This window comes from Narcine bancroftii, chromosome 10 (genome assembly GCF_036971445.1).
Source record: "Narcine bancroftii isolate sNarBan1 chromosome 10, sNarBan1.hap1, whole genome shotgun sequence".
NCBI lineage: Eukaryota > Metazoa > Chordata > Chondrichthyes > Torpediniformes > Narcinidae > Narcine > Narcine bancroftii.
Window position 1 is genome coordinate 10,069,147 of NC_091478.1, and position 278,961 is coordinate 10,348,107.

At 39.3% G+C, this 278,961-nt stretch overlaps 1 protein-coding gene and 4 long non-coding RNA genes across 13 annotated transcripts; 3 read left to right on the top strand and 2 right to left on the bottom strand.

The window, feature by feature from the left end:
* Positions 1–333: 333 nt before the first annotated feature.
* On the top strand, positions 334–121,640 carry LOC138744139 (uncharacterized). 8 transcript variants are annotated; one of them, XM_069899771.1, is made up of 7 exons: positions 334–400; positions 6,253–6,388; positions 8,772–8,872; positions 12,148–12,296; positions 23,338–23,566; positions 24,130–24,350; positions 121,429–121,640. In XM_069899771.1, the coding sequence occupies exons 2-7, from the start codon at positions 6,267–6,269 to the stop codon at positions 121,486–121,488; spliced, it is 882 nt and encodes a 293-aa protein (XP_069755872.1). In that variant the 5' UTR covers positions 334–400; positions 6,253–6,266; the 3' UTR covers positions 121,489–121,640. The 8 variants fall into 8 exon arrangements, with proteins under 8 accessions (XP_069755872.1, XP_069755865.1, XP_069755873.1 ...); XM_069899764.1 differs by lacking the exon at positions 121,429–121,640 and adding an exon at positions 119,235–121,398; XM_069899772.1 differs by lacking the exon at positions 121,429–121,640 and adding an exon at positions 87,882–87,974.
* Positions 121,641–172,811: 51,171 nt separating this feature from the next.
* LOC138744141 (uncharacterized) lies at positions 172,812–182,690 on the bottom strand. The gene is made up of 4 exons (XR_011345316.1): positions 182,559–182,690; positions 180,048–180,139; positions 177,518–177,567; positions 172,812–173,108 (listed from the first exon to the last, which is right to left on the bottom strand). It is a non-coding gene; the product is annotated as an uncharacterized lncRNA (long non-coding RNA).
* A 4,836-nt stretch (positions 182,691–187,526) lies between these two features.
* LOC138743880 (uncharacterized) lies at positions 187,527–192,240 on the top strand. The gene is made up of 4 exons (XR_011345089.1): positions 187,527–187,691; positions 188,001–188,095; positions 188,279–189,137; positions 192,160–192,240. It is a non-coding gene; the product is annotated as an uncharacterized lncRNA (long non-coding RNA).
* A 35,912-nt stretch (positions 192,241–228,152) lies between these two features.
* On the bottom strand, positions 228,153–252,260 carry LOC138744140 (uncharacterized). Of its 2 annotated transcripts, XR_011345315.1 has the most exons (4): positions 251,743–252,260; positions 245,748–245,866; positions 242,716–242,828; positions 228,153–228,253 (listed from the first exon to the last, which is right to left on the bottom strand). It is a non-coding gene; the product is annotated as an uncharacterized lncRNA (long non-coding RNA). The 2 variants fall into 2 exon arrangements; XR_011345314.1 differs by lacking the exon at positions 228,153–228,253 and having other exon boundaries at positions 242,120–242,828.
* An 8,071-nt stretch (positions 252,261–260,331) lies between these two features.
* LOC138743881 (uncharacterized) lies at positions 260,332–263,540 on the top strand. Its single transcript, XR_011345090.1, has 3 exons — positions 260,332–260,594; positions 262,543–262,721; positions 263,425–263,540. It is a non-coding gene; the product is annotated as an uncharacterized lncRNA (long non-coding RNA).
* Positions 263,541–278,961: the final 15,421 nt, after the last annotated feature.

Sequence of the window (278,961 nt, forward strand, 5' to 3'; positions counted from 1 at the left end):
TTACCTGGCTCGCCCCCTCCTGTGACTGTACCTCCACACCATGACCCTTCCCCAGAAAGCCCGAGTCACAACCCAGGATGGGATCCTCGTCCGTTGCGAATAAAAGCCTCGGCCTCTCCAGTGATTTAATAAGAAAGCGTAGCGGCCCCGACACAGGAAAGGGCCGTCGAGCGAGCAAACAGCACGTGGAATAAGAGCCCCGCTCGCAGAGACCGCAGTAATAGCCGTTGAATCAGCCAATCACCGCCAGCGGATTGCAAGGGGGGTCCAATCCGGGCTCCCGGATCCAGGACAGCCAATCGGCAGCCGGCCCCGCCCTGGTGGTGACGCGAGGGCTGCCTATAAAAGGCAGAGCTGCCCCTTGATGAAGTCAGTGCCGGTCACATTCCCTTAGAGTGAGGTTTGTTTCTTTCTTTAACTTTGAGCTAGAACGTAGACCCTGCTACATAAACCTGATTTAATGGCGATTTAATGAAGGGCTACTTCTACTTCTCCAGGCTGGGCATCAAAAAAATAATCAGACCTCCTATTTCGGATCAATAACCGCATGGCACATGCCCTGAAAAAGTGAGATGTAAACAGGATACAGGTGGTGAGGAAGGCGTCTGATAGCAATGTAGAAGGGGTGCGGACACGACAAAAGCCGAGCGAGCACGTGGTGGACGCCCCGCCGTTTGCGCCCCCCACCCCTCGCGGGAGGGCCGCCCGTGGGCTTTGAGGGGCGCGGCCACCGAGGCGGGGCGGGCTGTGAGATTAACCCGGAGAGCGGCAGGGAGATAGTTGCTGCCAGGGCCGTGGCCCCAAAACGTCGGTTTTGGGGTGGTCTGGGCAGGAGCAAGCTGATTAAACGAGCCTGTAGTGTGGGGGTAGGGTTAGGTGTAGGGTGAGGGGAGTGGGTAGGGGATGGGCAGTGGGCTAGGGGTTGTAGGGGGGTAGGGGATGGGCAGTGAGGCTAGGGGTTGTAGGAGGATAGGGGATGGGCAGTGGGGCTAGGGGGGAGTGAAGCTAGGGGTTGTAGGAGGAGTGGGGCTAGGGGTGGGAGGGCTAGGGGTTGTAGGGGGAGTGAGGCTAGGGGTTGTAGGGGGAGTGAGGCTACGGGTTGTAGGGGGAGTGAGGCTAGGGGTTGTAGGGGGAGAGAGGCTAGGGGTTGTAGGGGGAGTGAGGCTAGGGGTTGTAGGGGGAGTGAGGCTAGGGGTTGTAGGGGGAGTGAGGCTAGGGGTTGTAGGGGGAGTGAGGCTAGGGGTTGTAGGGGGAGTGAGGCTAGGGGTTGTAGGGGGAGTGAGGCTAGGGTTGTAGGGGGAGTGAGGCTAGGGGTTGTAGGGGAGTGAGGCTAGGGGTTGTAGGGGAGTGAGGCTAGGGGTTGTAGGGGAGGGAGGCTTAGGGGTTGTAGGGGGAGGGAGGCTAGGGGTTGTAGGGGGAGTGAGGCTAGGGGTTGTAGGGGGAGTGAGGCTAGGGGTTGTAGGGGAGTGAGGCTAGGGTTGTAGGGGAGTGAGGCTAGGGGTTGTAGGGGGAGTGAGGCTAGGGTTGTAGGGGAGTGAGGCAGGGTGTAGGGGAGTGAGCTAGGGGTTGTAGGGGGAGTGAGGCTAGGGGTTGTAGGGGGAGTGAGGCTAGGGGTTGTAGGGGAGTGAGGCTAGGGGTTGTAGGGGTAGGGGGAGTGGGGCTTGGGGTTGTAGGGGGAGTGGGCTTGGGGTTGTAGGGGTAGGGGGAGTGGGGCTTGGGGTTGTAGGGGGAGTGGGGCTTGGGGTTGTGGGGGGAGTGGGGCTTGGGGTTGTGGGGGGAGTGGGGCTTGGGGTTGTGGGGGAGTGGGGCTTGGGGTTGTGGGGGGAGTGGGGCATATTAGGGTTAGGAGGGGGAGTGGGGCACAAGTTCTGAGTGTCGTCTGTTAACTCGGCTTCATCTGATATATTGGGATGGGCATTCACCTGATGCCAAGTTGCTGTCTATTTCCGCCCTATTTACTGGACGAAGCGTGGTCAGGCAGCTGTCATGGTCAAATGTGCGGATGCAATTGCGCAAAGTTATTTTCCACGTGCTTGGTTCTTGTTTTCCTCACGATCTGGCGAGTTGCAATCTCGAAGTCTCGCAGTTACTGTCCTGCGAAACAATATCGTTCTCCGGTGCCTCGTGGGCTTTTAAAGAGTAAAGGGAATTTACGGTGCGTCTTGTTTGCAGATAGGTAAGAACAGTTGGCTTGGCACGGTGATGATTCCGCTTTATTTATGGTGTTGAATGCCCCTTGGGGGGGGGGGGGGTGGTGGGCAGATGGGGTTTAGGTGGAGAGGTGGTCCTTTACCATGATTTTGTTGAATGATGTGTGGTTTGCGTCAATCTCTGTTCAGACTTTGCAATGATTACTAACTAGAAAAATAGACGTGTAACAATACGTTGGACCAGGAGGTTCATGCTTCATTTATTTGAATTTCTCCTCATTGCTGTCAGCAGCATTGGGGGACAAGTCCCAGTGATGTGTTCGACTACTTGCGATTATATACTCATGAAAATCTGTAGGCACTTTGATTAAAGCAAAAAAGCTGGAAAAACTCAGCAGGTCAGACCTTGTCCTTTATGTAGCAAAAGTAAAAATGCATAACCGACGTTTCGGTGCCAGAGCCCTTTGTCAAGGTATGGGAGAATGTCGGCAGGAGTCTGAACAAAAAGATAAGGGTGGCAAAGGCAGGAGAAGGGAGTGAAGGGACACCAGCGATCAGGGGGAGGAGGGATAGCTGGGTGGGTAGAGAGGGAAGGAAAGATTGTAAAGCTGAGCAAGTTTAGCAGAAAGCAGAGAAGTAGATGTTAATCCAGATGGAAAATAAGGTATTGTTCCTCCAATCTGTGGCTGGTCAGGGTGGGATAGTACATAAGGCCAGAGACAGACATGTGAGGGTGGGAGTGTGATTCAGAATTGAAATGGCTGGCTACTGGAAAGTCTCTGTTGTGGTGGACAGAATAGAGAAACTGAGTGATCTCCAATCTACAACTTATCTCTCCGATGTAGAGAAGGCCACAAAAGGAGCACTAGATGCAGTAAATCAGTCCTGTGGATATACGTGAAGTGTTGCTTCACTTGAAAGCCTGTTTGGGGCCTCAGACTGTGATGAAGGAGGAGGTGTGGGTGCAAGCGTTGCACCTCCTGTGACCACAGGGGAAGGTGGGGGAGGGGGTTGATAGGTGGGGAGGGATGAGTGCATGAGGGAATTACAGAGAGAGCAACCGCTACGGAAGGCAGAGAGAGGAGGAGAAGGAAAAATGTGTCTGGTGATGGGATTTTGTAGTAAGTGCTGGACATTATGGAAGATAATGTGTTTGATGCAGAGGCTGGTGTGTGGTGGTAGGTGAGGATGAGGGGATCCTGTGTTTGTTGGAATTGGGGACAGAGGGAGTGAGGGTGGCTGAGTGAGAAATGGAGGAGATGCAGGTGAGGACTGAGTTAATAGTGGTAAAGGGGAAGCCACATTTGTGGAAGAAGGCAGACATTTTGGAAGATCTGGACTGGAAGACCTAATCTTGGAAACGGCTCTGGAAGTTCTCATCTTGGGAACAGATTATTCCATCCCCTTCTCTCAATTTCTCTGTTCTCACATCCTGTCCCCTGCAAGGATTGCATCCCCTCTCAATTTTTCTATTGATCCAACTACAAGCCTACACAGGCAAGATCCCTCAATTCTTCTCTGGTATATCACTGACTACGTCAGGGCTGCCTCATGTACTTACAATGAGCTTGTCAACTTCATCCACTTGGCAGCAAACTTCCACCCTGATCTCAAACTCTCCCCTTTCCGGTCTATATCTCCGGAAATATCTGCCGCCTTCCACAAACGTGGTTTCCCCCTCCACCACCATCAACTCAGCCCTCACCCGCATCTCCTCCATTTCCCGCTCATCTGCCCTGGCCCCCTCTGCGCCCAGACACAACAAACATAGAATCCCCATATCCTACAGGATCCCAACACCAGACACATTGACTTCTCTGTGAGATGCTTTTAACCCTTCTAAATGTAGATCTGCAATTTCTCCCCTATTTGAAGTGAAAAGTTATTGGGAAACAGCTTGACTTTAAACACCTAGAAGCCATGGGTTCATTTGTGGAGTGTTCCTGCAATAATCTTGGCTACTAAGAAGGGCACTACCAAAGCCAGGGAGATTTCAGACATTCTTGTGAGTCTGAGAGCCTCACTTCTGCTTTCCAAGTCAAGAACCTAATAAAATTGTTTACTTTTATAGTTCAAATCCAGATTTGGGCCTAAAAATTTAATCGCGAAACATTTTTCCCAGCATCATGTTACTAAAAATTGATTTTCTCAAAATGAAATGTATTTTCAATGCTGTTTGCTTTGAAATTGATTTGTTTAATAGGTCACTTGCCCTGTAATTGACAACCTCTGTGCTCTGCTGCCCGACATTCTGGGGGCTGGCTGTTCATTCAGAGTCATTTCCAAATAGAGCCACTCTATTTTAAGCAATCTGGTCAGCCCTATTTCCTCATAGTTTCCAACTTCTGTCAAAGAGTTTATTTCATTTTGGGAAGAGATAATATTTATATACATAATCACAGTGATGCCTACCTTCTGCTGCTGAACCAACAGCATGGAGCTTAGGTTATCAAGAGAGGACCTGTCTGTCTTATAGCCTGGGAGTGCTCCCCTCCTCCTGAGAATAATAGGAGGTGGATGTGATTTTAAAAAATCAATTAGTGAGTTCAATTATGAAATGGTTACCTGAGATGTGTGCCATTCTCAAGCTGTTAGTGAACACGTGGAAGAGGAAGATGGTAATGCAGAATTCTCTTTAATACAGGTATTAAAAATCTAAATAGATATAACTGCTGCACTGACTGTGAGGCACTTGTGTTGAATGTTCATGGCAGTACTATTACTTGCAATATTGCTTGGATAACTAGACCTTAGTGTTTTTTTTTCACTCTTAGGCTTTTATCATCTATGAATGTTGTTCGCCTCCCAAGTTGTATTTTGCACAAAATTCAACTTGTACAGAAATCTATTTGTGCATTCTTGTCAACCTGGACTGATGCAAGCTCCTTGGCTACTCCGCACTGAGATGTGAGCTTAGGACTCCCCTTGGCTGGCATAGTGAGAACTGGCGATTGACCAGGTGCTGCAAGTCCCCAGTAAATTAGTGACAGACTGTCTGGATCCTATCTTGTCTCATGACCATCTAATAGTTATGTTTAAGTTTTTCTCTCCCCATTTTTTAATCTGTCTCTGAGATTTAACAATGCATAAAAATCCAGTGGCCTTTGGACTTGCACAACCAAGGTCAGGGAAGGACGGGCAAGAGGTAACAAGAGAGAACCCATGCAAACTATCAACGCATGGTGCAGGTATTGGCAGTTCCCAACAATGCCCTGTAGTTACAGTGCCAGACTGGGTGCAGAGTCACCCACATGTTAGTGCCGAGCAGCTGCACTGCCCATCCTTCATAGGCAACTGTCCAAGACAACTTCTTTATGACTATGTAACACATACTACAACTTCTTGTAGGTCTGTTCTGTCATGAGACAGGATGCATTAAAGGCTGTGAGGAAGCATTGTCTAATTATTCAGTGTCATCTTGTGTCAGGGTGTTAAGTTCTCTGGCTCTTCAACAACATCATCCATTTATCACTTACCAGCTCTTGCCTCCTCTTTGCTATATCCCCTTTACATTTTCAGTCCTGATGCAGGGTCTCGACCAAAATAAAAACAATTTATTTCCATTTATGGAAACTGCCTGACCTGCTGAATTCCTCCAGCAGGTTTTTTTCCCCCAATGTTTGTGAAGAGCACCTGCAACATCAAAGAGGCTGGGAACAAAGACGCTGTTTTATTTGGTACTTACTGAGGTCCATTGTTGGTGGTCTGCCCAATTTTATTCTTTTTCTGTGTGAACATGCAATCACGATGCGGTTAGTCTACTAATCTATTTCGGGAGGCAGTTAGTGATCAATCACGTTGTTGCGGAGCTGAACTTGCAATTAGCCAGATGAGCTAAAAGTCATCATTTTATAAATGGGTGAATAGGATGAAATATTTTTCACAATAATCTGGTAGTTTTTGTGTTCCAGCTTTTCAGCAGAATTATAATTCTACAATTATGATGGGATTTGATCAAGTATCAACCCCAGGCCTCTGGTAACAAACTACAAAGCCAGGACGATATGCATGGTTTTTTTTAATATTAAAGAGTGAAAAGTATAAATACAAGTTTTTGTTCTGTTCTGTTTCAAACAATTTTATATAGATATTCTGTTATTAGGTTCAAGTATAAAGATGATGAAGTTAGAAAATCGCTTGGTCCAGGTTCAACAAGCATGTGGCCCAACAGAATTTCCTGAAAATAAAGAGAAACTTTTTGAAATGCAAGCTTTTCAGAAGTTTCTTTTACAGCTAAGGTAAGTTCACTGTTAGCAATATTTAATAGTTGGTTACAACCTTTACTGATCTGCAGTATTTTTGGTCTGAAATAATGAAGTGTGGTTATTTTGTAAACAAATTTAAAGCCGATGCTTTTCCAGGTTTTAATAATTAAGTTATAGAGGCAAAATCACACTGAAGAGAAGTTGTTTTACACTTTTTATATAAAAAAAGAAATGTAATTATTGGGAAGAATGCAAATGGGGTTTGCTGCCCTTTTTTCCCCCTATTTTCCACTCCAAAGTACTAAAATAATGATAATTTGTTGCAAAGTAACCATGTGTTTAATGAGCTTATTATAATTATAAATGATTATAATTATAAATGATCCTTATTTCTATGGAAAGTGCTGTCCAGAGACATTAAATGCTTAGTCACATATTATTTCAACATCAAATTTAGAAGATTATGGAATGTGAATGAACTAACTGTTCTTTACAGTGTAAGAGTGCTTAAAAGAAAATAAATTAGGAAGAATATTTTGTAAAAGTTCTTGAAATTTTAGGTGATTATGATTCAGTTATTACCCTGAATAATTATTTCCTCATATTCATTTGTGAAGGTAAGAACATATCTTCTTAATCAAGAATTAATAATAAAATAAATGGAAGATCTGATGTGTTCAAAATAAAAGAAATGGCATGATTTCTTCCATTGTACATAGGGAAATATTTTTTTGTTAATTATTGATATCTTTTTTAAGAAAGTTGCAAAGTAATCAATTGATGGGCGAAATAATGTGTCGCTGTACATGAGACCAAAGCAAGTTCCCAAATTAAAATCTTGAGCGCTGGATTTGAGAATTGACAATTATCCACTACGTGCACAATTGCCAAAATGCTGATATATTTTCTCATTGTATATTCCCTCATATTTTCCTATGATAGAGAAGGGAGCAATTTGCCCCATCAAGTCTCTCCTGGCTCCCAGAGCAATCCATCTATTCTACATGCTCATTAACTCCCTCCTGATTTTCCTGCCACCCACATATACCCAAGAGTAATTAACAAAAGGTAATTAACTGCAGCTTTATTTAACAATTTTCATTCTGAAGAGGAGTTTAGATCATTGCTACACTGTAGCAAAACTTTGACAATTCTCTCCCTGCCTTTGACTTTTTGCTGGAGTTGTTTAATTTTCTGGTGCAAGATCTCAGGATTATAACTGTCTGAACTTCATTGCTGAAACAAATTTAAAAATGAAAATATTTGTATTTTACATTTTTTAAACAATATGCTAGTATTTGAAACATGAAATATTCTAAATTTTAGAATCTGTGCTTATTGTAGCATTCAGTAAGAGTATAATTGTTATTTCCACTGTCATTTTACTTGAGCACGAGTCCTGAGCCTTTACCATCCTCTGCCACCACTCTTTCAGCTTCCCTGCCACTCCCTTGCTTTTATGCTTCGTTGTCATTTGACCTGTTGTAGTTTTTACTTTTGTCTCCGAAAAGAATAATTGGTTGCCTTCTTATCAGAATTTATTGTCATGAACAAGTCATGAAATTTTGCTGCAGCGTCATCACAGGATAAACATTCATATTATAAACCATCTTACAACAATCAATAAAAAATAGTGCACAAAAAGTCAAAATAACCCAGTGTCTGTGGTTCATTGATCATTCAGGAATCTGATGGCAGCGGGAGGAAGCTGACCTTGTACTGTTGATATTCACAGATTGGACCTGTACCTGGCAGAGTGAAGAGGGCATAACCTGGGTGGGGGTCCTTGAGGATAGAGACTGCTTTCTTAAGATATCACCCCTTGTAAATGTCCTGGATGGATGGAAGTCTGGTGCCCGTGATGTCACAGGCTGAGTTAACAACCCTCTGGAGATTATTCTTGTCCTGAGCATTGGACCTCCATACCAGATAATGATGCAACCAGCCAGAACACAGGGTATGAAACAATGTAACCAATTGGTTCCATTGTGCCAACACTCAGGACAAGAAAAGAAAACAGCTGTAGAAGTTTGAGAATCTTCAGTGAAGGAATCTGAATAAATGCACAATATCCATTTGGAGTTTCCCATGAGATTAAATATAGAATTGGAAACTTCTTATGTAGGTGTACTCAGAATTTCCCTGAGTCATGCTTCAGGAATATCATTTAGTGTAATTTTATGGTTATTTTTAAAAATCATATTTTAATCTGTTACCTGGCTTCATTTTCATAATGTAACTAATTGTTTCATGCCCTGTGTATTGGCTAAATCAGGAATCGGTCAAAATCTCTTCTGAATACTTCACCTAAGCCAGTATCTACATCAAAAACAATGAAAATACAATTCGATAAGTTAAAATTAAAGAAATGAATATCCATTGTCATTAAACTGACACTTTATATATTTTCTTAAAGACTGCTAGGTGGATTGACAAAAGAAGCAATATTCTGTAATCTGCGAGTCCCAGACCAGCTTCAGAAATCGAAAGAGGAGATCAATGTTGTTGTTCTCACAGGTATATACCTTGAAAAGACAAAACTTTTTCATTATGATTCTAAAGGACTGTGACCGATTTGTGATAAAATTAATCTTTAAAGTTAAAATATATATATTATCTTAGTAAAGATGCAGGGCATATTTTCAGACCCGCAATTACACTCAGAGAGATACCATTTTTGGAAGTCGAAAAATGTGTTAATGCATTGTTCTGCTGAAAGCTTGTTTGCTAAGAGACCGTTTGACTACTGATTCAAAACTATAAAATGTCATGAAAGTCTTATGATTGTTCTCCAATAGTATTTGCTAAGAGAAACACCTGTGCAAACCAAAACTGACTTCTGATGTAATGGGGCAGACATGCCAGAGTCCTTTACTTTAGATTCATACTTTTAAAGTGGATCTAAGGGGTCAGATAATACTTTTAGCAGATGGATATGATGTAGTCCTTGCCTGGGTTTGTGAAATCATCGTGGAAGAAAATAGCCACCTCACTCTTTTTGAAAAGAAGACAGATTCATCGTGTGGAACACAGATTCCAAAACCTCCGTGCAAGAGAGGAATAAATCACTCATTTGAAGAAACATTGTTCTGAAAATTATTCTACAAGAAATTTGTGAGCTTTAAAGAGATCTGATGATTTGATGTTTCAAAATACTTCACAATTGCTTTTGAGCAACAACGCAAAGAAATCTAATGCCACATACTTACTCTGTAATTGCTTTTGAACAGCAGTCAATACTTTGAGTTTCAAAACAAAAGCTTTCTGAGTCTGAACTTTAAAATCATCTCTTCAGAATTATACCTGAACTATAATGGTTTTGTTTTTTCCACAAGCACACGCGCACAGTGGTGCTAAGTTTAGTTAAGTAAGAAGTGTTATGTTATTAATAATAATAAATTATTGTTTTAAAAATACAATTGTCTTTGGTTTGGTACGTAATAACAACTCACTACAAAATTCTGATGCACCTTGTCCTGATGCAGGGTCCAATCTGTGAATGTCAACTATTCTTCTGCCACCACAGATACTGCTTGACCTTCTGAGTTATTTTAGCAACTTTTTTGCTCATTACTATATTGTGTAGTGTGTGTGCATGCAAACAAATAGGAAACAATACAGATGTTAAATTCAATCGATCATCAATATATATTACATTAAATTATTGACAATTGGAATATATATGTGGAAAAATTCTGACCATTTTAATATCAAGAACATTACATTTTGAATTCTTAAGTTCTCTTGAGATGGGTGAAGTTTTAGCAATGCTTTAAGGTGCTGCAAGAATAAATTCAATATTAAGTCAATATAACCTTTAAAATGCTACCAAAGTAATGCAGTATTTAAGCACCTTTATTGTTTATTTTTCTTCTAATACAGTAACACTGCCATTACGTTCAGAGCATGATCTTTAGCCACTGCTTGAATTTAAAAACTAGTTTTGAAATGAAGTTAAATGACTTTCCATGCTTCAAGAAATGGCTGTGTAGGCTCTTCAAGTTATCATCATTAACTTTGGAGAAATGCCACTAAATATATTGGTGAAAGGCGTAAATGCTGTATGGTGGATAATCAGGAGTATTGTCAATCAAATGTTTAATGATTGTCAGTAATAGGAGATAAGTTTTTTTTGCTAATTGGTATAGGCACATTTGAAATGAATCAATGAATGACAGCAAGAAAGATTTCTGAGTGGGGCACTGTTGAAGATATTTCTTTAATTGTGTGAACTATGAATATAGTGCTGACGAACATGAATTAGTCGACTATAATCTAGTCATCAACATAACATCGCAGAACTCCAACGTGTCTAAATTTTAGAAACTAGTCTCCACAGAAAATCTTCAAACAAAAGGACTTTTTCCCTTCTTTTGCCAGTAAAACTCTCCTTCCTGGTATCCTTCTAATTCAGTTACATATTCTGTACCTTTGAGTAGCAACTCCTCCCCTCTTCCCTACCCACCCACCCCCCCACTCCCATCCAGCAGTGTTTGTTCCAGACACTGCCTCCTTGTTCTGCATAGTGTCTGAGAAACTTTGTTTCCAAACATTTCCCCCACCCCCCTCATCCCAATTCCGACTACAATAAGCAGAACATTCGTTGGAGATTTAGCTGGAGCATTGGTTTGTCCGTCATTGGTTTTGCAAGAGTTTGCTCTTGCAGTTCCATCAGTATATTCTACAATTATTTCAAGTACTAATTTATCTACTCCTTCAATACATATAATTTGTTTACCTCATCTAACCCACATACTGTCAGGTTTCTATAGATGGTGAAAAACTTCTCCATGCAAAGTATTTTATTATTCTGCCTTTCCTCCAAATATCCTGTAATGTTTGACTCACTGTTTGCTGGAATCATCTGCAAATATTTCACCTTTTTGAAAAGGAGAAAATTACAAACGCTTGTAGTCAATTCTGGAATCAACTAATCTCATGGGCAATTATGCAGTACTGCAGAGGCCTCTTAACAAATTTGTTGTTTCCCATATTTATACTTTCTTTCTATCTGGAAGTTCATTTTCAAAACCTGGAAGGATTGAAAAGCACCAGTCTTCACTGGGTCTTTCACAATGTCATGCCAATAGAAATCAACCCTTTTATAAATATTAAGCCTACCATCTGTTTTGTTCCTCATTAAAGTAAGGAGCAATTGATCCCATTACCTGTACTCTGTAATCGTGTTTCTTTATTGTCATAAATGGCTAAATCAAGTTGTTTAATTACATCTGTGCTTCTCCAGTGAATGCAGAGCCAAAATATGAAGACCTATCTCCAAATGCTGAGTGATCCACAAGGAAATTTTGTTCAAATCCGTACAAACTGATATTACCTATAGACACAGATCATAAGAAAGAACATTACAATAACAGTGAAATGGAATATTACATTAAGATTTCAGCTTTTTAGTCTTTTATAGTGTCAGCTCCCCCACATCTTACATGGAAGTGATTTCTGTAAATCAAGTATGGCTTGTTTACCACATTTTCTTTCTATTCTTATTTTTATCATGAATAATGTAGGTTGCATGCTGAATACTTTCATGGCTATATTGTTCTTTGTTTATATTTTTGAATTGACTATCAATAGTAAACAATTTTCAGGGTTTTGCTTATCTTTCACAGTTGTGGGGAGAAAAAGTGATGTCAAATAGGCAGCTTGTGTAATAGCTAGCAAAAAACTTTTCTGCACTCAGTGCATATTGTTAGAAAGTATCTCAATTCAGTGAATAATATTGTATTCAGTCTGCTTGTGCCTATATTTATTGACACGGCTGATTTTGTTTTTAGGAAAAGGGGTGTTCTGTATGGATCTGAGGAACTGGGAGGGCAGAGTTTCCTCCCAGGAAAATTACTGGATGCTGAAGGTACCAGAAAATATAGAATTGATGAAAAACACTTCAATCAAACAATTTGCAGATCCAGTCCAAAGAATCAAGGTAGGCTTGATTGATTCCCCATAATTTTTAAAAAATTCGATATCCAAAATGTTCTTTGTGTTTTGCCTTTGAATCAGATAGAGCAAGATTTATTTTTAAAGTCTCCTAGCTGCTGCTTTGTGATATGTACATATCTTTTAGCAAATGTTGTCATTAATGGTAAATGCAGATTTGTGAAGTCCTGGTATAATGATGACCTGGATAATGAAATGGGTAGCCAGAGAGCCTATGTTACCCAGGTTCCTTCCTGCGCTAAAGCCATTGGAAGTGTCAAGTTTATTGTCGTTTGATTGTACAAAGTACAACCCAACAAAACAGGGTTCTCCATTCCTCATTGCAAAACATGCAGATACACAGGCAAACAATAATGCAGAACATGTATTTATCTATACATATAAATAAATATTGTTTCACTAGTCTCAGATGGTTAGTATGAACAGTTCCTTTGGTAATTCAGCATTTTCATTATGTAGTGTGTAGTGGAGCTAGCTGGATAATGAAAGAAAAGGGTGGACATTAGAGATCTTCAAAGAAGAAGATGCACATTAGTGGCCTGAAGTAACTGGAATTGTTGCATGAAGTGGTAGAATTTTAAAAAGGGTAAATAACCAAAATGTTTGATATTATTAAAAGGGAGTGTTCATCAGGAATTAATAGCAAGGAATTTGGGGCACTGACTAACTTGCCAAAAGAAATTTTTAGTGGCAACCAACGTTTTACAGTTTACAAGGGAAAAATGATTGGGTATGTGGTTGGTGGGAGAGGATATCAGAGTTCATGGATTGGGAATGAGGACTGACATTCTGCATCAAGGATTATGGATAGATGGAGAAGCATTGACACTTTTTTTGGATGTTCATGGGGTGATCTGGAGTGAGGAGGGTGGAATTGGGTGGATTGGTGGAACAGTTAGGATAGAGATGAGAATTTTACTTGTACTGCAGGCTTCAGGTTGAGTTGGAGGAGTAAGATTCTGTCAATTAACCATCATCGGACAATGTATATTAAATTCCACTGGGAAAAACCCAGAAAGAGTATTGCATAGGAATTACGTAATTTCTTGTTAGGATCATAAGAAGGTACGGAATGAAAATCACTCAGAAGTGGTTGCTATCAAATTTTGCACTTTAAAAAAATTCTTCTGTGTTTATTCAACACCAATGTACAATTGAAATTCCAGGCAAGAGTTTCAGAAATACAGAGGGGCAATACAGTGAAAGGATTTTACACTGCAAAAAAAGATTTTAAGTTAGTAATTTAAATGATATTGATAGATGTGTGGGACACAAGTAGATTTATTGCAATCAACCACATTAAAAGATGTGGTTGTAAAAGATCACATTAAAATTACAGCATTTGAAATATTTGGGCCCTCATGAAAAGATTAAAAACTGGAATACCAGTTTGCAAGATTCTGTATGTTGCATGTTGTGGTACTTTCTAAATTATTTGAGTTTCTGCACTGCAGTGCATGCTGGCCTCATTGATGGCTTTCTCTTTTCTTTATTCCCCAACTAAAACTACAAAGATAATATTACAGACTATCAGTGGGTTCCTTTTATGCAAGCAGCTGCATATTTGCAATAACAATTCTTTACAAAACAGAAGATGCATTTAAAATGTAATCCTTCAGTGCCCTGGATATGAAAAGGACTATATATTATCAATTTTATTTCACCAACATTAAGTGCAGAAATCCATTGTTAAAATGCACTCCAGCAAGCTAGGATGGTTGGCATAGCAGTTAGTGCAATGCTCTTACAGCACCAGTGATTGGGATAGGGGTTTGAATGCTGTGCTGTCTGAAAGGGCCTGTTACTATGCTGTATGTCTAAATGAATGAATAGCTGCTCTATGATTCTGAATTGATTATCCTACTTTTACTTCATGAGCTCTTGCGATTGATCGATTACTGCCAAAAAAGCCAAAGCACAATGTCAAAGAGCATGATGAAGTCCAACATAAACTTTTCATAAGGCATTCCAGCTCTTTTTCAGCTCTGGATCCAAAGCTAACACAGCATCTGATAGCTGATTTTACTGCTTCCAAGAGAAACCACTCAACATGGGGTGGCACGGTTGGCGTGGCAGTTAGCGGTTCAAATCCCACACTATCTATGGAGTTTCTACGTTCTCCCTGTGTTAGTTTTCTCTAGAGGCTCTGGTTTCCTCCCACCCTTCAAAAATGTACTGGGGTGTAGGTTAAAGGGATGTAAATTGGGCAGCACAGATCTTGGGGCCAAATTGGCCTGTTACAGTGCCGAATGTCTACATTTAAAAAATGTAATATTTGAGCACTGTAGCCAGTTTATTGACTGTTATAGGAGTTCATAATCCTATCTTCTCTGAGATTAAAATATTTTTTTGTCATGCCTCTCAGAAATTGAGTGGTTTGACAAGATCAAGGATCTGCTGCCTATTGGGGCAGCAGTGGCATTCCTGTGTCATATCAATTCTTCAGTGCGTTTGTTGCAATCAGATCTACTCATTCTGAGAGGGTGCAGTTCAAAGGCAAGCAATTGTGGTTGCTTTTCAGTCATTTGCAATCTCCTCCAATCCGAGTTGGCAGCCTTCCACTATCTGTGCTGCAGCCACTGGGGAACACCATGTAAAGATACAAAGCTTGGGGTTCCAGAATGCTAAATAGTTGATTTATCAATTGTCCAAAGTTGTTTGTGTTTTTGGATAGATAAAAGTTTAACAATTTTATTGAAAGTAAGTTGTTCTGAAAGGAAAATAAAATAGAATCCTGTACTGGGTATGTTTATCAATTGGATACTATACTGATGAATTGCATTCGAGGCATCCCATCTCCAACTGTAATGTTGGAAGTACCTCGAGTGGTCTTCCTCCTTGTGACAATTGAACACTTATCTGGAATGCACAACTGTGATCTCAGTGTCGCTTAGAGGTGTACTCCCAGGTGGATGAGCATTAAGAGACTTGTGTTGACTGGCAATCTATTTAGCTCGATCTAAGCAAAGTCAACCGCATGATTCTCACTGCTGTAAAACATGGTTCTGCTGGACACTCTTGCAGTACCCTCCATAAAGTTTGGGACAAAGACACTTAATTCCTTTATTTGTCCCTGTCCCACAGTTTTAAATTTGTAATCAAACAATTCAAATGTAATTAAAGTGCACATTCCACATTTTATTCAAGGATATTTGTGGTCATTTTGGTTTGACCGTGAAGAAATTACAGCACGTTTTATACATAATATATGTTATACATATGGAGGGCTATGGACTGGGTGCAGGTCAGTGGGATGAGGCAAAAAAAGTGGTTCAGCACAGACTAGAAGGGCTGAAAGGTCCTGTTTCTGTGGTGTTATGTTATATAACCTTGTTTCAAGGATACTATAGCAATATGTTAAATTACTCACGATTAGTACTGCATATCCCTTGCATTCAATAACTGCTTGAAGTCTGATTCATAGACATCACCTGGTACTGAGTATCTTCTTTGGTTATGCTCTTCCAGCCCTCTACTCCAGCCAGCTCCTGCTTGTTTTGGCGGCTTGTCCCTTTGTTTTCTCTTTAGCATATGGAAAACATGTTCAATTGGATTTACACCGGATGACTGACTTGGTCTTTCAAGATGTAATGTAGATAAAAGCTCACACTCAACTGGAGGGAGAACTAACGCTTTTATTAGCTTACAACACAGGTAGGGTTCATGAACAGGCTTCAGAGGGGTTTAGGCGGGAACCCAAGGTTATATAAAGGCCCCCAGAGGAGGGGCCGGGTGGTGGGACCAGTACAGAACACCTCTAATGAATCACAGTTAACTACATTCACCCTTTCCTTCAGAATTAAGGGTCTGTGGATGAAGAGAACAAGGATTAATAATCCAGTAATAGAAACAGAAGAGAAATATTTACAATACTATTTACAGTTTCAGGTGGTCCAAGCGTCTGGAGATCCTGGTGGAGCGCCTTAGCATTAGGGGCCATGGGCTCCTTGAGTCTCCTGGTCCACCTGTGATTGAGGTTCTGGCTCGACGATAGAGGGGGTTCACTCTCCTGAGGCCCTGAGCGGGGGTGGGGAGAAAAAGGTTGGTAGCTCATGGGGCATTTGAGGCATTGGATCCCCCTGTTCCGGCAGGTGCCAAGTCCCTGCCAACTGGGTTGGTGTTGAGCAGTTTCACCCTTTCCACCAGGGAGTCAGTCTTACTTCTCACATGCTTCTTGAGAAGGTCCAGACCAGGACTAGTGAGCCAGGCTGGGAGTGTAGTCCCTGATGCCAACCTTCTGACGATTGTGAACACGAGCTCATGAGGAATAGCATCGGTCGCAGTGCAGAGTAGTGACTGAATTGAGTGGAGTGCGATGGGGAGGACATCCTGCCAGCACGGGTCTGGAAGGGCTTTTTGTTTTAGGGCAAGTTTGACAACCTTCCAGATTGTGGTGTTCTCTTTTTCAACGTGCCCCTCACCAGCAGGTACTGATGCAGCTCGTCACTCATGAAGGCTGAGACCTGATCGCTATGAATATAGCCGGGATATCCAAACAGGGTGAAAATAGAATCTCGGGCCTTCATAACGGAGGAGGCAGACATGTCTGGGCACTGGATGGCGAAAGGGAAGCGGGAGTATTCGTCGATGTCTGAGAGAAAGATGTTACCATTCGTGGAGGGGAATGGTCCCTTAAAATCGATGCTGAGCCATTCAAAGGGCCTGGATGATTTAATACGCAGCATTTTCGTGGGGCAAAAAAAGTGCGTCTTGCACTCAGTGCAGACCTGGCATGACCTGGTCATTTCCCAGGCGTTTTCTATTGAGTAGGTCAAATTGCGGGACTTGACAAAATGAGCCATAAGGGTGACCTCTGAATGGCAAAACTCATTGTGTATGGTCTGCAGTTGACAGGTGTGTGCGGAGGCACAGCATCCTCTGGACAAGGCATCTGGAGGTTCATTAAGGGCCCCTGGCCAGTAGGCGGTGTCAAAATTGTAGGTGGAGAGTTCAATCTTCCACCTAACAATTTTGTCATTCTTGATTTTTTTCCCCTCTTGGTGTTGCTGAACATGGATGCGACAGAGTGCTGGTCCATGAGGAGTGTAAATCTTCGACCAGCCAGGTAGCGCCTCCAGTGCTTTATGGCTTCTACAATGGCCTGAGCCTCCTTTTCCACAGACGGTTCTGGAGCTCATGGCCTTGAAGCGTCAGTGAAGAAAAGGGCAACTGGCCTGATTGAGAGTAGTGGCCAGAGCTATGTCCGAAGCGTCACTTTCCACTTGGAAAGGTACATTTTCGCTAACAGTGTGCATGGCGGCTTTCACAATGTAATTTTGGAGGTAATTAAAAGCTGTCTGGGCTTTGGCTGAAAGGGGGAAAGTGGTGGCCTTTAAGAGTGGATGAACCTTGTTGATGTATTGAGGGATCCACTGGGTGTAATATGGGTGCATCCTATCAGGGTCAGGCCAAGGATAGCCAGTCGTGTAGTCCTGAAGACACAATTGCCAGAATTGTAGGGCTCGCCGCGTGGAGAAAGCTCTGGAGATTGGCATCATGGTCTTCCACAGGGTGGCCAAGGATGGTGATGTTGTCGAGGTAGGGGAAGGTCCACCATCCTGTCCATCTGCTGCTGGAAAATACAGCCCATTGATAATACCAAAAGGGACCATCTGGAACTGATAGAGTCAACCGTTAGCCTCAAATTCTGGAGGGGCAGCTGGTGATAGGCATCTATCAGGTTGATGGTCGAATAGACCCAATACTGTGTGATATCGTTCACCATGTCCGAAATGCGAGGGAAGGGGTATGCGTCCAGGAGTGTGTATCTGTTAATTGTTTGTCTATAGTCAATCACTAACCTGGACTTGTTTTTCCCCTTTTACTCCACCACTTGCACTCTCCAAGGGCTGGTGCTGGGTTCAATTATCCCCTCTTCCAGCAGGCGCTGGGTCTCCATCTTTATAAACTCCCTGTCTGCCATGCTGTACCTCCTGCTCTTGGTGGCGATGGGCTTGCAGTCAGCAGACAGGTTTAGGAATGGGGGGTGGGGGGGGAGGGGTCGATGTTCAGCATAGAGAGGCTGCAAGTGGGTTCTGGTTTTGAGGGCCCTCCGTTCCGAACCATTACTGGGGGGAAGGGGACTAGAAAACTCCAAGGTCACGCTTTTAAGGTGACACAGGAAGTCCAGACCCAACAATACTGGAATACACAATTCATCTAAAGTGTACATGCAGAATTTACAAAATTCCTCCCTTTAAAAAATGACAGATGAACTATACAATATTTCTGTACACATGCAGAATGGGACTGGGATGCTAGGAAGATTCGGTAATTAGAGGAGTACATTTTTTAAGTTATTTTTCAACAGTCTTTGAGCGAGGTCCTACCTTCCCGACTCAAGCAGACGCTGCCTCATGTATCTCGAGCGGACCCCTATGACGAGAGTGTCCCAGATATGTTCATCTTCCCGGATGCAGCCCGAAGCGGCCTCATACCTGCACTTCTTATCCAGTGTCCGCAGATCCAGCAGGTAGTTGTCAATCAACACTCTGGGCCGTTGGTGGTGTAGGGTGAGCTGATGCCTCTCTAGGACCTTGTTCGGGGCCTTAATGTACTGGACCTTCAACGCCTCGACGGTGTCCTCGTACATCGGGCAGTCTCAGATGACTGCGTACCCCTTCGTCCCTACCCTTGAGATGAGTGCCGACCTCCGGAGCTTTTTTTGTGTGGAAGCCATCCCTGGTCGCCTTCAGGTAGGCCTGGAAGCAGTCTAGCCAATATGCGAACTCCTGAGACATGTCGGGGGACTGGGGGTCTATTAACAGCTTACTGGGGTTGAGCAACACCTCCATCCTTGTTTGAAGCTAATAAAATTGTAGCGTAGATAAAAACTCACACTCGACTGGAGGGAGAACTAATACTTTTATTAACTTATGACACAGGTAGGGTTCATGAACATGCTTCAGAGGGGTTCAGAGTTTAGGCAGGAAACCAGAGTTATATATGGGCCCCGGGGGGGTGGGGGGGGGGGGCCAGGAGGCGGGCCCAGCTGTCAGAACAGGACACCTCAAGTGAATTTCAGTTCACTACACAAGAATTTTCCAGTTGTTAGCTTTGGGAAAAACTCCTCTGTTGCTTTAGCAGTATGTTTAAGATCATTGTCTTGCTATAGGATGAAGTGCTGTTCAATGATTTTGAAGGCATTTGCTCGAACTTGAGCAGATAATAATACGCCTCAGAATTAATTTTGCTACTGCCATCAGCACTTATATTATCAGTGAAGATGAGTGTACCAGTACCTGTGGCTGCCGTCCATGTCCATGCCCTCCACTACCTTGTTTCACAGATGAGGCGGTATGCTTTGGATCTTCGGCAGTTCCTTTATGCCTCCACACTTTGCCATCAATGATGCAGATTAAACTTGGTCTCATCTGTCCACAAGAGCTTTTTTCCAGAATTCTGTAGACTCTTATAAATACATCTTGACAAACTGTCCTGTTTCGATGGGTAACTTGTGGTTTGCATCTGTATTTCTGTTCATGAAGTCTTCTGCGGACAGTTGTCGTTGATGCATCCACTCTTTTTGTCTTAATGCTGTTTCAAACTGTTGGATTTGGTAACCCTAAGGTCTCTTACTGTTTTATTGTTGTTTTTCAGCCTCATAATGGCTTCTTTGACTTTCATTAGCACATCTTTGGTCCTCGTGTTGAAAAATGGCAACTCAAGACTCCAACAGTAGTCAAAAGCCAAGAAGCAAGCCTAGGTCTCTTATACCTGCATCAATGAAGCAATCAAACATAACTGAGCAATCACAAACTCCTGTGAAAACAAATATCCCAAACATCGTGGTTCTCTGAAATGGGAGAACTATGTATAAAAAGTGCTGTAATTTCTTCATGGTCAAACCAAAATGTATAAAAATACCCTTTCATAAAATCTGGAATGTGCACTTTAATCACATGTGATTGTTTGATTACAAATTTAAAACTGGAGCATATGGGCAAATTTTGTTTTTTAAATCTGTACTGTATTAATAAATATAAACTTCATCTTACTCTGTTCACATTCTGGATGAATTTCTTAAGCCACCAACTTGTTCCTGTTTATACTTTTTTTGAATGGCAAAATTGTGGAGCAGTTTACTTGCAGGTTGTCACTCATCCCTGCCCATTAATTACCCCCTTCCCACTAATTGCCCCTTGGTACCTAACCGTATGACTGCAAGGAATGCTGTACTTGCACCCATGCCTCCTCCCTTGCCATCATTCAGGGCCCCAAACAGTCCTTCCAAGTGAAGCAACAGTTCATTTGTGAATCTGCAAAGGTAATTTCCTGCACCCAGTGTTCCTGTTGTGGCCTTCTCTATATTGGAGGACTGGATGGAGACTGTGACTTTTTTTATGTTGAGCATCTTCACTCTGTCTGCTGCAATAATAAAGACATCTTTGTTGCCATTCATTTTATTCCACACACAATCCTCATCATCATGTCTATTTATGGCCTAATGCCCTGCCAAAGCAAGGCTACAGCAAATTGGAGGCACATTCTCTAATATTCTATCTGGGCACTCTCCAACGAGATGGCATTAACATCAACTTCACCAGTTTGTTAAACCCTATCTTTGTCTCCTTTCTTCCAGCTCCCCATCCCTTCTCCCTTTCCCCCCCCCCCCATTCAGATAGCTACCCCTCCCTGATCAATTCTCAGCTTTTTTCTCTTGTACACTTTCATCCATATCTGCCAATGACCTCTAGCTTGTTTGCATATACTTTCCCCCCGCCCACAACCCTGACACCTTTTTTTTTTTCAGGCACCTGCTTGCTTTTTGCTCATACCTTGATGAAAGGCTCAGGCCTTCAGAGATTGGTTACCCTTTACTTCCTATAGATTCATGTAACGTGCTGAATTTCTACAGCACGACAGTCACAACATCCGTAAACTTTCCTGTTTAACTACAATTTACAATGATAGTCAAGGGTATAAAGCATATTGGATAATTTGGGGTTATTTGATATATCTCTTCCAAGACACCCTTCAGATATGTGATTGCACCACCATGTGCCAACTCTCAACCTTGAGTTTGATTGAAAGAAAACTTCTCAGAAGTTATGCTTTCAATCTTGCTCTTCCTGGGCTGTCTGCACTCAAATAGTTCCAGTATGCCTCCTGTTTATGTCAATCATAAATGGACCCAAGTAAGTTTCCAATTAATACTTGGTTCAATTTTTAGTTTTTACAGTCCAGCTTGGACTCTCTTATCCTTCATATTTTATTCTGTTTGAAGAAAATTAACTGTCAGTCCATTGTGGCATCTGCTAAGTAAAAGGTTATCCCATTTCAATGTCGACCTTACAAAATTATCTTAACTGCAAGAAAAATAATAATCTTTAAATAGTAAAAATAATTTATTTCTCACATTATTTATAATGACCTGTTGATCTGAAATTATCACTGAAAATGCACGAGTAATTCTGTTTACATTTTCTGCTTTACTTTTTTATTCCATTATTTTTTTAGCAATATGGCAGACAGTAACATGTGGCTCTGAAAGTTTTAATTATGGTATACGAATGAAAATAAAACTTTTGATTTCCAGTGTTAATAATTTCACAATGTTGCTGATATAATCTTGATTCCCTTTTCATGCCATCTTTGCTGCAATTCGTGCCTTACAAGAAATGTTTAGATCCTAAAATTAAACTGAAATCCAATCTAGGAAGTCGTAATCAGTACTGTTTATAGCTCTAAAATCCACCTCAAGAAACTTGCCTCCTGAAAAAAAATCTTAGAAATCTTGCTTGTCCAGATGCCTGACTCCATGTGCCAGTCATGTGGTTTAAACTGATCCTTTATCTTGTCATCTGCGAGTTATTTTTGTGATTATGTTTCTTGTTTCCTTTTCAGCCATCCAAACAGTTGAAATCTTTAACCATGATCACTTGTGTTTTTGTCAAATAATAATCATGAAATATGATGATAATTGATCATTATTTTCAATAAATATATTCAGTTATTACAAAAATAATTACTGGTAAGGAGCAAAATAAATATAAACAGGAATAATGCTCAAGTTTCTGAAATAAGTCTTGATGAGCTAACTGTCCCTTTGGGAATATATTTAGTGCCTGTCAGTTGATCTGTGTTTGTTCATCATGAGGTGATACACACAGAATGTTTCCGTATGTGTAATGTGCTGCTACTACATACAAAATGAAGATGTTCATTTGTCTTCACATTTCTCACCAAAAATAGATATCTACATATAAATAATTTTATGCTATTGTTCAAAAAAAAATTTAAAAAGAGTATTTTTAGCTTTCAGCATTCTGTCCCAGATTAGTCTAGATTCATTATTTATTCAGGAGCTGATCCTGTAGACATCATGATTGATATAATTATGACATGTACTTACTGTCCTAATGTCAGACATTTGATATTGCTTTTGAGGCATAATGGAATCTATTCCTAACCTAGACTTCCAAGATCATGTTTTCTTGGCTATATAAAGCACGAAGCCTTGATCCATTTAAGTCGATAGTTTATTTTGTTATCCCCTGATTGATGATCAAAATAAACAATGTTATTGCTAGAACTGAATGCATTCACAATTTTTATTGATTAGTGCAACCATTAAACTGTTATAGATTTCCTAAAATCAAATGAATTTCCATTTGTTATATCTCAAGATTTTTCCTTGATATTTATTTGTGGTGTTATTTTACAGATTTAAATCTGAAACAGCAGCATGACATTCCTTTTGTCGTGTATCCTGTTGTTTCAGATTTAAATCTGTAAAATAACACCAGGGCCTTTGAGTTCGGACCACATGCATTAGAGCTCTCAGCTCACTTACAGGGTTAATATTGCCTATGTTTATATCTTTTGTGCAAAGGTTAGAGCTGGCTTTGTAGACTTGTTTTTGCATTGTGTCTGAGAGCTATTATTCTTAAAATGTAATTTTGTTTTGATGTATAAATGAAATTTACACATTTTGTTTAAAGCTTTTCAGCTATCATTTTGTGCTCCCTTGTGTCCTAAACCTACCTCCCATTAACTCATTTGCCTTCTCTTACAACCTTCCACAGACGAAAACACTAAATTTGTGGAATCACTTGATGAAAAATGGTGTTTGCCTTCGCCAAAGTGCCTTCTTCCCACGAGTAGTCCTTTTGAATCCTGTATGTGAACTGGACCCAGAAGTGCCACAGATAAATGAGGTCATTGCTCCAAGTAGTGTTGAATCCTTCATTTGTTCTTTTAAGGAAGGCTATATGTCACGGATGACCAATACATTTATACCACATTGGTTGTCTGGTGAGTCTTGAAGCAAATAAAAATATGATAGTTTTGCTCTTTATATTAGCTATCTGCAGTTTATAAAGTTCAAGAGAGATTTATGCGGTTAATACTTTATAAAGAATGCAAACTGCTTTTTGTTTCTCGCTAATCAGGATTTCATCCTGTTAATTTTCATCCAGTCTAAAATAGGAATAAATGTCAATCAAATATGATTCAAAATATTTGAAATTTCAATCAGATAGAAAGGTGATTATTCATGCAAATAATAGATATTACCCCAAAAATATTAATTCTCAAAAGAAAAGCAATGTTTAAAATAATTAACAAAATTATGACTTTATCACAGTGTGCCACAATCTGCCTAGAAACACAAATGAACTTTTACTGAAGCAGAATTCTGATAGTTTCTTAAACAGCAAGATTGTACCAAATAATGTTGGAAGACTACTTTATGTTGAGAGAAATATATCAAGGTTTAACATGATCCAGAAAATAGTTCATGGAAATTGATTTTTTTTCTCTAAAAAATGAAATTTCACGTTAATTTATTTTTGCTTCTTTTATCGTTGCATGTTCAGGTCATTTGTCATTCCGTCACATCAATGTTTTAATAAGAGCACTTGGTAAAATTGGCACATGGGACATTTTGGACCTACATGGTGGACAACGTTTGATAGGTGATTATCAAGGATGTATACACATTGCTGTGAATCGAGATGAAACAGATGAACTTGAATTTTCACATCAGAGGAATTTGACTACCGGATATCTATGGGCCCTTGTTGGTTATTCGCCACAGGTAGGCCAATATATTACTTATTTGCTGTATGTTTGACACATTTCTATTCTGAACTTAAACACTGGATAAGATGTACTGTAAAGATGATCATATTGAAACTGATGCCAGTCCTCATGCACTTGGTGGAAAAGAGGGTGTGACAAATATTGACATAGTTTCTATGTGTCCACACTTGATCTCAGAACTTTATTTGAGCATTCTTAATCTTAAATGATATTGCTGCATAGATTTCAAAAAGGTAAAAAACAAATATGAGGAATTATCTGAGACAATGATCAGTTTGAGATAATGATCATTATGACTTAATCTCATTAAGATGTGGAATTCCAATCTTTGTGTGATGGCAAGGCATTACTTAAATTCAATTTAGCAGTAATTTAATAGCATGTAATCACAGTCTTCAGTTGATAGACACAAAAATTGTTTTTTAGGAATAAGAATTTCAGTAAAATAAATATTTTTCAATTCAATTTAACCTGTGAATTAATATCACAATACTTTAGCTTTTGTTAGTCTAGTTGAGAATTGTGTTGCATTTATTTGTGGATTCTCTTTAATTCATTCAGTTACTTCCGTAAGCATCTAACTATTCTTAAGTAACCTGGTAAAAAGTGAAGCTTCGTAGTTGATGCTATAAATCCCTTGTACCACAATATAGAGATTTATGAGCAAATTGCATTGCTTGAAAACTAACATTCCAGTACAGTTATAAATCTCTGTACAACGTAATGACCTATGTTAAACCCAGCTTTTATCAAGAGTGCTCATGATGAAATAAAATAATATCTCATGCAGAATGCATTGTTGTAAGGAGTCAAGTAACAGAATGACTTGTAGTTTCTCAATGCTCCACTGAAGTATGACAATGCAATGTCATTCTGAATTTTAATTCTTTTCTACATGAAAGATATATTGAGATTTCAATGCAGCAAACTGGTTTACAAAATAATCAAGCTTAAAACCACATTAATAGCTCTTTGTTGACTTTTCTTGGTCAAACTCTGGCAATGTTTGAATCATTCCATATGCACAAAAAACAGAATTGTGAGGTTGAAATAATTGTTAATGCTTTTAAAAGAAAATGTATTTAATATAAAATATGGGAATCTCTGCAGTAGTTTCATGCAACAGCTTGACGCTACTATAATATGTGCCTATCATCACATTGGAAAGTTAGTTTCATTTAAAAAAAATGAATATTGAGACATCTCATGTTTTTAACCCTGCATACTGCTGATAAAAAGAGCACTGGGGAGTTATAGGGCCATAAAATAAACCACAGCACATCTGGCCAGTAGAGTCATAGACCCATACAGCATGGAATGGTGTCCTGACTCATTCATGCCAGACAAGTTGACATTTTGGGCTGATCACATTTGGCCCATGCCTTCTGAATTCTTCCTATTTAAATATCAAAATGTCTTTTGAATATCAAAATTATACCTGCTTTCATAGCTTCATCTGTCAACTCATTCCAGATAGGGACCAGAATTAAAATGTTGTCCCTTAGATCTCTTAAATCTCTCCCTTGTCTTAGAACTTTGGCCTCTAATTCTCAAATCATCTATCCTGTGAAGAAATCTGTGAGCATTCACTTTATCCACATCCCTCATAATTTTACATACATCCTTCAGTCTCTTATACTTCAAAGAATAAATATAGCTTATCCCAGCATCACCTTGTAACTCAAGCTTTCGCGTGCCATTAGTAGTGTGGTAAATCTGATGTTAGTTAATTAATTTGATGTTTCCAGTAGTGAAAGATTCAAGAACCAGACAGGAGAGCCTCAGAATAAAAGAATGTCCCTTTAGAACAGAAATGAGGGAAATGTCTTCAGCCAGAGTGGTGAATATGTGTAATTTATTGCCACAATCAGCTGTAGGAGCCATCATTGGAGAGAGAGATAATTTTGAGAAGGAACAGAAGATGGGGATGCATAGAATTGGGAGTGATGCATTAGCAAGGATAGAGAATTGGTTAACCCATAATTGGTTGAATTATTAAATCCCCTTTCCACACATTAGTGGTGTTACTCCAAACCATGGTAATTATCTGATCAATTTTTGTTATGTGATCTCCTTTCTTTCTTCCTTTAGGGGTGGGGAGGGGGTGTAGGGGATTAGTTTAAAAAAAATATCTTGAATGTATTTTGTGCTTTTCTTAAGTTTTATTCATTAATTGTATGTTTAACATATGCATTATGATTTAATAAAGTTTTCCAAAAAAAACCAATGAAAGAGGAGAGTTGAGATTCAGGGATTTTTTTTGATTGGCAATCAGTGGTGAGCAGTGTGAACATGAGACCATCAGAAAATAAGAAATAGGAGCAGCTCATTGAGCATGCTCTGCCATTCAATGTGATCATGGCTAATCTGATGATTGGGTCATTTCCACCTACTTGCCTTTTCCCCATATTCTTAATTCCCTTTATGTAAAAATCTATCCAATCTTAAATATATTTACTGTGGTCACCTTCACTACTTCAATGGGCAGTGAATTCCACAGATTCACCACCCTCTGGGGGAAAAACAGTTCCTTCTCATCTGTCCTAAAGATACAACCCTGAATCTTCAGGCTGTGCATCTTAGTTCCCCTATCATTGGAAACAGCTTTCCTACCTCATCTTATCTATGCCTTTCATAATTTTGTTCCTAAGATCCCCTTTCATTCTAAATTCCAGCAAGTACAGTTCCAGATGACTCATTTTTTCCTCATAGGCCAACCACTTTATCCCTGGAATCAGCCTGGTGAACCTCCTCTGCACTGCTTCCAAAGCCAGTGCATCCTTCCTCAAGTAAAGAGACCAGAACTGCACTCAGTACTACAGATTCTGCCTCAGCAGTACCATGTACAGTTGCACCACTTGCTCAATCCCTCTGTGAATGAAGGCCAACATTCCATTTTTCTTGATCACCTGCAAACCAATCTTTTGTGATTCATGCACAAGTATTCTTAAGTCCTTCTGCATGTCAAAATGGTGCAATCACTTGCCCTTTAAAAAAAAATTCTCATCTTTCATTCTTCCTTCCAAATTGGATAACCTTACACTTGCTAACATTGTATTCCTTTTGCAAGACTCTTGCCCGCTCACTATATCTCTCTGCAGATTCTCCCAACTTGCTTTTGCACTCAATTTAATGTTATCAGCAAACTTAGATACACTACAATCTATCCCTTATATACCCATCCACACACACACACGGCACGGATTGCCAACTAGAAAAACACCCCTCCACCCCAACTCTATTAGCCAGCCAATCCTCTATCCATGCTGATACTTAACCTCCAATTCCATTCATCCTTATCTTCCATACAAGCTTTATCGAAAGCCTTCTGAAAATCCAGTTAAACAATGTCCAACTTCTCCCTCTATCTACTGTGCTCGTTATATCCTCAAAGAACTCCAGTAAAATTGTCAAACAGGACCTGACTTGCTGAATCCATTGTGCATCTGCCTGATGGATCTATTTTGCTTCAGACGCTTTACTATTTCTTCCTTAAAAATAGCTTCAAGCATTTTCCCAATTTCAGATGTTAAAATGACTGGCCTATAGTTCCCTGCCTTTAGACCAAACTATTGTACCCTCCATTTGTATAATAAACTCAATCATACTGTGATCACTCTTTCCAAGAGGATCACTAATTTTACTGTCTCATTGCACAGGGGTCAGTGCTGGGCCTGCAACTGTTCATGATATACACAAACTGTCTGGAAGAGGGGACAGAGTATCCAAGTTTGCTGATGATTCGAAATTGAGTGGAAAAGCAAATTGTGCAGAGGATAGGGAGAGTCTTTAGAGAGATATTAGATCTGTTGAGTGAGTGGCCAAGGATTTGGTAGATGGAGTATAATGTTGGCAATTGTGAGGTTATCTATTTTGAAAGGAAAAATTGAAGATCAGACTATTACTTAAATGGCAGCGCGCTGCCGTGCAGATGAACTTGGGACTCTTTGTTCATGAAGGCAAAAGGCTGGTTTACAGGTGCAGTAGGCCACCGCCAGTGGGCTGATCTCGCCTCCAACCGTGCATCTTGGCGCCTCACAGTTCGGCGGGCAGCAACCTCCTTTGAAGAAGACCGCAGAGCCCGCCTCACCGACAAAAGGCAAAGGAGGAAAAACCCAACCCCAACCCACCAATTTTCCCCTGCAATCGCTGCAACCGTGCCTGCCTGTCCCGCATCGGACTTGTCAGTCACCAACGAGCCTGCAGCAGACGTGGACGTACCCCTCCATAAATCTTCGTCCGCGAAGCCAAGCCAAAGAAAGAAGAAGGCTATCAAGAAGCCAAATAGAATGTTGGCCTTCATTGCTTGAGCAATTGAATTTGGGAGCAGGGAAGTTATGCTGCAACTGTACAAGCTACTGGAGAGGCCACATCTGCAGTTCTGGTCATCTTACTTGAAGAAGGATGTGCTGGTTTTGAAGGCTGTGCAGAGGAGGAGGTTAGCCTTTGAGGGGAAATTAAGTTATCTGTGACTGAACTTGCAGAAATTTCAAAGAATGAGGGGATTTCGTAGAAACATGAAATTATGAAAGGCATAGATGAGATCGATGTCGGTGAGTTGTTTCCATTGGTAGGGGAGTCTAGAACTAGGGGACAGAGCCTCAAGATTCAAGGTAGTAAATTTAGAACAGATGAGGGGGAACTGCTTTCCCCAGAGGGTGGGGATTCTGTGGAATGTGTTGCCCATTGAAGCAGTGGAGGCAACCTCAGTAAATGTATTTAAGACAAGGTTAGATAGATTTTTACATTGTAAAGAAATAAAGGGATATGGAAAAAGATAGGGAGGTGGAGATGAGCTTATCACAGGTCAACCATGATCTAATTGAATGGCAGAGCAGGCTTGATGGATCAATGGCCTATTTCTGGTCCTATTTCTTATGTTCTTGTGTTCTAAAAATGCATCATCCATGATTTGAATGGCGGACCAGTCTCAATGGGCTGAATGATGTAATTCTGCTCCTGCACGATATGGTCATATGGAATCTCTTCTGCAGCCTTTCAAATTTAATGACATCCTTCCTATAGTTGATTAATTAAAACTGGATATATCAGCATCTTGTATAGAGGAATTATGCTGTCTCTACTTTTGTACACAATACTCCTCCCAATGAAAAGAAGCATGCCAAATGCCTTCTTCACCACCTTATCCACCTGTGTGTCCACTTTCAGGGAACTGTGCACTTGTACTCTGAGGTCTTTCTGTTCTACAACTGTCCAGTTCTCTACCATTTACTATGCAAGTCCTTCCCTAGTTTGACTTGCTAAAATGCAACACCTCATGCTTGTTAGAGTTAAATTCTATTTGGCATTCCTTGGCCCACCTTCCCAACCAATCTAAATCTTGTTGTAAATTTAGATATCCTTCCTTGTCCACAATTTTGGTGTCTCTTGCAAATGTTCTAATCATGTTCAATCAGGGCCTGTTGTTGTAGGGGATAGAGGGTAGATGGGGGTCAGCAACTGAGAAATATTTGTGCTCGAACAGTCGGTTGTGAGAAGAGTTAGATTTATCCAGTCGTAGTTGAAGCACAGGATGGTAGAAAGTTCCCTTGGTAGATCATGGAGTAAAATAGTGTTTGTCAGAATTGTTGTTTTTAGTTGGCATGTGACCTAATATTGCCAGTTGGGGAAGTATCAGAGAATCAAGGCCATAGCTTGGAAGAGAATTTGTAGGAAAGAATCAGAATTGTTGGGATTCTTGAAGAAGCCCAGGTATATACCAACTTATGAAAGGGATTTATTCATGTCAGTTAAATGATGTCTTCTGCAAGAGAGTGTCACAAATTTATCCACTGACTGCTGCTTTTGTAGATGTCCTTGAGGATGTAGTTCTACCTGTTTCTAAAAAGGGGTCTTTCCATAAAGCAGAATTTTGGTGCATGCAATCACGTGCTATAAGATTTTAGCAGATTACACTGTCAGACACTCTCTGATTGATCCAGGAATCTAAAGGAGGGCTCCAAGCTCCTTTCTGGTGTGTTTTGTCATTTCTCTAGTTGATGAATACACTTCATCACGTCTTGATTGTGTAGAAATATGACAGGGTGTCATTTCCTAAGGCTGCAGAAATTAACTTTCATCTCCTTGAACCATCTAAGACTTGAAGTCACAGTGGTAAATAGATTGAACTACTTGAAAATTAAGACATCATAGAGGTAGACTAACTTGCATGTTGCATTGGTCATAGCTGAGGGATTGAAATCCTGTATCGTTGGTCTATTTGTGCAACCAAACCTACAAAATCACAAAGAAGTATTATTTACTACTTCTACCATGAGAATTATTGGATTGTTTATGCTTAGATAATATAGACAATAACACTTCCACTCTGCTTTCTCTCTCTTAATTTAGAGATGACAAAATCAGCACATGGCAGTCTGCTCATTTTTTCCTGTGTTGATTCAAATAGATTATAAACTGGACAGCTCCCTTTTGGTGATGTGAACTCTCTCCTATTTTCCTCTTTTTTAATGTTTCAATAATGCCGATGATTGAATGGGGAATTCAAGATTCCTTTATTGTCATGTAATAGAATCAATGCATTGTTACACATAACCTTCTTCCTCACATCTCCCTGTTCTCACAAATCAGTTGACCTTGATTGGAAAACTGAGACAATGCTTAATGAGACTTGTTTACCATGAGAAATAATGCGTACTATATTCCCTTCCAAAGCTCCATAGCTGGATTGATGCATTTTCAAAAAGAAAAAGCACAAATGGTGGAAATCTGATGTATCATGTGTTATTTACAGTATTCGCATTTCTATTAAGCAAGTGGGTGTGATTCTGCACAGTTACACCTTTTTGCTCATTCGTTAATTATATTGTACCAACACAAAACACAGAATAAATAATCCTGTGTATTTCAGTGTGTTCACAAAAAGATGTAAAATCTTTTACTATTTCATAAAATACATCTTTCATTTTTATAATAAATTGAAATAAAATTTGCTTTGTTATTTTTCAGAATTCGTCTTTTTGCTTAAAGCAAAATTCCCAAATTCAAAAATAGAAAATGTTAGGATTTAATTAGCTCCAGGAGTTATTTACTATTGTGTCTGATTTGATTCAATGAATTGTTGCTTTCAAACTAATTTTGTGGCAGTAATTAAAAACCATCAAAACCTAATTGACTTACAAAGGAGATTTGATGTCTCATCGCTCCTGATGCTGAGTTTATAAAACTGGAAAGGTTTTGACTTTGGCCATCACTCCAATGAGAGTCAATTGCAAATTTCTTATTTTGACACTACTTTGGTAACAAGTCACCTTCTGACTTTTGAGAATTTGTTTATTTCCTATGATGTGTGAAACATTTAATTCAAAATGTACTGGGGATATAGGTTAACTGGGTATAAATTGGGCGGCACAGACCCGTGGACCAAAATGGCCTGTTGCCGTACTGTATGTCTAAATTTAAAATTTTTTAAAAGTAACTAAATATAGTACAACAAGATAGTAAAGCAGTAAACTCTTGGTCCATGGTTCAGATTCATTTACAATTGATAGATTAAATATTTTTATCAAACAATTAAACACTTCTATGCTATTTAATCATTCATTTATGTTAATCATAATAAAAATTCTTATGTCAAGTGAGTAAGGTTATATGCCTTTAGGTAATCCATGAAAGAGCAAAACTGCACTGATTGACTCCTAGCCAGATGTGCATTTAATTCTTTAACCATAGGAGAAAAAGAATAAAATTGAATTTGTGTATTTATTTTTCAATGAGTTAAAAATGTTCCAACATTCCTCAGAACTAATTGTTTCATTTGAAATGTAATTACTTTCTTATGCAAACAAAATTAATTTATTTGGGGAATGATCATAAAATGAGATGATGAATGATCAGCTTGTTAATCTGATTTGGTGATGTTGGCTGAGGGAAGAATTTTAGCTACAACAATGGAATAATTTCTTGCTGGAGTTTGAATTATGCACAAGATTTGTAATGTTGACCACAGTGACCAGTTTGTGTTTCAGTTCAACTTATTCAAAAGTAAGGTAATGGAGCATGAACAGATTAAAGAGAAGGAAGTGTTTGCTGTCTGAAAGTGAATAAAGTTGGATAATCCCCCAGAGAATGGCAAGTATTCCCTCGGGCCTTAAGAGAGGCTAGTGCAGAAATTGCAGGGGCCTTGGCAGATGTATTTATAACATCCTTAGCCACAGGAGAGGTGCCTGAGGTAGCTTTTGTTTTTTTAAAAAAGACCCCAAAAATAACCCAGGAAGTTAAAGGCCATTGAATCTTGCATCAGAAATAGGTAAATTATTGGAAGGTGTTCTCAGAGTTTGGATATACAAGTATATGGTTAGTCAGGGACTGATTAGGCATATTGAACATAGCTTTGTGCACAGTAGGTCACATTTAACAAATCTTAAGAGTTTTTCGGAGAGGTTACCAAGAAAGCTGATAAAGGAAAGACTTTGGATATTGTTGAAATGGACTTTAGTAAGGCCTTTGACAAGGTCCCACATGGGTGATTAGTCAGGAAGGTTCAGTCACTATGGTGAGGTAGAAACTGGAATTCGACATTGGCTACATGGGAGAAGCAAGAGTTGTAGTGAATGATACCCTCTCTGACTGGAGGCCTGTGACTACTGGTACTCCTCAAGGATCAGTACTGGGTCCATTGTTATTTTCATCCATGTCACTGATCAAGATGATGGTGTGGTAAGTTGTGGATTGGGATTTTTGTTGGTGACACAAAGATTGGTGGCAAGCGAGGAAAGCTTTCAAAGCTTGGAGAGGGATCTGGACCAGCTGGAAAAATGTGCTGTAAAATGGTAGTTAGAATTTGGTGCAGACAAGTGTGAGGTTTATCACTTTGGAAAGACAAACCAAGGTAGGTCATACAGAATAAGTAGTAGGACATTGAGGAGTGCAGTGGAACAGAGAAATCTGGGAATGCAGATACACAATTCCTTGAAAATGGTGCCACAGGTAGATAGGGTCATAAAGAGAGCATTTGGCACATCGGCTTTCAGAAATCAAAGCATTCAGTCTTCTGGTATTTTACCTATGGCCAAAGATAATGTAAATATCTCGGCAAGGGCCTCTGCACATCATTAGGCCCTGGGGATTTGTCTACTGTAATACACTCCAAGGTTGCCAAAGCCACCTCCCTGGAGTTTTAAATAAAAACATAGTGCTGGGGAAACTCAGCTTTTACTTCCACCAAGGTATCTACAGATTTTAGTTTTATCCTCTGGAGTTCTAATATGGTCAAAGACATGACCACTTGTTTCCTTCAATTTTTTGACTTTCATGATCTCCATAGTAAAGACTGAGAAAGATTAATTCAAAATCTTACCCATATTCTTTATATTCATGGATGAGAATAGCAACTCTATACCTTTTAGATTTATAGACCCATTTTAAAAAAAAAAGTGGTGGTGCTGCGCTGTGCACAGTCCTACTTCTGACAGCTCCTCCAGATTTTATAAATGGCTTGTTAAAGGAGCCAAAAATGTTTTCTTTAAAATTCTCGACTGTGCCCAAGATCAGTAGCAGCCATGAGGGGATGCAGACTCTGGGAAAACAGCGGATTGGCGCACGGCACCAGTGATAGGGAGAATACTCCTTGTTGAGAAGGGAAAGTACAGAGTCGACTCTCAGGACAGTGACCACTGTAATGGATGAGCGAGCAGCTCTGTGCCTGAAGGACACACACAGGCAGTGAGCTGTTGGCATCTTGTGAGTGAACAACCCGCATAGGCTGCGGGTTGCTGGCAACTTGAAGTCAAAGTGCTGGAAGCGCGACAATTTCATGTAATACAGTATTACATTTGTTTTATTACATGACAATAAATAGAATCTGATCTTGTATATGTCTAGGTTTTTTCATAGTTTATATATTAAAACAATCAATTATTAATGTTGATTGTTTGATATCACACAGAATTGTTTCTTCAGAGGAAAATGAAAGGGTTAAATTCTGTGGAATATACCTTTTTCATGTTGGTCCCAAATTGTACAAGTTTGGTGTGAAGGCTGAAGCCTTTACTCCAGTTTCTAGACTTCACTCTCAATGGCAGCCCAAAGGCCATAATCACTAACCTGATCTTGTGTATCAATGGAGGCTGTTTTTCTCATGAGAACAAGGTAATGTCATTTAAACATTTCAAAGATTTGCATGCTAATTTTTTTCAGTTTTAATTCAGATCATTAATCTTTTGTGATATCTTGAAATTTGGGTTTTTTTTTAAAGTTTGTACTAGCATGGTAATTGTATGTTTGGCAGTAAAAGTTACAGATTTAAATTGTTAATAATCTTTACACAATCTTAATTGAAGTTGCTGCTTAACAAAAGCAAATTGTTGCCCATGACTGCGCCAGAACAAAGCTGGTGCTTCCCACGTCACTGAGAACTGGCATTGTTGCAGCAGTAATAAATTACATACAAGTACTGCAGAACAATAACAAAAAACTGCTAGCCATCCATTTAGTACATTTACAAGAAATCAATATCAATACTTAATGCAGCCCTGTTGAAAAATGAGCAAAGACACAGGAAGCATAATAAATGTGAAATGAAGTACCTTACAGTTCTCCACTTTTAAGGAAAAAGCTAGCTGTCTATATTTTCATGTTCCTATATATTTCACAGATGGTAGGCTTTTTAAAAAAAAGTTTTCTGATCGTAAAATTTTTATAGGATGCAGTACATTCATATGGACTATGTTTTTAAAGATTTAAAAAATTAGATTTTTGAAGAAAATGAAATACAAACAATTGCATATATTTTACATCTTGAAATTGACTTACATTCTGCCCTGATTAAGTTTGTGTAAAATGTGTTTGGGAGTTCTGTGGTAACTTTCTGGAACAACAAGGCGTCAGCTGACTCATCAAAACAACAAATAAAAACCTCCCCAAAAAATCATGAATTTTTATACACATCACACACAAACAACACTATTTCTAATTCCTGAATGCCAGTGATGTATGGTTGGTGTGTATCAGCTAATTAGTTAAAAGTTGTCCATTAAGGGATTTTAAAAGGAATGAATAAAGATACAACTTGGATCATCAGAGAAAAGGGAAAAATAGGTATTATGCAGGTGAATAGAAAAAGGAAGGTTAAGGTCAAATGCAGAAGGGAATGTAAAATGATGACAAAGCATGCAAAAGGAATATAGATGTTGAATGAGATCCGAGTATATAAGAAAACAATGGAAGATCTTTGGAGATTTTCTGCTACAGATTGTACCTCTTTAATCCTGCGATGTTGGGACCTGGCCATTGCTGGACCACATAAAATGCTGGAAAACAGAAATTGACCCTGAAGGGAACACTTATTAGCACTAGAACCACCTTCTGTTCCTCTTGGATGACATCCTGAAGGGCTAAAATGCAGCTGAATATAAGAAATTAATAGGACTGTATCACCGAAACATGCGGCTGCAGTGTAAACAGATTATGGCGCATTAGCGCTGCTAACAGCACTCCCCTGGTGGCAGATCCACAAACTAATGGCAGCAGATTCAAAACGTTGCTGGATTAGAGAGGTTTTTAGTGATGGAAAAGATTATAAAATATCTTGCTATCCATGAAGAAAAAAATATTTGAGCTCCCAATATACCAAAACTACTTCAACAAAATTCCTTTGATTAAACAGATGCTAACGTTTGTTTATTTTGCACAGGGCTGGGAGGTAGCTTAAAATAAGGACAAACTACAAACTTCTGTATTTGGTGGATGAGAAAAATGATGTTGGTGCAAGAGTCACCAGGAGTTCATTTTCAATTTAATTCCCCTTGAGTGGCAGATCCTTTGGGAGAGATGCTCAAAGGGATGGTGAGCACACTGAGAAAAGCTTAACATCTATAATGCAAGATTGGAACTGAACTGACAAAACCTGTTTGGAAGAGAAAAATATACACTTGAAATGTACATTGTATTTCCCAGAGGCTCTTCAAAATTAAAATGCAGTGATTGATGTGATATGGGTAAATGCAGCAGATATTTTCTGCTTAGATGCACAAATGGCAATAAGGTGGTGATGATTGAAAGAGTATGTATTGCGTATTGTGGAATATTTGATGTCTACTGAAATCGAGAGAAAAGAGATCTGTATAACATGCCCGCAGTACTTGATTGTTGATTAAGACTCAGTGCTTAAGCCCTGTATTAAAATGTTGGGCCATAATCTTTGCATTGTGGAACCAAATTAATACTTTTGGTGCCTTAAACAAGCTCTAAATATTACATGTCTGTTATTATTTTTAAAGCTATAAGACCCACTAATTTTCATCAGTTTCAAGTCAGGAACATGGTAGACTGTGGGCTAAAGCTGGTCGCAAATTGAGGAGCGGACTTAATTTCTGTAATATCAGGGAGTTTGGAGTGCTGGGGTGCAATTACACTTACCAATGAAAATTTTGCTTTGTGAACGCTTTTTGTGTCTTCTATGGATTTTGGGTTGCTGATCACGAAAATCACCTTAAAATCTTCCTATCACTTACCTATTTTTAGATATAATCTATTTTTGTGATTTCTGTCATTTTAAGTCGACTTCAAGCATTCAAAAACCATGAAGAGCAACATTTCACTGAAAATTCATTTTCTATATTTGTACTTGGACTTCCTTGGTGTTTTTGGAGCAGACAATGATTAACATGGTGAAATGTTACTCTAGGACATTGCAACCATGGGAAAGCGGTATCCGGGCAACTGGAATCCATCAATGCTGGCCGACTACTGTTGGACACTGACGCGAGAGGCATCAGATGCTGAGCACAAATGAAATTCAATGGCAAAACATTTTTAGGTCAGCTAAACTAATGCAGTGTATCAGCATCATTATGCGATTAAGCATGCCAAATTCAATAAAAGTTTCTCTTAACTTCCTACATGATACAGCAAATGTGAAATTATCTTTATGTTCAGCTTGAAGTTATCTATCATAATCCCCAGATTTTTTCAAGAAGAAAACCTTTTGAAAAAAAATTGTTCCGTGTTATTTGTCTTGGTTATACTCAGTAATTTAGAGTCCTTCCAAAGAGTGTTTAAATTCTGAATGTGAGAACTGAACAGAGGGGAGGCATCTAGATCATCTTCCTCGAGGGCAAGGGCAATTTTGTGAGTGTGACCAGAAGTGTTCTAGTTCAGAGTAAACCTACTGGCCCTGTAAACCCCTCAGTCCACGTTGGCTGTAATCTGCAGTATTACTATGAAAACAGGAGGAGCTTTCTCACTTTTTTTCTGTGGGTGGCCTGATGCTCAGAAATTATTCACTTTTTTTATTTTAATGCTACTTTGGGGAAGGAAAATTAAGTGCAGAAGTTTGTCCAACCCTTTGAGGGTCCCCAGTGTCTTGATGTTACCCTCTTATTATTCTAATAAACAGATTCCTGTTTATTTATTGATTCCAAATAGAGCAGTGCAGCACAGGAACAGGCCATTTGGCCCATGACCATGCCGATCTCCGTTCAAATTAAACAAATATTCTGCTGCTTGCACATCATAGATATCCCTCCATCCCCCTCGTGCATCTATCTAGAAGTATATATTTGATGTATATACTTCCATTGCTACACCTGGCAGCCTCTCCAGGCACCCACCACTTTTTTTGTACGCATAAAAATAAATATACTGGTGAATATATTTTCCCTACACATCTTTAAACTTACTCCTGCTCATTTTAGTGCATGATCCTTTTACCTAAGGGCAAAGATTCTGACTTTCCACTCTTTTAGTGTCTCTCATAATTGTATATACTTCGATCAGCTTCCTAGGCACAACCCAAGTTTGTCCAACCTCTCCCATTAACTCAGAACCTCTAAACCAGGCAACATCCTGATAATTTTTTTATGTGCCCCTTCCTTAGCCTCCACATTCTTACTGTAATAGTGCACCCAAAATTGCACCACACAATATTCCAAGTGTGTTCAATATAGCTGCATATGTCCCTTACTTTTGTATCCAGTGCCCTGCCCAATGAGGGCAAGCAAACTGTTTGCTGCCTTTACCACCCTATCTACTTGTGTGGCCACCTTAAATGAGCTGTGGACCTGTAGCCCCAGATTCCTCTAGACATCAATGATTCTAAGAGTTCTGCCATTAACTGCACACACTTACCTTACTTTTGATTAATTGTACATGTTCCCCTTACATTCAATAACCTGTATCTCGCACTACAACGCTCTTTGTCTGACAGTACCTTTTAAAAAAATGGTAAATCTTATTCAGCCAGTTCTTGTAACATAAATTACAATATCCTAAATATTTTCATGCTGCCATGTTTACAATATAGAGTGCATGTGAATTTTTTTGAAGTAAGTTTAAAAATTAAAATCCAATTTTAAATTGGCTTTAGCTAGCCACCAAAGCCACTGAAGAAAACCTTGTATAGATACCAGGTGACTAACAGACTGTGGATTAGGTTTGCATATATGGCCTCTCCACAAGATAAATAGAATGACTGAGTGGTATAATCAACAGCTGATTTTTTTTTCTTGCAGTAACCTAATTATAGATGAGTGGGGTAGAACAGACGTGGAGAGAAGGAGGTGCAGACTATGATTTTTTTAAAATGTTATGTTTTGTTTCAATTTTGTATGTTAAATAAAAAAATAAGGACTTCTCGTGGACAAGAGCAGTGTTCATGCTTTGGTGGTATTGATATAATACTATGAAAATTAGCCATATGGAACACGATGTTAAAGCAGAAAAAATGCACCGGAAGATGAGCATTTAATTCAAAAAGTTCTGCTTTAACATTTTTGTGCAATTACCCTCAAAGTTGATACTCAGGTTGATAGAGTGAAGATGGCATTTGGAATGTTGGCCTTCATAAATCTTGAATTCAAGATTTGGGATGTTATGATGAAATTGTACAAAGCATTGGTGAGGCCAAATTTGGAATACTGTGTGCAGTTTTGGTCACCAAATTATAGGAAGGATATAAACAAAATAGAGAGAGTGCAGAGAAGGTTCACGAGAATGTTGACAGGATGTCAGGGTTTGAGTTCCAGAGAAAGGTTGAGCAGCCTGGGGCTTTTTTCTTTGGAGTGTAGAAGATTGAGGGAGGATTTGATGGAGGTGTTCAAGATTTTAAAAGGAACAGAGAGAGTCAACGTGGATAGGCTTTTTCAATTAAGAGTGGGGGATATTCAAACCAGAGGCCATGGTTTGAGATTGAAGGGGGAAAATTATAAGGGGAACATGAGAGGAAATTTCTTCACGCAAAGGGTGGTTGAAGCAGGGACGTTATTTACATTTAAGGAAAGACTGGATAATTACATGGAAGGGAGAGGATTGGAGGGGTATGGACCAAGTGCTGGTCAGTGGGACTAGGAGGGTGGGGATTTGTTCTGGCATGGACTAGTAGGGCCAAACTGGCCTGTTCTGTGCTGAATATGGTTATAACATTGTTTATATAAGCAAACTGTAACTTCCAATCATTCAATAAATGTGGACACATAATTAGGTTGAAAAGCTTCCCCATTTGTGCTTTGCATTTCTGTTATTAACACTGTGTACCTAATGACTGCAAAAATAGGGAGCTTCTGTGTTCTATTTATCACCAAAACATCACCTTTCTTTGCTCTGCCCAACTTCTATCCTTTAGTATCATTGTTTATTAATCAGGAGACCATGATTTTTTTTTTCCTCAACTTGATTATTCTCAATCCAACAGTATTTTTGCTTCAAGTAGACTTTCCATCTCCATGTCTGTCAACCATCTTGGCTGCTCCATGAGCGGCACCATATCTTGGAGGCAGCCGACCTTTCTGTATTCATATACTTTCAATGGGAATGTTTCTATGGCAACTCTCAAAACATTCAGCTTTGAATTGCAGTGCACACATCAAAAATTCTAACCATGTTTTAGATTTTCTAACTCTCTGTACTTAGAAAGATGTGTTTAATCTAAGTACATTTAAAAAGTATGCTTCTGAAAAGCATTTATTTTATGATCTGCAATCCTATTACGTCCAACGAGAATACAGGTAGATGTGCCATAAATTTGGAGTCTTGATTCTCTGACATCTGCTACCCATGCATGCCCTCAGGATATCTAAGTTTGCTGAGTCTCCCCACTTGCTTACCAAAATTATTTTTAAATTAATTGTTCCATAACTTCAGTTGCCTCTAGATAGAATTTTTGGCATGGTTTTTAAATATTTTCTAGTATGATTTGTTTTTAGGGAAACCATCTTTTTCAGCCGAATGAGGCAAATACTGTTTTTAATAGTGACTGTTTTAATGACTGGGGTACACAATTTGTATGTTTTGTTACAAAGGTATGTGCAGCAAAATTTCTTTACCATAGGGTAAGAAGAAATGGATATTTAAGCAGTAGCACTTGAGGAAAATCATTTAGTGAGTTGTAGGGAAATGGGGTTGACGATAGCTTGACTAGAGGCTGCAATGATGCTTGAATGGCCTTGGGTCCTATGACAATATTATGGTTGTTTACACTGCATTCCTGCTTCAAACGTAACATTCCCAAGCTATAGATGTACCTGCAAATGAGCCTGACGAGTCTTGAATGAGATTTTATATACTTCAGAAGGGGTTACATGGTGCTATTGGTGTTTGATTGATATCACACTTGAAATCTAATAACTATAAAAAGGAAAATATTCAATATTGATATCTAGGGCAATATTAATAAAGCTCTCAGTCTGTTGAATCACATGAGATTTATGTGAATAATTCTACAGATGTATTTAATTTTGTTTCTGATTTGAAATAATTTTTTACTATTTTGCGATTCAGGAAGATGGTATTCTGACACACAGCTATTTGTCCATAAATTGCAGTGTTTCTAATTTTTTTGTAATTTTGCTTCAGTTCTCTTTTCTAAGATCAGTTTGTATTAATTGATAATGTCTTAGAAGGGAAATTAACCAATAAGAACCAATATGGTGTAGTGGTTAAAAAGATGACTGAATGCGATCAATATAAATGGTTTAAAATGGCAATGTTAAGAATATGACTGCACTAGTAAGAAATTTACTTCAAGTCCAGCACACTTTGATGAATAAATTAAAAGTTTTAAAAATTAAATCTGGAATCCAATGTAGAAAATAATTTTATTTCTTTACATTGTTGATGGAATGTTGTCAGCAATGTTGTACACTGGATGTGAAATTAAGTTGAAACTTGTTGGTCTGTTTAGGTAGATGCCAAAAATCCTGTGGAATCATTCAAAAAAAGAATAAGGAGCTTTACTGAACTTTAGTCAATATTTCTTCCTCAACGAAACAGATTAACTAATTATTTCTGAATTTCATCTGACACGGCATAAATTAGCCACTGAGTTCAAATGTGCAACACGGCAATATTTTTAAAATGGCTTGCTGCCTGTGAATAATTTAGGCACATCTTGAAAATATAAAGCTAATACTGTATATCAATACAAGTAATTTTTTTCCTTGAGGATTTTTTCTTCAGTGAATTTCCCCAGTAACTTGCAGTGTGGGAAATCATAAACATATACTCTTAAATTCACTACTTTTTGCGTACTTTGGCCAGATCGATGGAAATCCCCAAATAAACAGACTATTTTTGAAATAGTCAGCAAATTCAGATAGCACCTGTGAAGATAGAGGGGGAAGTGAAGGATGGAAAGAGAGGAAGTGAAAGTTTTAGGTCAATGTTGGATAGGTAAAGAACCAGCAGTTTAGGTCGATGGCCTTTCTTTGCAACTAGAATGGAGACTGAATAACAAGTCATTATAGAGCTGCATTTAATTAGCCTTTATAACCTTCTCAGTGGGCACAACTATAATTTGTATCTTTCAGTCTCTCATGCTCTCCACCTTGTCCTCTACTTACCCCCAACCCATCTTAAAATACTTTTGATTTATAACTTTCCTGAGTTCTGAAGAAAGATCATCAATCTGAAATATCAATGCTCTCCATGTCCACAGATGAGCTCTGAGACTTGCTGATTATTTCCACCTTTTGATGCAGAAGCTCACTAAAAATATGCTTAGTTGTTTAAGTTTAAAATATTGGACATAGATTGTGGAGTATTATACTGGAAGTTAAATATTTCAAAAAGCAATTAGAAGAGTATTTCAGTTAGGTATTCACTTTTGGATAAGAGTTTCCATCATTCGTATGTCACTAAACCATCCATCCCACAATCTATCCTTTCTCTCCAAAGTTCTTGAATTTCTCATTGACGTTCATTTACCTGCATCTGTTTAGTTTGGGTTCTATCCATCCATAAAAATGAATACATTTTAAAGTCACAGATCACATTTTGATATTTATTATAATCATAGCTCATTGTTGGGTCATTGGTATCTCAAATTCATTGAATATCTTTAACATGATGGTCTTGTTTCTTCTGTTGAATATTGTCTGTTCTTTTTGGCATTGTGTTCTAAAGAGTATTACATGACTGATATTGTTTTTTTACACCCATATCTTGATATATGTGATTTTTCCCCCCCCCCATAAAATTTGATTTTCTCAAAGTTCATTAAACTTTTTTTTTTACCCTAGTGAATGTCGAAAGATTGAACAAATTTTTCACAACTTTTTTTCCCCCATTGGGTGTTTAACTGACCATGAGTTGTGTCTCTAAATCATACATTCTCAAGGGGAACCAAAAGGCCCTCCTGGGACAACAGCACATTTAAAAGAGATGGGGCGGGGGGGTGGGGGGAACTGGACTGAAATCCTTAATTAGGAGGATATGGAAACTGAATGGATTTTTTTAAAATCAGAACAGAAAGGACTTTTCTGCGAAACTTTCCTGTGTAGCTGCCAAGCAACGTGAGATTTTTTTTTTAAAGGTTGGAGGCATTTGGAGATGGCTTAGAATGGCCTAGAGAAATGTGGAAAATTAACAATGTCTTCAGAACATTCCTTGCTGTGACAGGATTATGTAACTGACATAGAACCCACTTTGATTATATTTTTAAAACCTTTTTTCAAATTGCGACTATCTCGGCTGCACCATTTCATTGGATGCAAGGAGCGGCAACAAGATAGACAACAGACTCGCCAAGGCAAATAGCGCCTTTGGAAGACTACACAAAAGAGTCTGGAAAAACAACCAACTGAAAAACCTCACAAAGATTAGCATATACAGAGCCGTTGTCATACCCACACTCCTGTTCGGCTCCGAATCATGGGTCCTCTACCGGCATCACCTACGGCTCCTAGAACGCTTCCACCAGCGTTGTCTCCGCTCCATCCTCAACATTCATTGGAGTGACTTCATCTCCAACATCGAAGTACTCGAGATGGCAGAAGCCGACAGCATCAAATCCACGCTGCTGAAGACCCAACTGTGCTGGGTGGGTCACGTCTCCAGAATGGAGGACCATCGCCTTCCCAAGATCGTGTCATATGGCGAGCTCTCCAGTGGCCACCGAGACATAGGTGCACCAAAGAAGAGGTACAAGGACCGCTTAAAGAAATCTCTTGGTGCCTGCCCCATTGACCACCGCCAGTGGGCTGATATCGCCTCCAACCGTGCATCTTGGCGCCTCACAGTTCGGCGGGCAGTAACCTCCTTTGAAGAAGACCGCAGAGCCCACCTCACTGACAAAAGACAAAGGAGGAAAAACCCAACACCCAACCCCAACCCACCAATTTTCCCTTGCAACCACTGCAACCGTGCCTGCCTGTCCCGCATCGGACTTGTCAGTCACTAATGAATCTGCAGCAGACGTGGACATTACCCCTCCATTAATCTTCATCTGCGAAGCCAAGCCAAAGAGAGAAACAATGCTAAATTCAATAAAAATTAATTTACTATTTCTCCAACTTCCTACATGATATAGAAACTCTGAAATTATCTTTGTTCAGTTTCAAGTTGTCTATCATAATCCCCCATTATTTTCAGAAAGTAAACCTTTTGAAAAAAATTGTTCTCCAGTATAATCAGTGTTAGCATTGATACAGAATACTGGTTATTGCTTCTTGGGGCAAGTAACTTGCAATTATGTCCAGTTAATTGCAAACTGCTGCATAAGTTAACTTCAAGCTACTGCATCAACCTTTTTATCCTTTTGTTGATACTATAAATCCCAGCACCTCATCCTTGTCATGAGCTCTGTTATATTGGGCAGGAAATATGAAGTTGGTTTTAGTCGTGCAAATATTGCTATATGGTACATTTTAAAAATAAATAAATTAGTGCAAAAAAAAAAGAGAAAGTGAGATAGTGTCTTTCATTAATTGTCCCCCTTGATGGTTCACAAATCTCTAGTTTTTTTTTCCTGTATTGTGCATTAGCATTTCCATACGAGGCATTGCTGTAACCAAGTCAGAATGCTCTCCAAGCTGCATATATAGAAATTTGCAAGGGTCTTTGGCGGCATAGTAAATCTTTTCAAATTTCTCATGAAGAATAGCTGCTGGCCAGTCTTCTTCCTGGTTACTTTGACATGGAGGTCCCAAGACAGGTCTTCAGAGATGTTGACACCCAGGAACTTGAGTTATTAACCCTTTCCACTGCTTTCCCCCTTGATGAGGACTGGGTCATGTTCTACTGATTTTTACCCTCCTGCAGTCCACAATCATCTTTATGGTTTTGTTAACATTAAGTGCAAGGTGGCAATATTGAGTGCAATGGTAAAGAATAGCAATAACCAAAAAAGCTCGACCATTTAGAACAAACCATTAGGCAGGTGTATATGTCACCCCATTCAAAGGGAAAATTTGATTGGAGTATTGAAAAAGGAGTTGCTTAGCAAATTATTTCAATTTTTAAGTGCTGTTGGTTCATTAATTATAATAATCATTTAAACTACTGACTCATAATTATGAAAAGAGCATTTAAAATTTTAACCAGTGCGGCATTCATGGTCTCAAACTGCTGAATCTTTTATGCACCAAAATAAAATGTTTGTCCTCCCTCAATAGCTCCTACATGAGATATGCTTTGAATTACTCAACAGATACCGGTATTTCACTTTTGTAAGTTGATGCTATTACGTCCTCTTTACTTCAAGTAGTGGCTCATCTCACACAATTCAAATGCATTAGCACCTCAATATTTTTATCCAGCACTAATCTGTTCCTCGTTCCTCTTTCCAGCTCCGTGTATAAATCACACGAGAGTTTGAGCTGAAGCTGCTCTTTTGGTTTTATGTATCAGCACTTTTTGATCTGTAAGAATTTGACCTAGCTACTTTGAATACAATTATTACCCCTGAATGGGAATTAATTTATATGTGCAAGAATCTTCAATTTCAAAGAAGTGGCTTTATAATTTTAGCGGTAAAATTTTCTGTATTTCAAGAAAACATTTGATTCTCTTATCAAATCGTGCACTTCCAGTAGATGGTGCTGTGATCAAGTTTTAAATGTTTCTATCATCTGAACTTCATCTCGATTAAATTCAAGGTATTGAATCAAATTTGGTGGTTGTCCCCGAAGATTAAACCAGTATTATTCAGCAAAACTAAAAAGACAATGTAATTAAATGCTAACGTTTCAAAATCACCAATGCAAGGGAAGGGGAGAGAACTAGGTTAATCTGTCACTCTCACCTTTGACTTGACAAATTTTAGAACCCTCTTTCAAAGAATAAAAAAACTTCACTCAAACTGAGATTTGTCAGTACAAAATAAAATATGGGTGTCAGTGGAGATAAAAAATGCACATGAAGAAATAAATATCACTGTTTAAATAATCAAAATAAAACTTGTGTTTGTAAACATCCCTTGTGTGTTAAACTGAACTCCATGTGAGCGTAGAAGACTTTTATTGGCACCAAAAAAGAAGTTGCTGGAAATCTGAAACAAAAACAGAAAATGCTGAAAGCCATTGGAACCTCAAGCAGCATCTTTGGGCAGAACAATTGTTAATATTTCAGGTGAAGGCTCATTCATCAAAGCTGGAAGAATGAGCAAACATGTTTTATGTTTCAGAAGAGATAAGGGAGTGAAGAGAAAACTTCACTCAAGTTGTTTTAAAAGCTAATACTTGGAGACAAAAAATGAACAAGAACATAGTGAAGCTGAAAGTTCCAATTGCATCTGCAAAGAAGTGTGGCTTGATTGAAAGATGAGGTGCTGTTAGATTACATTGGCTCATGCCGTGAAATACCCAGTCAAATTTCTGGAGTGACATGAAGTGACTGTACTCGCCAAAGTACATTTTTAATCAAGTCCCACTGAAGCAAGCCATTGAGGGCGATCACATTTCTTGGTTCCTTTATAAATATGTTGGGTATTGGAAACAATAGAATTCAAAGGCTTTTGGGGATTTAGTAGCATGTTGAGTGAGTCTAAATGAAGTAGTGAATTTGTGGCTTACTGTTTTTGAGGGAGGAAAGCGCAGTTGTCCAAGGAGAAACTACAATGGTCAGGAGAATCAACAAATTTCCCTGGCAGCTTCCCAGTTCCACACAGGATGTTGTTACTTGATATATGTTTGATGTTGAAGTCATTCAAGCCTGGTCAAATTTCCAGAATGACATGAAATGACCCAGAAATGATTGTCAACACTTCCTGTTCTTTCGAAAATGAATTTTCATTCTTATGGCAGTAAAAATGATCGCATTCTTAGGCCAGTATTAATCTCTGGTACAAAATATTCCTAAAAATTAAATTTAATAAATAGAATGAACCTAGCGACAGGGCTAATAGGTTGAACAATCAAATTACTGCGGTGAATAGACATGCATGCAGTCACTTGGTCCAGAAAGGAAAATCACATCCATTGTACTCAATCACACTTCAGAAGGATGCTCATAATTCTCCCTACATTGCTTTTTTATTCCTTGTCCTTAGGGTCTGAATAAATGAGATTGAAACGAGTATGGAGTTTCATGCTTTTGTCCCAGTGAACGAGATTTGGACTGTCAAACCTGTTTCACTCAAGAGCCATTATTGCATGGAGGAGACATTCTTTCCTTTGGTAGATTTGAACTCGGATTCAAAAGGTGAAAAGACATCTAACACCCACCCCTTGAGATACAATTTTAATTCAAAGGGTATTATGAACTGACTTTAGCTTCTACGTACAGTCTATTCTTTCATAGTAAAGAAATAATTTACAATCTCAGCACTTTGTTACTATTTGTACATTAATATACTTAGCAGATCTTTTTATTAAAAAGAACAACTTTGGAAAGGAACAGCAGTCAGGCATGTTTTAAATAACTCTTTCCTTGCAATGAAAATAATAACTTTCATTTTGCATATCACAGCTCATTGAATTTTAAAACCTATAGATCTATAGGTTGGCAAGTGGTAATGTACAATATGGAGGGTTTTGTATTGGTGCTTCTACAATGGACATCTTATTGACAAAAGTTTGTGTGAATTAATCCCAATTTGATCATTACATCGATAGGAATGGATGAATCAGGATAGCTATTATAAATGTTCAGATGTAGTTAACTGAAATGTGTGTGTAATCTCCATAGCAACAATCTGCATTAATGAAAAACCTTTCTTCTAACAAAGAATGCATTTCAAAAGCATCAGAAAATTATAAGACCTTGTGGCATATTTCCTTTATTTTGTATTCCACCATTAATTTTTGAATAGAATTGCCTGTTATTTTTAATTTAAGAAATTAAATTGACCTGTCTTTAAAAGCTGCCAAATTGTTTTATTACAGAAAAGACTTTCAAAAGTGCTTGCATTAAGGATTGCCTGTAGTAAATTACTGGATAAATGATGATGTTTTTGTATTTGATTTTTAAATAACCTTCTATCAAACGAGAATATTTTAAAAGCTAAATTAAGTTAATTCATTTTTTGATCTAAACATACAATTGCACTACTGTTTCCAAACACTCTTGTTGTTTTCCTCTCCACGCTCATGATTTCAGATCACTGGCATTAATGTAGACGTACTGAATGGTAATTATTCACTCAGTGTTCAGAGCGATTGAGCATTAATTTATGAAGCAAGGCTGTCATTTGCAAGATGCTTATTAACTGGGTGCAGTTAATTGTATAAGAAGATAATTACATGTAAATGTTGGATCTAAAAACAGCAACACAGGCTGCTCCCTGTTTTACAGCCATGCAGTTAGAATTTTTAGTTTGTTTGTGCTAAAGCGAAGCAATTAATTGGTTCAGTGAATTAAATGAAAAATACTGTGTAATTCTTTCCAAGCAATATGGTATCTATTAGAATAACCTCCCAATAAATTGATGTGTGACAGGTGAGGATGCTGTTCAAATAATTTGTTCTAACTGTTGAATGTAATTCGAACATAGAACGTTGTAAATGATATTGTAATTTATATTTATGAATCTCAAGAACAAATCCATGTTCACATTACAAACAGGATCCATTTTCACAGATAAGTTGATTTTTGTCTACAAATTAGAAAATATGCAAAGTCATGTGGTATGGTAATCGTACATCCACAGTATTGTAATGAATGGCATCAAAAACAAAAAACTGGAAAGGAATAGCAATGACTGAAAGTGGAGAGAGAAAGGAAGCGAGTTCTGCAGATTATAGGAATGAATGCTTGTGCGAACATTGGACTTTTGAATATAATAAAATAGCATTATGGGAATTTGGTTGTCGGTTGGGGTGTCATAATTCATTACTTGGGGAGACCATGGATTTAAAAAGCTCGCTGTAACTTTGGATTTGAATCTGTACTAATGCAATGAGGCTTAAAAATACTGAAGGTGCCAATTCTTCCCAGACTTGGTACATCAGAATTAGTGGCAAAGTAAATCCTACTTTAACCATGTATCCCAGTTCAAACTTAAGCATATCATCTGTGCATTGATTGTATCTCAAGGAAATGTCAGTATGACATTTATTATTTTTCTACCAAAGATAGATTTATTCATACAGGTGGCCAATTGGTGAAGTAGATTTTCTTAATACTTGAGAAATTTGTCTCAAAATGGTTCAAAGATAGGATAGCACAATTTTTCTATGTTTTAATCAAGTCAAGTTTATTGTCACCTGATTATATAAGTACAACCGACGAAATAGCGTTCTCCGGTCCTCGGTGCAAAACATGCAGACACACGACCAGATATAACACACATAGAGACAAATAATACTTATTGTTTTGTACATATGAGTGTCTTTGATGGTTAGTTCCTTTGGTCATTCATCATCCTCACTGTCCATGGGAAGAATCTGTTTCCCAGCCTGTGCTCTAATACTCAAGAATCTCTTTCCCGATGGGAGCAGCTGAAAGATGGTGTGCAGGGTGAAGGGTGTTCTCAATGATTTTGCATGCCTCTTCAGACAATAATCCCAGTAGATCATGTCAATGGAGACTCCAGTGATCCTCTCTGCCACTCTTATTATCTTGTGGGTTGACCTCCGATCCATTTCTTTGCAGCAACCGTACAACACTGGCCAGCACATTCTCAATAGAGCTCTATAGAAGGTTGATGATGGTGGCTGGTAGCCTTGCCAGCTTCAGTCTTCTCAGTAAGTGCAGTCTTTCTGGTGCCTTCCTGACAAGTGAGAAAATGTTGTGTGTCCAGGATAGGTCACTAGTTAAGTGAACTCCGAGGAACTTGACATTTTCCATTCTCTACTGAGTTGTTGATTTATGGTGGAGAGTGGTCGTTCCTAGACCTCCTGAAGTCCATGATCATTTCCTTCATCTTGTTCACGTTGAGATTTAGGTTGTTACTCTTGCACTATTTTACGAGATTTTCCACCTCTTCTCTGTCGTATGACTCATCGTTGTTGCTGATGAGGCCAACTACTGTCATCTGCAAACCTGATAACACTGTTGGATCTGGTGATGCAATCATGCGTCAGTAGCATTAACAGCTGTGGGCTGAGCACGCAGCCTGAGGTGGCCAGAGCACACCATGATGGTGCTTGATGTCTGCTAACTGACCCAGACACACTGTAGTCTTTCCATTAGGAAGTCCAGGATCCAGTTGCAGAGAATGGTATTGAGTCCCTTTACTTTAAATCACTTAAAAACTTCAATCACTTTCAAGACTCATTTACCAGTGACAAAAATATATTGTCTCACTATAACTTTGGAATGGGAAAATTTAACAGGTTGCGATGAAAAGGTATTTTGCTTGCCTCATTCATTTGAGGTCAAAGTCATCATTTAAGTTTGCACACTTCATTCAGTGGATATTCCTGTCTGGTTCTTAGGTGAAATTAAACATGGGTTCACTTTTGTTCAGGAGAGCTGAAACTAAATACTGTTTATTCTAAGAAACTGAGTACTGATGAGAAAGGCACCAAGAAAGCTGGAATAATTTATCAATCACCTTTCCTGTAGGTGGCAGCAGAGGGGTTCTACTAGATTATTGCGAGGAGGATGTAGGACAGCAAAGTGTTTTGAATGTGGATGTGCCCTAGCACTAATGAATGTAGTCTCTCAAAAGCTATATACACTACTGCTACTGCAGGAGAATTTTCTCACACCAAAGCTGAAGGAAAGAATAATTTGTTTGTTATCCCTTGCATGAATGATGATATTCCATGATGTTGCATTTATTTGTCTAATGATGAGTATTTAATTATTGCACGGATAATTATTTGGATGAATTGCATTGCTAAATATCAGCAAGCGCATATGTTAGCACGTGCTATTTTCAGGTTTATTCAAATAAATTAAACCTTTCAATAGAATTGCAGATGGAAGATTTAGCAACATTCAGATACATTATTTCATTGCCTCAATGGCCAAATGACCGATGTTCTGATTCTAGTATCATACAGTGCACTCATCAAATATCACTAAAAACTAGGGTCAAGTTTCCAAATGCATGTGCACTCACATGAGTGAATGCCTAGTGCGAAATTACAGACAATGAATTAATGCACCGAGAATAAAAACAAAATCAGTCCTATACCTTATAGCATTTTATTTAAAGGAATGTACCAAGAAAATTAAATAGATAAAAATATAATTTTATCAATTGGTTTGTTGGGACATTGAAGAGATAATACTACAAAAAAAAATCAGGCAAATAATAAGTTAACTCTTTCAAAAATTGTAAATGTGCATAGTAATTCAGGCACTCAACAATTCAGTTTCAACCATAGTATTTTCCATTAGTCTGAGAAAATAAGTTTATTGTCATACATTGTATGTCATACTCTGAAATTTTTACTTGCTGCAGCTCATCTGGTACGTGCAAAGTAAAACTAATTGAATTAAATAAAATAAATATATATGATAGTAAATATTCACAGTAAATGCAGGTGCAAATAGAATTGATTTGCAACAGTGGCAATAGTCCTTTTATGCTGTCAGGATGGACTATGATTAGAGTACCAAGGTGAGGTTCAAGAGATTGATAGCTGTTAGAAAGAAACTGTTCTTGAACTTGGAGGTTCTGGTTTTCAGGCTTCTGTACCATCTGTCTGGAGATAGGAGTGAGCAGGGTGTAAGTTGGTCCTTTATGATATTAATGATATTAAAAATATTTTAAATATTTTAAGCCATACATGTATCAACAAAAAATAGAAATATTCAGTATATAATTTAGAATTTTCAATCTATGGTACATGGGTGACTATAACCCTTCAACCCACCTACCCCTCGCTCCCAAAGAAATTAAAAAAAAAGATAAGAAAGAAAGAATCCCAAAGATAAGTAAAGAAGGAAAATAGAAAAGGCATGGAAAAAAAGATAAGAAAATAGAGAGGAATTGTCAGGGTCTGCCATCTGCTCCAGAGGCCCAAATTTCCATAACTTACCTAGATCTCGGGGGGTGGGGGGGGTGGTGTTGACGCAAGGTTCAAGGGTGAGGAGGGGTATCATTAGAGATTTACACCTACATTCTGTAAACATGGTATATTTTCAAAAATGTGCCATACTTTTTTTCCTAAATTATAGGCATTTCTGCATTCCAATGGGCTATACCAGGTGGGAATCAGATTTCCAGGTAATTGCTATACATTTCCTGACCACTGCCAATGCAATCTTGACAAATTCTGTTTGATATTTGGACAGCTTCATTTTAGGGCTTAGGCCCGGAATATTCCCCAGTAGAAATAGTTCTGGGTTTTGTGGAAATCGCTTTCCAATAATTTGTTCTAAGCAATTTCCTAGATCTACCCAAAAGGGTTTCACATTGGAACATGACCAGGTTGAATGCAAAAAGGTTCTTGTCTCTTTGTCACATCTAAAGCATTGACCTGAAATATTAGAATTTAATTTATGCAATTTTTGCAGCATGAAATACAGCTAGTGCAAGAAATTATATAGCACCAATCTATATCTTACATTTACCTTATTAGTTATTCTGTCTTGACATGTCAAACCAGTTTTTTTCACCAATGTTTATATTCAAGTCTGATTCCCACTTTTGTCTAGATTTATGTACCTCCTATTTGGTGGTTCCCATTTGAAGTAAGATAGCATTGCTGAAGTAAATTTTCCTTGTGTTTCCCTTTTAAATCAGGATTTCCTCTTCATTGCACTTAGATAAAAATCATTGTCGGGTCCAATTTGTCCCTTAAATAACTGAAAATGGCAAAAGATTGAGAATATTATATCTAGCTTTTAATTGTTCAAATGACAAGAGTTTCCCTTGCTCATAACAGTCCTCAATATACCTGATCCCCTGGTGGGATCAGGTATCCAAAATTTTGTTAAATGCATTAATCTATTTCGAGTTGGAGTGTTTTTTTTTTGAGATATCCCTCTGAGTCACAATTTAATTATTTATTTTATTCCAGATATTGACTATATGTTTTGACAGGGGGGCTTCTTTTTTACCTGAAATTAATTTTGAGTCCCATTTGTATATAAGATGTTCTGCAATATTTTTGCCCACATTGTGCAATTCAATTTTCACCTATGAAGACGTCATCTCCCTCAAATAGGGAGGTGACAAATTTCATCTGAGCTGCCCAATAATAATTTTTTAAATTTGGGAGTTGTAAACGTTCCATTTGGTATTTCCAAGTTAATTTCTCCATGGAGACTCTGGCCATCTTACCTTTCCAAAGAAATTTCATAATGTATTTATTTAAATCCTGGAAGAACATCTGAGGTAATGGCATGGGCAGTGTCTGGAAGAGATATTGTACTCGTAGAAACATTCATTTTTACGCAATTAACTCTGCCAATTAATATTATTCACCTATTCAAGTCCTCTTCAACCTTTTTAAGCAAAGGGAGATAGTTTAACATATAAATTCTGTAAATTAGTATCTGTTCTGATCTCTAAATATTTTATCTCATTTTTAGGCCATTTAAATTGAGTATTCCTTTGACAGTGACTATAATCCCCATCTGTAAGTGGCACAGTCTCACTTTTATCCCAATTTATTTTATATCCCAATTTATTTTATATCCTGAAACTTTTCCATAATCTTCCAGCTGTGAATACAGTTTTTGTAATGAAGTTGCCTGTCTGTCAGGTATATTAACACATCATCTGCAAATAAATTAATCTTGTATTCTTCCTGGTTAACCCTGAATCCCTTAATGTCTGGATCTTGCTGGTCCTTTATGATGTTGGCTGCTTTCCTGAGACAGCCCCGCACAAAAATGTCTGCAACGAATAGGAGGCCAGACCCTGTGATGGAGCCTAACTATGTTTGCTACCTTCTGGAGCTTTGTGTGAGCACTTGAATTGCCAAACCAGACTGATGGAACCAGCCAGTATACTTTTCACAGTGCACCTTTTGAAGTTTGATAAAGTATACAACAGCATGCTAAATCTCCTCAAGACACCTTAGAAAGCAGAGGGATTGGTGTGCCTTTCTTCATGGTGGCCTCAATATGCTGACTTCAGAATAGGTCTTAGGAAATATAGACTCATTAGAACTTGAAGGATCTGACTCTCTCCATTTCCTTCCCATGAATGCAGACAGGTACATGGTCCCTTGGCCTCTCCTTCCTAAAATTAACATTAAGCTCCTTGATCTTGGTGACATTGTGTTTAAAAAGATTATATGTTATTGTCTGTTGTGTTTAAAAAAATATCTGTGTGTATTTGCATGTGTGAGTGAACAAAAATTGTGTTTTCATAAGTTTGTGTATATTTTGAAATACAAAGCAGTTAATGGATAGTGAGGTAGAGAGAAATAATTATTCAGAGAAAAATATTCATTAGCTGCCTGACATGCATCAAATTAAAAATACATCAATGGAATTCCTGAACAAGAACCTAAAAGAAAGATTTTCTAGGTGTAATGTTATTAGTGAGACATGAGGTCATGTCCTCTTGTAAATATTTTTACTCCATATGAACCTTAACTTTGTTGAATTCATAAATGCTATGTGTTTATTACTTTATTTTTAAATAATATTCTTGTATTTAAATTGAGGCTTTTTCAGGCGTGATTTTAGGAACTAGTCAGTGAAAGATTAGCTTATCTCCACACATGCTCTGTTATTTGTGTTCAAAGCATGTGTAGAGGTTTTAAATTCCTGGCAGAAATAATTACTTTTTAATTAAAGGACATGAAAATACACATTCATGTGCTAAGTTGTTCCTCATCATTAGGAAGTGATCTTTAATTGTATGAAGGAAAGCTAATAGCATTGTGACATTAAGTGCTGCCATAAATTCATCAGAGCTGCAAGTTTGTAGGAAAACAAGATAGATTATTTTACAAAGAACTCATGTAAAATCTTGAGTGAAATTTTAAGCTGAGGTTAGTTTACATACATTGTATTTTTTTGTTGTAATGCTGGATCTGAACATAAGCATTTGCTAGCTATCTGTGGAGCATTCTGCTGAGTGTTGTTTAAATGCAGAATTCCACAGTTTGTGCATTACTTGTTCAAAGTGAATACATTAAAATATACTTTGGCCTAATAGAATGACCCTGATCAATGATTGTTACTGGAGTAAACTTTGTTTAACTTTGTTTCCTTCAGTCTTGTAAAAAACAAATAACTGAGATGAGGAGCATAAAAATCAGTGTGCCAAAAGAAAAGTGAAATGAGATTTGTTTTGCCCTGATTTGCAGGGTTATTTTTTAATCTATGAAAATTACAATGATGTTAAGCTTTTTTGGATCAGGTTGACATAGAGGACATCTGTTAAATAGCCCTTAATGCAAGTGACGGTGAGGGGAAACATTTCTCTTTCACAGTAGAAAGAAAGCACTGATGGAAAGGATGGAAAAGTTGTATTGCCTGGCTGACGTCCCAAGAGTCTTGGAGATTATGGATAGAACCATATGGCTTGCACATCAGCCCAAATGTATATGTAAACAGGAAGCATCAGTCCATAAATGTGCAGGTGGCCTTGCATCACTGAAATTTGATCCTAAATGTCAATGCCTGTTAACTGGGGAGCACCCATCATGTTTATTATCATGCAGTGCTGTAGATTGGCTGTATTGATGGTATTTTCTGAGAGATGCAGTGCTGTAGATTGGCTATATTGGTAGTATTTTCTGAGATAAGGAACCAGGGATACCACTTAAGACCAAACATAATGACCCCAATTAGCAATCTCACACAGTCTAGTTAAGTAGCCACACATTGAGACTGATGCTGCTACCTAAATTAGTATATGCGCCACTATGATGTTGAGCAACATTTCTCTTTTTTTGGGACATTCAGGCAAATTAATGTGATACAAAATATTGGAAAATCCTTTGTCATAGAGAGAAACCTCACATTAAGAGTATAATGTTAGCTGATCAGTCAGAAAGACAATGCCAGAAAATATTCTTTACATTTTGCTGGTGGTTAAATCAAAAAAATCATGAGTAGGACATCATCTCCCTCCAACTTCCCTGCCTGCATATGACAGTAGGAACATCAGAAATAACATAGTGCATCTGACCACCATTTCACAGCTGGACTCAACACTGAATTCAGGAGAAGCAGAAACCTGCTAAGGTCTGATGGTCAGCTGCACTTCACATCTGGCCCGTTAGCTTTATACTGACTTTGGTTGAAAAAGTAAGTGGCCTTTTTTTAAATATTTATAGTACTTAACAGTTATATGTGCTTTGAAATACATTTGCAGTTTTCAATTCATTTCCATATTTTCAATAATTTAATATTTTATTATCATTTCTAATCACCAGAAAAAAATCAAAGCTGTTAATAGACTTTAATAGAACAGTCAAAAGGCATCATCACCAATTAGCTTTCAGCACAACCATGGCATTTTGTTCTCCAGGAAGATTAGGACTGCGTGGCTGCAGAAATTAAGATGCTGCAGGGAAAGGGGTGAATAACGGTCAGATCAGAGCAAGAATAAACCAGTGTATCATAATCATACTTGTAAACTTCTTAGCTGCCTAGCAACTTTATGTTTGACATTTCTCAGTTAATTCTTTTCTGTCCTAGATATTCTTAAACATTATTTTCCCACTAATCATGAATAATTAGATTTTTAATAAATATTGAAATGTAAAATATCCAAAACACAACAAGCAATAAAGGTAGTTATATTTCAAAGAAAATTTACTATAATACCAAATAAAGTTTGGGTTGTTAATTTTCATCCATTCTTGTGGAAATGTTCCACTTTGAAAATGGTGTTTCAAAATTTGGTTATTTTTGTAAATGACTCCTGAGGAAACGCAATGGCTTTACTTGGAATCCTAAGGCCATTTAATTATGCAGCATGTTGATGGTGTTCGTTTTGTGATTACAAGGCTAAGAGGCTGTAAGCAGCAGCTGCTTTGGGAGTCTTGAATGTACCAAGGTTATTCGATAGCTCCCCAGACTCGCTTTTCATCCCCAGATATAAGATGCATCTTTGATTTGCTCCTTGTAAATAGACAAGGCAAATCTCCAAGGAATTTTGTAGAGATGATCTAAATCATCATACATGGTGACATTCAAAATCTAGTGACCCCTGAGTGTAAAATAGAGCATGAAACTTAGAGCGATATCAAAGCATATATATTGTGAAACATCACCACAATAAAATAGATAAGAGGATCCCACATATATCTTGGAGCATATGTAATCTATATAGAAGAATGAAGAGTAACAGCATAATGATGTGTCTCTAATAAACATTATTAAGAACATTTATAAATATTCAATTTAAAGCATTCAATTTTGTTGTCACCTGATGAAACTATTAAATGAAACACCCAAATGGATGATTCTGAACATTTAAATCTCTTCCTCAGTAAATAACTGTATAGGAAAGAGTTAAATGTACATTTTCTCATTCAAGATACCTCCCTTTAATTGCAGTTGGTGCCTTATTTAAACATATATTTGATTTTGAAAATATTTATTTCCTCTCAGAGTCATTTTCTTTTTGCTAATTTCTCATATTTTAGATGAAATATTCAGCTATCTGGTTAGTTATCCAGTTCTGTGAAAGAAATATTAGTTGTCTCATTGAGTCCAGCCAAACCTAATAAATCAACTCTATACATTTCATTGAATACAATGAAATGAAACATCAAGATTGACTTTGGAAAGGTACCTTTCATACCAGTTCTACTTTCCATTCTTGGATTTCTCAGCTTACTAGGTCAGAAAATAGGATGCTTATGAGATTCTTATGAATATTTCTCTCTTCATCAATCTCTTTTTAACACTAATTACTTGAATGTTAATTAACTTTAATAGAATTCATTCATACCACTTATATTTGTAAGGGAGTTAAGATGTTTTTACTTTATATTCTTAGGATTTGCATTTTGCATTCATTCTCTTGCATTTGCTTCCTATCATTGACCCTTTCTTTTTTTTAATATTTTTTATTTTTCACACTATGAACCATATTGACCAAAATACACATCAACCTTTCCCTCTTGAATATACACAGTGTCATTTTCTCCCCTTTCCCCCCCCTTCCCTCTCTCCTTCCCACCCTCCTCCCCACCCACTCAACGTTCAACCTATATGATACATTAAACCCATTAAACAATGTCATCACACAATGAAAATAAACAAGAAAATTGTGTCATCTACTTTTACACACTGGGTCAGTTCATTCCGTCTTCTTCTCCTTCTGTCATTTTAGGTGGTGGAGGTCCGCGGTAGGACTTCTCTGTTGTGTTCCATGTACGGCTCCCAAATTTGTTCGAATACTGTGATGTTATTTCTTAAATTATATGTTATTTTTTCCAATGGAATACATTTATTCATTTCTATGTACCATTGCTGTATTCTCAGGCTATCTTCTGATTTCCAGGTTGACATAATATATTTTTTTGCTACAGCTAAGGCTATCATAATAAATCTTTTTTGTGCTTCATCCATTGACCCTTTCTTGAATCAATGATAGCACACTTAGTCCATTGAGTCAAAAAGTAATGGATTCAAACTCAGCTTCAGAAACTTGGACATGTGATCGAGTTTGGCATTTCACTTCTTTGAAGTTAGAATAGGTATGAAGGAAGCCTTCGTCATCCTGAACTATTCAAACAGGATTTTGCCATTTTGTATCATTATGGTTGTGTTGCACTGTTAGAGATTATTATTTCAGATAAACGAAGTCCATTTTTGCCCTTCTTAAGTTAATGATGATCCTAATGTGATGAGCAATGACATTTTCTCCAGTTTTCTGGCCAAATTTAACTTTCAATCATCTACAGAAGATTAGCAGAGGGGAAGAAATGCATGAAAACATAGACAAAGGCAACACATGGGAATCACAAAATTTAAGGCACAGAAGAAAGTGATTTTGCTTATTGTCACCGTGCCAAGCAAAATTGGACTTTGGTTTTTATCCCACTTCCCAGATCTTGTCCCTCAATGTCCAGGTTATGATTTTTCAACTCCTCATCCAGGAACATTGAAATATTGATACTTTAATCAGGCCACTCAGAAAAAGTAATTAAAAGTGAAACCCAGCAACACCATCTCCGATGCTATTCTGAAGCAATCACAGTCAGTGAAGTAGTTTAGAAGTATAGTTGAGGTTCTCATACAGCAATTAAAGCACAACTGTCTGTTGGTCTTGAACTCGCAGCCTCCAAACTCAAAGGCAGAGTGCAACCAACAAATACTAAACTAAAACCCAGTGACCTACTTGCACATAAGAACCGTGTTCCAGATAAGATTATTTAATTTTGTTAAATATTCAGAACGAATAGACTTGTATGCTTGATGTTGTTCTGACAGCATGTTTAGAGATTTTTACTCAGTAACTGGATAAAAGGCATTTTTAGTGCAGTCAGTGGGTGCAGTGGCTGCAAGTCTGAAGGCAAAGTTGTGTCATCCTGCTTTAAGAAATTATTATTAGGTTTGCTACTCTTTAAAAGTGTTAAAACACTGCCTGCATATTTCATAGTTGATAGCTGAATGCTAGACAACTAGCCTTGTGTCATTCATACACTGATGTAGAAGTGAGTAGGTGAATGTAAAGGTCTTTTCATGGGCTTCCGTAGAGATGAGGGTTAAATAGTTGTGAGCATTTCGGGGGATTATGGAAATTGTGATGGGAAGGCGAAATTGCATAAGAGGCTTTCTGGGGAGAGAGAGTCATTATGAAGCAGGCCTGATGATGCCACATGATGGTGGGTGGCCCAAAGACCCAACAATTGTTGAAGTTCATAGAAGCTTTGATCCCAACATTGTGAAGTGAGGAGAAAAATAAACACGAAAACCTGTAGACACTGTGGTTGAAGTAACACAATGCTGGTGTAGTACGCCGTTAGCCAGAATCAGACACACACAAGGTAAAGACTGTGCAACAGCTTTAATCCACAAAGACTTCCACAGAGCCTGGCTGGCTGTGGCTGCAGCAATGAGTGAGACCTCGGGAGGGTGGCGCAGGTTTATATCCCGGAGGGTGATTGACACCTGACCGGGTGGGGCTTGATCCATTCAGGCTGACTGATTGACAGCTGGCCAGTGTTGTCCTGTCCCCTTATACTCCTGCAGGTACAGAGGTTTCCCCCTGCAATAGGCCAGTGGTGTACCACCACAGCTGGAGAAACTCAGCCGGTCAAGCAGTGTCCTTTATATACCAAAGGTAAAAATACAGAACCGATGTTTTGGGCTTGTGCCCTTCAACAAGGTGTAGGAAAATGTTGGCATCTGAACAAAAGAGTGGAGGGAGGCGTGATTGCAAGGGCAGGAGGTGATAGGTGGAGAAAAGGTCAGCAGTGATCAAGGGGAGGAGGGGTGGGTAGGTGAATAGAGAGGGTGGGGGAGAGAGATAGAAGGAGGAGAGGAAAGCAGGTTAGCAGAAGCTAGAAAAGTCAATATTAGTGCCATCTGACTGGAGAGTGTCTAGACGGAAAATAAGGTGTTGTTCCTCCAATTTGTTGGTGGAGTTGGTGGGATAGTACATAATACATGGACAGTCATGTGAGTATGAGAGTGTGACACAGAACTGAAATGGTTGGCTACCGGGAGATCTCTGTTATTGGTGCGGAAGGAGCGAAGGTGCTCAGCGAAGCGATCTCCCAGTTTGTGCCCAGTCTCTCCAATGTGGAGAAGGCCACTAAGAGAGCACCTGATGCAGTAAATTAGTCCTGTGGATAGTAAAATGTTGCTTCACTTGAAAGGCCAGAGGGGGCAGCTGGTCAGGGTGAGGTGTCCAGGAGGAGGAAGAAGGCTTAAAGCAAGAGAAGGTGTCTTGAGTGGGAGGTGGAGACAAAGGCAATAGGCCTGGAGACAAAGGCAATGGAAGAAGAGTTCGGCATCAGGGTGTGAATGGAACTCATTAAGGTTTGGGCAAAGATCAGGCTTCTGCTGAGGACCAAGCACTCCAGCTCAGAGAGGGAAGGTCAGAGGGGATAGTAAAGACCAAGCAGAGGTCAGAGTGGGAATCGGTGTTGTGGGGAATTACATAAATATCTCCTGGACTTTCGTGTAAATTAATTTGAATTTTACATTAAATCTATTTTTAATTAATTTTTTAAAAGTATATGGACTGAACTGAAAAATAAAGGCCATATGTAAAATGTGTTGGAGCAGGATTAATTAGGTAGTTCTTTCATAATAAGCCAAATGACCATTATTTTTGTTACATGATTTTGACACTGCTTCTGAGCTTTTACAGTGAATCTCTGAAAATCCAGCAGGCTTAGGACTTCAGTGATGCCTAGGCTTGAATTTTACTGGGCTATCAGATTTTATTCCTCATAATACTCCAATACATTTAATTATTTTCTTTAGGTATTAAACTTTTACAACAAATCCTCCAGTAAACTCAGTTAAGTTTCAAGGCTGCATGGGAACTGGAGTCCCAGTGAGTTTTGGCAGAGCGCAGAGATCAGGATTCCTATGAGCTTAAGGATATAGGAACCAGTGAGTCTTGGGGGACTAGAGCACCAGATGAATCTCAGATGCAAGCAGGAAACCCTGGTGAGTTCTAAATGCACTTGGGAACCAGGGGTTATATGCACCTTCTGCTGCAGGGCCTCAATGAGTTGCAGGAGTCTGCAGGAACATGGGTCCCAGTGATTTTCATGGCAGTGCAGAAAATGGTATCTGGTGATAATGAATTATCCATCTGATTAGTAATTAGCAGATTATCAAACTTTTACTGTTGATAGCAAAAATATATTTTGAAAATTTGATTCCACGCAAGTCCCAACTAGAACGTAATATAACTGAATATCAGTTACTACATTTGCTAATTTCTCCAGGACTTCACTAGGAATTGTACAATTTGACTGCAATGCCGTTCCACTAAAAATAACTGTTGCAGAAGGATTATATAGCTTGAAGGATTATCTGTTTACCAAAACTAAATAACAAATTTCCAATTTGGATATATTCTATAGCAATATAACAGATAAAGTCAACACTCAAATTTATGTTGCCAGTTTATTGGAGCATTCAGGAAAGCCTTAACAAAGTACAATGTAATAAACTTTTAGTTAAATTATTTCCAGTGTAAAAGAAGAATGTCCAAATAGGCAGGAGCCAGGAAATTTGTGGGAAATTCATTTCTCCACTTTTCTACTGGACTATAAATGACAGAGACAAAAATTAAGACCAGGGATTTAAAAACTTCACCAACACAACAAAAGAATTTTATCTGTCATAATATAAATGTTTGACCCAACACAACCAGGAAACATTGAAATAAGTACTTGTGAACGTACAGACTTTAATAATTTAGTAACTTTTATTCTTAGAGTTTCTCCTGCTATGAGCACATACCAGGTATTCTTGAGATTCTTATATTAATGTGACTGTGGATCTACCGGTTATGTGCTGAGCCCTGATGCTATGCACAGGCCATGGTAAAGTTTAAAATTTACCTAACAGTTTTATCTGAAGTTCTTTGCCATAAACACGATTGCTTTATTATTAATTACAACGCCAACAGTAATAACTTGGCAAGAGAGTGAAATTGGCAAAACCTGGATATTTCCAACCATTTCATAGATCTAGTTGTACCATTTACTGATCTGTTCAGAAATGCCGCTGGAGCCCTTAATGGGGTTAATATACTGCATCATTCTGTTAAGACAGCTGTGTGTATTTTTAAATAGAACATGTTATGTGGTCAGATGAATCATGCTTTAATTAGCTTTAATGAATCCAATTGTTTGCAATAATCTCCTTGTCATGGTAGAATATTGTCATATTTGATATATGGACCTCTTCTTAATTTTTAAATGGAACTTTACTGTAGCCAATAATATGGTACAAAAATTAAACCCTTGTTCAATTTCTGTTTGACCTTTTATTTGCCTTTCACTAGGAAAACAAGGACACTGATGAGTCAGTAAAGCCAGCAAGTGCTGTTCTGAGAATCACTAGCTGTTAATGTAGGCAGTGGTGGTAGACAGTCTGCCTCCAGTTTGTAATTTCAAATCAGTGTGGTGGGCTAATGTGCTAGGATAGTCCGCATTGTGGGGACAGCAAGAGAGGTAAGATGACATGTCAGTCTGTGAGCTAACAATTAAATGTGGCACCTCAAGCAGATCAATTTGAGTTGAGGATTTTCATGTATAACATCATAGAGTGGTGCATTCACCACTAAACAAAACTGGTAGTAAATATTGTAGGGGTCTGTCTGCTTTTTCCCCCATTCCTTTTGCCAAGATACTCAGGAGAAATGAAACACAATAATAAAACAGTACTTCAAATATCAACATTACAGACTAATTAGAGTCAGCCTAATGGTTTATAATTGCATATCTGAAATGCACCAGTTCAGCTCCTTCTTGTGTAACTTGACTACATGTCTCTTTGTGGTAATTAATGGAGGATGGAAACTAAAATTATTATAAGCTCTGGTAACTATATTAAAAGGAGGAACCACAAATTATTGCTCTCTTTTTGTTGCAGATAAATTTTATCTTTGATTTTATACCAGATGCTTCACAGATTAAGCTTGCTAATTTTACTTGTAACAATCTTTTTCATATTGCTAAATCAGAGAACCCTGGTTAAAAAATATCAAATGAAAAGAGGGAGGTCCAGGACAACAGTTGCACTAACCAATTTGTCTTTTTAATTCATCTAATTACTAGAGTAAAAGAAAGAGACCATTATAGACTGCATGTAGCTGCTTGTCAACTGATGATGCAGAACCATGCTTTGAGGGTTTTGTTCCACAATTCAGTGCTTTTGTTAAGAGAAAAGGTTAAAGCCATTTTCAACAGCTAGCAAGATGTAATATTTTCAATAATGTGCTCTTGTTTAGTTTATCTTTTCACAAAGAAGATGGCATTAATGGAAAATAGTAGAGCTTTATTAAAGTTGTTACTTGGAAGATGTTTGCTTTAATAACTGGTTTCCAACATTTTTATTATAAAGCCATTAGCTGGCAATGTTTTGTATTTCTGTTAGAAAGCAATTTTGGTTAAGATTTGATATTTTTGGACTTCCAATGTTGATGCTATGCATTTCTAATTTATTTCTAATCTTTAAAGTATAAAGAAAATATGAATAACGTTAGTATAAAAAATATTTATCTTGTAAATCCCAAAGGCACATGTTTTATGTACCCTTGTGTTATGTTACTACTGTACCAATGTTATGAAAGAAATGTGTTATCATCGAACGTAGCCTGTATATTCCAATTGTAATGGCGACTAGATGGCAAAAAAGCATTAATTTAATAATATTATTTTAGACTCGATAATGAATCGGCAATTGATCATATTTGTTGTATGCGATTACATAATTCACAAATAAATTGTCAGGTTTGGGAGCTAACACGTGTACTTGGCTTCTCAGCTGACATGCAACTCTCAGCCCTTGCCTCTGACACATCCCTTCCATGCCACCACACTTTTTCCTCATTATACCATTTTCCATGGTAATACACGGCTTTTGTTCTGCATTCATTACATCTGAATTTTCCATGTTTCATCTCTTCTGCTCCAGTAATGCAGCACTGAAATAACTTTGATAGTGAGGTTTGTGATACCTATCAAAATATGCACCTAGTACTGTACCAAAATTCTTGCTCACTGCAGCTGAACAGATACTTGTGAGGAAAAAAAGACACGATAATGGTGAACTAATTCAATTAAGTTAGAAGAGACAATAAATACATAAGATAGGTAATAACTATTCACAGTCAGACGTTGGGGGAAAAAAAGTGACACATAGTGCAGACAGTCCTTTTATGTCTTTGGAACAGTCTATGATTAGTGTACCTAGAGTCTGATAGGTTTCAGAAAGAAACTCTTCTTCAACCAAGAGGAGCTGGTTTTCAGGCTTCTGCACCTTCTGCCCAATGGTAGCAGTGAGAAGAGGTTGCGGCTGGGTAATGTTAGTCCTTTAAGATGTTGGCTTCCTTCTTGAGTCTGTGCCTCACATAGATGCCTGCAGAGGATGGAGATCAGAGCTTGTTATGAACCTGACAATGTTCGCTTACCACAGCCAGAAAACCAGAATTGTCAGTGAGGCTGCAATACACTCAGTTAGTTGACTTTCCACAGTGCTCCTACAGAAGTTTGATAGAGTATCTGGCAACGTACCAAATCTCCCCAGTGTGCCTCATTACTATTTTCTTGATGTGGTGGCTCCAGGAAATGTCTTCCAGGATCTTTAAGGTTCTGATTCTTTTTGCCTCCTTCCCATCACTGCAGACAGGTGCATGTTCCTTTGGCCTCTCCTTCCTAAAATCAACAAGTTCCTTGACCTTGGTGACATTGAGAGCAAGATTGTTGTTCTAGGACCATCTAACCAGGTTCTTCATATCCATCATGTATTCTGACTGATTTTCCAGTGATTCAGCCAACAGTGGTGTCATCAGCTGAACTTGGCTAAGCATGCAGCCTTGTAGTGCCGCTGTTTACGGTCAGTGAGGAGCAGGTAATGGTGCTGATCTTCACTGATTGGGGTCTGGTGATGTAGAAGTTGAGGATCTAGTTGCAGAGGGCTGTAGGTTCTTTAACTAGGTCATACGTTTTTCTGGTATGGTTGTGCCCATCTGTTGTCATTGTCAGTGATGTACATTTCTCTGTGTTCTAGGTGATCTGGAGCAGAGTGAAATGGTACCTGCCATTGATACGTTGTGATAAGATTCAAACTGGAAAGTACAGGACTGCCGTGCATGTATTGAATTGTGGTACAGATTCAAAGGACTGAGTAGCCTTCTGCAGCTTTATTCTATGATTCTATCACTTTACAAAAAAAATTCTACATGTCGATCAGTGCCAACACGAGGCTGAATGATCAAAGGGAGTGAAAAAGGAGATGAAGAGAGAAAATGAGATTACACAACTCTCTAACATGATGGGGAACACCTCAGACCTATGACATTTAACTAGTAAATGAGTAATATGAGGAAAGCAGAGACTAATTACAAACTAAACTGCAGTGAGCACTGATACAGTATTTCAAGACCAGGAAAACTGCTGCTTCCTTTGTCATAGCAAAGGTAGTAAACTGCTAAATAAGCAAAAGAATTGATAGAGATTTTTTAAAGTAGAAATGTCAGCAGATCCATCTTTAGAAGCCATGGTGGAAATAATCAAGGTACTGACCATGATCTTTCAATCATCTGTAGAACTGAGAATGATGCCAGAGGACTGGACAACTGCAAATGTTTTAAAGTAATTTATCACTTCTCAGCTCCTTTCTTTTCTACCTTTCCACCTGTATCTACCTATTCTTTGGCTTGGCTTCGCGGACGAAGATTTTACGGAGGGGTAAAGTCCATATCAGCTGCAGGCTCGTTGGTGGCTGACAAGTCCGATGTGGGACAGGCAGACACGGTTGCAAGGGAAAATTGGTGGGTTGGGGTTGGGTGTTGGGTTTTTCCTCCTTTGTCTTTTGTCAGTGAGGTGGGCTCTGCGGTCTTCTTCAAAGGAGGTTGCTGCCCGCCGAACTGTGAGGCGCCAAGATGCACAGTTTGAGGCGATACCAGCCCACTGGCGGTGGTCAATGTGGCAGGCATCAAGAGATTTCTTTAGGCAGTCCTTGTACCTCTTCTTTGGTGCACCTCTGTCACGGTGGCCAGTGGAGAGCTCGCCATATAACACGATCTTGGGAAGGCGATGGTCCTCCATTCTGGAGACGTGACCTACCCAGCGCAGTTGGATCTTCAGCAGCAGGGATTCGATGCTGTCGGCCTCTGCCATCTCGAGTAATTCGATGTTGGAGATTAAGTCACTCCAATGAATGTTGAGGATGGAGTGGAGACAATGCTGGTGGAAGCGTTCTAGGAGCCATAGGTGATGCCGGTAGAGGACCCATGATTCGCAGCCGAACAGGAGTGTGGGTATGACAACGGCTCTGTATACGCTTATCTTTGTGAGGTTTTTCAGTTGGTTGTTTTTCCAGACTCTTTTGTGTAGTCTTCCAAAGGCGCTATTTGCCTTGGCGAGTCTGTTGTCTATCTCATTGTCGATCCTTGCATCCGATGAAATGGTGCAGCCGAGATAGGTAAACTGGTTGACCGTTTTGAGTTTTGTGTGCCCAATGGAGATGTGGGGGGGCTGGTAGTCATGGTGGGGAGCTGGCTGATGGAGGACCTCAGTTTTCTTCAGGCTGACTTCCAGGCCAAACATTTTGGCAGTTTCCGCAAAATAGGACGTCAAGCGCTGAAGAGCTGGCTCTGAATGGGCAACTAAAGCGGCATCGTCTACAAAGAGTAATCGATCTATTACCACTTACCTATTAGTATGTGCTCCTCCCCCTTTGCTGTTCTTGCTCCTCTCCTCACCTTTTTATTCAGGTTGTGGTGAGCTGAGGCAGCAGCAAACAAGCACAAAACTCAAAAGACTGTACAACAGGCTTTTTTTAGGTAAAAGTCTGAACACCAGTTCATGCTTCAGTGGCTCCCTGTGTGACTGGCTCAGGAGAGACCGGCTCAGGTCTATATTCTGGTCGGCTGATTGACAGCCGGCCAGGTGGAGTCAGCCCTTAGGTGGTCTTCCTGCAGGTACAGAGATCACCCCCTGCAGTAGGCTGGTGGTCATAACAGCACACAGGTGTCTACCTGTTTTTTCCACATTCCTGGTAAAGGGCTCAGACCCAAAACATTGGTTATCCTTTACTTCCTATGGATGCAATGTGACATGCTGAGTTTTTCCAGCACTTTTGTGTATTGCACTGGACCCCAGCATCGGCAGATTTTCTTGTTTTGCTGGTGTGATGTTTTTGAATTCCTTTGATAAACCTGCCACCTTGTAGGCTTCTCAACAGAGTTGAAGCCTATGAAATAAAAATTGACTTGTGACATGAATCAGATGAGATTGAAGTTGTCGTAATACCCAGGGTAGGCACTGAGACATTTTGGTTTTTTTTACTGATATTTGACTTTGATCTGCATCTACTAGGAACAAATTTCAAAATGTACATATGAGCAAAAATTTAGAAGGGTAGAAAGCAATGTGGAGGATAGAGATGAGCTTCATAGAACATAGATTAGTGGAAATGAGCAGACAAATATCACAGAATTCAAAGCATAAATCTCTTATATTGCACTTTTTGCTGGGAAGATACAAGAACAGACAAATTAATATAAAGGCTGTACCTAAAGAGGGGTACAATTAAAAAAAATGCTGTAATGGTAGTGCGACCCAGGGGAGCGGAGAGAAGCCGCAGCTCTATTCCACAGGGGTCCTACCTCCTGGTGCTAATGTCGACAGTCTGTTAAAGGATCTGACGGTGTGTTTGTTTAAAAATCCTGCAAACTCGACATCTTTGCCCAAGATGGCAGCACCTGTACTGGGCAGCGAACCTTGAGAGGTTGCAGACTCCAGACTCCAGAAGACACCAAAAATGGGAGAACACCACCACCCCCCCGCCTTGAGAAGGAGAAGCATGGGAAATGATCCTATAGGACGTGACCACTGCAGTGGATCAGCAAAGGGCTCAGCAGCTGAAGGACCCACACTGGCTGCAGGTGGTTGGTGACTTGCAGTCAAAGGAAGGACTCTCACAGGCTACAGGTGACTTGCACAGCAATTGAAAGATCCACACAGACTATCTCATGGGAACCAGGTATTGGAATCGGGATCTGTGGGGGTGCTGAGGATAAGAATGGCTCCTGAAGGGTCTCAGATTCTGAAGGATTTTTCATCATTTAGGAGTTCTTGATCTGGAGCTTGGGTTGCCGCTGGTTCGAACTGAAGTTTGTGAAGCTGCGAGAGCGCTGGTGGTGAATTCTCAGACACTCATTGACTCTGAAGGGTCTCTCTTTTGCTTTGCTTTCTTCAATTGTTAACGTTGCCGGGCAGTGCTCAAGGCAACTCTTTGTTTGCCTTAAGGCAGACAAAAGATGAAGTATATCATGTGTATTACATTTTTAATGTATTATTATGTGACAATATAAGTAACCTATGAACCTTTGAAAAACAAAGAGGCCAAAGTGAATACAACCTTGCATGAAGGTGGCTTGACAGGATATGAAATTAATTAACAAATGGGCATGAGATGCTGAGGTATGGAGGTATTGACTAGAAAAACAATGATGAACCTTTACAAAATAACTGTTTTGTCAAAGCTGGACTATTGTGTTTATTTATGGCCATTGTATGCTGAGAAGAATTTGAAAGCTTGGAGAGTATGAAAAAAGGATTTACTCATAGATCCTAGAATGAGAGAATAATGGTCTGGGAAAGGCTGGAGAAGCTGGGATTGTTCTCCTTTGAGGAGTAAGTTTGAGAAGTGTTTTGACAATGGAGGAATGTAGAACCAGGGAGCATACATCCACAATAAGGATTTGCACATTTAACATTTTAAAACTAGGAGTAAGAGAAGGGCTATTTCACCATTCAAATCTGATCAGTCATGTATCAAGATCAATGCTGATCTTCTACCTCAGTGCCATTTTCATGCACTTTCCCCATATTCTTTGATTCCCTGAATATCCAGAAATCTATCCACGCCTGTTCTGGATTAATGTGAAAATTGAGACTCAACAGCACCTGGAGCAAAAAATTCTGAAGTTTCACCACACTCCATATGAAAAAATGTTTCCTTGCCTCAGTCCAAAATAGCCCACCTCGTACTCTGAGACTGTGACCCTTGGTTGTAAACTTCTTAGTTCAATGAAGCATTCTCCCTACATCCAGCCTGTTAAGTTATGGAAAAATTTTCTGAGGTCACCAATCATTCTTCTGAAAGCTAAAGAATAGTGCAGATAATCACCATTTATGAAACATTTTTATTTCAGATTTCCAAGATTCACTGCTCATTTTGTCTTGTCTTCAATTCCAGATATTTGTTTGTGTTCTGAAATTATTCACATCATCCCTTTCATCAGTTGATCTCTCCTACCTTCCACTGTAAAACAAACCTTCCCTTTAGTTTTTCTCACACCACCAGTGACAAATGAACTTTATTTCTCTTTATGATATAAACAGATTTTAAATTGTTTTTGTTACTGAAGGTCTTATTTCATAAAATTTATATCAAGTTCAATCTTGAAATGTATGCATTAGTTTTTTTTGCAAAAGTAAAGCATATTCATTATAGAAATTGATACAAGTTGCGCCTCCTGTTTGCACAATATTTTGAAAAATTTTTTTTCTCTGAAAATATGAAGTGATATTTTCCATACTTGACCTTTGCATAGTATATCAAGTGCATAATATATTGTAGTAGAAAGCTTTTGATTGTTAAATTCAAATGATTCAATGATCAAATGAATGATATTTGTTTTTATTTTGCTTCACTGAAGACGTTCTAAGTGTATTCACTTTAAATGTGGCAGTTAATATATCTAGTCATTAATTTCAAATGAAAAGAATAGATTTCTGTTGAAAATGCTTTCTCATTTTCATCTACAAAGCTGATGCAATTTAATTTAGAACACGTGTACTATTCTTAATTATACCAGCATTTATTAGCTTTGAGGGGGGGGGGGGGTGAATCTACTGATTTGAGGCAAAGGAATAATATTTGCCCTTCATCTTGTCAACCAACTATACACAGTTTTCAAGCTAAAATTTGCCTTATTATGCAAATGTCCATTTCATCCATGTAGAATGAATGAACTTCAGGCTCCATCCAAATAAAAGTGTGCAAGACTGGAACCAACTCCCACCATGCAGATTACATGCAGACATCCAGGCAGGCTGGTCACTGCCTTTCCATGTCTTTACTCATTATGCTCCATTGTGGTCTCCAGGGTTGAAAGTGGTCTTCACATAGTTGGCCAATGAACTGCTCTATGCTCTTGTCTGCATGTGAATAGTTTGTATTTTCATATTCATTATGATGTAGTTGTAAGCTGTTTATCCCTACCGAGCCTGTGCTGATTCACTGAATAATCACATTGCTTCACTAACTTTATTTTGCCTGCAACTTATCTTCCCTACTCATTTTCCTCTCAATGTACTCCCACCCCCTTCCCGGGTTCTACCATTCACCTACATGTTAATGGATATTTATAGTGTCCAATTAACCAATCAACTCGAAAGTTTTTGGGATGTGGGAGCAAACCAGAGCCACTGGGAGAAAGCCACACAGTTTTTGGAAGAACGTGTAACTCCACATAGACAACATTGGAAGTCAGCATTGAACTCAGGAATGTTGACAGCTCTTATGACCTGGGTTCAAATTTTGTCTGTGACTTATTATTCATTTTTTTAATCCTTCATTCTTTATCCTCATAATTTGCTGAATCCAGACTTATTTCTTTTCAGTGCTTCCCAGGTTGCAATATGACTTCCTATGATTCTAGGATTCAGTGCTCACTTGCTCTATGAAAGTTACAGATGTGCTTCAATGAGCACCAATTAGCCGGGTGCCCTGAAATTGCTCAGAACATTCTTCTCCACAGCTAGTGCTTCTAGTGAGAATTAATGGGTAAGAGCAAAGCGCAGATCAGTATGTTCCTGACTCCTCCACCTGGACATTGCAGAAGTATGGGACCACTGGAGGTCAAACATTAGTGTTTCTGATCTCAGTGTCTGCCACTGGCTCAGCTCAGTGCTAAATGGAGTCACTGAACTAGATGAAAAATGTGAGTGAATGTTGTTTAGCTATTGTTTTTATTTTGTATTGATATTTTACTGATTTTTATCTTAGTTCAATGTACCAAAAAGTTAATAGTTGGAATTGAGTAATTGTTTTACATACATCTCGTTCTTTAAAGTCCCTACTTGTCAGCCTTCAACAACACAAGTCATCATGTGGACTTTTGACAGGATTTGCCACCCGAATTCTATAGACCACTCGTATAACGTTCCACTTCGCTATCGCTCAGAAACCATCATCTCATTTGTACCCTCAAGACTGAAAAATTAGTGGATTGAAGGAAGTGAGTGTATGGACACTGAGACAAAAGTGAGATTGAGGATAATGCAACCCACTGCATTTAAATGGTCAGGTTCTTTTTGTATGAGAGAGTTGCCTGAAAGCCATGCATCAGAGACAAACTGGCAACTACATTTTCGTGCCTGAATATAATTTGTAGCCCTATGGTTCTTTGGCATTTTAATGAAAATACATCGATCAATGCACATCTTTATAAGCAATAAACTGAGTTGTATAATGACTGAAATATTATGTACAGTATTTCAGTTATTATTTTCTTTATTTTCGTTGTTTTCTGTTGTTTGTTCAAGTTGTATTTGACCATATTCATTGGATGATCTGAAACGGGCAGAACTGCGGTGGAGCTGGGAGAGCAAACATAAAAATTGCAAAAACAAGTATAACATAAAAAATCTCTCACGCTGCAGTCAGGAGATTGATTCCATTTGCTTGTTAAATGAGAATGAATCATAAAATGTCATCATACAGATTTTGGTATAATAAATGATCCATATCAGTCACTCTTCCAGTTTCAGAGTGGAGCCATTGAAATATCCAGTGGATCAGTTAATTATATTAACCTTTATCATAATGTGGTTGATCTGACAATGTTGTCTATCTAAAATATTGCCATATGACAGATTTATATTTTAACATAAATGTAATTAATGTTTTTAGCAGTAGGTTAATACTTTGATGGAAAATTGGTGCAGCTTGTGGAGAATTCAGAGAATATTACTTAGGTGAGGTTGAATTTTGTTTTATTTTTGTCATTATTGATGAACTAGAGGTTTGTGCTCTAAATGTTGGGAGAATTGGTCATATTAGCTTTATTATTTCAGTTTCTAAAAGCGATTCAGTTTAGCAATGTACCATCAATTTGTTTTGTCCACAGAATATTGTGCACAGCAGATAGAAATGAAAGAAAAATCAATGAGGCTTCATTAGGGCAGCAGGAAGTCAGCACCGGAGGACTTGCTTAATTACAGTTTCAGTAGCATTTGCTTTAATTGGAAAGAATAAAGTGACTGAAGTGGAGTGAATGAAGAAATTAGCATATCCATCACTGTTGCCATTTCCTATCCAGGCTTTAGGCACTGTTTGCACTCAGAAACCAAAATTGAGTTTTGGAGCCTTAAAAAAACTAAAATATCTGAAAAAATTTGCAATAATCAAATTATTGCCACTTTAACACAGATGAAAAAAGATCTGTCATTTTCCAAGGACAGCATTTGATTAATGATGGTATAATGTTACAGAAAAATAATTGAAAGTATACTTTTGGTGTCATGTTATTTGCTACATTATTCCTTTTAGATTATGTTAATTACTGTTTAAACTTTAATTTGTCTTTCTTCTGCATCCATATAAGAAAATATATGATAATATGGAACAGCCATTTGTTATTTATTTTCATGACACCCCTTTCCACACCTGGTCAGGGGTAAATCATTCAGGTGCCTTGTTGTTCGGCATGAGAAATCCTGTCTCTCCATCCGTCACGATCTCTGACCCTCCGAATTGTAGTTGTTGCCTTCCCATTTTCCTTTGGTGAAGGCCCCATATTTGAGCTGAGGCTATAGTCAATGTTAAGTTCATGATTATACAAGGGGAAAGTACTGAAGTGGTTTCCCGTTGCCTTCTTCAGTTGCAATGTCCATACTGGGTGGGTAACCCTGGCCATTAATCAGCAAATTCATCTGCCCAGTATTTTTAGTTTAAAAACCATAAATTCCAATTTGTAGAATCTGCTTGTAAAAACCATCCACCATCTGCAATCCATGGCTTCACAAAACCCTGATTGGGAGGCTAAACAGGTACTCAAAGGCGACCTGTAATCTATCAGATGGAAGGAGTGCCTTACACCTCCTTTTGTTGAGCATTTGCGCAGCACTGACACCATATAGGGCGAATATCTAAAAGAAATGTCTAAAATATTTTCTAATTCTGTTGGTTTTTATATATACACCAACTAAGCAGTACTACTTCGATCTCTCAAAAACAGTGATATGATTGTGCATGTCCTTCATTTAGTTTCACATTGAAGATAGGACCCAAAATTTTTTTCCTCTTCGTTTATCAGCTTCAACAGTACTTGGGTGGAAGGTCATTCAAGATTCTATAGTTTTGCTCCTGGAAGAAACAAATGAACAAAAGGTGGATTGTCCATCATATTGTCTTGCATGGACTATGCACATGCTTCCTTTGGTTTAAAATTTATGTTTACCCATTAGGATCTTCTGCCCACTCTTGCATCTTCTAATCCTTCTCAGATTTTCCTAGATCTCTAATCCCACAATATTATTTTGTTGCTTCCAATGTTCGTTTTTTTAATTTGCTGGAGTTCACAATTTCCAGTACTGCCTTCTTGATTGCATTTTCAATCATTATCATAATGATCTTTCCCAGAAACCATGGTATTTTTTCTTCACTGTAGATTTTCATTTGCAACTCTTCCAAACTGTTACACTTGCCTAATTTTAAGTTAATAATATCAATTCTGTTCTCCATTCAGCTTTCAAAACATTTCCACCATTCTTTTGTTTTAATTCTTGATCACATTGCAGGATGTTTCTTTAGATTATTTGTATTAACCTCGACATAGGATCAAGAGAGTCTATGCTTTCCCAATATTCTCTTTCTGCAGGATCCATACCAGTTCTCCCATGCTCATGCTTCCACCATACCAGTTCTCCCATGCTCATGCTTCCACCATACCAGTTCTCCCATACTCATGCTTCCACCATACCAGTTCTCCCATGCTCATGCTTCCATCATACCAGTTCTCCCATACTCATGCTTCCACCATACCAGTTCTCCCATGCTCATGCTTCCACCATACCAGTTCTCCCATACTCATGCTTCCACCATACCAGTATTCCCATGCTCATGCTTCCACCATACCAGTTCTCCCATGCTCATGCTTCCACCATACCAGTTCTCCCATACTCATGCTTCCACCATACCAGTTCTCCCATGCTCATGCTTCCATCATACCAGTTCTCCCATACTCATGCTTCCACCATACCAGTTCTCCCATGCTCATGCTTCCACCATACCAGTATTCCCATGCTCATGCTTCTACCATACCAGTTCTCCCATGCTCATGCTTCCACTGTACCAGTTCTCCCATGCTCATGCTTCCACTGTACCAGTTCTCCCATGCTCATGCTTCCACTGTACCAGTTCTCCCATGCTCATGCTTCCACTGTACCAGTTCTCCCATGCTCATGCTTCCACCCTACCAGTTCTCCCATACCATAAACTTCAGAATTTAGAGCTTGTGATGCACTTCCAATTACGTTTATGATTTAGAGAGGAAACAAGTTTTTTTAAAATTTGATCTTGCTACCCTTATCCTTGTAGATTTTTATTTCACCAAAATGTAATTAAAGCAAATACATATTAACAAGTGGAAAGGGAATGTCAGTAGTATTTTCTGGTGTCTCCAGCTCTAATAACTGAACAAGAGACTTCTGATGCTGGAACCATGAAACTCCGGAGGAGCTTAGTGAGAAAATGTTGTCTTGATGCTTGGTCTCGATGATGAGATGTGGAATCAGAAGTAGGCCATTCAGCCCTTTGAGTGTGCTCTGCCGTTCCATCAGCGGCTGATCCATTCTCCCACTCCGCCCCACTCCCCTGCCTTCTTCCCATAACCTTTAATCCCAACTATTCAGATACAATCTCTGCTTTGAATACACCCATCTGCCCATTCCAGAGGATCATCACTGTCTGGCTAAAGAAATTCCTCTCCATCTCTCTTTTAAATGAGCACCCTACAATCCTGAGGTTGCGCCTCTTATCCTTCACGCAAAACATCAACTATTCCTTTGCATCCGCAGGTTCTGCCACATTCATTGACTGCCTCCGGCAGTTTTTGGTGCTTCGGACTTGAGTTTGTGAGTTTGGAAGTTGCTGTATCAGCAGAGCCTGTATTATTACTACATTGCATTTGGACATAGTTTACACTGCAACCATACTACACTGGTGATGGAGGGAATGAGTGATTAGGTAATGAATGTGGTGTCAGTCAAAATAACTTCCTGAGTTTTATTGCAGTGGCACACATCATACAAGTGGAGAATACCATTTCTGACTCCAACTGAGTCCGTCAGAGAGCCACACCAACTGTGCTGTGGGGGAAACTGTAGAGAGTGAGAGGAGCAGCTTTGGCAGTGGAGGCTAGTTCCAACAGGGATTTCCTGATGACAGGGAAAGAGGGGACCAGACAAGAGTCAGGACAGTTACGGAGCATAGCAAAATAACTGGAGCATAGCAATTTACCCTTTGTGTTAAAGTTAAATGCTACCATTGTCATTGCTTGGGATAACTGTTGCATGCTGCTTAGCAGCCTGTATTTCAATGTCACCCATACATTACTGCATGCAGGCACGGAATCTTTATTTTTCCTACAAGTTGTAAATGGAATTGAACATGTGTAACCATTAGCAAAATTCTCCACTTCTGGCTTAATAATAGTTGTTGATGATGTAGCTGAAGATGGTTGGTGCCCAATGCTTGGATAAGTGCTTCCTTGTTGTCATAGTCACTCTCCTCTCACCTCTCTTGTTCAGATCCTTGACTCTTGATTGGTCCAAAGCTCTGCTCAATTCTTGAGCACAGATGGCATTGAATGTACTGTTGATGCCACCTTTTGCCATTCTTTTGATGTTTGGCAGTACATTAATTGGGTTGTTGAAACTGTTGAAAGGGTACTATGCCTTTAAGACTGCTTCCTCATTCAGTACAGATTCAAATCATTTTATTTTCTATAGTCTGGAAAGGTTTACCACGTCAATTTGAAAAGCCTCTCAGAATAAAATGATAAATTGTGCTGAGCTGGGTTGCGTGATTATTCAGATTCACAAGATTACACAGAGAATCCAGATGTAATACTGGTTAATTCAAGCATATAGCAAATAAGTGTGGCAAGCGCAGAAAGATTTAGAGAGTATGTGAAGTTATGAGAAGTGTTATATGAAGGTGAATAAGTCACTTGGACTGGACTAACCACACCCTAGAGTTCTGAAGAAGGTATCTGAAGGGATTGCAGACACATTAGTAGAGATTTTTCAGTATTAATTTGTCTGAAATGGTTACAGAGGATTGGAAAATTGCAAAGGTCACTCCACTCTTTGAGAAGGAAGAGAGACAAAATATAGGAAATTATAGGCTGGTTAGCCCAACTTCAGTGATTGGCAAGATTCCAGAGTTCATTAATCCTTTGGACTACAGCTACTTTTAACCTTTCAAAATGTATACTCTGGTCTGGGGTCATGGGTAAACTACAGTACGAACACCAGTTCCAACCAGCTGGTATAAACCAGTCCCGGAAAATGGGGACACAGATTATATGTACTTGTTGTTAGTCCCTGAAAACAGGGACATGGTGTTCAAAGGGTTAAGGATGAATTTTGGAGAACTTAAAACCAGCATGGTTTCCTTCAGGGAAGATCTTGCCTGTCAAATCTGTGGGAGTTCTTTGAGGAAATAATAAGCACGACAGACAAAGAAGAGTTGGTGGATGTTGTTTACTTGAATTTTCAAAAGATTCTTGACAATATTGCCAGTCATGAGGCTGTTGAACAAGGTAGGAGACAATAGTGTTATGGAAAAGGGACTACAATGAATGGAAGATTGGCTTACTGGTAGAAGGAAAGGAGTGACAATAAAGGGGGTCTTTTTTGGCTGGCTGCTGGTGACTAGTGTTCTGCAGGGGTCAGTGTTGGGTTCACTACATTTTATGCTGTATGTAAATGATTTAGATTATAGAATTGATGGCTTTGTGGCCATTTACAGATGATACAAAGATAAGTGGATGGGCGGATAGTGTTGAGGAAGCACAAAGTCTTCAGAGGGACTTTGATAGGTTGTAACCGGAAATTCCACTCCAATTTGAAAAATCTCCTTAAAGACATCCGTCTGATTTTATCTTGGATTCTTTGACGAAAATATTTGCAGTACATAGTGCCAGTCCAGCCTAATGAATATGCTTTATTCTCCACCCAAATCTCATTGCATTCTGTTTAGTGAGGTGTAACTACAAATCTTTCTAAAGCAAAAAAAAACTGCTGAAAGAACTCAAAGGTCAAGCAGCATCTGTAGAGACAAAGGAGGCTTGACCTGAAATATCAACCATCTTGACCTGATGAGTTCTTTCAGCTATTTGTTTTTATTATGCTCCAGACCTCAATATCTACAGTCTTATTTGTCAGCCTTGTGCTCATCTAGTTTTCCACAAGACACACTATCCTTTAAACAAGTCCTACCTTTTAACAGCTCTAAAATTAGTTTTACAATCTACCCACACACCATTGAATCTTGATTAGCATAATTTCATCAAACATCTGTTTTAAAAACTAATTGATTGGAACGTTTGCACAATTCAAACATGCATTGCCCCAAAAAGGTTGTGGTTTAAAAATTGATCCTGAGTTACGTGTGCTAAAGACATGATGCTCTGCCCATTGTCTACAGCTTCAAATCTGAATCTCATTTCCAAAGAGTGCAATAGGGGTATGCGACTGTATTGGTAAATAATATATACTAAATTGCACATAATATTTCTATTCTTTTCATTCCTGTATTGATCAGTTCGACTAGGCAAAGAAAGATAAAAAATCAATTGTCACTTTGCTATTTTGTAAGCATTCTGTTGCATTTGTGAAGCTGGATTTTGCTACTATTCTTCAGAATCAGGATTTGTGTGTTTTTTAAATTAGGGCCAAAGAAGACAAAGTGAGGTAGTGGTTCATTGTCCATTCAGAAATCTGATGGCAGAGGGGAAGAACTGTTTTTATACTATTGGGAGTTCGTGTTCAGTCTCCTCTACCTTATTTCTGATAGAACCAGTGATTAGGGACCGAGAGGAAAGAGGCTGCTTTCTTAAGACACTGCCTCTTGTGGATGTCCTTGATGGAGTGAAGATTGATGACCATGATGGCGCCGCCCAAGTTCACAACTCTCTGTGGTTCTTTTCTGTTCTGTTCATTGGCACCTTCGTACCAAACAGTGATGCAACCAGTCCGAATGCTCTCCACTGTGCACCTATAGAAATTTGTGGTCATACCAAATCTCCTCAAATTCTTCACTAAGTATAGCCACGGGTGAGTCTTCTTCATTATTGCATCGACATGGAGGCCACAGCACAAATCTTCAGAGATATTGACACCCAAGAATTTGAAGTTTTCAACTCTTTCCACTGCTGACCCCCCCCCCCCCCCCGAGAGGACTGGTTCATATTCTCCTGATTTCCCCCTCCTGAATTGCACATTCAGTTCTTTAGTTTTGCTAATGTTGAGTGTAAAGTTGTTATGACATCACTCAATTAGTTATTCTATCTCTCTTCTGTATGTTTCTTCATTACCACCTGTGATTCTGCTGTTAATTGTGTAAATTTGTAGAAGGCATTTGAATTGCACCAAGCCACACAGTCGTGGGAGTGGAGCAATGAGCTAAGCACATATCCTCAAGTGCACCTGTGTTGGGTGAGGAGATGTTGTTTCTGATTCATACTGACTGTGGTCTTTTGATAAGGAAGTCAAGGATCCATTTGAAGAGGTGGGTGCAGAGGCCTAGGCATTGGAGCTTGTTGACCAACATTGAGAGTATGATGGTGTTGAAAGCTGACCCATTTGTTGATGAAGAGTAGTCTAATGTGGTCCTGGTTAAATCAAACTGCAATGGTTGAAATAGATATGGTGCAAATATTATTTACATTATAAATATAATTCATCCTGCTAAAGTATATCATCAGAATGTTTTGATGACTAGGTATTGAGCAGGCATTGAAAAAGATGACAAAAATAGGTCAACATACAGTATATAGATTTTGCATAGTTTCACATGTGAACCAATAAATGAAAGTACATAAATCTGTTGAAAGATACAGTAGCTTCAGGTGTATGTTGAAAGCTACAGAGGCAATGTAAATGCTACTGACAAAGTTGGTTTATATTTAGTACCATTACCATCCGTTGTAGTTATACTAAATTACAGTTAAACCAGTTAGTCAACGCTTTGCTCTGTTGTCTGTGGTTTTGATAATCACTGATAATAACTTCTAGCATCAATAAAGTCCTTAAATCTGATTTTGGGAGTTAATGGAATAAGAGAAGGTTGTCAGTAGATTCCACTGGGATAATGTCATTGGGAATCTTTGTTAGGAATAAATTAAATCGATCATAAATTGTGCTCTCAAGTCAAGGCAAAAAAAAAAACAGCCTCATTTAGAAGAGTTTAATATTTTCAACCTCTTGCAGAAAATGCACTTAAACAGATTAAAATAAAATAGGAAGCATGTCCATGGATACAAATAGTAATTACTGGAGCCCTGGCTATTTCCTGTTCATGTCACGCAGTGACTTCACTCCCACCTGTGATCAAGGTCTGTACACTGTCAAATTGCTCTTTACTGGGGGAATTAAATTGAATATTTTATCAAAAACAGTCAAACGGTATTATTCAGGAACATCTTCCTTCGTAGTTGCCGAGTGGAATAGCATAATGCATGTCATACTACTTACAGTCTTAGAGGCCTATTTAATTGGATGCTGAGCTTCAATGAAGGAATGCTTGCCATCAAAATATCAGTCACCTTCATAATATCGTCTTCATTCCTACCTCAATTAATCTGCTGCTAAAATCATCATCATTCATTGTTTTTAACCATACCATAAAGTTTTCCTGTTGCACTTCAAAAGCAATCAATGATAATGTGATCATCATCTGATCATATAGCTTGCAAAGTTTGAACTTTAGCCCAGGCAGAAGTCGAAGTGTCCAATTTTCTTTTATCAACCCCTTAATTCCATCTCTCAGTCAACATTTTCCAAATTATTCCCCTGAGATGACAGCCTGCCATCAGTTACAAACATTACCTGCAGCTCAAAGTAGCCAATCTAAAATGTATAATTCATTTATTAAATACAGACAGTACAAAGGTAATATTATCCGTGTTTTGAAGCGTTTTATTGATGACATTTCTGAGGAGGAAGTCATAATTCCACCCACACTAATGTAGAATGTTCACTTCCATCATACCTTTCTAACATTTGTACTCCTTTGTTGGCTGAACATTCAAGTTCTCTTTTCAATATTTTTATTGGTTTCATCAAGTAAAATGTTACACAGCTTCATAATAATAAAGTATTAACAAATCATATATAATAATAAAAATGGTGTTGAGACCTATGTGCATTGAGAAGTTTTTAAAAAAAAAAACATGTCTTTTGCATCTTTTCTAAACTCTTTAATATCTTTTCTTGAGTCCTTAATATATCCCATCATGAAGGCAAAATCTTCCGAGGTAGAAACTGCTTCTTTCTTTCTCCCAGTTTTAGCACCACGAAGAGCCATGGTACATAAATGTAAAACAAGTTGGGAAAGAAGAAAGAAACTAAAAGAAAACCCCAAATTTAGGAAAAAGTAGTTTTTTTTTTAAAAAAAGTAAGGCGTGAGAGCCAAAATGGTCCAGAGCAGCCAAAAAAGCATGTCAACCCATGTACCACCAGCAGGGAACCAACCATTCATCAATTGGGTTCAAACTAATTTGTAATTTTCCAGAAGATCTGATAAACTAAACGTCTAGATATTCTGCAGCTAGTCCTCATTGGTAAAACTACAGCAATTACAAAGAATATTTTATTATCTCTCTCAATCCTTGTTATTACTTTAACTCTTACCTTTTGAAAACATTAATGTCAAATAATTGAGAAATTGCATCACAGAGGTGTTGCATTCTTCGCAAACTGCCTTTTGCACTTTTCTACAACACAAGCCTGCTTTTCACATCGAATCTCATGTTGTAAGTGGATCTGCATCAGTGCGGGGTGTTTTCTCTCATCAAGACACTTTACTAGAGATAACAAAGTGACCTATCACCATTATTTGACAGCTGAGGCTAACGTTAGAGTTGGGGTACACATAGCTTCTGTGAATGAAACAGTATTTGGCAATTTTTACTTTTAGTCACTCAGATCTGTGGGGCTAGAAGATTTGGATATGACAGCTGGGAGTGCAGCTCTCCTGTACTCTTCAGTGGGAAGCATTTGCTTTGATATACCAAGCTCGTGGATTTGGAAAGGGTTTAAGAAGTGGCAATACCCCTTTGTTGGCTGAACATTCAAGTTCTCTTTTCAATATTTTTATTGGTTTCATCAAGTAAATTGTTACACAGCTTCATAATAATAAAGTATTAACAAATCATATATAATAATAAAAGGGATTCGAGGACCAGAGTCCACGGGGAAAAAGGTGGTGCAGAAGGAATTCAGTGGGGTAATGGGTTAGTGTAGTGATTTTCTGGAAACAGAAAAGGTTGATGGATTAATTTAAGCAGCCAACCATGGCTACTGTGGCTCCCCACAATTCAGCGTGTAAGAGAAAATGCCTTCCAGATGAAGAGCACGACATGTTTCAGATGTCCTCTGATTTAAATCGGTAGGGAAAAGGAGAGACCCAGTTGTGACTGCCAACCCAATCAATAAGGCTATTGTTTCACAGTAGATCGACTAAAAATAAAAATTGGTTTAAACAATTGTTGTTTCACATTTTACATTTATTTCTTTTACCCACATAAATCCTGTAAGGGACAATCTAATTCCATAATTGAAATTAAAAATGTTTGTCAGAGTGGCAAAAAAGGAGCAATTATGGTTGAGGACCTATTTTTGTGTTCAAACATAGTATGTATGAATACTTGCAATGCATGTCTTTAATGCTAATCTCCCAAGTCCCCTCAGGAAATTAGTGGTGAGCTCCCTTCTTAAACTACTGGAGTCCACTGGTGCAGGTGCTCTTACCAGGAAGAAAGAATTATAAAGATGCAAAATTTTAGAGTGTGAATTTCATACCAAAGTGCTCATTATTGGCAATATTCAAGAGGGCATAAATTGAGGAGTAATGAGCATAGACCGAACTAGACTTAGGAGTGTCTTGGATTTCAAACAACATTTAATTTAAAGAACGTAAATCAACAGAAGCCAGCCCCAATGCATCAGAAAAATTAATTATTGAGTTAACAGGAGCAAACCAAGTCGACAGCGTATTAATGAAAGTATTGGCACAGTGTCTTCATTGTTCATGTCACTAAGTCCAGGACCAGGGAAAACTGTAAAAGATGTTGGTGACACCACATCTAGAGTATTATGCATCGTTTTGGTCACCTAGCTATAAGAAAGGTATTGATTGTTCAGATGGAAAGGGTGTAGAAAAGAGTCACCAGAATGTAGCTGGCACTTGTTCCGTGTACGGTGGAGAGCATTCTGATTGGTTGCCTCACTGTCTGGTATGGAGGTGCCAGTGCACAGGACAAGAAAAGAACTAGAGTTGTGAACTCAGCCAGTGCCATCGTATACATCAGTTTCCACTCCATCGAGGTCATCGATAAAAGGCAGTGGCTTAAGAAAGCAGCTTCTATCCGCGAGGACCTTCACCACCCAGGCCATGCCCTCTTCACACTGCTTCCACAGGATCCCAAGGACATACACTCAGCAGTACAAGATCAGTTTCTTCCCCTCTGCCATCAGAATGGGCAATGAACCACAGACATTATCTTGCGTTCTCTTATTTTTGCATTGATTTTGTTATTTATTTTTTAAACGTGATTTTAGAGCAATATTTGCTGTGTAATATTCCCACAAAGAACAAATTTTGTGACGTGTTTGATTGTGATCGATGAATTATCAGGATAGGTCTACGACTTTTGTTGCTGCAGTACTGGAAGCAAAAGAGGAGACTTTATGTAGGTTTGTAAAATCTTGAGGAGTTTCAACAGTGAGCAATCAAACCTGAAAGTGGATTTCCCTCAATGCTGTAGGCGAGGGAGAGATAAATCATCCAGATTTCCCACTCCTTGTCAATGCACCTGCAGTAGTGTGCATGCATGTGAATATAACTATCCAACGCCTTTGTCTTTGTCCTGATGTGAAGATAACAACTTGGGTTATATTCTAGTAAGTTAAGAGCATCTTTATAATTCTATCTTGACATGAGTTGCTGCCTTGAGGAAAAATGACCAAAGAGTATGATGGGGTTAGAAACAACAAAATGAATCATACTTGAGAGAGCAAAAATATGGAGCATATCACAAACTCTGATATGTGAGAGCTCTGGCCAAGTCATAGTTCTATGAAAATTTCAGAGTTATTCAGTAGTCTCAGTTAATGGATACTAAACTATAATTTTATTTTATAAACTTACAACATTGAAAAAAAGCCCTTCTCGTCTGTGCCAAACTATTGTTCTGCCTAGTTCCCCTGCCCTGCACCCAGTCCATAGTCTTCCATACACCTCCCATCCATGTACCTGTCCAAATTTGTCTTAAATGTTAAAATTGAGCCTGCATTCACCATTTCAACCGGAAGCTCATTCCACAATCCCACCTCTCTGTGTGAAGTTCCCCTTAAACTTTTCCCCTTAACCCACATCCTCTAGTTTGTATCTCACATACCCTCTTTTTAAAAGCCTATCTACATTAACTCTGTCAATACCGTTCATAATTTTAAATACCTCTATTAAATCTCCCGTCATTCTTCGACACTCCAGGGGAAAAAGCCCTAAACTGTTTAACCTTTCCATGTAATGCAGTCCAATATTTGGCAATTTGATTTGTGAGTTGGACAGATTTCAATTAGACTTTTTTCATCTTTTAAACATTTGTATGATCAACTAAAAGAACCTGGAGATCCAGACTGCTTGCAATTAAGCTTTTGAGACATTTTGAAGCAATGGAAACACTTGGCAGTTATGAAGACAGGGAAAGCATCTAAAATAGACATCCTACTTCTTTTTGTTTGGATGTGACTATTATGCAAAATGGAACAAGATTTTTAAAAATGGGTAAATTAATTTTGACCAGATTGCAGAAAAATGTGCTTGCTTTCTCTTCAATCAGTCCATTCCAAAACATAAAGTCAGGCCAGAGCCTGGGATTATCAAGTGCACCAAGTGGTGTTGGGTGGAGCAATCATCAGCTGACACCTGTGGTCACAGGAGCCAGAAAAACTTTGACATTCTGGGCTCAAGGCTATTTATTGTAGTATAGTCTTCACAATGTGGCTTTTGTTAATATAGCAATTATTGGTAATTATAGAACAGGAGTGTGTAATTGAGAGGGGATTTCTACTGAGCCAAAGTTGGACTCTTTTCAAAATGGTAAAGCTACTTTTTTTTTAAAAAGTCATGTGTTTGCACCAGTTTCATGTCATAAATTTGTCAGTTGCTGGCACCTTTGTTACATTGCTACTTCATCGTTGGTGCTGACTGACAACCTGTCGCACCGAAAAACCATTAGGCTGCTCTTGGATGTTATACTGACAGGCCCTTTTGTTGTTGAAGTCTCTTCGTAGGGAGGCAGTCTAGAAAGAAGAAAAGGTTTCCTCTGAGGCTGATCGAATGCCTGTTGTCAAAGCAAATGTAGTGAAGTTTTTGACCCAATTTTAATCAGTATATCTAGAAAATGAAAGGAACTTCCTATTACATTGGCAAGCCTATTATTTTATGGACTGAGGTGTAAGATCGGAATACCGCATTCAGCGACAGTAGGAAATGTGTTTGATATCAGAAGTTACAGCTATTCTATTGAACTCTGAGAGGTTTTTTTCCTTAAATGCTATTTCACTACCACGTGTCAAGTCCATAGAACCATAGACTACAGCGCAGCAATTGGTCTTTTGGCCCATCTCGTCCATGCTGAATTATTATTCCGCCTATCTTCTCATTGAATTGCAGCCAGATCATATCCCTCCATATCTTTCCCATCTATTGTACCAGGCCAAATGTTTCCTAATTGTTGAAATAAGCCCACATTCACCACTTCAGCTGGCAGTTCATTTCTCATCACTGTCTGCATGAAGAGGTTTCCTGTGATGTTCCCTTTAAACATTTCACTTTTCGCCCTTAACCCATGTCCTCCAATTGTTGTCTCATCTAACCTCATTGGAAAAAGCTTGCTTGCATTTACTCCATCTCTGCTCATAATTTTGTATACTTCATTCTTCTACACTCCAGGGAATAAAGTCCTAACCTATTGAGCCCTTCCTTGCAACTCAGCTACTCAAGTCCCAGCAACAACCTTGTAAATCTTTGAATTTTTTCCATCTCCTCGTCTTTGTTATATTTTATACACAGAGGGCCAATCAGTTTACAATGTATCTGTGCTAACTAATTTGTTCATTTTGTTAAAATGATTCTTCCCTTAATAAAGTACAATTTGTATAAAAAATCTTTAACTTAGGTATGACATTGCTCAAATCAGTAATTGTCATTTGTTTCGATTAATAAGATTTCATTTTCTCAAATTGGCCAGAACTTGCTTCAAGTGTCATTATTTGAACATCTTCAGTAATCCGGAAAAAAATAGATTTTACAGGCATCATGAGGAACAGATTCATGAAGGGAATGGCCACCCTTTAAAATCTGCCGCTGTGAATTGATGGTTCTTTAAAAAAAAAACAATGGAATATGCTGATTGTAGTTTTACATAAAGCTTTCCAAGTCAAAATGTATGTGTGAAAAGTTTTTTTTCAATACCTGATCTTCCATCAGGACATGGCTGTTAAATAGTAAGTTGGTACCTAATGTTTCAGGAAGTTGTTTGTGAAGCAGGGGTGCATATTTGGAGTGATGTTTCACCATTTAAAACAAAATACTATTGCCTGTACAAAAACTCAGAAAAGTCCACAGTGCAGAGACTTAGCAACAATGTGTAACACAGAGGTTCTCATCGTTTTTTTTCGCAGATCACCCTAAATATTCTTGATGAAGGCCTCAGGCCTGAAGTGTTGGTTTGGTATCTTTATCTTTGCTATATAAAGTACACTGTATGACCTGCTGAGTTTCTCCAGGGTTGTGTTTTTACCTTAAGTATTCTTTTACTTACCACAGACCACCAATAATAAACCTAGAGACCATCAGTGGGGAGGGGGAGACTGCAAGCTCAAGCCCCATTCCAGACCACTGACAGGGTTATTTTTAGTTTTGCTGGGAAATCTTTAAAAGAATTTTCATTTTTTTCCCCATCAAATTTACAATCTTATTTTACTTACTTATTCTATCAGTAATATTTCTCATTAGCACAGATCATCTATATAACATAGACCATATGTTGAGAACTACTGACATAAAGTATGAGGTGGTTTTTTTTGCATCACTCAAAAATATCAGCCATTCAGCACCAGATTAAGACTCAAATTTGCAATTGTATAATTAGCTCTTTACTAATTACAATTTATTCAGAGTAACAAATTATTGCTTTTCAGAAGGCATTTGGAACATTTTGCATATGTCCTTAAATTTATTTCCAAGAGCACCTTTTAATGCATGTTACCATACTAGAGTTAGCTTTAATGCTTTTATTATTTGTTAATCGATCATTATGTAGCAATGAACATGAAATGTGCAGATTTCCTCAGGATTTATTTAAACACACATTGCATAAATTCCTTCCATTTAAAGCAAACTGATACAGCAAAGTCTTTCAGTGAATTCTTTACAATGTATGATGTCTCAAATCAAAAACAATATTGTTAAATGCAATACAGAAAGTGAAACAGCAATGAAAAACCTCAGTCAGGTGATTAAGAATGCAGGATAGAGTTGACTAAAGAGTGGACATTTTTTGCACTTTTTTAAGAGAAATTTGTACATAAGCATCTTGTTTTTCTATCAAAGCACCTGTTCCCATTTTCTGTTGATTTTTTGCAAATCGTGAAATTGGTCCTGTTGTACTTTACAATAATGGCGATGTCATTTTCCCATCATTCTTCACACACCCGATGACATTTTCACTGTGTTTGGCTACTTTAAGTTAAGTTAACATGTTCTCCATGATAAGATGAGGTATATAATGCATGAAATACATTTTCTTATTATGATTAAAAAATGAAAATTATAAAGATCATCAAAAATAAAAACAAAATATTGTAAAATTGCTAACCAGGTTTGGCTTCATTTATGGAGTGGAGAAGAGTCAAAATTTCAGATTGATAACGTTCATCATCATGTTTAGCTTTTTCTTGGGTGTGTGTAACTCCACTTGGGGTTACACATGAATTTTCATGTCTTCACTATATAATCTTGAATCCAGCAAATCTGGCTGAAGACCTCGCAAGATCAAGCAAGTGGATGAAGAGTCAGACCTAATGATTTTCAGCAAATCTACAAACAGTGATTTCACAAATACTACTCTTGTGTTTGAAATGGGAAGAGTGCTTAATAAAGTCAAAAATAACAAGCATACATTTGTGAAGTATGATTTTATTTAGGTAACCACATTTAACGTTTATTCTCAACCAGTCCAGATCCTCTGAAATGACTGCCTTCTTCCACAAACGTGGCTTTCCCTCCACCACTATTAACTCGGCCCTCACTCACATCTCCACTCATCTGCCCTAGCCACCCCCGCCTCTAGAAACAATAAACAGAATCCCCCTTATCCTCACCTACCACCCCACCAACCTCTGGATCCAACACATTATCTGTTAGAATTTCCGGCACTTACTGTAGGACCCCAACCCCAGACACATTTTTCCTTCTCCCCTCTCAGCCTACCATAGGAACCTCTGAGACTCCCTTGTGCACTCTTCCCTCCCTACCCATTGCCCTCCCCCGGCACCTTCCACTGTGATCATAGGAGGTATAAATCCTGCACTCACAGCTCCTCCCTCACCATGGTCCAAGGTCCAAAACGGACCTTTCAGATGAAGTACCACTGCACTTATACCTCCAAAGAACTCATTTACTGCATCTGGTGCACCCTCTGTGGCCTTCTCTACATCAGGGAGACCAGTCACAGATTAGGAGATCGCTTCGCCCAGCACCTCCTCTCCCTCCGCAACAAAATTGACCTCTCTGTAGCCAACCATTTCAATTCTGAGTCACATTCTCAAGCTTACATGACTGTCCATGGCCTTTCACACTACCTACCCCGACCACCCGCAGATTGGAGGAACCACACCTCATTTTTCATCTGGGCACCCTCCATCCCCAGGGCATGAACATCGAGTTCACTGCATTCCACTAATCAACTTGCCTTTTTCCCCTCTTTCCGCACACCCCCCACCCTTTAACTATTTATTCCCATTCCTACTTCCTTTCTTTCTCCACCTAGCCTAGACTCCTCCCCCCCTCCCCCTTTTGTTCAGACATTTATCATGTTCCCCTACACCTTGATGAAGGGCTCAAGCCTGAAACATTGGTGATGTATCTTCACCTTTGCAACATAAAAGCACTGTTTGACCTGCGCTGAATTTCTCCAGCATTTGTATGTTTTTTCACTTAATCATGGTGTCAACAGAATCCTGTGTTTTACCCCATTCTCAAGCTGGATGTCAGTAATATTGCCTTTATAGCCTTTCGTAGTAGTTTAGGAATACCTTTGTTTCAGCTTTATAAATCCGGTTCTGTATATTCCACTATTTTCCTATCTTTCTTCTCCATTCCTATTATGGGTTTAAACACCACAGATCATTCCTGTTTTTTAGTTACATGGATTAATGTGCACATTTTTTTCTTAGCTCAATGATGCCATCAAAAATGTACGGGTACATAGTCCTCTGATGCAGTGATGAAGAAAATGTTTGGCATTGAGTACAATAGCTGGGCTGTCATGTAACAACTATGCAAAATGTTGGGGAGACCAAACGGAATATAGTGGATAATTCAGGCTCTCCAGCTGAAAAGTGTGCCAAAATGTACTGGGACATGTGGGCTTGAGTTATATGAAGAGGCTGGGACTTTTCTCCCTGGGGTGTAGGAGGCTGAGGAGTAACTTTATAGAGATAAATAAAATCATGAGGGACTTTGTAAGGTAAATAATCAGTCTTTTTTTCCAGGATAGGGAGTCTAAAATTAGAGCACATAGATTTAACGTGGCGGGGAAAGATTTAAAAAGGACCTGAGGGGCATCTTTTTCATCCAGATGATGGTGGGTGTATGGAATGAGCTATGAGAGGAAGTGGCAAAGGCAGGTACAATTGCAGTGTTGAAAAGACAGACAGGTGCATGGATAGGAAAGGTTTAGAGCAGGGGTGTCAAACTCAAATTCACGGAGGGCCAAAATTAAAAACTTGGACTAAGTCGAGGGCCGAACTAAATATTTATTGAAAATTTTCAACAACATCTGCATGTTTTCTCTTCTTTCAACATATGTAATGTTAAACTTTTTCTTATTAAAATAAATGTTAAATAATAGTTTTGGATAAACTCTTTCATTGTCATTGCCATTGGCCCATTTCCTTTAGCGTCTGAAACCGTGCACATGACGAGTCAATGAGGGATGATTAAAGCAGTGGTCTTCAAACTTTTTCTTTCCACCCACAGACCACCTTAAGCAATCCCTTACTAATCACAGCACCAATGGCACAGGGACGCGAGTGGAAAGAAAAAGGTTGAGAACTGTTGTATTGTGGTAACTCCACATCTGATTAGGTTAATTGTTAGGCAAGTGGTCAGAGAAGGACCCCCCCCCACCCCAAGAAAGGCTTAAATCACAGGAACAAAATAAGCTTCCGTCTCACTGCTCCCAATCTTACACACAGTCCTGATGTGGAATGTGGGGTCGCAGCTCCACGTTCACCCGAGTTCAGATGCTGTCTGTGTGGAGTTTGTACGCTCTCCCCTTGTCTTGGACCAACCGGTCGGTCGCCTGACGAAGGCACCCGAACCCCCCGTTGAAACGCCGGCATCCGGGGCGGTGGAGGAATTGGCTGAGAAGAGTGCGTTGCTCCCACCTCCCTCCCATGGTTGGAGAGGGATTAAACTGCGATCTCACGGCGCCGGGCTCGTCTCCAACAAAAGGAGCGGGAGGCAGGGTCCACCGCACACGGAGCGAGGGGGAAGGCATCGCCAACGAGACGTTCGGTCCGGCGTCGCCGCTGAAGCGCAGACCCAGCGAGGATGGTCCCCAACTCCAGCCGCGTCTGTGTGTCCGGGAGCCGGGCGGGCTGAGTGCGGCGCTCCGATTCCCGGGATTCGGGACTCTGAGATCCCTCCACACCTCCGGCGTCTTCATTTTCACCTTCAGTGTGCATGCGCTATACTGGCGCGGCGGCCAGCGGACCAACTCTAATATATATTTAATATGATCTTGCGGGCCAAATATAATTATATTACGGGCCAAATTTGGCCCGCGGGCCAGAGTTTGACATGTGCGGTTTAGAGGAATGTGGGCTGAACACAGACAAACAGGAATAGCTTTGGTAGACAAGCTGGTCGGTATGGACAGTTGGGCCAAGGGCCCTGCTTTCAGACTGTAAAACTGACTTTAATTGTCACTGGACTATAATGAACACTAAATGTTACATCCTATCACAAATTGGCAGATGTAACATAACATAGATACATTTTGTGATAGTTTTGTTGAAATTCTTTTGGGTTGAGAAGGTCATCTGCTCTTCCTTCCTCATTTAAATGCTATATTACTCATTAATTAATTTCCTAACGCAGTTTCCCATACGACTTGTTTTTTCCCCCCCTTTTCCATGGATCATTGATTTTGGGGGAATGTTTTGAACAGGCTTAAACAACATTAAAATCTGTTAATGAAGTTGAAAGAAATAAGAAAACAGTGCTGTCCATATTTTCATCATTGCTCCCTGCTTTTATTTCCTTTAAAAGTCAATACAATTTATAGTAATATTCTTTAGGAAAAGAATAGTCTTTAAAATTAATTTTCAGTAAAAAAACATGGATTTGTTCTGGTGCAAGAGAATTGAGACAATGATGAGCTAGGTGGTAAAGCTGGTGCTGCAGAATGCAGAAAATTAAGTGGCTCTTTGGTCTGTTATATACTATAATTTCCTTTCAAACATAGCAGGTTTTGAAAACTGAAAATAGTGGAAATCTTTATCATAATGTTATGTAGTGTAATGATAATCGTCAAACCATAAATTCTTGACTGTTTTTGCCATGAATGTTGACAAGAAGTCTGCATACAAAGGATCTACATTTCTTTCAGAAATATCCATGGTTTTTCTGGAAAACTGCCATAAAATCAGGACTTTGCAACTAATACAGTTTTTTCAAATGTTCTCTCATTTCTTCTGAAGTGAGAAAAATTTTCTCTTGCTCCATTTATTTAAAAAAAAAAGTCCCAAATGATCATTTGTTCACTTGCAAATAAGACTTTTATTTCCATAGATAATACTCCATGCTGGTAACTAATGTCAGTAATGGAGAATTTCCATGTTTATTCACTTTGATGAATGTTGCACATATTTTTAACTGCAAATATTATTTATTCCCAACAATTTGTATGAAATGATGGTTGTATAAACAGTGGTGAGCTGATAGACGATAGGTAATATGGCTGTGGATGTATTGTTATTTTCACCAATTTCAGTTTAATTGTACATCATCAACTCTGAAAGTTGATGAAAGTATTTTAAATAACCAAAAATACCTGATTTTGCCAAACTCTAATAAAATGGAACTGAACTAAACTTTAAAAATGCATAAATTTAAACACTATGACTAAGTCATCCAGTTCAGCCATGGCACGTGCGCAGAAACTTCCTTTGTGAGTACTATTTCCCATGTGTCACCAAGTACATTTTCCAGAGGATCCATTAGATGCTGAGCAAATCTGCAAATTGATATTTTTTTTGTTGTTTGGGTTTAACTACATCACTGCTGACCGGCAATTCAACTTGAGACATTGCTAATCCATCCAACTACACTGAGGCACAAAAATTGCATGCAACATTAAATGGTTGAAGTTTTATCTTCAATCATGATTGATAAGCATGTAAAATGAATTATTTTATGTTTTTGAAATATGGACAGATTTCTTTTACGTTGAAATTAAAGTATGAAGCACGCAAGGCTCTGTTTTTGAAAGAAAGATTAATCCCACATCTGGAATTTTACTTAATTTCCAAACAATGGCTCAGCTTTATAAATCTGTTTTTAAGACACAAGGAGGTTCATAATGGGCCATTTTTTCCGTTGAGCATGTGCATTTGAGAATCATATTCCTGCAACCAAGAAATGCCAAAGCACCACTTGAATGATAAGACCATAAGACATAAAAGCAGAACTAGGCTATTCAGCCCATCAAGTCTGCACCTCCATTTAATCATGAGCTGATCCATTTTCCCACTCAGTCCCACTGCCTGGCCTTCTACCTATAACCTTTGATGCCCTGGTTAATCAAAAACTTATCAATCTCTGTCTTAAATACACCCAATGACTTGAGGGCCTCCACAGCCACCTGTGGCAACAAATTGCACAGATCCACCACTCTCTGCCTGAGCTTCTCTGTTCTAAGTGGACCCCCTTCAATCCTGAAGTTGTGCCCTCTTGTCCTTGACTCACCCACCATAGCAAACAGCCTTTCTGCATCTATTCTGTCAATGCCTTTCAAGATTTGAAATGTTTCAAAGAGATTTTCCCTCATTCTTCTAAATTGCAATGAGTACAGGCCGTGGGCTGTAAAATGCTCTTCATTCGATAACCCTTTCATTCCCAGAATCATCGTTGTGAACCTCCTCTGAACCCTCTCCAACATCCTTTCTTAAAACTGCTCGCACTGCTCCAAGTGAGCTCCCACCAGTGCATCATAAAACCTCAGCATCACATCCCTGCTTTTATATTCTGTTCCTTTTGAAATGATTGCCAGCATTGCATTTGCCTTCTTCACCACTGACTCAACATGCAAATTTACCTTCAGGCAATCCTGCACAATGACTCACAGGTCCCTTTGCATCTGGGTATTTTTAATTTTCTTCCCATCAAAAAAAAAGTCTGCCCATTTATTTTTCTACTAAAGTGCATGACCACACACTTTCTGACATTGTCTTTCATTTGCTACTTCTCTGCCATCCCCCTAATCTGTCTAAATCCTTCTGCAGCCTCCCTGTTTCGTCAACACTACATGCTCCTCCACTTAACTCTATCATCTGCCAACTTGGCCACAAAACCATTCCATAATCTAAATTATTAATATATAGCATAAAAAGAAGTGGTCCCAACACCAACCCATGTGGAACACCACTAGCAATTGGCAGCCAACCAGTATATGATCCCTGTATTCTGATTCTCTGCTTCCTTACAATCAGCGAATGCTCTACCCATGCTAGTATGTTTCTTGTAATACCATGTGTTTTTATCTTGATAAGTGATGTGCAATATCTTGTTAAAAGCCATGTACACTATATCCACTACATCTCCTTTATCTATCCAAAGAATTCCAAAAAGTTTGTCAAACAGGATTTCCCCTGAGGAAGCCATGCTAACTTTGGCCTATCTTATCACATGGCTCCAAGTACTCCACAACCTCATCCTTCCCAACCACTGACGTCAGGCAAACTAATCATCATTTCTTTTCTGTTACCTCCCTCCCTTTTTGAATAGTGAGGTGACATTTGTGATTTACCAGTCCTCAAGGACTATTCCAGAATCTATTGATTCTTGAAAGATCATTACCAAAGCCTCCACAATCTCTATCTCTACTTCTTTCAGAACCTAAGGGTGCAATCCATCTGATCTAGAAGACATCCACCCTCAAACTATTCAAATTTCTGAGCACCTTCTCCCTTGAAATAGTAACTGCACTTACTTACCTTTCCTGATACCCTTCAACATCTGGCATACTGCTAATATCTTCCATGGTGAAGACTGATGAAAAATGCTCATTTATTTCCTTTGCCATCTCCTTGTCTTCTATTATTATTTCTCCAGCATAATTTTCTAATGGTCCTATATCTGCTCTCCTCTTTTACTCTTTATATACTTGAAGAAGCTTTTGTATCCTCTTTGATAGTATTTCCTAGCCTACTTTGATACTTCATCTTTTCCCTCCCTGTGAATTTTTATTTACCTTCTGCAAGTTTTAAAAAAAATTCCTAGTCCAATATCTTCCCACTACTTGTTTGTTTGTTTCTTTTTTTGCCCTCTTCCTTTTACATTTGCTTTGATTTCCCTTGTCAGCCACGATTGTGACATTTTTCATTTGAATATTTCCTCTTTTTTGTTATGTATTTATTTGGCACTTCCCCATTTCTTGCAGAAACTCCTTCTGTTGCTGCACTGCTCAGGAAAGAAAAGGTGCCCCCTTCCAACCTAAATTGGCTAGTTTCTCTCTCATGCCACTGTAATTCCCTTTACTCCACTGAAATACCGACACATCTGACTTTTAGTTTTTCCTTGTTAAATTTCAAATTGAATTCAATCATATTGTGATCACTTCTCCCTAATGGTTCTTTTACTCTGTAATCACCTCTGGTGCATCCAGGACAGCCGATCCCCAAATGAACTCATCAACAAGCTGTTCTAAAAAGCCATCTTGTAGGCTTTCTACAAATGAGATCCAGTCCCAACCTAGTTTTCTCAATCTACTTACATGTTAAAATCCCCCATGACTACCATAATATTTCCCTTCTGACATGCCTTTTCTATTTGCTGCTGTAGTTTATTGTCCACATTCCGGCTACTGTTTGGAGGTCTATACATAACTGCCAACAGTGTATTTTTGCCCTTGCCATTTCTTAACTCGGCACGCAATGAGTCTATATGTTCTGATCCCATGTCTCCTCTTTCTAATGATTCAATGTTATTGCTTACCACAGAACCACACCACCCACCTCTGCTCACCTACCTATTTTCTCAATGCAGTGGACACCAAAAGTCTAACTTCTGCGGAGCTAGTCATGACAGAAGTGATGCACCTCCACCTGTACCACAATTGTCCATAAGAAATAACTAGTGAGGCAGGAGAGTCCAAGCAGTTAAGAGAGATAGAGAAAAAAATGAAGAGGATTTTTAAGGATTTAGAGAAGACAGCAGATTTTAAAGCAGTGGTTTTCAAACTTTGTTCTTTCCAATCCTATACCATAGGTGTTCTGTGATTAGTAAGGGATTACTTCATGGCATGTGAGTGGAAAGAAAAAGTTTGAAAACTATTGTTTTAATTGTACCTAATTGACTTGTTATGTGTAGGGTTTCATTAACTCCAAAGGAAATGGGTCAATGACAATTTTTCTCAAGCAAAATATTTCAGTAACAATTGGGTCAAGAGCAATGGTTCTCAACCTTTCCTTCTCACTCAAAAACCACCTTAACTAATCCCTTACTAATCACGGGGCACCTATGGGGTATAGGGATTACTTAAGATGGTATGTGCATGGAAAGAAAAAAAATTGAAAAGCACTGCCTTAAGGTAAAGACATGAAAATGAATTTATGGAGAGTAGAACCTAACAGATAATTTCAGGGTTGAGGTGGTAAAGGTATATGTGAGAGTAACAACAAGGGAAAGTCTGAGGAAATACTGGAGCTGAGCTCTGTCACAGAGATAAATATAAGTTGGTTTTGGATTGGATGTGCATTCAGAATCAGAATTTATCGTCATGAATGTGTCATAAAATTACAGGAACAAACATTCATTACAGGTCCAAATATTAAAGCTAGAAATTACATATTAAAAATAAATTAAATAGATAAATGTCAAAAGAAGAGAAAGTGAGGTAGTGTCTGTGGGTCCTTGTCATTTCAGATATCTGATGGCTGAGGGAAGGAGCTGTTTTTGTGCCATTGGGTGTTTGTATTCAGGCTTCTGTACCTTCTTCCCAATGGGAGAAGTGTAAAGAGAACATGCCTTGAGGATAGAGGCTGCTTTCTTAAGACACCTTCGATGGAGTGAAGGCTGATGCCCATGATGGCACTGGCCGAGTTCACAACTCTTTATAGTCTTTTACTGTCCTGTCCATTGGCACCTCCATACCAGACAATGATGTAACCAGTCAGAATGCTCTCCACAAAACACCTGTAGAAATTTTCAAGTTTTTGGTGACATGCCAAAAATCCTCAAAGTCTTCATGAAGTATAGTTCTGCAACTCATGACCAGGAAGAGGTTGGATTTAGTGGTGCAAACTATTTATTTAAAAGGGCTACAGGTGCCAACTTAGATTTCATTCATTTAGATCTCTCAGAAATTAATATAGTAGATTTGAATCAAGTAAGGTGCTTGAGAGGCATTATCATAGAAAAAATAACTCATCATTTTCTTTTTAGCATTTCAAGAAGAATTAAATTCTTTGTTTTGCTATCCAGTCTGGGTTCAAGTACATGAGAAATGAGCATCCCATATTCTTCATTTCAGCTTCAGGGAACAAAATAATTCTAACATGGATGAAATAAGGAAATAATACTGAATGCCCCAAAGGCCTCTTTGTATATGAAAAAAGAACTTTCCATTTTCAGAGAGAAATTCATCATCATCTGCTGAAGTGTTTGCTTAATATTCTTGATGGAATTTTTTTCTTTAATTTCTTTTATGCTTGTTTATGAAACAAGGATCAAGAAAACTGGGCGCATGCACTGCTTTTTAAGCAGGGCACTTGAGAATATATTATTTCCAAAGAGACCGATCAACAAATTAGATCAGATTGTTTCATTGAGAAACTATTATTGTCACTGCTTGACATAAAGCAATGCTATTTAACAGATAGAAAACAGGAGCACAAATAGGCCATATAGCCTTTGAAGCCTATTTTATCATTTGTCAAGATCATAGTTAATCTTGTACATCAATTGCATTTTACTGCACTATCCCCTTGATTCTTTTAATGCACAGAATTTTATTAATCTTTATTTTGAGTGAACTCAATCACTGAGCCTCCAAGCCTTCCAGTGCAGATGATTCCAAAGAACCATCACCCTATCTGTGAAGAAATTCCTCACCTGTCCTAAATAGCTTTCTCTTCTGAGACATACCCCTTTTACACAGGGATCCCATTTAATTGGCATGTGAACGACCCGTATTTAAAGCCAGCTCAGGTCATTCACACTGAGCCAAGAAAAGCCAGGCCAGTGCAACCTTTTACATAGGGATCTGGCACCATTACATTGTCGGTATCCCGGGAAAGCGGGTAAGCCTTTTACACAGGAACCTCTATGAAACGTATTGACTCTGATACTACCTACTTTGGCGGGTAAGTACTGGGATGAAAATGACCCCCCCCCCCCCCCCCACCCAATTCCATGTTAGTTGCGTTCACATAACTGATGTGGATAAAAGGCAATAAATTCCTGTCTTTTAAGCACAGTGTAAAAGGGCCCACAGAGACCTCTGGTTCGACACACCTCATCCAAAGGTAATTTCTTCTCCCAATCTTCTGAACTTGTATTTCTTTTAACAACTTCAACTCCCCTCACTCATGCCCTGTTATCCAGATCACAGAATCACATTTCTAATATTTCTACCTCCTGAATTCCCCCACCACTTACCCAGCCCCTTCTTCCACCTAGGTTTTGATCTCCCAAGTGAAGTCTTCATCTCCAAGCTGGCATTCAGTTGGCTTTTCAACTGCAAACTATTTCTGCCCCACACTTTTCCCCTTGTGTTCTCTTTCACATCACATACTATCATTATGTGGCTATATATCACTCTTCTTGGATTAAAATCCTAAAATTCCACACCTAAGAATATGAGAATTTTGGGAAGGATAATGTAAGTTTAATAGTATGTTTCCTTTCCTGAAGAAGAATGAGAATTTGTAGAAATAAACTTTGTCTTTGTCTTTCGCACACACATTTTCATCTGTTTCTGTTAATTTCTGCTTTACTGCAATAATTTTGGCCATTAATGGTGTTCCAAGATTAAATATGGAGACGAGGAATTTCTTGCTAGAAGTACAGCAGTCATGGCATTTGTAGCTGCTGACAGTTTATTTGTTGCTCTTCTGTCAAGTTTGTGTTAATGGAACAGAATGAGGTAAGGAGAAATTTTTTCATCAGTTAAGTGGCAAACCTTTGGAATTATCGACATCAGTTGCTCAGTCACTAAGTTCACTCCGATCAATAGATTTTTAAGCATTAATGGAAACTTGCAATATTGGAATAGTGCGTACCCATGACTTTGATGTATAGTGGAACAGTCTCAAAGGTCATTTGGCCTACTCCCCTTAGTCAACTCTTCTAGATAGCTGTTCATCTAGCACCCAACCTAACTACAACTCTTGGGGAGGAAGTGACTGAACAAGGATTTTGAATAAATGTGGTTTGTAAAGTGATAACAAAATGGAATGTGATGATGGCCTCAGCTGTTTAAACTGTGGTAATGGACAGCTGGAATGGACTGTTTCTCTGGGAATTTTGCAATATGTTTTTGCATGAGATTATACATCATCTCTGATGATATTAAGATAGAACATAATTTGTTTCAAGCAAGTAATGAATATTAGGCTCAAACACACCCATCACATTTTCATTTAACAAACTTCATAGGCATTCCTGCACTCTCTTTTCAGAAACACATCCAGTTATGTACACCATCATTTTGTTCTATCTTGTAGTATTTACCTTTTTCACTCCTGATATCATTTTTAAAACAATACTGTTTCTTTGTTTGAACCTTACATCACAGTATGCACTTTGCTAAGATCATTTGTCTTTATAACTTTTTTTTTGAATATTTTATTTAAATTTTATATGCCAAACATGGAATCCAGAAAAACAGTCAAAAATTGAATACAGAGTAAAAATAATTATCTTTGATACAGGATGACTATAATCCCCTTCTCCTCCCACCCCGCACCCTCACATGAATAGTGAATATAATAAAATAAAGAAATAGACCTCAAAGAAAGAAATGCAGAAATAAAAAAAAGAGAAAAGAATAGAAAGAGAAATAAACAGGGATTATCGGGAGTTCGTCATCTACCCCACAAATTTCACACTTTCAAAATTTATTTAGATCTGGGGGGGGGGGGTATTAGCATGGGTCTCATGGGTGAGATGGGACGCAGTTAAAGATTTGCACCTGCATTTTGCAAATATGGCTGCCATATATCTTTTTTTTTTCCTGAAATTCCAGTTCCAGAACTTGATAACATTAGAATGTTATGTCAGAATAATTTTGTTCTTTTGTCTCATTTGAACAATGAAGATGATATAAATATTAATAATTATTTTAAACTTAACATCCACACAGCTGATAAAGTTGTTTAATGGAAAAACACAATGATTTGATGTTTTCAATAAACTCAAAAATCAGTCACTGTGTTTGGCTTTTAAGTTTTGTTGAATTCATAACATGCTATGCATTCATATGTATTTATATTTCTTTAACTCCAAATCAAATTTGTTTTAATGAAAATCAATACTGATAGGTCATGAGTTTTTCTCAGTCATAAATCAAAAAGTGTTATACATTTATGTCACCAAAAGTAGAAAATTAGAAAAAATACGTACATATATCAAACATTTTTATATTTTAGTTTGTGGTGACAGACCCCTAAGGCTGGACTGCTTTTTATGAATAAATGTTTACTTTTTTTTGTAGACTTCAAAAGGGAATTAAAAGCCCGTGAAATGTGATTCTTGGGGCTTTTGGAAGAAAAATAATGTTTCTGAGTGTAAAGGAATTTCAAAAGGAGTCAATAAGGACATTTAAGGGGGACTTGTTTTCTTGAGGGAAAATATTATGTCTGGAGGGAAAAGAATATAGAGCAGGGATTGAGACTCACTGGATTTCTACACAACAAATCAACATTGGTTCAATGGACCAAATTCCTCCTTCTGTGATGTAATTATTCTCATCATTATCATGGCTTGGCTTCGCGAATGAAGATTTAGGAAGGGAGCTGTCCACATCTGCTGTAGGCTCGCTGGTGGCTGTGTGGGATAGACGTGCTCGGCTGCGAGGGAAATTCTGTTCTGGGTTTGGTGCAGCTGTGTCATGGTTCTTTCTCCATCTCCTTTTGACCTCAAGGCCATCTCTGCATGTGTTCTCAAAGAAGGAGACAGACTGGTAAATGGTGTGTCACCAGGCCGTGCACTCGGAGGCTAGAGCAGACCACTGGCGATGGTCATTGTGACAGGCACCAATGGATTTCTTCAGAGTCCTTGTACATCTCTTTCGGAGCCCCTCTGTCACAGTGGCCAGTGGAGAGTTCACCATGCAGCACAATCTTGAACAGACAATGATCGTCCATCCTAGAGACGTGCCCTGCCTAGCGTATCTGCGTCTTCAACAGCACGGTCTTGATGCTGATAACCTCTGCCTGTTCGAGAACTTCAATATGGGTGACGAAGTTGCTCCAGTGGATGTTGAAGATTGTGCTAGGGCAACATTAGTGGAAGCACTCAACGAGTTGTACGAGGTGACGGTAGATGACCCACGACACGGAGCAGTACAAGAGGGTGGTCAGTACAACGGCTCTGTGCACACTGATCTTTGTGCCTTTCTTCAGGTGCTTGTTGTTCCAGATTCTCTTGTACAGCCTGACCAATGCACTGTTTGCCTTTGCCAGTCTGCTGTCAACATCTTTATCAATTTTGGCATCTGAAGAGATGGTGCACCCCAAGTAGCTGAACTAGTGGACTGTCTTAAGATCAGTCTGGCCGATGGTAATGTGGGGAGGGTGGTACTCTTCCTGAGATGCGGGCTGATGGGGAAAAAGCTCGGCAGCTTTTGCAAAGCAGGATGTTATACGCTGCAAAGCTGCCTCTGTATGAGCAACAATGGCAGCATTGTCGGCGAAGAGTAACTCTCGAATGTGTGGGACTGCAGTAGCTTCAGGTCGAACAGGTTGCCATCAGTGCGGTATTGGATGAGACACCTAACCCTGATGTAGTGATTCTAACCTTGGTATTACAGATTTTGATCACTTCACTCCTATCCTCAAAAATATAATCCACACAAAATAACAAAAAAATGTCTAGCATACTCTGCCAAATCACACAACCAGTTTGTATCCGTTGATACAGACTGTTATTAATCCACTTTAATAACAGTCTATCTGCTTTATTATTTGCATACTGATGTATCAGCTGCTAGCACGGTTACAAGCCCACAACTTTTATGTGGTCTTGTCTGTTCCAGTAGTGCAAATGCAATCCAGATATCCAAAGTCACCTCGACCCCTAGTTTCAAACCACCAATACAATTAGAATTCTGCCAGCACCTGAGGCCCTTTGGGAGCTCTGGTCGCCATCAGGACCCTCACGATTCCAGTCTCAATCTCCAGCAGCTCACAGGCCGGTGTGTGGCTTTTCGCTTTAGAGCTCCTCGCTGATACATTGCTGTGGTCTTCTCCCCAGATTGGAGAAGCCTTTCCTTTTTGTTCTCCCACTCTGGTGCCCTGCAACTGGTCCACGGCTCTTCCAGATCCTGCAAAACCTGAGGTCTGGGCTGCCAAGCATGGGTGCCACGAACTTGAAAATGAACCTCTTTGAGTCCCTGATGTAAGAAAAAAATGCTGCCAGCCCCATTCTACAGGTGGTTTAAACCCGTATAGGATTGTTGGGAGTTACTGAACGCGTGAACAATGATATCCTGAAATTATTGACACCATTTCTCTGTTATTCGATTGCACTCTAATATGAAGCTCTGTTTTAGGGTAAAAGTTCAAGGTTCTGTTTATTGTCATGTAACAATGCATAAAAATATAACATAGATGATAAACTTCAACTTTTGCCTGCCATTAAGAAAACAAAAAAACCCACGGTGAACATTGCCCGGCACCATTAACAATAGGAGAAAGAACCAAAACAGTGTCTCTTCAGAATCATTAAGTATCTGTGGATTCACCTCCAGCACTCCCACAGCCTCTGCAGCCAAACCAAACACCTATTCAAACCATTGGCAGCCAAAGCTCTAGGTCCAAACCTCAAATCAGGAAGCCTTCAGTGCCAGATGTCCTTTGGGAGCCCTTCTCATCCTCAGCACCCTCTCGAATCTTGGTTCCAATATCTGGTTCCCATCAGCTAGTCTCCTGCAGCCTGTGTTATTCCTTCAACCACAAGTCGCCAACAGCTCACAGTCTGTGTGAGTCCTTCAGTCACTGAGCCCCTCGGTGGACCGCTGCCATGGCCACCTTCCCTCTAGGATCATCTCCCATGCGTCTACTTCTCAATGGGTTGTTTCATCGGCTTTTGGTGGCCTGCACCTATCTGCTGCTCCTCTTGATCTGCAATCCCTCATGGTACACTGCCCAGCACAGGCTCTGCCATTTTGGGCACAGACATCCAGGTTGCAAGATTTTCAAAAAATGAACACCATCGGCTCCTTTCACCAGCCGTTTAAAGCTTGTACAGAGCCATCAGCATCAGGGCCAGGCAGTAGGACCCTGCTGAGCAGCGCTGTAATTCTATTCTCCCAGACCTGCAATAACAGTAGCTCCAGCAGCACCAATATTTGTTTTAAAAATTCAGCCATTTAGAATTCAGATGAGGGCAAATTTCTTTACATGATGGTTTTAAGTTTTGGGAATCCAGAATTTACCTACATTTTTAATCATCTTTGAATACATATGATTGTTTTTGGATGTCAAAAATATTCAAAACAATCATAGTATTTTGCCAGGTTTGAAAATTGGCTAAATTGTTGGCATAACTTAGACATATTAGAACTGGCCAAAGTTGATTGCAGAGGCACACTAGCAGGAAGGACAGCAGAGCAGCTATGGTTGGAGTTTCTGCAAGAAATAAAAAAGGTGTCGGACATTGATATTCCAGAAAAGAAGAAATATTTGTATGGAAAAATGACAAGTGAAGTTGAAGCCTAAGTAAAAGCAAAAGAAAAGTCACACAAGGAAGCAAAAGTTAGTGGGAAAGGTGAGAGCTAGGAACCTTTTAAACACTTAGAGAGTGAAAATAAGATGGTCATTAGGAAGGAAAATATGGGCTTTGAAAGGAAGCTTCCAAATAATATCAGAAAGGAAACTAAAATCTTTTTGAGGTGTCAGTATATTAAGAGTGAAGAAAAGATGAGAGTGGGACTGATAGAAAATGACACTGGAGAAATTGTAATGGGAGACAAGTAGTTAGCAGATAACTGAATGAGTATTTTGCATCAGTCTTCACTATATGTGACTCAAAGCTGTTCAGGAAGAGAGGTGAGTGGAGTCACAATCATCAGAGAGAGGTTGCTTGGGAAGTTTAAAGGTCTATGGGTAGATAAGTCTCTCGGACCACATGGAATGCGCCCTTGGATTCTAAAAGAAGTAAGTAGCTGTAGAAATTGGGGAGACATTAGTAATGATATTCCAAGAATCAAAATATTCTGGCATGATTCCAGATTGGAAAATTACAAAGATCATTCCACTATTTAAAAAGGGAGGGAGGCAGCAAAAAGGAAATTATAGACCTCGTAGCCTAACATCGGTAATAGTCAGGGTGAGGTTATGGAGTACCTGGAGGTGCATGACAAGATAGGCCAAGGTCAATATGGTAAGGATAAGCAGTGGATGTTCTATATTTGGACATTCCAAAGGTCTTTGACAAGGGGGTGTCACACATGAGGCTGCTTAACAAGATGAGAGCTTATGGAATTGCAGGAAAGATGCTGAGTAGAACATTGGCTGATTGGCAGGAAACAGAGTGGGAATAAAGGGTATTCTGGTTGGGTACCGATTATCAGTGGTTTTCCATAGGGGTTGGTGTTGGTGTCACTTCTTTGGATTATGTAAAAAATGGCTTTGTGGTTAAATTTGCAGATGATACAAAGATAGGTGGAGGGGCACGTAGTGATGAGGAAATTAGGGCATATTAATGCAGATGACTGGAATCTTTTCAGGTGACAAAGAATTAATTTTAAGGTTCATCTTCACAAGGAAAGAGAAGTGTCACTATCTCGGATGACCTTTCCTGGACCCAGCACACTAATGGCATCATGAAGAAAGCACATCAGCTCCTCACTCAGGAGTTTTCAGAGATTTGGTATGACATCAGAAACCCTGGAAAATTTCTACAGATGTGTGGTGGAAAATGTGCTGACCAGCTACATCATAGTCTACTATGGGGACACCAATACCCCTGAGCATAAAGCTTTGCAAAAGGACATCACAGGCAAAATCCTCCCTACCATTGAGAACATCTACAGGGAACGCTGCCTTTGGAGATCAGCAGCAATCATCAAGGATCCACACCACCCAGCACACATTCTCACTGCCACCATCAGGAAAGAGATATAGATACCACAAGATTCACACCACCAGATTCATGAACAGCTACTACCCCTCCACCATCAGACTCTTCAACAATAGACTCAATCAGGGACTCGTTTAAGGATTCTTACTTTTACACTTAATTGTCTTTTCTCCTCTCTGTATTATGCAGTCATTTTATTTACATTTCCTTATTTATTTTCATGTGTACAGTTTTTATTTTGCTCTACCAATAAATGGTAATTCTGCCTCACCCGCAGGAGAAAGAATCACAGGTTGTATGTGATATTATTAATGTACTCTTGACAGTAAATCTGAAGTGGAAAGTTAAAGGTGTTCTTAAGTTTGGGAGTTCAGCAACTGAAGGCATATCATTGGTGCAGCTATTAAAATCAAGAGTCTTGAATTAGCAGAATGAAAATGTCTTCGAGTTGTCTCGAAAAAAATAAAATCACCATGAATTTGACTTAGCTGACAAAAGGAGATAGGTTGTAGCTCTTGAAGGTTAATCACTTCAGCTGCATGAGTTTCTCAGAACAATGCCAGTGGTTATCTTGATTGATTTTCTCTCACGATAAGGTCAGAATTGATGTGGCTTGTTGATGGTTGTACCATGTGGTTGATTGTACCATGTTAAATTACATTTACAATTTATCAGATAATGAAGCAGCTTCTAGCTGCTTGTAACAAGATATAGACAATGTTTAAGTAGGGGCTGATAAACGCAAGAGGCATTCACACTTTGGAAGCACAGGCAGCAACTAGCTCTGGCAAAAATCTAACCACCTCCCAGTTATGTTTAATGCCAGGCTGGATGTCTTGCAGCAATTGACTGTCATACTGACTCCTCAGGATTTTCCCTATCCATAAAGTGGAAGTCCATTGTTAAATGAAATGTCTGCTTGGCAGCAACATCCTGAAGCTTGACATTACCTGGGGCAAAGAAATCCCATCAACTTTGGCATAGTCTCACTCTGTGACAAATGCAAAGTGGCTATAGTTTGGATCATCAGCCAAATCAAAAGTAGTAGCTTGCCAAGCTTCTGCACTGCACCTTCCAACTTTGGAATGCCAGGACAAGCCAAGAGCAGTCAGTGTATGGAAATATTACCAATCGTTTACCCTTCCAAACCACATGTTCTCATGAGCAAGAAATACATTTCTGTTATTTAATTTTCATTAAAGATCGTGTTATATGGCGAGCTCTCCACTGGCCACCATGACAGAGGTGCACCAAAGAAAAGGTACAAGGACTGCCTAAAGAAATCTCTTGGTGCCTGCCCCATTGACCCCCGTCAATGGGCTGATAGCGCCTCAAACCGTGCATCTTGGCGCCTCACAGTTCGGCGGGCAGCAACCTCCTTTGAAGAAGACCGCAGAGCCCACCTCACTGACAAAAGGCAAAGGAGGAAAAACCCAACACCCAACCCCAACCCACCAATTTTCCCCTGCAACCGTGTCTGCCTGTCCCGCATCGGACTTGTCAGCCACCAACGAGCCTGCAGCTGACGTGGACATTTACCCCCTCCATAAATCTTTGTCCGCGAAGCCAAGCCAAAGAAAAAAAAGAAAGTTAAAATTACTGGAACTCCACTCGTGCATTGCCTGAATATTTTCTCCATGCGCACTGCAGCAGTACTGCTCACCACACTTATTCCAGGGCGATTAAAGTGAACATATTCCTGGCATTGCATTCTAATATTGAACAGAAAATTGATAATAGAAAATAATTCATGGACTCTTAGGAAAGGCATTTATTGTCCGCAAAGGAACAGTAAGGTATTTAAATTGTTAATTTGCTAAGTTACATTTACTCAGTCATTGTCAGCTACTTAAGAAATGTAAGTAGACTTTGGCTTAAAAGTGCCAAACTTCACAAAGCCTAACTAATCAAGTCCATATTCACCAGTTGAAATTGTGTTCAGAAAACCACATGTATCTCTTCCTTAAAATAATCACTAATGATTAACATGGGGCGGGATGCAGAAAGCTGCCCTGCGCAATTCTTTCCCACCTCTAACGTGTTTATTTGCTCTTTTGATGTTCTCTCTTGAGCAGCATCATTTTTTCCAGACTGAAAGGGGGCCAAATAATGCAGTAGAATTACACCATAGAGCTCAATCTGTAAAAACTATCTATGGAAAATACCAGACAATTTATTGAAGCTAAGATGAAAGCTAAAAAATAAAATACAAAAATTGACCAGCTCTAAACTGAAGAAATAGATGTGTGAAGGGTATTTCAATATGTTGAAATCTGACCATGTAGAAAAAAGTGAGATGCCATTAAATTTCCCTTTGAAATTGATATGATCGCATTGCAAGATAACAGAATCATTTAATGTATTTATTTTTTTGAGAAAAGCATGAAAGAAATGCATATTATTCAGGTAATGGAAAATAGTAGAGATGAAGTTCACTCAAACGATAGATCCAATTTGATAAACCTGCAAGATCTACATGAACATAATTAGCTTTCTATGAGCAACAAGTGAATCGCTTATTCCAAATCAGGAGGGAATGAAGGAGGGCCGTCTTTATTGAATTGCTGCATTTAATTAGGAGCAAAGGGCAAATCAAATTTTAACTATGACCCAAAATGTGCAATCAACTTGTTTATCTCATTAAATTATTGAAAATTATGCAATTAAAGTGTTCTTTGCAACTCCTTTATCTGGAATTTTATTCTCCCATCATTCTGGTACCCTTTGTGTTTCTATTATCTGGTATTAAAAACTCTATTTCCACCGTCCAGTTTACATAAAGTGTTGTATGCTGTTGATTGTCATAAAACCAATAGGCTTCATAAATAGTTATGAAACATTTCAGCATAATGAAATATTGATTTTTCTTGTTCTAAAAATTGAACAAATATATTGTTAACATTTAAAGTAGCCCAGTGGTTTGGTAATGGTACTTGACTCTCAGCCTATCTTATGAAACCCTTTCCAAAATTATCATTAACAATTCTGCCATATGAATGATATGTCCCCAGAAACTATAAAATAGAAGCCTATTTGCTGTACAGTATTTTAAAAATCATTGGGAGACTATTTGTTATTTATATCCCTTGAATTGTTTCCACCCACTCTATCCCTGTCCCATTCTTCCTGATGGCAGTGATTCCCACTGGATTGCATCTATATACCGTGGTGGCCATTGGAGATTATTCTTCATGATTGGTAGATTAAGTGACTACTGAAGAGCCCACTAGCATAAGCCCAAATCTGGCCTCAAAAGTAGCACATATCTGTAGCTCAGGAACAAACTCCAGCTGAAAGTGGTTTATTTAATATAAACCAGTGCATCAGGATCATGCTGGTTTTACTTTTTTTAAATGTTTGGACAAAAAGAACCCACCTATTCAACAAGTTTTAAATTATTATTGTCTTCCATATTCCCGCAGACTCCTGCAAGAAATCAAGTGCACAGTCTGCTCTGAAGTTCCTCGTTCTGTTAGTTTAAAAGTTTTATCTCAACAAGTGCACAAAAGTAGAACAGTAGATCTTGGTCACCATTGTGTTTATTATTCATATCAGAGGAGTGAAACAGGAAAGTCTGCAGACGTTGTGATTGCATGAACTCTGCAGGTCTTGCAGCATCTATAGGATGTTTCGGGCCTGAGCCCTTCAAGATATGAGTGAAAAGCAGGCAAGTGGCTAAATTGAAAGAAAGGGCAGGGGGAGAACCCAGACAAACAGATGAAAGTTGTTTAATGGATATGAATAGGAGGAAAGGAGATAGGAAAGGTGAAAATAGATTAGGGAATGTGGGTTGGGCTCTGTGAATACAGAGCTGGGGGAAAGGAGACTGACAGAAAAGGGGAGAGAGAGAGTCACAACAAGGGAAAAGGAGGCACGGGGTTAGAGGAGTCAATGGAAACCTCAGAAGTCCATGGATATGCCATCCCGCCAGATTACCTGGACTGAACACAAGGTGTTCCTCCAACCTGTGGGCAGCCCCAGTCCAGCAGTGCATGAGACCAAGAATGGACACATTGGCACGGGTATGCAGCAGGGAATTGAAATTGGTGGCCACTGAGAGATCTCTACAGACAGAGCTTAGATGCTAAATGAAGCAATATCCCAGTCTTCATCCAGTCCCTCTGATGCAGATGAGACCACAACAGGAGCACTGCACATAGCACCTGTAACCGCGTTGTATGTCTACATTTTAAAAATCATTACAGCTGATTCAGATATTTCATGGTTGATTGTGGCTAGTGTTTTCATTCTAGTCTTTAATACATTCTTTTCTTTGTTCACGTTCAGAGTATCAGAAATCGTATACTAACTAAAAACAAAATGTGCTTTGCAGAGTTTACTAACATCAGCATGTGTGCTTGCCAACATATGTTGTTCCTCTGTCTCTAGGGAGGTGTTCCTTGTGTAAGTTACATCTACTTTGCAATTAGCATAGACTAAAATTATCAATATTGACCTAGAACTGCAGATGGATTCATACACTGTGTGCAATGCTATATCTGTGAATCCCCAAAAGAAATATGTCACTCACACACCCACTGATGAGTGCATATGTTGCCATATTTACCCCTTTCATGGTAAATTTAGTATAGGATCATTGGTTATTCTGAATAGATTAACGATTACTCTGTTTCTAATTTATGGCCCCCAAAACATTGATCAAAATTAAGATCTTATAAATAGTTAATGTTATGAACTAAAGAAATACACCTCAAAGGCTTTATTTTTGCCTAGCAATAAAAACTTGCACTTTTTTGTGACTTACTTATCTCTATGCTCCTCCACTTCTGTTCATCACTGCTCTACATTGCTCCAACATTGATGGCTGTGCCTTCACCTTTCAAGGCCCTAAGCTCCAGAATTTATTTCCAAAACTTCTAAACGCTACCTCTTTTCTATCATATACCTTAATATTTCCTTCTGCTGCAGCTAAATGTTGTTTCTCCAAGCTGACAAGATCAGCTCATATCCAGGAACTGTTTTCCCAATTCAAACATTGCACCTTTTCAAGTCAAGGCAGACTGAGAAGAATAGAAGAGTCTATGCCCTGTTTTGGAAGACCTGCCTTTGCACTAATTCTTCTGCAAATGTTAAGAGAATTAAAACACCTTTGTGCAATCATCACATGATAAGGAAGATGGAACAACCTGGGGTACGTCTGAGCAACCTCTGGTAGCTTGTTCCATACACCCACCAACCTCTGACTGGAGAAGGTACCCCTCAGGAATCTTTCCCCACTCTCCTCAAAACCATGTCCTCTTGTTTTAGACTCTCCTACCCTGGTAATTTACTTTATCAATACCCCTTCTGATTTTGTAAACCTCTATAAGGTGCCCTATACTCAAGGTAAAAAAGTCACAGCCAAATAATCCTCTCATTATCACCTAAGCTTACCAGTCCTACTAACATTCTCAGGAATCTTTTCCCCACCCTTCCCAACTTAAAGATATCTTTCCTACGGTTGGGTGACAAGAAATGCAATAACGCCAAATGTAATTTCACCAACCTTTTGTAGAGGTTGACATCCTTGCTCCAGTTCTCAATGCCCTCATCAATAAAGACAAGCGAGCCTAATCCCTTCTTCACCACCCTTTCTATTTGTGTAGTTACTTTCATGGAACTATGTACAAAACACAAAAGTCTGCAGACACGATGATTGAAGTAAAAATACAACGCTGGAGAAACTCAGCAGGTCAAATAGTGTCCTTAATGTAGCAAAGATAAAAATACACAACAATGTTTCGGGCTTGAGCCCTTCATCAAGGTATGAACAAAATGTAGGTAGGGGTCTGAACAAATGGCAAGAGGGAGGGGCAAGGAGAGGAGCACAGAAGTTGATTTATGTCACCCACAATACTTTGAGGTGTTACTTCAAAGGGAAAAGCTGAAAATTAAACTACATTACATTTTAATGTTAATTCAAGCCACGTTTTATTCGAGTCGTAGGAAGAAGAAAGATGAGGATCATCTCAAAAGATATTTAAGTCCTTGTGTGTATACTTTAAGCAATGATGGCCAATTAATTGGAGAGATGGTTGTAACCTTAATTAAAACTTGCACATAATAGTCTGTATCTATTTAATCTATTGCACCTGATTATAGCAATACCAATGTTAATGTAATGATTTTGAAATCTCATATTCATAACCTGTCAGACTGAGAGGTCAAGGTGTAACTTTTCACCCTGAATGTCAGGAGTAGTTTTACAGACCCAAAGAAGTATGCTGGGGGCCTGGGATCAGGCCAGTATTGAATAAAAACTGTTTTACTCAACAACAAAATTCAAAACAAAATCACAAAATATGAACTTCAATGCGACAATAACAAACACATGCAAAAGAAATGTTCCACTGATGAAACTATAGCCTTGCTCCTCCACTCCGACATGGAGACAATGCCTCATACGTCAGGCTGCTGACTTCAGCTCAACTTTTAATACGATAATTTCCCCAGAGGTTCAAGGAGAAGCTATCCGACTCCACATCCCTCACTATAACTGGATTCTGGACTTCCTAACGGAAAGCCACAACCTTTTCGGGTTGGCAGCAGAACATCAAGCATTATTACTGGTGCACCTCAGGACTGTAGCACTAACCCCTGATTGCAATGCCAGATCCAGTTCCAACAGAGTTTTAAGTTTGCAGGTGACACAACAGTCGTCGCCTCATCAACAACAACGATGAGTCGTACTACAGAGAAGAGATGCAAGAATAACGACTTGAGTTTCATCGTGGACAAGACGAAGGAGATGACTATGGGCTTCAGGAGGACTGAGGTCGACCTCCCTCAACTATATATTAGTAGTTTGTTAGCAGAGAGGACTAAGTTCCTTAGAGTCCACTTAAGAAGTGATCTATCCTGGCCACAAAACATTTGTCAGGAAGGCAACATTACACTTCCTGAGAAGACTGAGGCGAGCAAGGCTACTGGCCACCATCCAGTCAACTTGCTACAGGAGCTGTATTGGGAGCGTCCTACCTGGCTGTTTCACAATCTGGTACGGTTGCTATAGAGCATCAGATCAGAAGTCAATCCATGGGATTATAAGTGGCAGAAAGGATCATTGGGGTCTGTCTCTCCCGCACCGCCCAATCGATGGGATTTACCAGGATCATCGTCTAAAGATGGCTCGCAAAATCGAGAGGACCTACCCTGTACACAGCATCTTTCAGCTACCCCCATTAGGAAACAGATTCAGGAGGATCAGACCAAGAACCCCAGACTCACTGCAGCTTTTTCCCACAGGCAGTAAGACTGCTAAATGACTGATCAACTGCTCATACAAACCCTCCATGACTCAGCAATTTATTAAACAATGATATTTACTTATTTTAGTATTTGTATGTAAACACCTGTACTGTGAATATGTATCATATGTCTGCATGTGTGTTATATTTGTATGTGTATTTGCAGTGTGTTGCACTGATGACTAGAGAATGGGTTTTGATTATACAATCGGATGATAAATAAACTTGAATTTGTAGGCATTTAATTTAAGTTTTTAGCATCGTGTCTGCCTCAGACATCATGGGTGAAATGGCCTTTTCCTGGGCTGTAGTGTTTATTGCATTAATTTTTTTTTAAAGACGTACAGCTCAGTAACAGGCCTTTTCGGCACATGAGCCCATGCCACCTAACCAATTAACCTACAACCCCTGTACGTGTTTGGAAGTTGGGAGGAATCCAGAGCACCCCATAAAAAAAAACACACAGACGTGGGGAGAACTTACAAACTTGGAACAGACAGTGCTGGATACAAACCCGGTTCGCTGGCACTGGAATAGAGTTGTACTAACTGCTAGACGAACCACGTATGTACCCCACAATTCTATATATGCATGGGAGCTACAGAAAAATGATAGCTTTCCTGTCAGTTGTGCAATTTCATAAAACCTTATAAGTTTTCTTTGGGTACACATTGTTATCATCAACTATTTCACGTTGAAATTACCAGTTGGTAAAAATTGTTTTTCATAGGGTCATTGGAAGATTAGGAATTGCTGGCAGATCATGAACGTGATATTAGAAATTCTTACATTGATTGTATGCCTAATTATGTCATCATAATTTATCAAAGTACTTTTGCTGTATGTTAACTGTTAGATGGGCAGATATTGCAGCCATCCTACACAAGAAATGTCCCACTAATAACATAAAAATGACTCACGTCTAACTTTTCCTTGCTGGCATTTAATTAGGGAGAACTGTTGACTTTGATCTTCTTGCTCTTCTTTGAATTCTAGTTTTGAATTTAATATCCAAAAATATTCAGAATCACACTTTCAACATTGCCATTTTCTCTGGATCTCACTAATGTTAATAGGGTTTATGCTCTCAAATCATGGGAAATGTAAATTTCTACTTAAGTCTTGCCATGCAATTTATGATTTGCAACCTGCTTATGCCTACAAAAGTGGATGGATTTCATTCTTATTGCGATCATTAGCGTACTGTCAGTGTCTATCAGTCTGTAATGCATACGTCGTTGCCTTGATTTGAATGCTCAAAAATCTGCATTCCTAAATCTGATTTACTGCTATTTCAGAGCATATTTTCTATACAAGAAGGTATCATGTACTCAGGCATTATTCTGTTTAAGAATTGTACCCAGGTGTTTAAGCTCTAAGAAGGGGAAACCTATTCTGCTGCATGGGTTTACAAATGTTCACAAGATATAAGGCTATTAAATATATAAGGTAAGGTACTAAAAATCTATGCAAACCAACGAGCTGGGGTGTTTACAGATATTTTCAATCTCCCACTGCTGCAGTCAGAGATTCCCACCTGCTTCAAAAAGGAATCAATCATCCTGGAGTTGAAGAAGAGCAGAGTGAGCTGCCTCAATGATTATTGCCCAGTAGCACTCACATTTACTGTGATGCAATGCTTTAAGAGGTTCGTCATGATCAGAAATAACATGTACCTAAGTAAAGGACTGGGCCCACTGCAATTCACCTACTGTCACAATCGCTCCAAAGCAGACGCAATATCACTGGCTCTCCGCTCCGCTCTAGGTCACCTTGAAACTCATGGCTGCTCTTCATCGACTACAGCTCAACCTTCAACACCATTATTCCCTCAGTGCTGGTCACAAGCTCTAAACCCTGGACCCCTGCACCCCTCACTGCAACTGGATCCTTGACTTTCTCGTCAGAAGACCACAAATTGGAAACAATCTCTCCTTCCTGACGATGAACACAAGTGCACCTCAATGATACGCCCAGTGCTCTACTCACTCTACACCCATGACTGTGTGATGAGGCACAATTCAAATACTGTCGACAGTTTGCTGATGGCACCACAGACATCACCTAGCACTCAACGTTAGCAAAACCAAGAAGATGATTGTGGACTTCAGAAGAAAATCAGGAGAACACAAACCAGCCTCATCGAGGGGTCAGGAGCGGAGACGGTCAAGAACTTCAAATTCCTGGGTGTCAACACTTTAGAGGATCTGTCCTGCAGCCTCCATATTGATGCAAACATGAAGGCTTGCCAGCAGCTATTCTTTATAAAGAGTTTGAGAAGTTCAGTATGTCACTGAAAACTCTCAAAAACTTCTACAGGTGTACTGTGGAGAGCATTCAGACTGCTTGCATCACTGTCTGGTTCTAATGCTAATTAGAGGTGCTAATGCTCAGGACAAGAAAAATCTCTATAGAGAGTTGTTAACGCCCTGCGACATCACGGGCATCAGTCTTCACTACATCAAGGAAATCCATAATTGGAGATGCCTTAAGAAAGCAACTTCTATCCCCAAGGACCCCCACCACCCAGGCCATGCCCTCTTCTCTGCTACCATCGGGAGAAAGGGACAGACGCCTGAAGATGAACACTCAGCAGCACGAGGACAGCTTCTTCCCCTCCGCCATCAGATACTGAATGATCAATGAACCACAGGATTGCCATTAACTTTTTCATTTTCTTATACTATTTTTATTTACTTAGTAAGTACTTTATATTTACAATGTAACACAGCCACATATCAACAAATTTCATGACATGTTCACGGCAATAAAATCTGATTTTCTAAATTTTCTAATATGAAACCTAATGACTAAATTGATATTTTTTCTGCTACATGAAATGATCCCAAACAAGATCAAATTTAATACTATTTGGAAAATTAGCTGGTCAGGGCAATTTGATGTACAGCAAAATTTGGTATCCAGCACCTATCATGATTGGTAGATGCCAGATAAGTGAATTTTCCAGTTGCTTGAGATTGCACGTTGCTTGATTGGCAAACTAGCGATGAGGTGTGCCAATTTTAAGCTTTCCTATTATTTATTTATTTATTCCCCCCCCCCCCCAAATTTTGCCGGTTGCTTGAGTCTGTTGGCTGCTCAAATTCTGGATAACTGGCACTTTACTGCATTTGAATAATCATCATTTCTTACAGCCATGAACAGTTGGAGAAAGTTGAAAAGATTTCCAAAACAGTATACATTTAACATACTGAAAGAGAGATTAGAATTTAAAAAATACTATCCCCCACCACACTCAAATCACCTTTCTCCCTCTTCTTCAGCTATGCTCGAGAAAAACACTTTTATCCTATAACCTTTTAACTTTCAGCAATATGTGTGCGCAAGGTGAAACATGATACTCATAATTTCTGGTTATTTTGCAACACTATTTCTAAGCCCAGATATTCCATATACAATTTCTTCACAGAATTATTAGGGGTAATATAATTCTCATTGCATGCATTCAAGGCATCCATTCATTGCCTATTGGAGCATGCCTCTTATAATTATTAAAAACAAAGTTATTTAATTAAACTGATTTTTGTTCTATTTTTTCACACAAGTAGTGAACTCGAACCATTGCAATGGTTCATTGGCGTAGAAATTAGATGACACTGCATACATTATACTGGTGAACAACATCCACAATTTCAGTAGGTAGTGTACATGAATATTCTGAGCCAGGGGTAGAACATAGAATACTACAGCATAGTACAGGCCCTTTGGCACTCAATGTTATGACGATCCATATATTCCTTAAAAAAAAGTACTAAACCATCCCTATCCCATAACCCTTTATATTTTTTTTCCACCCTAAGAGACTCTTAAATGCCCTTACTGTTTCAGCCTCTACCACCATCCCTGATAAGGCATTTCAGGCACCCACAACTCTGTGTAAAAAAAAAAACTTACCCCTGATGCTCCCCTAAAATTCCCTCCCTTCACTTTGTACACATGTCCTCTGGTGTTTGCTATTCTTGCCCTGGGAAACAGGCACTGGCTGTCCATCCTATCTATTCCTCTCATAATTTTATAGACCTCTATGAAGTCTCCTCATCCTTCAATGCTCCAAAGAGAAAAGTCCCAGCTCTGGTAACCTTGCCTCTTAAAACTTATTTTCCAATCCTGGTAACATCCTGGTAAATCTCCTCTGCACTTTTTCCATAGCTTCCACATTCTTCCTATAATGAGATGACCAGAAATGAACACAATACAAGCGTGGTCTCACCAGAGATTTGTAGAGTTGCAACATGACCTCTCTACTCCTGAACTCAATCCCCCTGTTAATGAAGCCCAACATCCCATAGGCCTCTTTAACTATCTTATCAACCTGTGTGATGACCTTGAGGGATGCATGGATTTGGACCCCAAGGTCCCTCCGTTCATACCTTAAGCTCCATCCACAACTCCTCCAACCTTTGTATTATCTGCAAACTTACTGACCCAATCCTTCTGAAAAAAACACACTAATGCTGGAGAAATTCAGCAGGTCAAACAGGGCCTTTATGTAGCAAAGGTAAAGATACTTCACCCATGTTTCGGGCTTGAGCCCTTTATCAAGGTGTGGGGGAACATGAGAGATGTCCAAACAAAAGGGAAAAAGGGAGGGGGTGTGGTGAGGGTGGGAAATGATAGGTGGAGGGGGGAAGACACCGCGGGGGGGGGGGGGGAGCGGCGAGGAGTCTAGGTTAGGTGGAGAGAGAAAGGAAGAAAGAACTGGAAGAAGAAAGGAGGTGGGGGGGGGGGGGGGGAAGTCAAGCTGATTAATGGAATGCAGTGAACTCAATGTTCATGCCCTGGGTTTGGAGGATGCCCAGATGAAAAATGAGGTGTGGTTCCTCCAATCTGCGGGTGGTCGGGGTAGGTAGTGTGAAAGGCCATGGACAAACATGTGAGCTTGAGAATGTGACTCAGAATTGAAATGGTTAGCTACAGGGAGGTCGCTTTTGTTGCAGATGGAGAGGGGGTGCTGGGCGAAGCGATCTCCTAATCTGTGACTGGTCTCTCCAATGTAGAGAAGGCCACAGAGGGTGCACCAGATGCAGTAAATGAGTTCTTTGGGGATACAGGTGAAGTGTTGCCTTGTGGGGTGATAGGTGAGGACAAGGGGGATTCTGTGTTTATTGTTTCTAGGGGTGGGGGGGGGCTATGGCAGATGAGCAGGGAATGGAGGAGATGCAGGTGAGGGCTGAGTTAATAGCGGTGGAGGGGAAGCCACGTTTGTGGAAGAAGGCAGATATTTCAGAGGTTCTGGACTGGAAGACCTCATCTTGGGAGAAGATGCGGCAGAGACGGAGAAATTGAGAGAAGTGGATGGAGTCCTTGCAGGGGACAGGGTGTCCAGATAATTGTAGGAGTTAGAGGGTTTGTATTAAATGTCAGTGGTGAGTCTGTCTCCTGAGATGGAAACAGTGAGATCCAGAAAAGGCAGAGTGTTATCAGAGATGGACCAGATGAGTTTGAGGTCAGGGTGAAAATTGGCCGTGAAATTGATGAAATTGACGAGCTCATCGTGGGGGCATGAGGCCGCCCTGATGTAGTTGTCGATGTACTGGAGGAAGAGTTGGGTGGTCTTGCCTGTGTAGGCTTGTAGCATGTTTTGCTCCACAAACAGGCAAGCATAGCTGGGACCCTTGTGGGTACCCATGGATGGGGGAGGAATGTTGGAGGGATTGGCAGGGGGAGAAGGGTTGGGGGGGTGGAGGGGGATAGAGAAGAATGTGGGGATAGGATGGGGGAGGGAGAAAGGGGGGTGGAGAGAAGATAGGAGGGGTAGCCCGAGGAAGAGGGGAGAAAGACGATTAGTGGTTGGAGGGTAGGGGGAGAAGGGAGAAGGGGGGTAGTGTGAGGTTGGAGAAGGAGGAGTCATCCAGGTCATTTATAAAAATCACAAAGAGCAGGGGTCCCAAGACAGATCCTTGTGGTACTCCACTAGCCACTGACCTCCAGGCATTACTTTCCTTCCACTACTATTCTCTGCTTTCTACCTGCAAGCCAATTTTTTTATCTACTCAGCCAAAGTTCCATGGATCCAATATCTCATGACTTTCTGAAAATGTGTTTGAAAATTTTATTGGACTTTTTGCATGCACAAGAGACATGCGCATAGAAATTCATTTCTGATTGCCATTGTCAAACAAAATATTGGAGGCAGAAGAGAGCTGTTACTACTGTACAACACATTTAGTGAATTCAACCAGGCACAAATTCCTTGGCATGCTGTAATGCTGTTTAAGTGCCCACTTTATTAACTTGCTTTCTCAGAATGCAGCCATTCTCATAGCAACCATTATCATAAAATATCCAGACTTATAAGCAAGTCTCTTAGAGTTCCTTTCAGGTTTGTGTGCAAGAGAGGCTTATTGCTTTTTCTTCTTTCTAAAGGAACACAAAGTAATCTCCCTATTATGACAGTACAGGAAAAGAAAAGGAAGTTTCCATTTGGAAGCCCTGTGTTTCAATGCATTGTTCTACTCTGCCTGTCTTTCCAGTATATCTTTAAATACTGAGAAGAATATTTATTTCTACAACTCAAAATTATTCCTTACCTAAGTTGTTAAATGGAGAGCATTTTAAAAATTATCTATCTCCACATTGTGTAATTCGTGAAATAGCAAAAAGATGTAATTCTTTTGCCATGTAGTGTGATGTATGACACATCTTTTTCTTTACAAAATGGTTCTGTTTTGTTTCCTAGTGACTCTTTGAACAGTTTTGATAACATTTTGAGCAACCAGTTAACTGTATTATTAATTTTTGACATCATCATACCACAAATAAATGATTAAAATTTATTATAATTGTAGGCCCTAAAAGGAACTCTCAAAGCTACGAGATGAGGTTTTGTTGTAATTTGAATTTTAGTGTTCCATTTACTCTCTCTTTTAATGTTCCTTGTAATGAAGTCATTAGTAAAAAACACATCTGGAAGTTCTTTGGGGAACATTTAATTTTCTGCTAGTTTGTCAATAACATAACTCACGGCACAAAGGACCCAGCTGCCGACAGAGCCATTGTTGTAGAAATGACTATTTATTTCTAGAGCAGCGAAAAATTCATCCCTACAAATATAAAGTTTCTCTGGCAAACTCGGCCTAGGAGCTCTTTGACCCAAGGAAATTGATACTTGCTAAGTTTCACATTGAAAACAAGCATCACTTTCACAGCTTGCCGACCTCTGCTTTGGCCCATTGCCCTTTCAGGTGAAAGGGGAGGCTACAGAAAAGTCTAATGCTGTCCATGGTCAATCCCTAGCTGCCCCCTGCCCCCAAGCTGTTGCCTAAACTATATAACTATGAGTCTTTTGCTCTCTTCTCAAGGTGACTGTCAAGATGTACAAGCGAGGGGGTCACGGCTGGTTATGGAGGGCTGTCTCTAGCACAGTTGTTATTCCATACAACTCCCACGTCGCTTTCAGGGTCTGTGGAGAGGACGCAGATGCCAAGATCCCAGCCAACAACATCGACAGAATCATCCTGAGCATATGAAATTGATTTCACTATTAAATCAGCCATGGCAGCTGTGCCACATTATTACAATAATCTGTGGCCATTTTTCATTGATTAGTTAATTTGTGTTCTTCAATAATCGAAAAGCAAATCTCATTAGCCATAGGTCAGTGGGCATGAAAAAGGGAGAAATTCATTTTGATAGCCTAGTTAGCATTAAGCTGTGTAAGTTAGAGTGTACTGTGTGCACTCCATCTTTAGAGTGTTCAGCCATCGTGATCATTTATAACTAGAGGACAACTTTTCTTTTATGGTATGAGTGAGTTCAAGCAGATCAGATCAGTGTTGATGTGTTCTTGAGTTATAAACAGAATTGCGCACTGTGTATTTAAGTTTTTTTTTAAATTGGTATCAACACAAAAGTTGAAGGCTTTGAAAAACATAATTTCTGTTCTGGATTTTTCTCCCTGCTTTCAATATTAATCTTTGGAAACAGGAAGAATACTGAGAATTATATTTTTAAAGAAATCTAAATGTGTTAATTTTAAAAGAAGGTTGTGGCTTTTTTACTTCATATGTTTACACTCAAATTGTTAATTTTAGGAATTTAAATGAAAGTTAATGTTCATAAATTATTTAAAAAATCTAAAATTTATTTTCTTCGATGTCACTCCATTTCAATGTCCAAATGCAGTGAAAAGGAAAGAGAAGCCCAAAATTTCTAGAGTGTGGCTGAACAAATAGTAATACAGTTAGAGTGAGGTGTTTGTAATGAAAGATAGCCTCAGCCATCCCCATCCCACCATCTCACTTGCCTATTTGCCCAGCCGTGAATTGTCAAGTCTCCCTCACTGCCACAAACAGCAGAGGGATCCACAATCCAGAGGTCACAGAACAACTTTGAGAGTAGGCTGCAAGCAACCAAATGGGAAAGCATGCATTTACATTACTTTTATTGCAACTCCAGGCATTTCCCAAAAAACTCTGCAGCTAATGAAATACTTTGGGATTGTATTTGCTGCTGTCGTGTAAAGAGATGCAGCAAAATAATCAGTCACACAGCACTGTGTGAATGACCAGATAAATATGATCACATTCAACTGTTTATTTCAGAACTATGCTGTAGTAAATGAGTCCCCTCACCCAAGTGAAATGTAGAAACATAATTATAATGTCATTACTCGTCACTCCAAACATTTGAGTTGTTGATTTTTTTAAAATCTTGAATTATGTTTTGTATCTGGCATAAATTGTATCAACATAGCCTGTTTCCACTCCGTAAATGGTTATATGGTTAAATGCATATAAATGGCATAATTCCTGCTGCAATATACCTTTTTATCTTTTTGTATGGAAATTGCATAGCTTTATTCCAAGCAGGTCACTCCTGAACAACCACACCTCAGACATACTCATGAACAATGAATCACCAGCGATCATCACCCATACCATCAATGAACTCATCACTTCAGGATATCACCCCTCCACTGACATCAACCCAGCCCCCTACTGTCCATTTCTACGACCTACCCAAGATTCACAACAAGAACTTCCCTGGTATCTCCATTGTTTCCACCTGCTTTGCCCTACTGATCCTATCTACTCCTACCTCAAAGCTCTTTGGTCTCCCCATGTCCAGTCACTTCCTGACTACATCTGGCCCAGTTCTGCTGCAAGGTCTGGACTGAATGCTCCTCAACTGTTGAGCTCTTCCAGCACCTACACATGAGAATGGAGATGCTGGAATCTGGAGCAAAAATCAATCTGCTGGATTGAGCATCATCAGTGAGAGAAAAATTATGGTTCGTGTTTCAGGACAGAATCCATCATCAAGACTTCATGAAGTTCTTCTGGCAGTTTGTATGATATCCCTGGTGAAGTTCTTAAACTTGGTGGAGATGTCCTTGGGTCACAAATTCACAACTTAATTTCTCACAAAGTGGAAATTATAACATAATCCTGTCCACCCAGAAAGAAAACCAATCAAATTCTGGAAAGAAGATTTTCCTGCATTTGACCATGGGGAACTTTGTGGCTAATACCCTCCTTAACTGCCTCCATCTAGTGGTTGGAGACCCTGTGCTTACACGACCTTCAACAGTCAAGACGTTGCCTGAAGTTCTAACAGAAGAGGCCAGGTATAAGAAGGATGTGACTAACACCAAGAGACTCATCCGACAGATCTTCCACTAGCAAGCACGAGTAAGGTGAGAGAATCTAATCTGCAACACACTGTCACAAGAAGATGAGTTCACCTTAATTCAGGGAACAAGTAAAACATTGAAATATTCGATTAAAATTAAATTAAGTAAACATTAAACATTTCCAGTAAATTTGTTTTTTTGTGAACTGGAAATGTTTAATGTTCAGTTAATTTATCAACCTGGATTACCAAACTCCAACTAGAGCTGCAAGCTCTGCTTGAAAAATGCATTATTTTGCTATAATGTTTGAAGTTTATTCTTTCTGCAGCTACACATGTAAGTAAAACAAACTGACAAACAATAAGTTTAAATGAACACAATGTTCCATGAGAAAAATGATAATGAATATAAACAGATAAATATTCATGTTTGCAGTACTGCAAAAAGAAAGTGCTGTTTCAATAGTGCGGACAGATCACTGGTAATAACTGTTCTTGAACTCAGAGGGCTTGATAGTTTTGATAAGCTGGCAAGTCCTCTGATATGTAGTGCCAGGAACCGAAAGCTATTAACCTTGTCAATTGTCATCCTACCAATGAAGACAGTCGCATTGCCCCTCAGCTTCCTCTTTTTAAAGTCCACAATTAGCTTTTTGTTCTTGCAAATGTTATGCATAAGATGGTTGTTCTGTCACCACACAAGCATATTCTTGGACTCCACCCTATATTCTGGCTAGCTGTGGCCTTGGTTTATTGCTTTGGAGCCAAACTTGATGATGCAATTGTAAGTACAGAGGGAATCGAGTACAGAACCTTGAGGCATTCCTTTGTTGTTGGTCAAGGAGGAGGTGGTGATGTTGCCAATCCACACTGATTGGGGTATTCTGGTAAGGAAGTCGAGGATTCAGACCAAGAGAGAAACAGAATCCCAGAACCCTAAATTTGATCTTCAGTTTTACTGGGATATTAATGTTAAAGTAGCAGTGGTCAATGAACAATAGCCTTAAGTAGGAGTTCTTGAGGTTCAAGTGGTCAACACAGAATGGAGGGTCGGCATGATGGCATCCATTGACCTTTTGTAGCAGAAGTACATCCAGATCCTTCCTGAGGCAGGATACAATTTGCACCATAACCAATGTCTGAAAACCCTACATCACAATTAAGTGAATAGTGCCACCAACCAGTACTCATTGAGGCAGATCAACATGCTCTTGGCACCAGCATGATGGATGTCCCTTGAAGCTGATGGAAATTGCTCAGATGTAGCAGTGAGTGGTTGAAACACAAATTAAATTGCAGAAGGCAGAGGGAAAAGGGGATGCATGGTTAGAACAAAAAGAGAAGAACTGCAGTATGCTTTTGAGAGGTTGAAAGATAACATCGATGGTAGATCCAGCTGAAAATAGGTGGTGATGGTTAATGAATAACAGAATTTGTCTCAGGTAAATGTAAGTAGCAAAAGACAAATAAATTCTGAAGTTACCACAAGAGAGGAACAAGTATACTGGCAATGTGAGAAACAAGCATCAAAAATTGAGGAATTAATGTTTGAGACTAGAAGACTATCATAGCACTATAGAACATTAAAGCACAGAAAATGGCCCTTCAGCCTTCTAGTCTGTGCCAAACTATTTTTATGCCTAATCCCACTGCACTCAAGTCCATAGGCCTCCATACCTCTCCCATCCATGTACCTGTCCAAATTCTTCTTAAATGTTAAAATTGTGCCCACATCACCACATCAGCTGGCAGCTCATTCCACACTCTCCCGACTCTCTGTGTGAATAAATTTCCCCTAATGTTCCCCTTATACTCTTCCTCTTTCAACCTTAACCATGTCCTCTTGTATATATCTCACCTACCTTCAGTGGAAAAAGCCTCCCAATATTCACTCTCATAATTTTAAATATCTCTATCAAACCTCTCATTCTTCTACGCTCCAGGGAATAAAGTTCTAACCTGTTTAACCTTTTCCTGTAACTCAGTTCCTGAAGTCTGGGCAACATCCTAGTAAATCTTCTCTGCACTCTTGCAATCTTATTGATATCTTTCCTGTAATTAGATGGCCAAATAATACTCCAAATTTGGTCTTACCAATGTCTTATACAGGTTTACCATAAAATCCCAACTCCTATACTTAATACTTCAATTTATGAAGGCCAATATACCAAAAACTCTCTTTACAACCCTATCTATATACCAGTGATGCAACTTTCAGGAAATTATGTATTTATATATTTCTCTGTTCCACTGCCTGACCATTTGCCATATATATCCATTTTTGGTTTGTCCTTCCAAAATGCAACACCTAACACTTGTCTGCATTAAATTCCATCTCCCATTTTTCCAGTGGGTCCAGATCCTTCTGCAAGCTTTGAAAGCCTTCCTCACTGTCCACAACACCACTAATCTTTGTGTCATCAGAAAACTTGCTGTTCCAATTTACCACATTATCATCCAGATCAATCATATAGATGACAAATTACAATGGTTCTAGCACTGATCCTTGAGGCACACCACTAGTCACAGCTTCCAGTCTGAGAAGCAATCATCCACCACTACTGTCTGGCATCTCCCATATGAAAAATGTTGAATCCAGTTTACTACCTCACCATGGATACCTAAATTCTTAACACAGTTGGTGTAGCAGTTAGTGTAATGTCTTTACTGCTCTAGCGATCAGGATCGGACCAGGGTTCGAAATCCATGCTGTCTGTAAGGAGTTTGTATGTCCTCCCTGTGTCTGCATGGATTTTCTCCAGAGGCTTCAGTTTCCTCTCACTGTTCAAAGCGTACCAGGGAGTGTAGGTTAATGGGGTGTCAATTTCTGACATAGCCCCTGCAATTTCTACACTAGCCTCCCTCAAAGTCCGAGGGAATATCTTGTCAGGCCCTGGAACTTTTAAGACTGCAACCACCTCCTCTTTAATCTGTTTTGGTTCCATGACCTCACTGCTTGTTTTCCTTACTTTCCTTGATTTTGTGGCAGTTTCCTGAGTAAATATTGATGCAAAAAACCCACTTAAGATCTCTCCATCGCTTTGGCTCCATACATAGTCAAGGGGACCAATTTTGTCCCTTACTATCTTTTTGCTCTTAATATACCTGTAGAACCCCTTATGATTTTCCTTCACAGTGTCTCCCAAAGCAACTTCATGTCCTCTTTTAACCTTCCTGATTTCTTTGTTTTTTCTTGCATTTTTTATCCTCCTCAAGTACCTCATTTGTTCTATGTTGCCTTTACTTGCTATACACCTCTCTTTCTTCTTCTGAACTAAATCCCTTGAAAACCAAGGTTCCCAATGCCTGATAACTTTGCCTTTAATCCTGACAGGAACATACAAAATATGTACTCTCAAAATGTTACCTTTGAAGATCTTCCATTTACCTCACACATCCTTGCCAGAAAACATCTTATCCTAATTCATGCATTCTAGATCCTTCCTCATTTCCTCAAAATTGGCCTTTCTCCAATTTAGAATCTCAACCTGAGAACCAGACCTATCCTTCTCCATAATTAACTTGAAATTAATGGCATAATGAATACTAGACCCAAAATATTTCCCTAAACATACTTCTGTCATCTGTCGTGTCTCATTCCCTATAGAAAGTCCATGATTGCATTCTCTCTAATTAGTACTGCTATATATTGATTTTAAAATTTTCCTGAACATATTTGACAAACTCCAAGCCATCCAGCCTTTTTAAAGTATGGGAAGTGCCAGTCAATATGTGGAAAGTTAAAATCTCCTGCTATTCAATCTTTCCTGCAACTGTCTACTAGCTCTCTATAGATTTGCTCCTGGAATTCTTCCTGACTATTTGGAGTCTATAATACAATCCCATGAGTGTAGTTATCCCTTTCCCGTTTCTCAGCTTCACCCATATATATAGTTTTAAAATTCTAACTTTTCCCTCTGGGTCTTTCCGCTGTTATGAGCTCCCATTTCATTTAGTGTGAGCATCACTTTAAGGGCTAGTACAGACTGCAACCATTCACAGCTTTGAAGATATTGTGTGGCATCAGCTAAAACAGTCTGTACCCAAATTCGCTAATTTGGAGAGGAGAAAGGACATTTGGTGCTTTTTCCAATGACACAGGTGGTGGGAGAGTCCTTTGTGTGGAACACTGAAGGAACAGCACTTTATTGACCAGCGGCCATCTCATTGAACAGAACAAAAATGACTCTGTGTGATAATCGACAATTCGGCTGATTTCAGTGGAATTATTGAACCCCATCTTGACCAAAGGAAATTTCACTAGGATTTGGAAGTTGTGTGTTTCGTTTCCCCGATGCAAGGAAAAGGGGAGTTAGGACAAGCCATATTTCCCTGAAAGAAACTTGATGAAGATTCATGAGTTTTCAGCAATCGGTCTCTCCCCTCTCCTTCCTGATCACTTCTGTGCATCAGTTTAAAATCTGCATTTCGACAATGGATTTCTAAGACTGAACTTTGGAATGACTTTTTTCACACACACACACACACTTGCATATAGTTGGTTTTGATTTGACCAATGTGTTATATTATTAGAAAGAAAAAAAAAGAAGAATAAATATAGTGTTTTAAAAGAAAAACAATAACACCGCCTTGGTGAATTTCCATTGCTGTTGGTCTGCGATGTCACACTGCCCATCATCCAAATGATATCACCTAATGCCCAAAGATTTCTGTCATCCTCCAATTCTAACCTCCCACACAGTCCTGATGGCTGTATTATTGGAGAACATGGCAAACTCCAAGAACCAAAAACATTAAGTCCTGTTGGTCCTACTTCTTATACATGACATCATATTTCCAGAACCTCACATCATTGTCTAATACAGAAGACACAAAATGTTAGAAGTGCAATAAGATTTTGAAGGAAATGTTTATTCTGTGCACTATATGAAGAAAACTCTTTAATTGGATTCTTTAGAGATGCATTTATGACTTTGTTTCATTCTGTGGATGAATATAGGAATCTTCCACTGAAGGAACTATGGAAAAGCTGAAATTGTATTTGCATTACAGAGTGAAAACTTGTACAAGAGGTGTTTTACTATTCAAATCTGAGATTGCTCCAGCTAATGAAGTTCATGATGAATCAAAATTGGTTTAAAAGCCTTTGGTCTTTAAAAAGTGGCTCAATTTGCAGAAAAAGTGGTTAAGGTTTTTTCCGTACTGTAAAAATAAATGTATAAAGTTTGATAAGCTGGCAAATGTGGCATTTACTGTAACCACATCACAGGGTACTAGTTGTGCAATAATGATCAGCAGTCATCAAACTCCTAACATTTTGAATTTGCCCTTCTTTCCAAATTTGACATTAAATATTTAATTCCTGCAGTGTAATATAATAATGATAACCTTTCTGTCTGGAGTATCTTTGCTATAAACTTCTGCATTTAATTTAATCCTTTAGTGCTCATTCTGCACAGATACCATTTATTGCCTCGTTTGTTCATGAGAAACAAAAGTTGGAATTTTTAGGAGCCTGCGCAATTTCACACACATACTGTTGTCAATCACTGGCACGTATTTGATAAAAGGAAGCCAGAAAATAATGGTGAACATAAAAAATATATGATATATTGTTGGGACAACTGTTATCACAAGCTGGATGTACACATATTTTAAATCAAACTACTTGGATGTCACAACTGAATCAATTACAAGTATAAAGTGTTCTACAGCAAGTAAGATCAATGTGAGAGTAACATGCCTCCAGTCAATGACTTTAGTAAAGAAGTCAAGTTGAACCTTATTCATAAAATAAGGTTTTATCTTTTGGAATGCCCTTTGTGATGGGAGTGCTGGGGACAGCTTTAACAGCGCCTCAAGAAAGGGACTGGGTAAGTTCTTCAATAGCACATAACTCTTTATACGGTCCCTCTATGCCCCAAAGTGTGTCCAAGAATGCTGAAAGGCACCAGGGCACCAGGCCCTTCCGGCCCAAAAGTCTGTGCCACCAAACCTCTCAATCAACCTACAATCCCTGTAAGTTTTCAAGGGTGGGAGGAAATCAGAGCACCCAGAAGTAACCATAAAGAGAATGTATAAACTCCTTCAAAACAGTGCTGTATTGGAACCCAGGTCATTAGCGCTCAGAACCTAACTTTGCTTTCCAAGAAAGAACAACAGGAGGAACCTGATGGAGCAAAGAGTCTCCCAAAAATGGCACAGGAAGTGGCATTCAGGCCCATCAGGTCCATGCCAACTCCCAATGGACAATCCCAGTCGTTGCATTCTTTCTCTCATTAATTCCTTGTTTTCCTGAAATTTATTCTCCCCCGCCCCCATGCCCATCATCCACTTTGATTATTTTGGCGTTAACCCACTCTAGGGGAGAATTTAGAGAAATTCATTAACTGAAAGCACAAGAATCACAGAAGATACAAAATCCACACACGATTAAACCTGGGTCCCTGAAGTGTTAAGCAGCATCACTAACTGCTGAACTACTGAATCTTCTGTACGATCCCATGAGGCTAATGTGATATATTTTAAGTTTGGAATTTTGTGATAACCAATTATTAATAACATAGTTTAAAACTACTTGATATTCTTGATAATATATTAGCTATTTTTAATGAATTGTTAATAATTACTTTAATGATATTCTGTTGATAGACTTTTTTGTACCAAGTATCTTGTTAAGACTTATTAGTCTGCATTCCATTAATCTGCTTTTATGAAACTGATCTATGAGACTTTGTTTGAATGTTGGGATGGGGTGGTGATGGGTGAACATTGCATGCAACTAATTAAGGATTGTAAATTTGATGAATCATAAGAATGGCGTCTGAATAAAGAGTAATGTTGTAAGTTGATAATCAAAAGGAAGGTGAAGTCCTTCCAGCTCCAGGGACAGTTCCCTACTAAAAAAAAATCTTTATTTACATAGTATTTCAAGCTTTTAATACTTAAGAGACATTCAAAGTTCAAATTCATTGTCAGACCATGACATCACATACAACCCTGAGATTTTTTTTTTCCCTACGGACCAAGCAGAATTTCTACTTATGGAAATGTTGTGGAGGCACCAATAATAATCAAAACAATTGCAAGCTTGACAATCCAAAAAAAGTCAAAAACTGTGTTCAACTTTGTCAGAGTACCACATGACATCACATAAAATCCTGAGATTCTTTTTTCCTACGAGTCAGGCTGAATTTCTATTTATCAGTAGGGCAAACTGTACCCTAGAAAAAGAAACGTATACAAAAGAAAGAAATTTAAACAAACTGCAGATACAGAAAGAAATATTCAGTAATAAATAATGTGCAAAATAAGAGTCCTTATCTGAGTCTCTGATTTAGTCTGTTGTTTAGGAATCTGATGGTGGAGGGGTACCAACTGTTTCTGAGCCTGGTAGTATGAGTCTCATGGCACCTACACTTCTTTCCCCAATTAAAGCTGAAAATTATAGGAAACCTTTGAAATATTCACATACACCAAGGTTTTCACACAACAAATTATTGTAAACAACCTAACTTTAATATTGTTAAAACCTAATGACATGTGAACACATACCTCCAGCTTCTTCAGCTTACAGAATGTCAAGAATATTTGTTGGTCGGTATTTTTCTCCCTCAGCACATGAAGCAAGAGATCAAAATTAAAGAAGGATGACAGCTCACAAGATCTTTATTCTCTTGGAAAAGGCCATCTTTGATGTACACACATTAAAGAGCATTGAGGAGACAGAGGATGAAGAAGCCACAATTTTGGGGCAAATATCACTCATACCTTGCTTCATTTACAACAGCATTTATATTTTCTGTTCATGCATATCTGCAATTTTAATGGAAAATCAAAACCAGATAAACTAAAATAAAACTAGAAAATGCCAGAAACACTCAGTAGGTTATGGAGCATCTGTGTAAAGAGAAACCAGTTAACAATTCAGATCCAGGGTCTGTGAATTTTTCCTACATTCTTTATTCTATTGCAACTTTTGTGGCTTTGGGTTAATATAACCACAGAAATTCAAAATAAATACAATTAATAATGCAATCCATATTGACAACAGATACAATAACATTTGTATGATTTCATCTGGAAGCAATTTATTTAAATGAGTAGCTTTTGCATTAATTCTCTCAGCATTTGCTTCGTGAACTTACTTTATCAAGTCTTTTAATTTCATGTACCATTATACAAAATGCAATAATACAAATATAATAAAATTATTCAATTTTTTCCTGCCTTAAAGGCACAAAAAGAAGTACCACTTGCAATTGTCCAGCAGCCCCAACAATAAGAGAAAGAGAAGCAGAAAAGAGACATTGTACTGGTCTATGAATTGAAGTTCAATTGTATATCTGTTTGAAATGTTTTACCAACAAAACAGGTTTCAGTTTTATTTAACATTTATATCCACAGATATTATAAAATTAAACAAACCTTAAATTGAGCCCAGCTTTGCTAACCACACCATTAAGATAAGTTGGATTTAATCTAATGCAAACAAATGAAGCCTTGCTTCTATTAGAGCTCCCATTTCATTTAGTGTGACTGTCACTTTAAGGGTTAAATTAGAGGCTGCAACCATTCACAGCTTGTGGTGAGACTGAGTGGCACCATTAAGTAGAGACCTTACCCTAAGTTGATACTGTGGAAGAAGACAAAAGAACAATGGTTGTTTATCCAGGAAAACAGATGGTACATTTACAGAGAATCTTGTGAGTGGGACACTTAAAGAAACAGAGATTTTTCATTAGTGACCACCAGCCAAATGATGAACACAGAGATGGAGTGACTTTGTGTAAAATGGACCATTCTGCTGATTCTACTTGTCAGGGGAATTATTGAACCACTGTGACCATTGTAATGGTAATTTTGATTGACCCATATCTGGGTAAAGGAAAAAGGAGAATTCCTGCTTTGGATTATGATCATTGTGATGGTCATTTCGACTGACCCATGCCTGAGTTTTGGAAGCATCATGGAAGTCACACGTTTTGTTTCCCTTATACAGGAAAAGGGGAGTTGTGACAACTATTCATATGAAAGGCCATTTCTCTGGAAGCAACTCAACAAGGATTCCTAAGTTTTCAGCAGTCCAGACACTCAGTCTCTCTCACCTCCTTCTCTCCAATGTCAGCAAGACAAAGGAACTGACCTTATACTGGACAAAAAGGGGAAGAGCCCACTCCCTGTCCACATCAAAGGCATTAAAGTAAGGACAGTAGACAATTTTAAGTTCTTAGGAGTAAACATTTCCATTAACCTGACCTGGACCAACTACATCGACACAATGATCAAGAAAGCACACCAATGCTTTACTGAGAATGCTTAGCATGTTCCCATGTCCCTTAACAACTACAGATGCACCATTGAAAGCATCCAAGCTGGATGCATAAAAGTGTGGTTGGGGAATTGTGGCAACCAAGATTGAAAACTGCAAAGGGAAGGTGAATGCAGCTCAGAGCATCACACAAACCTCCCTTCCTACCATATTTTACACCTATCCCTACCTAAGAAAGGCAGCTATTCCACACCAAACACACTCACTCCTTCCTCCCACTTTAAGGAGAAAAGTCAAGAGTGAAATCATACTCAACAAAGTCAAAAGCAGTTTCTTCTCTGCAGTTATGAAGCTCCCAACAGTGATATCACGTCGCCCTTGCTATTAATTGATTATTTATCATTTATTAATTGACCTTTTCACTATAATATTATACCCTGTAATTTTACTCTTGCACTTTGTGCAATTATGTGCATATTAAAGTTGACTGGCTAGACAGCGCATCAAAGAATCCTTATCATTGTGTCAGGTATATGACAATAAACTTGAACTTGAAAATGGAAAAATAAACATGATTTAAGTTGGAGAGTAGAGGGAATGTTCAGTTTACATGATACTTATTCCCTTGAAAAGGGCCATCTTTGATATATGCACATCAAAGACCACTGAGGAGATGGGAAAGAGAAGCCACAGGCAACCCCAACTCAGTCCGTGATAGGATCCAAGCCAATAGTTTCAAGATAACAATTACATTTACATTCTTGGAGACACATAAGGCACTGCAGATGATGAAATTTAGAACAACAAACAATCTGCTAGAGGAACTCAGTGGCTCAAGCAGTATCACTGGGAGACAAGGAATACATACAGCAAAGTAACAAGCCATTTTGGGCCATCAGTCCGTACTGCCCAATTTACACCCAATTAGCTTATGCCACCAATACATTTCAAATGGTGGGAGAAAACTGGAGCCCCCGGGGAAAACCCATGCAGACACAGAGAGAACGTATGATCTCCTTATAGTTAGCCCAAGATTCAAACCCTGGTCCCGATCACTGGCACTGTAAAGGTGTTGTGCTAACTGCTATGCCAACTGTGCCACCCCAAGTTTTGGGCTTCATCAAAGTTAGAGGGGAGAAAGTCAGCATAATTTGGAAAGAATAGGAGGGTTTGGAGAGGGTCCAGTAGTTGGGGGATGGAATTGGTGAACCAGGGAAGAGTGAAGGATGATGGACAGAGGCAATTGATTGGCCGATGCCAGACAAAGGGAGCGAGAGGCAGCAGTTCCAGCAGTTAAAGGCAGATGAGAAAGGAAAGAAAGGGACAAATTGAAACTGTAAGGCTGTGGAGAGATTAAAAAGCTGAATACCTGAAATTGTCAAATTTAACATTAAACGCCAAGGCAGCAGTATGCCAAAACAGAAGACAATGAGCTATTCAGTGAACAAGCTAAATTAAAGGCCAAGAATACCAAAGTGGGGTGGAGAATTAAAGAAACTGGCCACAGGATGCACTTGGTTGCTGGGGCAGACTTAACACCTAAATGGAGTGTTTGGTAGGTGAGGGGAAAGGCAAAGGTAAATGGCCAAATGGGTCTCCCATAGTTGTGTGTATGATTAAAAACACAATGCTGGAGGAACAACACCTGATTTTTCGTCTGGGCACTCTCCAGCCAGATGGCATTAAACACCTTTTCCGGTTTTTGCTAACCTGCTCTCCTCTTCCCCCTTCCCTTCCCAGTTCTCCTCTCCCCTTCCCCTTCCTTCACCGAGCCATCCCTCCTCTCCCTGACCACTGCTGTCTCCTCCCTTCACCTATCACCTCCTACCTTTGTGACCTCGCCCCCCTCACTCTTTTGTTTGGATGCCTGCCAATATTTTTCCATACCTTGATGAAGGGCTCAAGCCTGAAACATCAGTTATGAATTTTTACCTGTGTTATCCCTGCTGAGTTTCACCATCATTCTGTTTTTACTTAAACCTATTGTGTCTACAGATTTTTGTGTTTTACTGCCCTGGGTAGGGAAGTTGTTGTTGGAAATGGAAAAGAAAAACCACAGGGAATTAGAAGGGAATTTAGAATATTAAAAATTGGATGCAGAGGGAAAGATGTACCTGATGGTGAAATCCTTTTGAAGGTGGTGGGATAAGGATTTCCTGAATGTGGGTGCTGAGGAGTGGAGTGGTAGAAGCTGAGGGGAGAATGTGGAGAGAATAAAGTCCAGGTCCCTCGGAATTACTTCATGGATAATGACATCACCCTATGTGCACTAACACAAATGGGCCTAAGGAAACTCCACAGATATGTCCGGTCATATTTTCAGAATTAAACAAAACATTCCAAATATGGTCATTATTCTGTTCATGTTGATTAAAAAAATGTTTCTCAATTGTGTGACATTGAAAAAAAAACATTTTGTAATTCAATTTCTCAGGAATATTTATATTGAAAATGTCCATTTTGATATTTAATTTTCTGCTTTATCTGTATGCTCTGTTCTTTACCTAGAGCTCTGCAAAATGTTTTGAAGGATCATTAAAAATTATCTTTTTAACTGTGATAATTAATTGAATGTCAACCGTCAGTATAATAACAAGATTACTACTGGGTGCCCGCGATCTCTGATGCCCATTAGCTTCCAGTCTTTGTCTCTATCTCCAGCCTCAATGCAGACATTTTCAAGCCATAAATGTGGACCAAGGGAAAATCCATAGTGCAGGGGTGGTAAGATCGCAATGGAATCCAGGGAACTTGCTGTTAGTCTATCGCTGGCTGTAAATGCTCAATTTATCACAATAAATTCAAGCTTGCATTTGTTCACACTTGGAGGCTGAGCTCCAAGATATTATTAACTTGCTCACCAAAGCATCTTCAAGGATGGGTCTTGTACGCTTCATCTTCTAACAGCTGGGCCCTGCTGCACCCCACTGCTTTCTGACACTCATGGCAAGACTCCTGAAAATGTGGACCTTTGTTTGGATCTTGGGTGCACCACCTTGGTGGGGCAGACAGGGATAATGAAATTCACTGCCATCTTTAGTGGGGCAGTGCAGCCTTTGGTCAATTGAGGAAAAAGGCAATTGAGAATCAAGACCTTCAACCAAGCAGCAGGGATACAATTCCAATATGCTTTTGAACTATGGGTTCTCTGGAGCAAGCATCTCAAGGTATTCAATCCTAAGATCTGCTAAAGAACTGTCTTTAAAGTTCTCCATTTCCTCCCTTTCATGTGATAAATTGTTTATTAAAGATGAGACCCATTGAAGCATGGCCAAAGAAAACCTTTAACACATTTTCCCCATTGACACAGTACCACTAATGTTTTTTTTCTGATTATATGAAAACAACACACTCCCTTATGATTTCATTCATACAGTCTTATTTTTAAAACATTTTTTGTCCCCTGCTATTTTGGTAAGTGCACTTTACCATCTAATTGAAGGATTGGCTTAAATACTGTTTTTCACATCTTTGTGTTATCGGTGTTCTGTTCTGACTTCTATTTCCTATCAGGAAAAGAGAAAACAATTCAAATATCATGTGCTTGCTTATCTTCATTTTCAGAGTACGACAAACCACCTCCATCTCTCCATTCCCTTTAGAAACTGGGCCTCTATTTGATTCTGAAGCAAAATAAAAATAATTTTCACAGTGACACAAAATAATTATTTAATGATTTCTGTACAGGTTCAATGTTCACAAATCAAATGATCTTTTGTCATGTATCTACCATGCTTTGTCCACAATATAAACCATAATCTTTTGATTGAGTCAGAATAATTGCACAAAATTGATCACTCAGAACATTGTGGAAATATATTGTCCCTTTATGGGTTTCAAAAATGACACATTAATATTGATCAAAGGTGGCTGAAGAATAATTGTTTCAGGGTTTAGATTGTGTTTCCGAATTCTGATTGGCTGAAATCAGTATCAGTCTAGCAGTAACATCCTCGAAGTGAAGCCAATGTTAACAACTACAGTCATTGTGATGGCCATTGTAACCCTGATCACAATGACAGTCTGCTCAAGATATTTATCTAATTTGTATCTTTTATTTTGTATCTCACAATAACTAACTTTCCTTTAAAGAGGAAATCCACAGGCAAGATCTTGTGCTAGGCCTCAAAGGAACTATTGCACTGACCATACACAAGACACAAATCCCTGGAAAGGATCCCCTACCTGCTGCAATATTGAATTGTGTACATGGCCCAAAGTGTGCAGAATAAAGCTGAAATGGTAGGAGACACTCACTGGTCATTGGAAGATCCTACCAGTTTCAGACTGTTTCCTGATAGCCATTTTAGGTCAAAACTCAGGAACATCTCATGACCTATATTGTCAGTGATCTAGCCAAAGAGGCCTTGGAAATGGAAGTCTACATCAATTTTGTGGGTGAGGAATAGGAGTACAACAGTGTCAATCAGGGGCATAGTGAGTCCTCAGAATAAAACTAAATCTTGATGCTTGTCTTTGGCAGGTGGCTCATCACTTCTATTTAAAAGTATCTTGGCATTTATATATTCTGGGTTTTCTAAAAACCACTCACCTGCCAAATTGTTAAAATCAACCCTCTTTAGTGTTAGAATGTCAAACCCCAATCTTTCTTTATGACTGCCTTTCGCTTCTCAATGTTTCCAGTGAGCTAAATTATCCCACCATCTACCCTCAAATCCATTATTAGTAATCTATGACAGTGGCACCTTTGACAATCTATTATGGATTTATATTCATTTGTTTCTAAGGAGCTTATCAGCTTGTCTGAGCATGAGGCTCTAGTCATTAGCCTTTAGCAAATATTCATTTTTAATCTACAGAAGCTTCCTTTATTAATTTTCTGACTGCACTAAAATATTCTTCAAACAGTAAGCTCCTTGTTCCTAAAGTAAAAATGAATTCAGCAGGTAAAAATCTGCTGTTACATGATATATTAAATCATTACACATTTATATTATTTTACATCGATTCCCAATTCAGTTTTAAATTTCTGCGATGCATCTAGCATTTGGCTACAGTTTTCTTTTATACTAAAAAACCCTGATCACAATGACAGTCTGCTCAAGATATTTATCTAATTTGTATCTTTTATTTTGTATATCACAATAACTAGCTTTCCTTTAAAGAGGAAATCCACAGGCAAGATCTTGTGATAGGCCTCCAAGGAACTATTGCACTGACCATACACAACACACAAATCCCTGGAAAGGATCCCCTACCTGCTGCAATATTGAATTGTGTACATGGCCCAAAGTGTGCAGAATAAAGCTGAAATGGTAGGCTTTATGTACACAATAGCCACTTATTCCATTGGAGAGTAATCTGGGTAGATGTAGACCATCATGAGAGGTGGGAATGAAAGGAAGAGAGGCCGAGGTATTGTGAAATACAGGAGAGGTGGCAGTAACAATGGGTCGAGGAAAGGAAATTAGCACCACAAAGGTCAGACCAGGGCTTGGTGGGATAGAGGAGTCACAGTTAATGTAGCCATTAGTATAAAGCTGTTTCAGCGCCAGCAATCATTGTTTGAATCTGGCGCTGTCTGTAAGGAGTTTGTACGCTCCCGATATCTGTCTGGATTTCCTCAAGGTGTTTCAGTTTTCTCCCACCGTTCAAAATCGTACCGCGGTTGTAGATCAATTGGGTGTAATTGGGAGGCAAAGAGTTGTGGGCCAAAAGGGCCTGTAACCGTGTGGTAAAAATCAACTGGGTTATGGAGGAAAGCTTGAAGATATGATCAGGTTGGACCTGAAGGTGGCATGCACTGAGATGGAGGAGTGAGATGAATGTTGAACTTTTTAATCTATGTCCTCTGCAAAACAGCCAATCAGATGTTACTTCACTGATTGTTTCACATTTGTCAGGCAGTTAATAAGTTGATTTATCACCAGCGGGTTTGAAAAGCGTGCAAATGCAGCTGTGCAATGAGGAAACCACAATGCTCAGGCAATTGGTGTTGGCATATTTACATATCTGATTAAAATCTTACCCTCCTTCTTGTCAGTGAAAACAACAAAGCAAATAACCTTTCCAGGACAAGGGACCAACCCAGAGGCTGTCGGGATATAAATTAGCGATGCTGCCTCAGAGCTCAAAGAATGGGATAATAATGTGAAGAAGAGAATCTTAAATTAAGGATATCAATCAAGGCAAAGAATAGTTGGTGCACAAGCTCCATTGATAATTAAAATCTAATTAGATAGTGCAATTTATTTGACTAAAGTTTGTAGACATTAAAAAATCATGTTATACTGACAGCTGCAATGATATAAAGGTTTTTTTCTTAAAAGTGGTTTCAAAACATTTGTAACTTATCTGCCCTGACAGCACTTCATTCTGATATTAGTGATATAATCTTAAAAATATGAAAGTGAGCACCTGTGCACTCGTGCGAATCTGTTATTGATTGTGATGGATGAGACAGTTGTACATATATTTAAAGTAATGAAGGATGTGTATATATACACACACACACACACACACACACACACACACACACACAGATATATAAAAAGACTTTTTGCTGCATTTTTGTACTTTGCCTTATTTCATTCTGATGTTTCTCTTCTGGAGGTACTGTAATGGCTGCTCTCCCACTGATGTGGACACAGGAGAGCAGGGAAAAGAGTCAAACACTGCTCTGCAGGGTCCTACAACCTAATACTGATGGCTCCAGATATGCTTTAAAAGGAGCCGGTGGTGTTTTTTTTAAAAATCCTGCAACCACAAGGTCTGTGCCCAAGATGGTAGCGCCTGTGGTGGGCAGCTTACCACAAGGGGTTGCAGTCTCCAGGTGAGCATTAGACAAGCAAAGGGCGCCATAAACAAGGAGAATACCTCCCCCCCCCCCCATGAGAAATAGGAGATGACCTAATAGGACAGTAACCATGACATCAGACTTGTGGGGCTCAGCGGCTGAAGGATCACCCAGGTTGTGGTAGTTGGTAACGTGTAGCCAAATGACTCACACAGTCTGTGGGCTGCTGGAGAACCAGATATTGGAACCAGGATTCAAGACAGTGCTGAGGTCAAGAAGGGTGCACCGAAGGCTTCCTGATCGAATCCTGATTTGGAGCTCGGGTTCCCGATGGTTTGAACTGGAGTCTATACAGCTGAAGAGGCTGAGGGAGCGCTGGAGGCAAATCCATGGGTACTCAGTGTCTCTGAAGAGACTCACTTTTGCTTCTCTTTATCCTATTGTTAGAGGTGCTGAGCCCCTTACAACAGATAAAAGTTGAAGTATATAATGTATGTTACATTTTTAATATATTATTATGTGACAAATAAAAAGAACCTTGAAAACTTGCTGAATAAGCATGTTGCTTTTGAATATCACTCTCTGACTCTATGTATGTTGAGAAGAAGGGATTTAATAGCGAGGCCATTAATATCTCCCTTGCCTTCCAGGAGCTTTAATATGCCCGCTTACCTTATAACAATTCAGTCTAATTGGACTACTTTGCAAGGAACACATCATGAAATTCTGAGGAAAGGTTTTACTGAAACACTTGTATTTACAAAATCCTTTTTTTTGTTATTTTATGAATGATGCCTGATATTACGGTAATTAAAATAAAAGCTTTAACACAGGAGAAACACAAGTACTGCAGATGCTGGAATCTTGAAGCAAAAGGGGAACTGGAGGTCGGACGGCATCATTGGAGAGAAATAGACAGCCAACGTTTCAAGTCAGGGTCTATTTTCAAGACTGGAAGGGGAAGGGGAGATACCAAGCATAAAAGGGCTTGAGTCGAGGTAAAATGATGTGGCGAGACCAAGAGGGAAGAGACCACACGGAGGGGTAGTTTGAGAGTAAAGTGAGTAGGGGAGCAGATAAAGGACAGATGAAAACAGTGGAATTAGATGGGGGTAAACAGAAATTGGAAAGTTCAATGTTCGTGCAATTGGGCTGCAGGCTATAAGGCAGAGTCCAGCATGTTGTTCTTCAGGTTTGCTTTTGGCAATGAAATGAGGCTGAGGGCAGACAGGCCTCTGTGGGAATGTGGAAAGGAATTAAAATGGCTGACAACCGGGAATTGCAGCCTACACCCACAGAGGGTTGGTGCCCAGTGAAGTTGTTACCCGATCTGGGTTTGGTCTCACTAACATAGAGATCACTGACTACAGTAGGTTAGGCTTGATGGGGTGTGTGTGAAACTGCCTTGCCCAAAAGGTCCACTTATGCCCCTGGGTCCAGGTGAAGGATAAGATGCAGGGGTAAGTGTCGTGCCTACTGTAGCTTCAGCTGGGAGTGCCTCATGGTGTGGAATAGTCATTGGGCAGGAAAGATCCATCCCTGGAAGCATGGAGAGAATAGCCCCTGCAAGAAGCAGAAAGGGTGAGAAGAAGGTATGACTGATAATGGGAGTGTCCAAGAATGGTGTGTCAGAGATGCAGGCTGTTGGGCTGAACCAAGGAAATTTTAAGGTTTTCCATTGATACCATTTTGACTTGTGAACAACCATCCAGAGATGGAGTAGTTTGACTTTAAATCTACCATTCTTTCTGTTTTGTTTTGTGAACCGTGCCAAATTCAGTAACCTGGAGTTCCAATAAATTTCACTCATTTGGAATATTATTCTGTGCTTGATTTGCTCTTCAGTGACAGATTGTTAATGGATTTCCTTTGATTGGACTGGTTATGTAATTTTTAACCAGCAATGCAGTTGCTCCAATGAATCAGCATTTCAAACCTTACCGTGAGAAATGGTGCAACTGTTAATGGCTTCTTTCCTCAGTCAATTACAAATAGTTTTGTATTAAGTACCATGCAGCTGCCATACCCTCTGCAGCTTTTTTTTTTCTATTTGCACAACAGTGACATTTTCACTGAAACCTAAGATGGCCCAGCATATTCCAGATCTGTTGGATGGTGGAACAGTTTCCAAATTGCCCTCTGTCGAGCCAATGACAGTTTCAACACTTCCAATTGCACCAGAAACTTGTGCTGTGCATTGTGGAATGTGCGCAAATGGGCTCTCTCACATGATCTTAGTGTCAATGTAGCACATAGGTGTTATTCTTGATAATGACAGGAAGATTATATCTTGATAATTAGCACCACACAGTTACTCATCCAGAAAATCTGCAATGTAGATCACTACCAAAAAGAACAATCAATGGCAACCTTTATGTCCTGGGATAGTTCAGATGAGAAGCGCAATAAGATTCTCCTCCTAAATTCAGGCTTAATTAGTCTCTGGTATTATTGTTCTTTCCAACAAAGGGCATTGTCATCATCAAGAACTAAGCTTTATTTTATTAGAAGCCTGCTTATAACATACTTGAACCTGAAACATTGTATATTTGTATCGATTTTATTTCCAAACTAGTGAAGATCTGTAATCATAAATCAAATCATGAATGCAAACTCAACTGAACAAAAATAATTAAAACACAAAATAATATTTATCATTCAATAAATTGGGATAGTTAAAGTTCCTTGATAAAATTACTGAGAATAGAACTGGAAGATACTAGATGTTTCTGAGTACATTTAAAGTAACTGATTTGCTTTGCAATACCCAGGGATCACAATTCATTCAGACAGCTTTAAGAGTGTTGTATGAATGATTGAAATGATGGGCCTAGCTCTTATTATATGGGTGGTTGGTTAAAGATACATTCTTAGGTTGCATTACACTATTCATTATCATTATCTATTCAGGCAGAGCGTGGAAAGGTCAAGATTGCAAATAATATACAATAGAGTTATAAATCAGAGAATTAATACATAAAAAGAATTGTCTGCTTTTTAAAAATGATTGAAGAGTTATTTGTCTTTTACCCCTGAAACTTAAATCTTGCTAACATCGTAAAGCATTTGATTCCAGACAACATTGTAAATATTGGGGCCTACAAATTAAATTGCAAAGCTCTATTTATTTCATTGTGGTTGAAAATGTATTTAAAATGGGTGAAACACAATTATAGCTATTTCCAGAAGTTCAATCATGTCACATCCTGCAGTGAGACACATAGGAAAGCACTGCTGGGGAGGTTGGACAACGTGCAGGAAACAATCATGGTTGCATAATCCTGGTCTCATACTTATCCTTTGTGTCCTGAATTCAAACCATATCCTAATCTCCCTCCTGAACACCAACTGAATTATGTTCTGACCCCTTCCCCACAGCCATTCCCCCATCCAGATCCCCTAATTGGAACAGGTCCTGATCTCTCACTTCAACCATCCCCGATCCAGAACCCCTGATTTGGATCAGGTCCCAAATACTCATATGTTACAAGAAACTGAAACAAAGGCCAGGAAGTTTTCCTGACAATGGTGTTCTGATTAGGAGGATTTCATCCAGCAAGGAAGTTTCAGGTTCACAGAATGTTGTAAGCAGTCTTTTTGAGGCACTCATAATCCTGGTGCCAGGACTACCAACTGCAGGAGGGCCAATAATCCTTGATCCAGCCCACATAGCTTCTTGTGTTGCTCCTGTAGCTGAACTTGCTACTGAAGGCCATTCTACAGCACTAACCATGAGGCTCTCTAAGCATCCATCAAACATCAGGCCTCTGGTGGCATATTCTGAGTATGGTCACTGGTGTCAGCGGCATTTGAGGAGAAAACTTACAAGTTTTTCAGCATATGTGGAGAGAATATCAATGTTGTGTTTAGCAAATAATTGAAATCCCATTGAAAATGTGAATGCACCACAAATATGACCAGAAGTCGACAAGCCTGTTGAAAAAAATGTGAGACCTATTACTATTTATCAGTCTGGTCACTCCTCAATAAGAAGTATAACCTTACAGTAAAGATGTTTTATCTTTGATCAGTGTTTAATCTGGTACTGTGTGACAGATGTTTCAATGGCTTGAATGACAAGCAGATATGGTGCAAATTGTTAAGCACATAAAGCCTAACATTTGACCTGGTTTGCAAATGGACTGTGGAATTGAATGGTATTACAGTGCCAGAAACCCGGGTGCAAATCCTGTGCTGTCTGCAAGGAGCTTTACCTTCTTCCTGCATCAGCATGGGTTTCCTCTGGGTGCTCCGGTTTCCTCTCACCCTCCAAAAATTTATGGGGTATTTGGGAGGCATGGGCTTGTGGTCTGGAAGGGCCTGTTACTATGCTGTCTCTCTAAAATTAAATATATATAAGATACACAATCCTTTATCCAGACATCTAAAATTCGGAAAGCTCCAAAAACCGGCATTTTTTTTTCATGGTGCTGGTACAGCGGAGGGAGAGGGAGAGAGAGATAGAGATGGCAGCGCGACTCAGGTGGGCGGGGGGGGGGGGGCAGAGAGACGGCGGTGCGACTCAGGTGGGCGAGGGGGGAGAGAGAGACACCAGCACTACTGGAAGCACTACGGCAGCACAATTCAGAGTGGACTTAAATCTGGGTCAGCTAGCTTTTGTTCTGAAATCCAGAAAAATCCAAAATTTGGAACACACTGTCCCCCAAGGGTTCCGGATAAAGAATTGTGTACCTGTGTGTGTGTGTGTGTGTGTAGATATACACACACACACCCACACATACACACGATTATATTTATATATATATATATATATATAGATATAAAATTTATATATATAAAAAGGATGAAGCAAAATCCTGGTTCCTAAAAAGTGGGTGAGTTATTGCCACAGATACACAGACACCCATTTGCTACAATGTTGTTTTAAAACAGGAAAGGATTAAATATGTCAGAAAAGGGGACATATGGTGACAACTAGTCAGAGTACTGTGAGCAATATGATCCCTTCAGAGAGAGAAAACACATCCAAATTCCGAGAGAGTGAATAACACTGAAGAAAATTCATATGGAGTAGGATTGTATATCATCTACACTGGTATTTCTCACCCTGTGGCCCATGGACCTTTGTTGGTCTGTGGGGTTATTATAAGTGGTCTGCAGCAGATCGGGGAACTCAGCTATTACAAGTTATACTTAATAGCCAAGTCATACTTAAGACAAGGTTATAAGAAGTAAAACACTAAAGTCTGCAGACACCATGATTGAAGCTAAAAACACAATGCTGGAGAAACTCAGCAGGTCAAACAGTGTCCTTTATATAGCAAAGATAAAGATACATAACCGTTGTTTCGGGCTTGAGCCCTTCATTAAGTTACCTATTTGACCTAAGTACCACTGCTTGACCTGCTGAGTTTCTCCAGCATTGTGTTTTTACAGACAAGGTTGTAGATTTGATGACAAAAGTAAAACAAAAATTCTGTACTCATGGAAGTTAATATGCAGATTAGTTCTTCTAGTTCTGCAGAACTCTCAGAAGGAATTGATTCATCATCAGCTTCTCTGACGTTTGTAGCAAAGATTTTGTGTTCTTGTTGCATATTCAGTTAACATAGAAACATAGAAAATAGGTGCAGGAATAGGCCTCCATTCATTTTGATTATGACTGATCATCTACTCAGTACCCAGTACCTGCCTTCTCCCCATACTTCCTGATCCCCTCAGCTTCAAGGGCCAAATCTAAGCAAAAAGCAAAAAGCAAACAAGGGCTATATTACAACAGGTAAGGCTGTTTTCAGAAAGCCTTGGTCTCTTATAGAAAAAATGTATATGTACTATTTTTTTCAATTGTTGGTGTGATCCAAAACATGCCCCAGCCCCCTCCTGAAGCGTGATCTAATGTATCTGGCTGGGGACCTGAACTTGACATCACCTGCATTTACATTTTACAAACATGAAGGTATTAATGACTGACCTTCCACATCCAGACAATATGAATTCAGTTGTGCCAGCACCCTGCTCGTTTGTACCGATGTCTGTGATGCTGTTGTCACGCATGTTGAATCTCAATCCAGTTTGAACGACAACTAGAAAATTATTTGTTGCCTTGCTGGCAAATATTGATGTGGACTTTCTGAAATCAGCATGTTGGCCACCTCCATGTATTGTGGTTTCATTCTGCATTCTTGAGGCAATGCAGACAATTAGAAGTGCCAGAACCTCATCTCCAGTGTGTCTCAATCTTGCACTGTGCTTACGCAGCAGTCCTAAAGAACTAATGGCTGTTTTCTTATTGGGACAATGTGCTATTAATTCAATGTGATTCAAACCATAACTTTGAGCTTTGGAAGGACATGTTTCCCATTCTCATTTTACATAAGTTCCCAATAATTGTATATAAAACCAACAGTTTGGATAAAAGGTGAAAGAAGAAAGTGCAGATGCTGTGATTGTAGTAGATACATAAAAGTGCTGGAGAAACTCAGCAGGTCACACAGCATCCATAAGAAGCAAGGATATATAACCAATGTTCCGAGCCTGAGCCCTTCATCGTGGTATGGATAATGTTGGTTGAGGAAGATTTAGTTTCTGGAATCTTATAATTGTTCAGAACTGCCTGAACTAGCAGATTGGCCTCACCTGAAAATCTCATTCAATGCAACATTCCCACAGAATTTCAGCACACAGATTATGTTCTCAAGCCTTAGAACAGAGCTTGAATCAGGTACTTGGGATGAATCTGCTGCCAAATGGGCTAGGCTGATGGTGTGATGTTTTCAATGGATTGCATCAGTAAGCTTTTACAGTATTGTTAGCAACAGGCAAGAATGCTCAGAAATGTCATCCTTAAAGATCTTTCTTAATACTCTGCATCAATGCTCAATAATCTTAACATCAGCAAAATTATGTCAAGATGAACTATTATTTATACAATTCTTTGGGCTCCCACATTATTGAAGCCACCAGTAGTATTAAAAAAGCCTGATGTAACGGTTATCCTTTGACTTGTATTACACACTGGCTAAATGTTATTCATCCAATTTTGACAAATTTTCAAATTATGGAAACTAAACTTGATACTTGTTGGACTGCTGAACTTATCACAACTAATCTGAGTACGATCATCGGCTAGTTATCAAATCATTATTTTCACGTCTTCCACATTAATGTGGTTTTTCTTTTACAGAAGGCATACTTTATTTGCATTTGAATCAAATTTAAGCTATGGTGTGAGCTCTTCTCAAACAAACAAAAATAACTATCCATATGGTATTCACTAAATATGTGACACTGCACTATTGCACCAGAATGCTGGCTGAATCGTGTTCTTTGCTTCGCCCCATGAATCGACAGAATTTGAATGAATCAGAAGAAGCAAGCTTTTCATTAGATGCTAGTCATTGATTTTGAAATAGTAGATTTCATGGTTCGTAGTCATTAAAAGGCCATTATCATTCGTTGTATTCTTCAAGTACTTGCACTTTATAGATTTTTAGAGTAGGATTCCATTTTTGTACATAGGATATCATGCAAATTACATCATGTTGAGTGCACTTTCACTAATGTATTGTGTAAGGAAATGTGTGCTATTTGTCTGTAACTTTGCAATTATTTTTGTATCACTAGGTAAATTATTAATGAGTACAATTTTTGTTTAACTGTGTCCTTTATTCCTATTCAGTGTGGTTTACTATTAAACCGCAACCATCCTTGGCTCAACTTTTCCTATTGAACATTCCTTATTGAGTTTATACACCAAATAACTTCAGATATTGTCTTCAGATGTTTCAAATGCTATTCATCAAAAAGACTTCTAGATTTTCAGTGATTGATGGCACTTTAAAACAAGACCTGTTTTGTCTTCAGTGAAGAACAACACTATTAATTAGGGAATTAGACTTGTTTGGACGAAATTATATTCTTACGTTAATGGACATGGTCGAGTTGTCTGTTACTGGTGGTCACTTATTCAGATGCTCTGCCTATGTGGAGTTCAGGAACTGAACTTAATTGTGCTGGGTCTCCCCAATATTCCACTAATAATTTTAATGATGATGTGCAGAGGTGGAAGGAAAGTGATTGGTGTCATAAAGTTTTATTTTTAATAAATAATGTTTTGTTTATTAACAACATTTTAATACTTTATATATTTATCTGTATGAAAGACATTCAACAACACATATAAAGCCATGCAGACCAACTGCCAGGTCTGACTCCTATAGGATTGTGAAGTCAGGTTCCCCAGACGTTAGAGGGTTCTCCAGAGGCAGGGCCACAGCTGAGGCCTCACTCTGCCTTCTCACCTTACTGATGGAGTAGCAGGCCCAGGATGTTGAGACCTGTGGATCCACACAAGGTTACCATGAACATGGCCATGATGAAAATGCAGGAGAAATCTTGGCGTGCCATTATTATTTTATTGATCAGGAAAAAAAATGTTAAGCAGTAGTTTGGAAGATTTTTTTTCAAAAACTCCCTTCCTGTTTTTCCAAACAATGATTATAACCATATAACCATTTACGGAGTGGAAACAGGCCATATGATAGATCAATTTTGCTAAGTTTATGATTCAGGTGTAGCACCACTTATAACTTGAGTTTGTAAGTTAGATAGAAACACCAATGTTAAAATTGCAAAATACTGAAAAATAAAACGAATACCCAGTAAGAGCTTTTAATCATTAAATAATACCTGTATATTATCTAGTTGCCTTGTCACACTGCCGTGTGTGAATTTCTACCCAATACTTATCTGTTTAACCAGTGGTACAACATACACATCACTGAACTTATACTGTACACACAGAGCAAGACACAGTTTGATATTTGAGTCCTGTCTTGGGTCTCAATTGGATGTATTACAAAAGGAAGTGTGTATTAGATCTTGAATAATATTTATTTGAAAAATTGGAAACCTGAGCGATATGGGGCATTGATAACTATAATACTCAAAAATATGGCTTGATTGATTAATAAATACTTTCTGAATTCTGAGATTATTTTAAAGCTTTCAAGTCGTTAGCCGATATATGCTAAGCTGTACTTCGATTTTGTATGATTTTTTTGTCAATACTGATCAATTGCAGTTTTTAATCCAACATGGTTCATAGATTTTTTTTGAAGAGGTACAGAATCTTGAAAGTCAGTACAGATTCATTGTAATTTAATTTATCTAAGCGAAATAGAATTATCATTGTGTACTGAAACCAGACAAGAGGCTTCCCTTGTTTGTAATTTCTCCAGTTCCGCTGTTTCAGTTCCAATATCTCCACAGATATGGTCAAAAAATGAGGATGGGCGAGTCAGAGAATGCACAGGAAAGGTAGTAGTTGATTATTACACACAATAGGTGTCAGACAGTTACAGAAAAAAAGGTTTCTGCAAAAGCAGAAAATGTTTTTCTGTTATAAAACCAGAAAATGAATCAACTTCCAATTGTACACTTTCAAGGGAATTAAGGGATACAGTCACAATTCAAATAAGGGTTTTTTTTAAAATCACAGTTCAAAATTGCCCATTAAATTATCTTTTCCATAGCAATGTTGTTTTTTTTTCCTTCTTGGACTATTAGCACGAGGCATCAAATGGTCTCTTGGATGTAAAATGCATCTTAGCTTTTGTAACTGGAAATGCTGCAGTGAATTAATTGCAGGTGTTTTGCATTATCTTTTCTTCATCAATTAATACACAATATGGGCACTTTGACAGACAGAATTGTAGTATTCTTATATTTAGTGCATCGTTAAGCTTTATTATTTATATTGTGCAAAACCAAATGAAAACCAGTGCAGTATATCCTCTGGCAGGATGCAACAACACAAGTATATCATTCGCATTACACAGTATTTCTCCACTTGTTTCCCATTCACTTCTTCCATCTAGATGCACCTACTTTTGATAAGATTCTAACTATCCATTTGTACCATAAATATTCCTTAGAGCCCTTGTTTAATCTTCACAACAGATGTAAATCAGTGGGAAATTAGCCCTTTTTCCACTGGCATCCCAGTTAATTGGCCGTGCAGTGTTCCGGGATAGGAAGCTGTTTGTGCTGTTTCCACTGGGCCACCTTTAACCGGGTCACTGACTGCTTTTTCACTGAACACAACTCATCCCCGGGGATTGGAGAGTCTACCTTCAAATGGAATGGAATGGATGGAAGTTGTCCTTTTTCCACTGGTTTAATCACCACACTGGGATCAGCTGCTGCCAGGAATATGAGAAGGGGTAGAGGCCGTCAATCCCTGGTGTGATATGACGTTGTTTGACGCTGTTAATTCCTGGGTCAAGGTGCCAGTGGAAAAGGGGCTAAAGATGATGCTGGACCACTTATAATAGTTTCTGATATTTGTACATTACATTGTTTTTCCTGAAGACCATGTTTTCACTTGCCATGGAAAAGCTACAGAAAGTAAACATTTAAAACCACATAACGTAAAAACTTGGGTAAGAACAAATAAGATGAACCTAATCAAAGAACAGAAAATGTGATCTGGTACAGAGGAAGTGAACTACAAATTCTTTCTTTTTTCAAGAGGGTAAGATCAGAAGGAAAAAAATAAGAAAATAATTGAAAGCCATTGTCAGAAATATCTAAAAAAAAATTGGTGTTAAATAGTTGCCCAATAAATATCATGAATAAGAGAGAAAGCTACAAATCCACAGTGGGTTTCCTTCTCCTTTAACACTTTAGAAATGTGGAGGAATAAAATGCATTATATATTCCCAGTTTCTTGTGATGTTCAGGTGTTATATTAGCTGTTCCAGGTGGGTCACACCTTAAATCCATATGTTACACACATGGTATTGTACATTTTTAAAAAATATTGTTCCAGATTGTCTGATCCCAGGCTTTGATCTTCCTTTTAGATGATGGGTATTTCTTCCCCACACCTGCACAGTCAATGACAATGGCACAAATGGAAAATAAAAGTGCCTTCAGTGTGCTACCGTGGCCATAAAGGGCTAACAATAGAGCACTTGGCAGCTAATTCAATGATCCACAACCATGAAGTATCACAGCAATGCACTCAAATGCAAGTATCAAATGTAAGCTCAGTGTTAATGCTCCAGAGTTGCATAATCTATATAATTTGCTTAAATATACAATGTTAAGTGAAAATGCAAAATCATAGATTTATATCCAGTAAAATGTAAAAGACTGCTGCTGTGTTTTCTGAAGACAGACTTATTTCGGAGTGGAGTTTACAACAAGCCAGGTTCATTTGTACCAATATTACTTACTTCATAATCATGCATCAATTTCGTTTTGGTAACAATCATAGGAAAAGTTTTGTGTGCTGATTTGTAGAAATTTAATCTGCACAAAATAATGTATAGCATTGAGTCCCTCGTGTTGGATGCGGCCTCAGCAAGAGGCAATGATAGTAGCTTGTTCCTCCTGTGGGCCAAGATGATCCAAAATGTTACACACACTTTGTTGATGTGGAACAATGAAACACCACAAGGAGATGAAGGCAAAATGTGTGGATGTCAGACAAGTTACTCACATGCTTGTAGATTATTGTGGGGGCAGTGGTTGAAGAGATGATTCCAAGAGAAACAGATAAACCAAGGATGGTAGTAGACTGAATTGACTTGCATACGAGGGAACAAATATTCTGTACTCAGGCATCAAAACTGCGCGTCCATGATACTATTCAATAATTATAAATTAAAACCAATACCTAATGTATACATAGAAAGTAAATAAGTTTACAAATAATGTTCATTTGAAAATTGTTGGCATAATCATATTCAGTAATAAAACTCACTGCTTTTTAAAGCATCCTCAAAGTATTTCAAAATCTAGTTTACAGCTATAGAAACAAAGAATTAACATGTTCATGTCCAACCACTCAGCAAAGTGCTACGTGGCCAGACTTTGCCCCAGAGGCCATCAAACTGACCTCTGACCCCATGAGTGTATCTTTCACCTTCTGGCCATCCACAGCAACATCAGAAGGACTAGCACTGATGCTGTGGACATCGTAGGATACAAAGATATGTAAAAAGAAAGAAAACGAAAAAGTTACAGGGATAAAGCCTGGTCTCGACAATGTCTATATCCTGTTCTCCTTGCTGACTGACTGGCTCAGGGACATTCCCGAAGCAAGGGGTGCCGAATAGACTACATTGCAGGGTAGAAGTCAAGGTGGGTTTGGTTACAAAGGCTGATGAATCCTATTAGAGTTAGCTGACCCTCCAGGTCCTGAGTGCATAGGATTATATTTAAAATTTCTTTTTTGTCTAGTCCCAAAAAATTCAGGTGCAAAGTCCTGACTTGGGCTGCCAGATGCCTTTTACTTTTTTTGACAAGGAGGAGGGGGGGGGGGTCTTTTAACAGGAATCAGAGCCCTAATTTGTACATCTGATGTCTGTTGTAGTTGCCCATCCAGGATGACTTGATAAAAGAGCACTGGTGTTCATGAGCACCTATCCGGAAGAAAACTGCTATCCCACCTGATTGGGGTGTATTTAACAGCTGGAACATGGCACTATGTGCACCTAATTTATCCAGCATGTAGAAGTTTAGATAAGGTGGGTTATTGGACTATTGTACTATGAGGTCAAATGATCAGGAAGTACTTGCATTGTTTGTCCTCATTAGTTATATTTTGTAACCAAAATGGTTAGAAGGGTTATGATAAAGAGCAGTTGAGGCTCTTCTCTTTTCTAAATGCTGTGACTTGTACCTGAATTATATCGAATTTATAATTAGGATAAACTAAGTATTGTGGTAGATATACTGCCTGCTTTATTACATGGGGAGCACACAATGTTTTGGGTCAGTGGTGACGTACAAGAGGTATAGTTTCACCTTTCTTTACCCCAAATAAAATTCTGGAGTGAGATTATGGACTCACATGACCATGTTGGTTCCCAACAGCCTGAGCATGTTCCCATTTCTAAGTAACTGTGATAAACATCCCTGCTCAGTGGTGTTTTAGAATGAACATATTTTGGAACGACCTGGAGAGTTTTGTCCTTTACAGTTGTAGATTTTCAGAAACTATCCAAAAATATCTAGTCCTTCATGTTTTTTAAAATGCATTTATTTTAATATTCTTGGTCAATTTGAATTTAATTTAAAGAAACTTTCACGGTCTACCAGGTCCCATTTGAGATGACTTGTGCACTAATTCAAAAGAAAATTTGCATTTAAGCATAATTTATATTATTCCATAAATTAAAATAATAGTTAATGAATATCTGAAAGAAAAAAAATTGCAATTATTGTGCATTGTAAAATGTAGGCAAACTCAAATACAAATTAACATTCACTTTTCTTAAAAAAGGCTTAAGCTAAACATTTCAAAATCTACTTTATAGTTACACAATAGAAAGGAAGAGTTAAGATGTTCAAGACCAATCACTCAGCAAAGTGGTAACTTGGCCAGACCTTGCCCCAGAGGCCATCAACCCTGACCTCTGACCCTTTGAGTTTGTCTTCCACCTTCTGCCTCTCTGCTGCAATGTTACAAGGACTGGAATCACTCTGTAAGGACCTAGTACTTGAACTGCCCCACCTAATGACCGAGGGCACCACTGTCCTTCTGGCCAAAGCCAGCCCTGTGCCATATGTGAGGCACAGTCTGAATGTGCAGCAGGCCAGCAACCTGCTTAGGCCACTGGCAAAACCAGTTGAATTGCTTGATAATGGAAAACAACATGAAGCATCCTTAAGATTTCAAATAAAGTTTTAAAGTGCCAAGATTGTGAATGCATTAATCAAAAGAACATTGTATACACTTTACTAAATTTTAAAAGAAATGATAAATAAAAAGTAACTGTAAATTCAAGTTGCAGGCTTAAAAGTGTGCGGGATAATACTAACAACTATTTCAGTCCTGTGCTCTGTCCTGACTTTAATTGGGTCAAAGAAGTAGGTGAGAAGGGAGGGCAAAGGCTTTGAGGAACAGTGCCGGTGGTTAGGGTAAGTGGTTAAGAGTTAAGCAAGAAGGATCGAGATTGAAAAAGGGCTCTTGAGAGGGGTCTTACATGATGAACAGTAGCTGAAAGAGGAGTCTTTCTGATGACAACATGGAAAAGTCATGATGAAAACTGAAAATGCTGAGAGCAGGTTAAGCAGCATCTGCAGAGAGAGAAGCAGTTAATAGCCCCTTTCACAGTGCCAACCCGCTAAATAGGTGTGTGAACGACCCGTGTTGAAATACCGGATAGGCCGATCACACTGGACCATGAAATCCTGGGTCTGTGTGCCCTTTAAATACCCAGTATCATGGAGCTTAGGGTGGGGTGGGGGGGTGAAGGAAGGGGAGGGGCCAACCTCCAGTGGATGACTTATTATGTGCAGGCAGGGCAGTGAAATCATAGCAGGAATAAAGCACACACACACACGTACAATTTATAAAAGAGTGTGGTAAAATCTACTGAAAAGGGGTTCATATTGTTCAAACTGAGAACAAACTCACAGACCAGCTTCCTCACAATTTGGCAGACCTAGTGTCAAATCAATGCCCCTGAGTCCATCTCATATAACAGGCCGTCCTTTACGGTGCTCGTTATATGTTTGGAGATCTCCTCAGCCCTTGTCGAGAGCAGCTCCCAGTCCCCCCAGATGGCCATCATTATTACAACACTAATACTAAAACTGCACTAATTCTACACACTAATAATAATACCTACACTAAAAACCTTCAAAATATAACTACACTAACACGAAAGCTACACTACATGTGGCATACCATGTCATGTGTCATGTCAAATACAACACTAACACCTATAGCAAAATCCTTCGAACCCCAGAGCACTAGCTTTAACTACACTGAAACACTGACCTTCCCTCCAAACAAACAGGCAAAGATGTCACTAATGCTCCCTGGCATATTGGGTGGCCCATTCACATTGAAGCCGAGTCAAAACGGCTCAGCTCTGATGCAACCTCCTAGGTTGTATCAGTCCTGGGTTGATTTGTACCCCCCACCTCCGCCCTTACTGGATTCAGAATGCTCACACTGGCAGGTGAACGCTAATATCCCAGTAAATTCCTAGGTTAAACCCACATTCAACTGGCACTGCTAAAGTTTCAGGTCTGAGAAACAGAAACAATGCAAGTTCGATTTACAGAATAAAATATGGATCAACTCACTCGAATTAAAGATGTTGCATTGAGAAAAATAACATTATACAATCAATTTTAATAAAAAACAGTGAAATTAAAGTACAAATTCTCATCAGAATGGTATGCTTGTGTTTACATAAAAGTTTGCTTATTGTGTTAAGGAACATCTTGACTGTGTTTACTTTGAATTTTGGCATTACCCCAAAATCCGAAATGATCCAAAATCTGAAACTTTTTTTGCCCATGGTCCCATAAGGTAATATGTAATATGAAATAGAGTTCAGAAATCCCAATCAGAGAACGGGACATAACAGGCGTGCAAAAGGCATTATTGAGTGTAGATCTTTCAATATATGTCTGCTTCAGTAACCTTTTTAAAACCTCATCCTTGTTCACTGGTATGAGTGAGCTCACCTGTGCCCTTTTATTATTTGTTGAGACTCCAGTTGATCTTGCCCTCTCTGGGACTTGGGTGGGTAGGAAAGTTCTGAAGGAGGGTATTGAAAAACAGGGAGAGTTTGAAAGGTGAAATGCATATTGGCTTGGAATACATTGCTGCGTTCTGTGAGGATAAGACTGTGCTTGTTAAGAGGGCGCAATGCAAACCTCAATATTCATCATGTATTATTTAAGTATATCCTTCCGTCAAGGTGACTGACATGGAAACCCATGCTGGCCATTCTCCACTGTGTCCCCTTATGGGGTGGCAGTGATTATGAGGGCACTGCCCACCTCAAAGGGAGGACATTACCAAAAATACATCAACAAGAGATTCCCTGTCAATCAGGGAGAAGCAGGAATTGCATCTCAGCAGGCATGCACAGAGGCTGCCCACATTCGCCAGGCATGATAAGAATCCGCACTCGTGGCATGGAGCTTGCCAGAGGCCCATCTCCTGAATTCACTCCGGTGTTCCCCAGGCCCATCATTGAACAGCAACCAGCACTTTTGCCCGTCTAATGTGACTGAATTCTTTGAGATGTATTAAAATAAAGTAAATGCCAGCAGGCTTTTCCTACTGAGAAAAGAAGAACACTACAAGAACTAGAACTGACCAATATGGGTTAAGGGTGAAAAGTGAGATGTTTAAGGGGGGGGGGGGGTCATTAGGGGCAGCTTCACGCAGTGACTGGTAAGAGTGGGCCCAATTTTGACATTTAAGATTTGGATGGGACAGGTATGGAAGGCTATGGTCTGGGTGCAAGTCAATGGGACTAGGCAAATAATAGTTCAGCACTGACTATATGGGCCAAAGGACCTGTTTCTGTGCTTTAGTATTCAATAATTCTAATGTATCCCATGAGGAGTAGGTGAGAGTGAATGGATCTTTGAAAGGCGAATGTGAGATCGCGTGGAACTGGTTGTGTGCTTTGGGAGTTGGTTAATCGAGAGAAAACAGAAAACGGCAAATAGGTCCTTCTCAGGTGAGCAAGCTCTGACCGGTGGGATACCACAGCGATGATTGGGCTCCAGACATTCACAACCTTTTTCAATGATGAGGCTGAGGGTACTGAAGGAATATTTCTGAATCGACGAAATAACAAAAACAAATTGTGAGGTGAGGCCGGATGAGCTTGCAAGGAGTACTCAAAGGGATGTGGGAAAGATAATTGAGTAGCCAACCACATGGCAGATGGAGTACAATGTGGAATGAGGTTAATCCATGTCTGTTACATAAACAGAGCTGTTGAGTATTTTTGAAATTTGTTTAAGTTCATCTTTAAACAGATCTCATTAATCAGGCTACCACGAAGATGCCACCAATAATAAGGAAGGTATTTTGGCCTTTATTTCAAGAAGATTTAAGTCCAAGAACAAAGATGTCTTTATGGGGTTAGAACTGGCCTTGGTGAGATCAGAATGGGAGGATTCTGTACAGTTTTGGTCTCATTGTCTTAAAAAAGAGAATAAAATTTCAAAAGAGGGAGTGCAGCGAAGATCTGCCAGACCAGTTCCTGGAATATAATGAGCCTGTCAGATATGACTGAATTGGCCAGACCCCTATGTTCTGGAGCAGAGAAGAATGAGAGATGATTTGATTGAAACATACAAATTTTTGCAAGGGCTAGACATCGTAGATGAAGGAGGATGTTCTCCTCAGTAACTAAAAACTACAAGCGCAGAATAAGGTGCAGATCATATAGGACTGAAACAAAGAGAACGTTTTTTTTCCTTCAAGGATGAACCTTTGGAATTCTCTGCTCTGTAGAACTACACAGGCTCGGATATAGATTGTGTTTATAAGAGATAGCAGTAGATTTCTTGAGGAATCATAAGAGACTGGCAGGAAAATAACATACGGGATAGAAGATCAGCCATAAAATAGCTCAAGGGATTGAATGGTGTACTCCTGCTCCTGTTCCTTATGTTCTTATATATTACATGTTCATACAATTAGAGTTCAACGTTAACCCTTTGTGGACTACAGGCATTTTTAAACTTTTATAATATATACTTCAGACTGGGTCTATGGATAAACTGGAGTTAGTTGATCTGTTCAGTCACTGACACCACATTATATCTGGGCTGTCACTCTCTTGTTCATGCCCAATATAGTCCTAGATCAGTGGTTCTCAACCTTTTTCTTTCCACTCACATCCCACTTTAAGTATTCCTTATGCCATAGGTGCTCTGTGATTAGTAAGGGATTGTTTAAGGTGGGATGTGGGTGGAAAGAAAAAGTTTGAAAACCACTGTTTTAATCAAACATAATTGACTTGTTACGTGCACGGTTTCATAACTCCAAAGGAAATGGGCCACTGTCAATTTTCCACAAGCAAAATATTTCAGAAACAATTGGGTTTAGAGCAGTGGTTCTCAACCTTCCCTTCCCAGTCACCTACCACCTTAAATAATCCATTACCAATCACAAAGGCACAGGGATTACTTAAAGTGGTATGTGAGTGGAAAGAGAAAGGTTGAGAACCACTGTCCTAGATACTCAAACAACAATTTTGAATGTTCTTACCTTTATTTCCAGTACTTTTTCATGTTGTGGAATTTGATGAGACAGCTGTATTTACCCCAACCTTTGCAAAGATACATTTTACAGTTTGAACACCAGTACGAACCAGCTGGTGGTTAGGTATAAAATCAGTACCGGGAAATGGGGACACAGAGTGTATGCGCTTGTTGGTAGTCCCATAAAACCAGGACACAGAGTATATTGAAGTATATGCGCTTGGTGGTAATCCAGGAAAACCGGGACAGGAAGTCCAAAGGGTTAATGCTAACTAGCAATGTAAGCAGTAACATTTTTCTGCTAGTGTAAAGAATGAATAAATAACATCAAATATTTTTTTAAATTTTGCAGTCAAAAAGAAACTCATTAAATATTTCTGACTACGTTACTCCTCAGCAATAAAGTCATGATTATAAATGTTGGCCATCATATGTCAATTTATCTGCAAAATTCCTCTCAAAGCATTAGATACTTATGTTGACAAGCTGCGACAACATCTGAATTATTTGATGTACAATGGCTCTGCAGTGAGTAATTGAAACACCGAACTAAAGCCTGATCTGGGAAAGATTAAAGGTGGAATTCTGTCGACATTAGTGGCACAGAGAGAATATGGTTAGTGCTGGTTTAAAGGGAAAACTCAATAATGCTGGTACTCAAACTGCTATTAAAAGCATCAAGCTTGTTAAAAGCTCTAAAAAGGCAGGAAATCAGTGAGCGAAATACAGCTCCTTCACCAATTACCAAAGAGAAAGTGTGCACCTTAAAGCAGCCTTTGTACTGTCATACCCGAATCTCCTTTCTCTTACACCAGACCATTCAATAGGTACATTAACGATCAGAAATAAGGTTTACAACACCGCACTAAGTTCACTTCTCGCTTGTTGTTTGCGACCCATTTACAGTTTAATAACTGTGCGCAGAGTCGCCACTAAATGATGCTCTTCATCTTTTCATTTGGCCACGAGTTTTTGTGATTCCTTTTTGATCCAGAAGATATCATCAATAAAGTGTACTCAGATCTTTACAAAGACTAATGTGCATCCACCTGGTAAAAAACTCTTTTCCTTTCAAATAAACCCACTCACTTTTTTCTATGTCATTCTCACTCTCCATTTCCCCCTGCATTGTTTAAACAACACTTCATCAAATGTAGCCTGAGGCATGAAAAAAATCACAGAAGACTACATAAAAAGTATAAAAAATTACCAACTGGATGCTCAGAACCTTTGTCTACTTCCCCAGCCTGGGGGATTATTATTCTATTGGTAGTTTTCATAAGGGAGGGTGTTGATAGCAAAGCTTGTTGTTCACAAAATGGATTACTGCTCTCATTGCTTTTCACTCCTTTAGGCTCTCAAGGGTCCACTGATTGCAACAAAGTGTGGCCATCTATTCTGTCTTATTGACAAAGACCTCTAATTACCACAGCAGCAGTAATACCTGCTATTAAATTCTGCTAAATAGGGCTGCAAATTAGCTGTGGATCTTGGTAACCTTCTGTGTGTGCAATTATAGAGAGTGGGATTGACGGTGGGTCCAGGTAACTGACCTAGGTCATAGGAGCAGAAGAACCCCTTCGTTTTATTGACAGCATTAAGGACTAAAATTGTAAAATTAGAAGTGCTCAGTTGGCTAGAGGCCTTCAGATGGTTCTGTGTGCAACAGGCAACATGAAACCTGCTATAGAAAGGGTAGCTTATGGAATTGCAATTAAAACTATCAGACGCAAACCCAAAGGCCCATCAAGATGTTTTTAAAATGCCAGGCCAGCAAGTTGTTGGTGCTTTGGGCAATTTCCACAAGCACTCCGTTTCTCCAAAATAATGTTTTAATCTGATAATATGAAGGAGCACCAGAGGGACTTCACAGTTGTAAAATAAATGCCAGAATAGGTAGGAATGGTAGGGGCATATATCCATGGAGTAAATGATTCTAAAGTATGCCTTTTGGCATACTTATCTGAATTTATCTCTGCCTTTGAGTACACGTAACTCAAATTTCTGTCCAGAATGATTGGCAGCGTATTTTAACCATGCTCAGCCATCGCCTCCAATCCTCTGCTCCTCATCATCTGCCCCCGCTAGCCTCCACCTTCAACAGTTCATTATTAAGGATTCCACTTTTTCCTATGAGTTGCCATCACCTTCCCCACCCTGCCTTACAGCATTCTAAAGGGACCATTCCCTCTTTAACAAACTAGTCCACTCTACCTTCTCTCCCTCTGCTCCACCCAGCTCCCTCCCTTGCCAATGCAATTTCAATCCAAGCTCAACGTGTTATTGCCTATTCCCTTATCACTGGCCAGGGCTCCAAACTTTCCTACTTGCAGAAGGGGCATTGAATCTATCTGTTGCTCATGACACTGTCTCTTCTCTGCTAAGAGGCAGAACACAGACTGGTCACTTGCATTGCAGACAACCATTATTCACGCCAAGGTGCAATCCTAAACCAACGATAACTGCCTTCTCAAATTCTCCACCAATTCTCTTTCCTCAACCCCTACAGCAGTGGTTCTCAACCTTCCCTTCCCACCCACATACTGCCTGAAGCAATCCCTTTACTAATCACAGAGCATCGATGGAATAGGGATCATTGAAAGTGGTGTATGGGTGAAAAGAAAAAGGTTGAAAACCACTGCCCTACAGTATTGAAACAAAGGTTAACCTTAACTTTTTTTATTCACCATTAGGCCTTCTGTACTGAACAATTTCTACTAACCTCATATTGATCCCTGCTCAGAACGTTCTATAATAACTGTGTGCAGAGTTACTATAATGTTCATGCATTTGAGGTTTCTTTCTTGACTTGATCCTTCTTTTATGCCTTCACTTGTTTAATTACTTTTCTTGTCCACTTTCTTTTGCATCATCATTTCTCCTGTTCACTAGTCCTTCCCATGTTTTGTTTTTCCTTCCTCTCTTACTTACATAAAATCTATTATATTCTGAATTTGATGACAGGTCATTGATCTGAAATGGTCATTCTTTTATTAGGCCACAGATACCATCGGATGTGCTGAGGATTTCAATTTTACTTCAGATCTTCAAACTGAGCAGTTATGTTTGGTGAAAAATAAAATATGTTTTTTCAAGGAAATAGACCATTAAATTGTTGAATGAAATATCTATCAATTCACTTTTATTTAATTTAATCATTTTATCTGTAAAAGAAGCTTGTAAATGTTCCATTCTGCACAATAAACTAAAAGAAAATGTATTCATATCGCTCTACCAGAGTCGAAAATCATTCTGTACCTCACCAGAGTTGCCATTGAGTGAGAACCAACATGTGTTGGCTTGAACTTTGAAGTTTCTGTGGTGGAGGTACACTAAGGGTTCTGCTGAATACAGAGTTATACTACATCTTTGTCCATGGGTCGGTATATGTTCAGTATTGTATTTTCAAGTCTTCAGATTTAAATTGAAATCTGCCTTTGGTGCCATCCAATGTACTAGTTTCCCTTGTCCTAAGGTGTACAGGTCACATATTGAGGAGGTGCTGTTGTTGAAGAAACCTCGGTGAGTTGCAGTGGTGCATCTTGTGGATAGTACACACTGCAGCCATTGTGTGAAAATGAATATTTAGTGTGGCAGATGTGTTTGTCTATTCAGTGACTGCTTTATCAATGTACTGTTTATGGTTTAAAGGATTGATGGAGTTCCAGGCAGAGAGACAGTATTCTATCATGCTCCCACCTCTGCTCCCTCCACTACAGTAACAGAGACCTCCCAGTAGCCAACCATATCAATTCTGAGTCACACTCCCACACTCACATATCAGTCCATGGCCTTGTGTACTATCCCACCCAGACCACCCGCAGATTGGAGGAACCACACCTGATTTTCCGTCTAGGGATTCTCCAGCAGATGGCATTAACATTGACTTCTCTGGTTTCTGCTATCCTTCTCTCCTTTTTTCCCCTCCCCCTTTCCAGTTTTTCCAGTTCTCCTTCCTCCCTTCCCCTCTACACAACCAGCCATCCCCTTTCCTTCCCCCCGCCCCCGATTGCTGTTGTCCATTCTCTCCCTTCTCCACCTATCACCTCCTGCCTTTGTTGCCCCCTCCCCCCCACCCACCCTTTTGTATGGACGCCTACTGGCATTTTTCCATACCTTGATGAAGGTCTCAAGCCCAAAATGTCGGCTATGTATTTTTACTTTTGCTACATAAACGACCATGTTCCTCAACATGGTTATCCAACTGCACGAAAACCAACAAGGTCGGGTCAGATACAGCAATGAGCTCTCTGAACCCTTCTCCATTAACAATGGCGTGAAGCAAGGCTGTGTTCTCGCACCAACCCTCTTTTCAATCTTCTTCGGCATGATGCTGAACCAAGCCATGAAAGACCTCAACAATGAAGACGCTGTTTACATCCGGTACCGCACGGATGGCAGTCTCTTCAATCTGAGGCGCCTGCAAGCTCACACCAAGACACAAGAGAAACTTGTCCGTGAACTACTCTTTGCAGACAATGCCGCTTTAGTTGCCCATTCAGAGCCAGCTCTTCAGCGCTTGACGTCCTGTTTTGCGGAAACTGCCAAAATGTTTAGCCTGGAAGTCAGCCTGAAGAAAACTGAGGTCCTCCATCAGCCAGCTCCCCACCATGACTACCAGCCCCCCCCACATCTCCATCGGGCACACAAAACTCAAAACGGTCAACCAGTTTACCTATCTCGGCTGCACCATTTCATCGGATGCAAGGATCGACAACGAGATAGACAACAGACTCGCTAAGGCAAATAGCGCCTTTGGAAGACTACACAAAAGAGTCTGGAAAAACAACCAACTGAAAAACCTCACAAAGATAAGCGTATACAGAGCCGTTGTCATACCCACACTCCTGTTCGGCTCCGAATCATGGGTCCTCTACCGGCATCACCTACGGCTCCTAGAACACTTCCACCAGCGTTGTCTCCGCTCCATCCTCAAACATTCATTGGAGCGCTTTCATCCCTAATGTCGAAGTACTCGAGATGGCAGAGGTCAACAGCATCGAGTCCACGCTGCTGAAGATCCAGCTGCACTGGGTGGGTCACGTCTCCAGAATGGAGGACCATCGCCTTCCCAAGATCGTGTTATATGGCGAGCTCTCCACTGGCCACCGTGACAGAGGTGCACCAAAGAAAAGGTACAAGGACTGCCTAAAGAAATCTTTTGGTGCCTGCCACATTGACCACCGCCAGTGGGCTGATATCGCCTCAAACCGTGCATCTTGGCGCCTCACAGTTTGGCAGGCAGCAACCTCCTTTGAAGAAGATCGCAGAGCCCACCTCACTGACAAAAGGCAAAGGAGGAAAAACCCAACACCCAACCCCAACCCACCAATTTTCCCCTGCAACCGCTGCAACCGTGTCTGCCTGTCCCGCATCGGACTTGTCAGCCACAAACGAGCCTGCAGCTGACGTGGACATTTACCCCCTCCATAAATCTTCGTCCGCGAAGCCAAGCCAAAGAAAGAAACATAAACGACACTGTTTGACCAACTGAGTTTCTCCAGCATTTTGTGTTTTTACTCAACCACAGAATTTTGTGATTTACTCCCAATGTATGTCTTCTAGTTTGTGGTACAGATGTCTTTATCAACTACAGCTTTATGTATCAGGATCTCAGTTTAAATCACAAAATATCTTGCATCTGACCTACTCTTGTAATTACAGTATTTATATGATCCTTTTAAACATGATCATTGCTTCGTGTTGGGTGGTGTGGGTGTCTCAGCTCAAATGCCACCATGGTCTTAAAATTTGTAGGCAGGAGCTAATTTATGGTGTGAAGTCTCTCTTATTTACAAATATTACATGTTTCCACAATCACTTCCACCACAAAAATTGCGAACACTTCCTGAATCATGGATTTTCTGCAGATAAGGTGAGCTTTTCTAATTTCACCACTCTCATGTCATTTCCACAATAGAATACTAGAAAACCCTTTCAATGATTCAATCATTGAATCCACTTTATTTTATATTAAATTGATTATTTTTTCATTCAATTTGGAAAATCCTCAAAAATATTCAAGAAAATTTCTTATGTTGAATTTATTTTGTCCCCTCTTTTTTTAGAATATATAACACTGGACAATAACTTTTTTCAAAAGGTTTGCTTCCTGAAAAAAAAATTGGGGATTATGATAGACAACTTCAAGCTGAACACAAAGATAATTTCAGATTTGCCGTATCACATAGGAAGTTGGAGAAATATTAAATTAACTTTAATTGAATTTTGTGTGTTTAATTGCATAATAATGCTGGCAGATTGCACTAGTTCAACTGACCTAAAAATGCATTGCCACTGATTTTCTTTTGTATTGAACATCTGATGCCTCTCGTGTCAGTGTCCAACAACAGTCGGCCAGCATTGATGAATTCCAGTTGCCCTGATATTGCTTTTCCATGGTCGCAATGTCCTGGTGAAATCTTTCGCTATATTCATCACTGACTACACCAAGATCAGCTGGGAAGACGTCCAAGTGCAAATACAGAAAATGAATTTTCAATGACATGTTGCACTTTGTAGTTTTATATGCATGAAGTAGGTTAAAAATATGACAGGAAATCACAAAAATAGGTTATATCTAAAAAAAATCATGTCAGCGCCTCTACTTGCTCGGGAGTTTACAGACGTGTGGTGGAAAGTGTGGTGACCAGCTGCATCACGGTCTGGAATTGGGTCACCAATACCCTGAATGAAAAGTTATGCAAAAAGTAGTGGACAGCCCAGAACATCACAGGAAAACCCCTCCCCATCTTCGAGAACACCTACAAGGAACACTGCCATCAGAGAGTAGCAGCAATCATCAAGGATCCCCACCTCCCAGCACACACTCTGTTCTCACTGCTGCCATCAGGAAAGAGGTCTCGGTCCTACAAGACTCGCACCACCAAGTTTCAGGAATAGCTGCTACTCCTCCACCATCAGACTCCTCAATGACAAACTCAAGGACTCTGATTTGAGCACTTTATTGATCTTTTTTATTCTCTCTGTATTGCACAGTCAGTTTGTTTACATTCATTATCTGTTTACAGTTCTTTATTTGTTTACATGTTTATGCTGTACAATTTTATTTTGCACCACCAATAAGTAGTAATTCTCCTTCATCTGCAGAAAAAGATTAATAATGCATAGACTAATTCAATAACTTGTTTCTCATGTGGATTAAGGAACTGATTAATGTAGTTCCATCCATTTTTTTGTATCTGTATTAGATGATATGTTATGTGTTTTCCTTAAAATTTTGTTTATATGTTAAACTCAATGAAAATATTTAAGAAAGAAAAAGAATCTCAGGGCTGTATGTGATGTCATGTGTGTACTCTGACAATAATTCTGAAATCTGAAATTAACAGGAAAATCTTAAGATGATTTTCGTGATCAGCAGCCCAAAATCCATAAACTACACCCAAAAGTGTTCAGGAAGCAAAATATTTGTGGTCCAGTGTTATCGGCAGAGCAGTGAATTCAAGAATTGGCACAGAATGGTGGTGAGGGTCCGCTGTGTGGTTAGACGAGGGTGACAGAGTAGAGGAGTTGGCCATCAGTATTTAGCAGCTGAGGGTTGGTGATAAGTTAATGGACTAGTTGGTTATGGGTGATCAGAGGAGCATTGGTTGGTGATTGGGAGAAGGGAGTCATCTTAAGGTATCGGTGCAGTGGTGTTGGGTCAGTAGATGGGGGAGCTCAAGCAAGGGTCATGGGCTTGAAGGGGTGCAGCGGCAATTCCTAACTATGGTGGTGGCCTATATATAGGGGTCTAGGGAGAACTTGGTTACTTTACATTTTTGAAATGCAAATATGATTAATGTTGAAGAAGGCCCCATTAGCACTGTGAAGGTCTGCTTCTGAAATGAGGGAAAGCAGATGGCACAAAATATGTAGAACAAAGAATCTAAGTTAGCTTCCTTGACATTAAAAAAAATTTATTTAGCTATACAGAATGGTAACAGGCTATTTCATCCCACAAGTCTGTGCCGCCCAATTTACCTCCAATTAACCTATACCCCCTGGTACATTTTTGAATGGTGGCCTTGATATCCTGAAGGAAGATTGCTGATGTCGAGCCTCTTTCAGTGAGTGCCAATGTTCTTTTACATTTTACTTCTTATTGAAACAGAATCACTTTGCACTCAAATCCATGGTGTGACAAGTTTCTTGGTGGTGTGATCAAACATTGCTCCATCTAGTGGCTGTTCTAAGCCATGGCAAAACTAACCCAACCAAGGCCCCAACCTCTTACCTTGGAATATGGCACTCCTGGGTAAATGTAACTCAGGTGTCGCAATGCAATCTTTTTACATTCTTAAACAACACGAAGAGGAACCAGAGCAGAAATCCCTCCACCCCCTAATGCTTCAGCATTCAGCTGTTTCATTTTCAACTTTACATCATCATTACCAAAACCTTTATATATTTAGAATGGCCAAGGCAATTTTGAAATTTCTCATATTTTGCCACAAGCAATATATGCAGTTAATAAGATTTTGGTTTGGAATGATGCCATATAGACCATATTTTTATTGTAGATGAATCCTGAATTAAATGGCTTCAGGTTCTGTTTAATGTTAATGTCAACATTGACAGAGTTGGGGCAGCTCAAGCAGAATGCCCTTATTGAAGCACGTTACTGACAGCTATTTGCAAGGTTAATGCCGTACAAAACAACATCCATCTTTGTAGCAGTTTCATTAGCCCCTTATAGCTGACCTCTCCTCGTAATGTTGTCAAATGTGACACACATCAGATTATTGGGGAATATGGCGATCAATAAATATGCAACACCAGCGGTTAGAACGCTCCTGGCATTATTGCTGGAGAATGCCATAAAACAAAGCAAAGGGGAGCCGTCATCTGTCACAATCTACTAATAAAGAGACAGGCTTAAGGGGAAAGCTATCAATAATAATATATTGTAAGAGTAATGATGAACTGAACAGAGAATATTGTGTCTGGATGCTGATGCATTATTGTTCAGAGTGGGTAGGGAGTAGACAGACATATTGAATGAGCGTTTGAGCTGTCCCTAATTAGATCCACGGGCTGCATAAGCACAATTTCTCTGACATTCTCCCTTATTTACCAGCATTAAAAGTTATCACTCGAACTGTAACTTACTGTATATGCCAGCATGTAAGATGACTCATGTATAAGTCAACCCCTTGATCTTCCACCTAAACTAGATTTTGAGCTATATGGGTTTAAGACAAGCCCTAGTTTTGGGGCGACATTTTTAAGATTCGGATACCATTTTTTATGCTGATATATAGTGTAATCAAAACTGTAACTGGATATTGGAGGTGTTTACATATCCTGGCCAAGTAATGAGGAAAAACAGCATTTATATAAGTGAGCACATCTCAGGAATGTCTTCAAATCACTGAAAAATGCATTTGCACAAATTCTGTTCATAGGAATACAGCTGATTCTTTGCTCATTGGAGGAGGAGATCTAGGAGAAGTGCAAAGCAGCTTAAAGTAAACAAAAACCACTGAGAAATGCTCTTCCAAAACAGATGTGATTCAATATATGACATTGTGTATCAAATACAATGTTCTAAACTAAGGCTATTGTCTTTCACTATAAAAAGTGTTAGCATTGGCTCATAAAACTTTATGGTATGGAAACAGGCCATTTGCCATAGAACTCTACAGCACAGAAAACAGGCCATTAGGCCCTTCTAGTCTGTGCTGACCATCATTCCACTAGTCCTGTTGACCTGCTCCCATTCCATAACCCTTCAGACCTCTCCCATCCATGTATTTACCAATTTATTCTTAAAACTTAAGATCGGACCTGCATTCACTGCATCAGATGGCAGCTCACTCTCACCACTCTCTGAATTAAAAAATTTTCCTGTAATGTTTCCCTAAAACTATGACCTCTTGTATTTATCTTCCCAAATCTAAGTGGAAAAAGCCTACTCACATCCACTCTGTCTATATCTCTCACAATTTTATAAACCTCTATAAAATCTCCCCTCATTCTTCTTCGCTCCAAAGAATAAAGTCTTAATCTGTTTAATCTTTTGCTGTAACTCAACTCCTGAAGACCCAGCAACATCTTAGTAAATCTTCTCTGCGCTCTTTCAATGTTATTGGTACCTTTCCTGTAGTTAGGCAAGCAGAACTGGACACAATATTCCAAATTTGGCCTCATCAGTATCTTAAACAACTTTAATCTAACATCCCAACTCCTATATTCAATACTTTGATTTATAAAGGCTAACATGCCACAAGTTTCTTTTAGCGTCCACCTGTAATGCCACCTTCAGGGAAATTATGTATCTGTATTTCCAGATCCCTTTACTTCTCCACACTCCTCAGTGGCCTACCATTTACTATATATGTCCTACCTTGGTTTGTCCTTCCAAAATGCAACTCCTCACACTTGTCTGCATTAAACTCCATCTACCATTTTTTGGCTCATTCTCCCAGTTAGTCCAGATCCCTCTGCAAGCTTTGAAAATCTTCCTTGATGCTCACAACGCCTCCTATCTTTGTGTCATCAGCAAACTTGCTGATCAAATTTACCACATTATCATCCAGACCATTGATATAGACAACAAACAACAATGGGCCTAACACAGATCCCTGAGGCACACCACTAGTCACAGGCCTCCAGTCTGAGAAGCAGCCATCAACTACCACTCTGTTTTATCTCCCACACAGCCAATTTCAAATCCATTTTACAACCTCTGCATGGACACCTAGTGTCTTAACCTTCTGTACTAACCTCCCATGCAGAACCTTTCGAAGGCTTTACTAAAGTCCACGTGGACAACATCCACATTCTTGATAACCACCTCAAAAAACTCTACAAGATTTGTTAAACACAACCTACCATGCACAAAGCCATGCTGACTGTCCTTAATCAGCCCGAGGCTGTCCAATACCTATATATCTTATCTCTCAGAACTCCTTCCAGTAATTTACCTACTACTGACATCAGTCTCATCGTTAGTTAATAAGTTTGCCTCATTAACTGCACTGGGATTTTTTTTCTGTTTAATTCTTGGATTTTCATAACTTGTAATATTCATGCCAGCAAGATGCTGACATAGTAGGTAATGCTGCTGCCTTGTAGCTCCAGGATTCCAGGTTTGATGCTGACCTTGGCTTCTGACTGTTGAGTTTGAATGCCCTCTCTGTGGCTGAATGGGATTCCTCCTGGTGCACCGCCTGTCTCCTACCTTAGAAAGACATGGTGGTATTTTAATTGATCAATACGAACCACATTTTAGAGTAGGTGAATGGTAAAAGGAATCAAAGGGTATAGTAGCTATGTGTGAGAGAGAGTATGTGGCTGTGGAGCTAGAAAACAAGGAGAAGGTGGATGGGACAAATGGGATCCCCCTGCCCCCCATCTCAGGGGGAGGGGGGCTGGCATCGATTTGATGCAGAGCTGCATGATTAGTGTAGCAATTAGCACAGCACCTTTAAGAGTGCCAGTGACTGGGTTCAAATTTATTGTCAGAGTACATACAATACAACCTTGCGATACCTTTTCCTGCGGGCCAGGCAGCTTACACTTATGTAATCTGTACTGAAGAAAAACATACGTGAACAAAAAAAGAGAAATGTAAAGAAACTGACTGTGCAATGGAGAGAAATAAATATTCAGTAATAAATAATGTGCAAAGTTAGAGAGTCCTCAAATGAACTTCTGATTGATTTGTTGAGGAATCAGATGATGGAGAGGTAGCAACCGTTCCTGAAGCTGGTAGTTCAAGACTTGTGGCACCTATAACTCTTTCCTAATGGCATACCTCTTTCCTGAATCCGGAGAGTTCGTGCGTTCTCCCTGGGTCTGTGTTGGTTTCCTCCGGGTGCTCCGGTTTCCTCCCACCCTCTAAAAATATATGGGCTTTGTTGGTCAATTGGCGTATTTGAGGCCCTTGGAGCAGTACGGGTTGATGGGCCAGAATCATGTTGATTCTCTCAATTTAAAGTTAAAATGGCTACCTTTTTATATTGTTTATCATCTGGTGTAAGATATGATAATTGCTCCATCAGCAACAATTTGACTATGCCCTGTCATAAACCTATATTTTCCTGTGCTTTATATTGTGATTTTCTCAAATTCAGACCCTCTTGATCATTGCCCCAGCAATACCTAGTAAACAATGGATGCAAGGCTAAAGAATTCTTAACAGTGTGGAGGAATAGTATCAGGTCCAGAGACCCTCAACATTGCACCAGTTGACAGGGTGGGTTAAGAAGGCTTATGGTTTGCTGGCTTTCATTAGTCTGGGGATTGAATAATGAGGTAATGTTGAAGATCTATAGAACTGGTTAGATTACACATGAAGTATTGCATTCAGTTCTGGTCACTTGATTACAGGAACAATGTAGATGCTTTGGATAGGGTGCAGAGGAGATTTACCAGGATGTTGCCCTGATTGAAGAACATGTCTTATGAAGCAAAGTTGATAAAGCTAGGCCTTTTCTCTTTGGAGTAACAAAGGATGAAAGTAGACTTTGTAGATGTATATAAAATTATGAGGGGCATAGACAGAGTGGACAGCCAATATTACTTTTTCCCAGAGTGACAATAACAAATACCAGAGGGCATTTGTTCAAGATGAGTGAAGGAAAGTTTAGATGTCAAACGTAGGATTATTACATAGAGAGTGGTAGGTGCCTGGAATGCATTGCTGTGGGTGGTGGTGGAGGCTGGTAAAATAGGGACATTCAAAAGGCTCATAGTTGTAAGAAAAATCAAGGGTTATGTGGTTTTTTTTTGTAATTCTTAATTTATCGCACTATGAACCATATCAACCAAAATATTTACAGATGTATCTCTTTAAATATTTAAATATACACAGGCATTTTCTCTTTTTTCCCCCCTCCCTCCTCCCCTTCCCACCCCCCTCTAAAACCAGTAAATAATGAACATATAAAATACAATAAAACAACATCTTTATACAAAAGGAAAACAAACAAGAAAGACGTATCATCTATTTATACACATTAAATCTGATCGTGTTTATCTTCTTATCATTTTAGGTGGTGGAGGTCCGAGGCCAGCTCTTTCTGTTATGATCCATGTATGGTTCCCAGATTTTTCAAACACTGTAACTTTGTCTTTTAAATTATATGTGATTTTTTCCAATGGAATACACTTATTCATTTCCATGTACCATTGCTGTATTCTCAGGCTCTCATCCATTTTCCAAGTTGACATTATACATATTTTTGCTGCTGCTAAGGCTATCATAATGAATCTTTTTTGTGCTTTATCCAATTTGAGACCTAATTCTTTACTTCTTATGTTATTTTCTTCAGTAAATTTAGTAGCCTCTTCCTTTTAATTTGGTTATGTATTCCATTAATGTTTATAGTCATATTGTTCAACGTGGCCATCTTATATCTTTGTTTTAACTTCTTTTCCACCTCTTCACCACCTACATCCCCTTTTGTCCATTACTGTTCTTTAAGTTTTCCTTTTTAATCTCAATATATGATAACGCACTTAAAACATGAAATACCCCAACAATCCCCACAACCGATAACCTTTTAACCCCAGATGAACCCCCCCCCCCCTCCTTGGGCTGCCCCTTGTCCCTTGTCAGGCAACCACAACTCCCCTTTCCATTCGGTTTGCAAACTTACTCGCAAGCGTCAACTGATTTCGCAATGACCGTTATCCTCCAACCCCCATCCCCCCCAGAGAACACTATTTTCCTATACATAACAATGCTCTCTTTTTTCCCTTCTTCCCCTCCTTTCCCTTCTCTTTTCCATCTTTAAATCTTTATATATACATTATCTTTACTTCATATTATTACATATTTTTGTATAATTTATTGGCGGTCTTCCTTCTTGTCACTCCTCCTCCTCCTCCTCTCTTCTCCTGTCCTGCAAACGTTCAGCAAATTCTTGGGCTTTCTTTGGATCCGAGAACAGCCTATTCTGTTCCCCAGGGTTAAATACTTTGAGTACTGCTGGATGTCTTAATATAAAGTTATAACCTTTCTTCCATAAGATTGTTTTCGCCGTATGAATTCCTTCCTCTTCTTTAAAAGTTCAACACTTATGTCCGGGTAAAAAAATATTTTTTGTCCCTTATTGTCTTCTCTAACTTTATTTCCTTGCCTGCTCCACTATGTTCTCTCTTGTCAAATATCTTAGAAGTTTTACTAATATTGATCTCAGTTTTTGATGTGGTGACAGCTTCGGTACTAGTGCTCTATACACCCTTTCTATTTCTATTTCTTCATGTAAATCTTCACCTTCAGGATCCATCCTTTTATAAATTCCTTCTTATCTGACCCTTCTTCGCCCTCTTTCAGGCCCACTATTTTTGTGCTGTTTCGCCTACTTTTCAATACGTCAATTTTTTGTAACAATAAATCTTGTGTCTCCTTTATTTTTTTTCACTCTCTTCCAACTTCCCTCTTAAATCATCTATCTCCATTTCTACAGCAGCTTCTCGTTCCTCCACATTTTCTAGTCTTTTCCCTATTCACTCATGACCAACTCTAAGCTTTGCATTTTGTCTTCAGCTCTTTACATTTTTCTTTTGATTGAACTAAATTCTAATGATAGCCATTCTTTTAATGACCTCATTTGTTCTTCAAAAAAGGCTTTATCTAAATTTTATCCTTATATTTTACCTTCTTCTTTCCTGTGAAGATCTTGGTCTTCTTCCTCCTCTTCTTCTATGACTGTGTCTTCTTTTTCTCTTCTCTGTATCTGTGTATCTTCATCTCTCTCTGATGAACTACTTCTGTGTCCTTGATGGGCCTCTAGCTGCTGTGTCTCCTGCTGGAGGTCGACCCATTGCTGGGCCTCCTGCTCCAGGTCGTCCCATCGTTGGTCGCCCCGTCGCCATTCACCTTCTTCCAGACCCTCGTTCCCTTTCTCACCACTTTTCTTTTCTTTTTTGCGTGCTTCCCCCAGTCGAATACCCCGATGCTGGGCGTCTCTCAACTGGTCACTCCACAGCTGACTGCTCCTCAGCTGAGTCCCCCTCCCGCTGGCATTCATCTTTTCTTTTGCTTGCGCACTGTGCACCTTGGCTTGGCTCTGAGAGCCATTTTTGAAGTCCACCGGTCGGGAGGACACCGCTCGTCCTGGGACTCACCAACTTCGGAGATCGGCCGCTCCTCTCCACAGTGGCTCCCTGCTCCGATGTGCAGGTAAAGCCTTCTTCTTTTTCCTCCAGTGATTTTCTTTCTTCCCTTTTTTCTATTATTCTTACTTTCTCTTTTTTGGGTGCCATCTCCTGGCTCTTATTTGTAACTTTATCTTTCTTTTCCTGTATTTAATATTTATTGAGCTCTCTTTTTTTCAAACTTTTTTTTTTCCTTTTCTCTGGAGAGGGCTGGTTCTACTCGACCAGCCACTACTCCATCACATGACTCCCCTAGGGGTTATGCGTTTGAGGTATAGAAGGATTACGTGGTTGTGGAGTAGGTTAATATAGGTCCGCACAATATGAAGGGGTTGAAAGGCCTGCACTGTGCTGTAATGTTCTCTTCTATGTTACAGAATCCCACTCTATTGCGATAAGCAGCACCAAGTTACACAGGTGCTCAGAAATAAAGCAGCATTGAGACATGTAATTAGGAATGCAGGTAATAGTTGATTTCAAGGGTTCTATCAGCAAGATGAGAAAAGCCAGAAGTAGAAATGACTTTCTTCTTCCTCCAAGTTCCACAATGATCTTTGAGACTCTGGTTGTAGAGTGCTCAAACAGCAATCACAAAGTTCTGTATATTTGTCTTATCTCCTTAAGTTTGTAGGCCGGATCCAAGCAAGGGTCAGGTCCATATCAGGGTCTGATTGGCACACTTAATGTTAATGCCCATCAAACCTGAGAACTTCCAAGACCTGGAATACTTAAGATCACTCTAATACCTAAGCAAGGGGTGGCATAGAATACTGATTCTATTATCAAAGTTCATAGTTTTGAAAATCATTATCAGTAACTTATTAGCATCAAAATTGCATTCAAAATAAGATATAGGAACAGGAATAGGCTATTGGCCCATCGAGCCTGCTCTGACATTCTGTGAGATCATGGGAGATCTGATGGTAGGCACCGCCACCTACCTATCTTTTCTCCATATCTCTTAATTCCCCTGCTATGTAAAAATCTACCCAACCTTGTCTTAAATATATTTACTGAGGTCGCTTCCACTGCTTTAAGCTTTCAAATTGTTCTGCATAACTGAATACCAATCTCTACTACGAGATGCTCATGGAAGCTACACTTGAGTGTTGCTGTTTTCAAACAAGCTAATACCCTAATCTTTCATTTGTCCTCTCTGAAATATGAAAGATCATTGGGGATTATTCCAAGGGAAGTGTTCATCCGCTGAAGTCCTGACCAAAATGCATCCTTCAAGTCACTCTTAGTTATCCGATCAGTTGTTCACAATTTGGTTGTTTTGTTTCCACAGGACTGCAGTGACCATACTTCAACACTTTCTCAGCTATTCGGTACATTAATAGACGCTGAGGCCATTGGTCACAGAAATGCTCAATTCTTAATGATAAAATATTGTTAATGACATCTTCTCTAATAATTTTTCATTAGTGTCTGCACATTCTTAGGTTAGGTACTAATAAGAATATTGTATCCTGGTTAATTCTTGGAATCTTTGGCTTGGCTTCGCGGACGAAGATTTATGGAGGGGGTAAAAAAAAAATTCTTGGAATATTGCATATCATTTGTATTTACCTTCCACACATGTAAACTTAACACAAAAGCCATCACCTAAACATTAAAATGTGAGCTCATTTTGGTTCAATTCCATTTGGGGTTGGTTCCCTTTTACCTGCTGGAAGTTTCAAATGCCCAGCAACATTATGGAGCATAATTCCTTCAATTAAATACTGAGCTTGTGTGATCATTTGATTAATTCTTTCAGTCCATGATATACTTTTGCATTATTCAGAATAGCCATCCCATCAGCATTGTGAGAAAATGATTAAAATATTAACTACTAAAATATTAAATATATTACAATATCTTCTTCTTTATCAATTATTTTGTTTTTTACATTGAAGTTTCTGCATTAAAAGTACTAGTCATTAAAAAATTATTCATCATCCCTTATTATAATGTGATGTTATCCTATAATAAAGTGTCACCTGCACATTATCTTAATAAATGAATAAAAAATCAAAAATGCTTTGTCTTTGTTGAATCCTACTAAGAGCCTGAATATAATTCAACTATTTACAGTAATTTTTCTGAAATTCTGCAAATATTTACCCAGTTTCTTCAGACATGGATTGGCCTCTATAACAAACAACAGAGATTTCAAGATTCACTTTACTGTCGTTGTAATAAAACAGTGTCATATCAAACAAAATTACCTTTTACCTGCTGTAAGGCAGACAGATTCACCATCAGCAGAAATTGCCTGACACGCCTCTTACAGTCTGAGAAAGAGAAGCAAAAATGATTCCCCCCAGAGTCACCGAGTGTCCGTAGTTTCGCCTCCAGCACTCCTGCAGCTTCCGCAGCCGCACAGAGTCCAGTCCAAACCATTGGCAACCCAAGCTCCAGATCCGAACCTCCGACATGGTCAGGAACCCTTCAGCACCCTCTCGCATCCCGTTGGGTGGATCCCATGATTAATGGTAGAAGCTAACAATCCTGTCATGAACAAATGGTGGTTCGTATAAAAATGAAAGTTCAATTTAAATGTGCATCCAAAAGTTTTAAGGAATATTAGATCAGACTTTGCTGGTTCACATCATCAGTTGCAATTGCAACTGCAGGTGGTCATGAGGTAAAACTGTACAAAATCCCAGATGACCACATACAGTGCCATCCATCATGTTTGGAAAACTACACATTTTTTTTCCTTTATTTACCCTGTGCTCCACAGTTTTAAATTTATAATCAAATAATTCACATGTGATTAAAGTCCATATTCCAGATTTTATTAAAGGGTATTTATATACATTTTGGTAGACCATGTAGAAATTAGAGCAATTTTTATATACAGTTCCTTCATTGCAGGGCACCATAATATCTGGGACATAGCAATGGTATGTATTGTAGATAATTAACCCCCACCCCAGCGACGCCACTAATGTTTCACATAAATTTATTCAAACAGCTGCTGCGAGCAAAGCACCCCGGTGGTGGAACCTGGGGAATTGCCTCTTAGATTCTGAGTGAAATTAGACCCAATACAGGTTTCCAGATTGATTTTGACAGGAGTATGGGCAAAATGTTGCCGAGTCAAAGTTGTTACTTTATTGTTTACTGGGGTAATCTTATTTTTGATCATTTTAAATTTTATCATTATTTGGAATATCAGTGACATTGGGACAAACCTTCTGATGAGTGGCCATCCATCCAAGCTTGCTAGATGCAGCTTCCTCTACCATTAGGGAGACTGGATGCAGACTAGGGTGTTGCTTCATTGAGCATCTTCACTCTGTCCACTGCCATAGTAAGGTTCTCGCAGAGGCCAACCACTTTAATTCCGCACACCATTGCCACACTGACTGTTGGTAGCCTCATGTGCTCCCAAGGTGAGGCCACCTGCATATTGGAGGAACAATACCTTTCCTTTATATTTAATCTTGGCATTCTTCAATCAGACAGGATCCACTTCTCCAATTTCCATTAACACGATCCCCTCATCTCTCTGTCTCACTACCTCCAATTTCCTCCTTCTTAGCCCTCTCCCCATCACTTTTCACCTTTTCCCTCATCTTCCCTCCCCCCTATATCCCCTGCATACAGCTTTTAACTTTTAGCTGCTAGCTAAGTATACAACTCTAAGTTATTTTAATGTCTATTGAACCAACTCCTTTATTTTATTTTAACCCTAACCCCTCCACTACATTGAATAGTCTAATTTTGCAAAGGTTAGTGAGCTTTTAAAGATGGTCATGCAGTAACTTGGCTTAGAGTGTGCGTCATTAAGTCAGTGCTGAGATTACAAACCATTGCTTTTGGTTTTTCTGCTTCATTGATACCAAATACAAATTAGAGCATTTCTCATGTTATCCCTGTCCTCAAAAATCAATCCACACACATTTTCATACCTAGCCTCTTCAAATGAACAAGGTTTAATGCTAAGGTTGTTATTTCACTTTCTTTTTCACTTCCATCCATTTTAGGTTGCCATGCCCACTGTAATTACATGTAAGATCCATTCTGGCTGGCATTTATTTCTATTGAAGACTTCCCTATTGTCTTCCTCTTGCCACGTGGTCTCTGGGGAACCAGGAGAAATGGAAATGTGCTTGTTTCCCACTAGTCACCAGTCTTAGAACTCCAGGTCAGCTTGGCCTTTCCTCAAATACTTGTAGAGGAAACCATTAGCAATGAATGGAGACATAGTCATTTCAACTGATTTTGTTGGCCACTTCTTACAGGTATTATGTACTGGCCAAAACTGTCTTGCTTTCACCTCTATCATTCACTGATGAAAGGGCCATGTGATTAGCTGGGCCTCTGAACTCCAAGGAGGGCTCAGCTCCACAGTTGGTCAATGCAGCGCCAGTCAGAAAACATTTATGCCCAGGTTACTAATCTTCTGAAGAGAAAAGATCCTCAGATGAAGACAGTTATAGGAATTTCCTCCTGCGGAATGTCACTAGATGTGCCTCCTTTAAAAACTAGTGAAAATTAGTTACAGTTTTATGATTGGCAATTCCTCACCCTTTCTCTTACTGACTCCCAATTTGTCAGTTGCTGTCAGATGTATTTGAGGGGAGCTGGGGTTTGGTAGGGATAGCCATGGCCTTCCCACTGCTGAATCCTGGGAGACAGAGGGCCTGGAGATAGAATCTGGACAAGGTGTGTGCAGGTGTTTGGGACCCACGGGCAGTGATTTCAGACAGGGCTTCGGTGGGAATCAGGCCTGCAAGGTCCATCTAGTGGAGCTCCCATTGAAAAGTGTTAACCATTGCCATGTGTCTACTGCAGAAAGAGAGTGTGAAATAAAACATTTGCAAAACAAAGTCACTGGCATTTTTTAAATGAAAATCAGCTTGTCATTTTTATGCACATATTAGAAAGTAAGAAATAAATGTCCATCCATCAGAGAATTTTATTGACAGCAACAACATTTAAACAAATAATTGAGCTCTTACCTAATCCAGTGAAATTAAACTCATGACCATAATTTGATGTTCCAAATTTCAGTTACGCCTTGCCTGCGTTAATCAATTAGTGACATTTCATTGCCTGTGTTAAAGTAATATCTAATGTAACCTCCAACCAGTCTTGTATCTTTTCCTGATTCTATTTATTTCTCAAGGGAGAGCACTCCGGTACTTGTTTAAAAGGTCTCTTTAGACCTTATGATCAATTTCAAGCCTTTAAGCACAGCAGATCTTTTAAAAAGAGTTTCACTAACTCAGACTTCAAAGGGCTAGGACTGATAGCCCGAAAATTGAGCTGTATTGAGTGTCCTGGCAATCTGACCATAAAAGCAGTCTTGTTCTTCACACACTTTTCTCTTTGCCCAGTTAGAATAATAGCTGAGGAAAAGGCCTAATTATGGGTAATCAATGGTGGAGAAAGAGCTGGTGATTATTAGTGACAGACCGCACTGTACAAACCATAATGTACTAGTATTAAACTCTGTCACTAGGTTTCAATAGAGAATAAAGAGAAATAGAAAATTCACTCATTATTTCAACCATCCAGGCATAGATGTTTCATGATGTGTTAATTATGAAGAGAATTGTTAATGTTGGCGAACAGATTGTTTGTTGTTTCAATTTGGTGAAGGTAGGTGTTCTAGGGTCAGTTATAATGATTATCCGAACACAAAGCTTTAGTCTGGCCTGGAAATGATTGTATTTCTTTTTCCCATATGTTCCAGCTATGTAATTTGCTGCTCAACCCATTGTTAGTAGTAGTTAGTATTTTGCTAAATTGAAACTGTCAGCAACTAATATAGTTGTTTACACAATACAAGTACCAATTCCCAGTTGCCTGAGCTTATCTTTGGTGTGCTGTTAAACACATACCAAAAAGGACAAGGCATGGCTTTGCAATAATTTCAAAAGGAAATTACCAAAAATTAGGTGTGATGCTGTAATACATCATGGACGTTAAAATTAAGGGATTTATCTTAAATTCCTTCTCTCTGCTATTGTAATGTGGTGCTAACTAGTTTATACCATGACACAATTAAGAGGTCAAGAGTGCAAAGATTAATGAGTTTGCTCCCAGTGTTTTCCACCTCAGAAGCCAATTAGATTTTATAACTTGGGCCATACACATACATTAAAAGCTCTTTCCCACTTGCACTAACTTGGTAAGGGCTTTTGGTGTGTTCAGATACTATCCATTAGAAATAGGTGGGGGGGGGGGGGGTGTTCAGACCATGCATACTGAAATCAATAGTCAAGTCAACACACTCTTAACTTCACCCAGCTCAATATACAGTCAACAACAGCTGAGATCCTTTTTGCCATGCTCCCCAACTTGACTTGAAAGGATTATTTGTGATTTGCATGTTGAGTTCCGATTCAGTTCTCAAGATGTTGCTACAATTATTTGGTATCTTTCTGAAATCCAGGGTGAGTGATATGGCAGTGATGGAGGATTTCAGTAGAACCCAGCAATGGGTGCCTTGTTAGATCATTCTCCAGAGAGCATCTAGGGTTAGAAAGCTGCTGTAAGAGAGAGGATGAGGACCTGCAGAGTAGGCTATATCAACATCGGCTCTGGAAGCAGGTCTTTCATTCGAATTTCAGCAAACAGTGTAATGCTGAACCTGATTGGAATGAGTCACTTTTTGGTGTCTACAGATTTTTGTGATTTACTTGAGTCACTTGTTGGAGCAGGTCACTCCAACTGTAAAGCAGGACAAGGATTGTATCCAGAGTACCTGTCCAGCTGGCATGCATTTAGTTCCTTTCAAACTGGAGCTATACATCTTTACAACATCTTCCAGTTTGTTGTGCATTGTTGCGTAAGACTGCCTCTCTCTCTCTCTCTTTCTCTCTCTCTCTCTCTCTCTGCTAGGACAACAGAGGGATTTTTCATTTTCTTATCGGAGAACATCAGATTGAATGGATACACACCTTATGATGACTGCAAACTTCCGCAGATTTTGGGACAGCATTGTCTAAAGCTGTGATAGAATCACAGAAAAGTTACCATACAGAAGGAAGGCATTTGATTCATTGACTGTATTCCAGATTAACAGAAGAGTAATTTAACATGTATCAATCCTAATCCTCAGAGACCTGCATTTTTTTCTTACAGGTATCCAGTTCTCTTTGGAATACTATGACTGAATGTTCCTCTATCATTTTTCCTAACAGTTCATTCCAGATTCTAACCACTTACTGCTTAAAATTTTATTTTGACAATCGCCTTCATTGTGTGTCCTGAGGTTCTGACGGATACAAGTTATCTGTATCCTCTCTATTTAGAAACCTCATGATTTTAAGTGCCATCTCTCAAGGAGAATAACCCCATCCCCTTACTTTCGGTAACTATCCACATCTCTAACATCACAGCTAGGCACTGACACAGGCCAGTGCTTGGTGTTCTCTCCTGTTCTGGAAGCCTCTGGGAAGCAAAGGTGATTCTGTTGCACAATCCATGCTCATGGGAGCAGCGTGCATCCAACTAATTCCAATTTGCCATTCAGATTAGGGCAGGGAGGGAGTCCACTGGCATGGTCCTACTTTGTAAGTGAAGGAGGCCAATGCTCGTCAGAGTGGCTGCCAGGACTGATGGTGGTCTGAGGCTTGCTCCATGCCCACACTTGGAGGTTCACTCTTTACCCAGTGAAAGGAAAGGGAAGAAGGAGCAGGGAGGGGACATGATTGCCAGCCCCTTCCTGACTGAATGTAATTCTGGATAATGCAGTCCCAACTCCCCATTCATCCAGTGTCACATCAGTTGCTCCCCATCACAACATCGCTTTGTCCATAATGACACAACAAAACCCAATATTAAGTAAACATCCTGACCCAAATTTAAAAAGTAAACCTTGGGATTTTACAAGGAAGTGTTCATATAGGGGTGACACGTTTAGCAACGCTATTACAGAACCAGCTACCGGGACCTGGGTTCGAATCCCACACTGTCTGTACGGCGTTTGTACATTTTCCCCTCTGGCTACATGGGTTTCCTCCAGGGGTGCCCATTTCCTCCCACCATTCAAAACATTCTGGGATTTGTCGGCCATTTGAGTGTAATTGGGCGGGATGGGGTTGTGGGCTGGAAGACGCTGTTATCATGTGTCATGTCCAATTTTTTTAAAATTAAATTTAAAATTTATATGGTTTATTTTTCAAAAATTAAAAATTTATTTTTAAAAATTTCCTTAGCACACTCTTTTAGTGACTACCTTCTATGTGCCTTTGGTTTTCTCTAGACCTATTCAGTAATGCCATTTTTGTGTTGGTGGTGTGGTGATTTGTAATGGGGAAAAGCACCTGTGAGGATGAGCTTGGGTAGCCACCAAATGTATAACAACTTCCAAGTGAAATGAAACCCTATCCTCCATCCAGAGGTGGCATTAGACATCACCATGCTCCTTGTCAATGCATTCAGGCCTGCCAATCCACCAATACCAACCCATCAGTCCACCACGTTCAGCCCCATTGAAAGTCCAGTAAAACTCATGTACAACCTTCATGGAACTGGCATCAGTAGTATCTATTTGCCCTATCATAGGCCAATTGCCCTCTGTCACTCTCACTTCCAATGCATCACCATTTGAGAATGGCTGTAATTCTGATATTAATTGATCATGACTGTTCACCTTCTCTGCTGTCAGGCTCTTCCACGACTGCTTGGCCCGTTGGAGTGGCTGGATCCTTTTTTAAATTTAGAGATATGGCATGGTAGGCTCTTCTGGCCCACAAGCACACACTGCCCAACTACGCCCATGTGATCAATTATCCTATTTACCACTGCACGCCTTTGAAACGTGGGAGGAAACCAGAGCACCCGGAGGAAACCCATGTGGGCATGGGGAGGAAATACAAACTCATTACAAGCACTGGATTCAAACCCTTGTCACTTGTGCTGCAATATGTAACCCAGTACTACCTGTCACGTGGTCGGCAACTGAACCGGCTCCCCCACCAGGCTTGCCTGGTGCAAAGGGTGGCGAAGAGACCTTGCAGGATGAAAGGCGGAGAAACCCTCTCATAGGGTCAACGACCATCTAGCAAACACGTGCTGTGAAGCGCAGAAAGGGCATCTCTTGCATCGAAGCTTGGTCTGGCCATTCACTCCAACAAAACTTCCCCCAGCCGTCTTGGACCTTACCATGCTGCTAGATCCAGGAGGGGACGTCGAGAGGGTGGGTCGGGACCTGTGCCACCCCCTAAAATCCAATCACGCACATGTTGTTCCTTTCTGAGGTGTGTGGCATCCTCATATCAAACCTCACAAACTGACTGAAAGTAACCATCATTATCCTATGCGATGGAAGGCCAGAAGGAAGAAGGAATAATGTTGTACTAACCGCAATGCTAACTGTGCTGCCTTCTGACAGGAGAGAAGTTCCAGAGTAAGTGTGATGAGGAAGGTTATGATGTAAGAAGTGATGTGCGACTCCCCTTAATCCATTTGTGTAGGACAACTTACCGGTATATTTCCGGCTGCTGAATAAAGGGCAGGAGTTGATTTCGTTTTTGATTATTTTCAGTAACTGGACCCTCAGAATTTTAAGAACTTTGCTAAAAAAAAGGAAGAAAATGTTATGATTAATCGTTCACCATTTCTCCTTAGAAATTAACTAGGGAAATCTTACTATGACTGATTTGACTGTGGGTAGCAGTCAAAGTGAAAGTGATTCCCACTGGACAACACCAAAATTCACAGCCACCAAGCACAAATGAGATGAAAAAAAGCTGTGCATTATAATTGATTGTTAAATTGATAAAATAATCAGTTTTTTATTTTATTACTTGATTTGCTCCATTTTGACCTCTTTTGCATATGCATGATGTCATCTAATGGGAGCCTGAAGATGTAAATGAATTATTACCTTGCTTAGGAGCTAGGAGGTTTATTCTAATTGATGTTGAATCATTTGTATATTTTACAAAATTCAGTCAAGTTCAGGCTTAATTAAGCTGTGTGGGAAACACACTTGCAGAAACGTTCTGCGGACCCACAGAGCATCACAAACAGCCTCTCGCAGATATATATACATGCAGCCCTGTAATATCCCTGTTTTATTACTGCTTTTACAGGAATAATTGCATCCACAATAAGAAACGCTGTAGTTACATTATCAATTTTCTGCTAAAAACCTTTTTAGTAGACCAGCGAAAACTACATTAATTAAATGTAAGTGCTTTGAGCTATGGTGTGAAATTCAGCTCAGCCATTACTATGAATTACACTTATTATTGCTGTAATTATTTTCCCTTGGCTGAACCTGCATTTTCATCCCCTGCTACTAATGTTGAACATATTCGCGCAAGTTCTGAACTAGACCATGTACCAGAAGCTGCTGGAAAATCATACAAATAAAATCTCGCCCAAAAGCACAGCTCACTGTATTTAAGGAGACTATGGAGCCCATTCATTTCAAAGGCCCTTGTATGCAGCTGCGTTTGTTGTCAAACTGTCACCCATCTACTTTACCAATACTGATTTACATCCAATGTGACACTTCCAGTTGTCACACACACCCTAGATCAAAGGACGCCACAGAAGAGGTCCTGCAAATTACAAATGGAATAAAATGCAATGGTTGAATAAAACCATTTATTTTGTTATCACTTTTACTGAAATTATAACCAGATCAAAACAGGAATGATGTCTCCCCAGAATACTGTTTTCCATTCATTTGTTGTGGAAATGAACCAAACATCTCAATTCTTTTTATTTAGAACTTCTACAGTCAAATAACATCAAGTACTTCGCATTTCAAGAGCAGTGGAAATTAAATATCAAGGATGTATATATGTATTATATTCTTTTCTATTTGTATCGGGTGTCATTGGCGATTTATTGCCAACCTCCCTCTGCCCTAGAACTGAATGGTTGGCTGGGCAATTACTAAGGGCAATTAAAAATCAATCATGCTTTTGTGGAGAGACAGGTAAGGGCATTACAACCCAAAAGAACATTAGTGAACCAGATGGGTTTCGGTGACAATTCAGTAGTTTGATAGTTACCATTATTGATTATGAGCTTTTTATTCTAGATTTATACAATTAATTGAATTTAAATGTTCCTTCTCCCATGGTGGAATCTGAACTTTTGTCTCTGGATCATCAGTTCAAGTCTCTGGATTATTCATCCGGAAATCACTATGCTACTGTGAAATGTTAATAATAACCTGCACTAGTCACGGATATAACCGTTATTGAAAGAACTATTACTGGAATATTCCACATTTATTTGCATTACTGAAAATTAGATTTATCTAAGTCTTCCAAGTGTACAAATTAGACATGGTGAATTTAGTGGGTTAGTGCCCTTCTTCTCTAGTAACAACATCCATCTGGAGTGACACAGCCTGTGACCCAGAATCAATTATTCTACTTATATGCATTTACATAACATTAATATTAAAATCAAAGGCCATAGAAATTATAAATATTTTCCATTGTTATCTTTTGCAATGATTAATGTCAAATAGTAAAATACTAAGGGAAAATGTATTCTAGGATATATTCTTTTGGAATAAAACTGAATTTTATGAAATTGTATTTTCCCTATCCCACAAATAGTTCAGAAGGAAAATGGAAGTACGCTATGAGGGAAAAGGTTGTCAATGCCAAGAAGGTTTTTTTTAGCTATTGATAAATTTGCAAATGTTGAATGTTAAAAATTTCCAGAACAATTTTCTAATATTATGATGATATGGAAAAAAAAAATTTAGGATCTCAAGATTCGGTATTCGTCTCACCAGAGTGCGTATTTCAGGCTCTCCACCTGATGAGTTGGTTTCAATATGACATTCAATCCATTTGTGCAGATTTGAGGCTTAAGCGATACAGGCACCAATTTGTCAGGAGTTTAACACAGTAAATGCCCATTCAATACACCAATGCACATCTCATTGTCAGTCAACATGCTGATTTGTTGCCACTACTACTATTTTGGAGCTCAGTCCTTCAGCAAAAGTACTTTTCTTACCCTTGCAAGGTTGAATGTGCATTTGGCAGTTGGAAGGATCAACACCATTCAAAGGTCCCATCGTTTATTTTCAGGTTAGTTGTTGATTGACTTCTACTGCTTGCTGCTATAATTCAGTATGTGTTTGTTATGTTCTGTGGGTTGTTTCAGGTTTCTGCAGGAATTGCGGTACCGAGGGCTGAAGGGCTGTATCAACCTTCCAGCTTTCAGGACAGTTTCTAGACAATGAATTAACATCTTAGCTGTGCGAAAGAACAGAGCGCACACAATGGAGAAAAGTTGCTGAAAACTGAGGTGGAGAGGTGAGGAAAGGATGATCAGCAGGCAGCTCTATTCAACTAGGATATTCAGGAAAGAATTATGAACTTCACCAAGGAATATCATGTGAATATCAGGAGGACCTTAGCGGGTCAGACAGCATCTGCCCTGAGTTCAAATCCAGCATTGTCTCTGAGGAATTTGTACATTTTCCCAATGGCCTGTATGGGTTTCCTCCAGGTGCTCCAGCTTTCTCCCACCATCCAAAAACACACAGGTTAATTGGATCATACAGGTAAAAACATTGGTTAATTTGGTTGGGCTGGAAGGACCTGTTACCATGCTGTATCCAACAGATTATTTCAACACTAGATTACAGTAGTGTTACCGTAGTCTCTCAAGTTCCGACTGTGAGAAGGTCCTCACTAAAGTAAACCATTTCTACCAACCACAACTCCAACCTCAGACTGAGATGGTCACCTTTGCCATGAATTCTTATACATGAGAATTATTCTAGGCTGAAAGTAAAGATATTCAAAACAGAACCAGTATCAGAAACAGAATCATGATTGTTTTGAGGCAGCGTCACAGTGCAAACATTTCTATAAACCACATTTCAAAATAAATAAAATAGTGAAAGAAAAAGAAAAAAGCAAGATGAGTCTGTCGTTCATTCTTCATTCAGAAATCTGATGGCAGAAGGAAAGAAACTCACCTTGTACTGTTGAATGCTCATCTTCAGGCTCCGGTACCTTCAGGAACTGGAAGACCACAGTTAGTACAAATTGGAAACAATGTCTCCTCCTCACTGACGATCAATACAGGCGCCCTTCAAGGATGTGTGTTAGCCCACAGTACCACACACTAAGGAGATGGTTGTGTGGCTAAGGACAATTGCAATGCTCTCTACAAATTTGCCGATGACACCAAGGTTATTGACAGAATCACAGGTGGCAATGAGGAAGCGTACAGGAGGGAAATTGATCAGCAAGTTGAGTGATGTCACGACAACATCCTTGCACTGAACATCAGCAAAACCAAGGAGATGATTGTGGACTTTGAGGAAATCAGGAGAACATGAACCAGACCTCATCAAGAGGTCAGCAGGGGATAGGGTCAAGAACTTCAAATTCCTGGGGGTCGACATCTCCAAGGACCTGTCCTGGACCCTCCATGTTGATGCAGTCATGAAGAAGGCTCGCCAGCAGCTATACTTTGTGAGGAGTTTGAGGAGATTTGGTACGTCACCGAAGTCTTTAGAAAACTTCTACAGGTGTACTGTGGAGAGAATTCTGGCTGATTACACCACTGTCTGGTATGGAGGTGCCAATGCTCAAGACAGAAAAAACTCCAGAGGGTGTAAACTCACCCTGTGACACCACAGATACCAGATTTTACTCTATCGAGGACATCTGCAAGGGGTGGTGTCTTAAAAATGCAGCCTCTATTCTCGGCTTCTTCCACCAACAGAAAAAATGTATTAATTGAATATGATAAGAGGACAGGAGAGAGGAAAGGTAAGAATTGATTTTGGCCCTGTGAAAGGAAACAGAGGGAAAAGGGGGGAGAGACAGACAGACAGACAGACAGACAAAGACAGAGGAAAGGAGGCAAGGGGAAAGATGGGGGAAGGTGGTTGTGGAGGGGTGGGGTTGGGTCAATTGGAAACCAGTTGATGTTAATCCCATTTGGTTGGCATGTGCCTGATGGAATATGAGGTGCTGTTCCTCCAATTTGTGGGTGGACTCAGTCTGGTAGTGCATGTAACCAACACTTCACTTGTGAACCTCCAGGGGTCATCTACTGCATCCAGTACTCCAGTTGTGGTCTCCTCCACATCAGAGAGACTGGGTGCAGACTGGGAGATCAATTTGTTGAGCACCTCAGCTCTGTCCACTGCAATAGCAGGATATCCCAGTGGCCACCCATTTCATTTGCAGGTTCCCCCCAAACCCCATGTAGCACCACCACATTCAGGACCTCCTCCCCAGTAACATCCACCTGCCCCCCCCCCCCCCCCCCCCGCGGTAGAGCCATAGAATATTACAACACAGGAACAGGCCGCTGCGGCCTTCTAGTCTGTGCCAAACCATTACTCTGCCTCGTTCCACTGACCTGCATCCAATCCATAGCTTTCCATGCCTCTCCCATCCATCTGTCCACACTCTTTTTAAATGTTAAAATGGAGCCCGCATTCACCATTTCAGCTGGCAGCTCATTCCATACTCCCACCATTCTCTGTGTAATGAACTTCCCCTAAACCATTCCTCTTTCACCCTTCACCCATGTCCTCTGGTTTATATCTTACCTACCCTCAGTGGAAAAAAACCTACCTATATTTACTATATCACCTTCACAATTTTAAATACCTCTATTAAATCCCCCTCATTCTTCTATACTCCAGGGAATAAAGTCGTAACCTGTTCAAACTTTCCCCATAACATTTCTTGAAGTATGAACTAAATCTTCCCTGCATTCTTTCTGCCTTATTGATATCTTTCCTGCAGTTAGGTGACCAAAACTGCACACAATTCTCCAAATTTGGCCTCACCAATGTCTTATACAACTTTACCTCAGCATCCCAACTCTTATAAATACTTTGATTTATGAAGGCCAATATGCCAATATGGCCCTATCTACCTGTGACGTCATTTTCAGGGAGTGATCTATCTGTATTGCAATACCCCTCTGTTTTACTGCACTCCTCAGTGCCTTGCCATTTACCATGTATGTCCTTTCTTAGTTTGTCCTTCCAAAATGTAATAACTCACACATGCCCGCATTAAATTCCATCTGCTATTTTTCACCTATTTTACCAGTACGGCACTCTATCCAGTTGGTTCCTCTATATATTGATTTATAAAACTTTCCTGAACGCATTTGACAAACTCCAAGCCATCCAGCCCTTTTACAGTATGGGAGTCCCAGTCAATGTGTTGAAATCCCCTACCCTCACAAACTTATGTTTCTTGTAGCTGTCTGCTATCTCTCCACAGATTTACTCTAATTGACTATTGAGCGGTTTATAATACAACCACATGAGTGAAGTTAACCCTTTCCCATTCCCCAGTTCCACCCATATAGCCTCAGTAGGCAATGAAGAAGTGTACAGGAGGGAGATAGATCAGCTCGTTGAATGGTGCAATGTAACAACCTTGCACTCAATGTCACCAAAAGCAAGGAGATGATTGTGGGCTTCAGGAGGAAGTCAGGGGACCACAACTCAGTCCTCATTGAGGGCTCAGTAGTCTAGAAGGTCAAGAAATTTCTGGTTGTCACCATCTCCGAGGATCTGTCCTGGAGCTCTCACATTGATGCAATCACAAAGAAGGCTCGCCAGTCGCTATACTTTGTGAAGCAACTGAAAAGATTCGGCATGTCATTGGAGACTCTTGTAAACTTCTACCGTGGAGAGTATACTGACCAGTTGCATCACAATATGATATGGAGGTGCCAATTCTCAGGACAAGAATAAACTCCAGAGGATTGTTAACTTGGCCTGCGATATCACAGGCACCAAACTTCATTCCATCGAGGACATCTACACGAGGGGGTGTCTTAAGAAAGCAACCTCTATCCAGAAAGACCCCCATCACTCAGGCCATCCCCTCTTCAATTTGCTAGCATCGGGAAAAAGGTACAGGAGCCTAAAGCACTCAACGGCACAAGGACAGATTCTTCCCCATAATGAACCAAAGACACTGTCTTTTTCTTCTGGTGATGTAGTAAGATGGTATAAATGAAGGTACAATTGAGACGCTGCCGCAAAACACCAAATTTCATGACTTGATCATAACAATAAATTCTGATTTTAATTCATTAATGAGGTCTGTCCTAAATCAGCCAATTTGTCATAAATAAGACCTACTAAGCCTTTATAGGGAAGTTGTCGTTCAAAAAATGTATCAAGAATATTGGCCTCAATAATCAGGAAATTCAAATAGATATTATTACAAATGGAAGGAAATAAAATAATTTTGTTCGAAAAACACTTAAACCTACAGAAACTTGTAATAATGTATTTTGCTCAGACAGGAATGAAAATTCATTCACAATCATAAGGAATCTTATAATGGGGCAGCACGGTTGGTGTAGCAGTTAGGGTAGCGCCTTTACAGCGCCAGCGATCAGGACCGGAGTTTGAATCCTGCACTATCTGTAAGGAGTTTACATGTTTATCCCCATGTCTACATGGGTTTTCCCCGGGGGCTCCGATTTCCTCCCACCGTTCAAAAGATACCAGAGTTTGTAAGATAATTGGGCGGCACAAGCACAAAATCCAAAAGGGTCTGTTACCATACTGTATGCCTAAGTTTAAAAATTTAAAGGGAATCGCATTGTGTGACTGATTTATTGAGGTGATGTTGACCTTTGGAAACATCACCATCCCTCATGAGTAGATTGCATCAACTGTTAATCATACCTCATCTAACAAGTTAAAATTATTTCTGTATTAATTTTGTGCTCCATTCTTACATTTTTGAGATTCTCCATTTTGACTGCAGAAAGAGCCACCACGGTAGAATCTATTAGCCCAGGTTGACATTTTCACTCCCACATTTGTATGCATTACTGAATGTACTCATTTCTAAATTGAAATGATTTACCGCAGCTGAGTAAAGTCTGACTGACGGAACCAATTCAGCTGGCATTAAAGCACTGTTACAACCCAATAACCAGGTCATTTCTTTTTAATCTATGGCAGGGATTCATCATTACCTGTAAAGCTCTGTGTTTCTACTAAAAATATTGAAGATTTCTTGCCACTGCCATCTTGGCTGCTGTTGGAATAAGATGACTACGAAAAGAAATTATGGCAATTGTTCATACTTTGAATAAAAAGACATTTAGATTTCAGACGGACATTCTTAAAAGGTCAGTCATCAATTATTTTCCTTCTTTATAATAATAGCATAGCTCAAAAGGCAGTCACGGGAGCATCTATGATAACTTACGTGCGAGACTAAATTAGGATATTTTTGTTAGCCAGTTGCAGAATATTGTACTACACCAGTAACACATTAGAAACAGAAATGAATACATTTGATGGTTTTAACATGGCGGGAAGGAGGGGAGTGACTTAAGTATTACATCACATCACATAGTATTCACTTTTGTTTCCTTTAATGTGTGTTACATTGATCAAACTAACAGCTAGAGCTTACCCTTGTTCGTTCCATCTAGGTTGGCTGTATAGTCAAACCCCTGATATCCTGATGCTGGATAAATGAATTTTCCAGTTGCTTGAGATTGTGTGGTGCACGATTGGCGAACTCATGGTGAGGCACACCTATTTTAAACTTCCGTACTTTTTACCTATTTATTTTCCATTATTTTTTTGCCAGTTGCTTAAGGCTGCTGGTTGCTTGAATTCCAGATAACAGTAGTTTTATTGTTTGTTACAAGGAAGGCATTTGGAGGAAGTGAAATTTTAACCTACTTTGGTCATCTAATTTCAACAGTGTTCCTCCATCAGGCCAATGCTACTCTTTTGAAAACTAATGACCGTGGTCCAGATGTTTCTGTGGCGACTCTTGTGTTTGAATCAGTCGTGTCAGTGGAAATGATGGGGGAAGAAATTCACTTTTCAGAAGCCCAAGAAATTTGCAAGAATATCAGACATCCATTGTTCCTGGTCCACACCCTACAATAGGCAGAGGCAAGTACTACCAATGGCTAACCTGCTTGTAGACATTCAACATGAATAGTCAGAGATTAATTTCTAACCACCCCAGGATTCATTATGTAATTATCTGATTTTTTTTAATTTCTAATGTGGTGTTTTGCTATTGCTTTTATGACTTTCCAGATAAATGCAAACATTATACTGTTGCCTTTAGTAAAGAAAAATTAATTAATTAATCCAAATTGTACCAAGGGATACCTGAAATTTTTTTAACATGAATTATAACCTTTGTCATTGGTAAATCAATGGAAGAATCATAATTGCCTAGAAATTCATCTCTTGTTGGGACCACTTTAATGAGTCATCGGGCACCTTTTACGCAGCCTCCCGGATTTATTTCCTGAAAATCGATAGAGTGAAATTATGAAGCAGAGAATAATTTATGTGTAGTGTGTTTAGCTGTACCCAGTTGGATATGAAATGCTAGGTAAGTTGTTTCTGTCCAATTTTGTGTTGTCAAAGAGAAACAAACCAGTGTGCTAATAGTGAGACTGTGTGGTACCCGGAGAAGACAAGGCACCTATTTTCTCCAGGAAGAGCACACAACACTCTTCAGACGGATCATAGGTGGATGTGAGTCGCTTCAGTTTGTGCCAACCAACACTTAACTTAACCCAGATGATTCTCCACTTAAGGTAATTCCACCACTTCTGAATATCATGGCCCATCTGTTTTGTGTATGAATTGATATCAAGTGTTCTGTAATGTACTTTTATATTACAGAGGACATGTGTAAATGCAGGCATTTAATTCCAGTCCCAAATATAGCCTCTACGGCCTTTCAGAAATTTCACTGCTGTGATTTGTATTCACGGTCAGTAAAACTGTCTTCTGAATACAAGCTTAACATGGTTTATTTAATTCACTGAGTGCACATTTAACCATAATACTGTACATATTATTTATTATGCATATTGTGAAGACATTAATGTGAACATTACAATGGGCTAGCGTGCCCCAGAGCTAGTATCATGTGTATTGAACTGAATATGAAATGCATTCCATCTGCACTGGGCCTAACACAAACCAAACCTCACATCCAGAGTTAGATTTTTGTCTACCGTGATTATTATACATGTTTGATTCAAAGGCATGAAAATAAATGAACTCAAATCAGAGTTCATCTTAAACATATAATTTAAAATCATAGATGTAATCCACCTCCATCCTGCACCACAGGTGCCACTGTATTCTTTATATAGTCCCTTGCACTCACCTCTACCATCACAATTTCTTCTCAAGATCTCCTCCACCTTGCTTAACACCATTTATCATCTTATCTCTCTGTGAATCTTTGCATACATACCATGACTGCTATCATGTTTTTCAAAGTCTGGTTTTATCCTTATGTACAAAGAAACGATACATTGAATGAATGTGGCTGTTTTTCTGAACCATTTAAAAAAATTTAAATTTCCAGTCCTTTACCCAATTGACAATTGCCTGACTTGATAAATGTGCACAGACATAAGATGATCAAAAAGCCATCTATAAAGAAGGGACAACATGTCGTCCCTCCCACAAATAATCCAATCTCATTGATAGTGGCCCAGTTAACCTCTGAATCGATTATATTGGATGGAGCATAAATAGAATCCCCAGTCTTGGTAATATCTGAAGCAGAGCTTCTGATGCTTTCGCTGTGCTTTGGGATCCTGAATTTGAAAGTGTCAAGTAAGAAATTGCACTTCCATAAGAATTTTCAAATCTCTTCATCTCTCCTGAACACATTCTAGCTGACATATCCACAAGGACATTCTTGTGTGGCCATAACACTTCACATACTAAATAAACATGTTAAACCATGGGGGAGTAGCCCAGTATCTGAACTCCAATCTTGTTTCCATCCACATGGTGCAATGGAAAATAATAAACAGTATTATAATTTCAATTATCATTTTTAAATTCTGTTTTGCTATGCATATCCCAAATGCTGGATTCAGAATTAGATTTCCCTTGCACATTTATGTGTGTGTATGTCAATGACGATGCATATAAGCAGATTGGAATAGAATCCAAAAACTCAAAGATGTTAAATGTATAATCATTTATTAATGGCTTAATTTTATCAAAAGTTATAGTAATATTCACATTGAACGTGAAACTGAATTAAAGAGTTTAACCCTCAAAGCAAGTACCAATTTTAAAAAATTTAGATATACCACATGGTTACAGGCCATTTCGGCCCACAAGTCTGTGCCGCCCAATTTACCTCCAATTAACCTCCACCCCTGGTACATTTTTGAATGGTGGGAGGAAACTTGAGCCCCTAAAGAAAACCCACGCAGACACAGAGAGAACGTACAAACTCCTTACAGACAGCGCTTGTAAAGAACCAAAGAGGAAATGCCAGAACCCTGCTTGCAAAGTCAAATTGTCCTGAAGGCATCAACCCTTGAAACACAAACCTCAAAGTAAAAGAGATTTGCTGCATTAGTTCTGCTTAGGTAACCATGAATACTAATTGCAGGAAGAACTAACTGCACCCAGAGTCCTGGGGTATTAAGTTGCACAAAATAGTTCAGAATAACTACCAACAGTCAAATGTGCACCTATCATTAACCCAGAAGGTTGTGAACAGACTACAGTAACAATAAAAAACAAAGTACATTCTCCAAATGTACAGAATATTTCCAAATTCTTTTGTAACCTTTTCTAAGTGACTGGAAATGTGAATCACCCTGTGGTCTAATAACCAATGCAGTAATCCCATATACTTGCTCATAAACTTGACATCATCCAGCAGCTAGAATATAATCAAATAATTAAGTGAAGTATAATTCCACTTTATGGTATAAATTCCATTGATTTCATTCAGTACCTTAGCAAAGTTACTCTTGCACATTTCTTTAACGAAAAGAAGAATCAAGGAAAATTACCTGTCATATTATGAAAGTAAACTTCAAATCCTTTGCAATAAAATCATTTTGAATTATGTAGACATCAAAAGCTCATAAACTGTTTTTTTTATTCTTTAATCTTGGTCTGAAAACCTATTTGTTAGTAAAATGAAGATACAATGCCTCAGATTTTGGCAAGAGATTTCTTTCTGCACACATTTGAAAAAAAATCCACTCAGCAAAATAACATAAAGTCTCATCCATACAATGTTGTATCTGAGTGGAATGAAATTATTCTCTGGATTGTCCAAATGGCAGTAGAATTTTACACGAGCCTGAAATATATTCAAGTTAAAAACATCACTTACCAACATCTGTGAGCTAAAGTGCATTGTGTAGATGTTGAGCATTCTCAATACAAAATGATTAAATTGTTTGCGCACCACATATATAATTAGTGGAACCATAAAAATATGATCCTGATTTCCACAACTAGGTCATCAATTGTGGGGACTACAGAGTAGTTTGCTGTTAATCTTTTGGTCCCTGTAATTCTCATTAAACTGATAGGTTCATGTTCAATGAGGTTAACCATTTTATATTATCTTTATGAATGCATAAATGAACATGATGCATAAAACACTTGTGAACATTTGAACATTCCAAACTATCTTCATTATGTTGTGTAATTCACATTAATATGCTTTAAATTATATTATTTGTTTCAGTAAAATTGAGCTCAGTGGCTGTTTAGAAGTCAACATATAATAATAATGTATTGCTTCAGTTGGTTGAGTACCTTACATTTTTTTTACAGCATCTACCCTGGTTGAATTTGGAACTGGAATCAGAAGCAATTGTTAGTCAGGATTAATGATCCCTGCATAATTATCACATTTTAACTTGAAGCCAATTTAGGCACGAGACAATTTAAATCAACCACATCTATATCGTAAATAACTAAAATATAAAATATGAGAGAAGCTGCAGAGGAATAGAAAAAATTATTAATAGCTGTTGAAAGCACAGGTGGAATAAAACCTACACCCTGTTATAAAGTGCGCTTGATTTTTTAAAAAATCTTGTTTTATATTTTCATATCGTTCAAGGTAAAACCCAATGCTGGAGAAACTCAGTCGGTCAAACAGTGCACTTTATATAGCAACGATAAAGATACATAATCAATGTTTTTGGCCTGAGCTCTTCGTCAATGTATCATACCTTAATCATATCTTGATGAAGAGCTCAAGTCCGAAATGTTGATTATGTATCTTTATCGTTGCTATTTAAAGTGCACTGTTTGACTGGCTGAGTTTCTCCAGCTTTGGGTTTTTACTTCAATATGGCTTCTGCCGAGTTTCGTGTTTTATTCAAGGATCCACATTTACCTTTATGTTTATATTCTTTTGCTTTTTTTCAATCTGCCTTGATGCCTTTTGCTGGAAGCTACAGATTTCTGAACACTTTCACACTGCCACCAGTACTCTTCATGACTGTCCACCAGGAGGTTACAGCAATCATCCAGTTAATAACCATATAACCATATAACCACTTACAGCACAGAACAGGCCAGTTCGGCCCTACTAGTCCATGCCGTAGCAAATCTCCACGCTCCTAGTCCCACTGACCAGCACCTGGTCCATACCCCTCTAGTCCTCTCCTATCCATGTAACGATCCAGTCTTTCCTTAAATGTAACCAATGATCCCGCCTCGACCCCGTCTGCCAGAAGCTCATTCCACATCCCCACCACCCTCTGCGTAAAGAAATTTCCCCTCATGTTCCCCTTATAATTTTCCCCCTTCAAACTTAAACCATGTCCTCTAGTTTGAATCTCCCCCACTCTTAATCGAAAAAGCTTATCCACATTTACTCTGCCTGTCCCTTTTAAAATCTTAAACACCTCTATCAAGTCCCCTCTCAATCTTCTACGCTCCAGAGAAAAAAGCCCCAGTCTGCACAACCTTTCCCTGTAACTCAGACCCTGAAATCCTGTCAACATTCTCGTGAACCTTCTCTGCACTCTCTCTATTTTGTTTATATATTCCCCTGAACAGTATAGATCAGGTTCTAAATCCTCCCCTGCTCCCAATGGTGATGTTAAGTTTCCACGAATAACATTCTCAATGCAAGAGATTTTTCATTGTAATTATTTCTATCATAAAGAACAAAATGTAGATTTGTGGTATTTCTCAAATAATTAATGATCTTTAGAGTGAATTAATTTTTAAGTGCAGTCATTGCTGTTCAGTTTTAAATATGTTGCAGGCTATTTGGGCCCCAGAGTCACCAAATACAGTTTCAATGTCTGTTTTGCAGAGGAAAATAAAGATAAAAATTGCAGATGCTGGATAATAGAAGTTAAAACTGAAATTGCTGGTAAAACTTTGCAGATTAGACAGCATCTGTTAAAAGAGAAACAGACAGAAGTTAGAGTATATGATACATTTTTTATGGATTATTATGTGAGAACAAAAGAAAGCTTGAACCTTGAGATGACAATTCCAGTCCTGCATTTGAACTGGGAAAGAGTGAAAAAAAAATAACGTTAATATTCTGTAATACTGAAGGTGGGGCAGCAGGAATATATTTGAAAGGGTGAGACCAAATTAATACATGTTGAGTAGGAGTAGCAGTCAGGATCAGATTATTCAGTGCCTTGCTTAATGTTTGGGACAAAGACATCTTTTTCCTTTATTTGTCCCTGTGTTCCACAGTTTTAGGTTTATAATCAAACAATTCACATGTGATTTAGGTTTTATAATAGCTGAAGAAGCTTGGATGGAAATTTGTCAGAATAGTATTAGGAAATTGGTTAATGCTAGATTAGCGATGATTAATTACAATTTTATACATCAGTTATATTTAACACCGGAGAAACTAAAAAAGTTTGGTCTTAGTAAGTCGGATTGCTGTTTTCGTTGTGACCAGACGGCTAATACTTTTTTGCATTCTGTTTGGTTTTGTGATCGATTGCAACAGTTTTGGAAGGGTATTCAATCTATATTTAATAGTTTATATAATATTTGTCTTGTATTAGATCCTGGTATATTTTTATTAGGGAATATGCAATCATTAATTGATTTAGGCCTACAAGATTATCAGATTTATTTTATCTATTTAGCTTTAGCTGTGGCCAAGAAATGTATAGCTCTTACTTGGAAAGATAGAAATATATTAACTTTAGATAGGTGGTATTTGGAGATGAAGTTCTGTTTGACTATGGAAAGGATATCTTTTTCAATTCAGGATAAGATGTCTTTTTATAGGTTGAAGTGGACTCCGTTTGCTAAAAATATGCATTTAAGTTTGATTTAAATATGTTTTTAAGTATGATATTTTAGTATTGATAATTTTTTTTCTTCTTTTTTTGATGTTAGTATCTTTATTTGTTATGGTTTTTTTTGGTGTAAGGGTTTTATATATATATATATATATATATATATAATTATTGTTCATTTTATTAATTCTTCACTCTTTCACTCTTTATTGGGGGGGCTTGGACTAACTTTAAGTTAGGTCATTAATGTTGTGTACTAATTTGGGGGGGGGTTTAGTTTATTTAGTCTGCCGATGTAGTATTGTAATTTTTATTATCTTATGTTTAATCTTTTTACTGTAACTTTCTATTTTATTCATGTTATAAAAATTTTAAATAAAGTTTAAAAAAAACAATTCACATGTAATTTAAGTGCACTTTCCAGACAGAAGTAGAATTATTATTATGTTCTGGGGATGTAAAGAAATTTATTTCAGAGGTGTATAAATTATTACAAAAGAAGCAAATAGATGAGCATAGATGGACTCAAATTTATGTTTGAGATGTGGACAAAAAGCTGGTTCTTTTTTGCATTCGACTTGGCAGTGTTCCACAATTAAACCTTTTTGGCTTGAAATGGGTAATTTATTAGAACGAATAACTGGAGTAAAATTCCCACAGGATCCAATGTTATTTTTACTGGGAGTTGTTAGAGGGATTAAACCTGAATTAAAACTGAATTTGTATCAAGTAAAATTTGTTCACATTACTTTGGCAATAGCTAGAAAATGTATTGCTATAATTTAGAAGTCGGATACTGATTTGGGAATAGATAGATGGCATGCAGAAGTTCAGAGTTATATTCCACTTGAGAAAATGACTTATAATTTAAGAGATAAATATCATACATTTTGTGAAATATGGAACCCGTATTTACAAAATGTTGCTATTAAAATTTAAATGAATCTCAAACATTCCCTTTCTCAAAGAGGTCTCCATGAATATTTATATGTTTAAAGGAGTCGGAAAGCAAAGTTCTCCTGTTGTGATTTTCTTCTCCCTTTTCCTTTTTTTAGTTTTAGGGGATTGGTGGCTTATTTGGATGTTTTTTTTCTTTTCTCTGTATTTCTTTTTTATAAAATACCATGTGTATTTGGATTAAGTTTGAAATATTGTAATATGTTTGCTAAATGGTTTTATTTTAAATAAAGTTTTTTAAAAAAGCACATTCCAGATTTTATTCAGGGTTATTTATATACATCTTGGTTTGACCATGTAGAAATTATAGCACTTTTTATACATAGTCCCCTCATTTCAGGCACCATAATGTTTGGCACATTTTGCTTCACAGGTATATATGAGTACTCAGGAATGTTTAATTGCTTCATTGGTGCAGGTATGAGAGAGCTAGGCTTGCTTCTAAGCTTTTGATTGCCTTTGGAGTCTGTAGTTGCCATGAGGACCAGAATTGAGCCAAAGAAATCGCCCAAACCTCAGAATTACCAAAATCAGGGTTGGAACATCTTTAAGAAGAAAGAGCATACTGGCAAGCTCAGTTATCGCAAAAGGACTGGTATTCCAATGCTGATGGCAGAAGAATTCTCATCATAATGAAGAAAAATCCCCAGAATTATGTCCAACAGAGCAGAAACACTCTTCAGAAGACCATAAACAGAAATACAGAAGCAACACTGCAAAAATGCTAACCATGGCAATGGTGGGTATGCTTTGTATCTTGGGTAGTTCCTTTACTCCTCTACACTTTGCTCTTGCCATCACTCTGATGCAGATTCATCTTGATCTCATCATCCAGAATTCTGCAGGCTCTTTTAAACACTTCTTGGCAATTGTAATCTGGCCATCCTTTCAGTGGCTAACTAGTGGTTTGCATCTTGCAGTGCTGTAATTTCTTCATGGTTAACCCGAAACATATACAAATAATCTTTAAAAAATCTGGAATATGCACTTTAATTACATGTGAATTGTTTGATTGCAGCAAAGTATTCTATACTGAGCTTCTATAAACATCGGTGTACACATTGTGGAATCACTATACACGTTGTCGAGTTGATATATGCGCATGGAAGTTGATGTACACACTGTGGAGTCTAGTGCAAGGCTGACACCTCCAGGCTTGCATATTGAGCTCATATTCATCACTGCTGTCACATGAATAGGAGGTGAAATCATCAGTGATGTCATCAGCCCAAATAAAAACCTGTTTTGGATGCAGGTCAATTTCCCACATTTAATGTTATCTGCCTCAACTGGAATTGGACTTCTGCTTGCTCTAACCATACACGTGGTTCTGAAGTCCAAAACATTGGCAGTTTCAGAGCCACAGCATATAAAAGAAAAATTTTCCAAATATTATTTGGACTATCAAGGTCACCAATGGAGCAAAGTATTCAATACTGAGCTACTATAAACATCAGTATACATATTGTCAAGCTGATGTATACTGTGAAAACTAATGCAAGACCAACATCTCCAGGCTTGAATGCTGGACTTATATACATCATTGCTTCTATCACATGGACAGGAAGTGATGTCATCAATCCAGATCTAAAACCTGTGTTGAATGTAGGTTAATTTCCTGCATTTTTCACAGCACATCTGCCATTATGGGAGCTTGTTCACTTGCTGGTAAGTGGATCACCACATGATTCCAAATTTAAAACTGTGGAATATATGGGCAAATAAAAGAGAAAGTGTCTTTGTCCCAAAGGGTGCTGTACTTCCTTGAATGTGTAGAGTGTTGCTAACAGACTGTGGAAGTTGTTTAATAGACCAGACTATACCAATGGAAAAACAAAAACTGATTTAGTCTAATGACAGACAGAAATAACCAACTCTCAATCAGAGTGAATTATCTAAAATTAGAAAATTTCAAATATGATTTCTGAAAGCTGAGTTGTGCCCAGGTGAAAAATGAATGTTGTTCCTCAAGTTTCCACTGTACCTTATTGTAACAGTGCATGAGGTGAGAGATTGAAAGGGAGTGGGATGAAGAGTTAAAGAGGCAGCTCAGTGTCACTCTGCTGATTGAGGGCAGGTGTTTGGCAAAGTAATGGCTCAATCTCTGCTTGATATCTCCAATGTTGAGTAGGCCACATTATAGACATCAAATGCAGTGCTCAAGATGGAAAGAAGTACGAGTGCTTCAGCTAGAAAGACTTGGTTGCTGGGAAGGGAAGTAAAACAGTAGATGTGGCAGCAGTTGTTATGGGGGGGGGGGGGGGGGGGGGGGGGGGGGGGGGGGGGGGGGTGAGGGGGGAAGAAATCAATGGGGATGGAAGAACATGCAGTCCAAGGACTTGTAAAGGGAAAACTCTCTTTGAAATGCAGAAAGGTGAGAGGCATGGAAAATGTGTCTGTCGGTGGTGTAATCTTGTCGAAGCTAGCAGAAATTACAATGATCTGTGAAAGGGGTGGAAGATAACAATCAGGGGAACTTTATTCTTGCTTTGACCAGGACTCGTACCACCAGATTCAGGAACAGTTCCTACCCCTTAACTGTCGGACTCCTAAACAACAGAACTCTAACTTTGCACATTATATGTTATTGCATTGTCTGTATTTGCACAGTCAGTTTGTTTACATTTCCTTCTTTGTTAACATTTTTCTATTTGTATATGTATTTCTTCTTGAGTATAATTTATAGATATCACAACATATAAATTCTGCCTGCGCTGCAGGAAAAATAATCTCAGGGTTGGATGTGACAGTAAATCTGAACTTTGAACTTAGTACTGCGAACTTTGAGTGAGAGCTGATGTGCAGAAAATTTCATCAGGCTTGAAATGTTGGTTATATATCTTTACCCCCCTCCCCCCCCTCCCCCCCCCCCCACCGGACACTGTGAGACCTGCTGAGTTCCTCCAGCATTTCTGTTTTTATTACAATCATAGCGTGTATAGACTTTAACATTTCATCTTATTCAGTTGTTCCACTGTGAAATTGCTTCGAGGGGCCCCAATCCTGGACAAGTTCTCCTCCTCTCTTTGAAGGGAGATCTGTAACAGCCTCTCTCACTGCCTTCCAGTTTAGCCCCAACCAGGATCTCAATTACCTGAGCTGAATTGACTGTTATTCTCTTTGCTTCTCTCACCGTATTGTACAAACTACCCTTGCCTCCATGTGTAGATACCAGCAAACCCTCACTCTCTCACTACCACAGCTCCAAACCTCACTGTCCATGACCTGCCATGGACCTTTCCACATTTCATCCTCTGCCAGATTCACATGTTTAACTTCTGGTTCTACACTCACCTAGAGCCTAACAGTTGATTGGAAGCTTGCTTCCCTGGAGACTGTAGCCTCTGCAACCCTTGACGCAGGTCTCCACCTCGGCCCCAGCAGCCTACAGAACCGAACCACTGTCACAAATTCTCACCTTGACCATGGTGGCCTACAGGACTGAGCTTCTGTCGCAAGTTCCCACGCTGACTCCTCTCACCCTTCCCTTGCCACCTCTGATTTCCCCAACCCTCCTCTCTTCTTCTCTCAGACCCTCTACCTCTTAATCCACACCATCCTCCTCCCTCCAACACCCTCCGCCACATTGACACCCACTCCAACCCCTGCCTGGTCTTTACCATCCCTCCGATGTCAATGGGCATGTAAATGGGAAGGGATTGTACTGGGGAGAAAAGACAGAATCAAGATAGGAAGAAATAAGCGGGCTATTTTAGCAGTGCTATTTGAGGAGGAACATTAGCCGGCACACTGAGCGAACTCTTTGTTCATTAGTGTGACTTAGCATCTCAAACTAAAGCTAATAACTTCCGTGACGCAGTCTATGATTACTTCAATGAAGTATCAACAAGCTTCCTCTGGTGTATGGATTGATAATGTCTCACCAAGAGTTTACCAAGTTAGGGAAAGCAACATCAGATCACAATTCTCACCAAAGGATGCAAGTAAACAAATACATGATGAAATTGCCTAGTGGATTCCAGCTCCTGTTCCAGGCCTCCCAGTTTAGCCCCGACCAGAATCTAAATCACCTGAGCTGAATTGACTGTTATTTTCTTCGCTTCTCTCACCGTATCGTACTGGTTGGAGTATATTATCCTGAGAATCAGACGTGACACTTACGGTTTTTGTACTGCAGGCATGTAGTAATTATACACTGCATGAGTGTATGGCTTGAGTAAGTTGTGTGGTGCTCAGCCATGAATTTCAAGCTACATTTACAGTGACAAGTCTAACCATAAATCAAACCAATAAAGTTCCCTAAAAGGTATCCAGTCAACCTCCTGAGGATAGAACATAGAATAATACAGCATAGTACAGACTACAGGGCCCTCTTGTAGTCTTTGACAGCCCTCAGCTCCATCCACAACTCCTCCAACCTTCGTGTCATCCACAAACTTACTGACCCATCCTTCTGCCTCTTCATCCAGGTCATTTATTAAAAAAAATCACGAAGAGCAGGGGTCCCAGAACAGATCCCTGTGGCACTCCACTAGTCACCGACCTCCAGACAGAATACTTTCCCTCCACTACTACTCTCTGCTTTCTTTCTGTAAGCCAATTTTTTAACCACACAGCCAAAGTTCCACTGATCCCGTGCCTAATGACTTTCTGGATGAGTCTCTCATGGGGGACCTTTTCAAATGCCTTGCTAAAATCCATGTAGACCACACCTACCACCCTACTCTCATCAATTTCTTTTGTTACCTCCTTAAAAAAACTCAATTAGACTCATGAGGCATGATCTTCCCCTCAAAGCCATGCTGACTATCCTTGAGTAGACTGTACTTCTCCAAATGCTCATAGATCGCATCTTAAGACTCCTCTCCATTAGTTTGCACATCACTGACGTAAGACTCACAACAATGTTCTACAATTCCCAGGATTCTCCCCTATTACCTTTTTTAAACAAGGGAACTACATTTGCCATTCTCCAATCCTCTACGGCCAAAGAGGATTCAAAGATCGTAGCTACTTCCCCAGCTATCTCTTCCCTCACTTCTCACAGCAGCCTAAGATTCATCGTGTCTAGCCACAGGAACTTATCGATCTTGATATTTTTAAGAAGACCAGCACTTCCACTTCCTTAATCTCCATAGGTCCGTTCAATTTCAACCTCATCGTGATCAAGGTCCTTTTCTCTTGTGAATACTGATGCAAAGTATTCATTTAGGACTTCCCCAACCTCCTCTGCTCCCAGGCACATGTTGCCTCTTTTATTCTTTAGCAGCCCCAACTTTATTCTCATCATCCTTCTTCATACACACATAGAACATCTTGAGGTTCTCCTTAATTCTACATGCCAAGGCTTTCTCATGCCCCATTTGAGCTCTCCTAAGGTCCTTCCTGGCTACCATATACTTCTCATGAGCCCTTCCTGCTTCCAATATCTAATGAATGCTTCCCTCTTCCTCTTGACTAGTTGCCTGACATACTTGATAAGCCATGGTTCCCTTTTCCTACCATCTTTTCCTTGTCCCAGTAGGACAAACCTATTTAGAACCTTCCACATTTCTTCTGTGCTTTCATCCTTAAACATCTGTTTCCAATTTATTCTCACACATTCCTGCTTCATTCGTTCATAATTAGCCCTTCCCCAGTTAAACATTTGCCTAGTTTGATTCCTTGTATCCTTTTCCATAGCAATGTTGAAGCTAAGGGAGTTGTGGTCACTCTCGCCGAGAGGTCCGCCACCTGCTTCATTTCCACAGAACCAGATCCAGTGTGGCCTCTCCTCTAGTTAGCCAGTCACATCCTGTGTCAGGAATCCCTCTTGCACACACCTGAAAAATTCAGCCCCATCTATCCCTCTTGCAGTCAATTGGTGCCAGTCAATATTAGGGAAGTTGAAATCACCCATAACTACAAACCTGTATTTCCTGCCATTCCAAAATCTTCCCACTTCTCTGCTCCTCGGTGTCCCAAGGGCTATTTGGGGGCCTATAGACTACTCCCAGCACAGTGTTAGCTCCCTACCTATTTCTGACTTCCATCCACACCAACTCGATGGACACTCCCTCTGCAGTGCCTTCCCTTTCTATAGCCATGATACTATCTCTGACCAGTATTTTCCATACCCCCCCCCCCTTATTTTCTACTTCCCATCCTATTCTTAAAATACTTAAACCTAAGGACTTGCATCAGCCAATATTGCCCCTCCTCCAGCCAAATTTCAGTAATGGCCACAATATTTTAGATCAGCTCAAAGTGAGTAGTCTCTGGGCATTGATATTATGTCACAATCTGTATTATTGATATTTCACATCACTAAAATAAAAGACTAAAAATCATAATATGTTAATATCATCCATATACACCTATTAGCATAACTTATTGGGATTTTCTCATTATTTAGCAAACTATATGAAATGGGAAATTTAAAACAAGAATAAAATCCAACAATTGTTTCCTCCTGCCAGATTTGGCATGACTAAACACCTGGGACAAGGCAGCATTGCTTCTACTTTGTCAGTCTCTGGCACACTCTTCAATACCTGTAAATTAATAATACCTTCAAATCTCTGGCTTGGCTTGGCTTCGCGGACGAAGATTTATGGAGGGGGTAAAAAGTCCACGTCAGCTGCAGGCTCGTTTGTGGCTGACAAGTCCGATGCGGGACAGGCAGACACGATTGCAGCGGTTGCAGGGGAAAATTGGTGGGTTGGGGTTGGGTGTTGGGTTTTTCCTCATGATTATCCTTCAAATCTCTAACATGTAAGTAAATAAACATGATGTATCTGGATGACTCTGGAATGTTGTTACTGTGCTCATTGTTTTGATACAGGCCGCATTGCCTGTTAACTACCATGAGGTACACCATTTAGCCAATGCTAACCCAATTGTTATCTAGTTGTTCCCCTTAGAAAACACCCTCACATTAAGAGAGGCTGACACCACTTGAAATGCACATGGTTACCTCCACAGGCACCTGCAATTTAATCTTTGAGATCCCAGCTGGTTGACTACTTTGAAGCCTTACAGATTACTCCCCACCAGAGTAGCAATAGGATCGTGGGAGTTTCCCTCCCCACAAATGAGGTGATCTACTGGGATCACAGTCTAAAGAGAGCGCGCATAATCGTTGAGGACCCCTTCCACTCCGCACACCGCATCTTTCACCTGCACCCGTCGGGAAGAAATACAGTTGTATCAGAGCCAGCTCCACCAGGATGAGAAATGGCTTCTTCCCACAAGCAGTAACAATGCTGAACGACCAAATGAACTGCTCACACAAACCATCCAAGCCTCTCATATGTACAAAATAATATTTATTTATTTGTATAGCTGAAATACTTGTCCTGCATATATATTGTTTGTATGTGTGTTATGTCTGGTTGTGTGTCTGCATGTTTTACACTGAGGACCGGAGAACACTGTTTCATTGGGGTGTACTTGTGCAAAATTGGATGAGATTAAACTTGGCTTATCAATGTTCACCTGCCTGAAAATCATGGATGGATCTAGCTTCCTTTCAAGGGACTTCTTCTTCTTCTTCCAGAAATTTGTCCCACTTTTTGTATATTATTCTGTAATCCAAAGTGAATACTTTCTTGCATGTACATCTGCAATCGATGAGGTTTTGTCAAAGTCCTGAGGTGACCAATCATTGTGATGAAGATGTTTCACTTTATTGTCATTGTAGCCATGAACCAGCCAATGAAATACAATCAACATCGACTGGATGTTAAAGAATAGTCCTAACTACATTACAGTAGAACGTGTGTAACCATTATTCTACAATGAGCTATTAAAAAGTACTGATTTTACAATGAGCGCAGAACCACTCAGCGCCGTGATTCAATGTTCAACATAGTCACAGCTTTGTTTTTAAAAAAAAGTTCTTCTTGAGCCTACTCTTTTTTTCTTTGGCTTGGCTTCGCGGACGAAGATTTATGGAGGGGGTAAATGTCCACGTCAGCTGCAGGCTCGTTTGTGGCTGACAAGTCCGATGCGGGACAGGCAGACACGGTTGCAGCGGCTGCAGGGGAAAATTGGTGGGTTGGGGTTGGGTGTTGGGTTTTTCCTCCTTTGCCTTTTGTCAGTGAGGTGGGCTTTGCGGTCTTCTTCAAAGGAGGTTGCTGCCCGCCAAACTGTGAGGCGCCAAGATGCACGGTTTGAGGCGATATCAGCCCACTGGCGGTGGTCAATGTGGCAGGCACCAAAAGATTTCTTTAGGCAGTCCTTGTACCTTTTCTTTGGTGCAATTCTGTCATGGTGGCCAGTGGAGAGCTCGCCATATAACACGATCTTGGGAAGGCGATGGTCCTCCATTCTGGAGACGTGACCCACCCAGCGCAGCTGGATCTTCAGCAGCGTGGACTCGATGCTGTCGGCCTCTGCCATCTCAAGTACTTCAATGTTAGGGATGAAAGCGCTCCAATGAATGTTGAGGATGGAGCCTGCTAGTGCACGATGAAAGGCTCCTGTAGTGTCTGCCCAATAGGAGAAGATGTGGATGTGTTGTATCTTTGATAATGTTCCTTGCTTTGCCCCAGTCATTATTCCTTATAAATGTTTTCAGTGGTAGGCAATTGGATTCCAATAATCCATTAGGTAGTTTTTACTACCTGCTGGAGTGCCTTGCGATCTTGTGCAATACAATTCCCGTACCACCCCGTATGGTGCCATATGTTAGCACGCTCCCAATTCAGCATCTATAGAAATCTTAACAGTTCTCTATATCTTCCTCATGCTCCTCAAAAAATACACTGTTGTATTCAAGAATTCAAGGACCAAGTGAGATCTTCAGGGATATGGACGCCAAGGAATTTAAAGCTCAGTAAATGTTCCATCACCACTCCGGTGATGTAAATCAGGATATGAATGTGGCTTCTGGCACGCCTGAAACCCATGATGATCTCTTTGGTCTACTGAGTGTTGAGTGTCAAGTTGTTATCGACACACCACTAGGCCAGGTGCTGAACTTCGTCCCTATAGGCCGTTTCATTGCCCCCTTTATTTAGACCTACTACCATGGTGTCATCTACAAACTTGATTATTAAATTTGTGCTATATATAGCAACGCAGTCGGAGGTAAAGAGGGAATACAAAATGGGGCTCAACACACAACCCTGGGGAATGGAAGAGAAAATATTGCCCAGCTTATGAAATCCAAAATCCAATTACTATGGGCTTAAAAACTCTAAAGAATCCTGGAAAGCATCAGATGTCCAAGAAATCTTGTAATATCCAAAGAAATTAATCATCAACTTACCTGAATTCACACATTTTAGAGAGGGCATATTTTGGACTATTAAGTTCCAAAATTCATGATTGATGCCATCTTTACCCATTGGATGATGTCAGGACTTGCCTATTTTGCATATTTCTGTGGCATTAGCTGTGCGTACATTGAAATATCAATTTGGTGGCCAAGTGTGTCTTCTTCCATAAATGTGCAGTGTCTGCAAACAATGAGTGTCATTTTGGAATGGAAGTCACTCATTCATCAACCTTCAAGCACACAGCAGAGACTTTAACAAATCAATTTTGCTTTCAAATTCACCAATGATTACACTTCCAGATAGTTTCTGTCAGATAGTTTCCCAAGGAGATTGTCAAAGTCATTCGACAGAATGCCCCATCACCAGACCTCTCAAACAAGCATCAAGTCCTTTCTTGAGGTTGAACAAGGAAGTCTGCAGATGCTGGGGTCGAATGCAATACGCAAAGGTACTGAAGAAACACAGCAGGTCGTGCAGCATCCACAGGAAGTACCCAACCCAAAACTAGTTTCTCCAGCCTATTTGTTTATTGCCCAAGACCTTACTTGGGTGGTGGCAAGGAAGTCCCTCCCTATCAGAACTTTTATAAACTACCAGAGTCTGAGTACCACTACATGCTGCCCTTTGTGTAAACTGTGTTTTCCAAGAAGATCTGTAAATGTACAGTATGTCATTGTCTTTGTCAAGGATCGTCTTGAGCAGCTGCATAACATATTCATAATCTATTGGTTACTGCCTGCGACAAATATACTGAGACAATCATTGCCTGCTGTTAGATCATTCAATTCTGCAGGATGCAATTTATTCTGCCAGAAATGTTGGTCTTGCAGAGTCATGAGATGTCCACAAACAAAATCTGCCAACTGGCACATTCCAAGTACCTGTTGCAGGATGCATTGAAGCTTGTTGCAGCCACTGCAAATCTGCTATGGGGAAAGAATATACTGGACACCAAGGGGTCTGTTTAATGGCTTCTCAAATTTTTCATTGAACCAATGTTTGGGGATGATATATGCACAGTACGAGAATGTATCGAACTGCTTGGTAGAGTGAATGATAATGAAATATTCCAATTATATTACAGTACATTTTATGATTTAAGTATATTTTGTGAGTAAAAAATATTAGGTCAACATTTAAAAAGAATATCAGTGATTAATGATTTATGGGCTTGAGCAGGTCCCTGTGGTTAATTGTCATCCTACTTCACATTGATCTGTGTTTTGATAACAACCCTGTAGATTAACAGATGTCAGTTAGGGCAGCAAGATGAAATGGAGTTTGCTTTCCCTGATGTAAATGACATTGTAACCATTTGATGTTTTTGATGTGAGATCCATGACATTAAAGACCTAACATCACTGTAACATTTGTTTTGCAAACTGACAGTGAAGTAATTACTGGGCTGTAAACATGATTAAATGCAAAGTGAATCAATTAATAATGCAATGTATTTATTGAAGGAAAAAGACCCATTAATTTGTAGACCTTTGACTCTTATCACATCTCATGTGGCACATGATTCTTCCCTTGGTGGCCTCCATTATCCCTCGGGAAGTTCTTCTCGCTGAGATTAGTTTGATAATTTGTACCTGAATTGGAAGGTAACAAATTATATTTGTAAAATTAAATGGTGCCAATAGTAGACCTTTGTGTGGCTTAGGATAAATTGACTTGTATATTCTTTACCCAGCCAATTTCAGAAATCAAACTGTTATAATATGCTCTGAAATTTGTTAATTTTGCAGTCTAGTGTACATTTTGGTTAAAAAATATAATGAAGCATAATGAACTAAATTACCAGGAAGACCTGTTCACAAAATTAGAGTTTTCAATTAGCAGGGCTGCAGAGTTTTTTTTACATAATAAGTCATTATTATTCTGTATCTTCACACAAAGCACCAGAACAGCAATGACATTTTACACAAGAATCTCAAAAGTACTTCAGCTTTATAAAAGGGAAAATTCATTGCAAAATCGCCTTTGGAAGATCCGCAACTTGCATTATTTGCAGGGTTTTGTCATATTTGGATGATCTGGCTCAGTCTGCTGGGCAGCCTGTGGCCTCTTAAACCCTGTTAGTCTTTGAGGCACTGAGTCAGCAGATGCTTCCCTGAATAGGAAGGAAATTATAATCAAGTGAAACCAGAGCTACTTTGTTTTAGGGAATAGCTTTGAGCACTAGTGTTTGAATAGAGCAGGTGGGATACTGTAGTTTCACACAGAATGAAGGTAAACCAGAGTTTAACAGTTGAGAGGGTAACCAAGGGACATTTATGTCACAAGACACTGTAAAGTGCACTGGCCTAATGAAGACAAAAATATTCATTAATATAGACAAGTGTTACAATTAACCAATCACTAAGCATGCAAACTGAATCATCCACAATGCTGCTCTGGTAACATTTCAAATATTTTGTTTCAATCTATCACTAACTTTGAATTAGTAGTTAGAATTGCACACATTATATTAAATATGATTCAGCTGTTTTTTAACACTGATATTGCAATTTTGCTTGAGTGTGTTGGAAATTAATTGTTGACCCCCTTCTTTCATTTAACTCATCTGTGAAATTTCTGTGGGCTGAACTTGCCTTCCAAAGAAAACAAATGGTGCTTAGTGTCTTTCAGATGACCCATCACATACAGGACAATCGGAGTGATAAATGGTGCCGTGGACTCGTATGTCTTGGGGATTCTTAAGTTGGAGATGAGGGGAACATTTTAGTAATTTTGTTCTGCTTAGTTATTTACTGCCAAATTAACATTTTAAAATCTGAATGAAAAACCCTCCTGTCTTTAATGGAAGTGTAGCTCTACTCCCTACCTTGCCTCCTATTAGTCCTTCCTGGGGACTGAACCTGGTTGCTATTGAGATCTCACTGGGCCTCATTGCCTGATCATTTGTTTTTCTACATTTGACTTGGGAAAGAGTTGGTGGGAAAGGATAGGGAGCCCTCGCCAATCCAATCCCAACCATGGGTGCTCTATTTCAATCAGATAGAGAAAGTATTTCAGAGATCCTCTTGTCTTTTTATAGACCTTTTTTATTTTTATGTGCAGTTAAGTGACTAATTTTGCAATTGTTCAGTTGAGCAAATACAGGTATAATGACAGGATTTCTACATTTTGGTGTTAAATCTCAATGCAGGATTGGCACAGCCTAAGGCTAATTCTAGCTACCTTTTACTTGGTCGATGACTTTCAGTCTTCTATCGGTTTATTCCATCAAAACAAGTGACCGTCATTAATAAGCTGAGACATAGGTTCCAAACCCTGGGGTTGGTAATGAAACCAGATTTAGATTTCAATATCTAATATTGTGTGGCATAGTTACCGTAGCAGTTAGCGCAACTCCGTTACAATGGCAGTGACCTGGGTTCGGATCCGGCGCTCTCTGTGAGGAGTTTCTACGTTCTCCCCGTGTCTGCATGGGTTTCCTCCGGGTGCTCCGGTTTCCTCCCACCCTTCTAAACGTATGGGGGTTGTAGGTCAATTGGGCGTGATTGGGCAACACGGGTTCATGGACCAGAAGGGCCTGTTATCGGCTGTATGTCCAAATTTAAATTTTAAAATATCCATAAATATGAAGAGTTAAAGCAAAATAATATATATATAATACACATTGATCTAGAATTGAAACAAACCAATAAAAGTACAATGATTTTTAATAAACTTAAAATTTTATCCAGGGCTTTGTTGTTGAGAGAGGACAGATGATAGGTCTTATTTACATTTTTAAAAAAAAGAAATGGGAGCAGGAGTTGGCCATCCGGCCCATCGAGCCTGCTCTGCCATTCAATGAAATCCTGGCTGATCTGATGATAGGCTCATCTCCACTGACCTGTCTTAATTCCCCGACTATGTAAAAATCTATCCAACCTTGTCTTAAATATATTTACTGAGGTAGCTTCAATGGGCAGAGAATTCCTTAGATTCTCTACTCTCTGGGAAAAGCAATTCCTCCTTGAATCTTGAGGCTATCCCACCATAGTTCTAGTCTCCCCTACCAATAGAAACAACTTAACCACCTCTTTCTTATCTATGCCTTTCATAATTTTATACATTTCTATAAGAGTCCCTCTCATTCTTATAAAATTAGTGATTTGGAAAACTGAGTTCGTTAAATCCCTTTTGCCAGTCATGTACAGCTTTAGCAAATTTGGCTAAAGGCGCAAATATCAGTACAACTCTAATATGTGACTTTAATTAAGTGGGAGTTCATAGCAATCTTTGCAAATTTTCACCATTATTCTCTTTGTAAGAGTGTTTACAAATCAAATGTACCTAATTATAAATGTACCAAATTATAGAGTTTACTAAAGTATGAATTATTCTGAGAACTTGAATGAGCTTGAGGTCCCGTAAAACTATCAATGCTGATGTGGAGCTCAAAGCACAGGAATGCTACTCCTGATATTTGTCCTGTCAAATATGGCTTTGTCCTTTGAAGGAGTAAGGCAACTCCTACCTTATGAAATTTCTATAGGTCTTTTGAATGCCTTGTTTTGAAAATTATTTCAATTTTTGCCATTGGATAATTATGAATAAACATTGAATATTCCTATGCTTGTCCAATTATACTGGACTACAATATTTTTCAAAAGATTTGCTTCCTGAAAAGAAAATTGAGGATTATGATAGACAACTTCAAGATGAGCACAAAGATAATATCAGATTTGTTGTATCATGTAGGAAGTTAGAGAAAATTAAATTAATTTTTATTGAATTTAGCATGTTTAATCACATAATGTACCTCTAAGCCAAGCTCCCAGGTTGACTGCACATGTTGCACAACAAAGGGTTGTCTCAGTCACCAATTTTACAATCGAAGTAGAGCTCATAGGCTTTCTTAATAAGTACAGTCATGCTGCATCTTTGAGCCTTAAGCATATACTCGCCACAAATGTAACAGAATGTATCATAGCTGTTGTGACATTGAAGGGACATTTCTGCTGTATTGAATCTTTCTGAAGACAATAAATGTTATAGTTAAGTGCATAATATGCTATTTGCCTGAAGAACATGCACATCAACATCAATGTGAGCTGCTTTTATAGCCTGTCTGTATCAATCCTGACTAACATTTTCATACCACCTGCAATGAGTGCATGCTTGGACTGACCAAAACAGCTTGCTCTGAAGGCAATGTTCTAGTCAACAAAATATGGCAGGAAATCACAAAAATAAGTTGTATCTAAAAAGCAATACATGATAGGAATTTCTTTTAGATCATTTTCATGATTAGCAACCTAAAATCCACAAAAAACACCATAAAGTGTTTAAGAAGCAAAATCTTCATTGTCCAATATTATCAGCTTATAGTTGCTTTTTACCCCCTCCATAAATCTTCGTCCACGAAGCCAAGCCAAAGAAAAAATAGTTGCTGCAACAACTTGACACAACTTTAAAACATTCACAATTTTATATTCATCTGCAACATGTTTATACTGTTAATATTGGGTCTGATACTTTATACTGTTAATATTGGGTCTGATTTCTTTTTAGACATGTAGCATGATAACAGACTATGCCACCCAATTAGCCTACAACCTCCAGTACGCTTTGAAGAATCCAGAGCTCCCCAGAAACACTCATGCAGACACAGGGAGAATGTACAAAGATGGCGTGGGTTTCAAACCCTGGCTTGATCGCTGTTATGCTAACTGCAATGCCAACCATGCTGCCCTAATGATGGGATCTTTTCTGATTTTAAAATGGCAACTTGGGGTCTTAACATAATCTGATGCCTTATGTGACCAGACCGTCAGAGGGCAAGGCTTGGGCTGCTTTGCGCCTTTGTTTGCTGTGTGATTGGCCATCCTTCCTTTGCGATGTCACCAGAAGACATGACACCTCTAATCGTATGTAATGGGGAGTTGGAGTTGGCAGCTAAATGTGAATGATTTTGACACAAACAAATAGAGGGGGTACAGAAGAAAGGACTCATTCAATATTAAAGTAAATTCATTCAATTCATTAATAACATATTGAAATGAAATATAACAATGGTGATTAAACTATTCTCTTGGTATTCTAGTCATAAATTCTGGAATTAAATTTAATCACTGATATGAAATGATTTATGAAGTGCAGTCTCACAGGAAGATGAAGTGAGAGTGAAACTAAGTCATCACCAGACCAATTGGAACTGGAGAAATATTTGCAGAGTCTTAGAACATCGTTGCCCCTCAGTTTTATAGAAAGAATGGAACAGATTCCCTTGTGTCATTTAATATCTCTTGTTCTCCACTCTATCAATGCCCTTTCTTTTAGTTCTCCCCTCTCTTCCCTTCTTTCTGTACATCCTAAAACAAATTTTACTCCCAACATTTCCTAGTTCTGACGAAAGGTCATCTACCTAAAGCATCAACTCCTTCCTTCCCAACCCATTTGCTGCTAAGCCTGCAGGTTCGCTCCTGCATTTTCTGTTTACTTTGATTCCATATTTTGCTTTTGGTAATATTGGGAATTTCCTGCATGTAGGTTCAGTTCAAGGAAGTGAGGTTTAAGAAAGGACAACTCCTCTATTTGTATCTAAAAAGATATGCAGAGCAGAAACATGACTTTTGGGCTGTGTAACACCTTGACTGCAAGTTGAGATATCCTTTTGACACATCTGGGGGTTTGTCGGAATGTACTTGTGCTCCTTTATGATGTCACCTGTAGATAACTTAAGCTCCTGGATACTTGTATGAATAAAGTTACTGTGAGAGAAGCTGAGCTGGCTGTGTGACTCAGAAGGCCCAAGCAGAAAGGAAAATGAATGGGGAAAAAAAATCAATTGATAAAAATAAAATCATTAAATTTTACTGGATACAAAAAAATTAATTTGTATATCATTAGGTTCATTTAAAATAGTCCCGTGCTATTCCACTTGTAGGTAATTACAGAATTTATATGAAAGAAACTGTGATGTAAATAGTGTCCCAGAAGATGCAGAAAGAGAAGTTAAATCCATCATTAGACTAACGGTAATTTGATAAAGATCAGAGAAGTCACAGAACTCACCGAGTTGGATCAAAACATTGCTTGGAATGAATCCAGAGATGGAAATGTCTAATACAAAGAGCGGAGAGGTTTTCTGGTCAAAAAGTACATGGAGCATGTTAAATAGTGGCAACAAGCAGTTGCAATAGAGCAAGAATTTATTATAAAGGGTAACTTTGGGAGACTGAAATCTCACGTTGAATGTCAGTATCTGGGTATGGAGTTTGATTGTCATTTTTTCCCCCCGTGAGGCTACCCATATGACCTGTGCATGGCCTTTCAGAGTAGGAGAGGCTGGGTCGGTCTTGTGCCACGTGCTCTGGGTGCTGGGTGCTGTCACCGGAAGACAACATTACGCCCAAAGATGAACTTATTTATTGGAGGAAGTCAGTGGTAGTAATGAGAATGACATGAGTTCATACAGGAGAGGAATGGAATGAAAAGAACAATTTAACAGTGAACTACTTAATGTAACCAATTACAGAAATATTTCATTTAAAAATCAGTATTGTTATTAAAATAGTCCTTGGATATTTCATTCACAGATTCCATCATTAATATTAAACATTTTGATATGGAAAGATTCATGGTGCACAGTTTGAATTATCACTCGATGCACTGAGGTTGGTGACTGAATCGGAGAGAATATTTAGACTGAGTAATAACCTCACTTTCATGGTTAAAACCACTGACTGGAGGGAACCTTTGGTCAGACCAGGTTTGTGAGATATTGAGAGTATATTTAACTGTTCAATCTGTCTAAGCTCAAAATGGTTCACATCGACTTCTTAGATCATGCAGAGCTCATTCTCTACCTCACTGGGAGTACATACAACTTAAATGAAAAGGGATTTTTAATTCTGGATGTCTGACGATCCTCTACTGTCAGTGGCTGAAGATGACGTGCGGGCTGCCTTCAACGGAGTGAATCCAAGGAAAGCATCCGGTCCGGACAAAATACACAGCCAAGTACTGAAAACCTGTGCTGACCAATGTATTTACAGATGTCTTCAATGTCTCACTCTGACAGGGCATGGGACCCACCTGTTTCAAACAATCCTCGATCATACTGTGCCCAGGAAGAGTGTGGTAACCTGCAAAATGACCACCAACCCGTGACATTTGCATCTACATTAAATGTTTTAAGAGGCAGCTTTAAAGCATATAAAGCTCCTGTCTGAGCAACAACACAGATCCATTCCAATGTGTCTACCACAGCAACAGGTCTATAGCAGATGCCACCTCACTGGCTCTGGACAAAACCAGGGAAAGATAGCAAAGATCCATACATCACAATACACTTTACTGACTACAATTCAGCATTCAACACCATCTACCTCCCAAAACTAATCAGCAAACTCCAAGACCTGGGCCTCACAACCCCATTGTGCAATTGGATCCTGGATTTCCTTGTGTCCAGACCCCAGCCAGTGCAGACTGACAATAACATCTCTCGACAATCTCCATCAGCACCAGAGCACTATGGGATGGCAAACTTACTCCCCGCTCTACTCACTTTACACCAATGATTGTATAGCTCAATATGACAACAACATATATAAAAATTTACTGACGAATCCACACTGTATAAAAAAGGGTAATAACTTAGCATACAGGGAGATTGAGAACTTAGCTGAATGGTGTACTTAAAAAGGTAAAGGTTCCATTATTATCACGTAATACTACATTTACAATGTAACACACATGAAATTCTTTAACTTTTGTCTACCGTAAGGTAGACAGAGTCGCCACTTTGCCCAGCGCCCCTCACAGAGACCTGGAGTCCCCAGGCGGACTCCCCTCCAAAGTACTGACAAGTCCTGAGCCTGCTTAGCTTCTGAGATCAGACAATCCCAGGCATATTCAGGCTATTAGGTGATATGACAACCGCTCACTTAATGTCACCAAGAACAAGGAACTGATTAAAGAATTTAGGAAAGGAAAACCGAGATGTATAAAACAGTGATCATTGGGGGGGGGGTCAGGGGTGGAGATGGTGAGCAAATTTAAGGGAGTCACTATATTGGAGGACCTTCGCTGGATCCAACACATCGTGAAAAAGGCAAGTCAGTGCTTCTTCTTCCTCAGGAGTTTGTAGGCCTTTGACATATCATCGGAAACCTTGGCAAACTTCTACAGATGTGTCATGGAGAATTTGCTGACCGGCTGCATCATGGTAGGGGGCACCAACACCTCTGAGTGGAAAGCCCTGCAAAAGGTAATGGACAGAGCCCAGTACATCCCCACCATCAAGAAAATCTGCATGGAACACTGGTGTTGGAGAGAAGCAGCAATTAATGAGGGTCCACACCAGCCAGGAGATGTTCTGTTCTCACTACTGCCATCAGGAAAGAGATATAAAAGGCACAAGACTCTTTTCATAAGGTTTAAGATCAGCTGCTACTCCTCCACCATATGTCTCCAAAACCACAAACTGAATCAGAGACTCATTGATGGAATCTTACTGTGCACATTATGTATTGCAATTTATATTTATTTTGTATGCATATCTTGCTTCTTGAGTACAGTTTACAGTTACTGATCAGTAGAAATTCTGCCTGGCTCATAGGAAAAAAGAATTTCAGGGTTGAATATGATGTCTTGTCTGTACTCTGACAATAAATTTGAACTTTGATTTTAACTTGACTGTCAAGGTTGCAGGAGTTTTAATATTACTGGTTCTTCCACAATCCTTCCAGAAACTGCCAAGGAAGGAAAAATGTTTCTGATCTATGAGACAAGAAAACGTGGAACATTTGAATAATGAGATCTTGTAGAGGATGGAAAATAGAATCTAAAAATGAATACTTTGGTAGCTTTCTGCCTGTTTGAACTTTTTCTAAGTGGGAAGGGAGTTTCAAACAGGGCAATGAAGCAAGGCAGGGTCAGGATAGAGTGAAACTGTGTAAGAGGCATTCTCACTGCCTCTTCTCATGGGCAGTGAGAATGCTGAATGACCAAAGGAACTGCTCACACTAACCATCTGAGACTTCCATTTGTACAAAACAAAATATTTATTTATTTTCCAGCAGGATACCTGGCATTGCCTGGGAAACACTCAGTTATTGACTACATGGTGAAAAATGGTGCTGCCCTTCAGCTGGTGGCTTTTGTTTGCATTGCTTGGAGTCTTAATTATTCTTCTTCAGCAGAGTCTTGTTATCTGCTCTTGTAATGGCTGGCGCTATCAACACTGAGGTAGGTTTGGCATTGCTTCTCAGTTTCCTGTAGCCTGCTCCTTGTTTGTCTGGAGGCCTGAGCACTGAGGTGGGCCTCGTGTTGCTGTTCTGTTTCCCGCCACCTGCCCCTTGCCTGTCTGGAGGTCTGACCACTGAGACAGGTGTATAGTTGTTGTTCTGTTTCATGCTGCCTGCTCCTTGCATGTCTGGAAGCATCACCAGTAAGGCAAGATTTATGTTTCTCTGCTGTCTTTTACCTTCTCCTTTGACTAACTCTTACGTGCTTGTGAAGAACTTCTGCCAATGTTGCTTTGCTTTTCTTTGAGTCCATATTGAACTGGGTTTGGCCACTTGTTTTTATTCTGAATGTTCATTGATGCACAGTACTGTAACTAATTGAGGTGTCCTTGGTGCAAGTTCAATATTTTTTAATTCAATGTGGTCATGACATTCAGCATCAAATGTTACCCCTACTGAACCTCCTTGGACATTTCTAGAGTGCTCCATATTGATTGCATGAAGAACAGACAATCACACATGCACAAATGTCTATAAGATTGTCCTGCATATGTATTGTTTGTCTGTGTGTGTTATGTTTGGTTGTGTGTCTGCATGTTTTGCACCAAGGAGAGTGAGTGAAGTTAAAGTTATTCGCCTAAAATGAGTTAGCCAGGTGAATGAGTGTGTCAGCAAAATATGTTGGTGGCGTGAAGGTGTAGAGGAACTGCACATCCATGATGAGGATGGACTGTCAAAGTGCAGAGAGCATCAATCATTTCACAAATGTAAGTGGGAAGAGAATGTACAAAGGGAGGAGGTATAGAATGAAGATAAGAGATAGGTTTTGTGGGGCAGGGGTAGGCAACAACAATAGGTCTGCCAGAATGACCCAGCTTGTAAATCTTGGTAAGGAGATAGATGAGGGCTATATGGGGATGGGGGACTATGAGGCTGGAGACAGTGGATGAATAATCTCCCTATCCCTCCATTTCCTTTCCTGCAGCTCTACATTCCCTTCCCTTTCTATTCCAGAGCTATCCCTCCTCCCTCTGCTTGCTGGTGTGCCCTCCTTCCCTTATCCGCCAATGACCTCCTGCCTGTAGGACTGTGCTCCTCCCCACCATTTTGTTTTGGTGTCTGCCTACATTTTGCTCATACCATGATGAAGTGCTCAAGCCTGAAATGTTAGCTAGCCATCTTGACCTTTGTCTATAAAGTACCACTGTTTGACCTGCTGAGTTTCTCCAGCATTGTGTTTTTAATAAAAAGACAGATTAATAAACCAATATTACGTGGTTTCTATGCTGATCTATTTCAGAATTGTATTTAAGTTTCAGATATTAATGAATTATCTGAAAGGTCACAGTAATTTTTTCATAAGGACAAAGGCTGTTCTTGGAACACTGTAGCATGAAAATAAAAGTCTAACAGTACTGATACTTTGGGGAGCAGATAAAAGCATCCCTCAGGCTGGAATGTTTCATAGGTGTGCACAGTAAGGATCTGATAGACAAGTACTGGAGTTGGGTTACCAGTCTGCCTGACATGATGCATGGTCAGTGGGCTAGAAAGGCACCAGGCTAGTTTGCACCAGCCACAAAATTGCCACAGGGCATTACCACAGTTACATTGGGCACTTGAAGCTGTAATTTGATGCCAATCTGATGGTTATAAATGTGTTTCAGAAATAAAAGAGGTTTGACATATGCACTCTTCTTGTTTTGTAATCTCACATTAGCTTTTGGTAGAGCAGAAGTGTTGTTGATCTTTAGTGATTGGCAAAACATAGGAACTTTAAAAACATTGGAGCTTTTAATCTGAAATAACAGACACTTGGATATAACCTGCAATCCAGGTGTATGTGAGACCAAAACATGCTGAATTTAACCCCAAACACATTTAAGATTTCTCACCATGTCTCCATTATTTTACAGAAAGCACAGTAATGTTTTTGATTATAGTATTTTAAAAAATACCAACCACATTTTAAATGGCTGGAAGTGTTATGTTTTTTTGCAAATTAAGAAAATGTTAAGTGTTTCTAATAGCAGGTGATGCAAGCTTATAAAGTAAGAAAAGATCATTTCAGCAGTTTTTAATCTTTGAAATTAATTTACTCTTAAGTTTAGTTACAGCATGGTAGAAGCCAATTCTGGCAGTGAATCCCAAGCCGCTCAATTATGCCCAATTAATTTTCCAACTCCATATGATTTGGAGGGTGGGAGGAAACCAGAGCACGGAGGGAAAATCCACGCAGGTCACAGGGAGAAGCTACAAACTCCTTCCAGACGGTGCTGGATTCCAACATGGGTAACTGGTGCTGTAATAGCGTTGGGCTAACTCCTACGTTAACCATGCTGCCATGTATTGTGAAGTGAGTCTGGCCAGGTGATCAGAGTTTCAGTGGGAGAACTTGCTGAGAACAGCTATCAGGTCTCTGTAATCATTCACATGGTTAGGCATAAGGAAAAGACAGGATTTCAGGGGTAAGTGCTAATTGCACCAGCATTAGTCAGATAACTTGGAATAGAACAAAAAGCACTCTCCGTGTCTCTAAAATGACTTCTCAGTCGACCACGTCACAGTTTGCATAGTGGTCAGTGCCAATCACCCTAGTTTGAATCTGGCACTGGCTGTAATGAGTTTGTACTTAATAAACTTCATCTCAGTATTCCTGATATACACAGAATGTAAAGTTTTGTTGTAATTAATAATAAGTTTTTAAAATAATACTGCACATGAGATTTTGGATGTTAAGATGTACGTCAATATTTTAAAGCAGCTCTATTTCTCTTGGATAAAGTTCTACAAGATGCCAGCAAATAGTAATACATCTGCACGGTCCATAATCCAAACTGAGGAACCTTGATAGTTGGAGGGCTGTCATCTTTGATTTGTATTATCCAGGGTGTCTACCATGGTCTTGGCCAGGGATTGGCTGAAGCAATCAACTCAAATAGCTGGTAAAGGGGATTTTTGATGGCCATCTCTGATTGTAATCAAAGCTCTTTGTGTGGTAGGAACTTATTCCGTGTTCCAGGGACCTTCCAATTAATCTGTCAACTGATCCCAAAAGCACTAGAAAGGTTTCATATGACTCCTGGCAAACTTCTACAGATGTGTGATGGAAAGTGTGCTGACAGGTCTAGTATGGGAACTCTAATACCCCTCAGATAAAGCCCTACAAATGGTAGTGGACACAGAACAGGACATCACAGGCAAAATCCTCTCCACTGTCGAAAACACTGCCACATCACTCAGCACATGCTCTGTTCTTGCTGATACCATCAGGAAAGAGGTGTAGGTGCCATAAGACTCACACCACCAGGTTCAGGAACAGCTGCAACCCCTCCACCATCGAACTGCTCAACAACAAACTCAACAATTAGCCCCTTTTACACTTGCATCCCACTAAATTGGCCATTCAGTGCCCCAGGATAGGAATGGTGTTTTTGCTGTTCACATTTGACCATTTTCAACTGGGACACTGGATGTGATCACACTTGCAAGGAGCTATCCTGGGGTTAGGGCTGTTCTACCTTCTACAGGTGATGTCATGATGCATCGAGTGATGGTGGATCTGCCCTAAATCCCGATCAATGTATTTATGATCTTATATTTCAACAAAATTAATCATGCCTAATTATAATATAATTAAGCTTTATGTACAGCACAGTATGAGCCCTTCAGCCCCTGTTGTTGTTGTGCCGACCAATATAAACCTTTATAAGGGACTGTGGGAAAGAGCTAGCAATAAGTAACAGACAAATTTTAAACAGCGGGGAAAGTGTTTACTGCTATCGTGCACTATTTATAAATACCATGGGAAAAAGCAATGATAGACCTGCCCTTTCAGAATGCAGTGCAGCAGAGAAAGGGCTGTATGCGTGGCTGCATTCATGGAGCACTCATAAAGGGGTTTCTCTGCCACACAGCATTCTGGGAAGCTGGTCTGCCATATCTTTTTTTCCCCCACGGCCTTTATAAATTGCGCACAATAGCACTACCAACTTTCCCACGCCGCTTGAAAATTGTCTGCTATTGCTCTTTATTTCCTCACTCTCTCTCTCTCTCCTGCTGCGGCTTTCCCATGGCAAAGTTTATAACTTCATTTTAATCTTTTCTTCCTTCACGTTCCTGCACTCACGCAAAAACTTGGGACAATTCGGTTCTAGGATTGCCTGTCCTATACTTGCCTGATTGCAACGCGGGTGTCTGCAGATGCCAGGGATTGTACTAGGACAGGGGTGTCAAACTCAAATTCACGGAGGGCCAAAATTAAAAACTTGGACTAAGTCGAGGGCCGAACTAAAAATTTATTGAAAATTTTCAACAACATCTGCATGTTTTCTCTTCTTTCAACATATGTAATGTTAAACTTTTTCTTATTAAAATAAACGTTTAATAATAGTTTTGGATAAACTCTTTCCAGAAGCATTAACAAATGAGAAATAAAATATTCAATAAATAATATTTCTCTATAGAGGATTTGTCAAATGTTGCTAGTGTGCTGTCGAATAGTAAAATCTGAGGGCTATTGAGAATGTGGGAGAATAACATGATTCCTGAAACAATCAAATGGGTGACTGATTGTGGGCATGAACTCTAGCAGGGTTATTTGCCATGCCCTTTTTCCATTGGTACAGATATCCTTTGATTTACACACTTTTCAAGTTTTATGCCTAATGAGCTGTATCCAGGTGCAGGACCATTTTTAACCAGGAATATATTTATCACTGTGACATGAAACTATTGGAAGATCGTTTTATCCTGAGATTAAAGTTCATAATACTTACTCAGGCCTGTGTGCGGGAGGGCGGGGTTTGCGGGCGATCGGGTTGGACAACGACAGTGCGGGGGCATCAGCTCTCGCTGCAGGGCAGCATCTCGGCGGATCAGCGGCCCTGTCACCGTGAGTCGCGGATCGGCCTGCGGCAAGGAGGGGAGTGGGCAACAGTCCTGGCGAGGTCAGGCCCGAGGCCTCCAGTTCCGGGCGCTGGGAAGCGGCCTTGGCTTCCCCTGACACCGGCCAGGCCCCAAAACCAGAGTCCACGGTGAGACCCTGCAACGTAAAGAGAGGAGGTGGGGGCGATTAGCGGGCTGACGCCAATGCATTCTGGGATTTGTTGTAACACTGTGCATGCGCTATACTGGCGCGGCGGCCAGCGGGCCACCTCTAATACATTTTTGAAATGATCTTGCGGGCCAAATATAATTATATCCCGCGGGCCAGAGTTTGACATGTGTGTACTAGGAGTTGAGGGAGTCTATCCCCAATGTGACATGATGCCATTTCACATCGGCATTGAGACAATTCTCATTCCATGCTAGTCCCTTTTTAGGCCGATTGGCTGCTAATTCCTGGGACCACTTGCAAGTGTGAAAGGGGCTAGAAACTCTCTTACTTTTGCACTTTATTTATTTTTTCTCTCTGTATTGCACAGTCTATTTGTACATTTCTTTACATTGAGTGTAGTTTTTTTGCACTACCAATAAGTGGTAATTCTGCCTCGCCTGCAGGAAAAAGAATCTCAGGGTTGTATGTGATGTCATGTATATATCTGACAATAAATCTGAATTATTAAGAACTGAATGTTTTTCTAAAGATTTACGATTCCATTTATTGTCATGTACAAAAAATATGCAAAAATTGTTTTTACACCAATGGCCTCATTTCCCTATTTTCCATTTTTGCAGCCATCAATTTTGAGGAATCTGTTCCTAATAAAGGAACTTTAACTGTTTCGAGGTGAATGTTGTTTAATGGTGAAGTTTCTGACATTAGGAAGCTTTAATAAGCTGTTCAAGAATTTGCTGCTCATATTTCAAGCATTGCTTTGTCAGGTACCTTTAAAATTTTATGGATTATCTTTGGTGGGTTTTTTTTAATTTTTATTATGGTATTGTTTGATTTTATATTTTTGTTGTTTTAATCTTTGTAATTATTGCATCAAATATTCTTAACATTGCCTTGGGTCCTGGAATGGGTGGCATTCCTCTTTTTTTCATTAAAAAAAAGAAGTATTTTTTTAATACCATTTCTGGAGGATGAGCTACTTTAAAACTCAAAGTTGGTTACTGATTATCTCCCATATTTCAAAAACATCTGGATAAGCATTTACATTGCCAAGCATAGAAGGAGCTGAGGGTAAATGGGATTGGCATAAAGACAGTAGTCAGCATGAAGGGCCTGTTTCTTTTATGTATCATTCAATATTTGCAGTGCAGCCTTACAAAAACCCACAAATCCATTGGATAAATGTGCTCCATTGTTTTTATTCTTGCTGTGTCTTCGTACAAGGGACAATGGCTTAGTCATTGCTTTCGGTTGGAGAGTTCCAATAACAATGAGTAAACTTCAGGAAATAGGACCTGCAAATTTCTTTGACCTTGAGCTCCAGTCTCTCAGTGCACAGCTCTCTGTTCTTAAGCCAGGATAATAATATAACCATCTAGGTCCTTTATTGACACCAATCTAAGACCATTCACCAATGGTTTCATGTAGGAATTTGTCATGAATGAACATTTCTGAAAGCTGCTTAACACTAAACAGGATATGGAGTTCAGGATTCACTCCTTCCTCATTCATCAAAGTAATTCATACCTTTACACTCTTTGTGTAAATTGGCCAATATAAAATAATAATTTTCCTGCACCTCAAAGATCCATTTCCTAGTTTCTTGCTTTAATGGGATCTTTATCTAAGCAGAACTTTAATTCTGCGTTCTCACTTTCATCTTGGGCCACGATTGCTCAAAGTCTAAGAACAGAAACAAACTGTCCCAAATGAGTCTGGAAGGTTCAGAACGTTTTCTGAACAGCGAATGTATTTGTTTTAATCCAATTAATCACAGTGGCCAAAAAGTCTTCAGCTGATAGCCTGCTGCCCAACTGTGAGGCTGTAGCTGGTAGGCATATGTTTACCAGACAGGTACTTTTTTAGACCAAAAGGTAAATACTAGTCAGACTCTTTAGTTCTCTGGTCCGTGACAAGAATAGGAAATCTTGACCATTGAAGGTAGATTTGTCCGATGGCCTGAAGCAACAGTCCGATCAAAAAGACATCATTGTGTTTCCTACACATTTAACTTCAATGGCCAGCACTGACAAGTCTGATGTACCATCAGTCGTGAAAGACCAACAATTATGGTTTACTGCCTCTACAGAATTCAGGAAGTAAACACTGAGTACAGAAATTACTCCACATTTTGAGGCCAAAAGATGTTTTATGCAAGAGACTGGGTAAATCTAGAAGTCATTTTCCTTGTATGGTTCCGTTTAAACACTGGTGTCATCATAATAAAAATAATGAGCAAATTAAGCCATTTGTGCTTAAATATTATTTGAAAGTCTTTTTTTTAAAAAAACGGTGAGGTCAGCATACTGAATGTTTGCTAATAATGATGTGTCTTTGATGTGTTTTTGTCTGTGGTCCTTGTATGATGAGAAGCTCAAACAAACTAACAAGAATGGTGAATTTCGGGAGTTACAGGCAGGTTTATAGCACCTGGGCTGCTTGCTGTAGAATCAGTCAGGACCTTGTTTGAAAGGATGGGGGAAAAAACTATTCGGATGAGTCAACATAAAATGTAGAATTCTCCTAAAAATAAAAGTACACTGATGAATTGTTTGTTTGCATTAATGATGCAGAGTCAAACAATCCAAATCCCTGAAATGGCTCACAAAGTTTCAACAATATGGTTAAAAACGCAGCCCACAAATTCCTGGATCCATTCCAGGAGCCCTGAGCCCTCTAACCTAATTCACTCCCCTGTATGGTACAACTTTCTGGAGATGTACTATGGGGTGAGGACCAATCATTATCATCGCCTTCTTCCACCATTTGCTCCATTGTCTTCAATCTCTGCAGCTTCGCAGATTTCAGGCTTATTGTCAGAGTTCAGACATGGTGTCACATACGACCCTGAGCTTATTTTTCCTGTGGGCGAGGCAGAATGACCACTTTTTGACAGTGCAAAACTGATTCAACATACACATATAAACAAATAAGGAAATGTAAATAAACTGTGCAGAACAGATATTGAGGAAAAAAAATCAATAAAGTGCAAAAGTAAAAGAGTCCTTAAATAAGTCTCTCGTTGTAGAGGAACCTGATGATGAACGGGTAGCGACTATTCCTGAACCTGGTGGTGCAAGTCTTGTGGCCCCTATACCTCTTTCCTGAAGGTAGCAGCAAGAACAGAGCAGTGTGGTGATTGGGCAAGTCTGGGGAAGAAGGAAAGGACATAGCCAGCAAGAGGGGCTGATCTCCAGCAGCTCGTCTATAATGACTTCTCTTGTGGCATGTACCTTGTAAGGTAAAACATCATGAGATGGGAATGTGTAAGGAGTTACAGGGAGTGTTTGGGAGATGGACAGGGCTGTAACAAGATGTAAATGCATCCTTGTACTTACAAGATAAGAGAGACATTGATGGATTGAGAGGCAGGAAGCTAGCAGGGAAAGGATAGCAACAGTTTTAGTCATTGGACAAGTAATGATATGATGATGTTCTAAGCATGTATCCAAGGGTATAAAAAATCACCATTTTGCTGATAACGGCAGAATGCATTCTCCGACTAACATGGTTGGTCGCAAGTGTTACAATCCGGTAATAAAGAACAAAGAACCCTGATTTCGACTCAGCCTGGTGTTTGTCTCACTCATTCATGAACAAAGCAGACCTAACAACCTCCATTATCCCTTTCTGAAAACCTATGAGCTCTCTACTTCTCTCCTCGTGCATTGCTCTCCTCAATGTGTTGCTGCTGTCCTGCTACCATGAGGAACGTACCTTTAATCTTTCTCCATTTGCTGCACAAAAAGAGTGTCAGTTGTATCGATCTGAGTTTGCTGAATTTGGACCTTTGTAAACCATGTATCATGACACCACAGGAACATCATTTACGCTTAGTTGCAGTTAAGTTTGCATTTGTTTTGGAGAAAAGATGATCCAGTTTGGTCCTACCTTATACGTAAAGATGTTCAGCGGAATGAATAAAACAAAATCCAATTTTCAGACCAAAGACTTTAGGAGTGGTAAGGACTGTCCGTCTGGCATCCAGTAGGATGTCTGCTGTTCATCCTACTGGAGACTTTATTGGAGAATGCATTTATTTCTTGATTAGCTGGGGCATTAAAGTTATAGGGAGAAGGCCAGACAGTAGGACTGTATGGGAAAATGAATCATCTCATGATTGGATGACAGGGCAGACTTGATGGGGTGAATAGCCTTTTTGTGATTCTTTGTCATGATTTTATGGAGACTGTGAATTGGCGATCAAGGGAATTCAGTGAATTGGGAGAGATGCTGTGTGTATTTGTAAAAAAAAAAGCTTGATTGTTTAAATACTGCTTATTTTGGGAAACTAAAGTTCCTTTTTAAAAAGAATGAGGTATTTCAATTAAAAGAACAGATTAATTTACCAACCCCTCCAAAAATGTACAGGATTAGTAGATAAATTAGTAGGTAATTGGATGGTATGGTAATTAATTTAAAATGTAATAAATTTACTGTGTCAAATGTTTTTGTACCAGCACAGCAACCCAAAGCTATTGGGTAAATGCCTGGCAATTATTACAATAATATAGTGTGACCAAGATAAAGTCCGGGGGTAGTGAAAAGTAGTTAAAGCTGTGCAAAAGGTTTAATCTATTACGAGCAAGTGATCCATTTAAGAATCTGAAACTGCCCTTGGATGTGGAGGTTTGTGTTTTCAAGCTCATGTATCTTCTGGCAAATTGAGGGGGCGGGGTGGGGGAGGAGAGAGTGTGACCAGGGTGGATGGGTCCCTTTAATATATTTTAAGATTTCTCAAAACTGTGGGAGGTGTCAGTAATGTGGAGGTTCATTTGCATAATGGCATGAGCTTCATTCATAACTCTCTGTAGTGTCTTGTGGCCTTGGGTAGAGGAGTTCCCAAGCTGAGGTGCATCTGGACGAATGCTATGTATATGTTGGTAAGAGACCTCAAAGACCTGCTGAATATCCTAGCTTGAAGCTCCACCTCAGCTCCATGGATACAAAGGTGTGTGCTTTCCCCCTTCCTTTCCTGAACTGCTAGGGGTAAATTCAGGGAGGAGCACAGCAAAGAGAAAAAAATATGTGTGGCAGCATGGATGAGTTGGGCAGCATGACTTTTTGACCCTAATGATCAGCTCCTTCATTTTGCTGACATTGAGGGTAAGATTGTTATCCTGACACCAAACTCTCTATCTTCTTCCTGCATTGCATTTTGTCATTGTCTAAGATCTGACCTATGACCATGGTGTCATTTACAACTTGGAGTTAGAGCAGTGTTTGACCCTACAGTAATGTCTGTGAACTCTCAAATGTGTTCACTGATTTGCTGTCCATCTAGAGGCTGCCAAGAGTCGACACGCACTTGATTTTTGTTTAGACATACAGCATAGCAACAAGCCCTTTCTGCCCACGAGTCCATGCTTCCCATTTTCACCCAATTAACTTACAACCCCAGTATGTTTTGAACAGTGGGAGGAAACCCACGCAGAAACAGGGAGAACATAGAAATTTCTTACAAGCAGCATGTGATTCAAACCCCAGTTCCAATCGCTGGTGCTGTAACAGTATTGCACGAACCGCTAGCTAACTGTCCTGCCCCAATTTTTTACGAACGAATTCCGCTTAAAATACTCTGAAAATCTTGGTCAATGATGCTTATGTTCCAAGTATGATTTTACAATGTTCTTAGCCAGTGGTTCTCAACCTTTTTCTTTCCACTCACCATACCACTTTAAGTAATTCCTATTGCCATCGATGCTCTGTGATTAGTCAGGGATTTCTTAAGGTGGGATGTGAGTGGGAAGGGAAGGTTGAGAGTCACTGCTCTAGACCCAATTGTTACTGAAATATTTTGCTTGATAAAAATTGTCACTGGCCCATTTCTTTTGGAGTTATGAAACCATGCACATAATGAGTCAATTAGTGACAATTAAAACAGTGGTTTTCAAACTTTTTCTTTCCACTCGTATACTAATTTAAGTAATTTCTTACTAATCACAGAGCACCTATGCCATTGGGATTACTTAAAGTGGTATGTGAGTGGAAAGAAAAGTTTGAAAACCACTGTTCTATAGCAAAGTAACTAACTTATTTGTGAAAGGTCTAAAGGAATATGTGGAGAAAACATTTTTTACGTTTTGGGTGGTTAGTGACGAGTTAGGTCTTAGTATTCCTCTGGTGTTGAAAACAGAATCAATGGCAGCCTTCAAAACGGTCAATAAATACTGGAAAAATTGCAAAAATACGGGATAGATTTTGGGAATGGTTCTCTCTAGCAGCTGGCGCACAGTTAATAGGCTGAATGTTCTCATTCTGTAATTCTATCATTCTTGAGCAAGCAATGACAGAAAATTTCATGCAGAATAAAATGGGCCCTTGAGATGCAAATGTGCCTTTATCTTTCCACTCAATTTCCAATTGGAAGAAATCAAGTTAATTTTCAGCTCTGTTGTGATGCAAATGATAAGGGAAGGGGAAATGGCAATAATATTTCTGATTCTTGTGTACTGCTCGCAGGGGTGACAGTTCTTGCTATTTGATGAATTTCAGCTCAGCTGCATATTTTTTTCATCCAAAATGTAATCATCAAATTCAGATGATCTATTCAGATCAAAGGCATGTCCTGCAATTCCACAAATGTACTGAGCAGCTACGAGTGGATGATGGTTGTAACGAGGGTGTAATTCTGTAAGAGAACACTTTGATCCTATTTGTGATTCAAATACATTTCAGGTTATTTTAAAGCCTTTATTTTATCTGTGGGACCATTGTTATGGTCATGAAGTTGCATAGCAACCATGAGGTGTTACTGTTGTAACCATGGTGCTCCATCAGAACATGTTACATAGATTACACACAATAGAAATATAATGCAGAGAAGTTAGACTTAAATTATTACTCACTTAAATATTGTCCAAATTATTTGCTTATTTTTCTTTTATGGCTTATGCATTTTTAATGAATGCCAGAAGATTGCTATTCTGAGGTTTACAATATTATGAACAATGTCTTGAAATATAATGGTATTTGGTGATAAATGATCAGATTTCTGATTTATTGCCAGAGCACACACCTGACATCACATACAACCCTGTGATTCTTTTTCCTGCAGGCAAGGCAGAATCACCACTTATTGATAGCTAAAACAAAACTGCACTCAACAGTATAAAATATGTATGTTTTTCTAAAGATATACTTTGAGAGAAATGAATTTATATTCTGTTAAGTCTTATTGGCCCCATAATTGAGAATTTGAAACATTTAAACCATGAGAAATCTATGAAAGGAAATTGGGAGAAAGATGGGACTTGCTTGCTGCCATAACATCATATGGCAGAAGCTTCGACCATACACGATGTCAAGGAGAGTAATTGACAGTGTGGTCTGTCTGACCTGCCTCATTGGAAACATTCAGCAAACCTCAAACTAATCGATCCACTTCAATACAAACTGTCTTTGAAAATTAATTGCCCAAAATTTGAAATGGATCCACAACCTATAATTTGTTGTTGGTCCAGAATAGAAAGCTTCTATAGAATGGACACATTTCTTGTGATGTCACTCAAAACATTCCCATTTAGCTGCATCTTTATCATAAATATGCCTCTGTTTTACAGCTGGTTGGTGTAAGAAATGCTTCTAAGATGGCATGCGCCTCACTAAGTGGCCATATTTCTCCAACCTCTTTTTCAAAATTCCCGTGAGCTCAATCTTTATGATGCTATGGCCTGTTCCTGTGAGATTCCCTGAGATACATCTTCCCTTTCCTCCCTTTTCAGAATTCTAAAGGGACCCTTGCCCTGGTGACTCCCTGGACGAGAAACAACTCCTTACGGCACTCTCACATACAACTGCAGGTGACATTACAAGGGGACCCAAGCAGTACTTCCTTACATTTCTTCCTTGGTTTTTTTTGTGTCCGTGCTCTTATTGTGGTCTGTTCTAAAATTGGAGAGACCAAAGATGGATGGGCTGCAAGGGTGACTCTGAGATACCAGCTGCCTGTTACTTTATGCTCCAAAACATTCCTACTCCTGCTCTGTTCTCGCTTCTGCCATCAGGAAAAAGGTCTAGGTGCCACAAGACTCATACCACCAGGTTCAGGAACACTTGCTACTCCTCCACCATCAGATTACCAAACAATAAACTCAGTGAGAGACTCATTTGAAGACACTTACTTTGCACATTATTTATTATGGAATATTTATTTTCTGTATTGCAGTTTGTTTGCACTTCCAGTAAGTAGAAATTCTTCCTCGCCTGCAGGAAAAAGAATCTCAGGGTTTGTATGTGATGTCATTTATGTACTCTGACAATAATTCTGAACTTTAAACTTTGGGAAGTAGATCTGGGACTTAAACTTGCATTCATTTTCAGTGACCTTTTTGCCACTCAAAGTCAGCCTTGAGATACCAATGCCATCCAATGGTTACGGCTAGTCACTTCTACTACAAAACCACGTGGTGACATGCACCCAACAATGATGAAAGGGATAATTTAGTCCAAGTACAGAGAAATGGACAACCTCAAAGTGACTACAACTTCTATTTGAAAAGAGGAGTAATGCATAAAGTTAGTCTGAATTATATTTAATATTGATAAATATATACAGCAGTGTGTGTATATGTACTGGTACATATATGTGTGTGTACACACACATACATGTAAGATGGGAAGATGGCTTCTCATGTGGGGTTTTTTCAAATTTTTTATTTTTCACACTATAAACCACATTGATCAAGATACATACATTTTCCTTTTCCAATATATACAGTGTCGTTTTCTCCCCCCCTCCCTCTTCCCATCCAACCCTCCCTACCTCCCCTCCCATTCATTTAAAGTTCAGAATCTAAGATACATTAAACCCATCAAACAATGTTGTCACTCAATAAAAATAAACAAGAAATTCCACTGAGTCAGTTCATTTCATTCTCTTCTCCTTCTGTCATTTTAGGTGGTAGATGTCCCTGGTAGGTTTTCTCTATTATGTTTCATGTATGGCTCCCATATTTGTTCAAATATTGTAATATTATTTCTTAAATTATATGTTATTTTTTCTAATGGAATACATTTATTCATTTCTATATACCATTGTTGTATTCTCAAGTTATCTTCGTATTTCCAGGCTGACATAATACATTTTTTTGCTATAGCTATGGCTATCCTAACAAAACTTTTTTGTGCACCATCCAAATCAAGTCCAAATTCTTTGTTTTTTATGTTACCTAGGAGGAAGATCTCTGGGTTTTTTGGTATATTGCTTTTTGTGATTTTATTTAATATCTGGTTTAGATCTTCCCAAAATTTTTTCACTTTCTCACGTGTCCAGATTGCATGAATTGTTGTTCCCATTTTCTTTTTACAGCGAAAACATCTGTCAGATACTGTTGGGTCCCATTTATTTAACTTTTGAGGTGTAATATATAGCCTGTGTATCCAGTTATATTGTATCATGCGTAACCTCGTATTTATTGTATTTCTCATAGTTCCTGAGCATAACTTTCCTTCTTTATCTTTATGTTTAGATCTTGTTCCCATTTTTGTTTAGTTTTACCATTTGTTTCCTCATTCTCCTTTTCTTGCAGTTTAATATACATATTTGTTATAAATCTTTTGATTATCATTGTATCTGTAATCACATATTCAAAATTACTTCCCTCTGGTAACCTCAGACTGCTTCCTAATTTGACCTTCAAGTAGGATTTCAGTTGGTAGTATGCCAACACTGTATCATGAGTTATATTATATTTATCCTTCATTTATTCAAAGGATAATAATTTATTTCCCGAAAAGCAATTTTCTATTCTTTTGATCCCTTTTTTCTCCCATTCTCTAAAGGAAAGGTTATCTATTGTAAAAGGGATTAGCTGATTTTGCGTCAGTATTAGTTTTGGTAATTGGTAATTTGTTTTATTCCTTTCTACATGAATCTTCTTCCAAATATTGAGCAGATGATGTAATACTGGAGAATTCCTACGTTGTACCAATTTTTCATCCCATTTATATAATATATGTTCGGGTATCTTCTCCCCTATTTTATCTAGTTCGAATCTAGTCCAATCTGGCTTTTCCCTTGTTTGATAAAAATCTGATAGGTATCTTAATTGTGCGGCTCTATAATAATTTTTAAAGTTTGGCAGTTGTAAGCCTCCTTGTTTATACCATTCTGTTAATTTATCTAGTGCTATTCTCGGTTTCCCCCTTCCATAAAAATTTCCTTATTTTCTTTAACTCCTTGAAGAATTTCTCTGTCAAGTGTATTGGTAATGCCTGAAATAGGTATTGCATCCTTGGGAAAATGTTCATTTTAATACAGTTTATCCTTCCTATTAGTGTTAGTGGTAAGTCTTTCCAATGCTCTAAGTCGTCCTGTAATTTTTTCATTAGTGGATAATAATTGAGTTTATATAGATGGCCGAGGTTTTTATTTATTTGTATACCTAGGTATCGCATTGCTTGCATTTGCCATCTGAATGGAGATTCTTTCTTAAATTTTGAGAAATCCGCAGTATTCATTGGCATTGCTTCACTTTTATTTGCGTTAATCTTGTATCCCGACACTTCTCCATATTCCTTCAATTTCTTATGTAATTCTTTTATTGATATTTATGGTTCTGTTAAGTATACTATAACATCATCTGCAAATAAACTGATTTTATATTCCTTGTCTTTTATTTTTATCCCTTTTATTTTATTTTCTGTTCTTATCAGTTCTGCTAGTGGTTCTATGGCTAACGCGAACAATAAGGGTGATAGTGGGCATCCCTGCCTTGTTGATCTGCTTCAGTTAAATTGTTTTGATATATATCCATTTACTGTCACTTTCGCTAATGGTCCCTTATATAATGCTTTAATCCAATTAATATATTTCTCTGGTAAGCTGAATTTTTGTAGTACTTTGAATAAATAATTCCATTCTACTCTGTCAAAGGCCTTCTCTGTGTCTAAAGCAACCGCTACTGTTGGAGCTTTATTTCCTTCTACTGCATGAATTAAGTTAATAAATTTACAAATATTGTCTGTTGTTCGTCTTTTTTTAATAAATCCAGTTTGGTCTAGATTTACTATTTTTGGTACATAGTCGGCTAATCTGTTTGCTAATAGTTTAGCTATTATCTTATAATCTGTGTTAAGTAAAGATATTGGTCTATATGACGCTGGTGCGAGTGGATCTTTCCCTGTCTTTGGTATTACTGTAATTATTTCTGTTTTGCATGAATCTGGTAAGCTTTGTGTTTTATCAATCTGGTTGATTACTTCCAGGAGGGGAGGAATTAATAAATCTTTAAAAGTTTTATAGAATTCTATTGAGAATCCATCCTCTCCTAGTGTTTTATTATTCAGTATTTTTTTTATTATCTCTTGTATTTCTACTATTTCAAATGGTTCTGTTAATTTATTTTGTTCCTCTGTTTGTAATTTCGGTAGTTCAATTTTAGTTAAAAATTCATCTATTTTGTCTTCTTTCCCTTCGTTTTCAGTTTGGTATAATTGTTCATAAAATTCTCTGAAGTTTTCATTAATCTCCGTTGGATTATATGTGATTTGTTTGTCTTTTTTCCTTGATGCCAATACCATTCTCTTAGTTCTGTCTTAAGCTGCCATGCTAGAATTTTGTGCGTTTTTTCTCCTAGTTCATAATATTTCTGTATTGTCTTCAATATGTTCTTCTCCACCTTATATGTTTGTAGTGTTTCATATTTTATTTTTTTATCTGCCAATTCTCTTCTTTTAGTTGTGTCTTCCTTCATTGCTAATTCTTTTTCTATATTTGCTATTTCCCTTTCCAAATGCTCTGTTTCCTGATTGTAGTCCTTTTTCATCTTGGTTACATAACTTATTATTTGCCCTCAGATGAACGCTTTCATTGCATCCCATAGTATAAACTTATCTTTCACTGATTCCATATTTATTTCAAAGTACATTTTAATTTGTCTTTCAATTAATTCTCTAAAATCCTACCTTTTATGTAGCATGGAGTTTAATCTCCATCTATACATTCTTGGAGGGATGAACTCTAACTCTATTGTCAATATCAGGGGTGAGTGGTCCGATAATATTCTAGCTTTATATTCTGTTTTCCTAACTCTGTCTTGCATGCGAGCTGATAACAGGAATAGGTCTATTCTTGAGTATGTTTTATGTCTACCCGAATAATATGAATATTCCTTTTCCTTTGGGTGTTATTTCCTCCATATATCGATTTAATTATTAATTTGGTTACTTTGTTCTTTGTTAATTTTTTTCCAAGTTTTATCCATGTTTGAATCCAAATTAAGGTTGAAATCCCCTCCTATTAGTATGTTCCCTTGCGTGTCTGCTATCTTCAAAAAAATATCTTGCATAAATTTTTGATCTTCTTCGTTAGGTGAATATATATTGAGTAAATTCCAAAACTCTGAATATATGTGACATTTTATCATTACATATCTCCCTGCTGGATCTATTATTTCCTCTTCTATTTTAATTGGTACATTTTTACTGATTAATATAGCTACTCCTCTAGCTTTTGAATTATATGACGCTGCTGTTACATGTCCTATCCAATCTCTCTTTAATTTCTTGTGCTCCACTTCAGTTAAATGTGTTTCTTGCATGAATGCTATATCAATTTTTTTCTTTTTTCAGTAAATTTAGCAGTTTCTTCCTTTTGATTTGGTTATGTATTCCGTTAATATTTAGTCATATAGTTCAGCATAGCCATTTCATACTTTGTTTATCTTTTCTTTCCGTTTCCTCATCATCACCTTTCCTTCTTATCCATTTCTGCTTTCTTTTTTTGAACACTTTATAAGACAACATTTCTAAAACATCAAACATTTCCCTTATTCTCCTATCTAAAATTTCTTTAACCCCACTATCCCCTCCCCTTCCTGAGTTGCCCTTTATCCCTTGTCAGGCAACCACATCTCCCCTCTCCATTTGGATTTGCGAATTCACTCGCAAGCGTCAACTGATTTCGCAGTGACCGTAACTCCTCCCCACCCAGCCCCCCCCCAGAAAAGATTTTAATTTTCATATACAACAAAGGTCACTCTCTTAATTCCCTCCTTACTTCCTCTCTTCCCTTTCTTTCCCTTATTAATTCTTATCTATACTCTATATATTTTCTTTTAAATACACATACACTCATGTACACACATGTATACATACACACATACATATAGTTCGTGGTCATTTTTGCTCTCGTTACATGTCTTCATCTCTCTGTCTGTTTTGTAGTTGTTCTGCAAATTTCCGTGCTTCCTCCGGATCCGAGAATAGTCTGTTTTGCTGCCCTGGAATAACTATTTTAAGTACCGCTGGGTACTTTAGCATAAATTTATATCCTTTTTTCCATAGGATCGCTTTTGCTCTATTAAACTCCTTCCTCTTCTTCAGGAGTTCAAAACTTATATCTGGATAGAAAAAAATTTTTTGACCTTTGTATTCCAGTGGCTTTTTGTCTTCTCTTATTTTCTTCATTGCTTTCTCCAATATATTTTCTCTTGTTGTATATCTTAGGAATTTTACTAAAATGGATCTTGGTTGTGGTTGTGGTTTAGGGGCTAATGTTCTATGTGCCCTTTCTATTTCCATTTCTTCCTGTAATTCTGGTCTTCCTAGGACCGTGGGGATCCAATCTTTTATAAATTCTTTCATATTCTTGCCTTCTTCATCTTCCTTAAGGCCCACTATCTTTATATTATTTCTTCTATTATAATTTTCCATTATATCTATCTTCTGAGCTAACAGCTCTTGTGTCTCTAACTTTTTTATTAGATTCTTCTAATTTCTTTTTTAAGTCCTCTACTTCCATTTCTACGGCTGTTTCTCGTTCTTCCACCTTGTCCACTCTTTTTCCTATATCTGACATGACCATCTCTAATCTATTCATTTTTTCTTCTGTACTTTTAATTCTTCTTTTTATTTCACTAAATTCTTGTAATTGCCATTCTTTTACTGATTCCATATATTCTTTAAAAAATATATATCCATTGTCTTGCCCTTCCCTTCTTCTTCCATTTCTCTGTGTTCTTCCTCTTCTTCTTCCTCTGGGTTGGTCATCTGTTGTTTCTTTGATTTCTTTTTACTCTCTTCTTTCTTGTTCTTGTTATTTTCTATGTTCTCCTCTTGTTGTTGTGCTGTGGCTGTCATTCTCAGCTGTGGAGATTGACTCCTCAGCTGGTCCCCCCTCCCGTCAGTGTTTTTTTTGTCTTGCGCATCACGCATGTGCGACTCCTCGCGCATGCACGGTTGCGCACTTTTGCTTGGCTCCGCGAGCCATTTTTGTAGTCCCAAGCTCGGGACTTCGACTGACCTGAGGGAGCGGGCTTCTCTCTCCACAGTGGGCCTCCTCGGACAGGTAAGGCCTTCACCTTCTTCTTCCGATGTCTTTTCTTCTCTTCTTCCCGTTGCTTTCGACTTTTCTTTCTTCGTTGCCACTTTCTTCCCACCTTTACTTTCACTTTATTTTAATTTTCGTGTTTGTGCCTTTGCGTTTTTTCTGTTTTTTTTTAAACTTTTCCGGAGAGGGCTGGAGTTCCACGACCGGCCACTACTCCATCACGTGACTCCTCCTCATGTGGGGTTGATGTCTGTTTATGACTCTCCCTGCATGGCCTTCACAAGTGTTGCCACTGTATCATTTGAAGGCTGCACTGATGAGCTTTAGTTTGTAGCATCTCAGATGAACATCTGAAATTAAAAAAGAATGCAGGAAATATTCAGCTGATCAGATGGCATCCGTGGAGAGAAGAAAACGCGAGGTAACTCTACAGGTGGATGTTCTTGTATCAGAATTGGCCACTCTGACACAAGCAGGAAAGAATGGTTGTCTGAAATTTTTTGAAGTCAATTTTGAGGCCCGAAGGTTGCAACTTTCCTGAATGTGCTTTTCATGAATCATGCATTTGGCTTCAGGAGGTGAAATTCAAAGGGGTAGGAATGTGATGGAGGATTAAAGTGACAGGCAGCTGGTATCTCAGAGTCATCCTTGCAGCCCATCCAACTTTGGTTTCTCCAATTTTAGAGCGGACCACAATAAGAGCACGGACATGAAAAAAACTAAAGAGGAAGAAATCAAGGAGATTGTAGTTATCTGGAAGTACTGCTTGGGTCTCCTTATAACGTCACCTGCAGTTGTACGTAAGAGTGCCGTGAGGAGTTGTTTCTCATCCAGGGAGACTCCAGGGCAATTATCCCTTCAGAAAAAGAGGTTGGAGACTTAGTGAGGCGCATGCCATTTTAGAAGCATTTCTTAAACCAACCAGCTGTAAAACAGAGGCATATTTATGATAAAGATACAGCTAAATGGGAATGTTTTGAGCAACATCACAAGAAATGTGTCCATTCTAAAGAAACTTTCTATTCTGTACAAATTGTAGGTTGTGGATCCATTTCAAATTTTGGGCAATTAATTTTCAAAGACAGTTTGTATTTAAGTGCATCGATTAGTTTGAAGGTCATTTGCACTTATGCTGCAAACACTAAACCATTTTGTGGTTTTACTAAATGTACATAGCAATTCCTAGGAGAATCTTTTCCACCTTTTTAAATGTCCTGCCGTTGCATCCTGTAGAGACAAAATGTCTATCGCAGTTCACTGTAAATGTGAACCATCTAAAGGAATGAGAAATGGCTCATTGTAGTTTATTTAGAATGTGAAGCTGTGTTGAAAATTGTGTCCTTATGAGGATTTTAATTCTTCCAGCTCCTAAAATATGTACAGATTTTAATTGATTGTTCAAAATGCAAAAAAAATCTTCCTTTTTTTCCCCCCACGTATGTTGGTCTTGAACGTCATGGGAACAATGGAGAGAGCACATCAATTGTGTTTTGAAATGCAGCCAATAGTGAGAATAGACAGGTTTTGGCCAAGATTTTATTCTTCTAATGTAACAAAATACCTTAAAATCTATTAAAGAATGTGGAATTGAACTTGAATTTAGTTGCGGCAGTAGAGCTAAAGTGGATTAAGCTCAAACGAAGGAGCAAGGACTGAGTCTCTTGTGAACCTCTAGTGGCTAGTTTCACAGTAGTATAACATGGAGACGTGAACTTGTCAACTGCTCATGGCAAAAGACTGGTACATAGTATGGATGGATTATTTTTAAGATAGAAAATAGCTAAAGGACAAATATTTTAGGCATATTGTATAAATAATTTCATTTTGTTTACATTTTTTAAAAATTGGCTGCATTTTGATGCCTTCTGAAGCAGTAAAATTGCTTTGTCTATATATAGTTTCATCGTTTTTTGCAGTACTTTGGAATAGCTGCCAACTTTACTTCAACCTAATCTCTCTAGGCAGCACGAGAAACTAAAATGCTGATGTGCCTCAACCACTTCATCATTAGCTGTCATTGCCATAGTCATTTCATATTAACCCTGAATATAATCCTGACCAAAATGCTGTGTTCTTTATCATATTTAAAACTTCTTATTAATGAAAATGATAATTTAATCTGTCAAGGTGTGAAATAGCATGACAAATTTGCTTCAGAAGTGTGATATTTAAAGTTTCAGGAATATTAAGTTTTGTTTGATTTTCTTTTTATTACAGAACCAGTGAGGCTCACAGTCAATCTCAGGATATGCTGTTCCAGATAGGAACTATTAATACATAGAATTTATTTTTCTCCTGTCAAGATGTAGATCACAACTTCTTAAACTGCTTTGTTTAACTAGAGGACAATTAAAGTTCATTGATTCTTTACAGTTTAGCTTTGGTTTGCTCATTTTACGGATAACATTTGTTCTGACATCTTAGAGACGCTCAGAGGCAACACCATAAAGAAGTTGAAAAGAATGGGGGAATTAATCTCTAGCTATAGGGTGGAACGTTTTGGAGAGCAAGAGAGGAAGAAGACTACACCGATGATCCCCATCAAGTCCAGGAGGCAGAAGGAGATGGATCGTCTGGTCAGAGAGAGGAGGCAGCTGAAGAAACAATGGAGGAAAGCCACAAAGGAGGGGAAGGAAGGCATAAACCTGTGGCAAGCAGATATCTGAGATGTTCTAATGATCACCTCCATGGCTATGGTGAAGGCTAGCCATGATTCCCAGCTCCAGATGTTGCCACTCTGTGGAGTAGTTGGTTGTTGTCAAACTTATCTGCACGTCCTGGAAGTAGGCCTTAACGAGGCTTGTGATGGCCACTCGGACCCTGAAGAAGTGACACTGAGGAGAGTTGAGAACCTGGTAAGGAAGAACAGGAAAAAGGAAAGGGCAAGAACAACCTTCTATAAAGATTCCTTCAAGTTTGTGAACGGTCTATTTATAGACGAGAAGAGTGGAAGTCTCTTAGTGTCAAGGGCAGAACAGGAAAAATATCTGGAAAAGCTCCACACAGACAGCCGTCACCACAAAGAGATCCCCGTCCCACCTGACATGCCACCAATCCATCTACCAGAACACCAACTTGATATCAGCCCACCTAGATGGAATGAGGTGGAGAAAATTGTGCATAGAGCAAGGGCTGCATCAGGTCTCAACGGACTGCCATACAAAAATACACGTGTCCTGCAGCTCCTCTGAAGCCTCATGCAGCTGGTATGGCATAACCAAGAGATACCAACATCATGGCAGAGAGTGGGAGGAATCCTGATCCCAAAGGAAAAAGGATTCATCTGAAATCAGCCAATTTGCCAGATCAGTCTCCTGAACGTTGAGGGAAAAATCTTCTTTAGTGTGGTGGCTCATAGGCTGTCAAGATATCTGCAAAGGAACCATCTGTTTGATGCATCAATCCAAAAAGCAGGGATATTGGGCTTATCTGGCTGTCTGGAACAAGCTTACACTACTTGGCATCAGATCCATGTCGCCAAGGAGGAGAGAACAGATCTTCATGTGGTGTTCCTGGCCCTTTGGCTTGGTAACTCATAACCTCTTCTGGACTGCTTTCAACTTCTTCAGGGTCCGAGTGGCCATCACAAGCCTCGTTAAGGCCTACTTCCAGGACGTGCAGATAAGTTTGACAACAACCAACTACTCCACAGAGTGGCAACATCTGGAGCTGGGAATCATGGCTAGCCTTCACCATAGCCATGGAGGTGATCATTAGAACATCTTGATGGGTGGTTGGATGGCAGCACGTAAGATCTAGATTGAGATTGCTGCCTATCAGAGCATATATGGATGATCTCACAACCAAGGTTTGTACTGTACGCCTGTTGAGGAAGCTTCAAGAGAACATCGAACAGGATCAGATGAAGATCAAGCTGAGCAAGTCCAGAAGCATCTCCATCATTAAGGGGAAGCTGGTAGATCACATGGACGATGAGATGATTCCAATGGTCTTCGAAAAAGCAGTGAAAACCTTAGGTTGGTGGTATAACACATTCCTCAAAGATACAGAGCAGGTACATCAGCTCAGGAATTATGTCATCAGTGGCCATGACAGCAACAACAGAACCACATTACCTGGCAAGCTGAAGCTCTGGTGTATGCAGTTTTGGCTCTTTCCACACCTCATGTGGCCACTAACCCTGTATGAAGTTCCAGTCTCGAGCATGGAAAAGTTGGACAGACTGATCATCTCATATGTAAGAAAGTGGCATGGTCTTCCCAGATGCCTCAGCAGCATAGGCTCTACAGCAAAAGAGTCCTAGAGCGACCCATTTCCAGTATTTTAGAGGAGTATGTGCACCAAAGTAAGACTGGAGATGATGTTAAGAGGCGAGTAATCCATTTGTAGCTCAAGCTGCCCTCATCCTGGATACTGGGAGGAAATAGATTCCATCAGAAGCAACTAAGCAAGCAAAAGGTGGCACTCAAGCATAGCGACGTCGTGGGGCGAGTGCATCAAGGGAGGAGCAGTCTTGGTCTTGGGGCCAGTCCACCTGCCTGGAACAAGGCTGCTCAGTCTCAGAGCTGTAAGGTTGTGATGGAGGAGATATGTTGGCAGGAGGAGGCGGCAAGGTACACAAAGGCCATTGCTCAGGCAAAGGACAAGATGGGAGGGAGTGGAGAAAAGGAAGTTCTCCAGCAAAGAGCAGTGGGAGATGGAGACATTTAGAGTGAGCTTCACCATCAGGGCTGCATACAATAGCTTGCGTCTGTCATAAATCTCATCCAGTGGAATGGAGAGGACCCCACATGCTCCCTCTGCAAGGGAGCATGGTGGGCTGCAAGACCACGTCATGTCATTCAACGCCAATATAGCTGACATCACAACCAGGTGCTACAGTGTCTTGCAGCAGTGCTGGAAAATGAGCAGATGAGTGTTAACACTCTTCCTCCCCCTTCATCCCACTGATCGTTAACAGTATTTGTCCTGGAAGGTGAGGGTCAAACCGGAATCACCACATCAAGATCAGATTCTGGGTATCTAGGCAGGGCATGTGATTGGAAGATGGCAGCAGACTTAGGCCAGAGGTTCTGCTTCCCAAATGAGATGGCAGAAACCACCCTCAGACCAGACCTTGTGCTGTGGTTGGCCTCACATCATTTACATCATCAAGCTTAGCTCACAGTGCCCTGGGAGGATGCAGTGGAGGGGCCCTATAAGCACAAGAAACTGAGGTATGTTGAGCTTGCAGCTGATGTGCAGCCACATGGCTGGAAGGCAAGGGTCCGACCACTGGAAGTAGGCTGCAGAGGATTTTTAGCCACATCGACATCAAGGCTACTCCAGGAGTTGGGAGTGCAAGGAAAGACACACTGACAAGCATCTGACAAAGATCTCTCCAGAGCTGCTGAAAAGGGTAGTCTGTGGTTCTGGATGAGGAGAAAGAATTCTACCTGGGCATCCAAGCGAGTGAATGGCATCTAGGGAGTTATCCCAGGACACCGGGATTCACTGCTGAACCCTCCGGAGGGGTTGTGGGTCTATCAGCAAAACTCTGAGGAAGGAGAGCACCCTCTTAATAACCCAGAAGATGCCACCACTCACTTGGCTACTCCACAGAGTCCAGGCAGCAAGTCTCAGGGATGCAATAAGGCATATTAACATTTAGACCTACATGACATACCTGAAATAAAGTGTGGTGGGTTTTACATCTGGGTTGTGCCATTCAAAACCTTTGAATAGAAAAATGAAGGCAGATAGATTGGAGGAAGAAGTTCAGTGAGGGACTGTGTAATGAGGCTGTCGTCAAGAGAGTGGTGTCCAAATGGTAAGGCTTTGACTCGACAGGCTTCAGTGAGAACAGGTAAGAGGCGAGGGATAGGAGGAGTTGAAGTAAGAAAGGGCCACCCTATTCAAGGAACAAAAAAAGGATTGAGCAATTAGGCACAGGTAAGGGCAGGTTTTAGATATTAGTTTTCCTCTGATCATAAACAGTAGGAATGGCAGCCAAGGAAAGGGAAATGCTCCTCTTACAAAATGTGGGTCAGCAGGGAAGCCAGCAGTATTCCTGACTACTTCATCTGAGAAAAGTGCATCCAGTTTCAGCTCCTGAGAAGCAGAGTTAAGAAATTGGAGCTGGAGTTGGATGAACTCCAGGTCATTCGGAAGGCTTAAGGGGTGAAAGAGTTCAGATACACTATCACACCTAGGTGGCTGGAGAGGGTAGATGGGTGACAGTCAGGAGAGGGAAAGGGAATAGGGCAGTGCAGGGCACCCTTGTGGGTTTTCTCCTTAATAACAAGTATACCATTTTGAGTACTGTTGGGGGGGGGGGGGGGTGAAAGAGACAAACTACCAGGTGATCAGGTCCTGTAGTTAAGAAGAGAAGGGATAAGATGAGGTGAGCTGTAGTGGTAGGTATTCCATAGGGGGAGAGGTAAGAGGTTCAGTGGAAGAGATCGAGTATCCTGGATGGTATGTTGTCTCCCTGGTGCAAAGAGTCCAAAATATCTCAGATCAAGTTCACAGCATTCTCAGGAGGGAGGCTGAGCAGCCAGATGTTGTGGTCCATGTAGGGACCAATGACGTAGGTGGGAAGGGTGAGGAGGTCCTGCAAGGAGAGTTCAGAGAGTTAGGTGCTAGGGTGAAGGACAAGATCTCTTGGGTTGCAATCTCAGGATTGCTACCCATGCCACATGCTGGTTAGGTTAGAAATAGGAGGATAAAGCAGCTTTACAAGGTGCAGGAGGGAGGGCTTCAGGTTTCGGGGTCATTGGCTCTCTTCCAGGGAAGATAGGACCTGTTCCAATGGGACAGTATGCATCTGAACTGGAGTGGGATTAATATCCTTGCAGGAAGATTTGCTATTGCTGCTCTAGATTTGCAGGGGGGTGGGAACCAGAGTGCCAGAGCAGATAGAGGAGTGGAGGAGGGAAATGATGTGAAAATTGCATGCACCATTAGAAGTTAACAGGTTTTACATGGTAGAAATGTTCTTAGGTGTATCTAATTCAATGAAAGGAGTATTTTAGCAAAAGCAGACGAGCTTGGAGCTTGGAGCATGGATTGGCACATGGAATTGTGACATTGTGGCCATTAGTGAAATTTGGTTGCAGAGGGGGCAAGACTGGCAGCTTCTGTTGCTATAGGCACGATAGAATGGGGGGATGAAAGGGGAGGAGTGGCATTGCTCATCAGGAAAAATATCACAGCTGTGCTCAGGCAGGACAGACCAGAGGGCTCATCTACTGAGGCTATTCGGATAGAGCTGAGGAATGGGAAAGGAAATGGACCACATTCAGTGGGGTTGTCTTATAGCCCACCCAATATTCAACGAGAATTGGAGAATCAAATCTGTAGAGCGATAGCAGACAGCTGCAGGAAACATAAAGTTGTGATAGTAGGAGATTTTCATTTTCCACATATTGACTGGGACTCCGTCTGTTAGGGAATGAGACAGGACAGGTGACAGAGGTATGTGTACTGGAACATTTTGGGTTGAGAGATCATAACGCCATAGGTTTCAAGTTACTTATGGTGAAAGGGGCTCAGGTTGAGAATAAAGAAAATTATACACTTATCCATGTGGAATTTTTTTTTTTAAAAACCAGACCCCGTGATGTTTTCTGTACAGTTGTGATTAGAATGCAAGTTTGGATTGGAACCTACGAAGAAGTGGAGTATTTGCAGCACAAAGCATAAAACCATTGTTGTGAATTCATACTAACAAGTTTAACCTTCTGAAATTAATAAAAAACTACATTTATTCATTGTAATTGGAAAGTTTAGGTGAGATGTCAGGAATAATTTTTTTAAAAATATGCACAGCATAGAGGGTGCCTGGAATGCATGGCCCATGGATGCAAGAAAAATAGAAGGTTTTCGGTGTGAGGTAGGGAAGGTTTAGATTCTTGAATAGTGTTAGGTCTGCTTTGTTCATGAATGAGTGAGACAAACACCAGGCTGAGTCGAAATCAGGGTTCTTTGTTCTTTATTACCGGATTGTAACACTTGCGACTAAACATGTTAGTCGGAGAATGCATTCTGCCGTTATCAGCAAAATGGTGATTTTTTATACCCTTGGATACATGCTTAGAACATCATCATATCATTACTTGTCCAATGACTAAAACTGTTGCTATCCTTTCCCTGCTAGCTTCCTGCCTCTCAATCCATCAATGTCTCTCTTATCTTGTAAGTACAAGGATGCATTCACATCTTGTTACAGCCCTGTACATTCCCATCTCATGATGTTTTACCTAACAGGAGTACAAGGACACTTCCCCTTCTTGTTACTGCCCTGTACAGGGTAACTCCCTACACATTCCCATCTCATGATGTTTTACCTTACACTAGTCAGCACATCATTATGGGGCAGAAGGGTTTATACTATGCAGTTAGGTTCTAGGTACATGGAAAATTACAAAAACCACACATACTGTATGTTACTCACTGCTGTTCAAACTTTGCCACATTCATTTGATGGAAAGAATTCCTGACTCTTCAAGCTGGATTGTAATTAGAACATCACACAAAGCATCTCATCTTCAAGTCTTGATTTAAAACCTGTAACATTTTAAGCAGTTATTCCATCAGCTACCCTCTGGAATAAATGTTTACTCTGGTTCAATAATAATTCAGTTTGGCCAACATTCTCTAAATTATTTTGGTTTTAAGGATACATTTATGTACTATGGATAACAGGGTAGCAGCAAGGCAGAATTCAGCTTGGAAAGAATTTGGAAAAGAACTGTATATTTCCTACATCCTTCTTAGGATATGGATATTGCTTTAAAGTTAAACATTCATTATCTAACTCTACATGTCTTGAGAATAATAATAATTTTCTTGTCATACAATTAATTGTACAATTTAAGTCTGGACAAAATTCTTGCTGCAGCCAGGGCTTCTGTTTAAATCATATAAATAAAAACATGCATAAATATGTGTTTTTCAACCATTCTAAATTAAAATGTTTGTGATTGGCAAGGAAGAATCAATATTTAATTTATGTATGTTTAATTTTATTATCCAGTGGACTTGAATGGTATGGCAAATTACCATCATCTCATTCAATTTTGTTCTTTTCCCCATTTACCAAATCCTGATTTTAATCCAGTGACCTCTCCATAAACGTTCGTTGTACAAGTATACCCCACTTTACGAAAGTAGAGCATTTCTACGAAACCTTTGGTAAGCCAAAATGACATAAGGCTATTTTCGTAAAAGTGGAAACCCATTCATATTCCTTTCAGATAGTGAACGCAGGTTTCTTCGTAAAAGCAAACTTGCATAAAGCAGGTATTCAAAGCAGGGTATACCTCTACATGCAACCAGAGCTATAAGATTCAAACATTGAATCTTACTGAGAATAAGACACAAAAATGATCAAGTCTAAAAAAAAATGTAACTTGGATCTCCAAGCAAGAAGTTGTCACTTCCATCAGAGAGTTCTATAGAGCCACAATGAGAACTTGGAGATGCCCAATTGCTGCACTTAATACTTTCTCCCATGGATTGTATATAATCACTCGTTAAACATAGGCATGCCAAAACAGGTTATTTGGAATTGCTCTGATCAGAACAACAGAATGAAAATGGGCAACAGATATTGTTCATCAGGAGAACTTGTCAATTCTTTCACCAACATATTAAGATATCTAATAGATTTTCCAATTAATATTTTAACTTGGCTGTAAAACAGTAAACACATTATTTTATCAAATTAACACACTAGATTCTTGTAGTAGGTTTCCCACTATTTTATAAACAGCTGGAAAAAACCAGCTTAGGTACTTTACTATAAATAAACACAAACATTAGCAATCTTACACATCATTCTGCTCTGCATTAAGGTTAATTTATGTAATCCTTATATGACCGTATAACAATCATAGTATGGAAACAGGCCATCTTGGCCCCTCTAGTCCCACTTGCCTACATTTCCCTCCCATCCATGCACCTATCCAATTTTTTCTTCAATGACAAAATTGACCTTGCCACAACCATCTCTTCCGGAAGGTCATTCCACTCAGCTCCCTCTCATGTTACTTTTAAACTTTTGCCCCCCTAACCCTTATCTCATGACCCCTCGTTCCAATCTCACCTACCCGCAAGGGGAAGAGGCTATTCACTCCTACTCTATCTACCCCTCATAAATTTATATTCCTCGATCAAATCCCCCCCTCAACCTTTTATGCTCCAATGACTAAAGACCCAGTCTAATCAATTTTTCTTTGTATTCTAGATACTGGAATCCAGGCAACATTTTAGTAAATCTCCTCTACACCCTCTCCACATTATTGATATCCTTCCTATAATTTGGGGACCAGAACTGCACACAGTATTCCAAATTTGGCCTCACCAACACCTTGAATAGGCTCAACGTCACTTCCCAACTATTATATTCTATGCTTTGATTTATAAAGGCCAGCATACCAAAAGCCTTCTTTACCACTCTATCCACATGAGATTCCACTTTCAGAGAACGATGAACCGTTATTCCAAGATCTCTCTGTCCCTCTGCATTCTTCAACGCCCTCCCCTTCACTACATACGTCCTGTTTTCATTATTCTTCCCAAAATGAAGCACCTCACACTTATCTACATTAAACTCCATCTGCCACCTTTCAGCCCACTCTTCTAAGCAGTCCAAATCCTTCTGCAGTCCATGAAAACCTTCATTATCCACTCCCCCCAATTTTTGTATGGTCCACATATTTACTCATCCAATTTACCACTCCATCATCCAAATCATTAAAACAACAAGGGACCCAACACCGATCCATGAGGCACACCGCTCGTCACTAGCTTCCATCCTGACAGACAGTTATCCACCATGACTCTGGCATCTACCTTCTAGCCACCGTTGAACCCATCTGACAATCTCAACGTTAGCACCTGAACCTTCCTTACCATCCTTCCATGTGGAACCTTATTGAAAGCCTTACTGAAATCCATTTAGACTACATCTACTGCTCTACCCTCATCAACCTTCCTAGTCACTATATAACAATGCACTTTTCAAATTTGCAAGTTTTTTTGCATTTAAAAAAATAAAATTACAACCCATTCTCAACCCGTCTTTTACATACTTAACTCCTGTGCAGATTCAGACACCTCACCTATCTTCCACCTTAAATGAATTCTGAAAGCTCACATCTCCCATGGCCCAAGAAAAAAGGAAAAATGTGTCTGATCACTTCCTCATCCAGATAGTCACATTTGTTTGCCCAGGCATTAATCGGTTCATAACTTTGAGTTGAAACACTAAATACCGATGGGAACTAAGTCTCAACATCCCCTTGATTTTGTAAAAGATTGGCTTGGCCATGTGCTAGATTCTATTTAGATGGATTCCATAGTAAAACACCTTTCGGACAAAGGCCAGCAGGCGGCAGTGTGTGCAATACATTTTCAAATCTATTCAGAAAAATTAGAATAGAGTATCCTGCTACCTGTCCATGGATTACCAAATTAACAAACCTCGTCATCACCAGATCTTTCAGTGAAGTGCCTTCAGAGTTTGTTTTGTTGATGTCTCCTTGCCGTTGTCTTTGGAAAATGACCAGTGAAGAAGAGATCGTCACACATATTCTTCTCAACTGCATTTACAAAAAAGGTGTCTGAGATGGAGTGTTTATACTCAAGTTTCATCTTATGCCACTACATGATACAAGATTCATACTCAAGAGGGAGAAAGTTAAGCATACATCAATTGCATGTAGAAGCTTTCAAATTAATGATAGGCGCTCTTCCATATGGTTGAAACTTTATGGTCTTCCAGCATAAGGAGCTACTAAAGTAATGAATGTGGTGTACGTGGAATTCAGCAAGGTATTTGACAAGATCCCCTTTGGTAGGCTCATTCAGAAAGCCACGAGGCTGCAGATTCAGAATTGGCTTGCGTGTAGAAGGCAAACATGACTACATGCCAGGGATTAGATTAAAAGTGATTTGACCTCTACAATCCTGTGATTTAAGTTTGTACTTGTTACAGTGAAAGTAAGTGCACAAGTGTCTGCACTCTTTAATGTTGAAGAAAGAACTGAGCTAGATTACTAAAATAATGTCCATGACAATTGAGATCTACACAAACTATGAAGCCCCTCTAAAACCTGTAGTATAGCCATAATAAGAAATGACATTAATTAATGGTTCGTCCATTAGCTGGAAGACTATAGTACAATGTTGTAAAAAGGTTCCATTTACAGATTTTCATTAGGATATTTTACCTTTGCTCATGTTCTCACTAAAGGGAACAAAAGAGGATTGATTTGGTTTCTGAGTCATTTCACATTTTTCCTGGCATGAGCATGCGGCTTGACCTTTGAGAAACCCATTATGTTGAACACAGTGTTGGTAAAACCACTCCATTGGTAAATGTGAGTGAAATTGTCAAGCGCAGATGAAAAGGAAGAGTGGGTTGTAGCTGTTGTTCTTTTTTGGCCTCCGCTTTAACCTTCCCTTTGATTAAACAACCTTTTATAGTGTGAATATTATCAGAGAGATGGCAAAATTCTGATTATGGGTGACATTATGCTTTAATATCATGCACCAGAAAGGATGTTTTATAAATTGACAGTGGATCAGCCAGGGGTCAGCTGGGAAGAAGGCAACATTTGAACAAACAATAATATATGCTTTTTACTGGGGAATAATATATTAATAACAGAAAAAGATGTTATGTTATAAATTAATAAATCAACATGAAAAGATTAACAATAATATATTCTGTTTTACAAAGGAATAATACCATAATTATAAAAATAAGGTGCTTTAAACACACTTAACATTCAATATATTTTAAATTAAGAGGGGGATAGACAGAGAAAATCTACTGTCCACTGAGGGTAGGTGAGATACAAACCAGAGGACATGGGTTAAGGGTGAAAGGGGAAAAGGGTAGGGAGAACTTCACACAGAGTGTGGGGGGAGTGTGGAACGAAATTCCAGCTGAAGTGGTGAATGCGGGCTCAATTTTAACATTTATGAAGAATTTGGACACGTAGATGGATGGGAGAGACATGGGGGCTATGGACTGGGTGCAAGTCAGTGGGATTAGGCAGAAAAATGGTTTGGCACAGATTAGAAGGGTCAAAGGGGGCTGTTTCTGGCCTGTAATGTCCTATGGCTCTAATGAAGTCTTACATTATTTTTTTTTTTTACATGCACAAATTGCATGGTAATGAAAACACAACATTGAAAATATCACCTGAATAAGAAGAGCATTAATGAAAGGTGCTGAGATTGTCCATAAAGATTTTGTCCATGATTTCTGCTTTGAAGTAACTGAACTACAATTACTTGGCATTATATCTAATCGATCATCAGAACTCTTAAAAAAAAATCCAGCCTTCCTCCAAAATGATGCTAATGCCACATCGAAATAAACTTCATTTTATAATTTACACAGCCTAAATGGCAGGAAATAACATAATTTCCCATATTCTACACAACAAACCCTCCTTTCCTATGAAGGGTAATTACTCTCAAAAAGAATGACATCTTATATTATGCTAAAGTCCATCACGAAGAGAAAAAGTGCCTCATTACATGTAATTACCAGAGAATTAGAAACATCATTTAACTTAATGAGCGAATAATACTCAGGATATTGAAGAAACTTGCCTGCACTTCTCCAGAACACTCTAACTCCCATTACAAAAATTGCATCTCTTTAATGGAATAATTTCAGGCTTGTCTGGTTCACTAGAAAATAAAGGCTTTCTGAGATGGAAAAAGAGACACAAAATATTGTAAACAACTGTTGAAAAGAGCGAGAAGGATGGAGCCGTCGTCTCTGAATACAAAAAGCAAAGATGACTCATAATATAACATAATGATGACAATTCAGTTAGTGGATTGTTGAGAAAAACTGCAGCAGCTCTTTCAGGCTACACAATGTGTGCTGACTGAGTCTCCTCTATTGTGATCATTATTGAGTGCAAGAATTAGCAGTTAGGCATGAATTAGAGTTTTCAGAAATAATAGTTTCTTCTTCTGAAATTGAGATGTCATATTTGGTATTTGGAAAAATGCAAGTGGGCCTTGATCCATCATTTTCAAAGTTGCATCAATGGTTTCTGCGCTGCATATCATAAAATTGAGTGTTTAGGCAAAACAAAGGATGGGTTCAACGGTGGCTAGAAGGTAGACGCCAGAGTCATGGTGGATAACTGTCAGTCAGGAATGGAGGCCGGTGAAGAGCAGTCTGCCTCAGGGATCAGTGTTGGGTTTGTCATTTACATTAATGATTCGGATGAAGGAGTGCTAAATTGGGTGATTAAATATGCGGACAATACAAAAATTGAGGGGGGGGGTTGCTTTTCAGGGACTGCAGAAGGATTTGGACTGTTTAGAAGAGTGGGCTGAAAGGTGGCAGATGGAGTTTAATGTGGATAAGTGTAAGTGCTTCATTTTGGGAAGAATAATCAAAACAGGACAAATGTGGTGAAGGGGAGGGGATTGAGGAATGCAGAGGAACTGAGAGATCTTGGAATAATGGTTCATCGTTCTTTGAAAGTGGAATCTCATGTAGATAGGGTGGTAAAGAAGGCTTTTGGTATGCTGGCCTTTATAAAGCAAAGCATAGAATATAGGAGCTGGGAGGTGATGTCGAGACTGTTCAAGGCATTGGTGAGGCCGAGTTTGGAATATCAATAAGGAAGAGAGAGTGTAGAGAAGATTTACTAAAATGTTGCCTGGATTCCAGTATCTAGAATACAAAGAAAGATTGATTAGACTGGCTCTATATTCATTGGAGTGTAGAAGGTTGAGGGGGGGGATTTGATATTTAAAATTATGAGAGGGTAGTCAGAGTAGATGTAAATAAATGTGAATAGGCTATTTCCCTTGAGGGTAGACAAAACTCAAAACGGTCAACAAGTTTACCTATCTCGGCTGCACCATTTCATCTGATGCAAGGATCGACAACGAGATAGACAAAAGACTCGCCAAGGCAAATAGCGCCTTTGGAAGACTACACAAAAGAGTCTGGAAAAACAACCAACTGAAAAACCTCACAAAGATAAGCATATACAGAGCCATTGTCATACCCACACTCCTGTTCGGCTCCGAATCATGGGTCCTCTACCGGCATCACCTACGGCTCCTAGAACGCTTCCACCAGCGTTGTCTCCGCTCCATCCTCAATATTCATTGGAGCGACTTCATCCCTAACATCGAAGTACTCGAGATGGCAGAGGCTGACAGCATCGAGTCCACGCTGCTGAAGATCCAGCTGCGCTGGGTGGGTCACGTCTCCAGAATGGAGGTCCATCGCCTTCCCAAGATCGTGTTATATGGCGAGCTCTCCACTGGCCACCGTGACAGAGGTGCACCAAAGAAGAGGTACAAGGACTGCCTAAAGAAATCTTTTGGTGCCTGCCACATTGACCCGCCAGTGGGCTGATCTCGCCTCAAACCGTACATCTTGGCGCCTCACAGTTCGGCGGGCAGCAACCTCCTTTGAAGAAGACCGCAGAGCCCACCTCACTGACAAAAGACAAAGGAGGAAAAACCCAACACCCAACCCCAACCAACCAATTTTCCCCTGCAACCGCTGCAACCGTGTCTGCCTGTCCCGCATCGGACTTGTCAGCCACAAACGAGCCTGTAGCTGATGTGGACATTTACCCCCTCCATAAATCTTCGTCCGCGAAGCCAAGCCAAAGAAAGAGAAAGGTGAGATTGGAACAAGGGGTCTAGTTAAATTAAAAGTAACATGAGAGGAAGTTCCTTCACTCAGAGTGCGGTGGCTGAGTGGAATGACCTTCCGGAAGAGGTGGTTGCAGAAGGGTTGATTTTGTAATTTAAGAGAAGGTTGGATAAGATATCAAGGGAGGATTAATAAAAGTGAAGGAAAAGAAACTGGAGAGGGTCTAAGAGGTAAGGAGGTAGAGAGATGGATATGCACAGAACTCCGAACTCTATGCCAACTATACTAAATGAGCTTTAATTCTTCTTTGACTTTAATAAAATTTAACAATAAACACTGACAATTGGATTGCTTAGAAAAATGCCACATCGAATGCAGCACAATAAATTTGACTTATTTTTGGTACCATCAAAAAGGTTTTAAGTTTGACATGGATGTAGACAGGGCATAATTTTAAAGAATTGTTGAAAGGAAGGTACTATTTGACCTGATTAACAAATAAAGAATTGCATCTGTTAATATATTTAAACAGATTTCAGTTTGCTTCATATTTATTGAATTAACTGCAAAGGCACAGCTGGCAACCAAGTTACATCCAGAAAGAACCCTCAGACTGATAATGATGTCCAATTAATCTGATTATTTGATATTGACTGGGGGAAGAATATTATTCCATGCAGCAGGGCTGCTTTCTCTTCTAAAATTAGCACAGATGCTACTTCTAAAATGGATCGCCAAACCTCCTGTTGTAACTTCATTGGAGGATTAGTGGAAGCCATAGATTGAGGCTATAAAAAGCTGTAGTTACCTGAATATTTTATTGCTATTCCACCAAAGCTTTTGTGACTCAAGCAGATTGTCGCCACTATAAAAAGATAGAATAGGATACCAAAGTATCTTTAGGATTTTCCCCATTTCGTGTCCACAAACCAATATCCAAAATAGCGTTGTTATAAATATGGTGGTTGAAGTTGCAAATACAACATCCAGAAATGTCTGCCAGTGGAGGTCCTAGTTGGTATATGGCATGCTGGGTTTGTGGCGATGTATCTAAAAAACTGGATGTTTATTTATAATTTTGGTGCATTAAAATAGATCTTCATTGCTATGAGGAGGAGGAGGAGGAGGATGAAGATTAGAAGAACTCAGAGTGCGACATTGCTGAAGGTATTCATTTCCAACCTACTGATATCTAGTCCTCTGCATTCAAACTTTAAAAGTCAGCCATTAATCTCCACAGAGCAATACATTGCTACCCAACTCTCTGGGCCAGTTGTAGAGTTACAACTTCCCTGGGCATGTACCTCACTTTACAAGAAGAATCAGTTTGTCTGTGGCTACTGCAAATAAGAGACTTGAACTTCCCGACCACCTGGTCATTCCACATACGGTAGCTTCAATCTAGTAAATCAACATGAGGCTCAAAACTTATTATTTGGCAAGTACATGAGAAAAGAGATAGAAATTAATTTTCAATAATTAAAATTCCCTAGCTGAGTGTCCAGTTGATGAAGTTCCTGAAAATGACCACCATTAATTATTAAGGAATGAGAATCATTCTACTGATGAGAAGATAACTTTAATGCTAACAATCTGAAATCTGCCTTTAAAATAAATCACTGCTGCAGTGAAGTCCAGCCTCTACAGTCCTGCTCAGAGACATTTTTTCTTCTCCTCGAGATCTGCAGACTCATAGCAAGATTTTACAACAATTGGCACCTTGAAGCTTCATTTGAACTATATTTCGGAGTTCTGGAGTAATATTTGTTATTGTCAACTTTTTTTTGATAGAGAAGTCAAAAAAAAGCAATTGATATTTACCAGTAATTTCTTTTTAATATTTGAGATGCAGGGCTTCATACATCCACAAAGACAAATGGATTCTAGGTAGCCGCTGTTCTGTATCTGGGCATCTTGGTAGGTGAGAGAATCAAGTTTTGCTGGCTGTTAGTTATATGCACAAACTATTATGACTACAACTCAATGTGTAACACCAGGTGTATCTGGAAAGATTCAAACATTATGGTTAATCAGGCATTCACATACTTCACTTGTGCTATTGTTTCTACTGATCCTTTTGCCCCATTAAATCCAAGTTGTGTGTATTGGGATCAGTCAAAGCAAGTAATGTACATTGAGGTGTGCTGCTTCTCAACATCTCCAGAGCAGCCTGCAGTCCCTGGCTCCAATGATTCTCATCAAGGAATTCAATAAATGGGAAAAAATGAAAAATCAGATACAAAAACTTAAGATCATAAGACCTGACGAGAAAAAAATTCAAGATTAAGAGAAGCAACCAGAACAAAACACTTTCTGGTAATACTCCTCAAATCAAAGCATACGAGTTCAAACCACATTACTGCCCTGAACTAAGTCAGATAGTCTCATGCAGCCATTCTCAACAGGGGGCGCAGCATATTTAAGTAAAATCCTCGTTTTCTTTTCACATCAAGTAACGTAAATAGTTCTCTGGGGGGTTTTTTTATGCAGTTGGTGGAAGTACAGAAGAAATCAAAACTTGACTGCTTCACGGGGAAGGAGTCCATAACCTTTTGAGCAGAATCCTGGGTGGGGGGGGGTGGGGGGGTGGGGGGGGGGTCCATAGCTGAAAAAGGTTGAGAATGGCCGGACCAGTGTACTCATGAACAAGTACAACATTGTTGGTAATGCTGTCCTTTGAAAGTAAAACAAGCCCTCATTTTCCTGCCTGAGTAGACGCAAGAAATCTCATGACACTCTTCAATGAAGAGCAATGAGTTCTTTTGGTGTCTTACTTCAGTGCTCTTTCTTTCAGCATCTAAAATATGTTTTCAAAAGAAATAGTTAATGTATGGATTATTTCAACAAAATATTGACTGTCAGACAAATTAAATAATGGAATGCTTTAATCAAGGAGCTCGGATGATACCATAAACCATTAGAGAAAATTTTAATCTATTTCTCCTGGAGCGTGAAGATAGCTATTTTTTGTTTCTAGCTTGAATATTTATGTTTTAATGTTTGGGATTTAATTTTGTGCTGTTCTAAGTCACAGGCTAACTGAAGGTGCACTTATATCCCAGATGATGTTCAAACATAAAGAATAATGACACCAAGCTCATTATCATGGAAATAAATATGTAATATTCCACAAAATGACTATCAGAAATTGCATTATGCATATACATTTAATCTACATAATTATAAGAATGTCTATTTGACAGATTGGTATGTGCAATTTAACATCTCATTCCATCAGTAGCTTCACACGATTGACAGTAAAATGGGGACAGTAAATACTCTGGAGACAAGATGCTTTGTGTAGCAATACTGCAGCACTGTCTTAACAGCAAAACTATTTAAAATGCAGATTAGCACAAAAATTATTTTACCAAAAATAAATTCAGTTTGGAGCACCAAGAAACTGATTACAGTTAAACCCTGGTATCTGATTGGTAAATGTCAGAAAAACTAGTTTTCCGGTTGCTTGAGACTCACTCTTACAAAGCCTAACTAATACACCAGCATAAGAACAGTTTAAAAGACAAAAGACAGTGCAAAAGTGAGTAATTTGGGGAAAAATATCAGAACTGTAATTATGTAAAGTTCACTTTAATAAGCGAATTACCATAGTTTACAAAATTTAAATTTGAACCCCGCTCATTGGCTTTGTAACGGGAGCCCCTTTTCCACTGGCACCTTGTCCCAGGAATTGACGGCCAATTTACTGGTTAAGGGTCCAGTGGAAAAGCAATTTAAGCAGCACGTTGGCATCAAATGACCTCAAATCACACTGGAGATTGACAGCCTTGACCATTACTCAATTGGCCAGCGTGCCAATTAAACCAGTGGAAAAAGGACAAGTTGCATCCTTGGAATAGTGTTGACGGTAGATTCCCTATCCCACGGGGATAACTTGTGGTCAGTGGAAAAGCAGTTTGTGTCCTGGTTAAAAGTGGTCCAGTGGAAACAGTAAAAAAGGCTTCTTGAACCAGAATTCTGTACAGCCAATTAACTGGGATGCAGTGAAAAAAGGGCTAGTGGTGTGCTAACTGCAATGTTAACTGGGCCGCCATCATAATTAAGCACCCCTCCTCCAAGTATATAGATAAAGCCTTACTAATATGCAAATAATATACTAACAAAGATTTTTACTAAACAACGGCAAGCAACACTAGCCAGCTCTTCCTTCTGGGCAACACCATTTTATTCAAACACAATTTTATTCAAACACAACTTTATTCAAACAGCTGCCACAACCAAAGCACAACCAAGACACTCTGTTGGCTGAATATTTGCTACCATCTTCACCAAATGTTTATATGTTACTTCAGAGAACATTTACTTTTGCAATCCCAAAGTTTTTTTTTAAATTTATTCTTATTTATTTATTTTCCTCAAATTTTTTTGCCAATTCCTTGAAGGTTGCCTGTTACTTGAATTCCAGATAACAGGGGTTTTTACTGCAGTACATACAAATACTTTATTGCATCTTATTTGACTGCATATTACAACGAAGACTTGAATTAAATTATACATATGTTTGCTCTTAGTTGCCTTGATTTTGAGGTTAAACTGGAGACACTTAAGATGCTATAATCTTTCAAAGCTTTTAAACATTGAAGCCTGATATTCAAGTATTTTCTGCCTCATGGATAAACACATGAAGCAAATATAAAAACTCTCCCCACAGAAATATTCAATCCAATTTAATCAATTTCAGTTGAATCTTTCATCCCAACCAAATTAGTTTACAGCCAGCCAGCTGCCAAATTCAGAAATCTGACTTGAGGATCATTCCTGATTACATCCTTTGTCCCGTTTCAGGTAGTTATAATGGGATCAAATCTTGAATGATTAGTGTCTTGGGCAGGAAGGGGGCACTCTCTCCATCCAATGCAAGTATTAGGAAGATTGGACCCTCGCTTGAATTCTGGTGGCAAATCACTTCCACGTTTAAAGCAAAAACAAAATGCTAGAGACGCCGGCACTTTCTCACACTTTGATGAAGGGCTCTAGCCCGAACCGTCGGTTCTGGATCTTTACCGTTGCTACATAAAGGACAATGTTTGACCTGCTGAGCTTCTCCAGTACTTTGTGTTTTTACTTCAACTACAGTGTCTACAGATTTTTGTGATTTATTTCCACATTTAAAGCTGTTTGCCAATTGGAGAAGCTGGGAAAACTCAATGCCTCTCCAGTGGAGCACAGGCAAGAGTCGTGAAAGTTTGATGCTTGGACTGGGGTTTCATTTTAAGTAAAGGCCTGGAGTTTTACAGGGCCCAGTGCATAACCACAACATATGGATAATACTCAAACAATCCAGGTAATCATTTCACATGGTTGGATGTTCTTTACTGGAAAATGGTTTAAATGATGTGGCTGCTTTCAAAGAAATATTCAAGGAAAGATCCTTGCTGCTTTAGACAAATGCTTCTGCAGATGACAACAAGGAGCTGCACAGAATTTACAGAGGTCTTAGAGAGCACTTGGGTTAGTTTTACAACAGGCAACAGTCTGTCTGTTAACCTGTTGGGTAAATACGTTTTGTTTTCAGTTCCACAATGTGAGAAAATGAGAATTGTGGATTACTGACGAGCAGCAGGGGAAATTTTCACGAAAAAATTGGTTGTTCTTCTATAATGGTATTGAGCTGAGCAAATACCTTTGCAATCTTTTCCTCGGCTGCCCTGATTGCACTATTTTTAACCATGCAATTTTATTTTGGAACAATGTACAAAGGAGTTTTCATCTAACAAAATAAAAGGTTCTACCCAGTCTTTTATGGGATTTCAGAATGATACCAAGTAAAATGATATCTGCAAACTCCATTAAAATAAATAAAAATTATTGGGATTAACCTCCTGTACTGCATATGGTGACTTGGCATGAACAAAGCATCTCATGTCTGACCACAAATAAATTAACTCCTTCAGCAGATAATTGTCAGGCTGACCCCCTTCCAGTATCATTTCCGATATTCTGCCCATTATACAAATGTCTGATTTTTATCAGGAGTTCTGGTCAAAGGGCAAGTACAATGGACAACAAATGAAAGGTTCAAAAGAAGTGCGCTGAGATTATCCACCTTTAGACAGACAGTATGACTAGACAACTTATTTGCTAAAATAAATGGCAATGAGAACTTCTGAGATGCTGCCTTTTTAAGGATGATCAAAGCTGTGGTTGTTTTTGCCCATAAAGAGCAAATTAACTTTTAATTCAAAATGTATTCATGTGTACTTCTTAAAACGTTATTGTTCATTTCCTTCAGAATAGCATGACAGGGTTAGTCTCCAAAATTCAAGCACTGGAATGACGCATGTTCTATTTCCTAATTTTATTCCCACATGAGATCACTTTTCTCTGACAGCATAATGGGAATTGTGGGAAATTTGTTTTGGGAGTCACAGCGTAATCAATGAGTTACTTCCCCATTACTGTTACCACTGAAGATAAACAGGTAAATATAATGAGGTAAAGGCAGGACACAATGAAACAATGCATTCAGGATCTTTGAAAGGACATCATCATTCAAGGTAGAGAGTACATGTACAAAAAAAAAGCCTTTGAATATCAGTGCAGTTTGTCAAATGTCAACTCATTAATTGGAACTGAGAGCACGATGCCCCAAATATCATGACACAAATTAGAAATATTCCAAGTTCAAAATATAGATCTCATGTAGGTGATAGAGGGGGCCGACAATTAGCTTCACTGTTTTTGAGTTGGGGCTATCAGTAAATTAGAAATATTTCAAGTTCAAAATATAGATCTCATGTAGGTGATAGAGGGGCCCGACAATTAGCTTCACTGTTTTTGAGTTGGGGCTATCAGTAAACATTCTTCCTCCTGATTAAAATCTAGTGACTCTTGTTGAAAAGTGTGTATGTGTAGGAATTTGGTAAAAATGGGATCAGCCTTGTCTACAATGCCACTATTGTTAACTTCCAGTCAACAGGCGCGACTGCTCAGGTGAAGTTGCAACTGCCGACTATCACCCATTATATTCTGACAGAAGACCTAAAGAAAGAAGCAAAAATTTTAAAGTCCACTCTGGCAATCTTGCACAGCAGTAAATTGTTATTCCAAACTGTATTTTTTTCCTTAAAGGGATTTATATGATCTCCAACCATTATATTCAAGTTTTTAAATACAAACTTTAATTAATGCATAAAAACTGATGGCCCTGAACTTCACATGAAGATGGGAGAGAAAGCAAAAATCCTGTTCATATTGCTTAGCATTCCTGTGGGAGCCATGACCCTGCGATAGCATTTTCATCTCAAAAGCAGAATATCATGAACTGCCTTTAGGATGAAATGCAACAAGAATACCTGGCACAATTTAAAAAAGGAAAACCAATTTAGTCTTCAGACATTTCTCTTGCAATAAATTACCTTTGGTGAAAATTTTCCACATGCAAATTATCTTGAAGCATAAAAGACGTGCTTTATTTTTGCTCATTAGAATGATTTGAAAAAAAATTATGCCACAGTCAAGTTATTTTGGAAGAAATTCAAATTCCTTGATGTCTATTTTAAACTTGTGTTGTAGCGGTCTATTCCCATCATATCATTATTCGTTAGCAATGGGATTGGAGAAATAATCATTTAAACAGCTTGAAAACTATTACTAATAAATCGTGTGGAAATTTAGAGTGGGTGTTTAAATCTAACTCCAGGGTAGGGTAACAAGAGATTTACCCTGCAGCAAAGTTCTCTCACTCATGTCTTCCAGGTTTTACCTATTCAGTCTGGAAAAAAAGTAACAAATATCATATCGATGGATTATCTTGGTTTTGCTGTCTCTCATAATTTAAATAAATGGCCATTCTTAACTCTGCAGCTCTATCACCTGCATGAGATCTATATTTTGAGAGAGTTGCTCAAAGATGCATAAAAATAGTCAATGAAAGTTAACTTTTCCCACAATACAGATATGTCGTGTACCTTTATCGCAGCCGCTGCAACCGTGTCTGCCTGTCCCGCGTCGGACTTGTCAGCCACAAACGAGCCTGCAGCTGACGGGGACCTTTACCCCCTCCATAAATCTTCGTCCGCGAAGCCAAGCCAAAGATTAAGGGAGCTGCAACACCCGCTCTATTTTAGCTCTATTTTGAATCTTGTATCACATAAACAACATAAACTTATGCCTGATCGAGTAATATCCAATTGCAAATATGTCCGAGGTCACTGAAAGAGCTTAAAAAAAATGTTAAAATTTACACCGGGCCTGACATTGGCGGCCGTTAGTGGACATTAAGTCACACATCACGCTTTCAACACATGGGCTCAAAAGCCAAAACAAAGCGTTTGTTCTGCCAGCCGTATAATGGTACACAGTATACACCTAACTTCTTGTACAGTACATATATGTAATTAATGTATGTATTGTAATAGATATATGATCTATAATAGATGTATGTATTTATTGTTATTGTGTTATTACATTAATGTGTAGTCTATTTACTAAGAAAAAAGCATACTGTACCGTATAACATTTTTCTAGTCTTGATACCCTATGAGATACTAATATCTGACATTAAAACATGTTCCATACAGTCTCTTATTTTTGTGTTACCTCGTTGGCTAAATTGTATCTGAAAATATACAGTGCATCATGGCCCCTCATCGCCCCCAAAGCAAGACTCTGGCAGAACCAAAGAAGAAAAGGCATGCTATCGATTTGGAAGAGAAGCTAAAGGTGATAGCAATAGAAAAGTGGTAAAACTGTAAATGTTATAGCGTGTGACTTGGGATGGTCTCACTTAATTAGTTTATTGTATTTACATTTTATTAACTGGTATTTAGACATATGTATGTACAATGTGGAGGTTTAGGTAAATATGTATTTTGTACAGTATATTTCACCTATAATAATCGACTTACACTAAAATTGATTCGCGTCCCCACTTCCAGAATGCAACCCAGACACAAGTCGATGCATGGCTGTATATGCAAAATAGAAATGTCTGTAAACATCATTTGACAACATAACAGGGCATTGTGGTCATGGATACTGGCAACTTTATCACATAATAAACAGTGATCTTTGAAATTTAAGACGAACAACTTTTTAAGTGCAAAATGGCTCGAATTGATTGAACTAAACTGAACATATAGTAAAATGACAACATGAGATAGACTTTAAAAAAATTAGTGATACAATTGTCCCGACCAGTTTAAGATAATCATTAAAATAATGATTGCAGTAGCAGGAATGAGAAAAAGTGCTATTAGTTCTTCTTGCTTTTCCTGACATTTCCAATGCTGAGCTTTTATGAAAGAGTGCCCATTTATTTAAACTAAAGCCAATAAGAAAACATCGAAACAGCAAAAGAGATTATCCATGGTATGATCCTTGCTACTTTTTACAGATAAGGTGGTGTGCAAAATATCATAGGGCTGCAGATCAGTATCAGCACTGGGTCACTTCATTGCAACAAGACATCATAACATCTCTTTGTTCACTCAAAATATGCAGCAAAAAAAAAAAAAAGGGCTATTGTACTTCCATTTTGTCATTAGAATCGGTTAGAAATGAAACGGAGCTTTATTTTAATGCTATAGTTATTGATTTGGCATTCTTGTCGACGACGTTTAAGGGAAGTTACTATTCTGCCTTGATCCACCATGTGCAGGATGCCAAAAGTTGTCTTTGTAAATGCAAAGAGAATGTTAAGTTTTAGGGTCTTCTAGACACAAAAATACTGCACTTTGTGACTCCATGATTTGGTCATGAACAATTGCAAATAGCTTTAAGATGCTGGTTAAAATTAATTATATAATTAAACGTTCTCGTCTATTTTAGCTGCACCAGTTGACAACATATGACACGTCATCTTCCATCTACAAGTAAAATCACATAATAATCATTTCTTCTTCATCTGCTGAGCCACATAATTTTCTCCACAATTTCAATTTGTTTCCCAGTCGATTTTAATCTATTCTATTATTCCAGATTGAATTGAAATGGAAACAAAGGCAAAGACAAAAAGTTGTGCAACTGTTTGATGAATTGTTTTTGATCAGAAAATGCTACAAATCAACCAGATCTTCGGCTCCTCATTGTGTGCCTCTTCTCACTTACATAGTGCAGTCTAACCTCATTTGCCAGCTCACCCCTAGTTAATGTTAAAATGCCGCTTTCTTAGAAGATAATTAAAGTCTAAGAAGGCCATTCAACCCATCTTAATTAATTTATATGTGAAGCATCTCATTTTCTCCTTTGTAGAAATTATTCTTGGCTTGTAACTTCACTCATTAGTTTATTGTAAATATTGTCGATTTTAAAGTTTAAAATCTTCAAACCTGCCTTTGCCTTTTTAAATTTAACAATTCTAGATTTACCACATCTTTACCCTGATGACCTTTCATTGCTCTATAAGGTAATCTTTCAAACACTTCCACTCCAGGCTGACAGAGCCCAGGTTTCCAGATCTTTTACCAAAAGCCACTTTCAGGTGGAATAGCTGGGAGGAAGCAACTCTGGAGCTGGCTGCGGGTGTGAGCGAAGCAACATTCAGGTGGCAGCGCTGAAGGCGCTATTCTGGCACCTGAAAGGTCCGCAGCAGGGAGAGGCACCGCGGAGCAAACGCCGGTTCCTGTCGACTGTGGCTGTAGTCCCGCCCGCTTTCAGATGCCTAGGGGGAGCACTCAGAAGCAAAAAAAATACACCTACCAGAGGGTTGGGTAAGTACTCCCCGGGTCAGGGTTCTCCAACTTTCAGGTGGCCTCCCAACAGCCGCATTCAGGTATTTTAGGCGGCTTTATGTTGGGGTATTCTGGCCACCTTAAAGCAGAGAGTGATAAACTTCATATTGTTTTTTTTTTCAAAACTTATGAATGTGAATGTCTCCCTTATTTACTTCAAAGCACAGAATTCTAATTCAAATTTGACCAGAGAAATGTACTATGAATTTTTGACCTCCACTGATTTGGATTTTTTCTGGTTTTTCATTCAATATTCTGTTAGGTGTATTAATTGTTGTTCTGCATTGGCTAAAAATGTTAAGTGTAAGCAAGTTAATATTCAAATGATCATCTGCCAACAATCATGGTGTCAACAAACCAAAGTTTCAGACATTGACACCATAGAGAGTTAAATCCACTTAATTATTTCAATTGCCCTGCTGTCAATTTGAGTGAAATTTTAATCACATTTCACTTTCAACCATTGTTTGTAATTTCATCTTGGCCACTTAAAACCATTTTATGATGCTGTCCCAATAATTCTATATTTTACCCATTTTCTATCCTATTTACATATTTTTCAACCCACTGCAGTTATCAAACTGCCTCCTTTTAGCCCATCTCCCCACATTTTCTAATTTACATGCAAATAGTGGGTACAGTTAGAAACAGTTATGATCCTGACATCAACTCCTGGGACACCTCCATTCTAACATGCTTCCTTTATCACACTCCCTTCATTTTCTTCACTTTGTGTAAAGCCAACTGGTATCTTGTCCTTACAACATCTACACTTCGAAAGTAACTTGTCAAAATTTGGAATGCTCCACTTGCAATATAAATGTAACTTTCTATCAATAACATCACAAATGAGGAGAGCAGTTGCAGCTTTTATCTTTTACATTTACAGTTCATGTTTAGTGGTTCTCGACAAAATATTTAAATAGGTCATATGCATTAAATGGTCGGCTATTGAGATGTGCAGAGCAACAAAGGGATTTAGGAGTTGTGGTAAATAGTACCCTCAAGGTTGATACTCAGGTAGATGGTGTGGTGAAGAAGGCATTTGGAATGTTGGCCTTCATAAATCGGAGTATTGAATTCAAGAGTAGGGAGGTTATGATGAAATTGTACAAGGCATTGGTGAGGCCAAATTTGGAGTACTGTGTACAGTTTTGGTCACCAAATTATAGGAAAGATATAAACCAAATAGAGAGAGTGCAGAGAAGGTTCACGAGAATGTTGACAGGATTTCAAGGTTTGAGTTACAGGGAAAGGTTGTGCAGACTGGGGCTTTTTTTCTCTGGAGCGTAGAAGATTGAGAGGGGACGATAGAGGTGTTTAAGATTTAAAAATGGACAGACAGAGTAAACGTGGATAGGCTTTTTCAATTAAGAGTGGGGGAGATTCAAACTAGAGGGCATGGTTTAAGATTGAAGGGGGAAAATCATAAGGGGAACATGAGGGGAAATTTCTTTACGCAAAGGGTGGTAGGGATGTGGAATGAGCTTCCGGCAGATGTGGTCGAGGCGGGATCATTGGTTACATTTAAGGAAAGACTGGATAGTTACATGGATAGGAGAGGGACTAGGAGGGTGGGGATTTGTTATGGCATGGACTAGTAGGGCCGAACTGGCCTGTTCTGTGCTGTAAGTGGTTATAAGGTTATCTCTCAATATGTTGATGAATGGCACCTTAAGACCACAAATGGAAAATTGCGATATATTTTCCACATGTCATTTAGACTTATTCCAATTACGTCAGTGGGCTTCACTTCTGCTTAACGGTTTTCATTTTGCTACTATGAAATTAAAGAGAAATAAAATTGACAGATCTTACACTGATTAAATTAGATAATTCAGTTGCTGGGCAATCTGTAAATTCAAAGAGGCATCAACAGAGAGGATATTGTGCATTAATATTTTAATAGTTTATTTTTTTTTTTAAGTTGCCAAATTGTGTGGAGAATTTTACTGAAGACAAACTACTTTGGTAAATATAAATTGAAACAATAACTGTCTGAAGTTATGAAGAGGCTCATTGATACAGCATTTACTGCTCTAAAAGAATTTCAGACATACTTCACCCTACCGAATGGCAAGAAAATACCCATTGGAAACCAATAGAGTGAGTATTAAGTATAACTATACCCTCTTAATTGGGCTATTGCCCAATTCTTAGTACTACAGTACCCCGTATCCAAAAATCTTGGGACCAGACGTTCTTCGGCTTTTATTTTTAATTTTCGGTTTTCAGAACTAAACCAAAAAAATATCACAGTAGCATCAGCTGGATACTTGTATCAGCTCATATGCATTAGCAGAAATAATGTTTAATATGTACCCAAAAAACACTTGATCGTCGTTGCTGGTCCCCAACCACGGTCTCCGCTCCTGCCTGGGAGTCTGAGGTCCCCACTCCTGCCAAGTGCCTAAGGCGACTTCTTCAATGCAGACAGCACCACACCCGATGTTGAAGATGTGGACCCAGCTCTGTTTGGCATCTTTGTAATCAAACAGCGCCAACAGAGCAACAGAGTCCCACATGGGCAAGCCAGATGTTGAATTGTTTTCCACATCACGTCAGCGCTAAAAAAGTTTGTTTTTTGGATCTTTTCGGATACAGGGTACTCAACCTGTATTCTCGATGAATGGTTTGACCCAAACGTCAACTGTCTTTTTCTTTCCATGGTTGTTGCATGACCTGCTCAGTTCCTCCAACACTTTGTGCATTGCTCCAATTTTCCAGCATTTGCAGACTTCTTGTTTGCCTACCTTGTGTATACAGTATACCTAATGAATCGAGAAACATTTTTTTGCCTCCCTTAAAGGGGAACACACTCTAACAGAGGAAGGACTAAAACTCTGCATGGACATCCAAAGGAAATTGAATATTAACATAGTTGGGTGATCATTACTGCAACAGGTTCAGTCGCAATGGTTATGTGTACAGAACTGAATTAGCAACTGCTAGATGGTGAGTGTGCCTAAGATAATTATCTAGAATCTGCCATATCCAACAACTCAGCCCAAACCTCACTGAACTCTTGTTGACAAACAGAAACAGTTCTTTGAGAAAGGTTTCAGCTGCAAGATCACAGAATATCAAATCATGTTAGCCTGTCACAAAAGTATTTGCATGAAGTCAATAAGGACTGACAAGGACAGAGTAGAAACATTTTTTTTGAATTGTCTCCACTTTTATGTCCCTTGAGATCATTATCTCTAAGCAAATAGTCAATGGGCCCTAAACTTAAATATAAAAAGTTAAAAATCATACAGATTGTAACAACAGCAGTGAGGATCACTGGTGTCTCCCCTTCCTCCATAGATGACATTTACTGAGAGCGCTGGCTCAATATAGGTTGAGGAATTGAAAACCCTTTCCATCCAGCACATAGTATCTTCAACCTACTACAATCAACAATGTGGTACAGTTGCATCAAAATCAGGCTGGGAAATAGCTTCCCCACCCCCACCCCCCCCCCCCCCCCCCCCCACAGGCTGTGAGACTGATGAACAGCATCCTGTAACTGTGACAATCATCCCAAATATTTATATATTTAATTTGATATTTATGTGATCTTTACGCATTGTACATTGTGTGTTTTTGTGCATGCAGCCAGGTCTGAAGAGAGACTGTTTTGTTGGGTTGTATAGATATGATTAGACGATAATAAACTTGATCTTGAACTTAAATAAATATGCTGCAGTAAGAGGTGCCAAAACCAAATTGATCAATAAAAGGGAACATTCAACAACTTTATATTTTGATACTTAAATAGCTCATCTTACATGGTTGCAGGAATCAGATCTTACAATTGACTCAGTTAGTAGATGTTAATATGATGGTTTATTTTACACAAAATAAATTGTTATATTTCAAGTGACTTGAATGTGAAGAGAAATGCAAACTGAAATAAAATGAGTTAACAATAACATCATGAACAATTTCAATATTTTGCAAAGGGAAATCTGAATTTCAAAAACTATTCATCTTCAAGCATAAGAACACTGTGTGAACGACTCTAGATTCTGAACAAATAATCTTTTGAACACTGCTTGACCTACTGTTGCAAGGTAAAGCAATAAATATTTCACAAAAAAAACATCTTAATGAGATGTAATATTTACATTTGTTTCTATCGTTTTAAATTTATATTTCCCACCAGAAACAAGACAATAAAGAATATAAGTAATAGATGTCTCACTGAGCCCATTTGCCTTGGATTTTGTTGCCAGGAAACAAAAGGTCTAGCTCTTGATTATCCGAAATGGTTGGGTCCGGGCCTATTTCGGATGACTCAATTTTTCATATAACTGGTAAATTTTTGAAAACAGTCCAGTAGCAAATCACTTGTATCAATGTTAAAACAACAAACACGGGAACACTTTTTAAGCATTAAATAATGTTTGATTCTCACCAAAGAAATGCTGGCCTCTGACACGTCCCCAACGTCACCAAGTGATCACCAAGATCTCCCAACCGCCGACAGATCCCCAGGGAGGCTTCCTGGGCCGGTGGAACACTCACTGGCGAGTCGGAAAGCTCCCGCTTCCCTATGGGCTCCTTCCGGCAGGACTGTTCTGGCTTTGGGTCCTGGTTCTTGATGTTGGAGCCCAACGCAGACCCAGTCTTCACCTGCGCACACTCCACCTCCCAACCGCCACCACCGATCACCGACACCTCCCCACCGAGGTCCAGCTCTTCCCGGGAGGCCACTCTCCTCGATGACAGGGAATTCTTCTGACCGCTTGTGGCTGGGAGACAGTGGCACGCAGTTTGAGAGGGCGAGTTGGAGAGAAGTCAATAGAGGAAGGTAACGAAATGGAATGAGAGAGGGGAGAGAGTCACCTGAAACGAGGACAATCAGTGCTCTAATTTAATGTTGGGTGAATTTTTTTTTCAGCCTATGAGGTCAGTTTGGCACTGAAATATTTTTTGGATAACTGAAGATTTCTGATTGTTTTGGATATCCACATTTATCCAAATTTTTTTGGAGGCAAACAGACATCACTTACAGGTCCAAAATGATGTTAGATAAATGAGGATTTTGGATAATTGGAGTTGAACTGTATATCCAACTCTGTCAAAAATGTGATAAAGCTATTGCAATCTCCAATGGTTTTCCATCAATTCCATTTTAAAATACTTTGAGTGGCATCTTTTTGGCTTGATGAATGCCTACTCAGCCTCAGACCATGCAAGTTCCTTCCAGATTCATTAAGCAAACAAAGAATTGCTGGAAGGACTCAATGAGGCTGAATGCATCCATAGGTAGAAATGATCAGTCAACGTTTCAGGTTGAAAACCCTATATCGAGACCAGGTTCATTATTTAATTCTGCCGAGTTAGCTGGTCTACAATTTAGAGCTTCAAGAGCCAGAACGTTGATGACATTACCTTAACAACTGCAGCTAGGTAAATTGGAAGCCTGAATAAAAGAATCTCAAGAATCCTTTCATTAACAGGGACCAGAACGCAAGACCACCTTATGGCTCTCAAGCATGCTTACGGATCTTTCTGCCTCAATTCAATGTATTATGAGTTTCCGTTTTAGTAAAATGGGATTATAACTGTATAGGATAGTATAGACATGAGGGACTGAATGGACAGTCAACATTTAACATTTCACACAAGCACAAGTCACAGCCCAGCAACAATTTGAAGAACTAAGGGAAGGTTTGTCACAGTCTGTTCTAGAATTCGATACATTTGCAAAGACATTGTGATTTTTCAAGGGAGAACCATTCTAACCGCTGAAGAGAAAGCAGCTTTTTGAAACAGCTCTTGTGGCCAGCCATTTTTTTGTGGAATTCAGTGCAAAGCATGCTCTGTGAATGACTAGGCCTTTTCGGTAGATTGACCTGTGCCAGGAGGATCTTTTTTGAAAAGCAAAGGGCTTCATTTTGATTGTGAACAACAGTGGAGGTCCCTCGGAGAGACTGCTTCATTTTAAGTGTGACTAACAGTGAAGTTACTGTAGAGATCAGTGTCAGAGTCTTGGAAGCTTCATGGAGGCCACCCAGTTTGAGTCTTGTTAGTGTTAATGACCACAGCTCACGTGGATGGACATCTCTTCAAAGGCAACTCAACAAGAATTTCATGAGTCTTTAGCAGCCACAACTTCAGTCTTCCCATAGTTCAACATTAATTCTGGGCATCAAATTTCAAAGGCCTATGCTTCAACACTAAATTTAAAAGACTTTGAAGTAACTTTCTAGATTTTGGACTGGTCTATAATGTTTTGGGTATATCACACACATGCTCGCACACGCGTACAGCTTGAGAGATTTCGTGTTAAGGATAGTTTAAAAGTTAAGACTATATGTAGTTTAAGAGTTAGAAATAAAATAAGTATTTTAAAATTAAACAGCGTCATTGCCTATTGCTGCTCGTTGTGTACAGTTCCTATCAAGTGTATCCCTATTTTCCCCAAACAATCCAAACTTTTATCACTCTTTGCCTTGATTATACACTCCTAAAGAACAAAATTCCAAAGATTTATAACCCTAAGTTCTAGAACAATATTGATAAGCTTCTTGACTTCTTCTAGAGGAAATCACTTCTTGGCATTCCATTCACAGTGAAAGTAATCTCATGGGTGGAAGAAATTAGGTAATATTGGCCCATAATCAGTCTGACGATCTCTCCCCATTTGAACACAAAGTCAATTGAGAATAGATTAGGTGAATCTGTGCTACACTGGACTCCAAGGTGTGCACACCTTTCCTTTGGTAGATAGACCAAAGCTATACTGTGATCCAAATGTACACCAAAGCTCAACAATCTCAGTAGATCTTTATTTTTGCACTCCTACCCTTTTACTGTATGATGCCACCAACACTGTTGGATCCTCACCTCCACTCATGCTGCCTTGAGAGGAACACGAGATGGTCAGCCTAGTCAGCAGACATTTTGCGAATGGAACTTGTCACCTTGTATTCTTCTGAGCAGCAGAGGGAATGAAGAGTGATTCAGGAAAGAGAGACAGTAGCCACTTTCAGGTGACCAGAATACCTGACTGTAAAGCCATCTATTCTACCCCAATATGGCTGTCGGGTGACCACCTGAAAGTGGAGAACCCAGTCAGGAGGAGCACTTACCTAACCCTCCTCCTGTAGGTATATTCTCTCGGAGAATCCCCCGTTGCACCTGAAAGCACCAGTGGAATTACAGCCACAGTCCACAGGATCCGGTGTTCACTCAGACGTGGCTCTCCTTCAGCCAGCACATTCAGGTGACAGAAAGGCGTCTTCTCTGCGGCCACCTGAATGTCCCAGCTGCACCTGCTGGCGCATTATCTGTGTCCGAGCACCTGAAAGCGGCTATTGAAACAAACAGAAAGGGATAACTACACTGCCTCAATCTCCTCGTCATTGCATGCGAATCTAGACAGCCTGGGCATTTTCTCACCCTGAAAAGCTTTGTCTGGTTGTGTCAGGAAACTCTGCATGTATCACAATGGTTCAGAATGTTTTACTTTTTGATGCATCATTGCTGAATATGGAGTCATAGACCAATTGCATTGAAACATCCATCAGACTGGTACTGACAGTTTATCTAACTGAAAGAAAATTTTACATTATATTTGCTTTAGTTTATTTTTAGCTTTGCATTACTTCATTTTCAACGTGAATTTATTAAAGGGAACAGTATAGAGTAATAGCAGTCTCCTATTTTGTATAATTCTTGTGTTCCTGTGGAACTGTATTTTGACACCACAGTATATTTTCAAGTTTCTAATTAATGTTAGTTAACCACAATTCAACCTGATACATTTTACAATCTACAGATAAAGTGTATACATTTCTGAAGAGTGTAAATAGCTGTGGATTTATCAATCTAAAAAAATTTGAAAAGTTTTAAACATACAAGTATCTCAAGTATATTTTGTAATGCATATTTATAAATATGTTATAGAATCATTTTTGGGCTAAATACGTTCAGTGTCATGCTCAGGATACAGTCAGAGAGTGTTCATTCAGGTTGAAGGAAGTTGGTGAAAGAAGTTAGTTTATGAAACAGACAGAAGTCCTGGAAATGCACAAGCCATTCAACATGTAGAAAGAGAATATAAGGGACTAAAAATTTGTTTTCAAAGCACAATGTTTTTGTGCGCAACGTACACAAATTTAATTGAAAACTCACTGGATAAACATGATTGGGTCTTTTGGGCATGACACCTGCACTAGGAAATTCAAATGAAGTTCTCCTTGCACATTGGCCACACAACAGCAGAGTTGAGACTTACCTGCATTTCAACCAGAGCAATAGCTGAAAAGTATAAGGAATTCATCTTTATTCATAAAGATTTATGCATACGTTCTCCTCACATTCCCACCCAGCTTTCTCACCCCCATATTCTTCTGTACTCCAATATCCTTGTTATCCCCAACATCTTTACCTCCACACCACTCCCAGATTCTGGGCTCAATCCTCATATCCAAAATTGCTCCTCTAAAACGTTCTCTTTACCATATCTTAGTGATCCATAGCTGCCATGATTTTCTCCACAAAGCTGAAGCTAAGGAAGAAAGACCTTTGTATCTATTTGCACGAATTGTCCTAGCAAGTGTGACACCTTGAGGTTCCCACACAGTGTTAATAGTTTACCTGTTTAGAATATGAGGTCAAGTTGGGGAACATAAGATCCCAATGTTAGAAAAATTGCTGAAAGATAGATGGCTTTTCCACCAGGACTTTGGATGGTTCGACCTTAAAACAAAAATCATGGTCTCAGAGAGCACTTCTAATGTTGCTCAAGGTAATGTGGCCTTCTCATTGTCCTTCACGTAAGACAACATTCAGGAACTGGATAAATATCAGTAAGAGATCAGCTAAGAAATCTGTGGTTCCAATTACAATCACAAGCCCTTGTAATGCTTACATCAATTTCTGAAAAGGTTCCTGTTTGACCAATTGTAATAATCACTAGTGAATGCCTCTCCAGTTTGTAGCTGCAATCATATCTTCACTGCCAACAAAAATGAAGTCATAATTTTCAGATAAAATGGTATATTTTAGATCTAATTCTGAAGATTTGGAGGCATACCTCAATATTCAGCTCCACTTTTTTTTTTAAAAGTGCAAGCTTAAATGTACATGCAAATAAAGACATTCAGTCACCTACGATTTATGTCCAGTTTCTAAAATGGGCTGAGATTAGGTCTCTGGATAGCCTTCTATTAATAAATGTATTTTGTCATCCAAACTGTGGTGCACCATAAAGGAATAATCATTAAGCAATTACACTCAATTCCTGGGTTTAGGGTATTTCAGTTAGTTGGCTGAAATTTTCCTAACCCATTAAACTCATTTTTGGTTTGTTCATTAAATTCAGTTAAATAAAAATTGTCTGAGCCGACATTTGCTCTAATGCAATGCAATTACCATTAAAAAAAATTATAAATAAGTGGCTTAAATCTGCTTTTGCCTGAGTATTACGCAGTTGCAGTTTTCCCACTGGGAGCAATTGTTTGCCAATGGACAATTGCTTCCAGTCACGAAATGATGCCACAATTACTATTAATGGCTATATTTTTGTTACCTAATCAAATTAAAATCTCAGTAATTCCCAGGAGCCCATCCTTAACCATACTTCTCTGGAACTACCCAGGAAATTGCAAGCCATCTGCTATAAAGGGATGCAGAAGGCCACTGGCAAAATATCTCTGTAAATACAGACTAACTTTGTCATAATAATATTTTGCTTTCAATAACCAATTCCAATAGCACAAATGTAATCATCTTTTACGACTAATTTATAACTAATTCCAAATCATTCCCGTGTCTTTTTTAAGAAACCAAATCCAGCTAGAATACCAATCGACTGCATGGATGTTTTGCGGTGTGCAAGAAAATGCCACGAGGTCAAATTGAAGGGGATAACTATTTTCCCCCATCCAACTGTGAAAGTGGCTCGATTGTTCTTCAGACAGCATTTGCGACCCTGAAAGGGTCGACTAAGGCCCGACTAAGAATCACTCACAGAGGCGAGGTGAAGGATTTCCACTCAGCAGAAGAGGCGAGATCTTATGTCAAATCATTGAAAAATATCTGATTAAAGAGTGTACACAATGAGTCACTGTTATTAACTGGGCGTTTTAATCTTAACTTGAAGTTAAGTTTATTAAGGTTGTTAAGGTGAAATTTCATGATTTATATAGTATTACAACATCATTTTTAAATTTGGATTTGGATTTATGGATTGAGTGAAGCAGAACTGACTGAACTGCCTTCTAATGTGCCTGCAAATCTGATTCAAAGTTCTATTCAGTCTCATGAAGATCTAACAAGCCTGTGGAATGAATGGACTCATGGCAAGATTAAACATTCTGGAAGATGAGGAGGGGAATTCCCTTGTGCTCCATCGTTTTAAATTTGTAATCAAATAATTCACATGTTATTAAAGTGCACATTCCAGATGTCATTCAAGGTTATTTGCATACATTTTGTTTTGAACATGTAGAAATTACAGCACTTTTTATACATAGTCCCCTCATTTCAGGACACCATAATATTTGGGATATAGCAGTGGTATGTATTTTAAAGTAAGTCATGTTTAGTACTTTGTTGCATATCCCTTGCATGAATGACTGCTTGAAGTCTGTGATTCAGACATCAAGTACTGGGTATCTTCTCTGTTGATGCTCTGCCAGGCCTCTCTACTCCACCCATCTTCAGCTCCTGCTTGTTTCAGAGGCTTGACCCCTTCAGTTTTCTCCAGTATGTGGAAGGCAGGCTCAATTGGATTTAGATCAGGTAACTGACTTGGCCATTCAAGAATTTTCCAGTTTTTAAGCTTTGAAAAACTCTTATTGGTTTAGCAGTAAGTTTGGGATCATTGTCTTGCTGTAGGATGAAGCATCATTCAATGAGTTTGGAGGCATTTGCTTGGACCTGAGCAGATAAAATGTTTCTATACATTTTGCTAATGCCATCAGCAGTTACATTATCAATGAAGATAAGTGCGCCAGTACCTGTGGCTGACATCCATGCCCAGGCCAAAACCCCTACCACCATGTTTTACAGATGAGGTGATATATTTTGGATCTTGGGAAGTTCCTTTAGGCCTCCATATTTTGCTCGCCATCACTTTGATACAGGTTAATCTTGGTCTTGTCTGGTTTTTCCAGAACTCTGCAGTTTCTTTTAAATTCTTCTTGGCAAACTTTTATCTGGCCATCCCGTTTCTGTGGCAAACTAGTGGCTTTTATCTTTCAGTGTAGCCTCTGTATTTCTGCTCTTGAAGTCTTCTGCAGACAATACTCATCGACACATCAACACCTGCATCCTGAAGAGTGATTCTGATCTGTCAGACAGGCATTTGGGAATTTTTCTTCATTATGATGAGAATTCATCTCTAAACAGCAGAAGTCTTCCTTTGCCTACCAGTCCCTTTGCAATTACTGAACTCATTAGAAGCTCTTTCTTCTTAATGTTCCAAACAGTTGATTTTGGTAATCCTGAGGTTTGGGTGATGTATCTCACTGTTTTATATACTTTATGCAGCCTCATAATGGCTTCCTTGATTTTCATTGGTACAACTCTGGCCCTCAAGTTGAAAAATGGCAGAGCTTAGAAGCAAGCCTCGCTCTCTTAAACCTGCACCGATGAAGCAATTAAACATACTTGAGTACTTACAAACACCTGTGAAGCCAAATGACCCAAACATTATGGTGCCCTGAAATGAGGGAACTGTGAATGAAAAGTGCTGTAGTTTCTTCATTTCACCTTGAATAAAATCTGGAATGTGCACTTTAATCACATGTAAATTGCTTGATTTACATCCCAAACATTAAGAAGGGCACTGTATACAGTGCAGCTCATACTTGCTGGGAATCCTCAATCATAGAGGGTTATGCCTGGTCCATACTGATCTAAGATCAAAAGCCCAATTAAACACCCCCCCCCACACACACACACATAATTTACTATAATTTTAATAATTTTCAAAACTTTTCAATGCAAACATTTAAAACAACTCAATAGATTTGCCTTGTGTCACCGAGTAGGCAGCAAGTTACCAAACTCAGCTGTAATAAGTGTGAATGTAAGGGGAGCAAGGTCAATGGTGCACATTCTGGCCCTATATAAATAGTAAAATGAAGTGTCATGCGCTAAATAAATAGCAAGAGCTTTGTTATTGGTTTAGAATAATATTTATACCCTCTACTTAGTTTATTAGCATTTAATGATTTTGTACAACTAACATTCCTAAAATCCATTGGTGTGGTAATGGTGAATATATTAAACAGCTGAATTAATGTGAAACAGGAAAGTATGCAGACGTTGTGATTCCATTCCAATACACAAAAGTGCTGGAGAAACTGGTCACGCAGCATCCATAGAAAACAAAGGTATATAACCGTTTTGGGCCTTTGCCATTCATCATGGTAAAGGACAAGTCTGGTCCTCTTGTTGGGATTCTAAACTGGAGGAAGGCAAAGGTTGTGGAAGTGAGAAAAGATCTCGGAAGTGGATTGGAATATGTTGTTTTCTGGGAAGGGTGTGTCAAGTGGATGGGCTTCAAGGGCAAAATCTTGAGTGTGCATATTCAAGGATTAAAGTAAAAGTTAACATGCATAGAGAATCCTGGTTTTCAAGAGATACTGGCATTCTGGTTAAGAAGAAGATGGAGATGTATAGCAAGTATAGGCAACAAGGAGCTAATGAGGTACTTGAAGAGTACAGAAAAATCAAGAGAATATTCAAGAAAGAAATCAGGAAGGCAAAATGAAGACAAGGTTGTTCTGCCAGATAATGTGAAGGTATATCTGGACAGAGTGTGGAATGAGCTGCCATCTGATGTGGTGAATGTGGGCTCAATCTTATGTTTCAAGAATGAATTGGATAGATACATGGACGGGAGAGAGCTGGAGGGTTGTTATGGAATGGGAGCAGGTCAGTGGGACTAGCAAGATGATGGTTGGCACAGACTAGAGGGGCGAAATGACCTGTTTTCTATGCTGTAGCATTCTATGGTTCAAAGGTATGAGCAGAAACAGGCAGATGCCTGAATAAAAAGATGGGGGAGGAGGGAAGAAGGGGCAGGGGAAGGAACACAGGCCAACAAGTTAGAGGTCATAGGTGGATATGGGTGGGAGGGCAGAAGAGAAAAAAGTTGAGGGGATAGGGAGAGGGGATAACTCTCTGAATGGAGAAGGTGGGGAGCTGGAGGAGACAGAGACAATGAGGAAGGGGGGGGAGAGAGAGAGAGAGAGAGAGAGAGAGAGAGAGAGAGAGAGAGAGAGAGAGAGAGAGAGAGAGAGAGAGAAGAAACCAGAGAAGTTCCTCTAATTTTCAAGTGGCCTGGTAAATGAAGATCTCCAATCTCAGGTGATAAATTGACTACTGACATTTTCTACAAACCCACCAACTCTGACAGTTACTTCAACTACATCTCTTCATATCCTAACCCCTATAACAATTCTATTCATTTCCCTCAATTCCTCCATCCCATCTGCTCCTACGATGATATTCCAGAATATCTGAGATGTCTTCCTTCAAAAATTGGGTCTTCCTCTCTACTGCCACCAACACAGCCCTTTGCCACATCTCCTCTATTTTTTTCACATCTGCCCTGGTCTCCACTGCCCCTAGATCTGCCCTTGTCCCCACCTACCATAACAACAGCATTCTCCTCCAACATATTATCTTTATTTTTTTATTTAAATTTAAAATTTTATTTAGAACGCAGAAGAAGCCGATTTTGGCCATTGAAACCAGTGCCACCCAAAATTAAACCCGATTAGCCTACCACCCTGTCCATGACCTCATGCACTGCCAAACTAAGGCCATCCACAAATTGGAGAAAGAACCTAATATTACATCTGGGCACTTCCCAACTAGGTGGCATTAACATAGTCTTCTCTGGTTTCCATTAGGCCCTTTTCCTGTGTCTCACTCTTTCCTTATCCTTCTGTCCTCTTTTCCCCAGCTCCCCATCTCCTCTCTCCACTCAGAAAGCAACATCCTTGCCCTTTCACTTCTCAGCTTTTCTCTCTTCTGCCTTCCCACCCATGCTCCTCCCCTGCTCCCTTTTCCCTCCACCCCCTCCTTTTTATTTAGGCACCTGCTAGCTTTCTACTCAGATCTTGACAAAGATGATATACCTTTGTTTTCTGTGGACGCTGTGTGATCTGCTTAAAGAAACTGACTTTAGTTCAGTGATTTATTGCGACAAAAAGTTGTTTTATCATATATATACATAGACTTTGGACTGGGATTGTGAGTGGCACCAAGTGTCAGAAACCAAGAAGACACACTTATATTCAATGTTTCCGGAAGTCCAAAACAGTGAAAGGAACGGGAGACCCTGTTGGCTGGAGAACTACTTGTTTTTTTAAATAAATTGGGCAGACTTCCCTTTTGAACCATGGTGTTAACGGTTATTGAAGATTCTTAGATTTGCTGTTGCCTGAGGTCTCAACTAGCAGCAGGGATATGAAAGTTCATTTACCTTCATAAGAAATTGTTTGCTCCTTATTACAAATTGGTTAATGAAACAATTTTCTCAAACAATGATTGCATCAGAATCGATAATAAATCAGCAATTTGTAACATACAAGACTGATGTAATTGAGAAACAGACATTAAGGCACATGTACACAAAATGTTTCATGGTGTATGAGTGACATGAGCAAATTTATTTTTATGCAAGTAACAAAACAATGTGGAATTCAATGCTTTAGAATAGAAAGAACTCAATCACGACTTTCAAAAGGCATTGGATAACTGTCCAAAGGTAAAACATTGCAAGACCAAATGTAGGGATAGGAATTGTTTGAAGGTTATGGACAAATGCATGCAAATGGGACGAGCCAGAAGGTCAACTGGATTGGCATGGACAAGTGGGCCAAATGCCTGTTCTGTACTGTATGACTCTATCATTGGAGAAAGAGCTGCAGAATTAATCTTCATAAAAGTTAGTATCGACTCCATGGGGCACAGAGCCACCTCCTGTGCTTGAATGATTAAGATTGTACTGCAAATCTTAAATGAACTGGCATTCAAAACTTGGCCTTTCTTCCCAACAATGGGTTCTAAGATTCAGGGTTCTTTTGTCGTGTTCACATCTAGACAAAATGCGTTTGCTTGCAAAGGAACGAAAAGAGGCAGGACAAGCCCTGAGCCTTGACCAAGAAGCAAAAGAGTCACTTAAGAGGCATATAGTGTCCATGGACTCTTCGATGTCACTGCTTCCTGCACTCCCATAACCTCCATGGTCGCATGGCTTCTTGTTCATTCTATCAGTGAACTCAAGCTTCAGGCATCCACATCACCACCCTCAGTCCATGCTTCCAAGGAGGTGTCAGCACCCAAGACCCTTTGGGATCCCTGCTTGCCATCAGCACACTCATGAATCCTGGTCCCAATACCCGATTATAATTGTGCTATTGTAGGGATTTTATGAAGAACTCAACAATATCTATGAGAATCCCTGCAGAAGCTGATGACCCTGTGATATCTATTCCTGAGGCCAACATCAGAACATCCTTCAAGAGGGTGAAGACTCGTAAGGCGTCAGGCCACTATGGCATATCTGATAGGGTATTGAATATCTGTGCTAAACAACCAGTCAGAGTGTTCACAGACATTTTCAATCTCTCATTGCTGTGGTCAGAGGTTCCCACCTGCTTCAAAAGAGTATCAATCAATCATCCTGGTGTCCAAGAAGAGCAGAATAAAGTGTCTCAATGACTGTTGTCCAGCAGCACTCATATCTACTGTGATAAAATGCTTTGAGAGGTTGGTCATGGCCATAATTAATTCACGCCCAAATAAAGATATGGATTCCCAGCAATAGGCCTACTGTCACAATGGCTCCACAGCAGATGCAATATCACTGGCTCTCCATTCAGCTCTGGATCACTGAGACTACAGCAACATGTACATCAAGCTATTCTTCACTGACTACAGCTTGGCTTTCAACACCGTCATACCCTCAGTGCTGGTCAACAAGCTTCAAAACCTGGGCCTCTGCACCTCCCTCTGCAAATGGACCCTTGCCCTCCTCATTGGAAGACCATATTCAGTTTGACTCGGAAACAACTCCTCCTGTCTATCAACATAAGCACACCTCAAGGATGCCTGCTTAGCCCACTGTTCTACTCCCTTTACACCCATGACTGCATCACTAGGCACAATTCAAATACCACCTATATATTTGCCAATAGCACCAGAATTATAGAAGGCAATGAGGAAGCAGGAGTGAGATATATCAGCTAGTCGAGTGGCGACACAACAACCTTGCACTCAATGTTAGGAAAACTAAGGAATTGATTGTGGATCTCAGAAGGGGGAAATCAAAGGATCAGCAGTGGAAAGGATTAAGAACTTCCTGAGTGTCAACATCTCTGAAGATCTGTCCTGGAGCCTCCATGTTGATGTAATCATGAAGAAGGCTTGCCAGTGGTTTTACTTCAGGAGATGGATATGGATGGGATTGCAGAGGAGAAAAAAGTTGAGGTGATGAGGGAAGGGATAACTCTCTGAATGAAGAGGTTTGAGGAGATTTGGTATATCACCAAAGACTTGCACATTTCTACATTTGTACTGTAAGGGAGCATCCTGACTCGTTGCATCACTATCTGGTATGGAGGTGCCAATGCACAGGACAAGAAAAAAAAACAGAATTGTAAATTCAGCCAACACCATCACAAAAGCATTTTCCAACCCATCATGGACATCGACAAGAGGAAGTCTATCCTTAAAGACCTTCACCACCCAGGCTATGTCCTATTCACTCTACTACTATCAGGGAGGTGGTACAGAAGCCTAAAGACAAACATCCAGTGGCACAAGGACAGCTTCTTCCCCTCTGCCATCAGATTTCTGAATCCACAATGACAACAGAGAATGCCAAACTTTATTTTTGCACTAATTTATTTATTTTTAAATGCAATTTTATAGCAATATTTGCACCTGTAATGATGCCACTAAACAACGATATTTTGTCACAAGTTCATGACAATAAATTCTGATTCAATTCTGATTCTGACTACAAAATGATGGAGTTTGCAAATAGCATTAAGATGTTCTGATTATGCATGAAAGCAAACTACAACTTTGGGGCGGCACAGTTGGTGTAGCGGTTAGTGCAACATCGTTACAGTGCCAGCAATCGGGACTGGGGTTTGAATCCCATGCTGTAAAGAGTTTGTATATTCTCTCCGTGTCTCTTAGCTCCAGTTTCCTCCCACCATTTGAAACATACGGTTGGGCGGGGGGGAGGGGGGGATTATTTGGGAGCAAATTGGATGACATGGACTTGTATGCCAGATATACTTTTGAGACATTAAATTCAGGTCAAAAACTCTGATGCCGATTCAGCGTACAAGTCAAACCTGGAAACGCCAATTTGTCGACCCTGGAAGCACCTCCCCACTGCCTGGCACCGCCATAAGCCACCCAGGCATTCTACAATTATAGAGCCTGAGGTTGCTGTTCCTGTCTGGTAAGCTGAGGTTGCCACTCCTGCTTTGGAGAACAAGGTCGCTACTTTGCCACATAGGTCCAAGGTTCCTGCTCCTACCACTTAGGCCAAGGTGGTTTTTTTTTATTGTTTCCTTTTACTTGCTTACGGTCATTTACTGCTTTGTAATTTGGCAATTGGGGAGTTTTTAAAAAATTTGCGTGGTTGCTGGGAGGCTCGGATAGCCAAAAAATGGGGGTCAACTTGTATGCCAGATATACCATTAAAATGAGGCTTAAAAAAGGTGGGTTGATTGATCTGCCAGTTGATTAATATGCTGAAATATGATAATTAGATATAGATAATTTTCAAATGCATCATATTTAGACTTTGTACAGTAAATCACTTGTCAGGAAAAAAAATCTTTCAATATCATGGCAACTTGCATGCTCAATGCAGGTGGAACAGTACAACTCTGATTATCTGAAATGGTCAGGATCAACCCTGCGTCAGATAAAAGAAAAATTTTCAGAGAACTGGTCATTTTTTTTTAATATAAACAGCCTGGTAGCAAAAGCAGATCACTTGTAACAGTGTTTAAACAACAACAAACAACAAGGGAAGGATTTTAATCATTAAAATAAAGTTTAATACTCACCAAAAAATTGCTGGACGCCACTGATCACTTCCCCCGCCTCCCCACCGAGGCCCCGCTGCTATCGGGAGCCCAAGGCCCCCACTGCTGAGGGGAGGACAGTGGCACGCAATTTGAGTGGGAGAGAAAAGTCAATAGGGGAAGGTAAAGAAGAAATGGAAAGAGGGGAGAGGGAGTTACCTGAAACGAGGACAATCGTCGATCAAATTTCATATCGAGTAAATTTTTTTTCAACCTGTGAGGTCAGTTCGGCTCTAAAAAATTATTGGATTAATTAGGATTTCTGTTTTGTT

Bases quoted from the DNA above. Each gene is read 5' to 3' on its own strand.
- LOC138744139 (XM_069899764.1), top strand. From the start codon at position 6,267: ATGATGAAGTTAGAAAATCGCTTGGTCCAGGTTCAACAAGCATGTGGC. The intron at 8,873-12,147 runs GTATATACCTTG...TTTTGTTTTTAG, and splicing joins CAATGTTGTTGTTCTCACAG to GAAAAGGGGTGTTCTGTATG. The intron at 12,297-23,337 runs GTAGGCTTGATT...AACCTTCCACAG, and splicing joins ATCCAGTCCAAAGAATCAAG to ACGAAAACACTAAATTTGTG.